Source organism: Ahaetulla prasina, chromosome 4 (genome assembly GCF_028640845.1).
Source record: "Ahaetulla prasina isolate Xishuangbanna chromosome 4, ASM2864084v1, whole genome shotgun sequence".
Classification (NCBI taxonomy): Eukaryota; Metazoa; Chordata; class Lepidosauria; order Squamata; family Colubridae; genus Ahaetulla; species Ahaetulla prasina.
The window spans coordinates 149128264-149410236 of record NC_080542.1 but is presented as its reverse complement, the minus strand read 5'-3'; the positions used below and the strand labels follow the sequence as shown (position 1 = coordinate 149410236).

The 281973-nt window shown below is 46.8% G+C and overlaps 8 protein-coding genes across 23 annotated transcripts in view; 2 read left to right on the top strand and 6 right to left on the bottom strand.

The window, feature by feature from the left end:
* The window catches only part of LOC131198296 (SCO-spondin-like), a 139980-nt gene extending 54458 nt beyond the window's left edge, over positions 1 to 85522 (top strand). Inside the window, exons 43-114 of the mRNA XM_058182783.1 lie at positions 571 to 712; positions 2604 to 2768; positions 3117 to 3300; positions 3582 to 3633; positions 5079 to 5130; positions 5580 to 5700; positions 6499 to 6721; positions 11840 to 12109; positions 13070 to 13211; positions 13489 to 13854; positions 14814 to 14960; positions 15610 to 15780; positions 16434 to 16598; positions 19773 to 19952; positions 22212 to 22334; positions 22421 to 22550; positions 23258 to 23383; positions 31213 to 31304; positions 31837 to 32016; positions 35965 to 36129; positions 36780 to 37032; positions 37202 to 37248; positions 38082 to 38240; positions 38710 to 38832; positions 39251 to 39399; positions 40736 to 40830; positions 40918 to 40970; positions 41504 to 41674; positions 42228 to 42398; positions 43938 to 44017; positions 44504 to 44673; positions 44786 to 44832; positions 45130 to 45330; positions 45819 to 45989; positions 47129 to 47326; positions 52152 to 52248; positions 52344 to 52567; positions 56613 to 56762; positions 58124 to 58290; positions 59031 to 59185; positions 60027 to 60247; positions 61242 to 61283; positions 61398 to 61568; positions 61711 to 61920; positions 62214 to 62381; positions 62604 to 62735; positions 64097 to 64340; positions 65503 to 65655; positions 65996 to 66042; positions 67636 to 67806; positions 68346 to 68525; positions 69706 to 69861; positions 70341 to 70471; positions 71184 to 71308; positions 72430 to 72476; positions 72737 to 72795; positions 72838 to 73003; positions 73083 to 73244; positions 75038 to 75154; positions 75280 to 75418; positions 76491 to 76693; positions 77369 to 77530; positions 78349 to 78476; positions 78705 to 78856; positions 79454 to 79500; positions 79852 to 80016; positions 80106 to 80317; positions 82683 to 82778; positions 83008 to 83068; positions 83931 to 84061; positions 84177 to 84327; positions 85237 to 85522. Coding sequence (XP_058038766.1) covers positions 571 to 712; positions 2604 to 2768; positions 3117 to 3300; positions 3582 to 3633; positions 5079 to 5130; positions 5580 to 5700; positions 6499 to 6721; positions 11840 to 12109; positions 13070 to 13211; positions 13489 to 13854; positions 14814 to 14960; positions 15610 to 15780; positions 16434 to 16598; positions 19773 to 19952; positions 22212 to 22334; positions 22421 to 22550; positions 23258 to 23383; positions 31213 to 31304; positions 31837 to 32016; positions 35965 to 36129; positions 36780 to 37032; positions 37202 to 37248; positions 38082 to 38240; positions 38710 to 38832; positions 39251 to 39399; positions 40736 to 40830; positions 40918 to 40970; positions 41504 to 41674; positions 42228 to 42398; positions 43938 to 44017; positions 44504 to 44673; positions 44786 to 44832; positions 45130 to 45330; positions 45819 to 45989; positions 47129 to 47326; positions 52152 to 52248; positions 52344 to 52567; positions 56613 to 56762; positions 58124 to 58290; positions 59031 to 59185; positions 60027 to 60247; positions 61242 to 61283; positions 61398 to 61568; positions 61711 to 61920; positions 62214 to 62381; positions 62604 to 62735; positions 64097 to 64340; positions 65503 to 65655; positions 65996 to 66042; positions 67636 to 67806; positions 68346 to 68525; positions 69706 to 69861; positions 70341 to 70471; positions 71184 to 71308; positions 72430 to 72476; positions 72737 to 72795; positions 72838 to 73003; positions 73083 to 73244; positions 75038 to 75154; positions 75280 to 75418; positions 76491 to 76693; positions 77369 to 77530; positions 78349 to 78476; positions 78705 to 78856; positions 79454 to 79500; positions 79852 to 80016; positions 80106 to 80317; positions 82683 to 82778; positions 83008 to 83068; positions 83931 to 84061; positions 84177 to 84327; positions 85237 to 85259 — 10449 coding nt within the window. The 3' untranslated portion in view covers positions 85260 to 85522. The remainder of the gene's footprint in view (positions 1 to 570; positions 713 to 2603; positions 2769 to 3116; positions 3301 to 3581; positions 3634 to 5078; positions 5131 to 5579; positions 5701 to 6498; positions 6722 to 11839; positions 12110 to 13069; positions 13212 to 13488; positions 13855 to 14813; positions 14961 to 15609; positions 15781 to 16433; positions 16599 to 19772; positions 19953 to 22211; positions 22335 to 22420; positions 22551 to 23257; positions 23384 to 31212; positions 31305 to 31836; positions 32017 to 35964; positions 36130 to 36779; positions 37033 to 37201; positions 37249 to 38081; positions 38241 to 38709; positions 38833 to 39250; positions 39400 to 40735; positions 40831 to 40917; positions 40971 to 41503; positions 41675 to 42227; positions 42399 to 43937; positions 44018 to 44503; positions 44674 to 44785; positions 44833 to 45129; positions 45331 to 45818; positions 45990 to 47128; positions 47327 to 52151; positions 52249 to 52343; positions 52568 to 56612; positions 56763 to 58123; positions 58291 to 59030; positions 59186 to 60026; positions 60248 to 61241; positions 61284 to 61397; positions 61569 to 61710; positions 61921 to 62213; positions 62382 to 62603; positions 62736 to 64096; positions 64341 to 65502; positions 65656 to 65995; positions 66043 to 67635; positions 67807 to 68345; positions 68526 to 69705; positions 69862 to 70340; positions 70472 to 71183; positions 71309 to 72429; positions 72477 to 72736; positions 72796 to 72837; positions 73004 to 73082; positions 73245 to 75037; positions 75155 to 75279; positions 75419 to 76490; positions 76694 to 77368; positions 77531 to 78348; positions 78477 to 78704; positions 78857 to 79453; positions 79501 to 79851; positions 80017 to 80105; positions 80318 to 82682; positions 82779 to 83007; positions 83069 to 83930; positions 84062 to 84176; positions 84328 to 85236) is intronic.
* A 2295-nt stretch (positions 85523 to 87817) lies between these two features.
* LOC131196521 (gastrula zinc finger protein XlCGF57.1-like) lies at positions 87818 to 100473 on the bottom strand. Of its 4 annotated transcripts, none has more exons than XM_058179356.1 (4): positions 100324 to 100473; positions 97194 to 97314; positions 95929 to 96042; positions 87818 to 94537 (listed from the first exon to the last, which is right to left on the bottom strand). In XM_058179356.1, the coding sequence occupies exons 1-4, from the start codon at positions 100351 to 100353 to the stop codon at positions 93240 to 93242; spliced, it is 1563 nt and encodes a 520-aa protein (XP_058035339.1). In that variant the 5' UTR covers positions 100354 to 100473; the 3' UTR covers positions 87818 to 93239. The 4 variants fall into 4 exon arrangements, with proteins under 4 accessions (XP_058035339.1, XP_058035340.1, XP_058035341.1 ...); XM_058179357.1 differs by having other exon boundaries at positions 87818 to 94534; XM_058179358.1 differs by lacking the exons at positions 97194 to 97314; positions 100324 to 100473 and adding an exon at positions 96632 to 97149.
* Positions 100474 to 135900: 35427 nt separating this feature from the next.
* Positions 135901 to 140996, bottom strand: LOC131196548 (cytolytic toxin-beta-like). Of its 2 annotated transcripts, none has more exons than XM_058179412.1 (3): positions 140949 to 140996; positions 139996 to 140144; positions 135901 to 137585 (listed from the first exon to the last, which is right to left on the bottom strand). In XM_058179412.1, the coding sequence occupies exons 2-3, from the start codon at positions 140090 to 140092 to the stop codon at positions 137323 to 137325; spliced, it is 360 nt and encodes a 119-aa protein (XP_058035395.1). In that variant the 5' UTR covers positions 140093 to 140144; positions 140949 to 140996; the 3' UTR covers positions 135901 to 137322. The 2 variants fall into 2 exon arrangements, with proteins under 2 accessions (XP_058035395.1, XP_058035394.1); XM_058179411.1 differs by having other exon boundaries at positions 139996 to 140128; positions 140949 to 140986.
* Positions 140997 to 144815: 3819 nt separating this feature from the next.
* Positions 144816 to 197990, bottom strand: KRBA1 (KRAB-A domain containing 1). 6 transcript variants are annotated; one of them, XM_058179276.1, is made up of 25 exons: positions 197858 to 197990; positions 196629 to 196803; positions 191947 to 192069; positions 187805 to 187900; positions 187390 to 187521; positions 185291 to 185458; positions 184049 to 184189; positions 183480 to 183668; positions 182180 to 182356; positions 177273 to 177431; positions 176976 to 177104; positions 176376 to 176510; positions 175662 to 175814; positions 175325 to 175396; positions 174984 to 175136; positions 173660 to 173803; positions 173250 to 173411; positions 173015 to 173176; positions 166625 to 166792; positions 165623 to 165883; positions 164708 to 165010; positions 163799 to 163975; positions 156007 to 156201; positions 154977 to 155147; positions 144816 to 153929 (listed from the first exon to the last, which is right to left on the bottom strand). In XM_058179276.1, the coding sequence occupies exons 1-25, from the start codon at positions 197921 to 197923 to the stop codon at positions 153118 to 153120; spliced, it is 4623 nt and encodes a 1540-aa protein (XP_058035259.1). In that variant the 5' UTR covers positions 197924 to 197990; the 3' UTR covers positions 144816 to 153117. The 6 variants fall into 6 exon arrangements, with proteins under 6 accessions (XP_058035259.1, XP_058035260.1, XP_058035262.1 ...); XM_058179277.1 differs by lacking the exon at positions 175325 to 175396; XM_058179279.1 differs by lacking the exon at positions 177273 to 177431.
* A 17-nt stretch (positions 197991 to 198007) lies between these two features.
* LOC131196516 (zinc finger protein 398-like) lies at positions 198008 to 210677 on the top strand. Of its 2 annotated transcripts, none has more exons than XM_058179332.1 (7): positions 198008 to 198125; positions 200433 to 200678; positions 201935 to 202321; positions 203877 to 204006; positions 204331 to 204447; positions 206095 to 206202; positions 206643 to 210677. In XM_058179332.1, exons 2-7 carry the CDS (start codon positions 200655 to 200657, stop codon positions 207956 to 207958), a joined length of 2082 nt encoding a protein of 693 aa, XP_058035315.1. In that variant the 5' UTR covers positions 198008 to 198125; positions 200433 to 200654; the 3' UTR covers positions 207959 to 210677. The 2 variants fall into 2 exon arrangements, with proteins under 2 accessions (XP_058035315.1, XP_058035314.1); XM_058179331.1 differs by having other exon boundaries at positions 206092 to 206202.
* A 121-nt stretch (positions 210678 to 210798) lies between these two features.
* Positions 210799 to 223168, bottom strand: LOC131196510 (tigger transposable element-derived protein 1-like). 3 transcript variants are annotated; one of them, XM_058179317.1, is made up of 8 exons: positions 222860 to 223168; positions 222421 to 222733; positions 219600 to 219726; positions 218860 to 218973; positions 217815 to 217928; positions 215716 to 215823; positions 214485 to 214583; positions 210799 to 213038 (listed from the first exon to the last, which is right to left on the bottom strand). In XM_058179317.1, exons 2-8 carry the CDS (start codon positions 222721 to 222723, stop codon positions 211543 to 211545), a joined length of 2361 nt encoding a protein of 786 aa, XP_058035300.1. In that variant the 5' UTR covers positions 222724 to 222733; positions 222860 to 223168; the 3' UTR covers positions 210799 to 211542. The 3 variants fall into 3 exon arrangements, with proteins under 3 accessions (XP_058035300.1, XP_058035302.1, XP_058035301.1); XM_058179319.1 differs by lacking the exon at positions 222860 to 223168 and adding an exon at positions 219808 to 219837 and having other exon boundaries at positions 222421 to 222547; XM_058179318.1 differs by lacking the exons at positions 215716 to 215823; positions 222860 to 223168.
* Positions 223169 to 224417: 1249 nt separating this feature from the next.
* On the bottom strand, positions 224418 to 264358 carry LOC131198295 (uncharacterized). Its single transcript, XM_058182782.1, has 20 exons — positions 264127 to 264358; positions 262842 to 263077; positions 260010 to 260401; positions 257800 to 257926; positions 255999 to 256115; positions 254390 to 254506; positions 251562 to 251675; positions 245366 to 246254; positions 245244 to 245298; positions 243129 to 243222; positions 241863 to 242752; positions 237305 to 237318; positions 234641 to 235049; positions 233879 to 234005; positions 233657 to 233773; positions 232236 to 232475; positions 231321 to 231416; positions 230896 to 230970; positions 228140 to 229438; positions 224418 to 226915 (listed from the first exon to the last, which is right to left on the bottom strand). The coding sequence occupies exons 3-20, from the start codon at positions 260382 to 260384 to the stop codon at positions 226104 to 226106; spliced, it is 5967 nt and encodes a 1988-aa protein (XP_058038765.1). The 5' UTR covers positions 260385 to 260401; positions 262842 to 263077; positions 264127 to 264358; the 3' UTR covers positions 224418 to 226103.
* A 1980-nt stretch (positions 264359 to 266338) lies between these two features.
* On the bottom strand, positions 266339 to 278070 carry LOC131196509 (zinc finger protein 777-like). 4 transcript variants are annotated; one of them, XM_058179313.1, is made up of 6 exons: positions 277898 to 278070; positions 271455 to 271850; positions 269867 to 269993; positions 269032 to 269145; positions 268177 to 268431; positions 266339 to 267812 (listed from the first exon to the last, which is right to left on the bottom strand). In XM_058179313.1, exons 1-6 carry the CDS (start codon positions 277919 to 277921, stop codon positions 266647 to 266649), a joined length of 2082 nt encoding a protein of 693 aa, XP_058035296.1. In that variant the 5' UTR covers positions 277922 to 278070; the 3' UTR covers positions 266339 to 266646. The 4 variants fall into 4 exon arrangements, with proteins under 4 accessions (XP_058035296.1, XP_058035297.1, XP_058035298.1 ...); XM_058179314.1 differs by having other exon boundaries at positions 266351 to 267812; positions 271455 to 271847; XM_058179315.1 differs by lacking the exon at positions 277898 to 278070 and adding an exon at positions 277050 to 277565 and having other exon boundaries at positions 266351 to 267812.
* Positions 278071 to 281973: the final 3903 nt, after the last annotated feature.

Here is a 281973-nt window from a genome sequence, read left to right as displayed (position 1 = left end):
GGAGTGGATTGGGGTTGGACCTCCTCCTTCTCAGCCAGCCCCTAGGCGACTGCTTCCTGATAGACCTCAGATGGGATAATTTGATTGAGGGCAACCTGCAGAGATTAGGGCAAGATGGGGAGAGAGAGACAAAGTAAAATGACAGAATTGAGAGGGACCTCGGAGGTCTTCTAGTCTAACCTCCTGCTCAAGCAGAAGACACTTACACAATCATAGAATAACAGAGTTGGAGGGGACCTTGGAGGTCATTTAGTCCAAGCCACTGACCGAACAGGAAACCCTTACAGAATCACAGATAAAAGAGTTGGAAGGGACCTCGGAGAACTTCTAGTCCAGCACTCTCTAAGGCGGGACTAGAACTCCCCATCTCCTGGTGATTAGTCCAAAGACACCCAGCTGGTTTTCATGTCTAAGGTGGGACTAGAACTCCCAGTCTCCTGGTGATTGGCATAAAGTCACCCAGCTGGCTTTCATGTGTAAAGCAGGACTGGAACTCCCTATCTCCCAATTTCTAGCTGTCCGGCTTAACCTCTAGGCCCATCTCAGTGTCCCTCATCTTTTCCTCTCCAGCTCTTCCAAGGAAACTCTGACGACTCGACTCCTGTGGCCCGGACCTTCCAGCGCATGGTGCACGCCCGACACGTGCGCCTCTTGCCCCACGACTTCCACAACGGCATCTTCCTGCGCCTGGAGCTGTTGGGTTGCAAAAAAGGTGGGATGCAGGATTTCTGGGTGGGCTAAGGAGGAAGGAAGGGGCACTGATTTGACACAAATTGTAGACTCCGCAGACAAACATTAGAAGGGGACCTTTTGGCTGGTTCACACAACACACACCGAGAGCTATCGTATTTTTTAGAGTATAAGACTCACTCGCTCCCCTAAAAGTGGGTGAAAATTGTGGTGTGTCTTATACACCAAATGTTGCCAAAGCCCCGCCCACCCACTAGCCCTTCAACCATTTTCAGCCTCCGCATGTCGCGTTTTCAGCCTCCGCATACCCCATTTTTGGCCTCCATGTGTTGCATTTTTGGCCGGTTCCAGGCAGCAGGGATCAGTGGTGGTGTTGTGTCCCCTTCTCCCTCCGACGGCTGGGTCTGGGAAGTCTGTATCAAGCGTGGCCACGAAGCCTCTGCAGCTTTGCCAAATTCCTTTCAGAGTTCTCAGGGCAGGCAGGAATCCAAGGTGTGACTTCTGCAACCCAGATGAGACTTTGCTTGACTCAAGGAATGCCAAAAAGCAGATCCTTTATATAGGCCGTGGGGTGTGGCTCCATGACTCAGCACTTATCCAGGCCTGCCCCTCTCTTCCTTTTGCTGATGTTGCCTCTCCATTCTCTGGAAGCGGGGATCCGTCCACTGTGACTTTCCATCCTCCTGATCTGCTGCCGGCAATTCTAGCACGTGGCTGGCTTCGTGCTCACACGCTGTAGAAGGGAGGTTTGTTTGCTCATTCCTGACATTCTGTCTGGGCATGGTTCCAGGGCTGGGGGCTGGAGGCATGCCAGGCCGTTCCTCTTCATTATCAGACTCTGACTCAGATAGCAGGAGATGGGAGGGGCCCGGCTGAGGAGAGCAGGGCGGACGAGGCACAACAGGTGGGGATTGCCACCACTGCCAATCATTGCTGCCTGAAACTGGCCGAAAATGCAACGCACGGAGGCCAAAAACGGGCATGCGGAGGCCAGAAACACGATGCATGGAGGCTGAAAATGCGATGCACGGAGGCGGCAATAGGCTATGGCGATCCCTGCAGCCTGGAACAGCTGATTGACAGTATTCCGGGAGGTCGATCCAACTGCCAGTCAGCTGCTCGTGCTGAATCTGGCTGCGGTAACGTGCTGAAGCTGACCAGGCTGTTGGCTGTTTGCTGCAAGGATGCTAGCCAGATGAATACCGATGGATGCTGGTAGGCAGAGGCAGAATTTTTTTTTTCTTGTTTTCCTCCCAAAAACTAAGGTGTGTCTTATACTCCGGAGCGTCTTATACTCTGAAAAATATGGTAAATGTGTTGTCCAATCAGGTTCTGGGTGTTGTAGGAATTCTGACACAGTCTTGCCGTGTTTTGCCAACCCACGCATGCAGATCCACTTGGAACAGGATATATGTGGACTCCCTACTCCCAGAATCCCCCAGCCAAGGCTGAGTGAGACCGTGACAGGCAGCCCTCGTCATATGACTGCCGCAGAGCCCAAATTTTATGTCGCGAAGTGAAACATTGGTCAAATGTGCCGGGCCTCATTGGATGATTTTTCTGGCCCTCGTTGTTGAGTGATTTTCTGAGGCGGTTTGGTTCATCACAGGGTCATTGAGGGAATCTGGCTTCCCCATGGTCACAAAAGAGGATCGTGTGACCCTGCGATGCTGCAGCCATCGTTAAATACGAGTTGGTCACCCAGCATCCAAATTTGGATCACATGAATGACATTGCAACAGTCATAAATGTGAAAAAGGATCCAAAGTTGCCTTTTCTCGTTACCATTGTAACTTCCAGCAGTCACTAAGTGAACTGTCGTAAGTCAAGGACTGCCTGTACCATTTCAGGTGGATATTTTCCCTTCCCTGTGGACCTGAGCCTCTCAGTCGTTCTCTCTTGCCTTGTCTCAGTTTCCCCAGAGCAACCAGGGTGGCCCACGTCCCCTCCAGGATGGAGGCCTTGCTGGGCCGGCGAGTTCGAATGCCGGAATGGACGCTGTGTGCCAGCCGGACCCCACGGAGCCATTTGCAATGGAGTTGACGACTGCGGGGACTTCTCAGACGAGCTGCGCTGCGGTGAGCGGACGCTGGAGATGCGGCAGGACAAGAGCTGTCCATCCAGGATGGGAATGGGATGGAATGAATGGGATGGAATAAAATAGAAAGAATGGAATGGAATAGTAAGAATGGAATGGAATGGAAGGAAGGAAGGAATGAAATAGAAAGAAGATAAGGGAAGGGGAGGGGAGGGGAGGGAAGGGAAGGGAAGGGAAGGGAAGGGAATGAATGGGATGGGATGGGATGGGATGGGATGGGATGGGATGGGATGGGATGGGATGGGATGGGATGGCAAAGAAAGAAAGGAATGGAATAGAAAGAATGGAATGGAATGGAATCCTTCGGTTCTGTTTTCTCCCATTGCAGGTGTGGCCCCCTCCCTGGAACCCCCCACCCCAGAGGGCTGCCCAGCTCCCCGGTTCCCCTGCACCTTTTTCTACCTCTGCCTTGAAGCCAGCCAGAGGTGTGACGGAGTGGCTCACTGCCCGGATGGCACCGACGAGATCGGCTGTGCGGCTATGAGCAGCGTGCCACTGCCTGGCGTCCTGAGGTGAGGCTGGAATGGAGCCAACGGGTGATTTGATACCACAGAGAAGTCTGGGCTGAGGGCTGATATCCAGGAATGTTGGTGGGTGAGCCCATCACCTCCCAATAGAGGATCAGAACTGTAAGATGAGGAGGGAACCAGGTGTCGCTGGAAACAGGACGGGAGACACCCCAGGCAGCCACTTCTATGCTGCCCATCTGTGGCAGGGCAGGTACAACCCTTCCGTCTTCTGAAGGATCTTAAACAAAGTCTACTAATCAAACTTCTTCTGGTCTTCCTTCCAGCCCGTGGACTTCAGAAAAACATTTCCAGGTCTCTGTGACCCCGCCCACCGCGGTAAGGAGAAACACACACACGCTGCCACCAGGGTGCCTATGGGTCAGGAGAGGGCAATCGAACCCCATGTTTTGGGGTTGCCTGGTTATGAAGGGAAGGAACTTGAGGGGAACAAGAAGCAAGAAGTTGAGATTAGGGCAGGGAGGTCTCTGCTGGACTAGAAGATACCCCAGAGTCCCTTCTAACTTTGCAGCAGCCAGAAAAGCTAACACAATCCTCAGCTGCATAAACAGAGGCATAGAATCAAAATTGTGTGAAGTTTTAGCACCATGTTGTAAAGCCTTAGTAAGGCCACACCTGGAGCGCTGCATCCAGTTTTGATCACCATATTCCGAGAAAGATGTTGAGACTTTGGGGGAAAGTGCAAAGAAGAGCCACTAAGAGAGTAGTGGGATTCAGCCGGTTTGTACCGGTTCAGCAGAACTGATAGCTAATTTTTTGTGGAGTTTGGCGAACCGGCTGAATAGCGTGCCTCATTACACCTGGCCCCGCCGCACTCCTCCCCTCCTTGCCAGTGAGTGGCCAAGAGGCGAGGCAAGCAGCTGGCCGGCTGAGTGAGGCCAAGCAGAGAAGCGAGCAGTTGGATGGAGCTGGGAGGCCAGGCAAGGAGAGGCCGGGCAAGGCAAGGCGCCCTTCAAAATGAGTGACGTCGAGTTGGCCAAGCCCACCCAGTCACATGACCACCCGGCCACGCCTACCCTTAGAGCAGAGAACCAGTTGTTAAATTATTTGAATCTCACCACTGCACTAAAATGATTAGAGGGCCGGAAGCTAAAACATATGAATTGATGGGATTAGTGGATTCTGTGATGACCCTCGAGAGCCAAGATGGCCGTTGCGCTTCTTCTTGAGAACCTCCGGAGAATGGAGGACCCACAGCCTTTGTTTGCTCTGCTCTTCTATGGATCTTGTTCTAGTTTGCGAAGGCTTTTCCACATCCAAAAAGTACTTTTTTCAAGAGGCAACTGTACTTTCTCAGGTTTTTTTCTCTGAAGATGTATTTCTTCTCCTCAGAGAAGCTTGTTCGGCTCCAACCAGATGGTGAGGAATAGAAGGATTGATAGTCCTTGCAGAGAGCTGGTCATTTTACAGAGCCACTGAGGCCATTTGGAGGTTTGTCTGTGTCCTCAGGGTCACCTGCTCAATGCAAATGGTTCAAGCTGCTGTTCCAAGAAGGCTGTACCCCCATTTCCACTACTCAGGTGACCCCCCAGGACCCAGATACACCTCCAAGTGGCCTCAACAGCTCTTGAAAAGAATGCAGATGACCAGCTCTCTGCAAGGAGAATCTATCCTTCCATTCCCCACCAGAGCCGAAGGAGCTTCATGGATGTCTATCCTGCCTCCCTCCTCTTTTCTCCCAACTGAGCATAAGGCAGGTCTTCCTATATGGGAACACATATCCAGAGCACCAGGTAGCATCTCCTCTTCTTCCTCTCTTGCAGGTGTCCGCAGGTGGAAGGCCATCACCTGAGGCCCACAGTCCCACTCCACCAGGTAAGGGGAGATAGAGAGAGATCAGTTTTCATGGGAAACCTTTTTTTTTAATCTAGCCGAAAGAGAAATACAAAGAAGAAATATGAAAAAGGGGAGGGAAGGAGGAAGGCAGGAAGGAAGGGAGGGCAGGAGGGAGGGGAAGTAGGAAGGAAGGAAGGAAGGAGGGAGGAGGAAGGAAGGAGGAAGGCAGGAAGGAAGGAAGAGAAGGGAAGGGGGAGGGAGGGAGGAAGGGAGGGAGGGAGGAAAGCAAAGGGAGGGAAGAGGCAACAGAAGGACAGGGGAATGAATGAATGGATGGATGAGATGGGAATAGAAGATGGGAATAGGAGGGATGGAGGGAAAGAAGGAATGAGATGGTGAAGGGCGGGAAGGGAAGGAGGGTGAGTGGATTCCAGGAATGGCATATTGCACTGCCTTAACATTGTGCCATCTTGCACTCCACCGCTAAGGTTCTTGCAACGAGCCGCTCGGCCTGGAGGATGGCCGAGTTCGCTACCAGCAGTTGACAGCTTCCTCCCACCAGGAAGGACATTCCCCAGATGCCGGACGGCTGAACAGGGTGCCCAGTGTGTAAGTGGTGCAGGATTAGAGCTACTCCAATTGAGAGAATTCTAGCAGGTATTCTCAAGCTTGGTCCCTGGAAAAGGGGTGGACTTCAACTTCCAGAATTCCTCAGCCAGGATATTGAGAAGTTCTGATCTATCTTCTCCTCTATCCATCCACCTCTACATCTATCCATCCATCTATTCATCTCTCCATCCTTCTGTCCTTCCCTCCCTCCCTCCCTCTACCCATCTATCCATTTCTCAGCCACTTGAAGATGCGTGGAATTCAACTCCCAGAATTCCTCAACCAGGATGTTGAGAAGTTCTGATCTGTCTCCTCTTTATATATCTCCATCCACCCATCTTTCCATCCATCCATCCATCTGTTTCTCAACCTTGGCCACTGGAAGATGGGTGGACTTCAACTTCCAGAATTCCTCAGCCAGCAAGTTGAGAAATTCTGATCTATCCCCTCTTCTATATCTCTCCATCCATCCATCCATCCATCTCTATCTATCCATCCAACTCTCCATCCATTCATCCAACTCTCCATCCACCCACTCACCCACCTATCCATCCATCCATCTGTTTCTCAACCTTGCTCTTTGAAGATGGGGGGACTTCATCTCCCAGAATTCCCCATCCATCCATTTACCTTTACCAGTTATTTGGCTCTTCCAATCTGGCTCCTTAGGAGAGAAAAGCACAATGGGAGCTCATTCTTCTATCCAGGGAAGTTCCCCAGAAGAAGACTTGCTCAAGGCAGGCATTCAGAAGGTTCGTGGTCTTGATGGCAGCCAATTTTGGTGTCTTCTTTTTCCAGATGGAACACAGAGCCGGGATGGAGCCCGCTCCGGTCTGACCCCAACCCCTACTTCCAGGTGGATCTTCTCCAGCCCTTCTTCATCACCGCGGTGGCCACTCAGGGTGGAGGCAGTTCTGGGGGATTCGTTGTACGTTATCGCCTGCTTTATAGCAATGATGGGGTCCATTTTTGGAACTACACCAAGCCTGGATACAGCCCAGCTACGTCCCTGCAGGCACAGGTATGGCATCTCCCCACTTCCAATCCATGGGAGGATCCAGGATCTTCTGGACTCCTCATTTCTCTATCTCAGGGTGTCTGGTCCACTTATTTGCAGATGACACTGAGCAGCAGGACTTAGCTCAGGATCCAATAGGATTTTGACACACTTGAACACTCTGCCCTATCCCACAAAATGACATTTAATGTGAAAAAAAAGCAAGGTTTTAAACCTGGGCAGGAAAAAACACAAAAGGTACAAGAACAGAGTAGGTGAAACTTGGCTTAAAAATAGTAACTGGGAGATGGACCTCAGAGTCCTACACTTCGACACGAGCCAGCTGTATGCGGAAGCAGCCGAAAAAGCTAACACGATCCTTGGTTGTATAAACAGAGGCCCAGAATCAAAATCACAGGAACACTTAGTACCGCTTTGTAAAGCCTTAGTAAGGCCACACCTGGAATGTGGAGTCCAGTTTTGGTCCCCATGTTTCAAAAAAGATGTTGAGACTTTGGAAACAGTACAGAGAAGAGCAACTAAGATGGAGGCTGAAACATACGAAGAACGGTTTCAGGAATTGGGTCTGGCCAGTCTAGAGAAAAGAAGGACTGGGGGTACAGGATAGCAGTATTCCAGTATTTGGTGGGCTGCCCCAAAGAAGAGGGGGTCCACTTATTTTCCAAAGCACCAGAAGCACAGATGGAAACTAATCAAGGAGAGAAGCAACCTAGAATTAAGGAGAAACTTCCTAACGGTGAGGACAATTAGCCAGTGGAACAGCTTGCCACCAGAAGTTGTGGGTGCTCCATCACTGGAGGTTTTGAAGAATAGACTGGGCAGCCGGCTGTCTGAAATGGTAGAGGGGCTCCTGCTTGATCATGGGGCTGGACTAGAAGACCCCCAGGGTCTCTTCCAGCTCAATTCTTATTTAAGTTGATTGTGTGGTGGAGTGCGGTCTGGATTCCAAGGAGGGAGGGAGGGGCTACATTCCAGAAGAACAAGCAAAGTTTAGACAGTTTGGTTTGGAAGAAGAGAGTCAAGTCTGCCCCCTCCCTGGAGGTTCTCAGAGTATTTATTATTTATTTATTTAATCATATTTATATACCGCCCTATCTCCCGAAGGACTCTGGGCGGTTCACAGGCACTTAAAAACACATAAATACAATATAAAAACAATTAAAAAACTTATTCTATAAGCCCATTAATTAAAATATAAAATAAAAGCCAATTAAAACCCATAAATTTAAAATCTAGCTCAGTCCTGCACAATTAAATAAGTATGTTTTAAGCCCGCGGCGGAAGGTCCGAAGGTCCGGAAGCTGACGAAGTCCGGGGGGTAGTTCGTTCCAGAGGGTGGGAGCCCCCACAGAGAAGGCCCTTCCCCTGGGCGTCGCCAGACGACATTGCCTCGCTGACGGCACCCTGAGGACCCTCTATGAGAGCGCACGGGTCGGTGAGAGGTATTCGGTAGCAGTAGGCGGTCCCGTAAATAACCCGGCCCAATGCCATGGAGCGCTTTAAAGGTGGTCACCAAAACCTTGAAGCGCACCCGGAAGGCCACAGGTAGCCAGTGCAGTCTGCGCAGGATGGGTGTTATGCGGGAGCCACGAGGGGCTCCATCTATCACCCGCGCAGCCGCATTCTGGACTAACTGTAGCCTCCGGATGCCCTTCAAGGGGAGCCCCATGTAGAGAGCATTGCAGTAATCCAGGCGAGACGTCACGAGTGCGTGAGTGACCGTGCATAGGGCATCCCGGTCCAGAAAGGGGCGCAACTGGCGTACCAGGCGAACCTGGTAGAACGCTCTCCTGGAGACGGCCGTCAAATGATCTTCTAGAGACAGCCGTTCATCCAGGAGGACGCCTAAGTTGCGAACCCTCTCCATCGGGGCCAATGACTCGCCACCGATGGTCAGCCGCGATTTAGCTGACTGTACCGGGATGCCGGCATCCACAGCCACTCTGTCTTGGCGGGATTGAGCTTGAGCCTGTTTCTCCCCATCCAGACCCGTACGGCCTCCAGACACCGGGACAGCACTTCAATAGCTTCGTTGGGGTGGTCCGGTGTAGAAAAGTACAGCTGGGTGTCATCCGCATACAGCTGGTACTTCACACCGAAACCACTGATGATCTCACCCAGCGGCTTCATGTAGATGTTAAACAGTAGGGGCGAGAGGATCGACCCCTGCGGCACCCCACAAGTGAGGCGCCTCGGGGCCGACCTCTGCCCCCCTGTCAACACCGACTGCGACCGGTCGGAGAGATAGGAGGAGAACCACCGATAAACGGTGCCTCCCACTCCCAATCCCTCCAACCGGCGCAGCAGGATACCATGGTCGATGGTATCGAAAGCCGCTGAGAGGTCTAATAGGACCAGGGCAGAGGAACAACCCCTATCCCTGGCCCTCCAGAGATCATCCACCAACGCGACCAAAGCCGTCTCCGTGCTGTAACCGGGCCGGAAACCGGACTGGAACGGGTCTAGATAGACAGTTTCATCCAGGTGCAAGGGAAACTGATATGCCACCATATTTCTACAACCTTCGCCGAAGGTTGGAGACCGGACGATAATTACCTAAAACAGCCGGGTCCAGGAAGGCTTCTTAAGGAGGGCCTCACCACCGCCTCTTTCAAGGCGGCCGGAAGACCCTCCACCAAAGAAGCGGTCGTAATCGCCTGGAGCCAGCCTCGTGTCACCTCCTGAGTGGCCAGCACCAGCCAGGAGGGGCACGGGTCCAGTAAACACGTGGTGGCATTCAGCCTACCCAACAACCTGTCCATGTCCTCGGGAGCCACAGGGTCAAACTCATCCCAAACAATATCGCCAAGACCACCCTCGAGCATCTCACCATCACCGCAATCTTGGTCCAGACCATCCCGAAGCTGAACGATTTTATCGTATAGATAACCGTTAAACTCCTCAGCACGTCCCTGCAACGGGTCATCCCGCTCCCCCTGGTGTAGGAGGGAGCGAGTCACCCGAAACAGGGCGGCTGGGCGGTTATCTGCCGATGCAATGAGGGAGGGGGCGGAGCTACGCCTCGCTTCCTCAATGCCACTAGGTAAGTCCTAGTATAGGACTTCACTAGTGTCCGATCAGCTTCGAACGGCTAGACCTCCAGGAACTCTCTAGGCGCCTTCTCCGCGCTTCATCCTTCTCAGCTCCTCGGAGAACCAAGGAGCCGGTTGGGACCTGCGCCGGGTCAGAGGCCGCAAAGGCACGACACGGTCTAAGGCCCCCGCCGCGGCCCGTTCCCAGGCCGCAACAAGTTCCTCAGCCGAGCCGTGAGCCAGACCCTCAGGAAATGGCCCAAGCTCCGTCCGGAACCCATCTGGGTCCATCAGGCGCCTGGGACGGAACCAACGTATCGGCTCCGCCTCCCTGCGGTGGTGAATGGCGGTCAGAAAGTCCAGGCGAAGAAGAGAGTGATCTGACCATGACAAAGGTTCAGTGACTATTTCCTTTAAGTCCAGATCTCTCAACCACTGACCAGAGAGAAAATCAGGTCCAGAGTGCCACCCCAATGTGAGTAGGGCCATCAACTACTTGGGTCAGGTCCAAGGCCGTCATGGAAGCCGTGACCTCCCGACCTGCCGTCGATGACGAGCCGGAAGATGGCAAGTTAAAGTCCCCATGACTAAAAGTCTGGGGGTCTCAACTGCCACCCCAGCCAGCACCTCCAGGAGCTCGGGCAGGGCAGCTGTCACGCAGCAAGGAGCCAGGTACGTGATCAGCAAACCCATCTGACACCTACGACCCCATCTCACAAAGAGGGATTCGCACCCGGCAATCTGAGGTACAGTGGTCTCCCTCGGCTCTAGACTCTCTCTAATCACAACCGCCACCCCCCCACCCCTACCCTGGGCCCTCGGCTGATGGAATGCACGGAAACCCGGCGGGCACATCTCAACAAGGGGCACGCCCCCTTCAGTGCCCAACCAGGTCTCCGTAATGCCCATAAGGTCCGCAGAACCCCCCTGTATAAGATCACAGACAAGGGGGGCTTTGTTCACCACGGACCGAGCATTGCACAACATCAACCGAAGGCCCAAGCTCTGAGGATCCTGACCATCCGGGGAACGGGAGAAGTCCAAGGGGTCGGAGCGCGTGATTGCTTTCAGACATCGAGCACGCGCTCCCGGAACTTGATATGACCCCTCGCTTCCGCCATACCTGCCTCTCCCACTTACCGTGTCAATAGAACCACCCTCACAAATAGGAACACACTCCTCCCCCATAACTTCCGAACCTGATAGAGAAAAACCGCCGCGAGCATGTGCAGGAACTGGCCCCCTACCCGACGGGTTACCCCCATTACCCGCCCTTACCCTCCCACCCCTTAAAAATTCCCTCTCTAAAAAACCCCACAAGCTCTTCTTTTTCGCATGCCACCTCTGTGGGTCCCAAGACCCGTCATGGAGGCCGGCCCTCGGTAGTGAGGAGGGCCATTCCTGCGAGGCGGGGGCACCTCGCAGGTGCAAGAGTTCACAAGAAGTATAACGCGTAGCAGCTGAGACTAAGAATCGGCAAAATAGAGGTTCCATCTCCGAATGGCAAGATGGTAACAGATGGTACTAGTCCAGAATGAGGGCAGACAAAGAATGGAACCACAATTGGCACTGAATGACAGTCTAGGTGATATTCTGTCCGGTGCATAGTCCAAGCATCCTGGAACCGGGGGTGAGGGGAAATGGCAATCCAGTCGCTGGCCACGTCTTCCTCCATCTTCCTCTGTCCCCAGATAAATCCCTTGTCTCCCCCAAAAAGTCCTAATAGGACCAAACGGCCATAGAAGTCCCAAAAAGGCCGAGGGGGGCATGGGTGATGTTATCACAGTCACAGTCACGGACTGGTTACAGGGGAACAACTCCGGGATGCCTCCATCATCTCCCCGCAGTCCTCCAACAACCACCTCCAGACATGGCCGGGATAAATCCTAACCACTCCAGAGGCCAGATCTCTCCAGACCTCTCCCTCCAAGAGGCAAAGCCCATATAAGAGGCTAAACCTCTCCGAGAGGCTGGGGGATATGAAGGCTGCCAAGTCCACAGTCCGGCAGCAGGGAGAAAGCCAAAAAACCATGGCAACGAGGCAGATGGCAATAATAAGGGTAGATGTAATACCTCCGCTATCATCCAGATCGTCCAAGTTGCAGAGGCTAGAGCCCGAAAGGCTATAACCCAAAAAGTCCGGAGTCCATACTCAGAAGAGGGCCGGGAAACGGGCCAGAGGCTAGAGGCCAGCCGGCAAGACGAATTGGCCGAAAAACGGCCGAAAAAACGGCGACTCATTGCCCCACCTCCGAGCCTAAAAACATGGCCGCCCGAATCCACCGCTTACCTACCCGGCCTCGTTCTCGGCAGCCATATGTGTGAGAAAGTCCAGAGACCTCTCCTATGGCTGCCCGAGGTAAGATCTACCGGGCCGGGGACAGCAAGCGGCTAAACGGGCGACCGAGGCATCGCCAGCATCGGAGGGGCCTCTCAACGCCGGAGCCGAGTCTTCAGAGCCGCGCCATCTTGCGCATGCGCAGAGCTATTTTGAGTATAGAATATACTCAAAGTATATTTTGAGTATACAGGATTATATTTATATTTAGAGTATACAGGAAGTCCTCAATTTACAACAGTTTGTGTAGTGTCTTAGAACTTACAACGGCACTGATAAGTGACCGATGAGCATTTATCATACGTATGACCATTGCAGTATCCCTGTCGTCTCATGATCAAAATTCAGAGGCCTAGCTGCTCATTCATATTTATGATGTTTGCAGTGTCCTGGGGTCACATGATCCCTTTTTGTGACCTTCTGACCAGCAAAGTCAACAGGGAAGCCAGATTCATTTTACAACAGTGTGACTAATTTAACAACTGCAATAATTCACTTAACAATTGTGGCAAGGAAAGTTGTAACATAAATTTACAAAAACATAAATTTTGGATACAGTTGTGGTCGTAAGCCAAGGACCCCCTATATCTTTACTGAAACAAGTACTGTAGTTTGCTTTGGTTTGGCAAGATTTTCTCTGTAGGTGAGGAACAATAAAGGAAGCTGCTTAGAAGAAACTCAACATTTTGGTTTTTCAAGTCTGAGAGATCAGAAGAAAGGGCATCAATCCTTTTCTTCCTCCACTACACTCCCTTTGTGGGTGTTGCCAATTCTGGGGATTGTGAGCTTCACAAAAATGGAAATGGCATTTAATGGTGTCTTCTCTCCATGGGTTACTCTCTTCTATTTTTCCATCCCTTTCTCTCCATCCTTACAAATTTCTCTTCGATGCTCTTCTCTGCTTAGCCAAGAGGTGATGTGAAGTGATTCCATACTCTTGAACCACCTGTTTTGTCCTGTCCAAAACCCTCCATCCCGCAGATTCTGGAGGGGAATTCTGACGGCAGCACCCTGAAACGGCAGGAGCTCAGCCTCACTCTCCTCGCCCGTTTCCTACGCTTCGTGCCCGTGGAGTATCATCAAAGCATTTCCTTGCGCCTGGAGGTGTTTGGCTGCTCCTGGAGTGAGTTGAGGGTGGGGAGGGGATGTTTGGGGGGGGGGATGGAGGTTGCAGAGATGGTGTATAGCTGACAGCTGTCCTGAGAGACATAGCATGTTCATGACCTGTGGCTATGCGGTGTTGCTGAAGGGACTCTGCCAATTTTGCCAATGGGAAAAGATGCTGTGGGGGGAACATGACATCCTAAGGGCCAGGTTTCCCCTGACTGTCCTCAGCATGGGGGGGAGGGGTGCCCTCCTCTTCTTCCTCCTGACCGCTTCGTTCTTTCTCGCGTGACCAGAGACAGAACGCGCCGAGGGCCGGTTGACCGCTGCCAGCCACAGCCCTGCCCCAGGAGTAATCCGTACGAGACCCACCGCAGCCCCCTCTCCTCCAGAGAAGCCCCTTGGCACCCCTGCCTGGTTGCCGCCTTTCACCAAACCAGAGACTGCGGCAGTTTCCCAGACCAGCAAAGCAGGACTGACGCCTTCTCGAGAGTTCCAGAAAACTACCATGCCAGCTGCCTTGTCCACGGCGATGCCCGGCATTCGCTGGACCACTTCCCGGCCACTGGAGACTCTTGGATCAAGCAGCGCTTCAGGACTGCCCACGTGGCATGTTCTTCCACACCGCCCTGGAACCCCTGGATGGAGGCCCACCTTGTCAGGTGAGGCGGGCGGGCCACTAATTTGGTGGGGTGGGAGGAATGTCCTGTTGGGGGATTCTGCCCCAAATCCTGGCTCCAAAACCGAAACTGTGAGAGGACCTTAGTGTCCTAGTGGATGATCCCTTAAACCTGAGCCAGCTGTGTGTGGCAGCAGCCAAAACAGCTAATACAATCCTTGGTTGTATAAACGGAGGCATAGAATCAAAATCACGTGAAGGATTAGTACCTCTTTACAAAACCTTAGTAAGGCCACACCTGGAATGCTGCATCTGGTTTTGGTCACTACATTACAAAAAGAGATGTTGAGACTTTGGGAAAAGTCCAGAGAAGAGCAACTAAGATGATTAAAGGCCCGGAGACCAAAACCTATGAAGAACGGTTGCAGGATTTGGGTTTGGCCAGTCTAGAGAAGAGACGGACTAGGAGGGACAGGATAGCAGCATTCCAGTATTTGAGGCGCTGCCACAAAGAGGAGGGGGTCCACCTATTTTCCAAAGCACCAGAAGGCAGGAGAAGAAACAATGGATGGAAAATAATCAAGAAGGGAAGCAACCTGCAATTAAGGAGAAACTTCCTGACAGTGTGGACAAGTAGCCAGTGGAACAGCTTGCCACCAGAAGTTGTGGCTGCTTCAACATTGGAAGTTTTTAAAAAGAGATTGGAAAATCATTTGTCTGAAATGGACTAGAAGACCTCCAAGATCCCTTCCTCCTTGAGATGGGGGTTGGACTAGGTGATCTCCAAGGTCCCTTCCAACTCTGTGATTCTCTTATGTCATTTGCGCCATGATGTCATGAATGCCCCCCTCCGCCGAGCTATCAATAGAAGGGACAGACAGAAGCCCCCCCCTCATTTAAACTTTCTGTCGCAGGAGACAGGCAGGGCACTTTGGGGTCTTCCCCACAGCAGAGCCTGCCCCAGTGCCCCCCCTGACTCCATTGTCCCCTTCTCTTTGGCAGTGCCGACTCTCATGCCCTCGGCTGGGATGGCCCGGGTCCTTTGTACGCAAGGACAGTTTGCCTGCGAGACCTTTGGCTGTGCGGAGGCCGTTTCTGTCTGTGACGGGCAGCCAGATTGTGCCGACGGCTCAGACGAGACCCACTGCGGTGAGTGCGCGCCAAGCACCCGTAGAGACCCTCTGTTGGTCTCGTTGCCACTTTGCTCTTGTCGAGTTCAGGATGGCGACACTGCAGACCTCCAGGTTCCTCCAGGCTTCGGGGGTTTTGACTGCTGTCTTTAGCCCCAGTACACCCCAGCGAGGTGGGCCATTGCCTTTCCTCTGGTAGTTATTTTCCAGCCGAAGAAAATTGGATTGATGGATTCCATATATGGCTTGCAAGCGGTCAGGGGACTTCATGTGGAGTCCATCTGGTGGGAGGAAGGGGAGGGGGAAAAGAGGAAGATAGATGAGGAGGAGGAAGAGACGAAAGGGAAGAAGGAGAAGAAGTGAGAAGGAGGAGGCAGAAGAAGGAGGATAATGAGAAGGAGACAATAGACGAGGAGAAAGAGAAGATAGAGAAGGAAAAGGAGGAAGATAATGAGAAGGAGAATAGATGTGGAGAAGGAAGGAGAAGGAGAAGGAGAAGAATCACTAACAGCCTCCGGCAATTCTACCACCTAACGGCTGAGGTTAAAATAGGGTTGAGTTTACAAACTGTTGTTAGACCACGGTTGACCAGGCCAAGGCTGAGCATCCAATGCTGCCGACCTCTCAATGACACCAAACTGCTCTCCCCTCTTGTCTGCCTTTTGCAGGTGGTCCCACGGCCCCCACAGTCCACACCCTGGGGCCCCCGATCCCGGCGGGGGGGCCCGGCACCTGCTCCTCCAAGCAATTCTCCTGCCAGAGTGGGGAGTGCCTGAACCCTGAACGCCGCTGTGACCTGCGCCAGGATTGCCAGGACGGCTCTGACGAAGCCAACTGCGGTGGGTTGGGGGGATAGGAGAGAGGGTGGAGTAGCCGTGGGCCCCCATCACCTGGGACCCCAAAGGTGTGTGCTGGGGGGAGGGCAATCTGATCTCTGCCAAAGTTGGCAGAGCTGGCATTGAGCCGGGCACCACTCCAGGATATGGCGGGCATTTGCCCTGATCTTGCAACCACGATAGCTTAATTATTTTTCATCCTGATCTTTCCCTTCCTTCTCCTCCTATACCTATTCTTGCTCCTTCTCCTTCTGCTCCTCTTTCTCCTCCTCCTCTTTCCATTCTTCCTTTTCCTCCCCTTCTTCTTCATCTGCTTCCTCCCCTTCCTCCTCCTCCTTCCTCTTCTTCTTCCTTCTCCTCCTCCTCCTCCCTCTCTTCTTCCTCCTTCTCTTCCTCCTCTTCCTCCAATTTTTCCTTGTTCTCCTCCTTCGCTTCCTCACCTTCTTTTCCTCCTCCTCCTCTTTCTTCTTCTCCTCCTCCCCTTCCTCTTCTTCCTTGTCCCCCTTCTTTCTCCTCCTCTTCTCCTCCTTCTCTTCTTCCTCTCATTCTTCATCTTCCTCACACTCCTCCCCTTCCTGCTCCTCCTTCATCTTCTTCCTTGTCCTCCTCCTCCTCCCTTTCTTCTTCCTCTTCCTCCTCTTCCTCCTCCACCACAGTGGACTGCATCCTGTCTCCCTGGAGCCCCTGGAGCGAGTGCAGCCGGTCCTGTGGGCTGGGGGTGACCTTCCGGCGACGCGACCTGCTCCGCAATGCTCTCCCGGGAGGACGTTGCGACCGGGATGAATTTGACAGCCGCTCCTGCTTCCTCGGAGCCTGTCCAGGTAGAACTTTTCCTTTCCAGCCCTTTCCTTTCCTCCCCCCTCACTCCCTTTCCTTTCTTTCCTCCCTTCACTCCCCCTACATTCACAGGCTTTGCAAAAAGCTGGACTCCCCCTGAACCATTACCAGGGAAAAAATTCAGGCTAATATTTTGTACCATATATATACATATCCATATATGTGTTTTCTTAGGTTTTCACGGGTATAGGTATGTAGGTCTTGGCATATTTGGGTCTTTTCCCGTGTAAGGTTGAGAGTATCTTGGCGATGTTTCGATGAGGTCTCACTCATCATCTTCAGGCTGGTGCTTATGGCTTTGTGCTTGTGTGAGCAAAGCGTGGTTGGAGCTGCTGTCTCTCTATAAATACTGGTGGGGAGGTGGAGAGTGTTGGTTTTGGTGCTGTAAGCGGGTTGGTTGGTTGTGTGGTTGTATCTTGATTGGTAGATGGAGTGGGTGTTTGCAGATTAGTCGGCTGTTTCGTAGCATCCTGTGTGGGTGTGGTCCTAGTTGTGTGCCCATTAGTCTTTTGTGTTGTAACAACCTGGGTAATGAGCTGTGTGGAAACGTCCATATATGTGTGTATATACAAATGCTAACAGAAATAACAGAAATAGAAAAATTGGAATACAGAAATAGAAATTGAAATATAGAAATACAAATTGAAATTGAAATATAGAAATAAAAATAGGAAGAAATAGAATAGAATAGAATAGAATAGAATTTTTATTGGCCAAGTGTGATTGGACACACAAGGAATTTGTCTTGGTGCATATACTCTCAGTGTACATAAAAGAAAATATACGTTCATCAAGGTACAACATTTACAACACAATTGATGGTCAATATATCAATATAAATCATAAGGATTGCCAGCAACAAGTTATAGTCATACAGTCATAAATGGAAAGATATTGATGATGGGAACTATGAGAAGATTAATAGTAGTGCAGATTCAGTAAATAGTTTGACAGTGTTGATGGAATTATTTGTTTAGCAGAGTGATGGCCTTACGGAAAAAACTGTTCTTGTGTCTAGTTGTTCTGGTGTGCAGTGCTCTATAGCATCGTTTTGAGGGTAGGAGTTGAAACAGTTTATGTCCTGGATGCGAGGGGTCTGTAAATATTTCCATGGCCCTCTTCTTGATTGGTGCAGTATACAGGTCTTCAATGGAAGGCAGGTTAGTAGCAATTATTTTTTCTGCAGTTCTAATTATCCTCTGAAGTCTGTGTTTTTCTTGTTGGGTTGCAGAACCGAACCAGACAGTTATAGAGGTGCAAATGACAGACTCAATAATTCCTCTATAGAACTGAATCAGCAGCTCCTTGGGCAGTTTAAGCTTACTGAGTTGGCACAGAAAGAACATTCTTTGTTGTCCTTTTTTAATGATGTTTTTGATGTTAGCTGTCCATTTTAGATCTTGCAATATGATAGAACCTAGAAATTTGAAGGTTTCTATTGTTGATACTGTGTTGTCTAGTATTGTGAGAGGTGGAAGTATGGAAGGGTTTCTCCTAAAGTCTACCACCATTTCTACGGTTTTGAGTGTGTTCAGTTCCAGATTGTTTTGGTTGCACCACAAGGCTAGTCGTTCGACCTCTCGTCTATATGCGGATTCGTCATTGTCTCAAATGAGACCAATCACTGTTGTGTCATCTGCGAACTTCAGTAGCTTAACAAATGGATCATTTGGAGATGCAGTCATTGGTATACAGAGAGAAGAGAAGTGGGGAGAGCACACAGCCTTGGGGGGCCCCTGTGCTAATTGTACAGGTATTTGATGTGATCTTGCTTAGCTTCACCTGCTGCTTCCTGTTTGTTAGGAAGCTTGTGATCCACTTACAAGTCTGTTCCGGTACCTGTAGCTGGTTTAGCTTAGTTAGAAGAATGTCTGGAATGATGGTATTGAATGCTGAACTAAAGTCTACAAAAAGGACCCTTGCATAGGTCTTTGGAGATTCAAGATGTTGTAGGATGTAGTGCAGAGCCATATTAACAGCATCATCTGTTGATCTGTTTGCTCGGTATGCAAATTGCAAGGGGTCTAACAGCAGATCCGTGATGGATTTCAGGTAGGAAAGCACTAGCCTTTCAAAGGTTTTCATGACTACAGATGTTAGAGCAACTGGTCTGTAGTCATTCAGTTCCTTGATGGTGGGCTTCTTCGGCACTGGGATGATGGTAGAGCGTTTGAAGCAAGAAGGAACATAGCACATCTCTAGTGATTTATTGAAAATATGGGTGAAGATGGGGGCCAATTGGTCAGCACAGACTTTTAAGCAAGAAGGAGTTATCTTGTCTGGAGCTTTTCCTGGCTTTTGTCTGTGAAATAGAAAAAAAATAGAAATAGGGATACAAATAGAAATAACAGAAACAGAAATAGAAATACAAAATTGAAATAGGAAATAGAAATAGCAATTGAAATTGAAATAAAAGAATAGAAATTGAAATATAGAAATCGAAATAGGAAATCGAAATAGCAATAGAAAGAAATAGAAATAGAAATTGAAATAGAAATAACAGAAACAGAAATTGAAATATAGAAATGGAAATTCAAAAAGAAAATTGAAATAGGAAATAGAAATAGCAATAGAAATTTTTAAAAATTAGCAATAGAAATTGAAATAGAAATATAAAAATTGAAATATAGAAATTGAAATTGAAATATAGACAGAGAAATTGAAATGTAAACATAATGTAAACACAAATATAAATACAAATTGAAATCATTGCAGACTTTCTGCAAGTAAAACATAATGCAGGTACTCTTCCACTTATGATAGTTCATTTAATGACTGTTCAAAGTTACAATAGCACCCAAAAAAGGAACTGTTTTCCCCACTTAACGACTGTCCCAGCTCCCCTGCAATTACAGGATCCAAATTCAGATGCTTGGCAATCAGGTCTTATTTACGATCCCCTTTTGTGACTTTCCAACTAGCAAAGTCAAGGGGGAGGCCCCGATGCGCTGAACGACCATGTTCCGAATTCAACAAAGGCCACGCTTCACTTAATAACCGGGGCAGGAAAAGTCGCTCAATGGGGCAAGAGGGCCTTGGCCAGGATGTTTCATTTAACCACAGAAACGTTGGGCTGAATTGCGGCTGTAACTCGAGGAGCTGAGAATCCCGAGACCGCGTTGTCCGTCTTCACCGGTGCTACTTTTCCCCTTTACTAGTGAACGGAGTCTGGGCCTCCTGGGGCGAATGGTCAGACTGTGATGCTGAGTGCCGGGGCGGCGTCAGGAGTCGCACCCGGACCTGCGCTGACCCCCCACCCAAGAACGGAGGACAGCTCTGTCCCGGAGACGCCGTCCAGATGGAGACATGCAACCAACAGCCCTGCGGAGATGCCCGCGGTGAGAAGAGGGGGTCTTGTCTGGTGCTGAGAGGGAGGGGCAGGGATGGGGGAGTGTCACAGATGCGGTAGAGGCTTAAATTGGGATCCAGGACCATCCTCCCGCAAACAAGAGGAAAACGCTACACACGAAATCCACCCCCGCCTTCTGTAATTTTGAAAACACCAAATTTAAAGACTTGAAAACCATCCCAGCCCTAAAAGGGCCTAACGGGAAATACTGCAATGATGAAGCCGTTAAGGGCAACCTTTTCGACACGTTCTTCGGTTCAGTCTTGGTCAAGAGCAATGGCTCATACCACACATTTCCTAGTCGAACCACAACTAATTGCAACTATCTGCTACGTATCGATTGCACAGAAGAAAAGGTTGAAAAAGCGCTGCACAAACTAAAGCCACCTCTATCGATTGGCCCTGATGGATTATGTGGCTGCTTCTTGAAAAAGCTTTCCGCTGCTGTAGCAGAAACCCTAAGCACAATCTGTGAGGTACCTTTCAGAACCTATGGTCATTCCTATCTTCAGAAAGGGAGACCCCAGCCTAGTAGAAAATTACAGACCAATCTCTTTATGTTGCATCCCCTGTAAAGATCATGCGCACGATCCCGTTGCAAACCAGTAGTAAAGGTAAGTAGAACCCACCCCTGAGGAGTACCTGTCTCAAACAATCTAAGCCCCAGAGCTCACTGTAACAGCATTGCCAAAAAGGCATTGAATTGTTAATCTAATTTTGCGAAGCTTCTTCTCTGGTAACATTGTACTACAAACTATATATATATATATACATATATACATACACACATCATACCAGGCATACATACATACATACATACATAAAGGTAAAGGTTCCCCTCGCACATAGGTGCTAGTCGTTCCTGACTCTAGGGGGCGGTGCTCATCTCTGTTTCAAAGCCGAAGAGCCAGCGCTGTCCAAAGACGTCTCCGTGGTCATGTGGCCGGCATGACTCAAAGCCAAAGGTGCACGGAATGCTGTTACCTTCCCACCAAAGGTGGTCCCTATTTTTCTACTTGCATTTTTTACCTGCTTTCGAAACTGCTAGGTTTACAGAAGCTGGGACAAGTAACGGGAACTCACCCCGTTACACGGCAGCACTAGGGATTCGAACCACTGAACTGCCGACCTTTCGATCGATAAGGTCAGTGTCTTAGCCACTGAGCCACTGCATCCACATTACATCCATACATACATAATTTATAAATGCGTATGTGTGTATGTATATAGCTGTATGCCAAAACCTACACATCTGTATGTGTATATGTATTATATAATATTTTATTATAAATATATAATATAATATATAATGTATTGTGTTATGCTATTTGTGTGCATCTCTCATTCTCTCTCTCTCTCTATCTATCTATCCATCTATCTATCGTCTTATATCTATCTATCTATCTATCTATCTATCCATCCATCCATCCATCCATCCATCTATCCATCTGTCGTCTTATATCTATCTATCTATCCATCCATCCATCCATCCATCCATCCATCCATCCATCCATCTATCGTCTTATATCTATCTATCTATCTATCTATCCATCCATCCATCCATCCATCGTCTTATATCTATCTATCTATCTATCTATCTATCTATCTATCTATCTATCTATCTATCTATCCATCCATCTATCGTCTTCTATCTATCTATCTATCTATCTATCTATCTATCTATCTATCTATCTATCTAATCTATCTATCTATCTATCTATCCTGTTTCCCTCAAAATAAGACATCCCCAGATAATAAGCCCAATCGGGCTTTTGAGCACGTGGCAATAAAGCCAAACGCTTAGTTCAGGATTCAAAAAAATATAAGACAGGGTCTTATTTTTGGGGAAACACAATAACTAATTTATTACTATTTATAAATTATTATTATTATTTATCAAATTGATCAATTGGGATCCTCCTTATCATTAGCAAAAGAGAATCAGAGGAAATGTGGGCTGGGGGGAGGGTCTCATCCCTGGTGCCCTTTCTTTTCCTGTCCTCTCAGGGGTCACCCCAGTACAGTACGAGCCAAAAAGTGAAGATTCGGTGCACTCCAAGCTTTGCCTCCTGTTTAAACTGGGGGTTGGACCAGATGACCTCCAAGGTCCCTTCCGCCTCTGTCATTTGATGATTCTGTGAGGGTCTCCTGCTCGAACAGGGGGTTGGACTAGAAGACCTCCGAGGTCCCTTCCGCCTCTGTCCTTCTGTTACTTCTGCTCCTTTTCAGCCCTCGTCTTTCTCCCCAGACTGCGGCCCAGACATGGTCTTCGTACAAGCTGGGCATTGCGCCCGTGGCCTGGTGGATCCTTGCCCACAGACTTGCCGCCAATTGAGTGTCCAGAAATCCTGCCAGAGCAGCTGCGTGGAGGGTGAGCTCAGGGTCTTTGGCGTGGGGCGTGTGTGTATCTTTGAACCCCGGTAGATAATGCACCTCCATTGCCTTGGGTCCTTGCAGGGTGCCGTTGTCCCCCTGGTCTCTTCCTGCAGGAGGGGGGCTGTGTGAACGTGAGCCAGTGCCACTGCTTCTTCGACCACGAACACCGTCGGCCGGGAGAGATCTTCCTGCGGGATAACTGCAGCCAGTGGTGAGTGTGAGCAAACCCCGTCCCTTTCTCTGCAGACCTGCCGAATCTAGGGAGCAGCAAAATTGTGTGCTTAAAAGAAGGGAGCTCCGGCTTGTCGGAAGCTATTTGGGGGTGAGTTTTTCCAAATGGGGAGGGCTGGGAGCTTCCCTCCCAGGTTAGAGGATAATGGCCACACCTGGAATACCGCATCCAGTTTTGCTTGTCGTATTACAAAAATGGAGGTGGAGACTTTGTAAAAAATAGAGAGAAGAGCAGCTAAGGAGAGTAAGGAAATCCTATAGCATTTCTGGCAGACGGAAGTCAGAATGCTTTATTCAGTGAATCCTTGCAGTTGTTAAATTAATAATCCGGTTGTTAAGTGAATCTGCTTTCCCCATTGTCAAAAGGTGGCAAAAGGGGATCATGTGACACCGGGACACTGCGACTGTCATAAATGGGAGTCAGTCGTCAAACATCCAAATGTAAACAATGTGACCGGGGGATGCTGGAATCATTGTAATTGTGAAAAACAGTCATAAGTCCCATTTTTAAGTGTCATAACTTTAAATGGCCATTAAGTGAACTTTTGTAACTCAAGTTCTACCTGTATAAAGGGAAAAACATTCTTTGCGTGCACACACACCCTGAATTGTTTCTCTGGCGCCCCGAACCAGAAGCGAGCATCAATCAAGGGGGGAATGCTTAACCTCGGTTTCGTCCCCACGCAGCGTTTGTCTGGATGGCACGGTGACCTGTGACTCGGTGGCCTGTCCCGTGAAGTGCGGCTGGTCGGCTTGGTCTCCGTGGACCCCCTGCAGCCGGAGTTGCGGAATTGGAATGCAGCAAAGGTTCCGGTATGAAAGGGGGTATCCTGCAGCGCACCGCTTCCCCCGGGAGTCATTAGAGGCTACAATAGCATTGGGGGGGGGGTTTCGAGATCCGGTGGAAGTCGGGCACAGAATTTGGGATTGGTTGCACTGCACATTAGGAATCTATCTATCTAGCTAGCTAGCTAGCTAGCTAGCTAGCTAGCTAGCTATCATGTTTCCCCGAAAATAAGACCCTGTCTTATATTTTTTTGAACCCTGAAATAAGTGCTTGGCCTTATTTTCAGGTCTTATTATTTTGGGGTGCATGGAGCAAGACAGGGATCCTCTTGCCATTTTACCTGATTTCCAGCTCTGTTTCCTAACCCTAACCAGAGAAAATGGAAGGGACTGGCTGCGCATGCAGTTAAATATTTTCAGAGGAGGGCTTATTATTCAGGGAGGGCTTATTTTCGGGGAAACATGGTATCTATATATCCATCATCTATCTATCTATTTATTTATTTATTTTATTTGTCATAACAATATATGTAGGTATCATACAAAAAGATTATATAATATATAAACACATATATGGGTAAATATAAGGAAGTATATGTATATAGGAAGAAGAAAAGAAAAACAATAGGACAGGAATGATAGGCACATTTGTGCGCTTATGCACGCCCCTTATGGTCCCCTTAGGAATGGGGTGAGGTCAATAAAAGAAAGTTTTTGGTTAAAGCTTTTAGGATTATGGGAAGAGACTACAGAGTCAGGTAAAGTATTCCAAGCACTGATGATTCTGTTGCAGAAGTCATATTTTCTGCAATCTAGATTAAAGCGGTTAACATTAAGTTTAAATCTATTGGTTGCTCTAGTATTATTGCAATTGTCTGCATTGTCTTGTTAAAGTAGTCTTTAACAGGAAGGACATTACAATAGATGATTCTGTGAGTTAAACTTAGGTCTTGTCGAAGGTGACGGAGTTCCAAGTTTTCTAAGCCTAGGATTTCAAGTCTGGTGGGATAAGGTATTTTGTTGTTTTCAGAGGAATGGAGAACTCTTCTTGTAAAATATTTCTGGACACGTTCAATTGTATTGATGTCAGAGATGTGGTGAGGGTTCCAAACAGGCGAGCTGTATTCTAGAATTGGTCTAGCAAATGTTTATATGCTCTGGTTAGTAGTGTGGTGTTTTTGGAAAAGAAGCTACGCAAGATTAGGTTTACAACTCTTAGAGCTTTTTTTGCTATGTAGTTGCAGTGGGCTTTGGCACTTAGATCATTTGACATGAAAACTCCAAGGTCTTTAACGGGAATGGGGTCATCTGTAAGGTAATGTCCATGTACTTAGTGTTTGGGTTCTTTTTTCTTATATGTAAGACTGAGCATTTGCTGCTTGAGATTTGGAGTTGCCAAGTTTTAGACCAAGCGATTAGATGATCAAGGTCTTTTTGAATGATAGATGTATTGTCTGTGGTGTTAAATAGTTTGACATCGTCAGCAAAGAGAACACAGTTACTTGAGATATGGTCACAAAGATCATTAATGTATAGTATGAAGAGTGTTGGTCCAAGAACGCTGCCTTGAAGGACGCCACTCTTGACAGGAACAGGATTTGATAGAGCATTGCCAATTTTGACCACTTGTTGTCTGTTAGACAGAAAAGCAGATATCCATTTGTGAAGGGGTCCTGAGATGCCATAGGATTTTAGTTTTAGGAGAAGTTTATCGTGTACTACTGAGTCAAAAGCTTTGCAGAAGTCTATGTAGATTGCATCTATTGTTTTGCCTTGATCAAGATTTGTAGTCCATATGTTTTTACAGTGGAGTAGTTGTAAGTTACATGATAATTTTTTCCGGAAACCAAATTGTTTATTGGAGAGTAGGTTGTTAGTTTCTAAGTGTGAGGTAATGGATTGGTTGATGATTGATTCCATGACTTTGCAGGTGACGCAGCACAAAGAGATAGGTCTGTAATTTCCGACTAAGCTGGGGTCTCCTTTTTTGAAGATAGGGATGACTGTGGCTAGTGACCAAAGTTTGGGAAGGGAACTGGTAGTGAAGGCTTTATCAAAGATTATGCTTAGGGGTTCTGCTATATTAATGGAAAGTTTTTAAAGTATGCACATAGTCCATCGGGTCCAATAGATAGCAATGGTTTTAAGTTATGAAGAGCTTTTCCAACGTTATCTTCTGTGAAATCTATATGAGTTAGGTCATCATAATCATTGCTGGTACGTTTGTGGAATGTCGGATATGTGTTATCGGAGTTAACAAAAACTGAGCCAAAGAAAATGTTGAAGAGGTTTGCTTTAACTGTTTCATCATTGCATTCTTTGTTGTTAGAATCTTTTAGTGGAGGGATGGATCTTGAGTCTTTAAGTTTATTGTTAACAAAATTATAAAAGGCACGATTGGAATTTGTGCGCAGAAGGTTCTCTTCTTGCTTGGTGTGGTAATTTGTGGATTCAGTTTTATTTGGTTGCATATATTTCTGTAGCGGTTTTGAAATTTGCAACATAGCCTTTTTGTTTCTTTTCAGAGGATTTTTTTGATTGAAGCTTTTTATTGATATGGGTAGTTTGTTTTCCTGATCATGGTAGTCATTTGTGGTACATATAGTTTAATGACTCTATTGATCTCAAGTAGGAAGACTCTATAGTGGTCTTCAGCGGTTATGCAGGTTGCAAATAGATTTTGCCAGTCCAGAAATGAAAGATCGTTGTTTATAAGGTCGTAATTGGCTTTTTTGAAGTTGTAGTTGGGAATACTATTGTTATGATGATTTAAGTATGGACATATATTGAGACGAAAATCAATCATGCAGTAGTCACTGTTGGAAAAAGGTTCTTTAATTTGTAGTCCGTAAATTGAATTTGGGTTGTTGCAGAAGATGAGATCAAGGCAGTTGTTGAGTTTTGTATTATTGGTTACAAGTTGTTCAAGACCTAGGTTTGTAACAGCGTTGTATAGTGTAGTATGGATTGGGTCAGTTGAACATTCATTAGTTATCCAGTTAATGAGAGGTAGATTTAAGTCACCCAGGAAGATGAGAGGATATGGGCAAGAGGTAGCCCATGTTAGCATTGAGGTTAGCATATTTGCATGGTTAATGTCATAGTCAGGGGCTCTGTAGCATAGTAAGAATCGAAGAGTAGTGTCAAGGGATAGGTCGCATACAATAGTTTCAGGAAGAGAAAGTTTATGTGCTACTTGGATATTTTTTAGGTTCAGTGACTTTTTGTAAAAGATAGCCACTCTACCACCTCTTCGGTTTTCATGATCTGATCGATAGACTTGATATTCTTTGTTTGAGATAATGGAGTCAGGAAGGGATGAGTTCAGCCATGTTTCACAAACAAAAATGATATCAAATATACCACTGTTTAACAAGAGGATAAGTTCAGGTAATTTGTTAACAATGCTTTTTGCATTTATCAATTTGCATTTGAGATCTGTAGTGATTGTAGTGATCTAGCTATCTATTGTCCACAGTGACTCAATAAAACAACTTTTTGAGAAATCTGATTGTCTCATAATGCTGACTTGGTTGGGTTCATCAGTCAGAAACTTGACACTATGTTTGTTGTGTCCTGCAGTCACGTGACTGTATTTTATGATTGTTTTGTCCCCCCACCCTCCAAAAAATGGCATTTATTGCCATTTTTCAGCAAAACTGGGACTGCAGCATACTATTTATTTATTTATTTATTTATTTATTTATTTATTTATTTATTTTGTCAAACACAACAATATATATAAGCAGAAGCATGAAATAACCACACAAATTGAATACAATCAAAGGGAATATTAGGACAGGAATGGTAGGCACTCTTGTGCTCTTATGCACACCCCTTACAGACCTCTTAGGAATGGGGTGAGGTCAGTAGTAGAGAGTTTTTGGTTGAAGCTTTGGGGATTTTGAGAAGAGACCACAAAGTCTGGTAGTGCATTCCAAGCATTAACAACTCTGTTACTGAAGTCATATTTTCTACAATCAAGATTGGAATGGTTCATTTTAAGTTTAAATCTATTGCGTGCTTATGTATTGTTGCGGTTGAAGCTGAAGTAGTCTTCGACAGGAAGGACATTGTAATAGATGATTCTATGAGTTAAACTCAGGTCATGCCGAAGGCAGCGGAGTTCTAAATTTTCTAAACCCAGGATTTCAAGTCTGGTGGCATAAGGTATTTTGTTGTATTCAGAGGAGTGGAGAACTCTTCTTGTAAAATATTTCTGGACACGCTCAATTGTATTGATGTCCGAAATGAGGTATGAGTTCCAGACAGGCAAGCTGTATTCAAGAATTGGTCTAGCAAATGTTTTGTATGCTCTGGTTAGTAGTGTAATCTTTCTGGAGAAGAAGCTATGCAAGATTAGGTTTACAACTCTTAATGCCTTTTTTGCTATGTAGTTGCAGTGGGCTTTGGCACTTAGATCATTGGATATGAAAACTCCAAGGTCTTTGACAGGGTGGGGGTCATCTGTAAGGTAAAGATCTTATAGGCGTTACGGAAAGCTGGTTGGGCATTGAAGGGGGTGTGCCCCTTGTGGAAATGTGCCCACCGGGTTTCCATGCATTCCATCAGCCGAGGGCTCAGGGTAGGGGTGGGGGGGTGGCAGTTGTTATTAGAGAGAGTCTAGAGCCGAGGGAGACCACTGTACCTCAGATTGCCGGGTGAATCCTCTTGTGAGGTGGGGTCATAGGTGTCAGATGGGCTTGTTTGTCGCGTACCTGGCTCCTTGCTGCGTGACAGCTGCCCTGCCCGAGCTCCTGGAGGTGCTTGCTGGGGTGGCAGTGGAGACCCCCAGACTTATTGTCATGGGGGACTTCAACTTGCCATCTTCCGGCACATAATCGACAGCAGCTCGGGAGTTCATGGCTTTCATGACGGCCTTGGACCTGACTCAAGTAGTCGATGGCCCTACTCACATTGGGGGAGGCACGCTGGACTTGATTTTTATCTCTGGTCAGTGGTTGAAGGATCTGGACTTGAGGGATGTAGTCACTGAACCTTTGTCATGGTCAAATCACTCTCTCCTTCGCCTGGACTTTCTGACCGCTACTCAACCCCTCAGGGAGACGGAACCAATACGTTGGTTCCGTCCCAGGCGCCTGATGGACCCGGAGAGGTTCCAGACGGAGCTTGGGCTGTTTCCTGAGGGTCTGGCTCACGGCACGGCTGAGGAACTAGTCGCGGCCTGGGAACGGGCCGCGGCTGGGGCTTTAGACCGTGTCATGCCTTTGCGGCCTCTGACCCGGCGTAGATCCCAACTGGCTCCTTGGTTCTCCGAGGAGCTGAGGGGGATGAAATGCCGGAAAAGACGCCTAGAGAGTTCTTGGAGGTCCAGTAGTTTGGAGGCTGATCGAACACTAGTTAGGTCCTACAATAGGACCTACCTAGTGGCACTGAGGGAAGTGAGACGTTGCTACGTCTCATCCCTCATTGCGTCGGCAGATAACCGCCCGGCCACCCTGTTTCGGGTGACTTGTTCCCTCCTTCACCAGGGGGAGCGGGATGACCCATTGCAGGGACGTGCTGAGGAGTTTAACAGTTATCTATACGATAAAATCGTTCAGCTTCGGGACGGTCTGGACCAAAATTGGGTGGATCCAGATGAGACATCTGAGGGCAGTCTTGTGGAGATTGTCTGGGATGAGTTTGATCCTGTGGCTCCCGAGGACATGAACAGGTTGCTGGGTAGGTTGAACGCCACCACGTGTTTACTGGACCCGTGCCCCTCCTGGTTGGTACTGGCCACTCAGGAGGTGACACGAGGCTGGCTCCAGGAGATTACGAATGCTTCTTTGTTGGAGGTAGTCTTTCCGGCCGCCTTGAAAGAGGCGGTAGTGAGGCCCCTCCTCAAGAAGTCTTCCCTGGACCCAGCTGTTTTAGGTAATTATCGTCCGGTCTCCAACCTTCGCTTCGCGGCGAAGGTTGTAGAGAGTGTGGTGGCATGTCAATTTCCCCGGCACCTGGATGAAACTATCTATCTAGACCCGTTCCAGTCCGGTTTCCGGCCCAGTTACAGCACTGAGACGGCTTTGGTCACGTTGGTCGATGATCTCTGGAGGGCCAGGGATAGGGGTTGTTCCTCTGCCTTGGTCCTTTTAGACCTCTCAGCGGCTTTTGATACCATCGACCATGGTATCCTGCTGCACCGGTTGGAGGGATTGGGAGTGGGAGGCACTGTTTATCGGTGGTTCTCCTCCTATCTCTCCGATCAGTCGCAGACGGTGTTGACAGGGGGGCAGAGGCGCCTCACTTGTGGGGTGCCGCAGGGGTCGATTCTCTCGCCCCTTCTGTTCAACATCTATATGAAGCCGTTGGGTGAGATCATCAGTGGCTTCGGTGTGAGGTAACAGCTGTACATTGATGATACTCAGCTGTACTTTTCCACACCGGGCCACCCCAACGAAGCTATCGAAGTGCTGTCCCAGTGTCTGGAGGCCGTATGGGTCTGGATGGGGAGAAACAGGCTCAAGCTCAATCCCTCCAAGACAGAGTGGCTGTGGATGCCGGCATCCCGGTACAGTCAGCAGCGTCCGCGGCTGATTGTTGGAGGCGAGTCATTGGCCCCGATGGAGAGGGTGCGCAACTTGGGCGTTCTCCTGGATGAACGGCTGTCTTTTGAAGATCATTTGACGGCCGTCTCCAGGAGAGCTTTTTACCAGGTTCGCCTGGTTCGCCAGTTGCGCCCCTTTCTAGACCGGGATGCCCTATGCACGGTCACTCATGCTCTCGTGATGTCTCGTCTGGATTACTGCAATGCTCTCTACATGGGGCTCCCTTTGAGGGGCACCCGGAGGCTTCAGTTAGTTCAGAATGCGGCTGCGCGGGTGATAGAGGGAGCCCCTCGTGGCTCGCATGTGACACCTCTCCTGCGCAGACTGCACTGGCTGCCTGTGGCCTTCCGGGTGCGCTTCAAGGTTTTGGTAAAGCGCTCCATGGCTTAGGGCCAGGCTACTTACGGGACCGTCTACTGCCACCGATTGCCTCCCACCGACCCGTGCGCTCTCACAGAGAGGGACTCCTCAGGGTGCCATCGGCCAGGCAGTGCCGTCTGGCGACACCCAGGGGAAGGGCCTTCTCTGTGGGGGCTCCCACCCTCTGGAACGAGCTACCCCCAGGACTTCGTCAACTTCCTGACCTCCGAACCTTTCGCCGCGAGCTTAAAACTCATCTATTCATCTGCGCAGGACTGGACTAGATTTTAAATTTAAATTGGTTTTAATGGGTTTTATTATGTATACTGTCATTTTTAATTATGTGGCCATTTGGAATAAGTTTTTTAATTGATGTTTTATTTTGTATTTATATGTACTTTTTTATCTGCCTGTGAACCGCCCTGAGTCCCTAGGGAGATAGGGCAGTATAAAAATGCGAAAAATAAAAATAAATAAATAAATAAATGTCCATCGAGCTTGTACTTAGTGTTTAGGCTCTTTTTTCCAATGTGTAAAACTGACCATTTGCAGGCTGAGATTTGGAGTTGCCAAGTTTTTGACTATTCTGACAAAATCAAGGGTATTTTGAAGGATAGCAGCATTGTTGGTAGTGTTAAATCATCAGCGAAGAGAACACAATTACTTATAATATGGTCACAGAGGTCATTAATGTATAATAATTGCTTCGCTTAATGATTGCAGCATTTTCTTAATCACAGCAACACCACAGCAGTTGCTTAACGGGTACCACAAAAAGGTTGAAAAAATTATCCCTTTTACGAATATCACCACTTACAACCACGATGGGCAAGATCCATTACAGTCGTAAACCAAGGATTTCCTGTACACACCATCACTCTGAAAAATGAATGGAAAACTAAAAGCCACTTTAAAAGTTCCCCAAACTATCCTCTTTCTCTCCAGATCCCCCTCCAACCCGGCGGCGGCCAATGGAGGTGCCCCGTGCCAAGGAGATGCCCAGGAGGTGCGCGAGTGCCACACAATCTGCACTACAGGTAAGAGTAACGGTAACATCCATTATCACTTTCTGTATGGCGGGCCCCTCTTATTTATTTATTTCATACGGTATAGCAGAATATAACATTTATTCATTAAGAATTCACAAAAACAGCAGATAAATTGTCTCAATTTTGACAAAAGGCAACATAACTTTCTTGGTTTTTTTTTCCTTGAAGAGGTTTTCCTTCTCATTAGAGAAGCTTCTTCAGTTTCGACAGAAGTCCCACTTGCAGGAGCATCGCAGGTGCTCTTGGCCCCACTCACTCAAGCTTTGCAGGGGCTCGCAGCCCCGCTCACGTGAGCCACAGGTGCTCGTGTGCACGCAAGCTCATGCCTACACCTCCCACAAAACCATCCCCCCTTTCCACCCCCCACCTCTGGGCTGCCATCCTGGAAAGGTTGGGGAACTCTGTCCTATACCATTTCAGACCCATTGTTGTCCAGTCTCCTTTTTGTGACTCTGAGAGTCCAGGATTGCTGTCCCAACACGCACATACCCATCCCTGCTTCCCTCTTGTCTCCTCGCAGAAACGGCCTTGCTCTGGAGTGACTGGACTCCGTGGTCTCCCTGTTCCAAGACCTGCTTCTACGCCCCAGATCTGGTTGGCATGCGAAAACGATTCCGGCATTGCAACGGTACCTCACAGGCCGTGGGGTGTGATGGTGAGACCGTGCAGGAAGAGGAGTGTGACACACCTCTCTGCCCGGGTAAGTAGCTGAGCTACCCGGGTGAGTAGTGTGGCGCAGCCAAAATCTGCATTTACTGTCATGCCCCCATTGGAGCCTTAATCTGCAGAGGAAGACAAGCTGGAGACGAGGGGGCGGCTTTCTTGCCTTGGGAGGAAAATGGGGAGGGGCAGGCCGAGTCAGGCCAGGGCCTTTCAGGATTGGGATGGCTTGTAGGCAGGGAGGAAGGGATGCAGGATGACCAAGGGAGGCTAAGCAGTGAACATGAGAGGCAGAACTCAAGCGATGAGCAAGGATCGCCCCCTCCTGATCCTCGAGCACAGAGAGTGGAGAGAAGGCGAGAACAGCGCAGGCTGACCCCTCTTCACAAGGCACACTTGGGGACTGAGACTTAAGGAGACGTTGCGGGGAGGGGTGTCTGTCGGGAACAAATGCTGAATTCATGGAGTGTTGAGTGCGGTTGCTGATATTTGAAGTTTCCTGCATTTCCTGCTTTCTTCCTGGCTTTGTGGATTCATTGCCTTGTTCCTTTGCTTCCTGGACTTTATTGATTTATTCCCTTGCTCCGCTGGATTTCTTGTTTTGCAGCCACGGTGGTGCTGGACTATTTGCAGCCAGAGGCTGCCCTGTGTGTGTGTGTGCGTGTGTGTGTGTGTGGTGTGTGTGTGAGAGTCTTTGGGGGAAATTTGAAGCAATGAAAAGGGTGGTTTGAACTGTGTTGCCTGGGTGCTGTGCCCTGAATCTTCACAGTTTACTATGTCCAGATTGACTCATTCGAACACCCAAGATTCATTTCGCCTTTCATTCATCGTCCCTTTCAGGGTACGGGGTCCTGTACAGGAGATCCTCGTCTTACGAGCTCCAAATTTCCCTTACTAAGCGAGATGGTTGTTAAGTGAGCTTTCTGGACACCGTTGTAAGTGTCTCCTTAAGCTCCATAAATTTAGCTCAGCTTTAATTGGAGCTTAATTGAAGCTTAATTTTGAATTTCATAAATTAGCTTTGATTGAAGCTTCATTCAGTTTTAGCTTTGATTTTCATCTGATAAATTAAGCTCAGTTTTGATTCAAGCTAAATTGGGGCTGGCCTGATTGATTTAGCGGGCTTTTAACAGGGGTTTTATTCTATTTTGTAATTTTCTTACTTAATATTTTTAACATACAGCGATCGAATTAGATTTTTAAACTAGATATTGTATTTTAAATTTTTTGGATTATTGGTGTTTTATTTACTGTACACTGCCCTGAGTCTTCGGAGAAGGGCGGTATAAAAATTTGAAAAATAAATAAATAAATAAAGATTAACTTTAATTTTCATTCCATAAATTAAGATCAGCTTCGATTAAAGCTTAATTTAGGCTTAGCTTTGAATTTCCTCTCATACATTAAGCTCATAAATTAATTCAAGCTTAACTGAAGCTGATTTTCATAAATTAAGCTCAGCTTTGATAGAAGCTTAATTCTGGCTTAACTTTGATTTTCATCTCATAAAATAAACTCACTTTTCATTCAAGCTGAATTGAAAATTAACTTTGATTTTCATTTGATAAATGAACATCAGCTTTGATTGACGCTTAATTTAGGCTTTGCTTTGATTTTCATCTCATAAAAAAGCTCAGCTTTCAATAGAATAGAATAGAATTTTTATTGGCCAAGTGTGATTGGACACACGAGAAATTTGTCTTTGGTGCATAAGCTCTCAGTGTACATAAAAGAAAAGATACAATTGTCAAGAATCATAAGGGGATCCTACCAGAGAAAATTAATAAAGAAAATATATGTTTGATTATACATGTAATTACAGCAGTAAGAATAGTTTTTGCGCAAAATTGGAATACCCCTGGAAGGAGAAATTATTAGAAAAAATTTAGATTGTGCAAATGATTAAAGAAAGAGAGGATTCAGAATATTTTAAGATATGGGATAAATTTTACCATTGGTACAGATAAGTAATGGATAATTATGTAAGAAAATCATAATAATGTATTCGTGGAAAAATGGTAATAGCTTAAATTGAAGTGAAAAAAGAAGAAACAACAAAATGATGGAGCCAGAAAGAAAACACCGAGATGTCAAGGAATTGCTGATGTTTTAAATGTATGTTTGTCTATAAAATAAAAAACTTTTTTAAAAAAGAATAATAAGGTACAACACTTAATGATAGTCATAGGGTACAAATGAGCAATCAGGAAACAATATCAGTATAAATGGTAAAGATACAGGCAACAAAGTTACAGTCATAAGTGGAAAGAGATGGGTGATGGGAACGATGAGAAGATTAATAGTAGTGCAGATTCAGTAAATAGTCTGACAGTGTTGAGGGAATTATTTGTTTAGCAGAGTGATGGCCTTCGGGAAAAAACTGTTCTTGTGTCTAGTTGTTCTGGTGTGCAGTGCTCTATAGCGTCGTTTTGAGGGTAGGAGTTGAAACAGTTTATGTCCAGGATGCGAGGGATCTGTAAATATTTTCACGGCCCTCTTCTTGATTCGTGCAGTATACAGGTCCTCAATGGAAGGCAAGTTGGTAGCAATTATTTTTTCTGCAGTTCTAATTATCCTCTGAAGTCTGTGTTTTTCTTGTTGGGTTGCAGAACCGAACCAGACAGTTATAGAGGTGCAAATGACAGACTCAATAATTCCTCTGTAGAATTGGATCAGCAGCTCCTTGGGCAGTTTGAGCTTACTGAGTTGGCGCAGAAAGAACATTCTTTGTTATCCTTTGTTGATGTTTTGATGTTAGCTGTCCATTTGAGATCTTGCGATATGATAGAACCTAGAAATTTGAAGGTTTCTACTGTTGATACTGTGTTGTCAAGTATTGTGAGAGGTGGAAGTATGGAAGGGTTTCTCCTAAAGTCTACCACCATTTCTACGGTTTTGAGTGTGTTCAGTTCCAGATTGTTTTGGTTGCACCACAAGGCTAGTCATTCGACCTCTCGTCTATATGCGGATTCGTCATTGTCTCGAATGAGACCAATCACTGTTGTGTCATCTGCGAACTTCAGTAGCTTAACAGATGGATCATTGGAGATGCAGTCATTGGTATACAGAGAGAAGAGTAGTGGGAGAGCACACAGCCTTGGGGGCCCTGTGCTAATTGTACAGGTATTTGATGTGATCTTGCTTAGCTTCACCTGCTGCTTCCTGTTTGTTAGGAAGCTTGTGATCCACTTACAAGTCTGTTCCGGTACCTGTAGCTGGTTTAGCTTAGTTAGAAGAATGTCTGGAATGATGGTATTGAATGCTGAACTAAAGTCTACAAAAGGACCCTTGCATAGGTCTTCGGAGACACAAGATGTTGTAGGATATAGTGCAGAGCCATATTAACAGCATCATCTGTTGATCTATTTGCTGGGTATGCAAATTGCAAGGGGTCTAACAGCGGATCCGTGATAGTTTTCAAGTGGGACAGCACTAGCCTTTCAAAGGTTTTCATGACTACAGATGTTAGAGCAACTGGTCTGTAATCATTCAGTTCCTTGATGGTGGGCTTCTTCGGCACTGGGATGATGGTAGAGCGTTTGAAGCAAGAAGGAACATAACACATCTCTAGTGATTTATTGAAAATTCAGGTGAAAATGGGGGCCAATTGGTCAGCACAGACTTTTAAGCAAGAAGGAGTTATCTCGTCTGGGCCTGGAGCTTTTCCTGGCTTTTGTCTGTGAAATAGGTCCTGCACTTCCTTTTCTGTGATCACTAGGGGTTGTGAACCCAATGAAATGGGGTCAGTTGTAGGAGGGTTGGCTGTTGTTGGTGTGTCTGAGATGGGGGTTGTGGAGATAGGTGGCTGTAGTTTCCTTTCAAACCTGCAGTAAAACTCATTCAGGTCATCTGCCAGTTGTTGATGGAACAATGGAACTTAATTCAGGCTTAAAGCTTAATTTAGACCAGTGGGGAAGGAGGACTGGGCCTTAAAACCCCTGGACTTGTCCTGATTCAGCCCCCCCCACTCCCACATATCTCTCTGCAGTGGAGGGGATCTGGACTCCTTGGTCGGCCTGGTCTCCCTGCTCGGCACTCTGCGACTCTGGGGTGCAAACTCGCAACCGCACCTGCTCCAAGCCTTCCTATGGGGCTCCGGGATGCTCGGGCCCACTGATCCAGACCCAGGATTGCAACACGCAGCCCTGCAGAGGTATAGGTTTTAAAATTTAATTTAATTTTTATATCAAATTTCATTTTTATATTTAATTTAATTTCACTTTTATATTTCATTTCATTTTTATATTTATTTTAATTTTATTTATTAATTAATGGGGCCGTGGTGGCTCAGGCTGTAAGATAGCCTGTTATTAAAACACAGCAGCCTGCAATTACTGCAGGCTCGAATCCCACCAGGTCCAAGGTTGACTCAGCCTTCCATCCTTTATAAGGTAGGTAAAATGAGGACCCAGATTGTTGGGAGGGCAATAAGTTGACTTTGTAAATATACAAATAGAATGAGACTATTGCCTTACACACTGTAAGCCGCCCTGAGTCTTCGGAGAAGGGCGGGATATAAATGTAAATTAAAAAAAAATTAATGTAACAACTTAATTTTAAAATTTTAATTTAATTTAATTTAATTTAATTTAAATGTTGGTAGGGATCTTGGAGGTCTTCTAGTCCATCCCCTAGCTCAAGCAGGAGACCTTACAGAAATACAGAAGGACAGAGTTGGAAGGGATCTCAGAGGTCATCTAGTCCAACTCCTGCCCGAGTGGGAGTCGTCCAGGCCGCACAACCGTCTCCTGCCCTCATGCCTGGTCAGCCCAGCTGAATCTCTTGCTCGTCTTCCACCTGCAGCGCAGTGCCCGGCCAATATGGTCTACTTGACGGTGGAGGAGTGCCGGCGGAAAGGAGGCGCTTGCCCCCGGCTCTGCTTGGACTGGGACACCCAGGTGGAGTGCACCTCCCCTTGCCGGGACGGCTGCCATTGCCCCGAGGGGCTCTTCCTCCAGAATGGAACTTGCGTGCCGTTCAGCCAGTGCCCATGTTACTACCAAGGGGAGAGTTACCCGCAAGGCACCACCGTCCGCCGAGACTCTTGCAACAACTGGTAGGAGATTCTCAAAACTGCCCCCCTTTTTCCTTCCCTTGCAAGGGGTGGGGGTCACCATCCGGCTTAATTGGGGAGGGACAGGCACTACCCCTCCCGTGGGCACCCCGATTGATCCTGGCATCCAAAGGCTTTCTGGATGCTGAAGGTTGGTGCTATTCTGTTCCAGCACCTGCCAGGAGGGGGCGATGGTATGCAGCACAGAACCTTGTCCAGGTAACTTTTAAATTAGGGGAAAGTGGCGGGCAGGCGGGGGGGGACGGACGTTCATGATTTTTCTGACGGGGTGTGTGCAGGAGGACCCAAAGACCCAGTGGGGGTATTCAGCCAATTCGGACCAGTTCGGGCAAACCGGTAGTGGCGACCTGACCACCCGCCCTGTCGCTATGCTGTCCTATTTAGCCACATTTTCTAAGCCACATGCATGTCTGCAAGCTGTGCATGCTCACATTTTTGGTGCACGGCGAACTGGTGGTAAACCTATGTGAAACAGACCACTACAAAGACGCCACCCACCCACCCGCTCCTTCATCCATTGATTGGTTTTTGAGAAATTTAGACACAGGTTTTGAAATCGGACAGCTTTTAACATCAAAAGGGGGGATTATTGAGTTCCCAAAAGGAATCGCCCCTCCGAAGATGTCAGGATGCAGTTCCCATCATCCACTGCCCCTTACAGGGGATAATGGGAGCCGCAGCCTGGCGGATCAGACATCAGAGTTTTTCTCAGTTTTGGAGGTTTTAAGATGTGGGGACTTCAACTCCCAAAATTCCAAGGGTCGAAGTCCTCCCCTCTTAAATCATGCCGGCTGGGGGATTCTGGGAGTTAGTTAAAATATGCTGACTGGGGAATTCTGGGAGTTGAAGTCCGGTGTTGAGAACCAGCATCCTAGCTCAATTAAGTCTCCTTTGTCCATTGAGAACAGGGTTTACCGTGGAACCTGTAACTTTGCAGGTGCTCTATGGGGCTTCACCAGGTGGATAGACAGGTAAATTCGGGCTCTACCTGGGAATGGCCTGATATTCCTCCTCCTCCTCCTCCCGGACAGGCAACTGCAGCTGGACCTCCTGGTCTGTTTGGAGCTCCTGCAGTCGGACTTGCAACGTGGGTACCCGTCGGCGGTATCGTGCCGACGCTGAGCTGGAAGGGCAGAACTGCCAGGGGTCCAAGGTAGAGATTGAATTCTGCAGCCTGCAGCCCTGCCCAGGTGAGAGAGAGAGAGAGCAGAATAGCAGACTAACAGAGTTGGAAGGGGCCTTAGAGGTCTTCTAATCCAACTCCCTGATCAGGCAGGAGACCCTTATAGCATCATGGACTAGTGGAGTTGGAAGGGACCTTGCAGGTCATCTAGTCCAACCCCCAGCTCATTCCGGAGACATGGTTGTCCAGTCTCCGTTTAAGAATCTTCTTAAGACCTTCTGGTCTTCGAGTCTGGAACTCAGCTCTCCCACTGAGCAGCCATGAATGCCAAAAGGGAAAAGATTCTGGGCACAGGGTGTCTGAGCATGTCTAGAGTGCTTTTCCTGGAAGGCGGCGATCGCCAGTCCTATTTTCCACCGAGCAAGACAGAATTCTGGGGGAAGTTGCAAGTCCTTCTCCACTAGGAGGGAGGGGGTTTAAGAAATTGTGGATTCCCCTCCCCACTTTTTCTGACCCCCATACAGGGTCTGGCGTAGAATGGGGCCCCTGGTCGGCCTGCTCGGTGCCCTGCGGGGGCGGCTACCGGAACCGGACAAGAGCCAGCATCAGCATCTTGGGACGGATTGACTTCTCAACCTGCAACCTTCAGCCCTGCAAAGGTGGGCTTCCTGGCTTCAATGGAGGTCATCTACATCTCCTCAAGCGGGAGACCCTTAGAGAATGAAAGAGTTGGAAAGGGACCTTAGAGGTCATCTAGTCCAACCCCCTCCTCAATCAGGAGACCCTCACAGAATGAGAGAAATGGAAGGATCTCGGAGGTCATCTAGTCCAACCCCCTCCTGAAGCAGGGGGCCCTTGCAGAATTAGAGAGTTGGCTTTGGAGGTCATCTAGTCCACCCCCTTCCTCAAGCTGGAGACACATAATTGTGGAATAACAGAGTTGGAAAGAACCTCAAAGGTCATCAAGTCCAACCCCCTCCTCAAGCAGAGGGCCTCAAGGATCCTTGATCGATTTTTCATTATAAAACTTTTCCTTAAAATCGTAACTAAGGTCTTTCTCTCGTCCCTTCCAATCAGGTGAGGTTCCGGGCACCTGTCCGGTGGGGAAAGTATGGCGAAAGTGTGCCGAAGGGCCGGCTTCCTGCGCAGAACTCAGCATGGACGACGACACTGGACACACGACGTGCCAGCCAGGGTGCTACTGCCCCAATGGCACCGTCTCGCTGGTAAATACCCCAAGAGTTTCTGCTGCTCATCTCAGCCGAGAGATCAGCACCACCAAACTGTATCTCTGCCCACCTGTAAAGCTCATGCGAAAGGCAGGTGAGGGCACAACCACTCCTTAGATGGTGTGCGACCTGAGCTGGTTTCATGAGGACTAGCGCCACAAGAGTGGAGGGAGCTGTGCCTGGAAGAGGGGGAGCCTTGTGTCTCGAGAGTCAAGGACCATTCGTCGCAGCCAACTCAACATGGCCAACTCACCACAGCCAACTGACCATGGTTTCCTCAACACGGCCAACTCAATATGGCCAACACAACATGGCCAACTCATCACGACCAACTGGCTATGGTCAACTCACCACATCCAACTCACCATGGCCAACTCACCATGGCCAACTCAACAAGACCAACTGGCCATGGTTAGCCCACCACAGCCAACACATGACAGCCAACTGGCCATGATTAACCCACCATGGCCAGCTCACCACAGGACAAGAGCTACACAAATATCAAACGAAAGATGGAATATAGTCGTTCAAGAAAGGATGCAAAAAGGAGGGATGGAATGAAAGCTGAAGGACAAAATGAAAACAATTTTTTATTGATTGGAAATCATTAAATTGAATTGTTCAATTGTCCTCCAGCGAATTGGCCGGGATACATTGTTCCAGAGTGAGTTGGCTGCAGCTAGTTGGCTGTGATTAGTTGGCTGCGGTAAACTGGTCGTGGTGACTACAGGTACTGTGTTTCCCCGAAAATAAGACCCTGTCTTATATTTTTTTTTGCCACCAAAAAAAAGGACCCAGGTCTAATTCTTGGGGGGGGGGCGCATGTCATCCACTGACTCACCTGACTTGTGCACGTCTCCCCCTGCCTCCTTTCCACTGTCAGAGGCCTTCAGGAGCTGCTTCTTCTTCTGCAGCCAGCAAGGCTTTCCTGAGCGTCTCTGCAGCTGGAGCTCCGTTATTGGGAACAGAGGCCTTCAGGAGAAGCCCTGCCGTTGCAGGAGAAATGGGCCACCTCCCCTCCTATCCCCACCCAGGCTTAATTTTTACCTGTGCACCCTGGAGTGGGTGGGGTCTTAATTAAGGATTATATTGGGCGCATGTGTAAAAAAATAAAGCTAGGACTTAGTTTCAGAGTAGGTCACATTTTCAGGGAAACACGGTAGTTGGCTGTGATGACTTGGCTATGGCAATTTGGTCGTGGTAAGTTGACTGCAGCCACTTGGCTGTGGCGAGTTGGCTGTGGCGAGTTGGCCATGGTGAATTGTCCTCCACGAGATGTCTGCGGTGAGTTGTCCCATTCCAGTTCCTAACGCAACTTCTTCTCCCCTTCCAGAACAATATGTGCGTGCTGGCGGAGGCCTGCCCGTGTGCCGTAGAGGGGAGGATCTATGCTCCCGGTGAATCGGTGGCTAAAGGTTGTGAGAACTGGTCAGTCTGCTTCTCCTGTTGGTCCAGCTGTTTCTTCTTCTCCCATCATTGCTGTGGCGTAATTCAGATATTTCCTTCCTTTCTCAGTTCCTGCGTCGGTGGGCAGGTGGCAAATTGCAGCCGGGAAACCTGCGGCGATGGTAAGGAAGACCCTCAACTTCTGACATGTTTACTCATGATCCTCGACTTACCCCCTGCTCAAGCAGGAGACCCATACAGAGTCACAGAGCTGGGAGGGACCTCGGAGGCCTTCTAGTCCAGCCTCAGAATAGAAGACTTCCAAAGTCCTCTGCAAATCTGTTATTCTGAGAAGGAGGAGAGAAGGGGGTTGGACTGGATGACCTCCAAGGTCCCTTCCAACTCTCTTATTCTATGATTTTGTCATGCTCTCCTACTTGAGTAGGGTGGTTGGACTAGATGAACTCTGACCCTGTTATTCTATGATTTTGTATGGCTCTCCTGCTTGAATAGGGGGTTGGACTAGATGACCTCCAAGGTCCCTTCCAACTCCATCATTCCATTATTCTGCTCCTGGGTGCCCAAGTACCTGCCTGAATTGAGTAGTGTGCATTATCAAGGGAGGGGGTGGATAATCCATGGCGAAAGCCCCCCCCCCCCGCATTATCCAAAGTTCCGATCTCCATGTCTGGTTTCCTTTCTTCTCCCGTGCCAGTGAATGGTCAGTGGTCTGAATGGACCCCCTGGAGTGAATGCTCGGCGTCCTGCGGGCTGGGACTACAAAACCGATACCATTTCTGCACGGATCCTGCCCCTTCCGGGATCGGATTGCCCTGCCTAGGTCCGGAACGCGAAGACAAAGCCTGCCAGCTCCAGCCGTGTGCCCGTAAGTCCTGCTCCCCTCCCTCCAACTCTTCCCCACCCAAAGGTGGGGTGGGGTCTTCCCCAGAAGAGACCGGACAGTCCGTTGTCTGAAATGGCATAGGGTCTCCTGCTTGAGCAGGGGGTTGGACTAGATGACCTCTGAGGTCCCTTCCAGCTCTGTGGTTCTGTAAGGGTCTCCTGCTGGAGCTGATGGTCAGACTAGATGACCTCCAAGGTCCCTTTGATCTCTTGGGGTCTCCTGCTTGAGTAGGGAGTCAGACTAGATGACCTCCGAGGTCCCTTCCACTTCTGTGATTCTGTCAGGGTCTCCTGCTTGAGCAGGGGGTTGACTAGAAGACCTCCAAGGTCAACTAGCCAGATATTTTCCGAATATGCCAAAAATAACAGAATCACTGAATTGGAAGGGACCTCGGGAGGTCATCTAGTCCAACCCGCCGCTCAAAATAATCACCCCATACAGCTACGGTGGCTGCTCTCCTCCACCTTTAGCGTATGGTGTGAATGAGCGATTTGGCCCTTTTGGTGATTCCGTAACCCAAGCCTCTTCTATGCAGGGCCTGGGGATTGGGGGTTTTGGAGTCCTTGGACGTCCTGCACAGTCAGCTGCGGGGGGGGCCTGCGGAGCCGGAGCCGAGCCTGCGACAGCCCCGCCCCCCGAGGAGGCGGAGACTACTGCGAGGGACCGCCCACTCAGGTGGAGCCCTGCCACTTGAACCCTTGTCCAGGTAAGTGGAGGAAAATCAGCAAGGTTGGAAACAGCTCGTCCTCGACTTACAGCGAATGCTTCATTTAGTGACCAGCCACAAAACTAGCCAAAAAAACCCCAAAAAAAATCGACTTAGGACTTAGTTTGTCACACTTACCGACCGTCACAGCGTCCCCATGTCCACGCCGTTGAGCTTCGGGACGTTTGGCCACGGACTCACAGTTATGACGGTCACAGTGTCCCTGGGGTTGTCAGATTCCCCCTGGACTTTGTCAAGCAGCTGAGCGAACAACTGGAGAGTTCACAGAAGCCAAAAATAAAGGCATAGAATGGGAGACAAAGGTCTCGCTTAGCAATGTCAATTCTGGTCGTTAAGTTGAGGACAAGCTGGAGCTGGGCTGCCTCACAGCTCCTTCACCCCCTCCAAGTTATTTGAAATCGGGTTTTCTGGCTGACTTGGTTAATCCTGCGAGGTAGGCTGATCATCCAAAATGCCCTTCTCAATGAGAACTGGAACTTAATCTCCTATTTTAAGTTAGATACCGTTTTAGGGGAGATGCCAGCTCATCCTCGACATTCGGCCACAATTGAGCCTGAAGTTTCCATCACTAAACGAGACAGTGGTTAAGTTCAGCCTCATTGTACAACCTTCCTGGCCCCGGTTCTTCCGGCAATCCCCGCCATTATGTCACTAAAATGGTCATTAAATGAATCTCCCTTCCCCAGCAACACAGTCGTAAAGCGAATCTGGCTTTCCCAGTTGTTAAGTGAGTTTTGTCCCATTTAATGACTTTTCATGCCATGGTCATTAAGTGAATCACTCTAGTTGTTAAGTCTGTAACATGGTCACAAAGTGAATCTAGCTTTCCCAGTTGTTAAGTGAGTTTTGACCCATTTAACAATGTTTCTTGCTACGGTCGTTAAGTGAATCCCACCCCCAGTGGTGAAGTCAGTAATACCGTTATTAAGCGCATCACCAGTTGTTAAGTGACTTTGTCCCCCTTTCATGACCTTTTTTGCTCCTGGTCATTCAGTGAATCCCGACTGTGCTGAAGTCAGCCCGACGGTCGTTAAACGAATCACGCTTCCCCGTTGACTTGGCCAGTCAGGAGGTCGCAAAAAAGGGGTGGATCACATGACCTCTGGGACTCTAGACAATTGCCAGGTGTTTGAATTCTGAAAGTGCCTACCGTTTTTCTTTCATTATATGTGTTTATATATAATGTTGTGACGAAATAAATAAATTTTTAAAAAATGTGAAAACGGTCATGAATAATGTTTTTTCTCCATGCTGTTGGAATTTCAGTTACTAAACAAATGGTTGTAAGTCGAGGACCGCCTGAAAGCAACAACGGGAGGGTCTTTCTGGTGCTCACGGGGTGGGGTGGGGGGTGAAACTGGGGGTCTCACTGAGGATTCAGGGGGTGTCTCTCCAATACAGCAGGAAAGCCCCTCCCCTTTGGACTGTGGGAGAGAAGGGCAGGGATGAAAATATTCGGGGGGGGGGGAGTTCTTTCTCATTGTTTTTTTCTCTTTTTTACACCCCCTTTTCCGCCAGACTTGGACTGTTCCGTTCTGGAAGACTCGGCTTACAGCCGCTGTGGCCCACCCTGTCCTCGCTCTTGTGACGACTTCACGGTAAGCCCATTTCCCTCGCAGCTCTGGGACCTCCCCCCAAAAGACCCACCCACCCACCTACCTCTTCTTTTGGCCAAGGGGCTCTCAGCCCCGGTACAATGAACGCAGGATGGGATATGGAGTCGGGGACCTTCAGAGGGCATCTAGCCTCAAACTCCTGGCGTCTTCAGTGCGTCAACGTTATGAGTTCTTCTTCGTCGTTTAATGACTCTGCAATCCCTTGCGGGATGGAGTTGGGGCAACTGAATGGAGCTGAGTGTTTACTGGCCGGATGCCCTTCCTGTCACCAATGCGGAGTTTTTGATTGTGAGGCCACTGCATCATTCATTTCTAACAAAGTTATAAAATCGATGAATTCTTCCCACACCTCATTTGAGACCTAATAGGCCTCGGCCCATGGGGCATTCGGTCTGCGGGCCATTCTCATTCCCACGCCCTCCCCTCCCTGCCATTTCTCTCTCCACGTCCCCTCCCCTCTACCCCCAGCACTGTGCGTGGGCATGTGAACCGGGCTGCTACTGCACTGGGGGGAAAGTCTTGCATGGGAACAGGTCGGCCTGCGTGGAAAAACCGAGCTGCACCTGTTTAGACCTGCGCACTGGTCGACGGCACCCGCCGGGAGAAGTCGTGCCCCATGCCGATGGTTGCAACAATTGGTAAGCCAGACAGGAGGCGAGGGCCCAGCTGAGCGGAGGGAGAGTCGTTACTGGGGCGTCCCTTCCGATTCCAACAGGGCGTCTCATCTGATCCCCCTTTCCTTCCCCCCAGTACCTGCTCTGATGGGAAGCTGGTTTGCACCAACCAGGCCTGTTCAGGTGAGTCCCCCAAACTGGGTGGGTGGGAGGCATGAGGGTCCGGGCTGGATGGCGCAGGAAATAGCTGGGAGGCAGAGTCCCTGCACTGAGAGGAACGCTGGAGGGGTGCAGGGCTTAGACAGTTTCATGACCTGTCTAGGTAACATCATCAGGGCTAGAAAGGAGTGAGGTTTGCTGAGAGGAGGAGGAGGAAAGAGGAGGAGGTGGAGGGGAAGATAAAGAGGAAGAGGAGAAGGGAAGAGAAGGAGGAGAAGGAGAAGAGAAGGAAAACACAGATCTTTTTTGCTCCCCCTCCAGTGGCGGGCGGTTGGTGTGACTGGGCACCGTGGAGCCCCTGTTCCCGGACCTGTGGCAGTGAGATGGTGACTCGCTACCGGACTTGCAGCTGCCCCAAGCCCCAGAATGGAGGCCGTGAGTGCGAGGAGGTCCAGGAGTATCACGGAGACAGTGGGGTCCAGCTGCAGAGAAGAGCATGTCTTGTGACCAGTTTCTGCCCAGGTGAGAGCCTTGAAATGGAGGCTCTAGCTATCTATCCCTCTATCTATCTATCTATCTATCTATCTATCTATTGCCTGTTTTCATGTCTAAGGCAGGACTAGAACTCACAGCCTCCCGGTTTCTAACCTGGCACCTTAACCACTAAACCAAACTTGTACACAACCCCAAATTCCAGATCTGCTGAGGCCGCTCCAGAAACCCTGAAAACATACGAAGATGTATAGTCCTCACTGAGCAACCACAACTGGGATTGACAATTTGGTCACTAAACAAAGTGGTCGCTAGGCCAAGCAGTCACTAAGGGGGCTTACGATCTGATTTTGACTTTCCTGTGCTTAAGAGACCTGCAGAGGTCGTAAACGCAGTCACTGCTCATATTTTTATATGTCATAACTGTGAACGGTCACTAAACGAGGACTACCTGTACATATTGGGGGTGGCTACCAGCCACTGCGGCTTTATCAAACGTCCCTCCCGTGCTCTTGCAGTCAATGGCGGCTGGTCCTCGTGGAGCGTCTGGTCTCCCTGCAACGCCTGCCATGGCGTGTCGACAAGGACTAGGGAATGCAACAATCCCCCGGCTCGGTTCGGTGGTACGGCGTGTCTCGGAGAAGCTCACCAAAGCCGGCAGTGCCACGATGGAGTTACCGCCTGCGATGGTGAGGAGCAGCTTTGGCGGGGTGGGGGAAAGTCAGGAGGAGCTGAAGGCGTCCCACAACGCTGTACTGTGTTGAGGAATTCGGAGAGAAACATAGCGCTTTTTGCACCTGGTGCTGTGCAACTGGCAATACAGTGAGGGAACGGGCGGTTGACTTGGTCAATACAGGCAGTCCTCAAATTACAACCGCAACTGAGTGCCAAAATTTCTGTTGTTTGGTGGGTTTAGCCCCCCACTTAACGGTTGTTAAGTAAATCCATGCAGTCCCTAAATTAGTTATTTACGCATCTGAATTTGGATCGCGTGACCCCGGGGAAGCTGTAACGGTTGTAAGTGTGAAAAAGAGTCCTAAGTTACTCTTTTTGGTGTCATTGTAATTTTGAATGGTCACTAAATGAACTGTTGTATGTCGAGGACTGTCTGACAGAACTGAGAAGGGAGGATCAAGCTTGCTGGCGGAATGGGGGTGCAAGCAAGGAAAACCCAGGGATGTCTTCATGCAGCGCCCCCACCCCCGCCCCCATGTCCAGCTCAACCTTTGATTGACAGCTTCTGTTGCGACAGTCTTACTTCACAGAGTTGGAAGGGACCTTGGAGGTCTTCTAGTCTGACCCTCAGTTCAAGCAGAAAACCTGATACATTCTAGAACAGGGGTGCTAAACTGGTGGCCCACAGGCACGGGCCACGCCCTCCCCAGCTCCGCAAATGGGAGAAACATCATGAAATGTCACGTGACGGCAACATGACGTGGCGAGATTGACACACGTGTTCTAAAACAAATGGTTGCTCAATCTCATTTCGAGTTTTTATCCTTTGAGTTCCTTTGGGGAACTTTGAGGAAGCCACAGAATAATAAACTAGGGGTCTCCAAGCCAAGGGCCGCAGCCCACTACTGGGCCGTGACCCATTCGGAACCGGGCCACAGAAGTGGCAAGCCAGTGCATTCCATTTGCATGCGCAGTGGGTGTGCATGCCCACCGCTCTTGCAAATGAAGCTGGGCACTTTTGTGTGTGTCCTAGCCACGCAGGCGGAATTGTCCCCTCTCCCTCCTCCTCAGCACCCTCTGGTGGGGGAGACCGGACCCGAGATGAACACAAGAGGGGGGGGGTTGGTAGGGTTAACGTCTTGTGTCTCCTCAGACTGCCAAGGTGGCCAGGTGTCGTTCCCCTGTGGCAAGCCGTGTCCGCGCACCTGTGAGGACCAGCAGCCCGATGCCACCTGCGTGGAGAGTCCTGGCTGCCAACACGCTTGTGCCTGCCCGGATGGGCAGCTGCTCCAGGACGGCATGTGCGTGGCACCCTCTTGGTGCCGCTGCAAGTACCAGATGCCCTGGCTGGGTGAGTCCAGATGCCCATGGAGCTTCCCCCACAGCGGCGCTCTTCAACCTTTTGGGCCTGGGGACCTGTTCTGTAGAGACAAGATTTTCCGCGGACCAGGGGACGCATGGTTTTGTGTGCTCCCTGCATCCAATGGATCGGCCTTCGCTTGTTGCGTGGACTGGTTTCTGGCATGCCGCAGACCGGTGCCAGCCCACGGACTGGGGATTGGGGAGGAGGAAGAGGAGGAGGAGGAGGAGGAGGAGGAGGAGAACTGTGGGGTCCTGGGTGCTCTCTGAGCTTGGTGGTTTCCTTGCAGATGTTTGATGACCCAACTAGGGAACATCATCAGTGCTGGAAGGGAGGGGGGTTTGATCTCTGTTTATATACAGTGCCTTTTAACTATGATGATATTACCTAGTTGGGTCATGAAATGTCTCCAAGAAAACAAAAAAGCTCAGAGGTTTAAGATTGCGAAAGGAACAAGACAGGGATGTCCTTTATCACCATTATTGTTTATTTTAACTCTAGAACCATTATTGGATAAAATACGAGAAGTAAAGGAGATAGAGGGAATTAGAGTTAGACAGTATGAATATAAGTTAAGAGCTTTTGCAGATGATTTGGTGATTACTTTAACAAACCCTATAAATTCTAGTAAATCTTTGTTGGAAATAATTGATCAATATGGGAATGTTTCAGGGTTTAAGGTAAATCAGAAAAAGACAAAAGTGATAATAAAAAATATGGCCAGACAACAGAAAGAAAAACTAGAGGAAATAACAGGATTTGAAATTGTAAAGAAGGTTAAGTACTTAGGGGTTTATATTACATCGTCAAATGTGAAATTGTATAAGAATAACTATGAGGTTTTATGGCAAAAGTTCAGAAGGAGTTGATTGTTTGGAAAAATTGCAATTATCTTTGCTGGGAGAATTGCTGCTATTAAAATGAATGTTTTACCTAGATTTTTATTCCTCTTTCAGATGATACCAATAATTAAGAAAGATAAGAATCTTGAGGAATGGCAGAAGGGAATTAATAAATTTATATGGGAAGGTAAAAAAGCTAGGGTTAAAATGAAAATAATTCAAGATTCTCGGAATGGGGGTGCAAGCAAGGAAAACCCAGGATGTCTTCATGCAGCGCCCCACCCCGCCCCCATGTCCAGCTCAACCTTTGATTGACAGCTTCTGTTGCGACAGTCTTACTTCACAGAGTTGGAAGGGACCTTGGAGGTCTTCTAGTCTGACCCTCAGTTCAAGCAGAAAACCTGATACATTCTAGAACAGGGGTGCTAAACTGGTGGCCCACAGGCACGGGCCACGCCCTCCCCAGCTCCGCAAATGGGAGAAACATCATGAAACGTCACGTGACGGCAACATGACGTGGCGAGATTGACACACGTGTTCTAAAACAAATGGTTGCTCAATCTCATTTCGAGTTTTTATCCTTTGAGTTCCTTTGGGGAACTTTGAGGAAGCCACAGAATAATAAACTAGGGGTCTCCAAGCCAAGGGCCGCAGCCCACTACTGGGCCGTGACCCATTCGGAACCGGGCCACAGAAGTGGCAGGCCAGTGCATTCCATTTGCATGCGCAGTGGGTGCATGCAAATGAAGCTGGGCACTTTTGTGTGTGTCCTAGCCACGCAGGTGGAATTGTCCCCTCTCCCTCCTCCTCAGCACCCTCTGGTGGGGGAGACCGGACCCGAGATGAACACAAGAGGGGGGGGGTTGGTAGGGTTAACGTCTTGTGTCTCCTCAGACTGCCAAGGTGGCCAGGTGTCGTTCCCCTGTGGCAAGCCGTGTCCGCGCACCTGTGAGGACCAGCAGCCCGATGCCACCTGCGTGGAGAGTCCTGGCTGCCAACACGCTTGTGCCTGCCCGGATGGGCAGCTGCTCCAGGACGGCGTGTGCGTGGCACCCTCTTGGTGCCGCTGCAAGTACCAGATGCCCTGGCTGGGTGAGTCCAGATGCCCATGGAGCTTCCCCCACAGCGGCGCTCTTCAACCTTTTGGGCCTGGGGACCTGTTCTGTAGAGACAGGATTTTCCGCGGACCAGGGGACGCATGGTTTTGTGTGCTCCCTGCATCCAATGGATCGGCCTTCGCTTGTTGCGTGGACTGGTTTCTGGCATGCTGCAGACCGGTGCCAGCCCACGGACTGGGGATTGGGGAGGAGGAAGAGGAGGAGGAGGAGGAGGAGGAGGAGGAGAACTGTGGGGTCCTGGGTGCTCTCTGAGCTTGGTGGTTTCCTTGCAGATGTTTGATGACCCAACTAGGGAACATCATCAGTGCTGGAAGGGAGGAGGGTTTGATCTCTGTTTATATACAGTGCCTTTTAACTATGATGATATTACCTAGTTGGGTCATGAAATGTCTCCAAGAAAACAAAAAAGCTCAGAGGGTTTAAGATTGCGAAAGGAACAAGACAGGGATGTCCTTTATCACCATTATTGTTTATTTTAACTCTAGAACCATTATTGGATAAAATACGAGAAGTAAAGGAGATAGAGGGAATTAGAGTTAGACAACATGAATATAAGCTAAGAGCTTTTGCAGATGACCTGGTGTTTACTTTAACAAACCCTATAAATTCTAGTAAATCTTTGTTGGAAATAATTGATCAATATGGGAAGGTTTCAGGGTTTAAGGTAAATCAGAAAAAATCAGAAAAAGACAAAAGTGATAATAAAAAATACAACAGACAACAGAAAGAAAAACTAGAGGAAATAACAGGATTTGAAATTGTAAAGAAGGTTAAGTACTTAGGGGTTTATATTACATCGTCAAATGTGAAATTGTATAAGAATAACTATGAGGTTTTATGGCAAAAAGTTCAGAAGGAGTTGATTGTTTGGAAAAAATTGCAATTATCTTTGCTGGGGAGAATTGCTGCTATTAAAATGAATGTTTTACCTAGATTTTTATTCCTCTTTCAGATGATACCAATAATTAAGAAAGATAAGAATCTTGAGGAATGGCAGAAGGAATTAACAAATTTATATGGGAAGGTAAAAAGCTAGGGTTAAAATGAAAATAATTCAAGATTCTCGGAAAGGGAGGTTTAAAATGCCTAATTTTAAATTATATTATGAAGCAGCTGCTCTCTCTGCAATAAGTGATTGGTTTAATTTAACAGAGGACAGAATTTTGAATATAGAAGGTTATGATTTGCTATATGGATGGCATGCATATTTAATTTATGACAAAAAAGTGGATAAGGCCTTTAAAAATCATGTGCTAAGAACTGCTCTTCTGCGTGTTTGGAAAAAATACTCTTATAAACTAAATTATAAGGTTCCTATATGGGCAAGTCCTAGACATACAATAGAGAATATAAATATAGAACAGAATCAGGAAATGATTACATATAAAGATCTTTTGTATACTGAAAGAGGTAATTTGCAGTTAAAATCTCTGCAAGTATTAAGAGAGGAAGGGAAAAATTATACTTGGTTTCAATATGAGCAACTACGTGCTAGATGGAAGGGAGATCAGAAAATTGGTATAGAGCAGAACGAGGGAAATTTGGTAAAGCAAATTAGAAATCAGTCTCAGGAGCATATAAAGAGATTGTATAATGTGTTACTTGAAATAGATTCCGAAAGGGACTTGGTAAAGGACTGTATGATAAAGTGGGCACAAAATTTTCAGGAGCCAATATTATTGGAAACTTGGGAACAAATTTGGGTTAGAAATGTTAAATTCACGCAGGCACAGAATCTGAGGGAAAATTTTTATAAAATGTTTTATAGATTGCATTTAGATCCTAAAAAATTATCGTGTATGTATCCAGATATGCAAGCAAAATGTTGGAGATGTAATTGTGATGACGCTACATATTTTCACATTTGGTGGACTTGTAAGGACATAAAGGCCTTTTGGATAAAAATTTGGTGGATTTTACAAAATGTTCTGAAAAGAAGATAAAGTTCCTGCCGCAATTTTTTTTGTTGGGAATTATTACGGATTGTACAGTAATTGAGACTAAATTGATTTTAAATCTAATAACTGCAGCAAGATTACTAATAGGACAATATTGGAAGAAAAAAGAAGTACCTACAATAGAAGAATGGATATTGAAAGTTGCCAATTTGGCTGAGATGGCGAAGATATCAGCCTTTTTGAAAGACAATACGCAAGAAAGATACTTAAAGGAATGGAAAAAATGGATTGACTATATTCAACGTAGATATCAGACTAAGAGTTATCAGACTGTTTTTGAATGATTATGATGTATTATTTTTTGATTGTTTTTGGGGGAAGTTAGGAATTGATGATTGTAGGGGTATAATTAAGTTGGGATGAAAATTTTTAGCATATGTTTGTTTTATTTTAACTATACCTTGTGCCCGTTCCGGGAAGTCGGGGGGGGGGGTTGTGAAGGGAGGGGAGGGGGGGGAGGGGGAAAAAAATTTTGTAAAACTTTTTGAATAATAAAAAAGCTCAGAGGGTACCAAGGACCCGATCATCCTCCTCCTCCTCTTCCCCCACCACCTCTACTTCTCCCTCCTCCTCCTCCTCCTCTCTGCAGAGCCCCCTCCCTTCTAGCACTGGTGAGGTTCCCTACTTGGATCATGAAACATCTGCAAAAAAACCATCCAGCTCAGAAAACCCCAAAGACCCCTCATTTCATCCCTGAGCTACAAAGATTCTCCTTTAGTGGTTCTCAGAGTATATCTATAGTTAGAATCTCCATAGACATCTATAGCTATTGCAGGTAATTGCTTTAGTCTGGCAATATTCAGTCTTCGGGTGCGCAGCCATAAAATAACTGCTCAGAAGTAATGCCACGCGTCAGTGTTGGTTCTTCGGACCTAACACACACATCTCTTGCACACAGGTGTCCCCGAAGAGCGGAACATCTCCTCCTGGTTGGGGCTTCCCAAATGGGAGTACGCTCAGCCCGGGGAGACCATCTACGCACCCTGCCAAAACTGGTGAGTATACAATGGCAGGGAGTGTCCAACCAAAATTGGCCAGGTTTTGCATTTCTCCGAAATAAAATCACTGACCGAACCTCTCTCCTTCTCAGCACCTGTGTAGATGGGCACTTGCAGTGCCGGGCAGACTCCTGGTGCCGCCTGGACGGTGGGTGGTCCAGCTGGGGACGATGGTCTCCCTGCAGCCAGACTTGTGGGGAGGGTGTCCAGTACCGTTTCCGGGAATGCAGCAATCCGCCCCCACAAAATGGAGGCCAGGGATGTGCCGGTGGTGGTGAGCAGCACAGACTGTGCCGGAATCCAGAAGAGTGCCCAGGTGAGCTTGGACCAGTATCATATAAGTGAAAGCTCACCTTTTCTGGATAGTCCTCAATTGATGGCTGTTTGATTAGTTGTGGGATCCAATCTGGGTCGGTCACCAGTCACCTGGAGGTTTTATCTTCCGAATTCTCACATTCGTGCTGGAGCCGATCCACAGGCTGATCCTTCTCTCTAGCAAAGTGTACGCTGTTCCAGATGCGGTATTTAGATGGCGTCAGTTGTTTGTGAGGCTTTTTAGTTGTTGACTGAGGTGTGTGGCTGTCTGGCTGTTAAGTGGTTGGCTGACGTTTACTTGTGCTGCCCAGCCATCGCCGTCTAAGTCCTTGATAGACTGTTGGTAATTCAGCACAGCTGTTGACTGATGAGGGACCCATTTCCCAGGTTTCAACCACTTCCCTGGCTGTTTTTGGGCCTGCTCGGCCGACAATCTTAGTTGCTGCAAAGTTTAATGTTTGTTCTTATTCATGGCAGCCTGAGGCTACTGATGAGTTGGGGCACTGTTGTAAAAGCCACTCACAACAGGCACTATAAATACCACACACAGAATGGCACAGACACACTCTGCTAGAGGGAGCTCCCTTGAAAACGGACTTCGGCATGAGTCCGAGTGTTCAGAAGACATAATCTGACTGACACAGATTGGATCCCGCAAACATTATCCTGGGACACGTATATTCACGTTTGTTCATGTTTTATTTAGTGACCATTCGAAGTTACAATGACACCAAGAAAAAAAAGAGACTGAGAACTAGTCCTCACTAACACAGCATCTGCAAGGTCCCATGATCAAAATTCAGATGCTTGGCAACTGATTCATATTTATGACGGTGTGGGATTTAAAACCCCCAAATTTGATACTCACAACTTGAAAACAAGTCTGGTTAACAAAATCAAAGATTTGTTGGAGAAAAACATGAAAATTAAAAAAAAAAGCGGTTGCAAGCATGGCCTCTTAGACTCTTTCCAAATGGATTGAGTTCAAAGAGCGCAAGAAGCAGTTTTCAAGTTATATATTTTATTTATTTATTTATTTTATTTGTCAATCATATACTGTATAAGATAACAGGTAAAAATATAAACATAATTGGGATACATGGAAAGAGTAAGTAAGAAAGGAACATTAGGACAGGGACGGTAGGCACAAGGGTGCACTTAGGCACGTCCCTTACAGACCTCTTAGGAATGGGGCGAGGTCAACAGTAGACCGTTTAAGGTTAAAGTTTTGGGGGTTTGGGGAAGAAACCACAGAGTCAGGGAGTGCATTCCAGGCACTGACCACTCTGTTACTGAAATCATATTTTCTGCAATCGAGTTTGGAGTAGTTTACCTTGAGCTGGTATCTATTGTGAGCTCATATATTGTTGTAGTTGAAGCTGAAGTAGTCACTGACAGGTAGGACATTGTGGTAGATAATTTTATCTACTATGCTTAGGTCAGACTGAAGTCAGTATAGTTCTAAATTGTCTAAGCCCAAAATTTGGAGTCTGGTGGCATAAGGTATTTTATTGTGAGCAGAGGAGTGGAGGGACTTTTCTTGTGAAGTATCTCTGGACTCCCTTGATTGTATTTTGTCTGATATGCAGTGCGGGTTCCAGACAGATGAGCTGTATCTAAGTTCCTTGACAGAGTGAGGGTCATCTATAACGTCATGCCCATCTAATTTGCATTTTATGTTTTGAATTTTTTTGGCCAATGTGCAAGATAGAGCATTTGTTGGTTGAGATTTGAAGTTGCCACTTACTAGACCAATCTGACACATAGCCAAGGTCTTTCTGAAGGGTGGTTGTACTGTCTGTAGTGTTGAATAGTTTAACATCATCAGCAAAGAGAACGCAGAGGCTTTTAATATGAGCGCAAAGGTCATTTATGTAAAATATGAAGAGTGTTGGACCTAAAACACTGCCTTGGGGAACATCGCTACTTACATGTGCAGGGTTGGATAGAGCCAGTGGTGGGATTCAGCCAGTTCGCACCACTTCGGGAGAACCGGTTGTTAGCTTTCTGAGCAGTTTGGTGATCTGGTTGTTGGAAGAAATCATTAGGGCAGAGAACTGGTTGTTAAATTACTTGAATCCCATCACTGGATAGAGTGCTCCCTATTTTGACCACTTGCTGTCTGTTTGACAGGAAGGCAGCTCTCCATTCATGTAGGAGTCCAGAAATGCCATAGGATTTTAGTTTTAGAAGTAATTTGTTGTGTACCACCGAATCAAAAGCTTTACAGAAGTCTATGTAAACTGCGACTATTACTTTGCCCTGATCGAGATGTGTAGTCTATATGTTTTTGCAATGTAGTAGTTGTAGACTACAGGATAATTTTTTTCTGAAACCAAATTGTTTGATAGAAAGTAGGTTGTTTGTTTCTAGGTAGAGGGTAATTGGTTAATGATTGATCCCATCACTTTGCAGGTGACGCAACATAAAAGAGATTGGTCTATAATTTTCAGCTAGGCTGGGGTCTCCCTTTTTGAAGATAGGGATGACCTTGGCTTGTGACCATTGTTAGGGCAAGGTGCTGGTACTGAAAGATTTTTCAACAATTATGCTTAGAGGTTTTGCAATTACAATGGAAAGTTGCATCATTATTATTGATAGTTGCAGAACATCTACAGCATGTTCGGGGTCGTCTAGGTCATTGTTGGCAGAGATGTGTTCTATTGGGGAGGTTTTGGTGGTGGCTTTTTTGGATCCTTTGCTTGGCATGGTGGATTTGTTCTGTGGATGTATAATCTGTTATTTGCTGGTATGGATTACTTAATCTCTTATTTGTTGGTAATCAGTGACACACTAATCAATAACAATAACTATTCAATATGATAGGCAATTAATTAATTAAAGCTGCATTAATAACAGTAATTAATTAATCACTTAGACAATGAATCAATTTATCTAAAATATTAATATACTAGACAATTAATGCTAAAGTAAGATACATAATTTATACCCCTTCACAATGCAGGCCATGCCTAAGACGCCCTCCCAATTCCCCTTTATCCTTTTAGTTGTTTTACACTTTGAAAGGTCATCTTGACAATTTCTATCCATCCGCTAATATCTTATCTTATTTACTTGTAAATTTCACCTTGGGCTGATGTTCCTGCCTCCTGATAGCAATTTTTGTCCAAGGCCTAAGTTCCTGTCTCCTCGGGAGCTCTTAGCAAGTCACAACACATTGTCTCCACTCATTACCATTTGTGGTCACTTTGCATAGTCAGGAAACAGCAGACAGATAGTCTTGCACTTTGGCATTACATTTGTTGCAATTTAGAAAAGAAGAACCTTTACTTATTTCCTTGAACAGGATCATGCGATCCCTTAGGTGACCTCCTGACAAGCAAAGTCAGTAAAGAAAACCCGATTCATTCAACAACAGCTTGATTGGCTTAACAACCATGGCCAAAAAAAAAAAAAAAAAAGACTCGCCCAACAACCATCTCGGTTTAGCAACAGAAATTCTGGTTCTGGAAATTGAGGGCCACCCCTTGTAGCCGTGCTTCCCAATCTTCAAGAAGGGTAGACTTCAGCTCCCAGAATTCCTCCTGGCCAGGAGAATTCTGGGAGTTGAAGCCCAGGCCACTTAAAATAGCCAAGGTTAAGAGACGCGTCGAATGGTCTCTTGCATACAAAAAGCTGGTGTGTCGCACAGCTTTGCTCCCTTGTGTGTCTTTTTCTGAATGTGAGGAAGTCCCCCCCAGCCCCCCCTAGATTTCAGGGGTGGGGCTATGCAAATTTCTTCAGTGGGAGGAGCCTGTCACATTCCCAGGTTCGCCTGGCTAGCGGGGCAGCAGGGTATCCAGAGACAGATAGCCTTGCAATGGCGGGGGGAGCACTCTTCCTTTTCTGCTGTGTGTCCTCTGACCCCGAGTTGGGCAGCTGGCCTGTCCCCTCAAAATTCACAGTCCAGGGAGGACAGGTGGCCCCCAGGACCAACCCCCCCCACCCCAAAACACACTGGCACAGCCTCCAGGGAAGAAGCGCCAACAGCTGCATTCTCCAGGGAGATTCCCCCAATGTCATCCTCTTTTTCTTGCCCTCTCCAGAGGAGGAAGCCTGGGACCCCTGGACCCCCTGGTCCCCCTGCAGTGTCTCCTGTGGGGGAGGAGAGCAGATGCGCAGCCGTCGTTGTCACCAGCCAGTTTGCCGGGGTTTGTCCTCACAAAGCAAGACTTGCCACACGCACGTCTGTCTCGGTGAGTCCGCTGGCAGGCACCCAACCAACATCCTTCTGGTTTTGCTGTCTCTGATCAGGGTTGTCCCTTCGCGCAACTCTCATCACCTTCCCCTGCTATAACCACAACGCCTTCGCACAACATCCAGTCTTGCCTTGATTTTGCACAGTTCACAATGCCACTGCAGCTGGAATGCTGCATCCACTTTTAGTCATCACACACAAAACCAATGCCAGGTGTCAGATGGCGTGCCACTAATACAGTGGGGTAAGAGGGACGTCCGGCTGGGGATTCTGGTTCGAATCCTGGCTCGAAAACAGTAACTGGGAGAGGGGCCTTGGAGTCCTAGTGGACGATCCCTTAAACGTGATTCAGCCGAATGCAGCAGCCGCAGCCAGAAAAGCTAACACAATCCTCCGCTGTCTAAACAGAGGCAGAGAGTCAAAATCACATGAAGTGTTAGTAAAGCCTTAGTAAGGCCACTCCTGGAATCCTACATCCAGTTTTGGTCACCAAAAAGAGGTTGAGACTTTGGAAAAAGTGCAGAGAAGAGCAACCAAGAGGATTAAAGGCCTGGAGACTAAACCATACAAAGAATGGTGGCAGGATTTGGGTTTGGCCAGTCTAGAGAAAAGAAATAGTGGGGAGGACAGGATAGCAGTTCTTCCGGTATTTAAGGGGCTGCCCCAAAGAAGAAGGGGGATCCAGCTATTTTCCAAAGCACCAGAAGCCAAGTGGAGAAACAATGGATGGAAACGAATTGAGGAGAGAAGCAACGTAGAATTAGAATAGAATAGAATAGAATAGAATTTTATTGGCCAAGTGTGATTGGACACACAAGGAATTTGTCTTGGTGCATATGCTCTCAGTGTTACATAAAAGAAAAGATACGTTCATCAAGGTACAAGGTACAATTAAGGAGAAACTTCTTAACAGTGAGGACAATTAGCCGGTAGAACGGCTTGCCACCATAGGTTGTGGTTGCTCCGTCACTGAACATCTTTAAGAAGAGACTGGACAGTCACTTGTGTCTGAAATAGTATAGGGTCTCCTGCTTGAACTAGTCCTGGACTAGAAGACCCACAAAATCCTATTCTATTCTATTCTATTCTATTCTATTCTATTCTATTCTATTCTATTCTATTCTATTCTATTCTTATTCTTATTCTTATTCTTATTCTTCTGTTCTGTTCTATTATTCTCTTCTCTTCTCTTCTCTTCTCTCCACTCCCCTCCTCTCTTCTCAATGACCATGTGTTTGGAGCAGGATGAGACACAGAAATGGAGGAGAGACCCCTCTTCACCCAATTGTGGGGTGAGACGGCGTGTCTCTACAGCAGCCTATGGGCTCTGGGTGCTAACCTACCCCTTCCCCCTTTCAGAGGTGGGCTGCCCCGTGGGGCGCCTCTACCGGGAGTGCCTGGCCGAAGAAGGGTGTCCCTACAGCTGCGCACACCTCACCCACCAGATGGACTGCTTCTCGGACGGCTGCGAGGAAGGGTGCCACTGCCCGGCGGGCACCTACCAGCACAAGGGGGCATGCGTCCAGGTTGGCACTATTGCATACGAGTTGCTCTGGGGCAATTCAGAGGTTGGTGTTCCTGTGAGGGCACCTTGGGACTAAGAGCAGAGGCTGCCATGTTCTGGGCACCCCGAAGCTGCATATTTCTCAAGATTATTGAGTCTTGGTGTTCTCTGACCTGGATGGTTTTCTTGCAGATATTTCATGACCCAACTAGGGATCAGTGCTACAAAGGAGCAGGGTTTGCAGGGAGGAGGGGGAGGAGGAGGAGGAGGAGGAAGAGGAGGAGGGACGAGGATTGTGCGGTCCTTGGTGCTCTGAGCTTGATGGTTTTCTTGCAGACATTTCGCGACCCAACTAGATATTCACATCAGTAGTAGAAGGGAGTGGGGTTGCTGTTGATTTACATTCAAGGTAACGCCCTTCCAGCTGGGTCGTGAAACCTCCGCCACAAAATCACCCAGCTTGGAGAGTGAAGTGATCACACTCTGTGCCGAGAGCACGAAGTGGCTGTTCTGCAACCTTTCCTCCCGGCGGGCAGATAGAATCTCAAAGTTCTGCCAGACGAATTTTCCTCCGGTCCCTTTGAAGGGCTACCAAAACTGTCCAGGATTGAAAGCATCTGTGGAAAACTCAGTCAGTGCTAAGCCCACTCTAAAGCCAGGATGGAGCACAGCCCCCCATGTGCGGGAAATTTTCTCGACCCACACTTCACCTTTCCCCAGGGACCTCCACACCACCCTTGATCTTCTCTCTTCCTGGTCCAGGAGTGTCCCTGTGTCCTGAGTGAGGAGGTTCTCCAGGGGTTTCGGAGACATTCGGCCGACACACCTCTGGTCATCCTCACTGCTGAAGGCCGACACGTCTCCGCAGAAGAAGAAGTCCACCCCAACAGTATCATCTCTGCCGCCTGCAGCAACTGGTGAGTATCCCCTCTCCCCCGCCCCCGCCAGAAAATTGGGTTTACTTCCTGTCCCCCTGGAGGAGGGGAGGAGAGTTCCTGCAGCCAGGACCTTCCAGTTTGGAGAGAATACGACAACATTTTGGATGCCTTCAACGTATGATGACAATTCAGCCCCAAATTTCTATTGCTCCATGAGGCAATTCGAAAGCGCGGTCTGCCCCATTTTATGCCAGCTGTTAAGCAAATCCCTGCAGTTTATTATGGTACGGACATGGTCATTAAGTGAATCCAACTTCTCTGCTGACGTTGCTCATCAGAAGGGGATCGTGTGAAGCCCCAGGACGCTGCGGCCATCATAAGTAGGTACCAGTTGCGAAGTGTCCGAATTTTGGCCAAGTGAGTCCGGGACGCTGCGAACGTCATAAACATGAGCCAGTTGCCAAGCCTCTAAATTTTGATCACATGACCCTGGGGAGGCTGCAACGGTCATTAAGTGTGAAAAACAGCCCTACAAACCATTGTAGCTTTGAATGGTCACTAAATGAATGGTCGTATGTTTAGAACAACCTGTAGGTTATACCCTCCACGTATACCCTTGTGTGATACAAACCGTCCTTGACTTACAGCAGTTCATTTAGTGACCGTTCCATATCGGCTCTGAAATAAAAGACCATTTCCCCCCCCCCCCATGTTTATGATTGTGGTCCCATGATCAAAACTGGCTGACTTAGCAGCAGATATTTCTAGCTCAACTGTGGTCGTATGTCAAGGATTACGTCTATTCCTGGAATTCAATTATCCTCCTACATCCGGGCAAACGCCTCCTGATGCCTCCCTCTCTTTCCTCCCCTCCTTCCAGCTCCTGTCGCAATGGCCAGCTGGATTGCATGTTTGCCCTCTGCAACGTGGACGGTGGTTTCACGGCTTGGACCCCCTGGTCTCCCTGCTCTTTGACCTGTGGCGGGCTGGGCAACATGACCAGGACACGCGATTGCACCCATCCGAAGCCTGCCAACAGCGGGAAGGACTGTGTTGGCCCTCGGACAGACATCAAATACTGCCAGACTCTGGATTGCAAAGGTGAAGGCCAGAAATGGCCACCGCGGTTTGGGACTTTCTCCACCGGTAGACAACCCTACATAGCAGACCATAATAATCTAGATAATTTATTGGAACATATTCTATAGCAGTGGTCCCAAACCTTTCTGGCTCTGCGGACTGGCAATGTCAACAGCGGTGGGAGGGAGACGAGATGGTTGTGTGCACAAGCCACTTGTACAGATATTTCATGTACATGTCTGCTCACATGACGCTTCCGCTGCCCGGTTCCCAGAAGGCTGCAGCCCAGTACGGGATTGCAGCCCAGGGGTTGGGGACCCTTGTTCTATGGCATCTTCTATATCACCCACAGAAATTGTAGGTGCTCCATCACTGGAGGTTTTTAAGACAAGATTGGATACCCATTTGTCTGGAATGGTTAAGGGTGTCTTGCTTGAGAAGGGGGTTGGACTAGAGGACCTCCAAGGTCCCTTCCAACTTTGTTATTCTGCTATTTTGCCTCCACTATTCCAGCATTTCTCAATCTTGGCAACTTCAAGAAGTGTCGATTTCAATGCCCAGAATTCCCCAGGCAGCAAGCAAGTGAGGAGAGAGAGAGAGAGAAAAATAACCATAACCTTATTTCCCACAGTATAAATCCTCAAATTTCCTGCCTCTGAAATCTGCTATCTTCACAATCTTAGACAATACATAAACTTCAAACGTGGCTTGTTGGACGTATCTTATGTACGTCTGAAGACTGGTATCTAAAAATTACATAGAAGAAACAAGGCTGGCCTTGGAAAACTGGGCCCACACACTTAAGTTAGATTTTGATTAATGTCTTTTGGGGACAAAACCGAAGAAACTACCAACGATCACAACCGAAGAGACTGCAAATGATCAAAACCGAAGAAGCTGCCAACGATCAAAAACCCTGGAAAATACTTGCTGCACAATGTGCTTTGCACATGACATGATGATGATGGTGATGGAAATCTTCTAACCTCCCCCTGTGTTGCATTTTGTGTTTCAGAAATGACCCACACCACAATAGGACCAGTCCCAGCGACCCCAGGTGAGCCCTGGGCAACCCTGTACTTGTTGTTTTAACGGAAGGTGATGGGAAGGAAGGGAACTCAACCCTGGCGACTCTGTTGACATGGCCGGCCTCTCTCTCCCCACCTGGCAGGGGCTGAAGATGGCGGCCTGACCCCCTGGTCCTCCTGGACGCCCTGTTCCAAGACCTGCAGCGATCCCGACCTCCCTGCCATCAAGACCCGACGGCGGTTTTGCCTGAGAGGAAGCGGCTGCACGGGAGACACCGTGCAGGAAAGAGAATGCAACTTGCCGCAGTGCACAGGTGGGCGGCATCGCTCGCGCGTGGAGTCCTGGCTCTTTGGGTTTGCTAAATAATGGCTCGAAAAAGGCCCTCGGTTGGCCTTCTTCCTCAAGCCATTCTGAGGGGTGCCCACACTTCCTTTCACCCGCTGGTGCCCCCTTAGAGACTCCTGTGTGCGAGGGCAAAGACTGCCTCGGCCTGAACTGCACCTGGAACCGCTGGTCCCCCTGGAGCGAGTGTTCCCGCAGCTGTGGGGTCGGGCAGCAGCAGCGCCTGCGTACTTACCACCCTCCCGGCCAAGGTGGGCACTGGTGCCAAGACATCCTGACAGCCAACTTAGAGAGGCGTTTCTGTAACCTGCCAGCCTGTAAAGGTACGTTTGGGGCCTCGGTCTTCCCCAAGATGAGGTGGCAAGGAGGTTTCCCCTGGGGGGAATTCACTGGCAAAGCTACTGCAGAAAAACAATTCCCCTCTTTTGTGCTTTTATCTGCATCCAATCATTCCTGTAGCAAGGGGTTCCACAGGTGAACTGTGTGGGGAAAAAACGCCATCCCCGGTTGGAGCTGGTTGGAGGCTGGGAAGAGAAGGGCACACACAGCCCAGAAGCTGACCCATAACTAACCAGGGATCGGGGTGGGTCTTCCTTGCCTTGTATCTCTGCTGCAGTGGACGGGGCCTGGTCGAAGTGGAGCCCCTGGTCGTGGTGCGACCGGATCTGTGGGGGTGGGCGTTCCACCCGCACGAGGACCTGCACCAGCCCGCCCCCCAAAAATGGAGGGCGCCACTGCCCTGGCGAGAAGTACCACGTGCGAGTTTGCAACCCCCAGCCCTGTGGTACGTGGAGGGAAGGGTTTGCGGTGTTAGCAGCTGGACATAGAATATAAAATCATTGGGCTGGAAGGGACCCCTGAAGGTCTTCTAGTTCAGCCCCCTGTTCCAGCAGGAGTTCTTATTCTATCCAGGTTGAATAGACCCCTTTCCAGATGGGGGTCACAATCTGGTCATTCCTGACGCTTTTCCAGACTTCTGATTGTAACAGACACTCTTGTTCTGCAGAGGAATCCTGCCCTCCCATGATGCTCTGGGTGGGGTGTGCCAACCGGTGCCCCCGGCATTGCTGGGACCTCCAGGAAGGCATTGTGTGCCAGGAGAAGGAAGCCTGCGAGCCTGGCTGTCGCTGCCCCGATGGTGAGGAAGCTTTGTTTATTTAGTGACCGTTCAAAGTTACCACTGGCCCTGAAAAAAGTGACCGATGACCGTTTGTTGCACAACCCTTGCAGGGGGTCACATGATCAAAATTCAGACATTTGGCAACTGGTTCATATTTAGGATGGTTTGCAGTGTCCTGGGTCACGCGATCCCCTTTCTCACAAGCAAAACCATAGGGGAAGCCCAATTCACTTAACAACCGTGTTGCTAACTTGACAAATGCAAAGATTTACTTCACCACTGCAGCAAGAGAAGTCGTAATGTTGGGCAAACTCACTTAATGAATGTTTCATTTAGTGACATCAATTTGGGGCTCAATTGTGGTTGTAAGTCGAGGACTACCTGTAGGGTCGTTTGCCTGCTAGAGTTGGTGGTGGGAAGAGGTTTTCTCTTTGGTGGTTCCTTGATTAGAGTACTGGGTTCTTTTGTTGATTGTTTGTCTGGTGCGAATCCCTGCTTATGCTAGAAGATGATTCTCAGACAAATCAGCCATCAATAGATACATAGAGAAAAAACATATTTACACACCATTGAATTGAATGATTCAATGAAAATTGAAGAAGAAAACAGAAAGTTCAGAGTACATCCGCACCACCAGCCAACACACAGATAAGCAGGGATTCACACCAGACAAACTATCAAGCAGAAAACAATACTCTAATTCGTGGCCCGCAGGCTGGATGCGTCACGTGCTGACCACATCTACGCCTGGTTTAGTGAAGGGGAAAACGATCACAAAACATCACGTGACAGCAACGTAATGCCACGAGTTTGACACCCATGCTCTCATCAAAGAACTATTGAGACACTCCAATCCTCTCACAAACTATAAATGGGCAATGAACCCCAAATTCCTTTGCACTGAGGATGTTACCTAGCCAGGTAACCACACAATCAAGGCCAATTCAGGCCTAGTGTCAGGGTTCCAAGGAACACCCCCAACCAAATAAAGCTCTGAGACCTGAGGTTCCTCAAAGTTCCAATTTATTAGAGATGTCATATTGGCACAGCTTGGAAAACCCAAAACTGAAAGCTTCCAGGTTTTCCACACCTCGTTGACAGTTCACAGCCCTGCCCCACACCCAACAAGTTCATCACATTGTCCAATCAACTCTTCACACTCAATTGGATACAGTCTTCAGGCAGTCTCCATCAGGCAGGCAAAAGTCCTTGAATACGGAATGTTGTTATGACTAACCTTCTACCGCTCCAACAACAACCCCCTCCCAACTTCCCCAGCTAAAATATGTGGCAGTTAAGAAGCAAAAAGAAAATCGCCTTCCAAAACTGACACCTAGATCCAGATTTGCTTTTTTTGCTCACCTGGCTCTCTCTGTTAGGTACCCTGGAGCAGGATGGCATCTGCGTTCCCCTCACCCATTGTGAGTGCACCGATGCCCAAGGACACAGCTGGGCGCCGGGCAGCCAGTATGACGATGGCTGCAATAACTGCACCTGTGCCCCTGGAGGGAGGCTTCTCTGCACCAACTACACCTGCTCTCCCACCGAGTGCACCTGGAGTCTCTGGTCCAGTTGGTCCCAGTGTAGCGTCACCTGTGGGAACGGCCTGCGCACCCGCTTCAGGCAAGGCTGGTACCAAGGCACCGTGGGCAAAGTCAGCCTCTGGGAGGGGACCGGACCTTGGGACTCAGGGAGCAGATATCCTCCTCATTGAGGGCCACATCCCAAAAGGCAATAAGACAGGAGCCATCTCTGTGCCAGTTGATTCCCACACAGAAAGAGGTTCAAGAGATCCACCTCCTCTAATCCTCCTTTCTCCAACTGAGAAGCTCTCGGTCCTCGTCAGATGCTAAGACAGCTGTTAGGAGGAAAACCAGGAAATCTCCACCCCAAATACATGGTCATAGATCAGGGGTCACCAACCGTGGTCCCTTTAAGACTTGTGGACTTCAACTCCCAGAGTTCTGGGACTCTGGGAGTTGAAGTCCACAAGTCTTAAAGGGACCAAGGTTGGAGACCCCTGTCATAGATGACTTGTAAACCGGAAAGTGTTTCAGTTGCTGGAATCCTGGCAACTTCACCCTTCCTGTCTCCATAAATCTTGTTAAAGAAGGCTATTAGTAGTTTTTAGCAAGATTTATTTAACAAGATTTATGGAGCCAAGAGGTGTGAAGCTGCCAGAATTCCAGCAACTGAAACTCTTTCCAGTTTGCAACCCTGCCTATTACGATGACGAGTCGATGAAAACCGTAAGTTGTAAATTGACCGACCGGATGTTAGAAGCTTCTTTCACAGTGGTCATTAAGCGAACCCATTGTTCACTATGAGGTGTTTTTTGCCAAAGAATGGAAATAAATGGCATTTTTTTGGCAAAAACGATGTAAATTGTGATCACGCGATCCCGGGTTGCCGCAAGCAGCAAGTCAGTTGCTGAGCTCTCGCAATGTAATCACATGACCCTGGGGAAGAGAGCCACCTATTGGAACCAGGTTGCAAGTACCTTTTGAGGAGATCTGTCAAGTGGTCCCTAAGGGACCAGTCATAAGTCAAGGACTACCCAAATCTGAGAATTGTAATGGGGAACTGAAGCTTAATGCTTGAACCTCTTTGTGGAGGAAGAGAAGGATGAACCTCAAGGACCCCAGATAGGGGTCAGAAGCTATGGGGGCCATTGTCATAGATGGGACTGCAGAAGTAGTGGGATAACTGGACTGGGCCAGCAGTTATGAAGTGGGATTTTCAGGGAGAACTTAAAAGATGGTTTGCAATGTTCTGTCCCACACAGGACCCCTATCTCCGGCTCCTGGGCCCCCGACTGCCTGAAGGAGCAGGTGCAGACCCACCCCTGTGCCTTGGACCCCTGCCCACCTCTGTGCCTGCACGAGGGCCGGGAGACCAGCCTGGGCAGCACCTGGCTCCTGGGGGAGTGCCAGCAGTGGTGAGTGATCTCCCTCCACCCCTTGTCCTCCACAGAAAACTAAGTAGACCTCTCCTAGATCAGAGACCCCCAACTTTTCAGGCACCAGGGACCACTTCCATTGTTTTTCCGTGGACCGGAGGTGGCATGATTTCATATGCTGCCTGCATCCCGTGGTTGGGGCTTCGCTTGTTTGTATGGACGAGTTTCTGGCATGCTGCAGTCTGACAAGGGTCCATGGACCAGGAGTTTGGGACCCCTGACCTAGGTGGGAGGGCTTTGCATGCAGGGATACCCAGCTAGGGGGGTCGGAGATGTTCCACAACGAATTCACGGATGCCTTTGTCTCCGTCTCCTGCAGCATTTGCACCCCGGAAGGCATTTATTGCCTGGACATCACCTGCATAGGTGAGTTTATTTTCCTTGTAGTTGAACAGGTAGGTAACATCAAGCAAAGCGGAATGAACAACAGTTTTGGTATCTGGTTATGTCAGACAAAAAGGAAATATGTTAAAAACAACTCGTTGGGACCCAAGAATCACGAAAGACATGCAGTGTTATTTCTGACCAGATGTTGTGGCCTGTCAGCCACTGGTCCCTCCAGCAGCCAAATCAGAGGAAGAGGAGGAGCCGTGGGAGTCAGGGCCAACATCAAGGCAACCTGAGATCTCTGAGGGGGAAGAGGGAATGGAGCTGGCAGAGAGAGAGAGGAGAGGGGTGGATCCTGGGCCGGCCGTCAGCCCTCAGATGGAAAGTGAACAGCTCCCAGGAGGAAAAGCTGGGTCCAGTGCCTGATGCACAGAAGGCAGAGGAGAGGAGAGCAGTGGAAATCTATAGGCTCATCCTTGAGACGGAAGAGCCACCACTGCTAATGAATCTCCACCCTAGCTCTGGGGATAAAAGGCAGGGGACAGAGATGAGCAGGTGTGGCAGACAAATATTCATCTCCCTGCCAGACAGACCTGTCAGCCTGCGGAGAGAGAGAAACTTTTTGGCAGGGCTGCTGGTGCTCCTAATAAAGGAATCATTAATTTAAATACAGAGGGTTTGTCATGCTTGGAAAGCTGGGCCAGAACAGCAGCTTCCTTTATCATTCCTCACCTATAGACAGAATCTTGCCGAATTAAAGCAACGATTTCCAGCACTGTTGATCTAGAGATAGTTCTCGTCTTACAAGCAATTCGAAGTTACAATGGCACCAAAAAATTGGCCAATGATCGTTGCTCAACCTTATGACTGTGGCAACAATCCCCCTGGTCACAGAATCAAAATTTGGACGCTTGGGAACTGACTCATACTTATGACAGTTGCAATGTCTTAGGGTCATGTGGATTCTTTTTTACAAGCTTCTAATGAGCCGTCGTTGGGGAAGCCAGATGGCACTTCACAACTGGGCCGCGAACGTAACAACGGCAGGGATTCCCTTAATAAGTGTGGCAATAAAAGTCGTACAGGGGGGCAAAACTCACTTAACAACTGTCTCATATAAAAATGGAAATTTTGGGCTTCGTAGTGGTTGTAAGTCGAGGACTGCCTGCAGCTTCTGGAAAATAATAGCTTAGTTCATTCTCAGATGTAGCTGTGAGATCCAGCAATTGATTGTTCCTTCCTTCCTTCCTTCCTTCCTTCCTTCCTTCCTTCCTTCCTTCCTTCCCTCCCTTTTCTCTCTTTTCCTTCCTTCCTTCCTTCCTTCCTTCTTTCCCTCCCTTTTCTCCCTTTTCTCTCTTTTCTTTCCTTCCTTCCTTCCTTCCTTCCTTCCTTCCTTCCTTCCTTCTTTCCCTCCCTTTTCTCCCTTTTCCTTCCTTCCTTCCTTCTTTCCCTCCCTTTTCTCTCTTTTCTTTCCTTCCTTCCTTCCTTCCTTCCTTCCTTCCTTCCTTCCTTCCTTCCCTCCCTTTTCTCTCTTTTCCTTCCTTCCTTCCTTCTTTCCCTCCCTTTTCTCTCTTTTCTTTCCTTCCTTCCTTCCTTCCTTCCTTCCTTCCTTCCTTCCTTCCCTCCCTGCAGTGCACGGTGGATGGACCCCCTGGTCCCCCTGGTCCGACTGTCCAGTGACCTGTGGCGGCAGTATCCAGATCCGAACTCGCGCCTGCATCAACCCACCACCACGCAACCAAGGCTTACCCTGTGTGGGCCCCGACACCCAGAGCCAGAACTGCTCCACCCAATCCTGCCTAGGTAAGTGCTCCACTGGGCCCTTTGAGGCACTCTGGCTGGCAGTTGCAAATTCTGAGGAGTATTTATGATAGCATTGCTCAAGTCATAAGTACATCCCTTTAAAACAATTCAGTTGCAGTCTCTGTATCGGAAGATACATCTCGGGGCGGTGTAAATCCTGCAACGTGCAGGGGAGTAACGACCAACCGTGCGCAACAACCAGAATCTCTTTTGTGGGTCTAGAACAACTCACCATGGCCAACTCGCCAAGGGGCAGTTCCATGCTGTATTCATCGTTTCGTTCAGTTACTTTTATTATTGGTGACCACATTTTGGTCGAAATTATTGTGACTCTTATATTTCTGGGTGGACTTTTTTTGTTTGTTTATGGTTGGCCATGGTTCCGTCAAAACTAAGTTAACTTTCATATTTATTGAATTGTCCAGCGGCGGGTGGTCACGTAGCAAGGTGTCTCAAGGTAAATTAGCCATGGCGTGTTGGCTGTGGTGAATTGTCCCATTCTGCTCCTTTGGTACCACCACCACCCCATTTTCACGCAGAAGATGAGCTGTGTCCCTGGTCGGCATGGAGCCCATGCTCGCAGTCCTGTGGCACCGGACTGACCTCACGTACCAGGAGCTGTGTTTGCCCAACTGCTTCAGCAGGCACCGAGGGAGGTCCTTGCACCCAGCGCAGCCATCCCCAGGAGACGGAGGCTTGTTACTTGCAGGCCTGCAGAGGTAGGGAAGAAGCATCCCTTGCGATTTGGGACAGGGTGCGATTACCTACAAGGGACATCCTTTAAGACTCCGTTTTGGCATGATAGGATCATAATTCTAGCCATCTGCTACGGTACCCCACCATCTCCACTCAAAGCCATCTCCACTGGCTCTCCATCTTCCCGGGAGCTTCCAGCCTATACCACTGCCCAGTTGTGATGCCATAGGTCCCTTGATCCAGCGGGCTGTCCTGTCACGATTCCTACTGGCCGTGGATGATGGGAATTGCTGTAGATCCTGGGAATTACTGGCTGGGTAATTTTGAGAGTTGAAGTCCACAAGTCTTAGTTTGTTTGTTTTTTTTAATTTGCATTTATATCCTGCCCTTCTCCTAAGACTCGGGACGGCTTACACTGTGTCAAGCAATAGTCTTCATCCATTTGTATATTATATACAAAGTCAACTTAATTTCCCCCAACAATCTGGGTCCTCATTTTACCTACCTTATAAAGGATGGAAGGCTGAGTCAACCTTGGGCCTGGTGGGGCTTGAACCTGCAGTAATTGCAAGCAGCTGCTGTTAATAACAGACTGTCTTAGCAGTCTGAGCCACTCAGAGGCCTTGTGCAAACTTAGTGTTGCCAGGGTTGGCCACTGCATTCTACACTCTACAAGCCAGGCAGGGAAATCCACCAGGAGAAATCTCAGCCATGGGAAATCTTCCAGAATTTGAGAAGAAGGCAGACTGAGAATGATCAGAGGAACTTTCTCTCATTCGCTTCCTCAAATTAAAACTCACCTTTCAGAAGAACAGAAGTGAAAGGCTGCAGCCCATTCAGAACGGGGCAGCACAAGTGGTGAGCAAGTTGTGTGAGTGGCGGGCAGGTGTGCTCGCCGCTTGCACAAATGAAGCCTCATGTGTGAGCGTGTGCATGCCTGACACTTGAATGGAGCCATCCCTTCCCTCCCCACTTTCTCCGGTGGGCTGCCAAGCAGAAAATGTTGACCCCCTGCTCAAGCAGGAAGTTCCATACTATTCCAGACAAATGGCGCACCAGATCTCCTTTTTAAAAGCTGCGTGGTTCCTTTCTGCCTCCCGATCCCAAGGCCATTCTCTGAGCACCCTGCTGCTCCATCCTCTGAGGCAGCGGCTTCTAGCACCCGGCTGGGTCCCAATCCTCCCTGCCCTGCCTCTCCTCCAGATTGTCCCTGGAGTCCCTGGACGGTCTGGACTCACTGCTCCTGCAGCTTCCTGGTGCAGCAGCGCTACAGGAACCAGCAAGGCTGGAAAACTGACCGGGAACCGTGCCTGGGACTGGATGGGCAATTCCGGATGTGCAATTATTCCCAGTGTTCAGGTGAGGCTGCGCCACCACAACCTCCTCAGTCCTCGGCAATTGGCGGGAAGTTTTGTTTTCAACCTGCCGCTTTCTTGTCTTCTCCTAACTTCTCATAATCGTAAACCACCCCTTACTTATTAAATATTGATTTCATTTTGATCCCGCCTTGATCACTGTTTATACATGATTCTAGGTAGCGCACATATCTAATAGTCATTCCTGCTCCTATTTCCCCCCCAACAACAGCCCTGTGAGGTGGGTTAGACTGAGAGGGTGGCCCAAAGTCACCCAGAAGGGACTAGAACTCACACTCTCCTGGTGATTGACCAGAAGTCATCCAACTGGCTTTTGGACCTAAGGCAGAACTAGAACTCACGGTCACCTGGTTTCTAGCCTGCTGCCTTAGCCACTAGAACTTATCTCCTCATCAGGCGTCCCCCTCCTCGCCTGCCCCCCCCCCGGTTCCTGAGCTAACTTCTTCCTGTGTCTTTTTCCAGAGTCCAGCTGTGACCCCCCCTTTGAATTCCGGGCATGTGGCTCCCCCTGCGACAGCCACTGCTCTACCCTGAAGCACCCGGAGTTGTGCAAGGACATTCCACGCTGCTTACCTGGTTGTTACTGCCCGCAGGTGAGCGCCGGAGAGATTGACCTGTGGAACTGCCACCCTCAACCAGCTGGGAGGGCTGGTTGGAGACGGCCACAGAGGGTTTCTGCCCACATAGGGTAGCAGTGTGGACATGGGGCAGACCCCCCCCTTTCTGCTCATACTCAGGGCCACACTGAGTGTAGGTAATTCTCTGTAATTTCCATCGCTAAGCTAGACCTTTGTCAAGTGATTTTTGCCCCATTTTACCACCTTACTTGCCCCAGTTGTTAAGTGAATCACTGCAGCGGCCATTAAGTGAATCTGGCTTCCCCATGGATTTCGCCGGTCAGAAGGTCACCAAAGGAGATCGTGTGACCCTGGGACACTGCAACAATATGAGTCAGTGGCCAAGGCTCTGAATTTTGATCATGTGATCATGAGGATGCTACGACGGTCATAAGTGTGAAAAATGGCCCTCGGTCACTTTTTTCAATGCCGTTATCACTTTGAATGGTTATAAATTAAGGAGTACCTGCAGTCATTCTGGGGGTTTGCATCAAAGGGAAGGGAAGGGAAGGGAAGAGAAGGGAAGGAGGGGAGGGGAGGGGAGGGGAGGAGAAAGGGAAGGGAAGGGGAGGGAAGGGAAGGGAAGGGAAGGAGGGGAGGGGAGGGGAGGAGGAAGGGAAGGGAAGAGTGTCGGGAGTCCCAGAAGAAGATGTCTCTGGAAAAACCCCCCCTCTCTGTGTCCCTGAAGGGTCTGTTGGAGCAGAGGGGTTCCTGTGTGCCCCCCGCGCAGTGCGCTTGCCTCCACCCCGACCAGGCAGGGGGCCCCGTCTTCATGGCGGCCGGAGAAGCCGTTCTGATTGGCTGCAAGAAATGGTGAGTCTTGGTTTTCTGTGGGGGACGAAGGAGCAGGGGGTTTCCTTTGGGAAACACGCCTCAACAAATCTCAGAATCACAGAGAAGGGAGGATCCCCCGATACAGATCTTATCCTTCTGCCATTGCTCTCTGCATCAGCGGTGGTGTTGCTCCCAGGTCGGACCGGTTCTATAGAACCAGTAGTAAAACTGGCGGGAGGCTCCACCCACTGACCAAAACGTCATCAAAAGTAAGTTTCTAGTCCCTAAGGCTCCGGGAACAATTGCTGACTTCTCTCCTTCCTAGAGTTATTTCATCAAATAATAGAAGCAGAGTGGCATTGGCCCAAAGGTGTGATTCTACGCCTGGCCTCTTTAAGAGGGGTGGACTTCAACTCCCAGAATCCCCCAGCCCTCTTAGCTAAGCTGGCTGGGGAACTCCACATCACTTAAAGGGGCCAAGTTTGAGAAATAGCTGGTTTATTCAGACCTTTGAAAACTTCTTAAGTATTTTGCTACCTGTGAGGGAAATTGTCTGGGGATGAGGGGAGATGTGGGATGAGAGGGCATGGGGGAAAAGTTTGGCAGTTCCACTCTGTCCTGCACAGAACGGCGAAGTTCCATGTTTAGAGGCAGTCTATCTTTAAAAGCCAGTTGGGCTGATGGGGGAGGGGAGTGGGGGTTGACTTGCTGGGAAATGTTATAGGAACATGGGGCTGATGAGGTTGGAGGAAACAATTCAGTGAGCCCTGCTGGGTCTGATTCGGCACTGGACCGTCCCGTAACTTAACAGAATGACTAGAGTTGGAAGGGACCTTGGAGGTCATCTATTCCAACTCACAGTTCAAGCAGGCTTAAGTGGGAAATAACCCCTCCACTTCTAGATGCTGTGCAATGTCTAGCACTCGGTACGAGGTGCGGATGTCCAATGAGTTTGTCTCAAATGGTATAGGCTTTCCTGCCTGAGCAGGGGGTTGGGCTAGAAGACCTCCAAGGACCCTTTCGTGATTCCATTATGCTGATACTGGGGAAGGGTACAATGGAGAGGAACCCCCGTCCCCAAATCCCCCCCCCGACCCTCCCTGCTGCCAGCCTCGGGACCCTTTCGGAAGGGTTCACCCGCCCCATTTTTCTCTCCGCAGTGTGTGCCAGGGGGGAGAGCTGCAGTGCAGCAGCCAGGATTGCCAAGGTAAGTGCCCGCCGCTCAGCCAAGAAAAGCCTGCTTCAGAGAGACTGCTCCTGGCCAGGGAGAACACTTCTGTAGCCATTGATTGAAACCTGCAGAGCAGTCTTGTACACGCTGGCAGGAACTGGGTAAGCCCGCCACAGATGTGGGCCATCCAGTTGCTGGTCCTCAGCCTTAGCGGTCCGGGATGGGAAGCAGAGGGGGCAGCTGGGGGACCCTTTCTTCAGGGCCCAAACACCCCTCCCTCCTCTTTTCCTGCTCAGGGCTGCTACCGCTCAGCAGCTGGTCTCCATGGACAGCCTGTTCTGACTGCTTGCCGCTGGTGGCCCTCGGGCCCCGGGCCCTCCCTGCCCTGCTGACCCAGACCGAGGCCTCCTGGCCTTCCCCACCAGTCCAGGTCTCCATTCAGTTTCGTTACCGGTTCTGCCTGGATCCGCAGACCAGCCAAATTTGGAAGGGTCCAGACAGCGTTTGTACCGCTGAGCTGGAGCAGCAACAGCTTTGCATTGATGAGACCGGGGCCTGCCAAGGTAAACCGGGGTTCAGGCTCCACGGGGTGGATGGGATTGCCCTTGGTGCTCACAGCTCAGCCTTATGGGTCTCTTCCAGATTTCTGCCTGTGGAGCGACTGGGGGGCGTGGAGCCCCTGTCGGGCACCCTGCAGCGGGGGTTTCCGTCTACGCCAACGGGCTGCCTTGCACTCTGATGCGGAACTGCGCTGCAAGGGACTACGATACCAGTCGGAGACTTGCAACATGGCCCCTTGTCCAGGTAACGAGGTTGGGGTCTCCTGTGGCTGGTTTCCCTACGTGGCTCAGAGTTGCCAGAGAGAGAGGGAGGGAAGGAGGGAGAAAGAGAGAGAATGAGAGAAACTATTGAACAACAAAATAGATGGAAAAAGGGAAGGGGGGATGAAGAAGAGAAGATTATAGATATAAATGTACAACCATGAAATGAAGGATTGGGTGAAATAGAAAAGGAATCGAAAAGAAAGTATATATTATCAGAAGTTTGGAGTTGCTCGGATACCAAACCAGGGAAATAATATACAACAAGGAAGGAAGAAAGAAGAGAGGAATAGAAGGTAAGATAGAAGAGGAGAAGGAGAGAGAGGGATGGAAGGAAGGAGAAGGAGAGGAAGATAAGTTAGGGGATAAGAGCAGGAGAGAAGGTGAGGGAAAGAGAAGAGAAGTGTGGGAGAGGAAAGGGAAGGAGGTATCAGGAAGGAGGAGGAGGAGGAAGAAGGTAGGAAAGGAGAAGGAGGGAGGGAAAAGAGAAGAAGAAGGTTTGTTCTAAAACGAAGGGAAAGAAAGGGTAGAAGAGCAACTCCAAAGGTAATTAAAAAGTTTTATTTTTGTGCTTTTTTTAGAGAGAATATTTATGATTATCTATGAATAAGAAAAAGTACATTTAGAATATGTGTATAAGAAAAATAAAAAACTTTTTACAAAAAAAAAGAGTTGCCAGAGAGAGAGGGAGGGAGGAGGGAGAAAGAGAGAGAATGAGAGAAACTATTGAATAACAGTAGCTCTTCTTGGTGGTCTCCCATCCAACTGCTAATATGCCAACCTGGTTCACATCCTATTTGATTGTTGCCTATATAAGAGGGTGAGAGACCGTGGTCTCTATACCAAACGACTGACCCATTGGGATCCCCATATCAAAACCACTTAGTTTATGTGCGGCCAGAATCTGAAAATAACATTTAATACAGCATGGTACTTAAGCAAAATGGTTCATTTGAATTTGGCATATGTTGCAGTGATAGAGGTAGATTGTAGGGGTAACACCGAAATATAATTTTATCGTATTTTATCTGTACCTTAAAATATTGTATTTGATCCAATTCCATTTTAAATGGCTATTTTCAAATTTTAGTAATAATTTGTTTCTGGAACTCTGCATTTGATATGATCCAGTGGCTCATCAATAAATAAAATAAAGAAATATAGCTAATACACCCCCAGACTTCAGAACTTATCCCAGATGGACCCCCAACATCCTTTCGACTAATACAGTGGATGGTTGACTCCTGATAACTTTGCCAGCTTCTGTCAAAGGAAGGGAGGGAGGAAATGAAGGAAGTATAGGATAGAAAGAAGGGAGGGAGGGAGAAAGAACGGGTGGAAGGAAAGGGAAGGAAGGGAAAAGGGAAGGAAAGGACAGGACAGAAAAGGAAAAAAGGGAAGGAAGGGAAGGGAAGGAAGAACAGAGAGGAGGGAAGGAAAGAAGAAAGAAGAAAGGAAAGAAAGAAAAAGAACAGAGAGGAAGGAAGGAAGGAAATGGAGGAAGAATGGAAAGAATGGAGGGAGGAAGGAAGGAAGGGACCGTATGGCTGTGCTGTTCTTTCTCAGCATGGAGTCAGCTGTAGAGGATTAAATGCAAGAAGGGAGGAGGAAAACTATAATTCCTGCCGGCAAGAATAACCAAGAATTCAGCAACGGGGCAGATGATTGAATCATGAACTTCAAAATCCTCCGCAAACTCCTCCCTCCCGAGGAAATGACTCTCCCCCCCCCAATTGGCTTCTTTCTCTCCCTCCTCCATCCCCACCCCCTGGGCAGGAGAGGCGTGCGAGGACCGGGGCAAAGTTTATGATGCGAATTGTGCCAACAACTGCCCACGCATTTGCCTGGATCTCTGGGAGCACGTCGAGTGTCTGCAGGGGCAGTGCAAGGAAGGTAAGGTTCCCCCCCCCCTCAATCTTAAATCAAGGACTAGCTTTAATTCAGAAATTTGGCCCTCTCCACGTGGTCTCTCCCTCTCCCGGCCGGTCATCCCCGAACTTTTCCTTCCCTCTCCCCAGGATGCAGGTGTCCTGAAGGGCAGCTTTTGCAGGATGGCTCCTGCGTGCTGATCCCGGCTTGTCGCTGCGGTCTCCCCGCGGCGAACGGCAGTGTGGAAGTTCTCCCCGGCCAGTCGGCGGAATTGGATTGCCACAACTGGTGAGTGAGGGATCAGAGAACGCGGGGTCGGACTACAAGACCTCGGGGTCCCTTCCGATCCCTGTTCTGTGCTCGCAAAAGGCTCGGCTGACGGAGGATTTTAGGGCAATTTTGGTTTATTCGCTCCGGGATGCCGAATGTCTGGAGAGCTTACAGGGAATGCGGGGGGGGGGGAGAGGCTGTTGCAGCCCCCACTCCCCTCTCAGTTCTACCGGTGGAATGGCTGCCTGCAAGTGTCAAGACTATTCTCTTATTCTGCTGTTCTGTTGCTTTGCTTTTCTGTCGTTCTGTTGTTTTGTTATTCTGCTGTTCTCTTATTCTTTATCATTGTGTGTTATTTCTTATTCTGTCATTCTGTATTTTCTTTTTCTGTCGTTCTGCTACTCTACTGTTTGGTTGGTCTGCTCTTCTGTCGTTCTGTCGTTTTGTTATTCTGTTATTTTGCTATTCTGTCAGTCTTTTGTTCTGTTGTTCTGTTATTTGGTTATTCTCTTATTTTTATTTTTTTTTATTTGCTTTTATATCCCGCCCTTCTCCGAAGACTCAGGGCAGCTTACACTATGTTAGCAATAGTCTTCATCCTATTTGTATATTTATATACAAAGTCAACTTATTGCCCCCCCAACAATCTGGGTCCTCATTTTACCTACCTTATAAAGGATGGAAGGCTGAGTCAACCTTGGGCCTGGTGGGGCTTGAACCTGCAGTAATTGCAGGCAGCTGCTGTTAATAACAGACTGCATTAGCAGTCTGAGCCACAGAGGCCCCTACTCTATTACTCTGTTACTCTATTACTCTGTTATTTTTGTTATTTTGCTGTTCTGTCGTTGTTCTGTTTCGCTCTAGTGGCATATTTGGTGTGCTGAAAAACAGGGGGACAATCTACCCCAGTTAAGGAGGGCAGGAGCTCCAGTTTTTCTGTGCTAAAACCAGCGTAGGTCATTCTTCTTTTTTGTACAACATAATCGCTGCCTAATTGTGTGACAAAAAGCACCCCAGGTTTTCTGCTGGGAGGAATTAAGACTCCTTCGTGGCATACTACGACTTTGGCGCCTGGTTTTTGTCCCTCCAGCACCTGCCAGAACGGCTCCTTCTCCTGCCCAGAGGAAAAGTGCCCATCTTACGGTGAGTGGTCGGCGTGGAGCCCTTGCTCGGCCACGTGTGGAGGGGGCACCACTCTGAGGCATCGGTCGTGCCACGAGAATCTCCACGGAGCACCCTGCATGGCTGAATACATGGAAGGGACCGCGCGCTGCAACTCGCAGCCCTGCCCAGGTGAGATATTTTGGGGGGTGGCTGTATTAGTGGGGAGGGAACACGGGGTGCAGCCATCCCTCTGGTGGGGACCCCTGGCTGCTACTTCCAAGGTGGGAGGTAATCCTCGATTTATGACCATTTGTTTAGTAATTGTTCGAACGGCACTGAAAAAAGAGACTAGAGATCCTGTTTCACACTTAGGGCCACAATCTACAACAATCGTGTGATCAAAATTCCGACTGATATAAGAAGGTCGCAGTGCTCCCAAGGTCCCCTTTGGCGACCTTCTGACCAGCGGAGTCAAGGGGGAAAGCCAGATTCACTTAACAACCGCGTGACTAACTTAAGAACAGCAGTGATTCACTTAATAATGGTGGCAAGAGAGGTTGGGTAAAACGGGGCCAAACTTGTTGGACAGCTGTCTCACTTAGCAATGGAAATTTTGGGCTCCACAGTAGTCATAAGGTGAGGACTTCCTTCCTTTTCTTCCTCCCTCCCTCCCCTCCTTCCTTCCCCTCTTCCTCCTTCCTTCCTTCCCTCCTTCCTTCCTCTGTCCTTTCTTCCTTTCCTCCCTATTCCTCCCGCCTTCCTTCCTTCCTTTCTTCCTCTCTCTCTCCCTCCCTTCCCTTCCTCCTTCTTCTGTAGGTAGCCCTTCACTTACAACCATTCTTCCCCCCCCCCATCTCCCCATAGCTGGCTGCATGTTCAGCTACTGGACCGCCTGGAGCCCCTGCAGTGCCAGCTGTGGAGGAGGGGTCTCCGAGAGGCACCGCCAGCTGCTGTCCCCTGTGGGAGAGCCCTGCCCTTTCCCGCTACTGCAGCACCGCATATGCCACCTGCCGAATTGCACACTGGGTGAGTTCCTGCACGAACCGGTTCTTGAAAGGTACAGTAAGGATTAGGGGTTAGAGCAGACCTGAGTATATTACACTCCTACATCTGGCCCTTTGGAGGGAGCTCAATTGGAACATAAATAATTTGCAGAGTGCAGGAGAAGATCTGACACGCAGTCCTTTTTTTGCTCTTCTTTAGTCAACCAGCGCCCTCATGTGGCCCTCTTGGGAATATTAATTATCCACCTCCAAATTAGAGGATCAAGATTAGAGGTTAAGGGGTAAGAGGAAGGATAAGGTTAGGGATTAGGGGGCTAGTTAGGATTAGGAGGTTAAGGGTCAGGTTGGAGTAAGGTTAGGGGATTAGAGAGGGGTGGAGTACAGGTTTAGGGTTAGGGTTGGTAGAATAGAACATTAGACTATCATTAAGTGTTGTATCATTAAGTGTTAAATTTGTACCCTATGGCCATCATTAAGTGTTGTACCTTGATGAAGGTATCTTTTCTTTTATGTACACTGAGAGCTTATGCACCAAAGACAAATTCCTTGTGTGTCCAATCACAATTGGCCAATAAAGAATTCTCTTCTATTCTATTCTATTCTATTCGGGGCATAGGAATTTAGGATTCAGATGAGGGTAGGAGTGGGGTTAGGAGGTTAGGGGATTGGAGGTAGGGGTAGGAGTAGGGTTAAGGATTTAGGAATAGGGTTAGGGGGTTTTGGCCGTAAGAGTTTAGGATCGGGGTGAAGGTAGGAGTAGAGGATTAGGATTAGGGGGTCTTCCCAACTACCTGCAACTGTGTGGGGGCTTCTCCATCCACCTCTGCCCTTCCTTCCCAGAATGCCCTGGGACCCAAGTCTACCACACTTGTGCCAACATCTGCCCACACACCTGCTCTGATCTGTGGCCAGAAATTCAGTGCCTGCAAGAAGACTGCCAGCCTGGCTGCTTCTGTCCACCTGGCCAGGTGAGTGTTTTCCTCTCCCATCCAAACAGCCCCGCCCCTCTCTATCTACCGCCATGTTTCTCCACCTTAGACACTTTAAGAGGTCTGGACTTCAACTCCCAAAATTCTCCAGCCTTCAATGCCAACTAGAGAACTCTGGGAGTTGAAATCCAGACCTCTGAAACTGGCTGCTCAAGTGGGGAATTCTGGGAGTTGAAGTCTGAGAAACCCCAGCCTGCTGTCTCACAGGTGCTGCAGGACGTGCTGTGCATCCCTCTGGAAGAATGCCGGTGTGTGATCGGCCCAGCACCTGCCGTGCCCTGGGCTGCCAACTTATCCGAGGAAGAGCGCACCCAGGAGCATGGGCCGGGCACTATTTTCCAGCATGAATGCAACATCTGGTAAGCGGGAAGGGGGTCCTGGTTGGGCAACCAATCAGAAGAGGCGAATGGAGGCACCCCCTCAAATGGGACCCCAGCTTTGCACAGGGTCTTGGACTCACCCAGCCTTCCCCAACCTGGTGCCCATCAGCCTGTCGTTCGGCCATCGAGCTCCACATTTCTGTGAAACATCAATGCAGCGAATTCTGTCCCATTTTATGGCTTTCCCCACCACTGTTATTAAGGGAATCCCTGTAGATTTAAGGGAGTCACGTGGCTGGGAAGTTCATCCGTCTTCCCCATTGCCTTTGCTTATCGGACAGTCGCAAAAGGGGAATCATGTATATCCTGGGACGCTGCAAACCATCATAAGCATCAGTCAGTGGCCAAGCATTGGAATTTTGATGCTGCAACGGTCGTAAGTGTGAGAAATGGTCACTGTCCCGTGCCATTTTCCCGTTGAACGGCCACTACATCAACTGTTTTAAGCCGAGGGCTGCCCACGTTCTCTTCTTGCTTCACAACATCCTGCGAGGGAGGTTGGGATAAGAAAAAGTGACTCCTTCATGAGGACTAGAAGCCTGTGGTGACAGATTCTTCTCTTCTTTGGCCCTGCAGTGTCTGCCAGAGGGGCGTCTTCACCTGCACCCAGGAGAACTGTGATGGTAAGAGGGTTCAAGGGTGGAAGGAGGTCTCTGTGGGGCAGCCAGAGCGAAAACAGAGTTTTTGCTACAGCAGTCTGGAATGCTGGGCTTTTCATGCAACCTCTGGGCATGTGCAGAGAGCACACGTCTCATGGGTAAGGGGTTGGACTAGGCTACCTGCAAGGTCCCTTCCAACTGTGGTTCTGTAAGGGTCTCCTGCTCGAGCAGGGGGCTGGACTAGATGACCTCCGAGGTCCCTTCCAACTCTTCTGATTGACTGATTGATCCCTACCTTCCTCTGCCCGGATGCCCTCTGGGGGTGTCCCCGTCTTATCCCCCGACATTGTTCCGCTTGGCCTCTCCTTTCTCCAGTGCCCTGCGCCTGGTCCGAGTGGTCTCCATGGTCCCCCTGCCCTGTGACTTGTGGCTTTGGAGACCAGATCTCCCAGCGCCACCCGATCCAGCTGCGCATGTACAATGGGGCCGAGTGCCAGGGGCCATCGGTGCGCCAGGTGCCTTGTGCTCTCCCGGAGTGTGGTGAGTGCTGGGCCTGCCAAAGGGGGAGGGGGGGGAGAGGAGTCTTCCTTAGCTCTGACCCACTTGGCATGACTCTTCCCTTGTGCCAGCCTGCCCGGAGGGCGAATACCACCGCCCCACCATTCTGCCGAGTGCCTGTGAACGCAGCTGCCATCAGATCTATGAGGAGCTTCCCCAAAACTGCAGCTGGGGGGCGGCACAGTATGACTGCACCTGTCTGCCTGGGTACTACCGCAACGGCAGTGGACACTGCGTGGTGGCTGCCCATTGCGAGTGTGAGGAGGGAGGCCGGATGTACCCGGTGAGTAAAAGGCAGGTGGGAGAGTGGGAGAGGTTTAGATACTCAGTCCAGGGGAAATCAATATAGCTGTTGTTGTTGTTGTTGTTGTTGTTACCCTATCTACTGCTCTTATCTATCTATCCATCCAGATCTGGTCTGTCTATCCATCTATCCATCTATCATCTCCCATCTAACTGCCTCTCTCTCTCTCTCCATTCATCCATCCATGTCTATCCTCTCAATCATCTCCATCTTTCTATCTCTCCCTGTTTCTATCTCTCCATTTATTCATTCATTCATTCATTCATTTCTGTCATCTGCATATCTATCTACCATCTCTCTCTCTCTCTCTCATCTCTCATCTACCTATTGTCTCTCTATATAGAGTATTTATCTCTGTTTCTGTCTCCCTCTCCCTCTCTCTCTCTTTCTATCTATCTATCTATCTATCTATCTATCTATCTATCTATCTATCTATCTATCTATCTATCTATCTATCTATATATATATATCAAACTATTCTAAAGATACTAGTTCCAGGTATATTTGTAAAACAAAAAACAAACATTCTACCAGCTCCAGAACTGAAATGATTAAAATTTTATTATTTTACTAAGCTTTTGTCAGCCATCTGCTGACATTGTCAGAGTATTAAACTACCGTTTTAGAGATCTCTGCCTTTCTATGCCATTAATCAATTTGGCCTTTGCGCCAGTAATAGGCCCCTCCAGCCGCCTCCCACTTGTAATCAGCTGGGTTGTTTTGGCTGTCCTCATGCTGGTTGATGGAGGCTTAATTCCTACCGTTTGCTCCCTCCTAGCCTGCTTGTCTGTGGGGGATGATGTGAGCCTGTCAACCTTCACAATTTGCTGTCTTATCTGTGACCTTGTGGTCCCCCCCCCCCTTGCTTCTCATTAATCCTATCTGTGGTGGTTTGAGATAGCCCTGCCCAGTCTGTCTTTGGTCAGGGCTGACGATGCCTCCTCCACAGGCTGAGTCTGCACACTCAGGGGCGGGTGTGCCATTGGTCTCTGCTCATCCTGCAGGGTCTTCCCAGGTTTCTCAACGCCTGGTAGCGTTGAGGCCTATTGATGGGATTGTCATTGGAGAACCAGGCTTCTTTTAGTAGGCTTCCTTCCTCCTTCAGTCCTATCGTGGGCAATAACTTCAGCTTCTTGAGAATTGAATGTGTGGTTGCACTCCTTCCTATGCGTCCAGATCTGGGAGTGCTGATCGTTGCATCAGACGGCCAGTTCATGCTCATGTGCTCTGGTCTGTAACTGCTTGGCCGTTTCCCCTACATAACTGCTTGCACAGTTACTCCAGTTGATGCGGTAAACTACCAAAGATGCCTTCTCCTTAGGTAACACTTCCTTTGGGCACATCACGCTTCTTCTCAGTGTTTAGTCCAGTTTATGTGCCACTTTGACTCCATGTGCCAAGAGGATGTGTGCAGCAGTTTCAGATACCCCCCCCCACCCCGTGCATGTGGCGTATCTCCATCCATCCATCCTCTCTCTCTCTCTCTATCTGTATCTATTTATCATCTATCTATTTCTCAGTCTGCCTATGTCTCTCTCTCTCTTTCTATCATGTATTCTCTCTCTCTCTCTCCATATACACACACACTATCTCTTTCTTTCTCTCTATCCATACATATCATCTCTATCATGAATCTGTCTGTCTGTCTATGTATATCAGGGATGTCACTCAATTTCATTGAGGGCCACTTCAGGGTTGTGTTTGACCTCAACATCACTCCTGTCGGGGACGCCTGTGGTGGCCCAGGTGCTTTGCTGGCGAAGACGGGCTTCCAAGCTCTGTTTTCAGCTGTGATGCCTCATGCAACCCTCTGCCAGTGAAAACGGAACTGGGGAGGACCACGTGTGGCAGAAGCCCTGTGAGCCAGTCCACTGTTTCCAGGGTGGCCCTGTGGACCAGATTTAAGCACTCCATGGGCTAGATCCGGTCTCCGGACCTTAGTTTGACACTCCTGATCTATCTATCTATCTATCTATCTATCTATCTATCTATCTATCTATCTATCTATCTATCTATCTATCTATCTACCTACCTACCTACCTACCTACCTACCTACCTACCTACCTACCTATCTTATTTATCTATTTCTATCTCTCTATTCCTATCTCTCTATCATCTACCTCTATCCATCATCATTCTCTCTTTCTCTCCCTCCCTCCCCTAAACCGTATATCTATCTATTATCTCCCAATCTCTCCCTCCATTTATATCCATCCTTCTATTCAGCCCCTTCCTTCAAACCTTTATCATCCGCCCAGGGCTCGAGAAGGGTCCCCTGGGAAACAGCCCCCTTCCACGGGACGGCTTCACCCTTTTCTCTCTCTCGCTTTCCCCTCTGTCCCAGGCTGGAGCAGAATGGCATAACGGCTGCGAAATCTGCCGCTGCGTGAACGGCCAGGCCTTGTGCGAGACCGCCTGCCTGCCTCTCGTCTGCTTCGAGGTGCTTCCTCCCCAGGGACCCATCATCCTGTCCCGTCCCTTGGAACCTCCAGGAGCTTCTGGGGGGTGGGAATATCACGGTCTCCCCACAAGCCCCCTTCCAGCCTGCGGCTTCTGTCCCCAGAAGCGTCATTCTATCAGGAGCCCTGGGTCTGAAATTCGGCTCTGGGTTCAAGTGCCACCCTCTCCCTAAATGGGAATAAAACTAGTCCTTTCTCTTCTCTCCCCAGGGCCAAGTCAGAGTGCAGGAGCTGGGGTCTTGCTGCCCTGTCTGCCGTAACGAGTCGGTCGGTATGTGGGTTGGGGGAAGCCATGGGGCAGTTATGGGGAGCAGGCGGCCTCAGCTGCAATGAAGGAGCTGAAGGACAGATCCAGCTTCGATGCTGGAGGAGGGGGGATGTCTTGAAATTTGGGGGTGCCACCCTCTGAAGCAGCCGAGAGATCTTCTCCCCTGTAGGGCAGCCAAAGGAAGAAGACCTGGCATGGGGTAGGAGATGGGATGGAAGAAAGGACGAAGGGAGGGAGGGAGGGAGGGAGGGAAGGAAGGAAGGAAGAAAGGGAAAGAAAGAAAGAGAAAGAAAGAGAGAGAGAGAGAGAGAAAGAAAAAGAAAGAAGGAAGGAAGGATGAAGGGAGGGAGGAAGGAAGGAAGAAAGGAAAGAAAGAAGAAAGAAAGAAAGAAAGAGAGAGAGAGAGAGAAAGAAAGAAAGAAAGATGAAGGAAGGAGGAGGAAGAAAGACAAAGAAAGCAGGAAAGAATGAAGGAAGGAAAAGGAAGGGAAAAAAGGAAAGAAAGAAAGAAAGAAAGAAAGATGAAGGAAGGAAGGAAGGAAAGAAAGAAGGAAAGAGAGAAAGGAAGCAAGCAAACAAGTTGTGGAAGGAAGAAAGGAAGGAAGGAAGGAGAGAAAGGAGGGAGGGAGGGGGGAGAGAGACAGGCATTTTTGCTCTGCAGTGGAAATGCCAGAGGGGCACCCAAAAGATCAAATCAGCTGCTTTTGTGGGAAGGGCCAGAATCCCTGGGTGTCTGATCCTTGATGCTTCCTGGACCCCAATTGGGAGATTCTGGCCTATTCTGACACCAGTCTCTCCCCACCTGGGTGCCCGGTCTCCCCTGGTGGGTTCTGGAAGGCTCGTAACCCTTTCTTTGCCCCGACAGCCGAACCTGACCCGCACTGCCAACACTTCACTGAACGTCGCAACATTACCAAGGGCCGCTGCTTCTTGGTGGATGTGGAGGTGGGATTTTGCAGGGGCCACTGTGCCTCCCACACCAACGTCATCCCGGAGGTAAGACAACCCTAGATACCCCCTCAACCCGCCCGAGATCCATGGGGATGGGCTCCCGAAAGAAGTTTGTATGTCCCTAGACTTTCCTGGGACTCATCCGGTTTGTCGTTTGCAGGAACCCTACCTGGAGACTGTCTGTGACTGTTGCAGTTACCGACTGGATCCGGTCAGTCCAGTGCGCATCCTGAACCTGCAGTGCCCAGGCGGCGAGATGGAGCCCGTGGTTCTCCCAGTTATCCGCGGGTGTGAATGCAGCAGCTGCCAAGGTAATCATTCTCCGTCGGGGTTCCAAGAGGACAGAAAAAGGGTCCCTGTGCCCTACAACCCAGGCTGGATTGCCATCTGTCAGAAATAGGGTAGTCACACTTGATTTCATTGAGGGCCGCATCAGGGTTGAGTTTGACCTTGGGTGAGCTGGGGGTGCGTGGCCAGGGTGGACGTGGCCAGCTCCACATCACTCATCGACTCCGTCAACTTCCGGACCTCCGAACCTTCCGTCGTGAGCTTAAAACACATTTATTCATCTGCGCAGGACTGGACTAGATTTTAAATTTATAGTGGTTTTAATTGGTTTTAATATTTATACTATTTTTTAATAATTTGGCTTTTAGAATAAGTTTTTTAATGGTTATCTTAATTTGTACATATATGTTTTTTACTTGCCTGTGAACCGCCCTGAGTCCTCCGGGAGATAGGGCGGTATACAAATACGATTAATAAAATAAAATAAAAATAAATCGAGGCTCCGCTTACAGCTGTGATGGCCTCCTGCAGCCCCTCTGCCAGGGAAAATGGAGCTTGGGAAGGCAGCGCATGGCCTGCCCAGGTTCTGTTTATGGCCGCAACAGCCTCCTGCAGCCCCTCTGCCAGTGAAACCAGTTGTGGTTTCGAGAATCACTCAGGAATTCAGTTGGAGCATTCTGGGACTTGAAGTCCGCAAATCTTAAAAGTGGCCAAATTTGGAGACCCCCTGACCCAGGCGCTCCAGTCCAACCCCCTACTCAGCACCCAAATCATATGGAGTTCTGCAAGGAGGCACCTCTCAAAGGAGACCCGCCCCAACCCTCCCCCCTCAAATCTTCCACTATTGAGGGAGTCCCAACTTCCATGCTTCCCCCACCCCACCCCTTGCCCTCCAGGATCCGACCTCCCAGTTCTCTGTCTTTTCATTACAGGTGGAGATCTCTCCAGACGTTGACCGACACCCTTGTCAGCGTTGGAAGCTACATACTAGGCCGAAGGCTTCCATGCTGCCACTTTCCCACACGGGAGGAAAGAGGGGGGGGGGAGTTTCTGGAAGGCTGACACACCTCTCCTCCATGGATCCAAGTTGGGGTGCAGCAGGGGCACCCCCACTGCAAATTCTCCAGCCTTAAAAGTCTTTCTTTTCTTTATCATTCAATAAACCATTTTAAAACCATTATTTCAATAAACAATTTCTTTATCATTCAATAAACTTGATGGGCTCCTGGTTCTTTCTCACGCCTCCCAGGGTCTCTGCTGGGAAGGGAGGACTGGGATCGCAGGGGTGAAATGCTACCGGTTTGGACCGGTTCAGCTGAACTGGTAGCAATGGCAGCGCAAGGCCTCGCCTGCCCACCCGGTCGTTGTTACTTTCTGGTTCCAACCAGGGAGCAGCCTGTTTTTTATGCTCTGCGCATGCGCAGAACAGTTTGCACATGCACAGGGGGTCCATGCGTGCACGTGACATGCGCATGTGAACAAAGTAAGCACACATGCGCGGCATATGCATTCCCAAACTGGGAGGGAAGGTAAATAGATTTCACCCCAACTGGGAGGTTTGTGTGTGGGGGGGGATGACGACAGCCAGGTCTGCTATGGGAAAGGAATCCAGAATGGGCCAGGGGTTTGAAAGGAGTTTGAAATGGTTTTGGGTTTCCTGGTCGAGCATGGGGTTGGACTAGAAGACCTCTGAGATCCCTTCCAGCTCAGAACAACTACAACAGAATCAGAACAACAACAAGTTTCCGTCGTGAGCTAAAAACATATTTATTTATTCAAGCGAGACTGGCATAATGGTTTTAATAGTTTTAATCTTAAACTGGGGTTTTTATTGGGTTTTTTAATTCTTTTATAATTTTAAATTTAAACTTTTAATTATCAGCCTTTTGTAATTTGCTAGGTTTTAATTGTTGGTTTTAATTGTATATGTATTGTGTTTTATCTTTGGCTGTACACCGCCCTGAGTCCTTCGGGAGAAGGGCGGTATAAAAATGTAAGTAATAATAATAATAATAATAATAATAATAATAATAATAATAATAATAATAATAATAACAACAACAACAACAACAACAACAACAACAACAACAGAACAATTAGACACAAGAACAGTTTTTTCCCGAAGGCCATCACTCTGCTAAACAAATAATTCCCTCAACACTGTCAGACTATTTACTAAATCTACACTACTATTAATCTTCTCATCGTTCCCATCACCAACCTCTTTCCACTTATGACTGTATGACTATAACTTGTTGCTGGCAATCCTTATGATTTATATTGATATATTGACCATCAATTGTGTTGTAAATGTTGTACCTTGATGAAGGTATCTTTTCTTTTATGTACACTGAGAGCATCTGCACCAAGACAAATTCCTTGTGTGTCCAATCACACTTGGCCAAAAAAATTCTATTCTATTCTATTCTATTCTATTCTGAAAGATTGGTTGGTTGGTTCAGAAGGGAACGGAGAGGCTCCGAGGCTTCTTTCTACAAGGAGGGGGGGGGGCTTATTGCAAACAAATGCCCTCCAATCTGATGCCACAGGAAGCTCTGCTTACAACAGTCCAGTTAGTGAGAGTTCAAAGGAAGGGAGGGAAGGAAGAGGCAGAGAGGGAAGAAAAGGGCAGGGAAGGGCCGGGAGAGGGGAGGGATGACTTAGGGGAGATGTGTCTGGTTTTGGGGGTGGTCACCCAGATGCTGTTTCAAGTACCCCCCTTCCTACCCTTTGGCCCTTCCACCAAGCGCTGCACCTGGGGAAGCTGACAAGGGCAGGTGCCACAATCCGTGGCCAACATCCCCTTGGCCAACCAGCAGCAGAACTCATTCAACTCTCTTGAGTAACCGGAGATGGTTGGGTGGCTGCATCCCCACAGGCCAAGCCTGGCTATAATTAAACTTGATTTAATGACAGGTAGTCCTTGACTTATGACCAAAATTAAGCCCACAGTCTCTAAACTTGGAACTATGAAAATCACAGGTACTCTTGGATTTATGACCAGAATGGAGTCCCCACTTTCTGTTGCTAAATGAGACAGTTGTTAAGCGAGTTTGGCCCCATTTGGCGATTTTTCTGGCTACCGTTGTTAAGTGAATCACTGCAGTTTTTACGCTTGTAACCCAGTTGAGAAGTGAATTTGGCTTTGCCCATTGGACGGTCACAAAAAGGGATTGTGACCGTCATAGTCTGCCACGTGTCCGAATTTGGCTCGTGACCATAGGCATGGTGCGACAGTCGTAAGTGTGACAAAGTCTGAAGTAGGGCTTTTTTTCAGGGCCGTTGTAACTTTGGATGGTCACTAATTGAACCATTATATGTCGAGGACTGCCTGTATCCTAATGGGAAAGACCAAATCTGTTCGAGCCAGGTGGGGGACGGAGGAAATGGTTCCAGAAAGATGCACGGATGTCGCTGAAACGTTGACGTCGCTACCCAAATTAAATCCAGATCACTTCAATCTGAAAGGCAAAACTGACCCACCGCTCCAAAAAAAAATCCCCCACTAATTGCTTCTGAATAGCAACTTTTAATACGACAGGAGAAAACTATTTCATACATTTGGAATAATCAGTGTATCATTGTTACAGGTTAGCGTGATTTTTTCCTTTCGTTTAGCTGTGTGGGAATTTGGTGCCCGCCAACAGCTCCTGCTTTAAAGAGCCCCATGCAGGCCTCGGGTCCCCAAAGTTGTCCTTGTCTTCTCGCCCCTCCTTCTTGCATGTCAGCGAAGCAGCCCAGGTCTCCAACACAAAGGATTATTCCTCTTTCCAAAACCACAAATGGACCAATACACAAATACACGGGTGATTTCCATTTAACTAATTCAATTCTGACCCAATTCTGATGTTCTTTTGTTTCTCTCTCTGAGCCTGAAACTATTCGATTGGCATCCTTCAGTCTCAAAAGACGATGGTATCGTGCTCTGGAAACAGCATCTAGTGTGGCTAAAAAGGCCAATTTGAGAGTGGGAATCCTGTCCACACTGAAGGCAGATACATTCTGTCCCCTGCCCAGCCCCCAGATTTCGCTGGTTCCGGGACTGCCTCTTTGCCTCAGCCTGCCGAACAAATGTCTCTTCGAATTGGAGGAGGCCATGCTGCGTCTTTAGCCTCAAAGCTGAACGATCGGCGGTCAAGGTTTCCCAGTTGTTAATGTCCATTCTCAGGGCCTTTAGGTCCCTCTTGCAGATATCCTTATATCACAGCCGAGGTCTCCCTCTGAGGCTCTTTCCCTGCACTAATTCTCCGTACAGGAGATCTTTCAGAATCTGAAAGCCTGAAACAATCTTCCTTAATCTCAGGAATTTTAAGTCAGGTGGGCTTCAACCCCCAGAATTCTTGCTGACTGTGGAATTCTGGGAATTGGAAGCCCCCCCATCTTAGAGTTGCTGAGGAAACCCTGGCTCTCTGGGTTTGGATGGGAAGGAATCACTGACAACCCATGGGAGGGTGCCTACCACCCAGATTTGGGGATATTCCTTTTTCTTTTGAGGGGGGCATGGCCAATTTGAGAGGAGGGTCTTCACGGCTCTACCGCTCTTCCCCATATCCTGGAGCACTGGCATCAACCTTTGACCCAGCAGAGGAGGAAGACAGCCATTAGGAGCTGTCAAAAGCTGGAGCAGCCACACGGAAGAAGGAAAGAGAAAAAGGCAATCATCTGGGTTAGAAACGGAAGTCTTGAAAACAAGGTTCCCTTAATATTTTCATCTCTCAAACTTTAAAAAGATTTTTGGAAAGTTATGGCAAAGAGGAGAGGGGAGGCAGAGAAATAAGACTACCTCCCCACTTCCGGAATAGCGGCGAAAGGGCAGAAGCCAGAAATAAAGACTAATTACAGTAAATTAAAATTTAATGGATTGAAAGCATTTTGGACAAAAGGATTTTGCATGGCTAATGAATAGTTAGGAATTGTTATTTTAAAATTTAAATTTCGGTGTTGAAAGCTCAGTGGAAAGGTGGCTTTCAAATAAGCAGCACTGCCATCTAGTGGTGACAGAGAAATTAAATAGGAGAATTGCACAGAAGACAGAGTGACCTTGGACATTGTTGGAAAATGGCAAGAAGTTTCTGATAAGAAGTGGTCCTGTGATTTTTGTAACAGGAGGAGGTGTGTGTGTGTGTGTGTGTGTGTGTGTGTGCGTGCAATTGGTATAATTCCTATTTTTACTTTTGGATTACTTTGAATATTTTGAAACCTTGAAATTTTGAAATTTTGTAACTGGTGAATTTTTATTTTTGTCTCAATTTGGCTTTTTTCTTTTTTCATTTTTTCATTCTCTTTTTTTCTGCTCTGGCTTTTTGGGTGGTTGTTGGTTAGCTTTGTATATTTTTGGATAAACCTAAGAGGATTAAGGTCTCAAGAACTGGAGGGTTTCGAGAGCAGCTTTGGAATTTGAACTTGGAATTTAAATCAAAAAATAGTTGAAACTCGAGAATTGAACTATTTGGATTACAAATTGAGTGCGGTGAGTTGAAGAGACGAGATGGATAAGGGGAAGAAAGCAACACAACATCTATCATCACCATCAATATCAATAAAGACAACAGAATCTACATTACAACAAGAGAAAATTAATATGGATTTTAAAAATATGTTACAGAACATACATGAAGATCTTAAGAAAGGACTAGAAAGAATGGAGGGAGAATTGAAAGAAGTTAAAGAGATAATAGGGAAAAATGAAAAACGATTGCAACTAATGGAAGAAAAAGCAGAGGCAATGGAGAAAAAGGTGGAAGAGATGGACCGCAGACTCACAACCATTGATAAAAATCAAGAAAAAACTATTTTAAGCCTCGAAGTAGACAAGGCTGACTTTTATTTAAGATTCCAAAACATTGAGGAGGAAAAAAGGGAGAAAATCTACCAAAGATAGCAAAGATATTAGCAGTGGCGATGGAAGAAAGTAAAGAAAAAATTCTAAATGGAATTGATGACACATATAGAGTGTATACAAGATATGCGATGAGAAATAATTTACCCAGAGAAATTCATGTCAGTTTTACGAAGAAAACTTTGAGACAGAGATATTGAAAATGATGAGAAATACAACGATAAAACACAAAGGGAGAGAAGTGGTGGCACTGAAACAAATCCCAAGAGGAGTGCGAGATCTGAGAAGAGAATATGTCTGATAAAAAGAGGGATAATAGTGGGAGCGACTCATTGCTCCCATGTAACACTATGTAACACCAATCCTGCGCAGCTTGCACTGGCTTCCTGTGGTCTTTCGGGTGCGCTTCAAGATTTTGGTTACCACCTTTAAAGCGCTCCATGGCTTAGGGCCCGGGTACTTACGGGACCGCCTGCTGTTACCCCATGCCTCCCACCGACCCGTACGCTCACACAGAGAGGGCCTTCTCAGGGTGCCGTCCGCCAAGCAATGCCGGCTGGCGACCCCCAGGGGTAGGGCCTTCTCTGTTGGAGCTCCTACGCTCTGGAATGAACTTCCCCCTGGTTTATGTCAAGTGCCTGATCTTCGGACCTTCTGCCGTGAGCTGAAAACGCACCTATTTATTCAAGCGGGACTGGATTGATATTTTATTGGGGTATTTATGTCTTATGATTTTAAATGGTTTTAAAAATTTTGGCCATGTTATAATATTTCTTTTTAATTTCTTTTTAATGTTTATATATTGTATTTTTACTAGGCTGTACACCGCCCTGAGTCCTTCGGGAGAAGGGCGGTATAAAAATTGAAATAAATAAAATAAATAAAAATAAAATAAATGGCTGATTCCAGAAGGAATGTTGGTGAATTGGCAAGAGCAAAAATTCAGATTAGATTCAACAGAAAAAGCAGAGAGATTTTATGAACAACACATAGGTCTTCAAGAACAAGAGAGATTGAGAGAAGAAAGGAGGGATGGACAACAGGAGGAAAAGAAAGAGCAGTGAAGGGAGACAACTAAAGAACAAGAAGAGAAAGCAATAAGAGAGGGAGCTCAACCAAAAGAAATTGGAGAACAAAGAGATAAGAATGACTAGATCAACAGCACAAGTAAATAAATAAGAAATGGAGGAAGAAATTAAAGTAATATCTTTGAATATAAACGGATTAAATTCGGCAATAAAAAGGAAGATGTCGCAAACTCTTTCTCGCACTGCTGATGTTAGTAATGTGTGATAATGTGATGTCGGCAAGAAAACCACCAAGCTCAGAAAGCATAAAAGAACCCCAGAATTTTTAAGAGACTGGACAGATCTGTCTGAAATGGTATAGGGTGTTTTTCTTGAGCAGGGGGTTGGACCAGATGACCTCCAAGGCCCCTTCTGACTCTGCAATTGTGTCATTCTGTAAAGGTCTCCTGCTCAAGCAGGGAGTTTGACTAGAAGACCTCCGAGGTCCCTTTCTCCTGTTATTCTTCCCTTTGTTGTGGCTGGGTCTGCTCCCTGCAAAGGGAATTTTCAAGACCAGCATCCAACAACCCTTTGAAAGTGGATCTGGGATCGACCAGCCTTGGGGAACAACCCACACAATTCTCCCAGGCAGCCAGCAATAGATTTGTGCACTCAACTTGTCCTTTTGTTCAAGGTGCATCTTTTCTTTCCTCCTCCTCCTCCACCACCTCCTGTTTGCAAACCCCTCCCTTCTAGAACTGATGATGTTCCCTAGTTGGGTCATGAAAGGTCAAGAACACTACCAAGCTCAGAGCACTGATGACCCCACAGTTGTCATCATGGTCCTCCTCCTCCTCGTTTGCAAACCCCACTACCTTCTAGCACTGATGACATTACCCAGTTGGGTCACGAAATGTCTACAAGAAAACCACCCAGCTCAGAGAGCACCAGGGACCCCACAATCCTCCTCCTCTTCCATATTCTGGTTTATTGCAGCGGATTCGAAATGTTGTTCTTTGATCAGACTCCGGCCTGCTGGACCCAGAAGCCTACACCCCGATAAGCAAGTTCCTGTATTGGGGCAAATTTGTGGCAATTTCTCACATAGTAAAAGTCTCAGCGTCCCAAAAGCCTCCCAGGGTGCGAGGAACAGCGAAGCTACATCAGAGGGCATTTGCAGGAATAAGGGACCCTTTGGCATTTAGGTAGTCCTCGATTTATGACCACAACAGAGCCCCGAATTTGTTGTTAAGCGAGATATTGGTTACTGGATTGGTTAACTGGATACTGGTGTGCGACAACCTTTTTTCCCACCATTATTAACTGAATCACTGTGGTTGTTTAGTTAATAACATGGTTGTTAAGTGAATCTGGCTTCGCCCTTGACTTTGCGGGTCAGACGACCACAAAACGGGATCACATGACATTGGGACACAGCAACTGTCATAAATACGAAGCTGGTGCCAAGAGTCTGAATTTTGATCATGCAACCCTGGGGGCGAAAGTGTGACAAACAGTCCTACAACCCATTTTCCATTGTAACTTTAAACGGTCACTAAACTGTATTTAGGGATAAACACCATTGGAACAGCCATTAAATGTTTCACAGATCGAGTAGGACAATGTTCCCCTTTGGATTTGGGGGTCTTTCGGGCTAAGTGTTACACACTTCTGAAGGCTCACGAAACTATGATCGCCCGTTTCAGGCTTGTCTTGATGGTCCTGGTTGCTCAGATGAGACACACACACAGAGAGAGTGAGAGAGAGAGAGAGAGAGAGGGCTGAAACCCGCAGCAGTGTCTGTCTGCTCTCAAGACCAGAAGAACAGCTGGCTATCTCTTGACCCAAAAGGGCAGGAGTAAAAGCTGGTGGATTTCAGTCCTGGAGAAGGGGGGGGGGCTTCCTTTTTGAGCAGTGCCGCAGGTGAAACAGTTCCACCGTCTGCAATAAAGAGACTTTTCTCGCAGCGCTGAGTCTACACAGTTCTGCGCGGAATGTGTTCCAAATGGGCAACTCCTCCACAGCGGCTGCTGTGCACTATCCAAGCATCTTTGCCGAAGATGAGATTCCAACAGGAAGTGGTGTCTCCTCACCTGTGGCTCCTCTGATGCAATGTCAGGTACTTCTTCTGTGTGAACCGCCTCCCACAATCGGTGCAGCTAATGGGAACCATCTTCGAGGAGACGGAAGCCATCCCCGAGGTGAGCCCCACATCCTTCCTCTTCTTCCCTGCCCCTTGGCCTGCCCTGGGGGCCTTTCTATCTCCCACAACTGGATCCCACTTTTTCTTCAGTGGGACGCTTCGTGGCAAAGGTTCCTCTTTGTGGGTCTTCTGGTGTACCAACATGATCTTCTTGTTCCGGAAGCGCTTCTGACACTGCGGACATTCGTACGGCTTCTCCTTGGCACGGGCCCTTTGCAAGGCGACTCCGGTGGTGTCCCCTGGGGGCAGCTTCTCCCCACGGTGGACCTTCAGGTGGCTGTTGAGGTGTTGCTTCTGCCGGCAGGTCTTGCTGCAGAATGGGCAACGGTACGGCCGCTCGCCGGTGTGCATGCGGTAGTGGATGTTCAGCGTGGCCTTGTCTCGGAAGGTCTTTCCGCACTCAGGGCAGCTGTAGGGCCGCTCGCCGGTGTGGAAGCGCAGGTGCTTGACCAAGTGCTGCTTGTAGCCAAAGCGCTTTCCACACGCCATGCATAGGAAGGGTTTCTCACCGGTGTGCACCCGCTGGTGACTGCGCACGTTGCGTTCCTGCGCAAAGCACTTCCCGCACTGATCGCAGGCGAAGGGGCGCTCCTTGATGTGTGAGGCCATGTGCGCCACCAGGATCTGCTTGAGCCGGAAGCTGCGCCCGCACTCCAGGCAGGCAAAGGGACGTTCCGTGGAGTGCGTCCCCTGATGCTTGCGCAGGCTCTGCTTCTTGTTGAACCTCTTCCCGCACTGCACACAGTTGTATGGTTTCTTCGGATCTGGTAGGCAGCGCAGGTGACACTGCAGCTGCATCTTGGCCGCCAAGGTCTTTTTCGAGGAGCCGCTGCGGGCCATCACCGGCGGGGGCGGCTTCTTGCGCAGGTGGGTTTTGATGTGCCTCTTGAGATCCCCCCGGGAGGGGAAGGCTTTAGGGCAGAGGTGGCATTTGAATGGGCGTTCCCCGGTGTGGGTCCGGATGTGGATGGTCATGGCCACGTTGCTGAGGAAGCTTTTACCGCACTCGGGACACTTCGGTGGGTTCATCTTCAATGTCACCCGGGGGGGAGCTTTGCTTTCGGGTTTGGGGACTGGGTTGGCGGTCCGGGGGCGGCCTTTCTTCCTCTTCACGGTGGGTATCGCAGGGGGCCCAGGCTCCCCTCTGCCCTCATCGTCCTCCACCATCCGGATGCCATCTTCTGCTGGAGGAAAGAGAACACCTCATCACCAAGGGCGTGGCGCAGAATCATAATTAGATTTCTTCCCCATTTCTTCTCAATGCTCCCTCCCCACCCAAAAAACGGTTACCGAACAACCTACTCCCAATCTCAAGACGGTAGTGTCAATTCCACGACCACCTTTCTACTCACCTCCCTCTCAGAAGCATCTGCAGGGTGTTGGCCACCATCACAAATCAAGATGGCCCCCACACTGCGAAAGCCCCTTTGCATGTGCATCGGGCACCTGCAGACGCCATCTTGGCTTTTTGGCCTGCCTCTCGCCGATCTCCAAACCAAATATTGTCACTGAGATCTCATTCCCAGCAGACAATGTTATTCCAGAGAATTTTTTGCGAGATTCCAAGCAGGCTTGGGGCCTCAATCCATGACAGACCACCAATGACACCCGTGTCAAAACTGACGTGTTTTGAGTCATACGCCAGTGTTCACCAACCCATGACAACAATTATTCTCAAAAACACCACTCCGAAAATGAGTTTGTTTCACAATTTTTGTTATTGTAGCATTTTGTTCTATAACAGCTGGCATCACCTATGATTGGACCACATTTTTTAAAAAAAATCAATTCAGGTAGTCCTTGATTTATGACCTCAACTGAGCCAATCATTTCATTTAATAAATTAATAATTAATGAATTAGTAATTTAAGATCCATCACGGCACGGTGGTTAGAATGCAGACTTGCAGGCTAATTCTGTTTTTTTGTTGTTGTTTTTTTGTTTACATTTATATCCCGCCCTTCTCCGAAGACTCAGGGCAGCTTACAGTGTTGACTGCCAACTGCCAGCAGTTCAACTGTTCAGGTCTCAAGTCTTTGACTCGGCCTTCCGTCCCTCCGTGGTTACTAAAATGAGGATCCAGATTGTTGGGGAAAATAGGCTGACTTTGTGAACTGCTTAGAGAGGACTGTAAAGCTTTATATTATTCATATTATTACTAATATTACTATATTATTACTAATAATTTCTGTTGCTAAGTGAGACGTACGTTGAGTGAGTGTTGTCCCGTTTTACAACCCTTCTTGCCAACGTGGTTAAGTGAATCCCTTTCCATTCAGTGAGGAACACGTCTGTGAAATGAATCTGGCTTCCCCGTTGAATTTGGCTTGTCAGAAGGTTGCAAAAGGAGATTGTGGGACACGGCAAACCATCATAAATGTCACTCAGTAGCCAAGCGTCTGAATTTTGACCTCGTGACCGCGGGGGTGCGGCAACGGTCGTTAAGGGTGAAAAACGGTCACATGTTTTTCAGTGCCGTTGTAACAAATGAAGCGTTGTAAGTCGAGGACTACCTGAACTCTAAAAATGACGACTTTTTCTTATCGGTTAAAAAAAAACGGTAAAAAATTCTGACCCAGCCACTGGCCCTGGGCATCTGTCCATTTGCACGGCTTCCACAATTCTCCCGTGACAACGGCCTCCTTCTGTTCAATTTGGTTGATAATCCGCGGCTTGGCGGGCAGGGGTCCTGTTGGAAACAAGAGAAAAGCAAAGGGGGTCTCAGCCCATTCCATGCCTATTTTGGTCCCCAGAGCCCAGAGGAAGGGGAAGTACGGACCCTGCTGCTCTCTGAGCTTGGTGGTTTTCTGGTAGATGTTTCAATACCAAACTAGGTAATATCATCAGTGCTAGAAGGGAATGGGATCTTTTCTTTAACCTCACTCCCTTCTAGCACTGAAGATGTTACATAATTGGGCTATGAAACATTTGCAAGAAAACCATCAAGCTCAGAGAATACCAAGAACTACTACAGTCCTTTTCCTTCTCCTCCTCCTTTCCACAACTTCTCTTCTAGCATTGATTATGTTCCCTAGTTGGGTCCATAAGAAAACCCCCAAGCTCAGAGCACCAAGGACCTCACAGTCCTCCTCCTCCTCCTCCTAGCCTTGATGACGTTCCCTAGTTGGGTCACGAGACGTCTGCGAGAAAACCTCCAAGCTCAGAGAGCACCAAGGACCCCCACAGTTCGCCCCTGAGCTACAAAGATTCTCTTTTATTCGCGGACTTCACAGAGAGGTCGGTAGGCCCCGAACAAACGTCAGACGAAACGTCCTTACCAAATGCCACCGGTGATGAGTTCCTTGTCCCCGGAGGTATTCAAGCAGAGGCTGGCCCGCCATCTTGACGGATATTTTTTTAATCTGCTTCCCTGGCTTTGAGATTCGAGGACCTCCGCGGCCCTTTCCGACCCACCCTTCATTTCAGAGCGGTTGGACTACAAATCGGATCGTCAAAAACCCAGGGTGGGATTCGGAAGACGGGCTTGATCTCACGAGGAACCACTGGCGACTCCGTTTCGGAGACTGGAGGGAAGGGGGGGGCATCTGACAACCAAATGTTCTCCAGCCGGGGAAACTTCTAGATTCTGGCACGGATGGTACCGAAGAGGCTGTGGAGACTGTCACCATGGCCTTGGCTAGGGCAATGGAAGCTCCACCGTCAAAGATTCCCCAAGGGGAGAAGGTCTGCGGCCTTCAGTTCTTGCTGCTTGAAGGTCCCGCCCGCCCCATGAAGGATCCAGCTGATCACTGTTGGAGACAGAAAGCTGGGGCCAAGGAGGACCCTGGGAAGTCACTTACCCTCTTCCCTCCAGGATCTGAGCAATGAAGTCGTTCTTACCCAAGGACAGAACTGCCTCGTAATTCTCCATCATCACCGCTTGGTAGAGCTCCCGTTGCCATTCACTTAACTCTTCCCATTCTTCCCGGGAGAAATAGACTGCCACGTCCTCAAAGGTCACCTGAACCAGCAAAGAAACCATCCCTGGATTTGAATCTGGGGCCCAAAGGATCCCTATTATCTCTACAGATACTCAAGAACTTTGGGCTCTGGTACCTGGCTCCATAATAGTAACTGCGAGAGGGGATAGAGACAGACAGAGATAGGTAGATAAGAAAGATAGATAGATAGATGATAGATAGATAGATAGATAGATAGATAGATAGATAGATAGATAGATAGATAGATAGATAGATAGATAAAGAGAGAAAGCTAGCTAGCTAGCTAGAGAAAGAAAAGATAGGTAGGTAGGTAAAGAAGAAAGAAAGAAAAGAAAGAGGAAGAAAGAAGGAAAGAAAGAAAAGAAAAAGAGAGAGATAGACAGATAAGAGAGATTAGATAGATAAATGTTAGATAGAAAAAAGAGAGGGAAAGAGAGAGCTAGATAGCTAACTAGAGATAGGTAGGTAGGTAGGTAGATAAAGAAGAAAGAAAGGAGAGAAAAAGAAAGAAAGAAAGAAAAGATAGACAGACAGAGATAGGTAGATAAAGAAGAAAGAAAGAAAGAAAGAAAGAAAGAAAGAAAGAAAAGAGAGAGCTAGATAGCTAAATAGAGATAGGTAGATAAAGAAGAAAGAAAGAAAAGAGAGAGAGAACTAGGTAGCTAAATAGAGATAGGTAGATAAGTATGTAGTAGATAGATGGATAGATAGATAGAAAGACAGACACCAGACACCAGTAGATAGATAGAAGTGGGGGGAGAGCTAGATAGCTAAATAGATAGGGAGAAAGATAGACAGACAGACATGGATGGATGGATGGATAGATGGAGATATATATATATATATATTTGTTTTCTGAGGTTTTCACGGGTGTTTGTATATAGGTCTTTGGTTGTTCGGGTTTTCTCCCGTGTAAAATTGGAAGTGTCTTGGCGACGTTTCGACGAAGTCTCATTCGTCATCTTCAGGCTTCAGCTTCGTGCTTCTGGGAGCAATGTGTGATCGCAGCTGTTTCTTCCTTTTAACTGCTAGTGGGGGTTTGAACTGATTGGGTGGGAGCTTGGCTGTGCTCTGATTGGATGGGGTTTTTTCTGTGCTCTGATTGGATGGGGGTGTGTCCCCTTTGGGTGGGGCCTTGGTTGTGCTCAGATTAGTCTGAGCTGCAGGGGGATTTGAGCTGGTGAGCTGCATTGCTGTTGTTTGGCTTCGTGTTCGTGGTCCTGCTACATCTTCATAGTGGGTGTCTGTCTGCTGTATGTATGGATTGGAGGGGTTTGAAATGGCTAATGTTGCAGCTGCGGTCTGGCTTCTGGTCCTCGGTTGTGCTTCATGATCAGTGTGGGTTTGGGTCTGCTTTCTGGGTGGATGTGCGGTGGTGACATCCTGTGTGGACCTCGTGAGTGTGGGTCTGGTGTCATTCCTCGTGTTAGGGACTCGTTTGTCAATAAGGGCGGGTTTCCAAATGGCTGGTAGACGGAAGGTATTATCTCTTTTGTTCATGCTGTGTGGGCGTTTTTCTATCTCGATGGCTTCTCATATATATGTATGTATGTATGTATGTATATTTATATGTATGTATATATAATGGATAGATAGATAAATTATTGAAATATGATAGATAGGAGAGAGAGGAGAGAAAGACCCTCTCCAAGGCAGCCAAGGTAGCTAAGACTTCTCAGAGAGATTTGGGGTTCGAAAAGCAAGGGGGGGGGAGATTGACAGCAGCTGTTCACTGGGCCTGCACAGAGTGCTTTTTCCTGGGAGGAAGGGAGAGAGGCCTTTGGTAGTTACATCTTAATATTTGCCTGTTCTTTTCTACTATAAGCTTAGCTTTATAGTTTAAACTATATACTGCTAAACAAATAATTCCCTCAACACTGTCAGATTATTTACTGAATCTGCACTACTATTAATCTTCTCATCGTTCCCATCACCAATCTCTTTCCACTTATGACTGTATGACTCTAACTTGTTGCTAGCAATCCTTATGATTTATATTGATATATTGATCATCAATTGTGTTGTAAATGTTGTACCTTGATGAACGTATCTCTTCTTTTATGTACACTGAGAGCATATGCACCAAGACAAATCCCTTGTGTGTCCAATCACACTTGGCCAATAAAATTCTATTCTAAATTCTATTCTTTTTGGGACCTATGAGGATGGGGTCCTTGGGGAAATGGAGTGGGGCATTAACCAAACAGATTACGTCATGCCCCCAAAGGAAAATTGCACAGCTTATTCGTAGCGGCGATTGCCTCCCCTCCCCTACCCCACCCACCCCACCCCACCCGGGACTACCCCTCAAAACCTCTGCGGTCCCCTACAGAAAGCTACTTCAAAGTGAAGACACCACCCCGCCCTACACAATGTATCTCCCAAAGCGGGACACCCCTTACCCCTTTCTTTGAAGCCTGAATCCCGACTCTCCCTCCCCCCACCCCCAAGTCGGGGAATGGGGAGGGCCTTCTGGGGCAGAGCATGGCTCTCAGGGTCGGCCATTTTGACTGGGGGTGGGGACCTCCCCCCTCTCTCCGGCCCACAACCCTCCCCATCCATCTCTCCGCTCGGGGGGGGGGGGCGGTGGTGAGAAATCGCGAAGCAATGAAAGGGCCGCTTTGACTGATGCAACCGCGGTCTTTTTCTTTCTCCCCAGGCCGCCAGGAGGGGATGGGGAGCCCAGCGCGGGACGGAGACCCCCGAGGTTGTTCCGGGGGGTGGGGACTCCCCCCCTTGATATACCCACCCCTACCTCCAAGGCCGGGGGGAGGGGCTTAGAAATGGCGAAAGTGGCTGATGCAGCCTCGTAAATAGGGAGGAAGGACCCCCCCGGGGACCCCGCAGGGCTGATCGAGGGGGAGGAAAGACCCCCTCGGTGTACCCACCCCCCAAGGCCGACGGGGGGAGGGGGTGTTACGGGGGAGGCCCGGCAGCCCCTCGGATAGGAGCAGCAAAGCCTTTCGTGTTTTTCCCGACTGCAGATGGGGAGCGGAGGGCAGCGGACGGTGGGGGTGGAGGAATCTTACCGGCCCTGGCCGGGGTCTCGGCGCCTCCATGGCGGGGGTGGCAGCGCCTCTCGACGAGAACAAAGGCGGGGGTCGGGGGAAAAGAGGGGCGCCTCGGCGACGACGCCCCGGCTCCGCCCGCTGGAAGGAGGGCAGGAGAGGAGGAGCGGGGGGCGGGCTCTGGCCCTGGCGCCCGCGGGCGACGCAAAGGCCGGGCGGAGCTGCATTGTTGGGGGTGGGGGGGACTGACACCCATACGCAGTCTCTCTCTGTCTCTCCCCCCCCCCCACCCGGCTGCGGAGCATGGGACTTGTAGGAAGAGAGGCTGCTCTGTCTGTCTGTCTATGTATCATTTTTCATCAATCACTCTCTTTCTTTCTTTCTTTCCACTTATGACTGTAACTTTGTTATTTGTATCCTTAACAATTTATATTGATATTGTTTCCTGATTGCTTATTTGTACTCTGTGACTATCATTAAGTATTGCACCTTAGAATTCTTGATGATCTTTTCTTTTATGTACACTGAGAGCATATGCACCAAGACAAATTCCTTGTGTGTCCAATCACACTTGGCCAATAAAAAAAAATCTATTCTATTCTATTCTAGTCTATTCTTTCTCTCTCTCTCTCTCTCTCTCGTTTTTCATCAACCCGAGCCCTCAGACTTCTCCCATTTCCCGGATGGTCAAGATCCTCAGAGCCCGGGCCTTTGGCTGATGCTGTGCAACACACGGTCCGTGGTCAATAAGGCCCCCCTAATTTATGATCTTATTCAGGGGGGTGCCGCGGACCTTATGGGCATTACGGAGACCTGGTTGGGCGCAGAAGGGGGTGTGCCCCTTGTTCAAATGTGCCCACCGGGTTTCCGTGCACTCCATCAGCCGAGGGCCCAGGGTAGGGGTGGAGGGGTGGCGGTTGTGATTAGAGAGAGTCTGGAGCCGAGGGAGACCACTGTACCTCAGATTGCCAGGTGTGAATCCCTCTTTGTGAGGTGGGGTCATAGATGTCAGATGGGCTTGTTTGTCACGTACCTGGCTCCTTGTGGCGTGACAGCAGCCCTGCCCAAGCTCCTGGAGGTGCTTGCTGGAGTGGTGGTGGAGACCCCCAGACTTATTGTCATGGGGGACTTTAACTTGCCATCGACCGGCATGTCATCTTCAGTTGCTCGGGAGTTCACAGCTTCCATGAAGGCCTTGGACCTGACTCAAGTAGTTGATGGCCCTACTCACAGTGGGGGTGGCACACTGGATTTGATTTTCATCTCTGGTCAGTGGTTGAAGGATCTGGATTTGAGGGATTTAGTCATCAAACCTTTGTCATGGTCAGATCACTCTCTCCTTCGCCTGGACTTTCTGACCGCCACTCAACACCGCAGGGAGACGGAACCAATACGTTGGTTCCGTCCCAGGCGCCTGATGGACCCGGAGAGGTTCCAGACAGAGCTTGGGCCGTTTCCTGAGGGTCTGGCTCACGGCACGGCTGAGGAACCTTGTCGCGGCTTGGGAACGGGCCGTGGCGGGGGCCTTGGACCGTGTCGTGCCTTTGCGGCCTCTGACCCAGCGTAGGTCTCAACCAGCTCCCTGGTTCTCCGAGGAGCTGAGGGGGATGAAACGCCGAAGAAGACGCCTAGAGAGTTCCTGGAGGTCCAGTTGTTCGGAGGCTGATCAGACACTAGTTAGGTCCTATACTAGGACCTACCTAGTGGCAATGAGGGAAGCAAGACGTTGCTACGTCTCCTCCCTCATTGCGTTGGCAGATAACCGCCCGGCCGCCCTGTTTCGGGCTACTCGCTCTCTCCTTCAACAGGGAGAGCGGGATGACCCATTGCAGGGACGTGCTGAGGAGTTTAGTGGTTATCTATATGACAAAATCGTTCAGCTTCGGGACGGCCTGGACCAAAATTGGTTAGATCCAGGTGGGATGTCAGAGAGCCGTCTTGTTGAGACTATTTGGGATGAGTTTGACCCTGTGGCTCCCAAGGACATGGACAGGTTGCTGGGTAGGTTGAACGCCACCACATGTTTACTGGACCCGTGTCCCTCCTGGTTGGTGCTGGCCGCACAGGAGGTGACACGAGGCTGGCTCCAGGGGATTATGAATGCTTCTTTGTTGGAGGGGGTCTTTCCGGTCGCCTTGAAAGAGGCGGTGGTGAGGCCTCTCCTCAAGAAGCCTTCCCTGGACCCAGCTGTGTTAGGTAATTATCGTCCGGTCTCCAACCTTCGCTTCGCGGCGAAGGTTGTAGACAGTGTGGTGGCATGTCAGCTACCCCAGTACCTGGAGGAAACCGTCTATCTAGACCCGTTCCAGTCCGGTTTTCGGCCCAGTTACAGCACTGAGACGGCTTTGGTCGCGTTGGTGGATGATCTCTGGAGGGCCAGGGAAAGGGGTTATTCCTCTGCCTTGGTCCTATTAGACCTCTCAGCGGCTTTTGATACCATCGACCATGGTATCCTGCTGCACCGGTTGGAGGGATTGGGAGTGGGAGGCACCGTTCATCGGTGGTTCTCCTCCTATCTCTCCGATCGGTCGCAGACGGTGTTGACGGGGGGGCAGAGGTCGGCCCCGAGACGCCTTACTTGTGGGGTGTCTCAGGGGTCGATTCTCTCGCCCCTCTTGTTCAACATCTATATGAAGCCGCTGGGTGAGATCATCAGTGGCTTCGGTGTGAGGTACCAGCTGTATGCTGACGACACTCAGCTGTACTTTTCCACCCCGGACCACCCCAGTGAAGCTGTCGAAGTGCTGTCCCGGTGTCTGGAAGCCGTACGGGTCTGGATGGGGAGAAACAGGCTCAAGCTCAATCCCTCCAAGACGGAGTGGCTGTGGATGCCAGCATCCCGGTACAGTCAACTGCAGCCTCGGCTGACTGTTGGGGGCGAGTCATTGGCCCCAATGGAGAGGGTGCGCAATCTGGGCGTTCTCCTGGATGGACGGCTGTCTTTTGAAGACCATTTGACGGCCGTCTCCAGGAGAGCTTTTCGCCTGGTTCGCCAGTTGCGGCCCTTTCTAGACCGGGATGCCCTATGCACGGTCACTCATGCTCTCGTGACATCTCGTCTGGATTACTGCAATGCTCTCTACATGGGGCTCCCCTTGAGGAGCACCCAGAGACTCCAGGTAGTTCAGAATGCGGCTGCGCGGGTGATAGAGGGAGCCCCTCTTGGCTCCCACGTAACACCTCTCCTGCGCAGACTGCACTGGCTGCCTGTGGCCTTCCGGGTGCGCTTCAAGGTTTTGGTAATGATCTTCAAAGCGCTCCATGGCATAGGGCCGGGCTACTTATGGGACCATCTGCTGCCACCGAATGCCTCTCACCGACCCGTGCGCTCTCACAGAAAGGGACTCCTCAGGGTGCCGTCGGCCAGGCAGTGCCGACTGGCGACACCCAGGGGAAGGGCCTTCTCTGTGGGGGCTCCCACCGTCTGGAACGAGCTTCCCCCAGGTCTTCGCCAACTTCCTGACCTTCGAACCTTCCGCCGCGAGCTTAAGACACATCTATTTATCTGCGCAGGACTGGACTAGAATTTTAAATTTTTAAATGTTTAAATTTTAAATCTGGTTTTAAATGGGTTTTATTATTTATATCTCTATTTTAAATATTCGGCCTATGTAATAAGTTTTTTAAATTAATGTTTTACCCTGTATATATATATGTTTTTATATGGCTGTAAACCGCCCTGAGTCCCTAGGGAGATAGGGCGGTATAAAAGTGTGAATAATAAATAAATAAATAAATAAATAAATAAATAAATAAATAAATAAATAAATAAATAAATAAATAAATAAATAAATAAATAAATAAATAAATCTCTTTCTTTCTTTCTCTCTCTCTCTTTTCCCCAGGGCCATCATACTTCAAACAGTCGCTCAATGAACCTGTCATAACTCAAGGACCAGCCATATTTGGCTTCTTCATGCAAAAGTTCTATCAGGGACAAAGGTGAAGAGGCAAATAAACAGATTGGGAGCTGAGAAATACATCGGTTTTATTTAGCGGCAGAAAATCCAGAACTCACCACTTTCACTGGGCATTCCAGATACAATTTGTCCCCCAAAATTGAAGAGAAATATGAATGGAGCAACAATCTTGATTCTTAATGCTCTGAGGATACAACAAGGAAGGGTTTAATGCCCTGATTCTCAACCTTGGTCATTTTAGGACTTCAGCTCCCAGAATTCCTCAGCCAGTGTGCTTTCTTTTTGCGCCAACTCAGTAAGCTCAAACTGCCCAAGGAGCTGCTGATTCAGTTCTACAGAGGAATTATTGAGTCTGTCATTTGCACCTCTATAACTGTCTGGTTCGGTTCTGCAACCCAACAAGAAAAACACAGACTTCAGAGGATAATTAGAACTGCAGAAAAAATAATTGCTACCAACCTGCCTTCCATTGAGGACCTGTATATTGCACGAGTCAAAAAGAGGGCTGTGGAAATATTTACAGACCCCTCGCATCCTGGACATAAACTGTTTCAACTCCTACCCTCAAAACGACATTACAGAGCACTGCACACCAGAACAACTAGACACAAGAACAGTTTCTTCTCGAACGCCATCACTCTGCTAAACAAATAATTCCCTCAACACTGTCAAACTATTTACTGAATCTGCACTACTATTAATCTTCTCATCGTTCCCATCACCAATCTCTTTCCACTTATGACTGTAACTTTGTTGCCTGTATCTTTACCATTTATATTGATATTGTTTCCTGATTGCTTATTTGTACCCTATGATCATTATTAACTGTTGTACCTTATTATTCTTGATGAAGGTATATTTTCTTTTATGTACACTGAGAGCTTATGCACCAAGACAAATTCCTATTCTATTCTATTCTAGTCTAGTCTAGTCTAAGATGGGAGGACCTCAACTCCCAGAATTCCCCAGCCAGTATGCAGGCGTTGAAGTCCATCCTTCTTAAATCATGCTGGCTGAGGAATTCTGGGAGTTGAAGTCCTCCCCCCTTAAAGCAGCCGTCTAGGGAATTCTGGGAGTCGAAGTCTCTAAATCTCTAAAGCATGTTAGCTGGGGAATTCTGAGAGTTGAACGCCACCCTCTTAAATCATGCTTAAATCTACTAAAGCATGCTGCTTGGGGAATTCTGGGAATTGAAGTCCGCCTCTCTTAAAGTGATCAAACACTGATTTAATGAAATAGTCCCACCATGAAGGAAATCTCCCATCATGCTGTGGGTTAAAAAGGCCAGCAGGTTCCCCAAAAATCTACCTTGAGTGGACAGAGGCCCCCAAACCCAGCAGGCAAACGCACCGACTCCCACAATTATGTTGAGGGGTCCCCCACTCTTCTTAACTCCGGAGCAGGGAAGATTCCAGAGGCTGTCAGAAAAAAGAAGTCAAAATAACACAGTCAGGATATGTAGGCAGTCCTCGACATATGACCAAAAGCGATCCCCAAATTTTTGTTGCTAAACTTGCAGCTATGATGATCCACAGGGAGTCCTCGGCCTTACAACCGCAATCGAGCACACAATTTATGTCACTAAGCAAGATGGTTGTTACATGAGTTTTGCCCCATTTTACAACCTATCTTGCCACCATCATTAAGCGAATGGCCGCAGTTATTATTATTTATTTATTTATTATTATTAAATTTTTATACCGCCCTTCTCCCTAGGGACTCAGGGCGGTGTACAGCCAGAAGATAAAAAACATAAGAAATATACAATTAAAACAACAATTTAAAACCGAGCATATTAGAAAATGGCCAATTTAAAATTTAAAATTACAACCCTAAAATAATAAAACCCCGGTTAAAAAATTTAAAATTATTTAAAAATATTAAGCCGGTCCCGCTTGAATAAATAGATGTGTTTTCAGCTCACGGCGAAAGGTCCGAAGATCAGGCAATTGACGCAATCCAGGGGGAAGTTCGTTCCAGAGAGTAGGAGCCCCCACAGAGAAGGCCCTACCCCTGGGGGCCGCCAGCCGACATTGTTTGGCGGACGGCACCCTGAGAAGACCCTCTCTGTGAGAGCGTACGGGTCGGTGGGGTAACAGCAGGCGGTCCCGTAAGTACCCGGGCCCTAAGCCATGGAGCGCTTTAAAGGTGGTAACCAAAATCTTAAAGCGCACCCGAAAGACCACAGGAAGCCAGTGCAAGCCGTGCAGGATTGGTGTTACATGGGAACAACGAGTTGCTCCCACTATTACCCGCGCAGCTGCATTCTGGACTAGCTGCAGCCTCCGGGTGCACTTCAAGGGCAGCCCCATGTAGAGAGCATTGCAATAGTCCAAGCGGGAAGTGACAAGAGCGTGAGTGACCGTGCATATTAAAGTTAGTCACCCAGTCACTAAGTGAATCTGGGTTCCCTGTTGACTTTGCTCGTTGGAAGGTCGCAAAACGGGATTGTGTGACCCCAGGACGCTGCGAGTCAGTTGCCAAGCGTCTCAGTTTTGATCACGTGACCACGGAGAAGCTGCAATCGTCATAAGTGTGGAAAAACTGTCATAAGTCACTTTTTTCAGGGCTGTCGTAACTTTGAACAGGCACTTAGTGAACTGTTGCAAGTCAAGGACTGCCTGAAGAGGATCACAGCCAGTCCTCGACTTACGACCACAATCAACCCACACTTTCAGAGATGGTTGTTAAGTGAGTTTTGCCCCGTTTTATAACCTTTCTCACAATGGTTTAATGCAGGGGTCTCCAACCTTGGTCCCTTTAAGGCTTGTGGACTTCAACTCCCAGAGTCCCTCAGCCAGCAAAGCAAAGCAAAGCAAAGCAAAGCTGGCTGAGGGACTCTGGGAGTTGAAGTCCACAAGACTTAAAGGGACCAAGGTTGGAGACCCCTGGCTTAAAGCAACACCAGTGCTCTGTCAAAATTAAGCCCAACATTACTGATTCATTTAGTGACTGACTGAAATTACAACGGCCCTGAAGAAAGGGACTTGGGTCCAATTTTCACACTTTTTTTTTTTGTTTACATTTATACCCCGCCCTTCTCCGAAGACTCAGGGCGGCTTACAGTGTATAAGGCAATAGTCTCATTCTATTTTGTATATTTTTACAAAGTCAACTTATTGCCCCCCCAACAATCTGGGTCCTCATTTTACCTACCTTATAAAGGATGGAAGGCTGAGTCAACCTTGGGCCGGGCTCGAACCTGCAGTAATTGCAGGCTTTGTGTTCTTAATAACAGGCTTTACCAGCCTGAGCTAAACCGGCCTTGTTGTTATGACCATTGCAGCAGTGAAGACTTCCCATGATTTAAGGCGACACCAGAGCTCGGCCAAAACTATTGATTGACAGTTGGTCCTCAACTTATAATGGTTCATTTAGTGACCGTTGAAAGTTGCAGTTGCGCTGAAAAAAGTCCCTTATGACCGTTTTTTACACTTACTAACGTTGCGTAAATCCCCCCGGGTCAGGTGATCAAAATTTGGACTCTTGCCAAAGGACTCATATTTATGACGGTTGCAGGATCCCCTTTGGCGACTGTCCAACGAGCCCAGTCCATGGGGAACCTGGATTCGCTTAACGATGGTGCAGCTGATTTAACTGCGGGGGTGGTTCACTTTTCGTCCAGTGGGACAAAAGTCACTTCACAAGTGTCTCACTTAGCAACAGGAATTTTGGGTTCAATTGTGGTCATAAGTCGAGGACTAGCTGTACGTGTATATATATGTGCCCTTCACTTCTGACCAGAAGCTCCAAAAACTCTCACCTTTTTGCCCACTATAGGGTGGGGCATCGGAGTCCCAGAATGCACACCCGGAAGGGGGGGGGTCCGTTGCCACCGGCTTCTCTCACCTGGTGGGGGGCTGCCTTCTTCTCTCTTCTCCAGCAGAGGACTCTGGGGGGGGGATCAAAGGAAGCGGGAGGAGATGCTCACAGGGTCCTACTAGGATTTGAGAGCTGGATTGCCGCCATTCCGAAACAACATTGAGAGGACCCAACGCAGGTATATGAAAATAGGAGCAAACCCCCTCACCCTTCCAGTACTGAGGAGATTACCTAGTTGGGTCATGAGACGTCTGTAGGAAAACCAAGCTAGGGAGCACCAAGGAGCCCACAGTTGTCCTCCTCCCCTTCCTCCTCTGCCTCCCCCTCCTCCTTGCCACAAATCTCCATCCCTCCTAGTACTGATGTTGTTACCTAGTTTGGTCATCAGTTGTCTGCAAAAACAGCACCAAAGACGCCACACTCCATCTCCCCCCCCCTTCTCCTCCTCTTCCTCCTCTCTGCAAACCTCACTCCCTTCTAGCACTGATGGTGTTACCTAGTTTGGACATGAGATGTCTGCAAGAAAACCACCAAGGACCCAACAGTCCTTCCCTCCTCTTCCTCCTCCTCCTTGCTGCAAACCTCCATCCCTCCTAACACTGATGATGTTACCTAGTTGAGTCATGAGATGTCTGCAGGAAAACTATTAAGCTCAGAGAGCACCAAACAGCCCATAGTCATCCTCCTCCTTGCCACGAACCTCCATACATCCTAATCCTGATCTTGTTCCCTAATTGAGTCATGAAATGTCTGCTAGAAAACCACCCAGCTCAGAGAGCATCAAAGACCCACAACCCTCCTCCTCCTTCTCCTCCTCTCCACAAATCTACTCCCTTCTAGCCCTGATGATGTTCCCTAGTTGGGTCATGAAACGTCTGCAAGGAAACCACCCAGCTCAGAGAGCACCGAGGGCCCCTCCAGTCCAAGACCTGCCAACTTTGGAGTCCAGCTGTCCATTGCTGATGCCCCCTCCCACCCCAAAATCTTTGCCCTTCCATGCCAAAAGCCGGTTTCCAGGGTCGCCACCATCTCACGACCCATGCGAGGAAGAGCATGCCCCCCAAAGCCCAGCCCCACTCACCGCGGTCTTCATCAGCCCTCGGCTCAGAGCTGAGAGGCTGCCCAACCGGTAAGGTCTCCGTTGCTTCCGATGGTACTGGGTAGTCCGGATTATCCGGACGGTTGCGGTGCTCCCCTCACCGTGGCCGCCCTGCGGGATGGAGAGGTCATAAAGAAGACATGGCTGTTTTACAAGAGCCCCCTCCCCTCTCCCCCGGGGTCAAATTCGGCCCTTTGGCTCTCCCTCTCCAGCCCGCTTGAGAAAAATAAATTTATTTTTATTTATTTATTTTATTTATTTGTCAAACACAACAATATATATAAGTAGAAGCATGAAATAACTATACAAATTGGATACAACTAAAGGGAACATTAGGACAGAAACGGTGCTGGTGCTCTTATGCACACCCCTTACAGACCTCTTAGGAATGGGGTGAGGTCAATAGTAGACAGTTTTTGGTTAAAACTTTGGGGATTTTGGGATGAGCATGAAGTCAGGTAGTTGCATAGCAGGCACAGGGTACATTTCAATCAGAATAGAGCTGGAAGGGACTTCAGAGATCCTCGCTCAAGCAGACAAATGGTTGCCCAGTCTCTTCTTGAAATCTCCAGTGATGGAGCACCCATAACCTCTGATGACAAGCAGTTCCACTGGTGAATTTTCCTCCATGCCCAGAAATTCCTCCTTAGTTCTAGGTTGTTTCTTTCCTTGATGAGTTTCCATCTGTTGCTTCTTGTCCTGCCTGATGCCTTAGAAGTCCACCAATCAACTGAGATAAGGCCTACATTTCTACCCCCAGATTGTACCAACCTGTGTCTCCCCAGGTTCCTCTGCTCCCTCTTCTCCATCCGACAGATCAGTGAAAAACACAATGATGAAAGTGGCAATCAAGATCCACAACAGCCGGGAATCCATTCTGGAGAACCACCAGAAGATCTCTCCCAGATCTTCTCTTCGGTCTGGACATCTCCTGGGAGAAGCAGCAGAGAAGAGGAGTCCAGGTGCCTTGGACAACTGTTAAAGATTAACCAATGTCCTACAGAAAGGATTAACTTGGATGGAAGAGGAATTCAAGGGTGGGACCATGGAAATTTTCCATCTGACCTCCAGAAGTGAAAGGCCACTCAGTGGAAAAACCGTGGCCTTCGCAGCAGGAGATAACAGAGGAGGTGAACCCAGGAAGTCTGGACTTCAGAAGGAGAAAGGAAGAAGCTGACTCAGATGTTGAGCACCTGTTCTCCTTGAAAGGTAACTGGCCAATTCATTGTCTGAAGAAGAGAAATATTGGGGTGACAAGGTAGCCAGTCTTCCAATCTTTGAGGGTCTCCTACAAAGACCAGGGGAAGCCACCTGTTCTCCAGAGCCCCTGAAAGCAGCACAAGAAGCAACAGATCGAAACTCATCAAGGAGAGAGCCTGGAATTAGAGAAACTTCCTGACAATGAGGACAATTAACCAGTGGAACATCTCCAGAAGTTCTGGGTGCTCCATCATTGGAGTTTTCTAAGAAGAGATTGGACAAGCATTTGTCAAGGATGGTATGGTCTCCATCAGAAGATCTCCAAGATCCCTTCCTACCTTATTATTCTATGTTATCTATGTTAATGGCCTGGAGAAGAAGGGGCAAAGGACTATCTCTGGATATCAAGACGGCAAGAAGAGACCACCTGGAGCTCACTGCTCAGTGAGATCAAGAGAAATGGAGGAAGCTCCCATCGCAATCTCCATCTTGCCTGCCTCCACTTGTCCACCCATCTCAGGGACTCTAGTGGTGGACCTCTAAAGAGAAGTGTGGTGAACCTCAAAAGACCAGAGAGATGTTCTCCTTCAAAAGAGAGAATGTAGCCAATGGTGCGAGCAGAGCAGCCATGCTACCTAGCCTACTCAGTTGGCCTAAGATTCCATAATACTTGGATGAGACCTCACCAGGAGATCCCAGAGCTGGAGGTGAGATTGGGAGGTTGAAGGAACATCCTTTTTTTATATATATATATAAAAAAGTTTTATTTTTACAATCATGTCAAACAACTCATTCAATGTACAGTTTTATACAATTAGTCGGGCCTGCCCAGTCACCACCCCCCTTTTTAACACTCTTCCCTCTTCTACCTTCTTTTACTTTCCAGACCTTCCTCTCCTTCTCTTATCTACATCCTCTCCTCCCTCCACCCTACACCTTCCTTCTCCCTCTTCTACCCCTCTTCCTTCCTCTTCTCCTCTTTCCTACCTCCTACTCTCTCTTTTCTCCCTCCCCACCGTTCTAAAATGGTAACTGGGCAGACCCGACCCTACATTAATTATATTTATACATCTTCAATAATCCCTGTACATTAACCATCACTCCATCTCTAGCCTCAACCCCCCAATTTCCCTCCCCCTTACCCCCACCCCCACCCCGACTTCCCAGAACAAAATGCAGGGTATCAAAACTAACAATCATAATCTAAAATAATTCCTAAATTATAATCTCTAGTCTCTCCACACTTAATCACACTCTCAATTCCCCTCTCCTTCAGAAATATATCTAATACAAAATATTTCCTAAATTTACTCATATGCTATTTGATATTTTTTTATCTGATACTTATTTTGAATATAATCAATCCACATTTTCCATTCTAAAATATATTTTTCTTGTGTATAGTCTTTCAAGTAAGCAGAGATTTTTGCCATTTCTGCCAGATTTGATACTTTAAGTGTCCATTTTTGAAGGAACATCCTTGACGGTAACAAGAGATAATCCTGAATGGAAATTAACCAAGGAGAGAAGCAACCTTCTCTTAATTAAGGAGAAACTTCCTAACAGTGAGGACAATTAACCAATGGAACAGCTTGCCACCAAAAGTTGTGGGTGCTCCATCCCTGGAAATTTTTAAGAAGGGACTGGACAGTCACTTGTCTCGAATGGTATAGGATCTCCTGCAGCTCCATTCTGCTTCTGCTTCTGCTTCTCTTATGTCCTGCTAGAGAAAGCTAGCTGGAGACATCAACATAGGGACCAAGAGTTGAGGTGGACTTGAGAGTGACTTTGCTACAGCACTAGTAGGACAAACACTGTGAGTGGACAATAGAGTTGCATTTTTAAAAATAAGATGGTGCCCCTGGTCTATCAGTACTCCAGAAGACCTTTGGTCTCATCTTCCTGAACATGGATGGATGACAGGATGGAAAGGACCTTGAAGGTCTTCTAGTCCAACCCTATTAGCAGGAGACCCTATACCATTCTGACAAATCTTCCTGTCCAGTCTTTTCTTGAAGACGTCCAGCGTTGGAGCACTCACAACTTCTGGAGAAGTTCCACTGGTTAATTATTCTCACCATCTCGAAATTTCTCCTTAGTTCTAGGTGGCTTCTCTCCTTGATGGGTTTCCATCCCTTGTTTCTTGTCCTTCCTCCAAGTGCTTTGGAAAACAGGTTGACCCCCTTCCTTCCTTCCTTCCTTCCTTCCTTCCTTCCTTCCTTCCTTCCTTCCTTCCTTCCTCCCTTCTTTCTCCTCTCTTCCTTCCTTCCTTCCATCCATCCATCCATCTCTTCTTCATCCTCCCTCCCTCCCTTCTTTCTCCTTCCATCCTTCCTTCCTTCCCCCTCTATTTCTCCTGCCTTATAGAATCATAGGGCTGAAAGGGACTTTGGAGGTCTTCTAGTCCAACCCTATTAGCAGGAGACCCTAAACCAGTTCTACAAATCTTCCTGTCCAATCTTTTTCTTAAAGACCTCCAGTGATGGAACACCCACAACTTCTGGAGATGTTCCATTGGTTAATTGTCCTCACTGTCCAGAAATTTCTCCTTAATTCCAGGTGGCTTCTCTCCTTGATCTGTGGCTTCTTGTTCTACCTTCTGGCACTTTGGAGAGTGACCCCCCCTCTTCTCTATGGCAGCCCCTCAAGTATGGGAAGATGCTACCCCATCACCCCCAATATGGTCAACAGGATCGCTCATATCTGGAAAGCTGGTTTGATTCCTTGATGTGGTTTTATCTCCAGACCTAAAGTGGACCATTTCAGATGTGGAGAAACCCTAAACCTACTCAGAAAGGATTATGGAGTGGGAGGGAAGGAGGGAGGGAGAAAGAGAGAGAGAGAAAGAGAAAGAGAGGGAGAGACCATAATTTCTACAGGTTCTTCTGGAAGATCTTCATGTAAGGAAGAGAGGAAGTAAATTGAAACCATATGGTATATTTGTAAAAGATTTGTAAAATATGGTATATTTGTAAAAGATACGAGCCAAAGGGTGAAAATTCATAATTTAAACTCTTTATTTGCGAAATCGGTCCGTTGAGTATTGTTTGATTGTAAAAGGCATAACCTTGATTTAAGATGTAGATTCTTTTTCATCTTCATGCTTGTATCTGGAAGAGGAGATTCAGCCATACGGTTAGTCCTCGACTTATGACCACACTTGAGCACCACACGGGTGTTGCTAAGTGAGAAACAGGTTCAGTGATTTTCATCCCTTTTTCCTGACTTTTTCTTGCTGTGAATCCCAGCGGTGGTTAAGAAAGTCACCCAGATGTTAAGTGAATCTAGATTTCCCATCGACTTTGTTGGTCAGAAGGTCACAAAAGGGGGGATTGCATGGGATATAACGACCGTCATAAATGTGAATTGGCTGTTCAAGTGTCCAATTGTAAATCGCAGTCGTAAGCATAAAAAAAGGATCACAAGTCCCTTTGTTTGGGGCCGTGGTCACTTCAAATGGTTGCTAACCTGACTGTTGTAAGTCGAGAACTGCCTGTATGGGGAAGGAGCTCAGATTATTGGAGGAAAATTATGGAAGCAGAGTTGAATTCTTGGTCCTGATCTCAGAGCCTGCAGGAGAAGGAAGAAAAGGTTGGAAGATACCAGTCAAGATCTGCAGGGGAGCGAAATCCTGAAAGCTTCCAGATCCAGGCATAGTCTATCTATTTGGGGTTTCTTCCTCATCCAGACCACTGACATCCCACAATCTGTCGCTTCCTTAAAGGATCTAGGTTTACTGCCTGACTGTTTTTATGATTAGTCTTTCACACAATCGTGGTTAATGTGCTCTGTGGAGTACTCAAGAAAGAGACCGGACAGCCACTGTGGCCCATTTTGGCCAGAAGAGGCACTTTGGGCCGCTCCTTTGATATTTGTAGGAGAGGCCCATGAGCCAGATTTAAGCACTCCACAGGCCGGATCTGGTCCATGGGCCTTGAGTTTGACACCCATGGCCTAGGGTCTCCTACTTGATCAGGGGGTTGGACTAGATAGATAGATAGATAAAATTTTTATGTAGGTCTTTGGTTATTCGGGTTTTCTCCCGCGTAAAATTGGAAGTGTCTTGGCAATTGCTCCTAGAAGCACGAAGCTGTAAACATCAGCCTGAAGATGACGAATGAGACTTCGTCGAAATGTCGCCAAGACACTTCCCATTTTACGCGGGAGAAAACCCGAATAACCAAAGACCTATATTCAAACACCTGCGAAAACCTCAGAAAACAAATAAAATTTTTAATATATATTTCTTTTCATTTTTCCTTACTATCCTCAGTTTTTATCTTTTATTATTGTAAGCTGCCCATCTTATCCATAAGATGGTCAGCCAATACATTTTATAAATAATGATTAGTCTTTCACACAATCCACTGTGGCCCATTTTGGCCAGAAAATCAATAAATCCGTAAACCAGCAAATTAGTAAATCAGTAATCAATATATCAATAAATCAGTAACTCAATAAACCAGCAAATAATAAATCAATAAATCAGCAAATCAATAAATGTTTCTTTTTTATTTTTCTTCCTTCTTTCTTTTTCTATTTGTTTTTTTTGCTCTTCTCCATACCTTCTGTTTTTTCTTTGTATTCTTTTCATATTTTTAAAAATTTGCATTAACTTTTACCTTTTTTATTTCAATGTTGAATAAAATTACTATTTATTTTTTTAAAGGAACTCCTTTGAATCCCCACAAGCCCAACCCGAGACCCTTCTACACCTCTTTGGCTCTTTGATATACTTGTGCGCCGGAATTGACATGCATCAAATCATCTCGTGGTCTTGGTCATCTTCGGGCGTGTTCGCAGTAGCCGAAAGCTCAAGCTGCAGAAGGGAAGATCAAAACATTGGGTGTGAGGTTAGTAGGGAGCAGAATGGGATGATTCACAGTGGCCAGGTGGGCGTGAATGGGTGGACATCAGGGGTGGGTTTCTACCGGTTCACCCTGGTTCGGGTGAACCGGTAGCGGGAGGCTCTGCCCACCCGCCCAGACATCATCAAAAACACTCTGCGCATGCAAAACAAGCATGTGTGCCCACACGCTATCGTAGTGCCAGGATTTGAATCCCATCTCTGGTGGACATGGCTGGGAGGTCGCAGCCGGGTCAGCACAACTGAGTGGTTGTGACCAGCTCAGAGCATCTGGCTTGGTGCTGCTGACTCAGCACGGCTGACTCGGCACAACCAGGTGAGCATCGTCCGGTGGGCACGTCTTCCGGTGGACGCAGCTGGTTTGGACCTGCTGACTTGGCATGGCAGGGTCAGTGAAGAACAAATCGTACCGGCTAACTCAACATGGAAATGACTCAGCACCCCACCAAACTACTGGCAGCCAAGCACATGCAAACACTCACACACCCCATTTCGATTTTGGGGACTTTTCTGCACAGAGGAAGGCGAGATCCTTCTCTGCCAGCTCGGATGTGGATAAAAATCCTCAAGCTTGTAATGGTGCATGTGTGTGCATATGTGTTTGTGTGCACAGCCCGCCAAAGGAGACGCCCTTCTCCTCAACCCATTTATCTAAGCACTGGTGTTTCCCTGCCCAGTACCACCGTCACCACCAAAGGCAAAGCAAGAGGCAAGGATCTGGTAGGGTGCAGAGTTGGGCCTGTGCCGAGTCTCCCCACCCAGCCCGGACTCTCGTCATTCCGAAACGTACCATGAAACCCTGAAGGTCTGCCAGGTCCTTCTTGAATTCTTCTAGACTTGGATTCTGTGGAAGGAAAGGACACTAAAGAAGTCTCCCAACTGAGATAAAGACTTTCCGTTTCACCGGATTGGCGAAAAGAAGGACTAGGGGGGACATGATAGCAGCATTCCAATATTTAGGGGGGCTGCCCCAAAGAATAGTGGGGGGGAGTCAACTGATTGTCCAAAATACCAGGAGGCAAGATGAGAAGCAACGGATGGAAACTCAACCAGGAGAGAAGCAACCTGGAATTGAGGAGAAACTTCCTAACAGTGAGGACAATTAACCGGTGGAACAGCTGGCCACCAGAAATCATGGGTGCTCCATCACTGGAAGTTTTTAAGAAGAGACTGGACAATCACTTGTCTGAAATGTTATTGGATCTCCTGCTTGAGCAAGGGGTTGGACTAGAAGACCTCCAAGGCCCCTCATGCAGGTGACCCTTACAAATCGTTGTCCAGTCTCTTCTTAAAAGCCTCCGGTGATGGAGGATCCACAAATTCTGGTGGCAAGCAGTTCCACTGGTTAATTGCTCTCCCAGTCAGGAAATGTCTCCTTAATTCTAGGTTGCTTCTCTTCAGGATTAGTTTCTATCCATGTTTCTTGTGCTGCTTTGTAACTTGACTCCGTCATCTTTGTGGGTCTCCTCCCCTTACATAACTACACATCCTGTAGTTAAAAGCTTTCCCATCCATATTTTACAAAAATGCTATACAAAACAAACAAATATTCCAAATGTGGAAATATATTTATCTAAATAATCAAATTGAACCAATAAATTAATCATAATATATAGGTAAAAGGAAAAAAAAACAGTCAACAGATTAGCCCAAACATCACACTAATCTTCAAATCCTTCTGTTGTTGTTTTTCATTGTTTAATGACCCCATAATCCCTTGCGAGGTGGAGTCTGGGCAACTGAATGGAGCCGAGTGTTTACTGGCCGGATGCCCTTCCTGTCACCAATGTGGCGTTTTTGCAGCAAATATATATTCTTTCTTGTGCCCAGAGAGAGAAATATCTGCCTCTATCTGGGATCGAACTCACAGCCTACTGATTATGAAGCGAGAGCTCCACCTAGGACACTGCACCACTCCTTCAAATCCCTCTGTTAACCATCTGTAATTGTATTTAATGCATAGAAAGCCCACAAACTCCTTTCCAGTCTCTTATCAAAATTGTCTAATCCAGGGGTCCCCCATCCCCGGTCCATAGATGGGTATCGGTCCATGGCCTGCCAGAAATCGGTCCTCACAAGCAAGCGAAGCCCCATCCGGCCATGCACAGCATGTAGACGGCATTCAAATCCATGCTTCCTCAGTCTGCGGAAAACCCCCCGTCCACAGAACCGGTTGGTGGGTCCTGAAAGGTTGGGGGTGGCTGGTCTCATCCAGTGTTTCTAATCAAGGTACTTAAGGTAATGCTTGTTTTAGCTGAGTAAGATAGCCAGGACTATGGACCTAAGATAAATTAGAAAAACGGGAGCAGAAAAATACAGCAATGTGCCAGCTCCTTGACGCACGTCCCCTGCCTTTGTATTGTCAAGTTTGAAGCGTGCTTATGCTGTTGCAACCACTTTCACTTCTCAGGTTGCCAATGAACTGCGGAGTGGTGGGGACGGAACGGGGAAATGGAACGTAGGCTCCAGACATGAAGAAGACGAATCATGAGAACCAAGGACACTTCCACAGGCCTTTGCCAAACCCCAAAGGCATTTTCTCATAACAATGTCCTGACCCATAACTGGACAGTGCGACCTGCGCTAATAGTGGGAGGAGGAATGCTGTACTTGAAGTATGTGGATTGCACGGGAATTAGCCAGAGCTGGTTTGGCTTCTGCCGTGCTGAAATGATGTACTCAATAAAATTTTGTGTTCGGAGATTGGATCGTCTTGAGTAGGCTTACTGAGTTGCGTTTGTCAGTCAGAACTTGTCACATACCTGTAAAAGAGGTGGAAGAGTCGGGAAGTCGGCCAAGTCATGTATCGGCGAGAGCTCCAGATGGAAAAAAAAAAATGGGTGTCAGATGGCAGAACTGCAAAGTTAAGCTCTCTACAAGAATCTGACCTACTAACACTCGAGGGAAATGAGTGGGAGATAAAGGCATTCATGGTGGGCTGGATTGAGATCGCTTGTGGGCATGCAGGGATTCATGACTGAAGATGCCTTTGACCCCACCCTTAGACTCAGCCTGGTCATCTCCCACAATAGATGGAAGAATGGATGATAGATGATAGATAATTGATAGATGATAGATAATAGATTGATAGATAGATAGATAGATAGATAGATAGATAGATAGATAGATAGATAGATAGATAGATAGACAGACAGACAGACGGACAGACGGACATAGATGATAGGTAGGGGGAGAGAGAGAGAGGATAGAGAGAGATGGATGGATGGCTAAATATAGATAGATAGATATTAAATGATCAATAATAAATTATTGAAAAATTAGATGGGGCGGAGATGATATTTATTTATTTATTTATTTTATTCAATTTTTATACCGCCCTTCTCCCAAAGGACTCAGGGCGGTGTACAGCCAAGTAAAAAATCACAGTATCAATATTAAAAGAGATTAAAACAAACATATTATAAAGTGGCCAGATTTAAAACAAATTAAAATATTAAAATATAAATAACCCACTAAAATTTTAACCCAATAAAATTTTAGGCCATGATAGATAGACATGTCAAGGATATGCCAGGAAAATGAGATTCAGGCAGTTCAAATGACTAACAAGATTTATTGCAAACTTAAGCTCTCTACAAGAATCTGACCTACTAACAGTCAAGGGAAATGAGTGGGTGATAAGAATAGAAAGAATTCAAGGCAGGCTGGACTTATCTGTGGACTGCAGGGACTCGTAACTGACCCCTCCCTAAGGCTCAGCCAGATCATCTCCTATGGGTTGTACCACCTTTGTGACTTTCTTTTTCTTAAATCCCTGCAGATATCCTTGTCCGGAATCGCAGGGATATGAGGAGGATGGAGTGATTTTGTAAGGCAAAATCGTCCTTTCAGAATTGGGGCACCACCCGAATTTGACGGTGTTCATCCTGGAGATTCAATCTGCATTCAATCCCTGTGCACTGGACTCGATTCCAGGGAATGGATCCCAGGCTCCCGAGGCAAACCCCAACCTCATCGGCAAGATCCAGAATGCTTTTGCACCATATTCTACCTCGTCATCCATAGTTATAGATGAGATGACAGAGTAACATCCGAAACGACCACGGCAGGGATTACGAGATGCTCTCCTGGTTCGTTCTCGTACCTGCAAAGAGGAAAAACCATCTCCTTAGCAGCCGGCTGGAGAAACTGAGTCACCTTTTCAGGTTAAGGCAGCCTTTTCCAATCTGGCTATCTGACCACAACTCCCATCATCTCTTCAGGCTGAGGTTAGTAGAGCCAAGGAAACCCATTCCAGATCAGTCCAGGAAGGAAACAACCTCCCTGTCTTCTAGCCCTGATGTTGTTACATAATTTGGTCATGAAACGTCTGCAAGGAAACAACCCAGCTCAGAGAGCTCCAACGACCTCACAGTCATCTTCTTCCTCCCGTTCCTCCTCCTCCTTCTCTCCACACACCCGACTCTTTTCTAGCACTGATAATGTTACCTAGATAGGTCATGAAATGCAAGGAAGCCATCAAGCTCAAGAGAGCACCAAGGACCACCCAGTCCTTCCTTCCTTCCTTCCTTCCTTCCTTCCTTCCTTCCTTCCTTCCTTCCTTCCTTCCTTCCTTCCTTCCTCCTCCTCCTCCTCCTCCTTCTCCTCCTCCTCCTCCTCCTCCTTCTCCTCCTCCTCCTCTTCCTCCTCCTCCTCTCCACAAATCACTCCCTTTTAGCACTGAAGATATCCTCAAGTTGGGTCATGAAATGTCTACAAGGAAACCACCAAGCTCAGAGACCCCCAAGGATCCCACAGTCCTCCTCCTCTTGTCCTGCTTCTCCTCCTCCTCCTCCTCCTTTTCTCAGCAACCGAACTCCCTCCTAGCACTGATGATGTTCCCTAGTTGGTTCATGAAACGTCTGCAAGACCACCAAAGACCCCGTTGTCTTCCCAAAAGAGGCTTGTTGACATGAAAAATCAGCAAGTAACCAGGGCACCTTTGACAGGCTACCTTAGGTATCCTGAATCACCCCCAAAATTCACTGCAAAAGAGTTCCCTTCAGTGCAACTGTAACAAAATGCCAGCCCCCCCCCCCCCGGTAATTAACAGCGACAAACCAGCTTTCGGGATCGAGCTGAATTAGGAATTCGGGAGCAGAAAGAAACACGGGAAGGGCCACCTCTTCACTAAGCCCATGTTGGGGCACTTATGGTGGTCAAGTTAAGGCAGGACTTCCCTCAGACCCTCCCTCACTATCATTATAATTTCCTTCCTTTCTTCTTTCTCTTTTCGTCTCTTCTTTTTCCTTTCCTCTTCATTCTCCTTTCTTCTTCTTTCGCCTTTCCTTATTTTTCCTTCCTTGCTCCATCCCTCCCTCCCTCTCTTCTTCCTTCTTTCCTTCCTCCCAGTCCTTCCTTCCTTCCCTTCTTTTTCCTTCCCTCTTCCTTCTCCTTTCTTCTTCCTCCCCTTTTCTTATTTTTCCTCTCTCCCTCCCTCCTTCCTTCCTCTCAGTTCTTCCTTCCTTTTCTTCTTCCTTCCTTCCTTCTTTCCTTTTCTTCTTTTTCCTTCCCTCATCCATCTCCTTTCTTCTTCCTGCCCCTCTCTCCTTATTTTTCCTCCCTCCCTCCCTCCTTCCTTCCTCTCAGTCCTTCCTTCCTTTTCTTTCTTCCTGCCTCTTCCTTCTTTCCTTTTCTTCTTTTTCCTTCCCTCTTCCTTCTCCTTTCTTCTTCCTGCCCCTCTCTCCTTATTTTTCCTCCTCCTCCTCCTTCCTTCCTCTCAGTCCTTCCTTCCTTTTCTTTCTTCCTGCCTCTTCCTTCTTTCCTTTTCTTCTTTTTCCTTCCCTCTTCCTTCTCCTTTCTTCTTCCTCCCCTTTTCTTATTTTTCCTCTCTCCCTCCCTCCTTCCTTCCTCTCAGTTCTTCCTTCCTTTTTTTTCTTCCTGCCTCTTCCTTCTTTCCTTTTCTTCTTTTTCCTTCCCTCTTCCTTCTCCTTTCTTCTTCCTGCCCCTCTCTCCTTATTTTTCCTTCCTTGCTCTCTTCCCATCTTTCCTTCTTTTTCTTTGTCTTCCCTCTTTTTTCCTTTCCTGTCCCTTCTTACATGCTCAAATGCAAAAGTGGGAAACCATTTCTCCTTTTGTTTGTTTTGCTAACCCTCCGCTGTGAAAGCAGAGGAAGGAACCCAGAGTCTTTTCCTCCTCCTCCTCCTCCTCCTCTCCACAAACCCCCCTCCCTTCTAGCCCTGATGCTGTTCCCTAGTTGGGTCATGAAATGTCTTCAGGGAAACCACCCAGCTCAGAGAGCACCGATGACCCCACAAGAAGCATATTATAAGCTAACCAGCCCGAAGGAGACCCACCCAGCCCCCCTACCCCATTAACCACTGGCAGTGCAAACTGACCGGATTGGTGACCGCAGTCTCAACCACCAAAGCCAAGAGGACAACCGAGATCAGCCAAAGCTTCTTCATGCCCATCTTGTCCACAGAATTAGAGGCAGGGGCCGTTGAGCCGAGAACCGCCGAGTTGTCTACTCTCCGTTGCTGGACTTTGACTTCTGCTTCACCGTAACAGGGTATTGTGGACAGATCTGGATTGTTAGCTTAAGGCTGAGCAATGGCCTTCAGTCTCTGGTCAATGATTAGCCACTTGGAAGGACGTCCCGCTGGACTCCAAACCTTCTTTTTTATTATTTATTTTGTCACAACGATATACACAAGCATCAACATAAAATAACTACATATCATATAAGCATATATATGAGCAAAAGTATGCAATAATTATATTAATTGGATATAATGAAAGGAAACAATAGGACAGGAAGGGTAGGCACTTTTGTGCTCTTATGCACACTCCTTAGATAACTTAGATAACTTCTTCAGAAGTTATCAGGCGAAGAGACAGCCAGATGTTTGCTTTGGAGATCTGCTTGCAAACTTTCTCACTGCTGCACAAAGCCTTGATTCACCTACTACCTGCTTACCTATCTCTCATGTTATTCCCTCTGAGGACAAAGAAGAAGGAACCAAAGAAATGCTAGGCAGGAGAGGATCCTTACAGAAGCATAGAAGGACAGAGTTAGAAGGTACCCCAAAGGTTTTCTAGTCCAACTCCCTACCTGAGCATGAGACTCTTACAGAATCATAGAAGCAGTAGTGAAATCCAATTTTTTTTTACTACCGGTTCTGTGGACGTGGCTTGGTGGCATGGCAGGGGAAGGATATTGTAAAATCTCCATTCCCACCCAACTCCTGGGGCTAGCCAGAGGTGGTTATTTACCAGTTCTCTGAACTGCTCAAATTTTCCACTTCTGGTTCTCCAGAACCTGTCAGAACCCCCTGCATAGAAGGAGAGAGTGGGAAGGGACCTCGGAGGTCTTCTAGTCTGTAAGATCTCCAAGGTCCCTTCCAACTCTGGGATTCTATGATCCTCTAAGGGTCTTGGGGCTGGACTAGATGACCTCTGAGGTCCCTTCCAACTCTACTCTGAATTTTGAATTTGATTAATTATTCTGACTTTATGACCATGCCGTTCAGTTGCACTTCCGGCAAACCATGGTTGCTTCTGTCACATCTCTGGGACCTCTTTGTAAACTATGTTATGTTCTTGAAGGTCCTTTTTTTTTTTTTTGAAGTTCTCCTGAACTTCATCCTATCCTAACTTTCTGGTTTTTGCCATCTTCTCAAGGAAGTCGTGGCTTCTTCTATATTGGTTTGGCCTTTCGGTTATTATTCCTGACCAAGATAAGAGTCAACCAAGTTTATTCCTTTGTTTGATGTGTGATCACTTCCTTGTCCATCAAACTTTCTTCAGTCTCGTTTTATTAAACCTCCAGCTCTCATGGCATCAAAAAAACCTTTCTCCAGTGAGCCCGTATACTCTACAGCAGGGATAGTCAACCTTTTTATATCTATCACCCACTTTTGTCTCTCCGTTAGTAGTAACATTTTCTAACCGCCCACCAGTTCCACAGTAATGGTGATTTATAAAGTGGATCATCGTCTGTGCATGTGGATTGGGTTTGGGGGGGCGCCGGCTACCAGCTCTGCTTGTCTGTTACAGCTGGGTGGTGTGGGGGGAGATGCGCGAGCTATTCTGGGACGAGGCTCTTTTGTTTGCGGTCGCACTATAGCGCCATTTAGTTTCACTTACGTAACATGAACTAAACTTATGCGCGGGCGATACAAATAGTATATATTCAGAAATTTAAATTGTCACGGGGAATTTTACGAAAACCTAATGAAAATGTTTTTAAATAATGCTATGAAAATTTTTTAAAAAGTCAATTAAATGAAAAAAAAGGGAAAGTGCTTCAGTATCGGACAAAACTCCTACCGTCCTCCATGACAGCTGGAACGCCCACTAGTAGGCGGTAGGGACCAGGTTGACTACCACTGCTCTACAGGCAGTCCTCAAATTACAACGGTTCATTTAGTGACCATTCCAAGTTACAACGGCCCAGAAAAAAGGTGACTTATGATGATTTTTCAGAGTTATGACTGACCTTATGTGATTGACATTCAGATCCTCAGCCACTGGTTCAGTTTTACGACCGTTGTTATTGCGCGATCTCCTCTTGCGATCAGCCCAGTCAAGGGATGGGAAGCCTGATTCACTTAGCGACTGGCTGACTAACTTATCAACTGTGGTGATTCACTTAACAACTGTGGCAAGAAAAGTCGTAAAACGGGGCAAGACTCACTTAATGGCAGAAATGTGGGGCTGCATTGTGGTCCGTAAGTCGAGGACTATCTGTACCAAAGTGGTCTGAAGTCCCTTCTTCAGTTACAGGTAGTCCTTGACTTACGATTCATTTAGCATCCATTCGAAGTTACACAGGGCATTGGAAAAAGGGACTTATGACCGTTTTTCACACTTACAGATGCTTGGCAACTGACTCATACTTATGACGGTTGCAGGTCCCCGCATCACTCAATCCTCTTTGGGGACCTTCCGACAAACAAACAAAGATTTTCTTAAGAACTGTGTTTCTAATTGAATGGCTGCAGTGATTCATTTAACAACAGGGCAAGAAAGGTGGTAAAAGAGAGCAAAACACACTGAACAAGTGTCTTGCTTAGTAGCAGAAATGTTGGGCTCAATTCTGGTCATAAGTCAAGGAATAGCTGCATATCAGGGGTGAAATCTAAAAATTTTCCCTACCGGTTCTGTGGGTGTGGCTTAATTGGTGGGCGTGGCTTGGTGGTCAGGCGGTCGGGTGGGCGTGGTCAATAACAATAAATAATAAAAATAATAGGTACCAAAAACAAACTTTCACACTTTACACACACACACAACACAACACAATACAACACAACCAGTGGTGGGATTCAGCCAGTTCGCACCACTTCGGGAGAACCAGTTGTTAACTTTCTGAGCAGTTTGGCAAATTGGTTGTTCGAAGAAATCATTAGGGCAGGGACCCGGTTGTTAAATTACTTGAATCCAACCACTGAACACAACTGACTCACACACAATGTAAAAGCAAGCGAGCCCGAAAGAAGCAGCAAGCTGCCAAGCAGGCAAGTGGGGACCAGGCGATTGTGGGGGGGGGGCATGGACGGGGTGGGGGGGGGGCAGGGATTTTTGCTACCAGTTCTCCAAACTACTCGCCCCCATTGCTACTGGATCACCCAATCTGGTCCAAACCGGGAGCATTTCATCCCTGCTACATACCTATATGCAGCCACAACTGGGACAGGAATTTTATGTTGCTAAACTCGGCTGTACCTGATTTAATGTCCTCTTTTGCCACAGTTGTTAAGTGAATCCTGCTGTGGGCGGTAAAAGAAGTATGAAATATAAATAATTATAAATAAAATGAAATGATAGGCATTTTTACAATAGGTAAATATTGTACAGGCTGGGGGAAGCCCGATCCTGCCCCAGCTTGTACAATGCTGCCCCAACTCGAACCTTTAAACCAAACTGATCCTTAACTTCATTGGTATAGGCTACTAAAGGTCAAGTGGACTATGGTAGAGCAAAGCCAGAACTGAAGTTCACGGGGGGCGGGGGGGACAAATCCCTGGGTGGAACATTCCCCTTTCTTAGGCACATCCCATCATTGCTCCCTCCACCCCACTCCGTCGTCCAATCATGTTCAAAGAAGATATTTTTTTGAAAGGGCCATTCTGAGTGCAGACTGTGTTACGGCTCCATTCCTTTTCCTGGGAAAACAGCCTTGAAGCGCAGCCTCTGAGAGGCAGATGTAGGTTGGTTACTTTCAGTTTCTCTCACTAAGCATCCCCTCTTCCTTTTTCCCTCTCTCCCTGGGCTTCGTGGCAGACAGATTCCAAATGAGACACTTCTCATGCCAGGTCCATGGGAGGATTGAAAATGGTGACACCGCCCCTCCCCCATCCAGATTGTGGGCCCGATCCACTTTTTCAATGCACACGGCGCACATATGCGCATTTAACACAAAGAGAGACAGCTCATTTTTCCCCTTTTCCAGCCTTTTCCCTTTATTGTATTTTCTTGGGGGTTAATTTCACACATTCGATGGGTCAGGGGACTCCTTGGAGGTCCAGATTTCCCAGATTTGTGTGGGGAATGCAGGAAAGTAAACCACCCCACGAGGTAAGATGGCGGCTAATCCCCTTCGCTGGACCATTCCTCTGACTCCGAGAGGCTCTTGTTCGAAGTCTCATTGTGGGTCCCCTGTCCGGGTGGAGCCACAATGGTCAACCAGGAATAGCAACCTCGGCAGGGGGTCCTGGACCCAGTCCGCTTCCTCCCTCGGCGTAGCGTCAAGGATTCCCTTTTGGTCCTCCGGTCCAGTCTTGGCTCAACCTATAATAGGAAAAAGAGAGATGGGAGTGGATTATAGGTCCTCCAGATGAGCCGAAGGGTCCCTTCAAAGAGACTGGGGGATTCTGGGAGTTGAAGTCCACCCATCTTCAAATAGCTAAAGTGGAGACACACTAGCATAGATAAAAGCCTTAAATTAGGTGGACTCCAAGACCAGTTCCTAGAACTGTGTTTCTTGACCTCTGAGATGTTAAGATGGGTGGATTTCAACTCCCAGAATTCCCTGCAGGAAGTGAAAACAGGCAAGATGGTGGCTTGGATGGGGCGATTGAAGCTTTATCCCTGTTAATAGAATTTTTTAAATGACAGAGTTGGAAGGGACCTTAGCGGTCATCTAGTCCAACCCCCTGCTCAAGGGAGACCTTGCATCATTCCAGCCAAATGGCTGTCTAGTCTTTTCTTTAAAACCTCCAGTGATGAAGCACTGAAGGCAATAGGCTGCCCATCCTGTCGAGGCAGGAAGAGGGTCCCTTCGAATTCTCCCCTCCCAGCTTCTCCACTGCTCAACGCACCAACTTGCTGAATTCCAGGGTTGGCAGGGGGAAAACATCTGTTTGGTTGAAAATGGCTGGGTCTGGATATCCAAGCTGCAGAAAGCAAAATGAACATGAGAGAACATAAGAGGCATCATGAAAACCAATTCTATTTTCTATTCTATTCTATTCTATTCTATTCTATTCTATTCTATTCTATTCTATTCTATTCTATTCTATTCTGTCCTGTCCTATTCTATTATCTCACCTATCTATCATCTATCTCTCCTTCTCTCTATCTAATCATCACTCCCTCCATCTTCTCTCTCTCTCTCTTATCTATCTATCTATCTATCTATCTATCTATCTATCTATCTATCTATCTATCTATCTATCTATCTATCTATCTCCACTTCTCTCTCTCTCATTATCTATCATCTCTCTATTTATCTATATTTATTTCTCTCTCCTACTCCTTAGCTATATATCTGTCATTTATCTAGCTATCTATATTTATTTCTCTCTATCATTTCTCTCTCTCTCCATCTCTATCTATCATCTATCTTTTATCTATTTATTTATCTCTCTATCATTTCTCCCTCTCTCTCTAGCTATATATCTATCATCTATTTTATATTTATCTCTCTCATTTATCTCTCACTCCATCTCTCTCTCTCCCTCTTCTATCAATCAATCTATCTATCTATCTATCTATCTATCTATCTATCTATCTATCTATCTATCTATCTATCTATTTCTATTTATCTCTATTTATCTATCTCTATCATTTCTCTCTCTCTCCCTCCCTATCTCTCTCTCTCTCTCTCTCCATTTATCTCTATCATATCTCTCTCCCTCTCCCCTCTCTCTCTCTCATTTATCTACCTAGCTATGTATCTATCATCTCTCTCCCTCCCCCTCTATCATCTCTCTGCCCCCCCTCTTCCTTTGCTTCCTATCTCAGGTTCAGGTCACTTCTGCATTTCCATTTGATCCCCCAAGTACTCACTGCCCTCAGAATCGAGTAACTTCCAGGATAATGCGTGTTGTTGGCACACAACTTGCATCTTCGCTTCTGTGTGTAGAGAGGAGGAGAAAGTCAGCCTAGAATTCCTCTGTAGCAAAAGGAGCAATAACCGCCCATCTGAAATGGTAGAGGGTCTCCTGCTTGAGTAGTGGGTTGGACTAGATGACCTTTTCCAACCCAGTTGTCTGACTACAACTCCCATCATCTCTTCAGGCTGAGGTTATTAGAACGAAGGAAACCCATTTCAGATCAGTCCAGGAAGGAAATAACCTCCCTCTCTTTTAGCACTGATGTTGTTGCCTAGTTGGGTCATGAAATGTCTGCAAGGAAACAATCCAGCTCAGAGAGCACCAAGGACCCCACATTATTCCTCCTCCTCCTCCTCCTCTGTTCCACAAACCTTCCTTCCCTTCTAGCATCGATGATGTTACCTAGCTGGGTGATGAAATGTTTGCAAGAAAACCTCCCGGCTCAGAGACCACCAACGTCCCCTCATTTCAATTCTGAGTAACAGATTTTTCTCCTTTAATCGTATTATCATGCTAGCAGGAGGAGGACGAGAATCCCAAACTCAGCTTGCCATCTAAGCTGAAACTAAAAACTTGGGTTTAGGGAAAGAAGCGTTTGAAATATGAATGGAGATGTTTTGCTGAGGAACGTCGGTGGGTGATTGTTTCCCTTGGCTTACAGGAGCTGGGGGGGTGGGGGAGGCGGGGACCCATTCCAGATTCATAGTCGAGGTCGGATTTTCTGCTCTCCCTCTCTATCGCTCGAATCTTCTCATTCTGATCACCCCCAGAGCTCACCTTTTGCACTTGTGGGGTGGTTGCCACCAAAGTTAGGAGGACACCCAAGATCAGCCAAACGTTCTTCATTCTCGGTGTTTGTTTCTCTGGTCTTCGTCCTCCAAAGCAAGAGAGGTGGGACGGAGAGGACCCGTGACTTTGTCCCTCCCCTGGTTTGGCTCCAATCTCTTCCTCCCATCGGTGGGAGTCTGGCTGGAGGAAGAGCTGTTTACCTTTGGATTGTCACCAGAGAACAAACCGAGGGACCGGTGCCCACTCGGTCAAAGCAAACTGACTCAAATTTAGCCAAAATGGACCTCGCACAGTGTAGAAGTTATCATGTTTCCCCACGATCATTTTTGTTCTTCTGCAAATGCTTACTGAGGAAAACAGAATAACTCTTGGGATACATTTTGTGGGAATGTATTTTTCTGCAACAACTACAGTAGCATTCAGCCAGTAGATGACAGTGTTTACAAGTTTGGATTTCCTCTAACTAAGTAGAGTTTCCTGTTACAGTTGAGTAGTTAAGCAGTAAAGCACATGGTGACTGTTCTAACAATAACAGAGTTGGAAGGGACCTTGGAAGTCTTCTAGTCCAACCCCCCTGCTCAGGCAGGAGACCCTTACAGAATTACAGAATCACAACTTCTGGTGGCAAGCAATTCCACTGGTTAATTGTCCTCACTGTTGGGAAATGTCCAGGTTTTCCACCACTTTCAAGCAATTGTATACCAACTATTCAAAGTTGCCACAGCACTGAAAAAAGTAACTTACGACACTTATACCTCACAATTTCATTGCAGCTTCCTCACAGTTCAGTATATCCTCACAAAGCAGTTTTCCAGTATTTGAGGGGCTGCCCCAAAGAAGAAGGAGGTCCCCATATTTACCAAAGCAGCAAAAAGCAGAACAAGAAGCAACAGATAGAAACTTGTTGAGGAGAGAAGCAACCTGGAATTAAAGAGAAACTTCCTAACAGTGAGGACAATTAACCAGTGAAACTGCTTGCCACCAGAACTTGCAGGTGCTCCATCAATGTAATTTTTTAAGAAGAACCTGGACATCCACTTGTCTAAAATGGCATGGGGTCTCCTGCTTGAGCAGGGGGCTGGATTAGAAGACTTCCAAGGTCCCGTCCAGCTTCTCTTCTCCTTCCCTCGTCACTTCTCTGCTCTTCTTCTCTTCTCTTCTTTTTCAATTCTTCTCTTCTCCTTCCCTCTTCTCTTCTCTTCTCTTCTTTTTCTGAAGCTCAGAATTCTCCTTGCTGGAAACACTGGAGTTGGGAAAAGCGAAACCGGAAGCACAGTCTTAGGATGGGAACATTTTATGTGTGATACAAAACCCCAGAGAGTAGAAGTTGTCAAAGAGAGAAGACGCTGCGGAAGGGCAGGAAGATTGTGATGGTTGATACTCGTATGTAAACAGAGAGCACACCTCACCCCTTCTGGTACTGGTGACGTTACATAGTTGGGTCATGAAATGTCTGCAAGAAAACAACCATGCCCAGAGAGCACCAAGGACCCACTCTTTTCAACCCTGAGCCACTATTGGTAACAATTACACTTTTTAAGGTTTCCTAATCTATACCTGAATTCTGGAGGCCACTCATTGTAGATCCGTGGCCTGCTTCCACATGAACAGGTATATCTAGTGTATCACCTCGTTGCATGGGCAGAGGAGGAAAAAAAACAATACACATGCTCCATACCAACGGCTGGGCAATTGCACATAGGCAAATTTTCCACATATCCAGTATAAGGCACCTGTAGGATGTCAGTTAAGAATTTCATTACCCACATCCATCCATAACCCACTCAGTCTAAGTGCACTTTCAAATGGGTTACTGGGTTGTGTCAAATTAATTCCAGACTGAAAGGTTACATTAAGCAAAGAAAAGAACCTTGCTTGTAATATATGGTTTTTCAGATTAATCATTGCATTATATTCTCCTCCTATTAGTGCTACCCGTAAGAAAAGTATAACCATTGCATTGAATTGATCCATTCTATACCTTCAGGGATTATGGTATCACTACCTCCTAGGACTTCTGTGTTCAAGTCAGGCTGATCAGAATAAATGCCCCAATTCTTACCCCTTGAATCTACCCAGTCTTCCACTCTTACTATATCACAGGGTTCTTCACAAGCACATCCTGGTCTACAATCACAACAATGGTAACAACAACAGCATTCAGTGAAACAATTACAATCACAGAACCAACACATCTTGTTGTAGGGTACAAATTTCCACAGCTTCTTTTGGGATCTTCAGATGGAATAACAGGGGCCACCATTCAGGCAAGAAAAATGAAAATGTTGGTGGACTCCTGCAATGAGAAGAAGAAATCGTGAACAAAATCCCTTCATACCACCATGGCCACGTTAGCTTTTGGTAATGTTTATTCTCAGCAGGTCTTCTCCAGGGACCACTTTCCACTCTTTTAAGTTCATCAACTGGTCCTTTTATGCATGTGTATACGGGGGTCCACCCTTTCTCTTACGGGAGGCTGCTGGTGGAAGCGAGGAGGAAGGTGCCCAGGCTCCATTTGTCCGAATACAGAGGGCGTTGTTGTTGGAAGTTCGGTTGTGACTCTGGCCCCCTCGGCCATAATTACGGCTGAAGGGGAAGAATAGAATAGAATAGAATAGAATAGAATAGAATAGAATAGAATAGAATAGAATAGAATAGAATTTTTATTGGCCAAGTGTGATTGGACACACAAGGAATTTGTCTTGGTGCATATGCTCTCAGTGTACATAAAAGAAAAGATACGTTCATCAAGGTACAACATTTACAACACAATTGATGATCAATATATCAATATAAATCATAAGGATTGCCAGCAACAAAGTTACAGTCATACAGTCATAAGTGGAAAGAGATTGGTGATGGGAACTATGAAACGATTAATAGTAGTGCAGATTCAGTAAATAGTCTGACAGTGTTGAGGGAATTATTTGTTTAGCAGAGTGATGGCCTTCGGGAAAAAACTGTTCTTGTGTCGAGTTGTTCTGTATGCAGTGCTCTATAGCGTCGTTTTGAGGGTAGGGGTTGAAACAGTTTATGTCCAGGATGCGAGGGGTCTGTAAATATTTTCACGGCCCTCTTCTTGATTCGTGCAGTATACAGGTCCTCAATGGAAGGCAGGTTGGTAGCAATTATTTTTTCTGCAGTTCTAATTATCCTCTGAAGTCTGTGTTTTTCTTGTTGGGTTGCAGAATCGAACCAGACGGTTATAGAGGTGCAAATGACAGACTCAATAATTCCTCTGTAGAACTGAATCAGTAGCTCCTTGGGCAGTTTGAGCTTTCTGAGTTGGCGCAGAAAGAACATTCTTTGTTGTCCTTTTTTGATGATGTTTTTGATGTTAGCTGTCTATTTTAAGAGCTTGAATGGTGATGAAGTGCCTGGAGGCATTGCGGCTGCTTGGTTGCTTTTACCCTTTGAGATCGTGAATCTTGATCGGTCGCTGGGCACTCCCACACTCCGGTCAGGGCTCTGCTTGTACAGTGCACAGTTGCACCGAACTGATCTCTCGCCCTGCTCAGGTAGCCCAAATCCCCCCCTCCTCCTCCTCTGGATCAGTTCGGTGCACATTGCTCATCTTATACACAGAATCATTTGGAAGAGAGGCTGTGCTTGAAAAGACATGAAGACGGGCCAGCCAGTTTTGGTGGAGAGAGAGGCATTGATTGGGCTTATTTCCTAGGAGGGAAACCTTCCGTGTTGTGCTTATTTCAAAGACTGAGCGAGCCACCCGATCACGTGATGTGGCGAGTACGACACCTGTCTTCTAGTCCCGTCATCAGGAGCCTGTCTGATCTCTCACTTACTGCAAAGTTTTTTTTCCAGTTTATATTATGGAAGTTAAATTCTCCCATTACTATAGTGGGATGTTTGGTATAAGGTTCATCTGCTCGATTGGCTGGCCTGTAGTATACACCTAATATTAAAACTGCAGTGTCAGAAGAATCGCAGTGTTTCCACAGCAAAAAGGGTTTGCTAGAGATATCACCGTTGCCCGGGGAGCTCAGTTAGCATCTCCTTTGCTGTCCCCAGGAAGTTGCTCACTGAAGTGCTACCCATTGACCTACTTGCGGTTGCCCATTTTCAAATCGCCAGATCAATGGGAGCTGGAGCATGTAACGGTAGCTCTACCCAGCTGGTGACAGCAATAGGTTTCTTTCCTGATCAAAACGGAGCCCCGAAGCAATGCGTGTATTCCTCCCGGTTTCCGTTCTCACCTTGCAAAGATGGCAAAATGCTTTGCAAACGGAGGGAAATGGTTCAACTTCTCGCCATTTGCAAAGCCTTTTGTTGCAGATCTTTTCCAGGCCTCCATTTGCAGAGAACAGAGGCCTAAAGTACTGTGAAATCACATGGGATCAGTAGCTGGCGGTTCTGGAGGCTTCCCTTCTCTGTGTATACAACAAAGGCCTGAAGCATCAAAGTAGGGCCAAGGCTCTCTTTGCAAGGTATATGTTGTGGTTCAGAGGAGTTGGAGGAGTTGGAAGGGGTGCCTGGGTTAACACTGGAGCCTGCGGAAGGCTCTGGGGAGCAAGAGGACTCAGAAACAGATGCAGAGCAGGGCCCATCTACGCATGCTCAGGCAGAGAGACAACTGTTAGCTGAACAAAGGGGAGGTACAGCTGGAGCCGATCCCAGTTGGGAGTATGCACAGAGTGGAAAGGAGAGGAGGGGAGGGGGTGGGAGCAGATGAGATGAATGATGGCGAAGAGGAGGAGAGGAGATGGAGAAGGAGGGAGAGGAGAGGAGATGAATGATGAAGAAGAGAAGAAGGGAGAGGAGAGGAGATGAATGATGGAGAAAAAAAGAAGGGGGAGGAGAGGAGATGAAGTAATGATGGAGAAGAAGGGAGAGGAGAGGAGATGAATGATGGAGAAAAGAAAGAATTTTGGAGAAGAGAAGAAGGAGAGGAGAAGAGAAGAGGGGAGGAAAGGAGAGAAAGCAATGATGGAGAAGAAAAGAAGGGAGGGGGGAGAAATGGAGGCCTGGGGGTCAGCTATCCAGGAAAAGAAGGAGACATTAACAAGCCCCTCTCTGGCTGGAACATAATGAGGAGGAGGATGGGAGGCTCCGGTTGCCGTAGACCAGAGGTCTCCAACCTTGGTCCCTTTAAGACTTGTGGACTTCAATTCCCAGAGTCCCTCAGCCAGCAAAGCAAAACTCTGGGAGTTGAAGTCCACAAGTCTTAAAGGGACCAAGGTTGGAGACCCCTGCCGTAGACAACCCTTCGTGCCAGGCACCGGTTCCCACATTTGGCGATATATTCCTTCAGCTCTTCAGATTCCATAGATATAAAGTTTTCAAGAGATTCCCTGTTGAAGTTCTCTTTGCTGTTGAACAAGACGATAAAGTAGGGCTTGACGTTTCCCTCGGAAATACATTTGATGAAGTGCCTGGTCACCTCATGCCATTTGACAATCCCGATTCCCAAAACATGGATAATGGTGTGAGGGCCTGGAGGACAGAACTCCAGGCCCTAAATTTCTTATTTATTTCTTATTATTTTTATTTTATTTTATTTTATTATTATTATTATTATTATTATTATTATTATTATTATTATTATTATTATTATTATTATTATTATTATTATTATATTTTAATTATTATTTATTATTATTTAATAAATAATATTATTATATTATATTATTTATTATTTTATTATTTAAATTTATTAAATTTCTTTTTTATTATAAATTTATTTATTTAATTATTCATAAATTTATTATAAATTTATTATAAAATAAAGACTCCTAAATTTCCCAACAGCATTCACCCATAAAGCTGCGTGTCCACCTGGAGTTGTATTCACAACCACAATCTTCCTGCCCTTCCACAGCCTCTCCTCCCTTTGGAAATGGATCAATCCAAAACCTTGACTTCCCAAGATTGTGTCTGCATCTTTCCCAACCTTTCTTCTTCCAAAAAGGACGTTTCTGAGCTCTGACTCTACAATATGAGAGGGGAGGGGAGGGGAGGGGAGGGGAGGGGAGGGGAGGAGATGAATGATGGAGAAGAGGGGGGGAGGGAGGGAGGAGAGGTAGGGAAGAGAAGAGAAGAGAAGAGAAGAGAAGAGAAGAGAAGAGAAGAGAAGAGAAGAGAAGGTCATGCCCAGCACCGCAAGACTGTGGTGAGTCGTCTCCTCTCAGCGTGGGAGCAGCCCAATACAACATGGGGATCGGTCACCCACCCCCTTCAGTTTGAGTTTCAAGATATTTGGACGAGAGTGAATCTTACTCCTTTTCCGACCATCTCATTCTTCAATTGAGCCCCATGCTTTTACACTTGTAAGATAAGCCTATTGGAGGAAGACACAAAAACAAAGCAGATTGCAGAAAGAACGCAGGCAACGCTGGAGCTGGCTTTGGGGGTCCCCCTGGAAGGGAAGGCTGGTCATCTACCGGGTGAGGAGGATTGAACCTGCAGGACAGCAATCTGGTAAGACCAGCCTCCCCTTGAGAAGCCAGGAAAGATGGCTGTTCAGCGTAAGCCTTCCCTTGCCTTCCCTCTTCCTATTGTTGGAAGAAATGTCCATCTGGGTTCAGTTCCAAGTGGGGAAAAAGACATTGGAAACATGGAGACTGCTTTGAAAGATGGTTTAATGGTGGATAGGAATCACATGGCTTGCATTCCCGAGTAGAAAAGGTGATCAATTGTGTTGTAAATGTTGTACCTTGATGAACGTATCTTTTCTTTTATGTACACTGAGAGCATCTGCACCAAGACAAATTCCTTGTGTGTCCAATCACACTTGGCCAATAAAATTCTATTCTATTCTATTCTATCACATGCTTCAAGGTGTTTGGTGAAGAACCAGAGAGGAAAGGAGAAGAAGGGAAGAAGAAGGGAAGAAGGGCAGAAGGGGAGAACAAAATGCTGAGTGCCTGAGTTTATACTCTCTGTGGGGCCCCACCTTGGTGTTTCCTGTTCCTGTATAAGAAATGTACCCTGATTGGTTGTCAAACTCCCAGGTGGTCTAAGGGTCTTAGCTAACATTGTAGGGTGTCTCTCAAGCTTGCCTAAGCCTTGCCATGTGATGAGTTTCTGTTGCTAGATGGGTCCTATTGTGTTGTAGATGATGGTCCATTGACAAAGGTGGGGGGAATGAGTGAGCTTGGCTGAGGCCTTAATGGCCCATTGACAAAGGTAAGAGGAGGCAGGAAGCTGCTTTGTCTTTAAAACACGTTTCTCCATTTCTCATCCAGGGAAACACAGTAATATTCTGCCCTCTTCAATATCCTCCAAAATATTTCATTCGTCTAGGAGAGGGGAGAGTGCTAATTTCCTACACTTCCCTCTCTCTTTTAACCTCTTTCTATCCCTCCCTTCTCCCTCTCCTCTCCCTCTCCCTTCCCTCCTCCACTGCCTTCCCTCTCTCTCTCTCTCTCTCCATTCCTACCTCTCCCTTTTGCCTTCCTCTCCCATCCTTCTTCATTCTCCCTCTCCCTTCCTTTCCTCTCCCTCCTGCCTCTCCCTTCCCTCTCCGTCTCCCATCCTCTCCCCATTTCTTCTGTCTCTCCCTTCTCTCTCCCTCTCCTTTCTCGCTCTCTCTCTCTCTCTCCCACTCCCCTTCTTTCCCCTTCCTTCTTTCCCTCCCTCCCCAAAGATGAGAGAGAAGATGCCGCAGTGACCTTTTGTAATTACGTTACTAAGGCCTGGCTTGCAACAAGCAGCATACTGGAACTGGTACTCTGTGTTTGGAGGCAGATCTTTCAGCAGGAACATCTCCCCAGAGTCCTCTGTCCTCACAGTCTTCCAGTTTTCTTCCCCTGCAACCTTGTACTCTAACAGATAGCTGGAGATTGTAGCCCTTCCATGTTCAGCTGGCTGAAACTTCAGCTGAATACTCAGTTCACTGATCAGGAGAGGGAGAGGTTTTGAGGGCAACTCAGAGTTCTTGCTGACCAGCTCTTCATCTTCATAGAGGTATATTGAGGCTCCTGGGTTGTCCACATCTGGAAGTGAGACTACGGCAAAGTGGACCTTCTCATTGGATTGATTGACGCTGAGAAAGTCTTTGATGGATTTGGCAGCTTGGCGAGCTTTGTGGGTTCTCTCCTGGTCTTCAAACCAGGCCTTGCCTTTCTTCATCTGAGTAGTGGGTCTGATGGACTTAGTTGACCCTGGCAAGAATTGCCCCTGAAGCCAGTCTCTTAAGGTCAACAGAAATGGCTCCTCTTCATGCAAAGAAGTGAATATAAAGGAGACTACGTATCCATTTGGTGGGTCAAGAATGATTTTTTCCAGCATGTTCTGAGATGAGATCACTTCCATATCATCTAGAATAGACAGATAAGATTTGACAAAGTTCATTTCTCTTTTTTTTGCTGTCCAGAAATTCATGGAATCTTTGCCTGTTGAAGGGTGACTGGTTGAGGGACATTAAGAGGTCCACCAGGGTTCCTTCCTCCTGCCCTCCTCCCTGGAAGGAAGGCAACACTCTGGCCAGCTGTTTCTGGAAAGTCTCCTTGTGTTGCCTGCACAGATCCTTGAAGTTCTGGATCTTGTTCTTGATCTCAGGGAAGGTCTCAGCAATGGGACTATTGGCCAGATCATTGCTTTGCATCTGGATTTTGTTGAGTTCCTCCAAGATCTTTTTAACATCAAAGATCAACACTAGGCTAATCTCAGGGACCATTTTAGTTGCTCTGGTGTCCAGTTTGGTCAGCGGGTGGACCCAGACCCACACAGGCACAGCCTTCTCCTAACATTTTTGGTAAAGTGGCGTAAACTTGAATCGCGTCTTTGACGGTGACCGGATTTCTGTCCAGAGAAAAGTCTCCATGGAACTTGCAACTGAATTTCTCTTTCTCCTCCTCATTTATCTTGACCTGTGCTTGTCCTGCAAGTGATAGGATCTTCTTGATTGTAGCCTGGAGTTTTCCATGTAAGGCTTTGATAGTTTTCACTGTCTCTTTTGAAGAAATTTCTCGGTCAAAGACATGAAAGCCTGGGCTCCGTAGAGGATGGCAGTGACTACATGGGTGGTCATGCCCTGCTCAAATATCCCTAGGTAAGAAATATTTTGGATTCCGAGGTGCCTCAAGGTCAGCTGTTCGTACTTGGTGGTGTTTTGTACTTAACGCTGACTCTGGCCTGTTGCTTGGACTTCTTGGTGTCCTGAAGATACTTGGCTGACCCTCCCACTTCAATCATCCCTCCATGGAAACTGGCCTTGAGGGATCCTGAGATGTCCAGGGCATTGAGCTTGTCATCGATGGTGTCGGATGCAAGGAGTTCAGATTCGGTTTTGGGCTGAGGCTTGATGGTCAGGTCCTTCTGAAGAGAGCTGTAGTCCCAAAGGGTGACTCCTGCAAAGAACAGGACAAGACATGGAAATAAATGTGAAGCCTCTCCCCCAGTCTGCTGGGATATGGGAGACAAAGAGTTGCCTCAAGTTTTATCCAGCCTTGAACAGGACAACCTCCTACCTGTTTTGCAAAATATCAGAAAAACCTTAAAGGCTTTTGACTGAGTAGAGAGGAATGGGAATTGCTATGCATCTGTTGATTTCGAGAAAGATCTCCAATTCCCTGGAGTTGTTTTGCATCAGGGCTTCAGAGCAGGGGTGAAATTCATTTACCTTCACTACCAGTGCGCAAAGGTGTGCGCGCAAAAGAGAGAGAGAGAGAGCATAACAAGTGTGCGTGTCCTCCACACATGCACAGAGCCTTCTTCCCTATTCCTGCATTGCTTCAGCTGCTGCAATCCATTGCATAGGCTAGCAACTCAATCTGCCTCCCTTGTCCCTTCAATTGGGTAAGTAAGGGGGGGGGAGCTTTAAAAAATAGTTAATTGGGGTTTTTTAAGGAGTTTTATTTTTTTTTAGACAGCAATTTAAAGTTAAGGAAGTTTTAAATTTAGCTGCTTTTATCTAAAAATATAAATAAAATAAAATAATAAAATAAAATATTTGTGAGATTTGGTGTGTTTCTGTAGTGTTTCATTCTAACTACACAAACATACACAAAGTGGTATGTGGCATTTTGTGTGTGTGTGTGAAAGAGAGAGTCAGTTATGTTGTGTTGTGTTGTGTGTGTGTGAGAAAGTTGATTTTTGAGCTTTTTGTGGCTATGTGAGGTTCCTGCTTGTTGCAGGGGCCGTTTTGGGTGAAGTGCAGCTCCTTTTACATTGTGTGTGACTCAGTTGTGTTGTGTTGTGTGGGTGTAAAGTGTGAAAGTTGGTTTTTGATACCTCTTATTGTTTTGTGTACTTTGTTTATTATTTTTATTATTTATTGTTATTGGCCACGCCCACCCAGTCACCTGACCACTAAGCCACGCCCACCAATTAAGCCACGCCCACAGAACCGGTAGGGAAAATTTTTAGATTTCACCCCTGACCAGAAGGCAAGATAAGAAACAATGGATGGAAACTAATCAACGAGAGAAGCTTTCTAACTGCGAAGACAATTAACCAGTGGAATGGCTTGCCACCAGAAGTTGTGGGTGCTTCATCCTTGGAGGTTTTTATGAAAAGACTGGACAGCAGCCTTGTCTGAAATGGTAGAGGGTCCTGAGCAGGGGCTTAGATTGGAAGACCTACAAGGTCCCTTCCGGCTCTATTCTGATTGATTGATTGATTGAATTAATCAGTGGAACGGCTTCCCACCAGAAGTTGTGGGTGCTCCAACGCCGGAGGTTTTAAAGAAAAGCCTGAACAACCACTTATCTGAAATGGAGGTGGTTGGTAGTGAGGGCTGGATACGCATTCTGGGGGAGAAAGTCCTACCCAGCTCACCACTACTATTAGCAGGCTGTGTGCCCCTGAGCCCTGCGCATTGATGACAGGGCCCGTCGTTGTGGGCTATTGGCCACCAGCCCCTTCGGCGGCCGAATCAGATGAGGAGGCATTGTCAGAGTCAGGGCCAGCATCAAAACAATCTGAGAGCTGCAAGGGAGAAGAGGGAATGGAGTTGTCAGAGATAGAGACAGAGGCAGAACCTGGGCCATCCATCCGCCCTCAGGTGGAGAGTCAACAGCTCCCAGGTCTGGAGGTGGCTGATGAGGAAAAGAAAGAACAGTTGGGTCCCATGCCTGACACGTGGATGTGCAGAAGGCAGAGGAGAGGAGAGCAGTGGAAATCTATAGGCTGGTCCTCAGGACGGAAGAGACACTGCTGCTAGCGAAACCCCACCCTAACTCAGAAGACTGGAAGCCACTTGCCTGAAATGCCATCATTCTGCTAAACAAATAATTCCCTCAACACTGTCAAACTATTCACTAAATCTGCACTATTAATCTTCTCATTGTTCCCATCACACATCTCCTTCCACTTATGACTGTGCTGTAACTTTGTTGCTGGTAATTCTTATGATTTATATTGATATTGATTGTTTCCTGATTGCTTATTTGTACCCTATGATTATCGTGTTATATCATTAAGTGTTAAATTTGTAGCCTATGACCATCACTAAGTGTTGTAAGTGTTGTACTTTGATGAAGGTATTTTTTTCTTTTATGTACACTGAGAGCATATGCACCAAGACAAATTCCTTGTTGTCCAATCACACTTGGCCAATAAATTCTATTCTATTCTAAATGGGGGTAGTTGAGAGTGAGGGCTGGATATGCATTCCCTGTGAGAAAGTCCTATCCAGCTGACCGTTACTACTAGAGGGCTGTGTGCCCAGGAGCCCTAAGCATTGATGGCAGGGTCCGTCTCTCTCCCTCTAGATCCTACAGGGGATGCCCATCCACCTCTTTCTCTTCCAGCTCCTACCTGGGATGACCACATCCTTGCGACAGTCGTACAGCATGCTCAGCTGGAAGGGGCGTCCCAGGGCTAGCATCTCAATCACCTCCTCAGCCATGGCCATGCTCGGCTCCTGCGTGTTGCGGACGCTTCTGGTGCCCTGCAAGAGAGAAGAACTATCCGAAGGAGGCAGAGACTGACAGATGCCTCTTTGCAGTGCATATCCTATCCAGAACCCCCTTTCCTAGGTTTGTTGCCCTCCCCAGTATGAGGTCCATTACAAGACAGGTCCTTTGGAGGGGGATTCCTTCATCCCATGTCTCTCACAGACCCACCCAAAGGATTCAGGCTGCCTTTATTCCTGCTACAAGGCCCCTGGGACAAGGAGGGTGAATCGGGACACCCAGGGGGCATGCAATGGGCACAGGCCACACTCCATCCATAGTTTCTGGCTGGGTAGAGCCGCCCGTCCTGGGTTGGCTGAACAAGGGCCCTCTGGACAGATCTGTGGGGCAGAGGCACCTTTGGGGTGGGGTGGGGTAACAGACTAGCTGAAATGGAAGAGATCTTGGAGGTTTTCTAGTCCAACCCTCTGCTCAACCAGGAAACTGTTCTCCTCCTCCTCCTCTGAATAACAAAGATGGGAGGGACCTTGGAGTTTTTCTAGTCCAAGTTTACTTCTAGTTTACTGAAGCATGAAACTGTCCGTCTCCTCCTCCTCCTCCTTTGAATAACAAAGGGTCTCCTGCTTGAGCAGGGGGTCGGATTAGAAGACCTCCAAGGTCCCTTCCAACTCTGTCATTCTGTAAGATCTCCTGCTTGAGTTTCAGTTCAGTTTCCAGAACTGGAAGTATCCATATTTAACTTTGGAACAAATGCATTCCTGAGGCCGACACATTCACATCTCAAACAGGAAGGAGCATCAGAAACAGCGAGAAAGCTGAGAGAATTATGCTCTGAATTCCGGCTAAATTACTTACTTGCAACAGTAAGCAAAACATACTGTTTTTCAACCTTGTAACTTTCAGCTGCCCGGATGTCAACTTCCAGAATTTCCTAGCCGGCGGTGCCAGCTGAGATATTCTGGGAATTGAAGTCCAGAAAGTGTAAGCTTGCCAAAGGCTGAGAAACTCTGAGGGTTACCCAAATAAGGAAGGGAACTTTCCAGAATAAACACTTGACCAATGCCAAGTTCCCAGAATGTCAAGAATCCAGGACGACAAAACTGGAAAGGTTCCCAGTCTTTGATTGGGTTTAAATATACAGAGAAAGCAGGAAGTTTGAATTGCACCAACAGGAGAGGTTCATATTCCCTGGCCCAGGAGACCAGATTCGTCCTTTGGCTGCGTCTCCAGCTCCCAACACTGGCGGGAAGTTGGTCAAAGCTGTCCGTGGTTTACAGATTAACAGAGTTGAAAGGGACCTTGTAGGTCATCTAGTGCAAATCCCCCTCCCCCCCACCCCAGCCCAAGCAGGAGACCCTACACCATTTCAAGCTGTGGATAATGGGTCAACTTTTCCCTTGGCAGGAAGAAGCAGCCAATTCTTACAACCTGTCGGGTAAATGGCAAGCGGTTTCCTCGGTGCAGCATGGCAAGGTCGGGTGTCAGGACAGAGCCAGACCTGGAGGGCTTCCAAGACCCCCTTCCCTCCCCAACTTAGCCAAGCTTGGAGACGGCTTTGGGAAAGGCAGGCAGGTGATGCCCAGCAAGCAATAGGCAGAGCAGACACGAAAGAGTTCCAGTCCTGGAAAGGATGGCCTTGACTTGGTGCCTTTGACAGTAAAACCTTTTATCTGCAAGAAGGAAAGAGAGATTAGCACATTCGAATCTGTTTACAACAACAGGGAGAAGGACTGATACCTGGAATTCCTCTGGCAGGATCCAAATTCAGGGGATTGGCGGTGTGTGTGTGTGTTTACGGCCGCAGGAGCTCTGCAATGCCCCCTCTCCCACTGTGGGGTGAGAGGGTTGACTGCACAAGACTCCTACCCCCACCTTCCAGGAAGTCTGGCTTACTCCCTCCCTCCCCCCTCCCGCTAGTCGTACCTCCCTCCCTCCCTCCCTCTCTCTGTCTCCCACTGGTCCTCTGTCTCTCCCCCCCCCCTTTACTCCTGAGTCACCTTATCTTCCCCTTTATTGAATCCAGGGTGGGCTAGAAAGCTGCCTGAGGAATCGACTTCCAGCCTGGCGGCTCACTTTCACTGTTACTTTCACTTTCGCTTTTGCTCATGAAGAAACAGACAGGGGTTGAAGGCAGCTTCAAGTTCTGCCTAACCAGAAGGTCTCTGTTTTCATCAAGGGGGACGGAGGCTCCTGGGGTGTTTGCGGGAAAGAGTACCCAGATTTTGGGGAGACAAGGGGGGGGGCAAGACAAACACCCTACAACCAGGATCAAATTGAAATGGTTTCTTTCCCCATCCAGAGCTTCACGGACTCTGGGAGGGTGTTTCTTAAGGTTGGCAACCTGAAGGTGGGTGGACTTCAACTCCCAGCATGACTCGGTCAGGATTTTGAGAAGCTCTGGTCTCTTTCTCTCCATCCATCCATCCATCCTTCCATCCTTCCTACCTACCTACCTACCATTCATCTATCTGCCCATCTAGTTGTTTCTCATCCTTTGCATCTTGAAGATGGGTGGACTTCAATGCCTAGAATTCCCCAGGCAGCATGTTGAGAAGCACTGGTTTTTCTTTTTTCTTCCTCCCTCCCTTCCTCTTTCCCATCCATCCATCCATCCATTTTTTCAATTCATCCATTCAGCTGTTTCTTATCCTTGGCAAATGGCTGGGGTCATCTAGTCCAGCCCTCTGCTCAAGCAGGAGATCCATACAGAATAACAGACTAGAAGACCTCCAAGGTCCCTTCCAGCTCTATTGTGATTGATTGGTTGATTCCTTCCTTCCCTTTCTTCTCCCTTCCCTCCCAAATTGCCAAGGCTGAGAAACATGGCCGTAAATCATTGAACCTGTTTGGGAGCCTTCTAACTCCCTTAGTTTGAAACTGAGGCTCACAGGAACCAGGTGACTCCCCCAAGCCATGACCAGAACTCGTGGTTCAAATAAACTATGGTTTGATGCAGGGTGGGAAGCAGCACCCGGGATCTCCACCATCTTCGAAGAGGATGTGGCGGTCTTCCCAGGTTTTATAGGGTGTCCAGGAGATAAATGCCCATGAGAAGAAAATTTTTGCAAAGGAACATGGAAGTGGTGAAATCTGTTGCCCGTTGAGCACCCAAGGAGCAGATAATTTGCAAGATCCCTGTGAGGGAATTGCGCAGCCAGTGTCCAAAGGGAGTCAGCAATGCCGACAGAAACTTGTCGTTTTATGATAAATAAATGTACTTGACATCTATGTTTACTGCAAACAAGATAGGCAGGCAAATAGGAGTGTTGTGAGGTAAATCATGAGGTAAACTACAGAGTGCACAGGGCAGAACGGAAGAAAAAAGGCAGGGGAAAAAACCTCCCCCTCCACCCCCAAAGCAACCAATCACAGTACAGATTGTCTCAGGCAGGAGCCAGCATTCACCAACTGATCAACTATATAGGGCGGTCGGGAGGCATATTGACCACCAGAAGAAAAATCTTGCAAAGGAATGTGGACAAGGTGAAATCTGTTTCCCATTCAGGCAGCCAAGGAGCGGATCATTGGCACATTGGTGTAAAAAAATTGTGCAGCTGGTGTCCAATGGAGTCAGAGAAGCTGACATGAACTTGTCGTTTTGTATAAATAAATATATTTGACATCTATGTTTACCACAAACAAGATAGTCAGGCAAACAGAGCGTCGTGAGGTAAATCGTGAGGTAAATCATGAGATAAATCATGAGGTACATTGTGAGGTAAATTACAGAGTGCATAGGGGAGACAGGAGAAAAAAGGTGGGGAAAAAGGGGAACTCCCCCTCCACGCCCAAAACTACCAATCACAGTGCAGATTGCCTCAGGCAGGAGCCAGCACTCACCCACCGATCAACTATAATGGTGCATTTCTGGCACATAGCCCAACCCCACAGCTCCAGCTTCTAAACTTAAATACAGGCAGTCCTCAACTTACGACTGTCCATTTAGTGACCGTTCAACATTACAACAGCACTGAAAAAAGCGACTTACGACCCTTTTTCATGGTTATGACCTTTGTAGGATCCCCATGATCATGTGACCAAAATTTGGACGCTCAGCCACTGCTTCAGATTTATGACCGTTGCTGTGTCCCAAACTCACATGATTCCCATTTGCGAGCAAAGTCAAGGGGGAAGCCAGATTCGCTTAACAATGGGGCTGTTAATTAGTCAACTGCAGTGATTCACTTAAAAACTGGGGGAAGAAAGGTCATAAAATGGAGGCAAACTCATTAAACCAATGTCTCACTTAGCAACAGAAATGTTGGGCTCAATTGTGGTCGTAAGTCAAGGACTCCCTCTGCCCACAATCAGAAGTTCAATCCCGACTGGCTCAAGATTGGCTCAGCCTTCCATCCTTCAGAGGTCGCTAAAATGAAGATCTGAATTCTTATGACCATTTGTTACACTTATCAACCATTGCAGCATCCCCATGGTCACCTGATGGACTTTCCGATGCTCGGCAAAGGACTCACATTTATGACAGTTGCAGTATCCCAGGGTCAAGCAATCCTCTTTTGCAAACATTCAGCAATTGGGAAGCTCAATTCACTTAACCCCCTAGCCAAGAATGGTTGTAAATGGGGCAACCCTCAACCTTCTCGCTTAGCAACGGAAGCTTGGGGGCTCATTAGTGGATGTAAGTCAAGGAGTGCCTAGAAATTCTTTTAGAGTTTGCAACAATCCAACCAGCACACGAGTAAATAATTCAGCAGGATTCATGTATAAAAGAAACTTCTTTATATACAGTAATATAAAGCATGATGCATGTATACAATACCCATGCAGCAGAAGCCAGAAACAGAGATCACAGAATCCAGAAGCACAGAATCGATATAATCACAGACGTTATATAATACAGACAGAGGCTATATTGCAAGTCAAAGCAACTCTTATATACAAATCAGTCAAGCTAAGCCACGCCCAGGCTCTGAGCTGTCTGTGTCACCCACAGTCCCCTGTTACCATGTCTATTCCAATTCATGAACTCTCATACACTGACACTCCTCCCTTCATGACTGGAATAGACATAAAACTGAATAACTTAATATTCTTCCAACGGGGCACTCCATCCAATGGCTTGGTCATTATATCTGAAAGATTGTCCTCTGAAGAACAGTGAAGCAAGCTAATTAATTTACATTTGATGGCTTCTCTTACATTACAATATTTAATATCCACATGCTTGCTTCTATTCTTTACTCTGCCAACCTTCATATTGTATCTCTCCAACAGCTGTTCAATTTTCCTTCTTTGACTAAGAACATAAACATCTTTCTCAGTTTTTTGTATCTCTACACCAAGATAGTTTTTTATTTCTCCCAAATCTTTTAATTCAATTTTTTCTCTAATTGATTAGCAAATTCTTTTACCTGTGACAAAACTTTGGCAATGAAACAAAGATCATCCACAAATGCTAATTATTCCCACCTTTTAACGTTCCAGTATATATGCAACCAGCAGCCTTGCAACTCTTGAACCCAAGACCCTTCAATGCCATATCTAAACAGATATTCCAATTCCTGGCTGATGCTTCAGCCCATAAATGGCCTTGTTCAATTTATACACAGTGTTAGGCCTTTTGCTTTCATACCTTGGTGCTTGAACCATGTAAATTTCTTCCTCTAACTCTGCATTGAGGAATGCTGTGGTTATATCAGAATGCCAGATTTTATGATCATGTGCTGCTGCTAACGCGAGTGCCAACCTTATGCTTATACTCTTTACACTTGGTGCAAATACCTCATCATAGTGCACATTTTTCCTTTGTGAAAAACCTTGTGCTACTAATCTTGCCTCCTTATGTTGTTATTGTTATATTGTTATTATATACCTTCATTGTTGGATAGTTCTTCCTTTCTGTACTCCCACTTACCTCCTACAGCTTTGCAACCTTGTGGTAAAGTCATAGATGTGAACACTTTATGTTCACCCATGGATTTCACTTCTTTGTCCATGGCTTCTTTCCATTTCACTTGCTCGATTTTGGGTAGTGCCAATACTTCCTGATAGGTTCTTGGCTCATAGCACACATTACACACCTTAACCTCAGAATACAGAATACCTGTCAGGTGGAATCCCCTTGTTCCTTCGCTCTGACCTGCGTGGCGGTGTATATCCATACACAGCATATGTTTTATGCTCAACTGTCACAACCACTGTTGAAAACTTGTTGACATGAATTCTGAACCTCTGTCAGTTTGCAGTTGACATATCTGTTGTTTATATCTCCTTTCTACCAAGCTTACCCATTGCTTAAATTTCTGTAGCACCTCTATTTTACTCTTTAGTAAATAGCAGAACCCAAACCTGCTGTAGTTATCTACAATCTACCAACTCATACTTTGCTCCTCCCAAACTGCCTTGCATTGGGCCAATCAAATCTGCATGTACCAGCTCTAGAGCTCTTGTTGTCTGCCTTGTGCTACTCTTGCTTACAGGAAATGTCTTGGACTTTGATGATTTACATACTGCGCAGTCCAAGTATGCCTTACATCCTTTTAAATTTAACCCTTCTCCAAACTGTTGCATCTTTTGCAAAACTCTGAAGCTGGCATGGCCAAGCTTTCTCTGCAAGAGATGAATGCATGCATCATGTTGTGGCACATTTCCAAATGTTTGGGCACATTGAACCTTTTGTCCCTGCAACACATAAAGATTATCCTATTTTATACCCTGTTCCCATTTCTCTTTATGAGACATCTCCCGTTTGCAAATGTGGTCTCCAACCCTTTTTGGACTAGACTGGAGATACTCAGTAAATTATGTTCCATTTCAGGTACACACAATATATTCCACAATATATTGCTAAACTTTTTCTTCAGACACGCAATCACCATACTGGCTTTTCCAGTGACTTTAGCCTTCTGGCCATTTGCTAAGGCTACTGCATCTCCTCCAGCTGGATCTGTTCTGAAAAACAATTTAGAATTATTAACAATTGTTTCACTAGCCCCACTTTCTATTAACCATTTGTCTCTGCTATTACAATAGCTAACTTTTGCAACACCAGCATGTCCATCTGTTGTTTCTTTTCTTTGCAAACAGTCTTTGTTTAGATGAGCCTTATCGCTACAGATGGAGTGATCAGCTGTTCTGTCTTTCTGTCAAAAATCTTTGTTGGGCTGTAATCTGATCTCTTCTGATACTCTGGTCTTGGCAGCCATCCTGTTGCTTTTTTCTCTCTGCTTCTGAAATCAAACAGGCTTTAAGGGCTTCCCTTCGTGAGTCCTGTTCTGGTTTGCACTCAAAAACAGCTGAAACAATATCCCACATTTAACACCAACAGCACCTTCTGAAGTTCAGGAATCTGCATGCCACGCTGTTCCAACTCAATAAATAAAGTTTGCCTTTTCAACATATGCTTCTCCACATGCTCATGTGGCTGTAGCTGGACTCTGTACCATTGTCTCGATAATTGCACGATATTGCACAATGCTGACGCACTCACATATACACTTCTTCATTTCAGCCAGACCTCCTTTGCAGTCTTTAAATTAGCTGCATTCAGGAATTGTTCATCTTCTAAACTTAAGATGATGTTGGCCAGTGCCTTATTATGCTGCCTTTGATCTGCTGCTGCTAATGGCCCCTGGGGTGGATTATCAACAATATCCTAGAGCTCCATAGCCTTCAGGAAGCATTTCATTTTTGCAGCCCAAATAATAAAATTCTTCTGTCCAAATCGAGGCAGAGAATTCTCTTTGAAATCAACAGCCATCCTGGCAAGCCTTCTCAGCTTTGTTCTCTTTTATTTATAACGCAGGCTGTCCCTCAGCTTAATTACAGTTCAGTCTTAGTGTGTGGTTGGTGTACTCTGGGCCCATAACCTGTTAAGAGTTTGCAACAATCCAACCAGCACACAAGTAAATAATTCAGCAGTATTCATTTATATAAGAAACTTCTATATATACAATAATATAAAGCATGATGCATGTATACAATACCCATGCAGCAGAAGTCAGAACCAGAACTAAGAAGACACAAACACGGAAGCTATATATAACAGAGGCTATATTGCAAAGACAAAGCAACTCCTATATACAAATCAGTCAAGCTAAGCCACGCCCAGGCTCCGAGCCATCTGGGTCACCAAACAGTCCCCATTGGCTGACCTGTTACCGTGTCTATTCCAATTCATGAACTCTCATACACTGACAAATTCGCTGATGGAACGGCGGAAACGTGGAACCAAATTCCAGCACCGGTCGCGGCTCAATCCTCCCTGAGTTTAAAACCCGCTCAGGATAAACGCATGTCAGAAGAAGAAAAATTATAAATAAATAATAATTAAATAAACTAAAAAAGAAAACAATGAATCAAAATGGACCACTAGAGTCTTTTGCAGTCGGTTTTCTATGTTTCTTCCATTTGGGGAGTGGGCTTTCAGGGAACAATTGATACAGGAGGGGGTCTTGGGAATCCCCTGGCTCATTTCCAGCAGTCCACCTTCCCATGTCTCTGCTGTGGATGATGGGTGACGGATTTTCTTTAAAAAAATTAGTGCATCAGTGATTCCAGGGTCCTATGGTCACTCCAAAGGGGTTTTCCCTGTTGAACTTTTGTCTGTCCAAAGCTGCCAAATATCACACCAAAGTCCATTCCCCCCCCCCCAAATTAGGGTTAGAAAATAAATGAAGGAAAATTGAAAAAAAATTTAAAAATGAAAAATTAACAACCCCCCAGTCCTTGCATCCATTCATTTGGGGGAAGAATTCGACAGCAGGTCGAACGTGCTCAATTAATTACCACTCTAATGGCAGAAGGCAAAGAGGAACTAAAGAGCCTCTTGATGCACGTGAAAGAGGAGAATAAAAAAGTTGGCTTGAAACTCAACATTAAGAAAATAAGATCATGGCATCCAGTCCTCTCAATTCCTGGCAAATAGATGGGGAAGAAATGGAGGTAGTGACAGATTTTATTTTCCTGGGCTCCAAGATTACCACAGATGGGGACTGCAGCCAAGAAATTAAAAGACGCTTGCTCCTGGGGAGGAAATCTAGACAGCATACTAAAAAGCAGAGACATCACCCTGCCAACAAAAGTGCGTATAGTCCTGGTTTTCCCAGTTGCAATGGATGGCTGTAAAAGTTGGACCATAAGGAAGGCTGAGCGCCAAAGAATTGAGGCCTTTGAACTCTGGTGCTGGAGAAGATTCCTGCGAGGCCCTTGGACTGCAAGGTGATCCAACCGGTCAGTCCTAGAGGAGATCAACCCTGACTGCTCTTTAGAAGGCCAGATCCTGAAGATGAAACTGAAATACTTTGGCCACTTAATGAGAAGGAAGGACTCCCTGGAGAAGAGTCTAATGCTGGGAAAGATTGACGGCAAAAGAAGAAGGGGACGACAGAGAACGAGGTGGCTGGATGGAGTCCCTGAAGCAGTTGGCATGAGCTTAAATGGACTCCAGAGGATGGTAGAGGACAGGAAGGCCTGGAGGAATGTTGTCCATGGGGTCGCCATGGGGTTGGACACGACTTTACAACTAACAACAACAACATCACGGGGACGTACTGAGGACTAGAAACTTGATTGTATCCGTCTGGATAGATGACTACCCAGGAAAAAAGGAAGCAGTGCAACGGAGTATTCGGGGCAAATGGTACCCCAGGATTATGCCCAAACCATCTTGCAAAACACATTCTTTTATTTCTTAGATAATTTATTTATATATATATATATATTTAATCCCAGCTTTATTACTTTACAAGGGACTCAAAGGTGGCGGATATACATAACATTCCTTCTTCCTCCGATTTCCCTCACAACAACCCTGTGAGGTGGGTCAGGCTGAGAGAGAGGAAGTGGCCAATGTTACCTCCCACAGCTGGCTTGTGAGTCTGGGGTAGGACTCGAACTCACTGCCACCTGATAATTGGTCCAAAGTGACCAGCCGGCTTTAATGCCTTAAGTGAAACTAGAACTCACCATCGCCTGGTGATTGGCCTAAAAGTCACTGAGAAAGATTTCATGTCTGTGTCAGGACTAGAACTCACTGTCTCCTTGAGATTGGCCCGAAGTCACCCAGCTGGCTTTCCTGTTTTTGAGGGAACTAGAACTCCCAGCCTCCTGGTTTCTAGGCCAGGATCTTCACCCCTAGATCAAACTAGTTTGGCACCCAGCAGTCCCTTCTCCCATTTCCTTTTCTTTTGAGACTTCTGACCTGCCCAATTTCAAAAAGCTCAACGTAGCCTCACAACTAGAAGCTGAAAGCAAAATAGGTTAAAATATTCAAAACCAAACCAAGAATATCCTTCAACCCCGAATTCTCTCAGGCTGGCCAATGCCAGCCAACCTAAAAGAGTTTCGACTCGTACAATGCTAGCATTCCAAGGTTTCCCTGAGGCCATCTAGTCCAACCCCGTCTGCTCAGGGCAGGAATCTAACCTGAAACATCTCTGCCGGGATGCTAAAATGATTCTCCCCAAAAATTGCCTCCCATTCCTGACAAAAACTGTGACTATGGAATTGTTTCAGTTCCACACTTATATTTTGGGTCAGACAATGGTTTTCAATATTGGCCGCTTTTAAGATTGGTGCACTTCAACTCCCAGAATCCCCCAGCCAGTGTGTTTTTAAGAGGGGTGGGCTTTAACTCCCCTTGCTGGCTGGGGGATTCTGGGAGTTGTAAAGTAGCTGAGCTTGAGAAACACCTGTTTAATGGAGTCTTTTGACCCCTCCTTCTCCTGCAACCTAGATCTGCTCACTCAGAAAGAGTCTTTATGGGGGGGGGGGAACAGATGTCAGGGAGAGTTTGGAGCCCCTGGCCCAGGGGTGAAATTCACTTACCTTCCCTACCGGTTTGCAAATGTGCTCGCATGCGGCAGCATCCACGTATGCGCAAAGCCTTCTGCACATGCGCAGAGGCTTAAAATCATCGCAAAAAAGTGGCATCATGATGTCTGCGCAAGTGGGAGGAGCCACCCACAGCTACCGGTTTGCCCGAGCCGGATAGAACCGGCTGAATTTCACCCGTCTCCTGGCCCCAATTCTGCCAATATCTTGTAGGATCTCCTAGACAGCGGCGGAGGGGAGCGGGACAGGACGCAACCGCCCCCCACCCAATTGTTAAACCCCCTCCCCTCTCTTGCGAAGAAGCTATGGAAAAGCAGCCAGTGGGCTCACTTAGCCCACCCACCCCTGCCCGCGGCAGAAAGGAAAGTCACTTTTTGGGACCCTCCAGTGGTGGGAGTCAAATAATTTAACAACAGATTCTGTGGGTGTGGCTAGGTGGGCATGTCTAGATGGTCATATGACTGGGTGGGCGTGGCTAGGTGGGCATGTGACTGGGTGGGCGTGGCCAACTCTATGTAACTCGCGTAGGTGGTACCTATATGGGATCGACAGGGTTGGGGAAGGAATCCCAGAGCCTCCAGGGGATGGGGTGCAGGAGGAAAGAAAGATCTAACATGTGTGTGTGCAATCTTTCCACAGGGGAAGGGAAGGTTTTATCAGTGCAGGAGCGTTGCTGGGGCACACCCCTCTACACCCATCTCTGCCCATTCGTGGCAGAGCAACTTCTCCCTTGCTGAGCGTTAGCCAAGAGGAAGCAGCGAAATCAGTTTTTATTCCTTTGCTAAAGCTGCCGTTCCCTTCTTCACACAGAGGGAGAAATGGGCAATGGCGACCACTAGCATTGTCTATGGAGCTAGCAGCGCTGAGACCACACAGGAATGGCACCACCGTCTCCCTCTCCCTATCGGCTGCTGGGCGATCCCATGTGTGAAGAACGGAACGGCAGCTTTAGCAAAGGAATAAAAACTGATTTTGCTGCTTCCTCTTGGCTAACGCTCAGAGAGAGAGAAGTTGCTCAGCCACGAACAGGCAGAGACGGGTGGAGAGGGGCATGCCTGACCAATGCTCCTGCACGGTTAAACTTTCCCTTCCCCTGTGGAAAGATTGGGGCCTTTTTACTTTGTCCTAGACCGAGGGGATGCTCCGGGCGGCCATTGCATTGAAGGTATGGGCAGTCCAGCTCTCAGCTTCTACTGGCCCTCCAGGTGGCTGCCGCCCAATTGCCCTGCCCTGTCCTCCTCGGATCCTGCTGCTCGCAACAGGGAACGCACTTTTGGGCCAGCCTGGCTGGCAGGTGGCCAAACAGGTAACCCACTCTGTGCCTGCTTCTCTGCTGTTGCCGATGGACCCGGACCATGCCTTGGGTGCTGCCAGCCGGTGCAAATGTACCATTATGAAGCCCCCCGCCCGGAATAGGCAGCGCAAAGGCAAGTTGCCCTTGGCTGTTGCACACTTAGGCTTCGGCCTTTGCTACCCACCCGTGCTGGCCCCCCTCCTGCCACTCCAGCGCCATTACTTTTAGGGAACTGCCTCAAAGATCACACGGCAAGAGAAAAGGCAGCCATGAGTGCTGCCTCCCAGACTGACCTTGGAAAAGCCTGTCCTCACAATTGGACTCCCTTCCTTTCAGCGCTCGTGTGAGGAGTCCTGGAACTTAGTGGCAGCATATTGCATGCCTTAAAGAGCCCGCCGGGGGCCTCAGTGTGCCTTTCTTCCCCGTGGCTCTCATTCCTAAGAATTTTGGGTTCTCGCATGAGAGCTGGGAGGAAGTGCTTGTTTGAGAAAGGGAGTCTGATTGTGAGGGCAGGCTTTTCCAAGGCTGATCCTAGAGGGAGAAAGAGATCAGTGCCCCTTTCCTCTCCATGGCTCTAATTCTTCACGATCTTTAGATGGGCTTTTATTTTGTCAGCCCAAGGATGGGGTGTGGGGGGGAGAAGGGGCTGGGAATGGTATGTAGGAAATCTGTCTCTGCAGCATCCATTGCTTGCCAGCAGGCAGGAAATGAGGTGGCAGAGGCAGGAAAGTGCACTGGGCCCCGGAGACCATGAGGTCGAGGCAAGCGAGGGAGCCAGGCAGAGAGCAGCAGCAGCTATGCTGGGGAAGATGAGGAGTGACTGCGAGGGGTGGGGTGGGCGGGATGGGACGGGGCCAGCACAAAATTTTAACAACCAGTTCACCTGAACTGGCTTGAACCAGCTGAATCCCACCACTGGGACCCTCCCTCAGCAGTGCCTCATGGGTTGTGTTGCTCATGAGACCCCAGCATCCCCGGGGCGGGTTTGCATGCCAGGGGTGTGCAAGGGGCAGAGGGCTCCCGCCATGCTGGACTCCTGCCCAAGCCCCATGAGGAAGGGGACTGCCCCCCAAAAAGCAGGTCGACCACCCAACGGTTCCTCCGGAATGGGCCAGGCAGAGGTCTCCTTCGTGGGGCACCGAGGTCAGGTAGGATGGCGAGTTGCGCCTCGGCAAAATGCAGCGGCCGGGCACGAGCCGCCTCAAGCACGGCGGCTTTGTCGGCCGAGCGTAGCAGGCGGAAGAGCAGCGGGCGCGGCTTGGCAGTTGAATCCTGGCTATGAACTCTCCGGGCACTCTCGACCTCCAATGCCGGCACTCCCGGTGGCCAGCCCAATACCTCTGGCAGGGTCCGTCGGAGGAAGGACACCGGGTCGCCTCCTTCAACCCCCTCGGGCAAACCCAAGAGGCGCAGGTTCAGACGGCGGGAGCGGGTCTCCAGAACCCGGCAGCGGCTCTCCAAGCGCCGGGAGTACTTGACCAGGCGTCGGTTCTCCAGGTGCAGTGCGGCCAGCTCCAGTGCCCAGCCCCGCGCTTCCTGCTCCAGTCGCCAGACGTGGCTCTGAAGGCCGGACAGGTCCCGGCAGAGGCTGCTCACATCAGCGGCCAGACGGCCCAGCTGTTTGGAGAGGAGGGGCTGCGCGACCCCTGACTCAGCCCCATGGGTGCAGTGGCAGAGCCGGGCTGCTTCGGGGTGCCTCTTCTTTGCCTCTGATCCTGAATTTGGAGCTGCAGGGTTCCCCTTGTCTCTGGCTGCGAAAGGGAAGGGGAGAGAATCAGTGTGAGACCCTGCCCTTCTCTCTGGTGGGACTTCATCAATCAATCAATCAAGTGGAATAGAGTTGGAAGGGACCTTGGAGGTCTTCTAGTCCAACCCCCTGCTTGAGCAGGAGACCTTATACCATTTCAGACAAGTGGCTGTCCAGTCTTTTCTTTAAAAACTGATGGAGCACCCAGAACATCTGGTGGCAAGCAGTTACACTGGTTAATTGCCCTCACTGTTAAGAAGTTTCTCCTTAATTGCAGGTTGCTTCCCTTCTTGATTATTTTCCATCCATTGTTTCTTCTCCTGCCTTCTGGTGCTTTGGAAAATAGGTGGACCCCCTCCTCTTTGTGGCAGCGCCTCAAATACTGGAATACTGCTATCCTGTCCCCCCTAGTCTGTCTCTTCTCTAGACTGGCCAAACCCAAATCCTGCAACCGTTCTTCATAGGTTTTGGTCTCCGGGCCTTTAATCATCTTAGTTGCTCTTCTCTGGACTTTTCCCAAAGTCTCAACATCTCTTTTTGTAATGCCAGGGACCAAAACCGGTTGCAGCATTCCAGGTGTGGCCTTACTTAAGCTTTACAAAGTGGTGCTAACACTTCACATGATTTTGCTTCTAGGCCTCTGTTTATACAACCAAGGATTGTGTTAGCTTTTTTGGCTGCCGCCACACACGGCTGGCTCATGTTTAAGGGATCGTTCACTAGGACTCCAAGATCCCTCTCCCAGTTACTGTTTTTCAGCCAGGATTTGAGCCGGAATCCCCCAACAGGACATCATTCCAACCCCACCATATTAGTGTCACAGTAGTCTCACCTGACAAGGTGGGCTGCCATCCAGAGGTTCCCATCCTGAACCCCTGCTTCTCCCCCCAAAAGAGGCAATCTTATTTAAGTGCAAAATGCCATTTCTCTCCCAATTTCCCACCACCACCCCCTACCCCACTTTTCCCAGGCAGGGGGTGGGGACTCAGCCTTGCCAGGGACTCCAATTCCCATCTACGCTTCCCAGCTTTTATTGTGTCTCTGTCCTCACCTGTCGCAGAAGCTCTTCTGGTGCCCATCTGAAATGACACCGAGGGACTCCACCTGGGAGGGTCACACTGCTTATGTGCAGAGGTCCTGGTATTCAGAGAACAGGAATGGCCATTCTGTTGGGTCCCCCGTGTTTCCATGTCAGAGATGGGGGAGCTGGAGGCCACAGCACCTATAGAGAAGCCAAGAGACTCAAACTGTTGTGGCCAGCAGAGTCAGACAGTGAGGAGGTTGGGGAGGAACCTGGGCCAGTCCTGGGGGCTGGGGAAAGCTCGGACGAGGGCTCTGCATGGGAGGCAGAGAGGGAGCTAGACAGCAGTGAGGCAGAGGAACAGCTGGAGCCTGTTCCCAGTGTGTGCATGTGCAGAGAGCTGCCAGAAGACAAGAACAACTCAGAAAGCAGGGTCGACTTGGGAGTGAAGCCACACCTTGGAGGTGATTGGCCCCTCCCATAGGAAACAAAAGAGGAGCAAACGGGGAGGGGGCTTTTGCAGGAAACAATTTATTCATTTGGTGGGTCATTTCAAGAATAGAAAGTTCTGTTCGTGACTCTAAGAGAGTCTGTGTCAAGTTTTGTCTTACCCTGTGTTTGGAAACAAGTTATGGGGCAGCTTGTCAAGCAAGATAAATATTCTTTTGAAAAACTGTTTGAACAAGCTTTGCTGACTGTGAATGAAAGTAATTCACGGTTGTGTAAATAAAAGACTCTGCTTTTTAAGGGAGCCTAGGTCAGAACACAGTCTGGTTAGATGGTGGGCTTTAAAAGGGGGGACCTCAACTCCCAGAATCCCCCAGCCAGCATGCTTTAAGAGGGGAGGACTTCAAGTCCCAGAATCCCCCATTCGGTATGCTTTAAGAAAGGAGCACTACAACTCCCAGAATCCCCCAGCCAAGAAGTTTTAAGAGGGGAGAACTTCAACTCCCAGAATCCCCCATATGGTATGTTTTAAGAAAGGAGCACTACAACTCCCAAAATCCCCCAGCCAGGTGTGCAACCCTATCTCACTGGAGATGCAACCTCCAAGACTCACCTTGCCAGGATTTCTTCTTGCAATGGGCTTCTTCTTCTTCTTCTTCCTCCTCCTCCTCCTCTTCCTCCTGGGTGTGCCGGGATTCTCTGGGCCTCTTCCTGGCCGAGGAGGGGCAGGGACTAGGGGTCCTTGGGTGGGTGATCTCCTTGAGGCACCTGAGGAGGCCCTGGAGAGGGCTACTTCCGGTCCCCCCCTCTGGGCAAAGAAAGACACCATCCTGCAAATGGCTAAGGCAGATTAGAGTCCACTCCTCCCCCTCTCAGGTCCTTCCGGGAAAACTTTGCCCAATATGGTAGCAACTCATTGGCACCCTCTCCCATCTGAAGGGAAGTGGGATTTGAACTTGGGGCCTGTCATGTAGAGCTGGGAGGTGATCGTCCCTGTCCTCTAATAGAAGCTCAGAGGAGGGGGCGTGGCCATGACCGTGGTGGGGTAAGGACCTTTCCTTCACTTCACAGGGCTTAATAATGAAGATTTATGAGGATTAATGCTGTTTGGAATGCACCGTTATGGATGAAAGTTAATAAATCATGAAGTGGAAGTGTTAATAGCCCAGCAGACTGAATTTAAAACTGGTAGGTCATTTGAAACTGCTTGAATTAAGGAGTTTTTACTGCGTGGAATGACCGAACTGGCAGACACGATGAGTTTGGAATAAACTGCTGTCTTTTGCTTTCCTTATTATAATTATCGTGTTCTGTGTTAAATGCTGAGGCTAAGGAATATCAAAGACTGAATTTGCTAATGAGAAGAATTTTAATTGAAGAGATCGATCTTTTGTGCTGGACTGACTAGCTGAAGAAGATTTTATTAGGTGGATAATTTTTTTATTATTATTTTCTTTTGAGAGGAAATTAATAGCTTGTTTATATTACAGAAAACAAAAAAGGGACTTTGTTTTGAAGTTCAAGCTGGTTTTTTTTTTCTTCTCTGCCGACGTGGAGAAAAAATGGCGCTGATTAAGCTGTGAGGTAATTGTGTTTCTTTGTGGAGTGAATATGACTCATAAGTTACTGATAAGCTACTAACGAGTGCAAATAAGCCGTTTCGCTTCAATTAAAAGATTGTCGTCCCTTGATCTTCATCAAGACCCTCTGTAAAATTGGTTTGACTGCTGTCCTTTGATCTTCACTAAGACTCTTTGAAAAATTGGAATCCCAGTTTGAGAAATTTTTTTGTTTTTTTGTTTTTTCAAAATGACTCAACAACTTTCAGAAACGCAGCAAATTGCTGCAGCTTTAAATAAAATTGGGGAAAAAATAGCAGGACTATCAGAGCGTATAGATAATTTGACATTTAAACTGACATCTGAAGTGCAAAATTTAAAGCAAGAGATGAATGATAACTTTGCTAAACAAAAAGAGGAAATGATAATGATTAAAGATGAAATGGAGCAGCTGCATGTGCATGAGGCAAAAGTAGATCGGCAAATTGGCAAAATATTTTATAAAAATGAGCAGCAAGATAAGAGAATTTGTCTTTTGGAAGAAGAGATGAGGAAATATAATTTTGTTATTAGAGGAATCTCGGAAGAAAGGCAGGATAAATTGAAACAGCGGGTTTTGAAATGGATTAATGATTTGGATACGCAACTTACGTTCACATTAGCAGACCTGGCAAGTGTTTTTAGAATTGGATATAGAAGGCAAAATGGTTCTAACAGGAATGTGCTTGTCAGGTTCGCAAATCTTGGTGATAAGTTGGAAGTTATGGCCAAGTTAAGAGAGTTGGGAGATGCTTTGAAGTTTGAAGGGAAGACTATTCAAGTCTTCCCGGATATATCAAGAGAAGAAAGGGCATGGAGATTTTTTTTAAAACCAATTACAAAAGTTTTGAGAGATAATGGAATTAAATACAATTGGAGGCCACCACAACAATTGAAATTTTTTTATAAAGGAAGGATGCGTACAATCACCCCAGATATAGATGCATTATTATATTTACGGGAGCTTGGACTGATTGAGATGGAGGATTTAATGGAGATAAAAGATCAAATGCTTCAGATGGGTGGAACATACGTGGAAACATCAATCTCAGAAGAAGAAAAAGGGGCTATTGGAGGGCAAGACTCTAAAGGGTTAAAGAGGAAAGAAATATCACCTGTGTTGGTTGAACAGAAGAAGAGTCGTGAGGATACAGTAGGAGAAGAAGCAGATAAGAGTCTTGGAAAATATGAAGCTGAATGCGGGTCATCGCTATCTTTTTTTTTGAGTGATGAATTTAAATAGACAGCCCGAAAGAAGTGCCCCGGGCATTGGCACGTCCCCTCTCCCCCATTCTCTTTATAGAGGCGAAACCGATGAGGATGTGGGGGAAGAAGATTGTTTGTATTTTATTGTTTGTATTGTGTTTTTTCAAAATGACTCAACAACTTTCAGAAACGCAGCAAATTGCTGCAGCTTTAAATAAAATTGGGGAAAAAATAGCAGGACTATCAGAGCGTATAGATAATTTGACATTTAAACTGACATCTGAAGTGCAAAATTTAAAGCAAGAGATGAATGATAACTTTGCTAAATAAAAAGAGGAAATGATAATGATTAAAGATGAAATGGAGCAGCTGCATGTGCATGAGGCAAAAGTAGATCGGCAAATTGGCAAAATATTTTATAAAAATGAGCAGCAAGATAAGAGAATTTGTCTTTTGGAAGAAGAGATGAGGAAATATAATTTTGTTATTAGAGGAATCTCGGAAGAAAGGAGGATAAATTGAAACAGCGGGTTTTGAAATGGATTAATGATTTGGATACGCAACTTACGTTCACATTAGCAGACCTGGCAAGTGTTTTAGAATTGGATATAGAAGGCAAAATGGTTCTAACAGGAATGTGCTTGTCAGGTTCGCAAATCTTGGTGATAAGTTGGAAGTTATGGCCAAGTTAAGAGAGCTGGGAGATGCTTTGAAGTTTGAAGGGAAGACTATTCAAGTCTTCCCGGATATATCAAGAGAAGAAAGGGCATGGAGATTTTTTAAAACCAATTACAAAAGTTTTGAGAGATAATGGAATTAAATACAATTGGAGGCCACCACAACAATTGAAATTTTTTATAAAGGAAGGATGCGTACAATCACCCCAGATATAGATGCATTATTATATTTACGGAGCTTGGACTGATTGAGATGGAGGATTTAATGGAGATAAAAGATCAAATGCTTCAGATGGGTGGAACATACGTGGAAACATCAATCTCAGAAGAAGAAAAAGGGGCTATTGGAGGCAAGACTCTAAAGGGTTAAAGAGGAAAGAAATATCACCTGTGTTGGTTGAACAGAAGAAGAGTCGTGAGGATACAGTAGGAGAAGAAGCAGATAAGAGTCTTGGAAAATATGAAGCTGAATGCGGTCATCGCTATCTTTTTTTGAGTGATGAATTTAAATAGACAGCCCGAAAGAAGTGCCCGGGCATTGGCACGTCCCTCTCCCCATTCTCTTTATAGAGGCGAAACCGATGAGGATGTGGGGAAGAAGATTGTTTGTATTTTATTGTTGTTTTGTTTTGTTTTTTTCTGTTTGCTTATTGTTGTTTATATGGTAGTTTAATGTCGGGTGGTGGGGGCACAGAAAGGAAGATGCGGGATAGGATTAAAAATTTATATTTTAAATGGGAGTTATAAAAATAATGTCATGGAATGTGAAGGGTACAGGAATCAGATTAAAGAAGAAGATTGGAGCTTAAGATTAAAAGGATTTACCAGACATTTTATTTTTACAAGAAACCCATCAGAAATCTGAAGATTCAAATAGAATGTATATAAAAGGTATGCAAATATATGAAAAGCATTTGGAACTTCAAAAGCTAGAGGAGTTGCAACACTGATATCAGATAGGGTGTACTTTGAAAACATAAGGTAATTTTGGATGAAGATGGAAGATATGTAATAATTGTTGGAAATCTTAATGAGGAAAAAGTGACACTTGTTAATTTATATTTACCGAATGAAAACAAAGAGAATTTCTTGAAAAATAACAAAATTTTGGAGAATGAAAGTGTAGGAAAGTAATTGTGGCTGGGGATTTTAATTAATCAGAGATAAAATAGACAGTACTAATCCCACCCGCTGTGGAGGAGCAAATAAAATGGGGATTTTAAATATGTGGATGCTTCAAATGGCGTGGTTGATGTGTGAGAGAGGTTAAAGGAATTGAGAGAGTATACACTTTTTCTCTAAGATATATAATACATATTCTAGAATTGATTATATTTTTCTTTCTAAAGATTTGTTGAATAATGTGGATAAGGTAGATGTGGGAATTTTAAAGATTCTGATCATGCAGAAGTTATGGTGGACTTAGATTTTAATTTTGAGAAAAAGAAGCTATTGGAGATATGACGAGAAATTGTATAAAATGAAAAGGATAAAAATGGATACTTAAAAATTGGAGGAAAGTTGGAGATTAAATGATAACGGGAGGTTAAATTTGAAATTGTTTGGGATGCGATGAAAGCGGTGTTTAGAGGAGAGTATCAAATTATCAAGTAGGAAATATAAAAATTATAAAATTAAAATGGAAAGAGATAAAATCAGATTAAAGAATTGGAAAATCAATTTTGCTTACTAAAGAAAAAAATTCTTCAGGAGCTTAATATGTTAAGAAATAAAATGATAGAAGAAGATACAGAGTTAGTAAAAGAAATTTGAGATTTTAAATAGGAATTTTTGAATTTAGTAATAGAAATTCTAAATTATTGGCAAAGATGGCGAAAGATAAAAGAGAGAAGAGAGAAATTGGAGTTTTGATAGATGATAGAGGTATAAGATGTTATAAAATTAGAGAAATGTGAAGTGGTTAGAAACTTTTTCAGAATCTATATTCAAAGAAACCAATTAATCGGGAAAATTGCAAAGCTATTTAGAAAAGTATGTGGTGAAAATTGATCAAACATATAAGGAATTGATGGAAGAAGATATAACACAAGATGAGATTAATGGAATAATACAAAATTAAAATTAGGAAAGCTCCAGGTGAGGATGGATTACCTGTTGAGTTTTATAAAGAATTTAAAGAATTAATAATACCAAGACTGCAAAAATTATTCAATGGAATATTACATGGTGGGAAGTACCTTCGTCATGGAATAGAACGGTGATATCCTAATTCCTAAACCAGATAAAGATTTAGAAAGGATTGAGTCCTATCGGCCCATTTCTTTAATTAATCAGGATGCAAAGATATTTACTGCTATTATAAGTAATAGATTAAATAGATTTATAGATAGATATATAAGTTATAATCAAGTAGGTTTTGTGAAGGGTAGATACATGAGTGATATTGTTAGAAGAGTATTAAATATTATAGATGTAGCTGAATATAATGGTGATAAAATTGGTATAGTATCATTGGATATTTTAAAGCTTTTGATTCTGTACAATGGGAAACTATTAAAGTAATTGTGGAGGCTTTAGGCTTTGGTAATAAGTTTATACATGTTATTTCAAAATTGTACCAAAAGAGCAGTGCAAGAGTGAAGGAGAATGGAATATTAACTGAAGAGATAAAATTAGAAGCTGGTACGAGACAAGGATGTCCCTGTCCCCAACATTATTTTTATTGGCTATGGAAATATTGACAAAATGATAGAAAAGATGAAGAATTAGAAGGATATAAGGGTATAAGATAAATTTGTATGGATGATACTTTAATTATTTTGAAAATGTAGAGAAAGATCTGAAAAGATATATAAGCATTTGATAGAATTTGAGGAAATGACAGGATTGAAAGTAAATTGGTCAAAGTCAGAATTATTGATGGATAGTAATGGTAATGAGTCTGAGAATATGCAAGAGCAATTTGGGATAAGGATTAAAACACATTGAAATATTTGGGTATAGTGCTTTCACTTAAGGTTAAAGAATTGAAAAACTTAATTATGATGTGGTGATTAACGAAATTGAGAAGAAGATAGATAAATATAAAATTTTAAAGTTGTCTTGGTTTGGTAGAATTGCAATGTGTAAGATGATGTTGCTGCCTAAGTTCAACTTCTTATTCGAGATGCTACCACTAAATTTGACAGAGAAAGATATTGAAGGATATCAGAAAAAACTGGATAAATTTTGTAACGGTGGCAAAAGACCTAGATTAGTGAAGAAAATGTGGTATCAAAATCAAAAGGAAGGTGGATTAGGAATCCCCAAATTATTTAATTATTATTGTGCGTATGGTATCCGGATAGTGGTAAAAATATTAAAGGTGAAGATAACTATTGGAGAGACTTAGAGTTAAAGGATATAGAAATTTGGATCAAGGTGGTTTTAGATAAAGCAAATTTAAAATGTGTAAGTAGAAGTTATTGGTTAAAGGATTAAGTAAAATGTGGAATAAATTTGTTAAAATTTTAATTCGGATATAATCTTTTGGGGAGACAATTGGAATTTGGCCAATTAAAAATAATATAATACGTAATGAAGTGATTAAAGAGGAAAATATAGAAATTATTAGAGATTGGATAAAAGTTATGGAAATGAAAGGAGGAATAAAGAAATTATTGAAAAATTAGGGTTAAGTTGGTTTGAAAAATACAGATAGAAAATGGACAAAAAACTAAGGAAAATTATTCGATAAATAGATGTGAAACTGAATTTGAATATTTAGTATCTCGGATTATGAAAGATGAAATTGGGCTAAAGGGACTCGTTAGTAGGGTTTATAAGATTATAAATTCTGATGAAAAATTACAAAGAGTGATGAGGACAAATTGGGAAAAAGATCTTAATATTGAAATACCAGAGTCAGATTGGAATGTGAATTGGAAGAGTAGAATTATGAGAACTTTATCTATAAGGATTAAAGAGCACAATTATAAAGTTGTTTGGAAATGGTATTTGACTCCAGTAAGATTGTCACAAATGGATAAAAAATTAGTAAAAATGTTGGAGATGTGAGATGGAATTGGGGACTTATGAACATATGTGGTATAATTGTGATAAGGTTAAAAGTTTTGGCAACAATTGGAGAAAATGATATTTGAAATGATGGGGAAAGTAATAACATTGAGAGTGGAAACTATATTATTGTTGGTAATTAAGGAAATAGAATTAACAAAATATGAAAAAGAATTGATTAGAATTATGATTATAATAGGTAGAATTATAATAGCTAGATATTGGAAACTAGATGTGATTTTTAGAATAGAAGAGTGGAATTCTGAAATGTGGAAATTAGCTTTAAATGATAAAATGACATGTGATATTAAAATTAGAAGTGGTGTGTATAAAGAAGATATTTTTTGGAAGACTTGGAAACCATTTGTGGACTTTGCGCTTGGAACATTGGACGCTTCAGTACCTGTACCTCGAGAACGTGGATTTTGGCAATCATGAGGATATATCCGAAGACCCAAATCTTCCTTTTATGTATAGCACAAGGGTGTAATAATGTATTTTCTTTTTGTTTGTTTGTTGCAAAAAAAGTAATAAAAAAAAAAATAAAAAAAAATAGAAGCTCAGAGGAGAACTGGGGGGCATCTTTGGGGGGTGTCTGAGCTGGGTGGTTTTCTTGCAGATGTTTCATGAGCTAGGAAGTGTCATCAGAGCTAGAAGGGAGGAGGAGGAGGAGGAGGAGGAGGACTGTGGGGTCCTTGGTGCTCTCTGAGCTTGGTGGTTTCCTTGCAGACATTTCATGACCCAATTGATTAACATCATCAGTGCTAGTAGGGGGAGGGATTTGTGGAGAGGAGGAGGAGGAGGAAAGACTGTGAGTTCCTTGGTGGTCTCTGAGCTTGGTGGTTTCCCAGCAGATGTTTCATAACCTAACCAAGTTGCATCATCAGTCTCAGCTGAATCTGCCTACCTTTGTCTCCAGGCTGTGGCTGGACCTGGTCTTCTCCCGGACTCCAACCCGTGTCTCCTTCAGGTGTCCCATCCCGGGAAATATGGCTTAGGGGGCTGGAACATGTTGGGGTCTGGTCTGGTGCTGTGCCTCTTGGGCTCTTCTGCCTCTCACAGGTGAAGATCTTGTTGGCAAGAACTGTGCCAAGAAGAAGGAACTCCAGTGAAGAAAATAGGGTAGGTGGCTACCACAGTTGGACACCCCAAGTCTCAGAGATGGTTCCTTATTCCAGAAATTCTCAGAGGTCGCACCTATGGTGGTTATTTTAGGAGTAGAGTAGATCTAGGAAGGTTCTCCATCTACTCCTCTGACGGGTGGATGATATGAGTCATCACGATTGATTTGGACTGACTTCTCCTGACCTGGTGTGGTTCCCTTCCAGGCAGTGAGAGTCCTTGATCATGAGATGTTCAATTAAGTTTCCTTCTGGAAACTTCCTTCTCCTTGCTCTACTTTAGGCCACCTGAGATTTACTCTCATTATCCAAGGGGTCCAAGAAGATACCAAGGAAGGAACAAGGGGGACCCCCCCACAGCTAACCAAGATCTCCCAGACTCTGATAATCTGCTCCATTCACTGGAGGTTTTCAAGAAAAGATTCAATGATCAAACATCTGGGATGAAAGAAGGACCTCCTGCTTTGGGCAGGGAGTTCGTCTAGAAGATCTCCAAGGTCCCTTCCTGCCCTAGGATTCTATCATATACACTTCAGCTGCTGTGCAGAATGTTTCCTTCCTGCTCCCACCCTCGGGGCCCTTGAGGTTTGCCAAAGAAATCTCCCCCTTCCAGCAAACCAGGATCCTCCCCCCAAGATCCTGGTTTCTCAAAGAGGTCAACTCATTGTCATAAAAGTCACCTCCGTGTTACATACGTGCAGAAGGTGGCCCCTCTTCCCTTGCTTCGGATGCTCTGGAAGTCATGTCCTGCGGTGCTCTGGAGCGTCTTAGAGGGTGGATAGAGGGAAATATCTGCTTGACATCTGCAGTGTCCTTCGCATCATTCTCTGGATTGTCATGGAGTGAGGCAGAAGATGCTTCATCACCCCCATCAGCAAAGTTGGCCTCTTGCATGTAGGGTAATTGCTCTTCCTCTTCTGCAGGAAGTTGGATGGACGGACGCTTCCTCTTGGCCTCCATCATCACTTTCGATCCTACAAGAACATCCCTCTCGGATCCTGGGAACATGTATAGAAAGTCGAGAAACTATGTTAGTGGGAGGTGTCTAAAGTGAAAGTATCATCTCTGAAATTCTGGACTTGAGAGATCTTTGATTCAAGAGGTTCATCTGGATCAGGGTCCCCGACCGCATGAGCCACAGCCTGGTACCAGACCACAGGCCATTCTGAACCAGTCCACACAAGCATTGGAGGAATGCGCGTACATCTCCAATTGTGTGAGTGGCAGTTGTGCAAATGGAGCTGTACAGGCTCGCGTACACACCCACCACTTCTGTGAAAAACCAAGCCTTCTTCCTCCTCCCCACCACTGCCACTGTTGGTCCACAAAGCCAGAAGGGTTGGGGGCAGCAGTGAAATCCAGCTGGTTCTATCCGGCTCGTGCGAACCGGGAGGTTCTACCCACCCGCTGGGACGTCATTACATCCTGTTTTTTACCCTCTGTGGATGCGCAGAAGAGGCAAGCGCGCATAGCACATGCACGCTCCCACATGCAACTGTTCCCAAACCGGTAGTGAAGGTAAGTGGATTTCATCACTGGTTGGGGGACCACGGGTCTGGTCAGCTTCTACTCCCACTCCTCTTAAACATCCAGGACTTCCCCATGTTCACCTGGCAGCTGATGCCGATCTTGGCCCCCGTCCCACCAGGTTGAACTTCCTGGGCTCTGCTGGTCCCTTTCAGTTTCACTGCAGCTGGAGGAGGAGGAGGAAGAGGCGGAGGAGGAGGAAGAAGAAGAGGAGAACGCGCTTGGCGGGTTGAGATAACTTGGCCGTTGTATCGGGATTTCCTTCAGGCAGTTCATCAGCTGGTGGAGGGGAGAATTTTCGGCAGCCACTTCCGAAGCAGAGGCGCATGGTGGAGGAAGGCTCCCTGTGGGAAAAGTAAGAGAGGTGGACCTACATTGGTTCTGAAAAGGAGGATGAAGCTGGATGGCTTGATTGCCAAGCTGTGTCCTCTCCAAAATGTTGGTCCAATTTGGTGCAGCCCCACATCATAAATAATTCCTATCTATCTATCTATCTATCTATCTATCTATCTATCTATCTATCTGTCTGTCTGTCTGTCTGTCTGTCTGTCTGTCTGTCTGTCTGTCTGTCTGTCTGTCTATCTATATAACCAAAGACCTATCTATCTATCTATCTATCTATCTATCTATCTATCTATCTATCTATCTATCTATCTATCTATCTTTGTCTATCTGATCGATCTATTCATCCATTGTATCTATTGCATCTATTATCCATCGATCCACCCATCACATCTATTCATCAATCCATCTATCGTATCTACTATAATCCATCAATCCTTCCATCCATTGTATCTATAATCTACCCCTTTCCATCCGTCTGTTTGTCTATCTATCTAATTGGTGGACTTCAACGGTGGAGTTGTAGTTCACACATCTGAAGGTGGTTAAGGCTGTGAAATGCTGGTTTGTTGCACCACAAGAGCTGAGGAAGACAACTTGAGGGCAACCACAGTAGAATTCCATCTTCCTGCCCACATATCCAACCTCGATTCTCTGGTCATCACAGAAGACTAGATGATAGCCATTAGGCCAAGCTCTCAATGACCTCCGGAACCAGAACTTCTCCCAAATTCCCTCTTTACCTGCAGACCACGGCCTTGGTGAGTGAGTCTCCTCCATTCCTGGCCGCTTCGGAGTGCAGATGCTACGCCCCGCAGTGCTGGAGGCCACGAGGAACTCTCTACTTGGGGCAATCTCTTTCAGGCAATTTTCCAGGCCCTGAAGTGGTGGGACCCTCAGGTGGCTTCCTCCTGTTTGCAAAAGGTGAGTTGCTGCTACTGCTGGAAGCGCATAGTTCACACACACACTCCACCATTCCTTTTTGCAAGGCATCCTTGTCTTATAATGGGTCACTTAGCAACAGTTCCAAGTTATGACAGTGCCCCCCCCCCAAAGGGTTTGTTAGATGATACACAGATGTCAGAGAGAGAGAGATGATGATGAGAGAGAGAGATGACAGAGAGATAGAATGAATGGAAAGAGAGAGAGAGAGAGAGAAGTAGATAGATATAGAGATATGATGGATGGATGGACAGATAGAAAGACAAAGATGAGAGATGTAAGAGAGATATAACAACAACAACAACAACAACAGAGTTGGAGGTCTTGGAGGTCTTCTAGTCCAACCCCCTGCCCAGGCAGGAAACCCTACACCATTTCAGACAAATGCCGTTGTGTGAGGTCATCAGTGGCTTCGGGGTGAGTTATCAACTGTACGCTGATGACACTCAGCTGTACTTTTCCACCCCAGGCCATCCCAACGAAGCTGTCGAAGTGCTGTCCCGGTGCTTGAAAGCCGTACAGGTCCGGATGGGGAGAAACAGGCTCAAGCTCAATCCCTCCAAGACGGAGTGGCTGTGGATGCCGGCACCCCGGTACAGTCAGCTGCAACCGCAGCTGTCTGTTGGGGGCGAGTCACTGGCCCCAATGGAAAGGGTACGCAACTTGGGTGTTCTCCTGGATGGACGGCTGTCGTTTGAAGATCATTTGGCGGCCGTCTCCAGGAGAGCCTTTTACCAGGTTCGCCTGGTCCGCCAGTTGCGTCCCTTTCTGGACCGGGATGCCTTATGCATGGTCACTCATGCTCTCATCACTTCCCGCCTGGATTATTGCAATGCTCTCTACATGGGGCTACCCCTGAAGTGCACTCGGAGACTCCAGTTAGTCCAGAATGCAGCTGCGCGGGTGATCGAGGGAGCTCCTCATTGCTCCCGGGTAACACCGCTCCTGCGCAGTTTGCACTGGCTACCTGTGGTCTTTCGGGTGCGCTTCAAGGTTTTGGTTACCACTTTTAAAGCGCTCCATGGCTTAGGGCCTGGGTACTTACGGGACCGCCTGCTGGTACCTTATGCCTCCCATCGACCCGTACGCTCTCACAGAGAGGGTCTTCTCAGGGTGCCATCCGCCAAGCAATGCCGGCTGGCGGTTCCCAGGGGGAGGGCCTTCTCTGTTGGAGCACCTACGCTCTGGAACGACCTTCCCCCCAGTTTACGCCAAATATCTGACCTTCGGACCTTTCGCCGGGAATTAAAAACTCATTTATTTATTCAAGCGGGATTGGACTGATTTTTTTAAATTCTAAATTTTAAAGTTTTAATCCTTTGTAATTTTATATGGGGTATTTTAGGTTAGGTCAATCTGACGGTTTTAATTCGGCCATTATGGAATAGGTATTTTAAATTGATATTTTAACTTTGTATACTTGCTGTTTTTATTTTGGCTGTACACCGCCCTGAGTCCCTCGGGAGAAGGGCGGTATAAAAATTTAAATAAATAAATAAATAAATAAAATGGTTATCCAATATTTTCTTTAAAACTTCGTGTTAGAGCATTCACAACTTCTGCAGGCAAGTCGTTCCACTTATTAATTGTTCTCACTGTCAGGAAATTTCTCCTTAGTTCTGAGTTGCTTCTCTCCTTGATTAGTTTCCAGCCATTGCTTCTTGTTCTACCCTCAGGTGCTTTGGAGAATAGTTTGACTTCCTCTTCTTTGTGGCAACCCCTGAGATATTGGAACACAGCTATCATGTCTCCCCTGGTCCTTCTTTTCATTAAACTAGACATACCCAGTTCCTGCAACCGTTCTTCATATGTTTTAGCCTCCAGTCCCCTAATAATCTTTGCTGCTCTTCTCTGCACTCTTTCTAGAGTCTCAACATCTTTTTTACATCGTGGCGACCAAAACTGGATGCAATATTCCAAGTGTGGCCTTACCAAGGCATTATAAAGTGGTACTAACACTTCACGTGATCTTGATTCTATCCATCTGTTTATGCAGCCCAGAACTGTGTTGGCTTTTTTGGCAGCTGCTGCACACGGCTGGCTCATATCTAAATGGTTATCCACTAGAACTCCAAGATCCCTTTCACAGTTACTACTATTGAGCAAGATACCACATATACAGTACCTGTGCATTTTGGGTTTTTTTGCCTAAATGTAGAACCTTATTTTTTTCATTGTTGAATTTCATTTTGTTAGATAACGCCCAGTGTTCAAGTCTGTCAAGATCTTTCTGTAACTTGAGCCTATCTTCTGGAGTGTTGGCTATTCCTGCCAGCTTGGTATCATCTGCAAATTTGATGAGTTCCCCATCTATCCCCTCGTCCAAGTCATTGATGAAGATGTTGAAGAATACTGGGCCTAAAACAGAGCCTTGGGGTACTCCACTGCATACTTCCCTCCATGTGGATGTAGTTCCATTGAGGACTACACATTGAGTGCGGTTGGGCAGCCACTTACGAATCCATCTGGTGGTGGTGCTGTCTAACCCACATTTTTCTACTTTATCTAGTAGTAGGTTATGGTCTACTTTATCAAATGCTTTACTGAAGTCCAAGTAAATTATATCGACAGCATTCCTCTGGTCTACTAATTTTGTCATTTTGTCAAAGAATGCGATAAGATTAGTCTGGCATGATCTGTTTTTGACAAACCCATGTTGGCTTTTGGTTATTACTTTGTTTGCTTCTAGGTGTTTGGTGATTCGTTGCTTGATTATCTTTTCCAGAATCTTCCCCGGTATTGAGGTCAGACTGATAGGTCTGTAGTTTCCTGGATCTGTTTTTTTTCCTTTTTTGAAGATGGGAACTACATCAGCTCTTTTCCAGTCCTCTGGCAGCTCCCCTGTGCTCCAGGATCTTTGAAAGATATAGTTCAGTGGTTCTGAGATCACGTCTGCCAGTTCCATCAGAACCTTGGGGTATAATCCATCTGGTCCTGGTGATTTGAACTCATCCAGGGTAGACAGATGTTCACTTACCATTTCCCCCCCTATTTTTAACTTGTGTTCCTAATCTGTTTTTTGTGGTGCTGTTTTTGATAGGTTGGATTGTTTTTTCCTTTTGTGTAAAGACAGATGCAAAAAATGAGTTAAGTAGATCTGCTTTCTCCCTGTTGCTTGTCACCTTCTTGCCACTTTCTCCCAGCAATGGGCCAATTGTTTCCTTGACTTTTTTCTTGTTTTTAACATGTTGGAAGAAGCTTTTTTTTGTTATTTTTTACTTTTGCTGCTAGCCTTTGTTCATTGTGAGCCTTAGTTTTCCTCACTTCATCTTTACAGGCTCGGGCTATTTGCTGATATTCTGCCTTAGTTATTTGCCCCTCTTTCCACTTTTTATATTTGTCCTTTTTGTCTTTCAATTTGTCAGATAGTTCTTTATGCATCCATGCTGGTTTCTTTTGAGATCTATTATTTTTCTTCTTCATTGATATTGTGCTAGACTGGGCTTTTATAATCACACTTTTCAAAATTTCCCAAGCTTCTTGAGTTGTTTTCCCCTTGAGGATTCTCATCCATGGAATCCTTCTCAAGCTCTCTCTAAGTTTATTGAAATTAGCTCTCTTGAAGTCCAAGACTCTAGTTTGACTTTGTTCTACTACTTGTGTTTGCATAATGTTGAATTCCAGTATTGCGTGATCACTTGCCCCAAAGGTTCCTGTAGCTTCAACACCTTCTATCATTTCATCTCTGTTAGTAAGAATTAAGTCCAATATGGCTGAATGGATGGATAGCTTAGATAGATGATAGACACAGAAATAGATGATAGATAGATAGATAGATAGATAGATAGATAGATAGATAGATAGATAGATAGATAGATAGACAGACAGACAGACTGCTGCAGGTTCAGACCGGTTCACCGGAACCGGTAGTTACGAGCACTGGTTGGCCTCACTCACCCGCCCTGACACTATCCAGTCCTAGATATCTCACTTTCCGGCTTCCTCGCCCCACCCTGCAGCCAAGCTGATTTGCGCACCTCTCCCATTCTACTAACTGTGGCTGACCTAGCAGGTGTGCAGGAAGCTGCCCCCATTGAAAAAGCCTTGTTTTAGGAGTTGCACGCAAAGTGTGCGTACGTGTGGGCTCACATTTTCAGTGAACCAGTTGTTAAAGTATGTGCAGCCCATTTCTGGATAGATAGATAGATAGATAGATAGATAGATAGATAGATAGATAGATAGATAGATAGATAGATAGATAGATAGATAGATAGTAGGTAGATAGGTAGATAAATATAAGATAGATAAAAGGTAGGTAGGTAGGTAGGTAGGTAGATGAGAGAGAGAGAGAGAGATGATGGATGGATGGATGGACAGATGGATATATGGATGGACGGAAGGACAGACAAGAAGGATTATAGCTATTGGAGAACTGGAAGAAGTTACAATTATCTTTGTTGGGAAGAATAGCAGCAATAAAAATGAACATTTTGCCTAGGTTTTTATTTTTGTTTCAAATGATACCAGTACTTAAAAAGGATGCAAACTTACAGGAATGGCAAAAAGGGATTAGTAATTTTGTTTGGATGGGTAAAAAACCGAGAATAAAGTTAAAAATAATGCAAGATATACGTGAAAGAGGGGATTTAAAAAATGCCTAATTTGAAATTGTACTATGAAGCAGTTGTTCTTTCATTAATTAGTGATTGGTTTAACTTAACAGAGGAAAGAATTCTGAATATAGAAGGTTATGATTTGTTATATGGATGGCATGCCTATTTACTATATAATAAGAAAGTGGACAAGACTTTTAAAAGCCATATTCTTAGAAACGCTTTGATAAGGGTGTGGAAGAAATATCAATATAAGTTAGATTACAAGAAACCAATATGGGCAATTCCCAGACATATGATTGAGAATATAAATATAGAACAAAAACTGGAAGTGGTTACTTAATAAGGAACTTCTTACAGTAGAAAAGGGTAAATTACAATTAAAATCTTTAAATAAAATGAGAGAAGAAGGGATAAATTATACATGGTTTCAGTATGGACAGTTGCAAGCCAGATGGAGAATAGACCAGAAAACGGGTATCATGCAAAATGAGGGAAATTTGGTAAAACAAATCAGAGATCAAAGTCAAATGCATATTACGAAGTTGTATAATGTATTGATAGAAATAGATTCAGAAACGGAATTAGTTAAGGATTGTATGATAAAATGGGCACAAAACATTCAGCAACCTAATAATGTTGGAAATGTGGGGAAAAAATTGGGTTAGAAATGTTAAATTTACACAAGCACAAAGTTTAAGAGAAAATTTTTATAAAATGTTTTATAGATGGCATTTAGATCCTAAAAAATTGGCATGTATTTATCCGCATGTGCAACCCAAATGTTGGAGATGTGATTGTGAGGATGCTACTTATTATCATGTATGGTGGACTTGCAAAAAAGTTAAAGCTTTTTGGATTAAAATATGGTGGATTATACAGAATATTTTGAAAAAGAAGATAAAATTTACTCCACAGTTGTTTTTATTGGGCATAATTACGGAATGTACTGTAATAGAGACTAAATTGATTTTAAATTTAATAACAGCTGCAAGACTCTTGGTTGCGCAATATTGGAAGAAAGATTTACCTACAATTGAAGAATGGACATTTAAAGTATCAAACTTAGCAGAAATGGCTAAAATCTCTGCGTATTTGAAAGACTATTTTCAAGAAAGATACATATTGGAATGGAGAAGTTGGATTGACTATATTCAAAATAAGTACCAGACTAAAAAGTATCAAATAGCTTATGAGTGAATCTAGGAATTGTATTATATTAATGTATTAGTTTAATTGGGAAAGGGGAGTTAAGGGTGCAAAGGGGAGGAAAGACTATGGGTTATGGTTTTTGTTGTATTTTAGTTTATGATTGTTAGATTTTATACTCTGTATTTTGTTCTGGGAAGTCTCGGGGGGGGGAGGGAAGGGGAAGGGAGGGGGGGAGGGTGGAGGGGGGGAATAATTGTTAAAAAAAAATTTTTTTCTATTTGTAAAACTTTTTCAATTAAAAAAAAGAGAAGAATTATAGCTGAGATCAATTTGATCTTTCCTACTCCATTACCCATAGACACTGTGGTGACAGAACCAAGAACAGGTCACCCCAGAGGAGTATTCCCAGAAGATTGGACTTCCTTCCCCTTTCCCCATTGTGAAAGCATCCCACTGGGGAGTGTGGGGCACGGAGCTATCTCTCACCTCCCTCCCTCCTGGCCCACGGCGCTGGCTCTGGCGTCCACTGGTGGAGTCTGTCCGGCGAGCTGTGGATGGAGGAAGTGATGGCCGGGGACCATCGCTGGTTCTGGATGTCCTTCAAGCACTTCTCCAGGCCTTGCAAGGGGTTGCTGCTTTGACCGAGTCCTACAGAGTTGGGGGTCCTTAGGTCAGCATGGCAACCAGAAACACACCAGACCTGAGCCCCCAACCCTCTCACCTTCCTCTCTCTTTGCCCGCTGCGTTGGCCCCGACGTCCATCTTTGGAGAGCATTCGGGGAGCTGCTGATAGCTGGCGAAGAAGCCTGGTTGGGGGAACTCAATGGGGTCTCCTTGAACCTCTTCCTGAGGCTTTGCAAAGAACTCTGGGCTTGGCTGAGCTCTGTAGAAGACAGGTAGATAAATAGGCCAAGCAACCATGGCCAAGACCAGTGGTGAAAGCCCATCACAGTGGTTGATTGTGAAGACCTTTGAGTTGGTTGCCAATGTCCCTCACTGTCATCCCTGCTCGAGATCCCAACCACAACTCTTGGCCCATAGAGATGTTCTGCCAAGAGATGGACACCAAGATGTCCCAGCTCTTGAAGGGTCAGGGTCTACCTCTCTATCCCAGACCAAGAAGGACCTCACCATCTTCCTTCCTCCTCCATCTGACAGGTTCTGGAGTCCACCAGGGAACACAATCTGGGGAGCTGCTGACCGACGATGAACTGACAGCAGGGGACACGGGCTGGACGTGGACACTTGGAGGACGCTCCTTCATGATTCCAAGATCTGTGAGGAACGGAGGAGGAACATCAGCAGAAGACCCACTAAAGGAGAACTGAGACCAATGGGGTTTAAGTCCAGTCTCAAGGAAGAAACTTCCTTGTGACTTCTGGGTAATCAACCTAGCCTATCTCGCAGGGTTGCTGTTGTAGGGGAAAATGCCAATGGGACAATTGTTCCTGGAGTAAAGCTAGGGTAGATATCCAGCAGACCAATTGAACAGACTCGATGGACAAGTCTTCAGAACAAGATTGTCCTTCAAAGATGTGAAACAACCCTGATGCCGTTTTCTCCTAGGACCAAGGATTCATTGTGGGATATTTGTGCTGGCTGAGGGCCAATCAACAGTCAGTAAGTTCTAGTCCCGCTTCAGGCAGGGAAACTGGTTGGGTGACTTTGGACCAGTCACTTTTTCTCAGCTCAACCAGCTCACTGAGTGGTTGTTGTGGGAAAAATAGGAGGAGGAAAAGGTATTAAGGATGTTCACCACCTCAAGGTATCAATATAATTAATAAAGCCAGGATATAAATGAGACAGATCAATGGATAGATAGATATAGACAGAGATAGATAGATAGATAGATAGATAGATAGATAGATAGATAGATAGATAGATAGATAGATAGATAGATAGATAGATGATAGAGAGATAATGGATAGAGATGCATGGATGGAGAGAGAGATGATAGATAGGTAGGTAGGTAGATAGGTAGGTAGATAGGTAGGTAGGTAGATAGGTAGGTAGGTAGGTAGATAGGTAGGTAGGTAGGTAGATGATAAACAGAAGAGAGAGAGTGGATAGAGATGGATGGATGGAGAGAGAGATGATAGATAGATAGATAGATAGATAGATAGATAGATAGATAGATAGATAGATAGATAGATAGATGATAGATAATGGATAGAGATGGATGGATGGAGAGAGAGATGATAGAGAGAGAGAGATGATAGAGAGATAATGGATAGAGACGGATGGATGGAGAGAGAGATGATAGATAGATAGATAGATAGATAGATAGATAGATAGATAGATAGATAGATAGATGATAGATAGATAGATAGATAGATATAGATGAGAGAGAGGGAAGGGGGGAAGGAAGGAGGGAGAATGGATAGACAGATGATAGATAAAAACAGGCCATTGAACAAGCTGGATCTTCAAGGCTTCTCCTGTTGATGGAACTTACCTTTCTGCCCCATCACTGTCTCCACTTTCCGCCCTGACAGCTGTCTCTCGTGGTGCCCATTGGCATATCCCTGGGGCAGGAAGGATTGCTGAGCTGGCTTTTCCCTGAGGCCAGCTTCTGATTGTTGGGCAGGACAAGTATCGGATGGTGGGCCTGGCAAGAGACAAGGAAAGGAGGAAGAGGCAGGCGGTCTCTGGGTTCAGGAGTCGAAGGGACCTAGGGTTACTTTCAAGCTCTGGTTGAAGACGCTGTTCCCAAGGTCGCTTAAGGACCCCTCCCCACTCAACCCGGGCTCTCGGGAGCTTCCGTGTCTCTCTTTGGGAATCAAATATTCAACCAACCTGGTTTACAGATTAGCAGCTGCCCGTGTGATGGGGTGATGGGATGGGATGATGGAAGTTGGAACACAACATCTGGGGAAGAATGAGATGCATGGCTGGGGCTGAAATTTGGAAATGTGGGACGGAGTAGACCTCCCTATGTATGTTCTAAATAGCTTGGAGTCCCCCAACCTTGGTGAATTGAAGGTGAGTGGACTTAAACTCCCAGAATTCTTATCAATGGCTACTGTGGAATTCTGGGAGCTGAAGTCCACCTTCCTGGAAACTGCCAAGGTTGGGGAACTCTTCCCTTGTTATCTGGTTGAGGCTCACCATCTTCTCCCAACCCTTGGCCTACCAAAGCGTCCTTGCCTTCCTCCTCTTCGTCTCTCCTTCTCCCCTGTTGCTCCTCGTTTCCCTGGCAAGATTTGGGTGGGCGGTGGTCTCGGTACGGGGATGTCCTTCAGGCAGTTGAGCAAGCCATGGAGAGGACTGGTGGCTGGGCTCCACTCTGGGAGAAGGAGAAGGAGGAAGGAGAAAAAAGGAAGGAGGAAGGCAGGAGGAGGAGGAGGAGCTCAAGGTAGATCACCAAAGACCTTGGCATCATCATCATCGGACAACCACGCTTGGAACCTGTCCCTCAGGGATGGGTATCAGAGAAGCCCTCACTATGTACACCTAGGCTGGGCAGGAACCTCTGAACCGGCTCCTTCCATCCTTCTTTCTCCAACATCTGGCCCGGGTCTGGCTTCCCTTCTGGACTTCCTAGGATTGAAACTCCCAACACTTCCTGCTTCTTCTCAGAGCCACCTAGAGGAGGTCTCCCACTGCCTGCTGAAGTGTCTCTGTCTACCTCTTTGACCCCCAAAATGCCCTCTACCCTAATTTAGCTCAGATGTTCTTCTTGCCCTCCCCAGATCAATCTTGACTTCTTCTTCATCTCCCCAGCTCAACCTTGGCCACAATCACTCAAACACAGAATGCAAAATTGTGGGGTAGAGTCGACAGCCTTCCCACCACCAGAGCTGTGCCCCCCCCCCCCAGACTTCACCCTAAATGGTCTTTGCCTTACCAGCCGAATACGGGACCCATAGTCCCAGCTTGGACCCAGGTGACAAGCTGCTCCTTGGCTGGCCAAAGTGGTGGTAGCTCTTCTCTTCCAAGACGTCCCCGTGGCCTTGTAGGGGGTGGTCTTCCTCGGATTTAACTGGGGAAAGGAGTAAAATGAAAGCATCTCTACTGCAGGGACTTAGAGGGGGGTGGAAGAGGCTTCTTCCTTTCCTTGATCTTTCTTTCCTTTCTCTCTCCCCCTTTTCTTACTTTATTCTTTCTCCTTTTCCTTCCTTCGTTCCCCCTCTCTCCCTTTTCCTTTCCTTTCTTTCCTTCTTTCCTTTCTCTCCCCTTCTTTTCTTACTCTTTTTTCTTTCCTTCATTCTTTCTCCCCTGCCTTCGCCCCTTTCTCCCTTTTATTTTTCTTTCCTTTATATCTCCTTTCTTTCCTTCTTTCCTTTCTCTCTCCTCCTTTTCTTACTCTTTTTTCTCTCCTTCTTTCTCTCTGCCTCTTCCTCCCTCCCTCCCTCCTTCTCTCCATTCCTTCCCAACCATCTCCCCTTCTCCCAATGTTTCAGGTCACCCATGAAACTCAACCCCAAAACCAGATCTGGACGCTTACCACGAATCGGTAAGATGCCGGATCGCTCTTGGGTCTTCTCTGGGCTCCCACTTTCACGGACAACCACCAGTGCAAGGTCTCCTTTGAGGTCCTGATGGGGGAAGCTGCTGGTCTCCTGCTCCGTTTTGACTGCAGACACCCACAAACACTGCCCTTAATTCTGGCTTTGCCAGAGACAAGAGCAGACAGAAAAACCCCTTCCCTACCAAAGCCCCCCCTCCTCGGCAGCCAGGAAACTGCACCTAGCAAGATGGGATCTGTGATCGGCAGCCACAGTGCTACTGGCAAGTCATGTACCTGCCGGAAAGTTCTCTTCCTCTTTTCCACCTGAGGAATTTGGTCTCCTGCTTCCTTCAGGCTGGGGGATGGAGGGATCCCCCCTGGTTGCCACAGAAGACCCAGGTCCTCCTTTGGGGTTGCAGACCCCCAGCTCCTCTCCGGAAGCTTCCATTTTAACTGCAGACAGGATCAATAGGTAACAGTAACAGAGTTGGAAGGGACCTTGGAGGTCATCTAGTCCAACCCCCTGCTCAAGCCGGAGACCTGTACTAGGGATTCGAACTACCGAACTGCCGACCTTCCTGATCGACAAGCTCAGTGTCTTAGCCACTGAGCCACCTAGTCAGGTAGGAATTAAAATTTAGATACACAGAGATAAAAACCTCGCTGAGAAACCCCATGCCTTAATTCTAACAGTGACCGCGTGGGAAAGTTGAAAAGAGTTCATTTCGGCGGGCATGAGATCATTTTACAATTGTTTCATCATCATCATCATCGTCGTTGTTATTATCTTTTAACAACCCCATAATCCCTTGGGGTTTATGCATAAACCCACCTAATGAGAAGGAAGGACTCCCTGGAGAAGAGCCTAATGCTGGGAAAGATGGAGGGCAAAAGAAGAAGGGGATGACAGAGAACGAGGTGGCTGGATGGAGTCACTGAAGCAGTCGGCGTGAGATTAAATGGAGTCCAGAGGATGGTAGAGGACAGGAAGGCCTGGAGGAACGTTGTCCATGGGGTCGCGATGGGTCGGACACGACTTCGCAACTAACAATAACAACAATCCCTTGTGGGGTGGAGTCTGGGCAACTGAACGGAGTATTTGAGTGGCTGGATGCCCTTCCTGTCGCCAATGCGGAATTTTGTTCAGCAAATATATTCTCATTGTGCTCAGAGAGAAATATATGCCTCTACCTAGGATCGAACTTACAGCCTCCTGATTGTGAGGTGAGAGCTCCACCTCTAGGCCACTGCACCACTCTATTATTTTACAACTGTTTAATAATAACATATTAACACAGGTTTGTAAAACAGGCTGATGTTTCAGCAACCCTAAGAGAGCCTACACCTTCCACATGCCCATGGAGAAAAGTTCAAAAATGCAGGCAGTACGTACAACCACAATTGGCCTCTGTGGCTCAGACTGCTAAGACAGTCTGTTATTAAAAGCAGCTGCTTGCAATTACTGCAGGTTCAAGTCCCACCAGGCCCAAGGTTGACTCAGCCTTCCATCCTTTATAAGGTAGGTAAAATGAGGACCCAGATTGTTGGGGGCAATAAGTTGACTTTGTATATAAATATACAAATAGGATGAAGACTATTGCTAACGTAGTGTAAGCCGCCCTGAGTCTTCGGAGAAGGGCGGGATATAAATGCAAATAAAAAAAAAATTGAGCCCACCATTTCTGTTGCTAAGTGAAACATTGGTTGAGGGAAGGTTGCCCCAGTTGACGAACTTTCTTGCCAGGGTTGTTAAGTGAACAATATTGGTGGATTCAGTTAGGAACCTGGTTGTTAAGTGAATTTTGTTTCCCCGTTGATTTTGCTGGTCAGAAGGTCGCAAACGGGAACTATGTGGCCCCGGGATACTGCAACCGTCTTAAGGATGAATCAGTTGCCAAGGATATGAATTTTGATCATGTGGTTATCGGATTCTGCAACGGTCATAAGTGTGAAAAACTTATTCTGAGGAGGGGAGGGGGAGGGGAGGAGGGTCTCCTGTTTGAGCGGGGGGGTGGACTAGAAGACCTCCAAGGTCCCTTCCAACTCCGCTACTGTTCTTTTTTTTTTAACAAAAAAGAACAACAATACATAACATACATTAACATAAAACATATATTCCTTCTTTACATCAGCTTCGTTTCCTTATTCTTCTCATGTTTACATCCTTATTCCCCCTCTCGTTTCATTTAATTATAATTTTCTTTCTTGTCACGTTCTCTCGTTTCTTTTTATCTTCTATCCTATCTATCCTTCTAACTATTCATTTTCTTTCATACATTGCCATTTTATATACATGTATATATAAGCTTTTCACCTTTTTTCATCATCTGGTATTTCTAGTCTCTAGCCAATTATACAATTTGTTCCATACTATGTAATATTCCGACTCTTCTTTTTCTTTTAACGCCTTTGTTAGTTTATCCTTCTCAGCACATTCCAAGATTTCTTTTTATCACTTCCTCCTCCGTTGGTATATTCTCGTTTTTCCACTTCTGTGTGTCTGCTATTCTGGCAGCTGTTATTATACGTAGAATTAGGTATCCTATTTCTTTACTGTATTTCATGTTGAATATTCCCAGCAGGAAGGTCTCTGGTCTCCAGTCTATATGTTGATTAGTTATTTCTTCCAGCCACTTTTTAATTTTAACCCAGAATTTTTTCACTCTTGGACGTGTCCACCATAAATGGTAATACGTTCCATATATCTTTTTACACTTCCAAAATAATGTGGAGATATTCGGGTACATCTTAGCAAGCCTTGCAGGTGGAAAGTGCCATCTATAAAACATTTTCAACTGGTTTTCCTTGAATGCCGCGGACATCGTCATTTCTGTATTTGTTCTCCACATTTTTTCCCATTTCTCCAATTCTATATTGTATCTGAAGTTTTTTGCCCATTTGATCATTGTTTCTTTAACCACTTTCCATTTTATATCGCAATAGGTATCCATATATTTTACTGATTAATTTTAACTCTGTTCCATGTACAATTTTATCCAGTTCTTGCTGCTCTCTTTGAATTTCGTGTGATTTTTTTATGTATCTTGATTGTATTTGTGTGTAAGTCCACCAATCTACCTCCCCAGTAGTGGGTTTCAATTTTTTTTACTACCGGTTCTGTGGGTGTGGCTTGGTGGGCGTGGCAGGGGAAGGATACTGTAAAAACTCCATTCCCATCCCACTCCGAGGGGAAAGTTACTGCAAAATTTCCATTTCCTCCCGATCAGCTGGGACTTGGGAGACACAGAATAGATGGGGGTGGGGCCAGTCAGAATTTTTATTACCAGTTCTCCAAACTATTCAAAATTTCTGCTACCGGTTCTCCAGAACTGGACAGAACCTGCTGAAACCCACCTCTGTACCTCTATACCTATCACTTTTTCCAGTTTGTGTTTTGTTCTCAAATTTCCCTGTATATTTACTAATTTCTCGTATCTAATTATCTTGCCTACATCTAATAAATTTGGGTGTTTCATTATTTCTGTTGGAGATAGCCACATTGGGATTCTTGTATAATGTTTTTGTTTTATTTTTTCCCAAATCTGTAGCAGAGCATTCCTAATTATATGTGTTTGAAAATATTTATGTGTTTTGTATTTGTCATCCCAAAGGAATGAATGTCACGCCACTTGCATATTGTGATCTTCTATTGCTACAATACTTTTATTTTCCAATTCCATCGAATCTTTTAGCCATGTGATAATTGATGCTTGGTAGTATAATTCCCAATCTGGTAAAGCCAAGCCCCCTTTATCATTTGTGTCTTGCAATAATTTTAGTTTAATCCTAGCTTTTTTCCCTTGCCATATAAATTTAGTAATTAATTTATTCCACTCTTGAAAGAATGTTTTCCCTAATTTTGTTGGAATGACTTGGAAATTGGAAATAAAATTTTCGGCAAAATATTCATTTTAATCGGTTCTGCCCAATAATGAAATTTGTAGATTTTTCCAATTATCCAAATCTTTTTTTTATATTATTTAGTATTTTATCGTAATTGTCCTCCTTAATTGATGAGCACTTTGCTGTAAGCCAAATCCCTAAGTATTTTATTTTCTTAGTTATATTTATTTTGATTTTGTATTCCAATTCATTTTTTTGACTTTGGGTAAGATTTTTTGTTATTAATTTAGATTTATTTTTGTTTATCTTGAGTCCCGCTACTTCACCAAATTCCTCAATTTTTTGAATCAGTTTGAGGCCGGTCTCTAATGGCTCTTCCAAAATGAATACCATATCATCAGTGAAGGCTTGTATTCTTCCTTTTTGGTTCTTAAGCCTTTTATCTCCTGATCTTCTCTGATTTTTGTCAATAATATTTCTAACGATAAAATAAATGGAAGTGGAGAAAGTGGACACCCTTGTCTAACTCCTTTAGTTAAATCAATATTTTCTGTCATTTCATCGTTCCACTATTCTGTTATTCTGTAATTTGGTTATAATTGTGTAATTGTTATTCTGCTATTCTGTCATTCTGTTATTATTCTGTCATTCTGTTACTCTCTTAGAGCCTTTTGTCACTCTTCTGTTATTTGGTTATTCGGCTATTCTTTTATTCTGTTATTTTATTTTATTTTATTATTCTGTGCATCATTTTCCCTCCTGAAATTTATAAATACATCCTTTTGTCTGTAGGAGTCTGTGTTACTATTTTCTAGAGTGAAATTCCTGCAATGCACACTGAAAACAAAAATTAGGGCAGTGAGCCTTAACTACAGGAAGTCCCCGAATTACAGCAGTTCATTTAGTGACGGTCGAAGTTACAACAGCACTGAAAAAAAGGGGCCGACAACCCTTTTTCACACTTCACAACCGCTGCAGCATTCCCAGTGGTCACGTGATCAAAATTCAGATGCTTGGCAAATGATTCCTATTTACGACGGTCACACTGATCCCCTTTTGTGACTTTCGGGCAAGTGAAGTCAAGAGGGAAGCCGGATTCACTTAACAACCGGGTTACCGACGACACCCCTGCAGGAAACTCATTTAACTGCCGTGGTGAGAAAGGTCATAAAATGGAGCGAAAAAAAGTGTTTTGCTTAGCCATGGAAATGTTGGGCTCAGTTGTGGTCGTAAGTTGAGGATCACCTCTATTTGTTTTGGGGAGGGGGCTGTGTTTGGTCCCAGAACAGAAGGTAGGTGTCTGAGGAGAATCAAAAATTCTGGTACGATGGGGATTGTCCGTGAAAATCAAGACTTACCTTGGATGGGTAATGAGTCACTCCTGCCTCCCCATCGCCCAAATCCAGGGGTCCGTGGCTGCCTCCCTATGGAAGCCTTGAGGGGGGTTTGGGGGCCACGGCCAGACTGCAGGGTCACCAGATCCTTCAGGCACTTCAGCAACCCCTGAAGGGGGGGTTTCTCTTCGGACGCTGCTTCTGCAAGAGAGGAAGACGCTGACAGAATTCATAAATAAATAACGTTATAAATGACTTAGATGAGGGACTAGAGGGGGAACTCATCCAAATTTGCAGATGACACAGAATGGCAAGAACAGTTGACACCCCAGAAGACCAGTTTGGGATCCCAAAAGATCTGGACGTACAGATCTGAACAATGGGCCCTATCCAACATGTAACATGGGTTTTATCCCACCGAGTATCATCTCTAGAAACAAATAAAGATATAACTAGTAGCCAGCATGGGTTTGTTAAAAACAGACCATCTTATTTCATTCTTTGACCAAGTGACTAAATTAGTAGACCAGGGAAATGCTGCGGACATACTAGTTAGACTTCAGTAAGGCGTTCGACAGAGTAGACCAAAACCTGTTTCTTGGTAAGCTGGGAAAATGTGAATAAACAGCATCACCACTAGATGGAGCTGTAGCTGACAAACCATGCTCAACAAGTAGTCCTCAGTGGTACTATGTCTACAAGGAGAGAAGTAATAGAATAGAATAGAATAGAATAGAATAGAATAGAATAGAATAGAATAGAATAGAATAGAATAGAATTTTCTATTGGCCAAGTGTGATTGGACACACAAGGAATTTGTCTTGGTGCATATGCTCTCGGTGTACATAAAAGAAAAGATAAGTTCATCAAAGGTACAACATTTACAACACAATTGATGTAAAAAGCAGCGAGCTACGGCAAGATTCTGTCTTAGGACTCTTCAATATTTTCATAAATGACTTAGATGAAGGAATAGAAGGGGAACTCATCCAAATTCGCAGATGACACTAAAATGGCAAGAACGATTGACAACCCAGAAGACAAGCTCAAGATCCCAAAAGATCTGGACGGACATGAACAATGGGCCGTATCCAACAACAGGACATTTAATGTGGGTTTCATCCCACCGAGTCTCAGGAATTGCAACTGTATCATCTCTAGAAACAAATACAGTTATAACTAGTAGCCAGCAGCAGGAATTCTCAATTTACGACATCCCCCCCCCCGGGGGGAGGGGTGGACTAGAAGACCTCCGAGATCCCATCCAACTCTGTTATTCTGTTATAATTCCTTCGTCCCTCTCCCAAGTTTGTAAATGACAAACCTGGCCTCAACTTTGGAGATGCCTTGCGAGAACTTTTGGGAAGTTCCTTCTCAGCAATGGCCTCAGGCATTTTCTTTCCGTCCTTGGATTGGCTCTCAGCCTCAGAGATGCTTCGCAAAAGGCCTGGTGATGTGGGTTGCTCTGGCCCTCCATCCCCACAGGAATGGGGTTGATCCAGACATCCAGATTCTGCAGAAGAGTGTTTACAACAAAGGAGGTGGATAGGGAAGGGTAGGGTAGAGGAGGAGAGGAGAGGAGAGGAGTTTCAGTTTGAGCCATCACTAAACGTATTGTTGTAAGGGTGAAAATGAGTGTATCCTTTTCTCCCTTAGTTTCTGGAGGGAATTCCTCCAGAGTGGAATTAAATAAACCCTGCCACAAGCCTTGATTTTTGCTAATTCAGCCCTGCGTTCGAATCCACATCTCTCCAAGTCTTTAGACATCAGGGGCACCTTTGTGGCCGCCCCATGTCTCTGTGAGGAGATTAAACTGATTTTTTTGCAGCAGAAGGGATATCAAATGGGCGGGAAGAAAACAAGGTGACCCAAAGACCCCTCCCTCAAACTCACCATCAGTATCCAGCCTTGGCTCCATTGCTGGGCTCTCCTTCTGCTCCGTTGAGAGGTGAGGACGCCGAAGTCCTCCTTCAGACTTTGGCTGCCCTTCGGCCACATTGTCCTTGGTTGACGGCTCTGCGTCGGTCACTACCTCTGCATCAGCAGGAAAGAAGGAAGGCAAAACTAGAATCAACATCACGTGAAGTGTTAGTACACGCAGTCCTCGACTTACAATGGTTTGCTTAGTGACCGTTCAAAGTTACAATGGCACTGGGGGGGGAAAAAGACTTAGGACCGTTTTTCAGACTACTTCGCTTCAGAATCAAGTTGCTGGTCCCTATTGTGGTTGCAGGACCAGAAGCAATGGAGGTTAACTCGTTGAGGAGAGATCCGACCTAGAACGAAGGAAAAATTTCCTGACAGCCAGAACAATTAACCAGTGGAACTACTTGCCACCAGAAGTTGTGGGTGCTCAATCACTTGAGCTTTTTAAGAAGAGACTGGTCAGCTACCTATCTAAAATGGTATAGGGTCTCCTGCTTGAGGAGGGGGCTGGACTAGAAGACCTCCAAGGTTCCTTCCATTGCTGTTATTCTGTATTCTGGACAGTGAGAACAATTAATCAGTGGAACTATTTGCCACCAGAAGTTGTGGATGCTCCATCACTGGAGGCCTTCAAGAAGAAATTAGACCGCCACTTGACTGCGATGTATGGGTCCTGTTTAGGCAGAAGGTTGGACTAGAAGACCTCTAAGGTCCCTTCCCATGTTGTTATTCTTTTAACCCCAGACAAATTAATCAGTGCAATGGCTTTCCGTCTGAAGCTGCGGGTCCTCCATTACTGGAGCTTTTAAAGATGAGATTGGACAGCCGTTTGTCTGAAATGCTATAGGGTCTCCTGCTCACTTGCTAAGTGAAAAATTTAAGTGATTTTTGCCTCACGTTACGACCTGTCTTGCTGCAGTTGTTAAGCGAATCAATGCAGTTGTTACAAGAGTAACACGTTTTTTAAGTGAATCTTCTGACTTTGCTGATCAGATGGTCACAAAATAAGATTGTGTGACCCCGGGATGCTGCGACAAGTAGGAATCCGTCTCGAAGCATCCGAATTTTGATCATGTGACTTTGGGCTGCAACAGTTGTAAGGGTGAGAAACTGTTGTAAGTTACTTTTTTCAGTGTCGTTGCTACTTCGGTCACTAAATGAATGGCCGTAAGTCGAGGACTACCTGTTTTGCCCCAGTGATGGACCCACCTGTTCCCTTCCATCCTTGAGCATCGCAGGGACCAAATGTGCCTTGGGTAGTGGGCTCTGACCATTCTCCTTCTGGGCTGCTGCTGGGGGTCCCCCCTTGGCTGGAGACGCTCAGGGAAACTGAGTCAGTGAAGTGTGGGAAACTCCTCAGCTGGACAATGGGACCCGCTGGAAAGAAAGATCAGAAGCTCAGAACTCTCCTTTTAACCTGCAAGCCACAGAGAAATCTGAGGAGGGTGTTATTCACATCTGTATAGGTGGCAGGGGGCTCCAAACTCCTGGGAGCCAAGGACCACCGAGAAGAAAATTGAAGAGGAAATCTCTCCTGGATCCATCATATCCTGAACAGGAAGAGGAGGAGGAGGAGGTGGAGGAGTTTGAACCAGGGCCATCTAATAGGGATCGCAATGTCTGAGTCCAGGGACTGAGGACGATGCCATCCCGGGCCTCTCTGGCCTTGTGGGAGGTGGTCAGCCAGACAGGGAGCTGCCTTCCCTCACAAACTCAGGGGAGGATCAGCTGCAGACAGGCGGCAGGGATGAGAGGAGCAGTTCCCCTTCTCACAAGGAACAGCTGCCTCCGTGCTCCGGAGCACAGAGAGCAGAGCAGAGGCAAGCTCAGAGGAGATCTGTGAGGTTGCCGGTGAGGAGGCAGCCCCTTTCCTCCTCACACTTGAATTAAGCCAATTTAATCAGAGACCAGGGTGGATGTGTTTGCTGGGAACAATAATTTGGCTTTGGCACACGTTTTTCGGCCTCTGTAAACTCCGCTTTGCACCTGTTCTGACCCAGATCTCCAAATATGACAAACCCTCTGAAGTTCAATCAATGATTCCTTTATTAGGAGCATCAGTAGCCCCAGCAAAAAGTTTCTCTCTCTCCGCAGGCTGACGAGTCTGTCTGGCAGGGAGATGAATAGTTGTCTGCCACACCTATTCATCTCCGCCCCCTGCCTTTTATCCCCAGAGCTAGGGTGGGGCTTCGCTAGCAGTGGTGGCTCTTCCGCCCCAAGGACCGGCCCATAGATTTCCACTGCTCTCCTCTCCTCTGCCTTCTGTGCCTCCGAGCATCAGGCACTGGACCCAGATGTTTCTCCTCTTCCTCATCAGCCACCTCCAGACCTGGGGACTGTTGACTCTCCATCTGAGGGGTGATGGATGGGTGAGGCTCTGCCTCTGTCTCTCTCTGTCAGCTCCATTCCCTCTTTCCCCTCGGAGCTCTCAGGTTGCCTTGATGCTGACCCTGACTCCCATGTCTCCTCTGATTCAGCTGTTGAAGGGGCCAGTGACCCACAGGCCACAACAGCACTGTGTTTCGTCTTTGCATTGTGTTTCTGCCTTGTGGGTCCTGGCCATTGTTTGTGAACTACGGGCCTTGCCTGGTGGGCTTTATATCTTGTTTTGGCATTCCTCCTCACGTTGTGAATTGGCTCCAGTCACTACTGGCTTTAGTTTGGGGGCGCCTGCATTGACTGCGGGTGGCTGCCATTGGGAAAGTTTGGGGTAGAGCTCCACTAGCTGTGATAGGGCCATTTGTCATGGGACAGTAGAGCAATAAAGCAGGGGTCCCGAATGCCTGGTCCAGAGTCTGTGGGATGTCAGAAACTGGTCCATGCAAACAAATGTGCAGGATTCAGGCAATACGCAAGACCACGCCCTCTCCAGTCTGCAGAAAAACCAAGGGACCGGCCCCTGATGCCCCAAAGGTTGGTGACCCCTGCAATAGAAGACACCATCGAAGCCTGCCTCAGCCTAGTCCAGTGGTCCCCAACCTTTCCCCCTTAGTGGACCAGTGGGGGGAGGGAGGGAGGATGGTCCAGCGTGCATGGCAGCCGGTTTGCTGGCATGCAAAGCTCCAAATGTGTGAGCAGTGGACACTGGTGCATGAAGCGCCGTTTGTGCCCGCTGCCCACACAAATGGAGCTTGACGCACATGCACGAGTGGCCATTGCAAATGGACCTGTGTGCACACGCTCACCAGCCACTTGTGCGAGCCAGTTCCAAACAGACTGCAGCCTGGTACTGGACTATGGCCCAAGGATTGGGGACCTCTGGCCTAGGCTCAGTAAAATCTGCTCAGCCATGCAGCCAGCGTACTCACCATGCCCTCTTTCGCTGCCCCCAAGAGGCGTGGATCGATCCAGGCTCACGTGCGCATGTCCACAGAGGAACTCTGGGATTTCGTTGACCAGCTTCATGAGTGCACAGAGGTGATGGCTGCTTTGATCCTTACCTGCACGGGGGAGAGAGAGTTTAGGGAAAGGCCAGAACAGGTGAGAAACAGAAGGCCCCACAAATGCAGCCAGTTCTGAGCCAAAATTAGAGAGGAAACGGCCTCGCCCTTAATCTGTGACTCTCCTGTGGGGATCCCCTCCAACTGGGCTGTGACTACAATGCCCAGAAGCCTCAGCCAAGGCTTAAACCAGTGGCCATTCCTGTCCCCGCAGATCTGGAGAGTTCTGGTTTGAGGAGGAAGACAGAGAGAAACATTGCCCGTGATTCTCTGCCACTCGTACCCTCCTCGTCGTTCGCTACGGCCAGGCGCTCCACAGCCTTATCCTGCTTCAGGTTGCAGGGTCCTTCCATGCCCTCTGGAAAAGGGGGCTCTTCACCTGGGGGGAGGGGAAGAGAGAGGCAACCGACAGCCTAACGATGTACCAGCTTGGCACATTTAAGTAATTACCAAAGAAACAAGGGGACAACCATGGCTTAAATCAAAAAATAAATCCTTAAATCCTCTGACCATTCAGTAATAGGGCCTGGGAAGGCTGCTTGGGGAATCCTGGGGCAAGAAGGGAAAGTTGAGTGACAGGCGAGTGTGTTGATCCCTCTCCCCCAAGTGAGATCTGGGAGTGGGGGAGGAGAGACTGGGGGCGGGCGGGCAGGGTGCTGTTTGTAAATTGAGTGGATGTATTTGGGGTGTGTTGGGAGATAAGGGGGAGCTGGAAGTGACCCCTCTGTGGCAATATTGATATATTGACCACCATTTGTGTTGTAAATGTTGTACCTTGATGAACGTATCTTTTCTTTTATGTACACTGAGAGCATCTGCACCAAGACAAATTCCTTGTGTGTCCAATCACACTTGGCCAATAAAAAAATCTGTTCTATTCTATTCTATTCTATTCAATGAGGAACAGGTGCTGTGAGTTTGAGGGCGCTGAGAGCAAGTGGTATAGTGTCTGTAAGCAGCGATGAAATGCACTTACCTTCACTACTGATTCGGAAGTTTGAGCGCGAGCACTTCTTCTGCCCGTGCGCAAGCCTTCTGCACATGCGCAGAGGGTAAAAAATGGGACGTAATGACGTCTCAGCAGGTAGGCAAAGCCTGCTCGTGCCGGCACTACCAGTTCGCACAAGCCGGATAGATCCGGCTAGATTTCACTGGTGCCTGTAAGGCTCACCTTGCCCCACAGCAGTTTGTCAGTGGGAGGAAGTTTCCCCTTTTTAAGGAAGAGTGTTGGGGATGGGGGATTTTTATTTATTTATTTATTCAAATTTATATACCGCCCTATCTCCCGAAGGACTCAGGGCGGTGTACAGGCATTTAAAAGACATATAAATACAATATAAAACAATTAAAAAACTGATTCTAACAAGCCCGTAAATTTAGAATTAAAATATCAAATAAAACCCAATTTAAAACCAATAATTTAAAATCTAGCTCAGCCCTGCACAATTAAATAAATACGTTTTAAGCCCGCGGCGGAAGGTCCGGAGGTCCGAAAGCTGACGAAGTCCGGGGTAGTTCATTCCAGAGGGTGGGGCCCCCACAGAGAAGGCCCTTCCTGGGTGTCGCCAGACGACATTGCCGCTACCGACGGCACCCTGAGGAGACCCTCTGTGAGAGCGCACGGGTCGGTGAGAGATATTCGGTAGCAGTAGGCGGTCCCGTAAGTAGCCCGGCCCAATGCCATGGAGCGCTTTAAAGGTGGTCACCAAAACCTTGAAGCGCACCCGGAAAGCCACAGGTAGCCAGTGCAGCCTGCGCAGGATGGGTGTTATACGGGAGCCACGAGGGGCTCCATCTATCACCCGCGCAGCCGCATTCTGGACTAACTGTAGCCTCCGGATGCCCTTCAAGGGGAGCCCCATGTAGAGAGCATTGCAGTAATCCAGGCGAGACGTCACGAGTGCGTGAGTGACCGTGCATAGGGCATCCCGGTCCAGAAAGGGGCGCAACTGGCGTACCAGGCGAACCTGGTAGAACGCTCTCCTGGAGACGGCCGTCAAATGGTCTTCTAGAGACAGCCGTTCATCCAGGAGGACGGGGATGGAATGGTTCTCAGGGAAGGCAGAGGAGGGAGACCTATTTCAGTGGTGTCGGGTAACGGGAGATACCGGGAGGCAAGGGGAGGGGGGAAGGCACGGGGAACGCGACCTCGGCGTTTAGTTCCGGTCTCATTTCCTTCCCCCTTGCACTCACCTCATTTATCTGGTTAGGAGATCTGTAGTGGCCCTGGTCTTAGGCTGCTGCTTTTAAATGTCAGATCAGCCTGGCTAGCCTTATCGCCGATTTGATCCTCGAAGACAAGGCCGATCTGGCTTTTATAACCGAGACCTGGTTGGGCCCAGAGGGAGGCGTTCTCCTCGTAGAAATGTGCCCAGTGGGTTATCGAGCATGGCACCAGTCTAGACCTCAGGGCCAAGCAGGGGGTGTGGCTGCTGTTATCAGAGAATCTCTAGTAGCCTCCAGCTCCACAAGTGCCCGGCTGCGAGACCCTTTTCCTTAGGTTGGGCTCAAGGGATCAGGTGGGATTGTTGCTGCTGTACCAGCCTCCCTGCTGCGTGGCAACTTCCCTACCCGGCTCCTGGATCTCACTGCGGGACTGGCGGTGGAATTCCCCTGGCTTACAGTTCTAGGGGATTTCAACCTGCCATCCCTGGTGGCTGGGGCAGAGGCAGCCCAAGATTTCATGGAAACTTTGACCTCCATGGGCCTGTCCCAGGTCATCCAGGGCCCAACTAGGAATCGTAGTCACACACCCGATTTGGTGTTCTTGTCGAAGCAGTGGCTTTGTGACCTGGAACTGGTGGACCAGTTCGTTTAGTGACCATTCAAAGTTACAACGGCACCAAACATAATGACTTATGACTATTTTTCAAGCTTATGACCGTTGTGGCATCTCCATGGTCACGTGATCAAAATTAATACACTTGGCAACCGACTCATATTTATGATGATGGCTTTTATGCCCCAGGGTCATGCAATCAACTTTTGTGACCTTCGGACCAGCAAAGTCAATGGGGAAGCCAGATCCACTTAACAGCCTTGTTACTAACTTAACAGGTGCTTGGATTCACTTAATGACTGTAGCAAGAAAGGTCGTAAAGTAGGACAAAACTCACTAAAGAAATATCTTGCTTAGCAACAGAAATGTTGGGCCCAATTGTGGTTGTACGTAGAGGACTAGTTGTACAGGATTCATGGACACCTCCCTAATTTACAGAAGTATAAGTGGGGGGGGGGGAGCTCAGCCAGACTTACAAGATTTTATTTGACCTACCCAAAGTAAAGTATATGTGCTTCATTCAACAGTTTCTTCCCGAATGCCATCACTCTGCTAAACAAATCATTCCATCAACACTGTCAAACTATTTACTAAATCTGCCCTACTATTAATCTTCTCATCGTTCCCATCACCCATCTCCTTCCACTTATGACTGTAACTTTGTTGCTTGTATCCTTACGATTTATACTGATATTGTTTCCTGATTGCTTATTTGTACCCTATGACTATCATTAAGTGTTGTACCTTTGAATTGTTGATGAAGGTATCTTTTCTTTTATGTACACTGAGAGCATATGCACACTGAGAGCATATGCACCAAGACCAATTCCTTGTGTGTCCAATCACACTTGGCAAATAAAAAAATCTATTCTGTTCTGTTCTGTTCTGTTCCGTTCTTATTCTATTCTATTCTATTCTATTCTATTCTATTCTATTCTATTCTATTCTATTCTATTCTATTCTATTCTATTCATAGACATCTCCCTAATTCACAGGAGTATAAGGGAGGGGGGACACAATCAGATTTGCAAGATTCTGTTACTACAGTCAAACGATCATTTGAGCCTTCTTGTCGAGTGGATTTCTTGGTTTGAACTCCCTAACGGGGCTCACCATGATCTTCGTCCACCATTCGAAAGGACGAAGGCAGTTTTTGAGGGGCAAGACCCAAGGAAATAACTCACCCCCACCCCACCCCAACTCTTGGCCCAGCAGGGTAAGTAAGAAAGCACCACACGGCTTGAATCTACAGGCGACGACCTCTCTCTGCACCCTGGACTCTTGTTTGGAAAGTTTATAGCAGGGGACCCCAACCCCTGGGCCACGGGGCATGGACCGGGCCGGGGCAAGCACAAACAAGTGAAGCCTCATCCATGGGATGCAGGCAGCACGTGAAACCACATACCCTATGGTCCACGGAAAAATCTTTCTCCATGGTCCCGGTCTGTGGCGCCCAAAAGGCTTATAGGACGATAAAAGGGGTCTTTGTTGAATGACAAAAGGGTGGGACATCTCCCCACTTTAATCTCATTTTAGCGAAAAGCTGTACTTCGGCGCACAATGCAGGCAAACGAACACCCCACTGCACCCCATTGGCAGGATTCTTTCATTCACAAGTCCCTCTATGGAAAACGGAGTTTTCTTACGACGGGTTTTGTCGCCTCCCGCCACCAAAGGCAGCCGTCTTCTCCAACTGGGCTGGGGCTTTTCAGCGGTCCCGTCTGGCTGGCAAGTCAAGGAGGAGAAATCCAGGGTGGGGACTGAGTGACCTGTGCAGAAAAATGAGACGCAAGGGAGATGAAAGAAGGTTTTGAATCGGACCTCAATGGCGCAACCAAGAGCTTGAAAGGCTCAGGAAAGATTTGGGTTGGGGGTCAGTGGCCTCACACACACACACCCCCAACTCAAAATGCAGGCCTCCAAATATTCAGGATGAAAAAATTACCCCTTCAGGAACAGGAGGTGGCAACTTGTTGGAAGGGGTTTTCCCTGCCGCCTTGAAAGTGGCGGTGGTGAGACCCCGCCTCAAGAAGCCCTCCCTGGACCCAGCTATTTTGGGTAATTATCGTCCAGTCTCCAACCTTCGCTTCGTTGAGAAGGTTGTAGAGAGTGCTGTGGCGCGACAGCTACCCCAATACCTGGATGAAGCCGTCTATCTAGACCCGTTCCAGTCCGGCTTCCGACCCGGATACAGCACGGAGACAGCTTTGGTCGCATTGGTGGATGATCTCTGGAGGGCCAGGGACAGGGGTTACTCCTCTGCCCTGGTCCTATTAGACCTCTCAGCGGCTTTTGATACCATCGACCATGGTATCCTGCTGCGCCGGTTGGGGGGATTGGGAGTGGGAGGCACCGTGTATCGGTGGTTCTCCTCCTATCTCTCCGACCGGTCGCAGACGGTGTTGACAGGGGGGCAGAGGTCGACCGCGAGGTGCCTCACTTGTGGGGTGCCACAGGGGTCGATTCTCTCGCCCCTTCTGTTCAACATCTATATGAAGCCGTTGGGTGAGATCATCAGTGGCTTCGGGGTGAGATACCAGCTGTACACTGATGACACCCAGCTGTACTTTTCCACCCCGGGCCACCCCAATGAAGTTGTTGAAGTGCTGTCCCAGTGTTTGGAAGCCGTACGGGTCTGGATGGGGAGAAACAGGCTCAAGCTTAATCCCTCCAAGACGGAGTGGCTGTGGATGCCGGCATCCCGATTCAGTCAACTGCAGCCGCAGCTGACTGTTGGAGGCGAGTCATTGGCCCCAAAGGATAGGGTGCGCAACTTAGGTGTCCTCCTGGATGAACGGCTGTCGTTTGAAGATCATTTGACGGCCGTCTCCAGGAGGGCCTTCCACCAGGTTCGCCTGGTTCAGCAGTTGCACCCCTTCCAGTTGCACCCCTGCCTTGTGCACAGTCACTCATGCACTCGTTACCTCTCGCTTGGATTATTGGCTCTCTACATGGGGCTCCCCTTGAGGTGCACTCGGAGGCTTCAGTTAGTCCAGAATGCAGCTACGCGAGTGATCGAGGGAGCTATGCGTAGCTCCCACGTAACACCGCTCCTGCGCAGACTGCACTGGCTACCTGTGGCCTTTCGGGTGCACTTTAAGGTTTTGGTCACTACCTTTAAAGCGCTCCATGGCTTAGGGCCTGGGTACTTATGGGACCGCCTGCTGTTACCGCATGCCTCCCACCGACCCGTACGCTCTCACAGAGAGGGACTCCTCAGGGTGCCGTCCGCCAAGCAATGTCGGCTGGCGGCCCCCAGGGGAAGGTCCTTCTCTGTGGGGGCTCCCACACTCTGGAACGAGCTTCCCCCGGGTTTACGCCAAATACCTGACCTTCGGACCTTCCGTCGCGAACTGAAGACACATCTTTTCATTCGCGCCGGGCTGGCTTAAATTTTATTGATTTTAAATTTTCTATTAAAAATTTTAAATGGGGTTTTAGTTTATTATATATTTTAAACTTTTTAGGCCAATTATAAAATAAGTTTTTTAATCTGCATTTTAAATTGTACATTGTATTGCTTGTTTTTTACTTTTGCCTGTACACCGCCCTGAGTCCTTCGGGAGAAGGGCGGTATAAAAATCAAATTAATAATAATAATAATAATAATAATAATAATAACAACAACAACAACAACAACAACAACAACAACAACAACAACAACAACTTCAAGCAGAGAGAGAGGAGAGGAGAGTTGTAGCTCAGGGTTGAACAAATGGGGTCCTAGAAGGTTGTCTGAACTTGGTGATTTTCTTGCAGATGTTTTAGGACCCAACTAGGGAATGTCATCCATGCTAAAAGAGATTGTAGAGAGGGGGAGGGGAAGAGGAGCTGGAGGACTGTGAGGACTGTGGTGCTCTCTCAGCTTTGTGTTTTTGTTGCAGACCTCTCATGACCCAACTAGGTGACATCATCAGTGCTAGAAGGGAGAGGGGATAGGGAGATGAGGAGGACGAGGAGGTGGAAGAGGTCTGTGGCCTCGCTGGTGCTCTCTGAGCTTCGTGGTTTCCTCGCAGATCTTTCACGACCCAACTAAGTAACATCATCAGTGCCAGAAGGCTTGTGCCAGAAGTCTCCTAGCACTGGTGATATTACCTAGTTGGGTCATGAAATGCCTGCGAGAAAAGCACCAAGCTCAGAGAGGAAAAAGGAGCCCAGAGAGAGGGGGAGAGTTACAGGAGTTACAGTTCTCTGTCTTCTGTGGTTTCCCCCCCCCCCCCGCTTCTCGGGAAGATTCATTGCAAGGGAAGCCAAACTCATTTCTCTTTTCTGGGGGCCACTTGACAGGGCAGGGCCGATTCTCTCGCCCCTTCTGTTCAACATCTATATGAAGCCGTTGGGTGAGATCATCAGTGGCTTCGGGGTGAGATACCAGCTGTACACTGATGACACCCAGCTGTACTTTTCCACCCCGGGCCACCCCAATGAAGTTGTTGAAGTGCTGTCCCAGTGTTTGGAAGCCGTACGGGTCTGGATGGGGAGAAACAGGCTCAAGCTTAATCCCTCCAAGACGGAGTGGCTGTGGATGCCGGCATCCCGATTCAGTCAACTGCAGCCGCAGCTGACTGTTGGAGGCGAGTCATTGGCCCCAAAGGATAGGGTGCGCAACTTAGGTTTCCTCCTGGATGAACGGCTGTCGTTTGAAGATCATTTGACGGCCGTCTCCAGGAGGGTTTTCCACCAGGTTCGCCTGGTTCGGCAGTTGCGCCCCTTCCTTGATCGGGATGCCTTGTGCACAGTCACTCATGCGCTCGTTACTTCTCGCTTGGATTATTGGCTCTCTACATGGGGCTCCCCTTGAGGTGCACTCGGAGGCTTCAGTTAGTCCAGAATGCAGCTACGCGGGTGATCGAGGGAGCTATGCGTAGCTCCCACGTAACACCGCTCCTGTGCAGACTGCACTGGCTACCTGTGGCCTTTCGGGTGCACTTTAAGGTTTTGGTCACTACCTTTAAAGCGCTCCATGGCTTAGGGCCTGGGTACTTACGGGACCGCCTGCTGTTACCGCATGCCTCCCACCGACCCGTACGCTCTCACAGAGAGGGACTCCTCAGGGTGCCGTCCGCCAAGCAATGTCGGCTGGCGGCCCCCAGGGGAAGGTCCTTCTCTGTGGGGGCTCCCACACTCTGGAACGAGCTTCCCCCGGGTTTACGCCAAATACCTGACTTTCGGACCTTCCGTCGCGAACTGAAGACACATCTTTTCATTCGCGCGGGGCTGGCTTAAATTTTATTGATTTTAAATTTTCTATATAAAAATTTTAAATGGGGTTTTAGTTTATTATATATTTTAAACTTTTTAGGCCAATTATAAAATAAGTTTTTTAATCTGCATTTTAAATTGTACATTGTATTGCTTGTTTTTTACTTTTGCCTGTACACCGCCCTGAGTCCTTCGGGAGAAGGGCGGTATAAAAATCAAATTAATAATAATAATAATAATAATAATAATAATAATAATAATAATAACAACAACAACAACAACAACAACAACAACAACAACAACAACAACAACAACTTCAAGCAGAGAGAGAGGAGAGGAGAGGAGAGGAGAGGAGAGTTGTAGCTCAGGGTTGAACAAATGGGGTCCTAGAAGGTTGTCTGAACTTGGTGATTTTCTTGCAGATGTTTTAGGACCCAACTAGGGAATGTCATCCATGCTAAAAGAGATTGTAGAGAGGGGGAGGGGAAGAGGAGCTGGAGGACTGTGAGGACTGTGGTGCTCTCTCAGCTTTGTGTTTTTGTTGCAGACCTCTCATGACCCAACTAGGTGACATCATCAGTGCTAGAAGGGAGAGGGGATAGGGAGACGAGGAGGATGAGGAGGTGGAAGAAGTCTGTGGCCTCGCTGGTGCTCTCTGAGCGTCGTGGTTTCCTGGCAGATCTTTCACGACCCAACTAAGTAACATCATCAGTGCCAGAAGGCTTGTGCCAGAAGTCTCCTAGCACTGGTGATATTACCTAGTTGGGTCATGAAACGCCTGCGAGAAAAGCACCAAGCTCAGAGAGGAAAAAGGAGCCCAGAGAGAGGGGGAGAGTTACAGGAGTTACAGTTCTCTGTCTTCTGTGATTCCCCCCCCCCCTTCTCGGGAAGATTCATTGCAAGGGAAGCCAAACTCATTTCTCTTTTCTGGGGGCCACTTGACAGGGCAGGGCCCGATTCTCCTGCAGCTTCTCCTAACTCTTAGGGGAGCCTCCAACTGCAAGCTGAGTCCACAGAAGTCATGTGTGTGTCCCCCCCCCCAAATCACCCCAAAGGGTGTTTCTTCCACCCCATCATGAAGGACGAGGGAAAAGAGAGAGAAGAACTGAAGGGCTCAGGGACTCACCAAGCGAAAGAAGCAAAGAGCACGTCTCCAGCATCACTTCCTGGTGGAGCGCCTTCTGGCTGCCTTCCAACAGAGACCACTCCTCCAGCGAGAAGCCCACCGCCACGTCCTCAAAGGTCACCCGGTCTGGAGCCGCACCAGCTGGGCCTGCTGCTCGAAGGGCCTCATTCTGTCCCTGCACCCGAAGCCGAGAGATACACGTGTGTGAGGGAGGTCGACCCACCGCTTCCATCCCATGAGGAATTCCGGACATGGGAGACCCTTCCCTCGGATCGGATCTGACTGCCATCTGCAGGGTCTCCTGCTGCAGCAGGGGGTTCGACTAGATGACCTCCAAGGTCCCTTCCAATCCTATGATTCTATTCTACAATATCTTCTGGTTAATTCATTGGCTAGCGGAGAGAGGTTTTTCGGCGGACCGAAGGGGACCACGAATGGGGCTTCCCTCGTTTGTGCAGCCCGGTTCCTGTCCACCAACCGGTGGTTGGACTCCCCTGGGTAAATGGACGTGGTGGTACTTGGGAGACAGCCGAATAGGAAAAAAGAATAGAAGCAAACACAAAGGCCTCCAAATAATAAGAATGCAGCTAGTCCTCAAGCTACAACTGCCATTGAGTCCAATATTTTGGTTGCTAAATGAGACATTTGCCTGGTGAGTTTTGGCCTGTTTTATGACCTTTCTTGCCTGACTCAGCTGATGGTGCTTGGCAAGATGGGTAGAGCATGTCACAGGAAGGGACAGGATGATGGTTTCCAGAGCTTCCTCTTCCTCCTCTTCCCCCTCCTCCTTCTCCTCTTCTCTTTTTTCCTCCTCCTCCTCCCTTTCCCCTTCACCCTCCTTCTACTCTTCCTCCTTTTCTTCCCCCTCACCCTAACCCTCTTCCTCCCCCTCTTCCTCCTCTTTGTGCCTTCTTCCAAGTGGGCTTTTCTGCACAAACAGACAGGAACATACACACGCGCACAAACCCCAGATCATGCCTGCGCTTGCAAGAATGGGGAAAGACCCCGACCTTCCGTGCGCGGCCTCCGGTCCGGACCTGATGCGCTACCTGCGGACCCCCCGAGGGGCTGCCGGGGAGCCGAAGCCGGAGGACCCCTCCTCGCCCTGAGCTTTGCTGGCCTCGTCCCACTGCCTCCCCACAACCTGAACACCAACCTGCCCTCCAAGCAGCCCGAGGACGAGCGATGCTTTTCTCCCCCAGGGGCACCCCGAGCGCAAGCAGCCTTACCCTGCGCGCAGCCTCGCCTGCGTCGGGTGTCTCCGCCGTCCACAGCCATCCGGACACCGGGTTCATCCTGCATTCCCCCCACCCCTCCCCGGGAGTGGATGATGGGAGAATTCCGCGCTGCGCCCGGCCGGGATGCTCCGGCAATTGGGAGAGCTCGGCAGGTTCGGTGGATCGCGCGCAAGGCCCGGCTGGGAGCAGTAGTTCCTCGGGGGCGGGTGCTCTGCAACCCTCCCAGGGTGGGGAACTACGAGTCCCAGCGGCCACCGCGGTGAGGAGACCCCCGCCCCATCTTTTCCTCTCGTCCAGCTGACTGGGCTGGATAGCGCCCGGCTTTGCCCGGGTGGCTCCGGGCCAGGGATGCGGAGGTGCACCGGTGGGGGAGGGAGGGGATTCCTTCTATTCTTGGTCGGTGGGTTTCACTCCAGCAGGGCTAAAAGAGGGTGGGCTATTCTCCTGGATTGCTTTATTCCGCCTTGCAGGCTTTCCAATTTGACTCCCACCTCCCCACGTAACAGCCTCGCGAGGTTTTTGGGGATGGGGTCTTCCTCCTCACCACCGCTCCCCAGGGGGTCGACCCTTCGGCGACCCCCTTCCAAAGCCCTTCCTCGCAACTGGGTCTTGGGAGTTGCCGCGCCCCGCGCGCGTGAAGAACCAGAAGAAGATTCCCCTGGGAAGATTTGGGGATCTAAATTCCGTTTGGTCTCGTGATTTTAGGGGGGGCGTCTTTATATTTGGTGGTTTTAAGGGGGGAGGGGTGTTATCACGCTGTAAGCCAGAGAGAGAGAGAGAGAGAGAGAGAGGAAGGAAGGAAGGAGAGAGAGGGAGGGAGAGAGGAAGGAAAGGAAAGAAAAGAAAAGGAAAGGGAAGGGAAGGGAAGGGAAGGGAAGATCCAAAGGACTCTAGAACCTTTCCCCCCCCCATCTGAACTGATGAAGCTTCTTGGATTAGAAGTGAAATGTCTTCAAAGAAAATATCAAGAAAATCCAGTTGCCTTTTGAAGAACAAAAAACATCTTTTAGAATTATCCTCAGTGCTAGAAGCAAGGTGGGGGCTGCTCTCTATTTATATATCATCTCTCCAGCACTGATGCTATAGTTGGGTCATGAAACATCTGCAAGAAAACCACCCAGCTCAGGGAGCATCAAGGCCCCCACAATATTACTACTCCTCTTTATTATAAATTCCCGCATTTAATATTTTCTTTTTAAAAAATATGTTTGATTATAAATTCCTCCAATCAAATTTTCCTTTTTTTAGAAAAAGATGGTTGGTGATAAATTTCTGCATTCAATACTCGATTATAAATTACTGCATCAATATAGGGTTTTTTCTTTTTCATAGTAATAATTTAGATAATAACAATAATTAAAATAATAATCTTAAAATAACAATTTTAATAATGATGATCAAAATACAGAGTAATGAGAATCAAAGTACAGAAAAATTGCTATAGGCTGTGAAAACAGAGAACATTATAAAAACAATAGAAACAAAGCCACAATATAAGGAAAAACAGCTGGATGCAGATGGAAAACTAAAACTTTGCGTGGACAGCACTTGAAAAACATTGAAGGAAAATGTGATGACAACTTTACATGGGCATGGCTTAAGATGGGAACCATCAAAAAAGAAACAGAAGGTTTAATACTCGCTGCTCAAGAACAAGCACTACAAACTAATGCCATGAAAGCGAAGATATAAAAATCCACCAACAAATCCACCAAACTGCCGACTTTGCAACAACAAAGTCAAAACTGTTTCACATTTAATATGTGAATGCAGCAAAATTGCACAAACTGATTACAAAGCTAGACACGACCAAGTTGCTCAATTAATCCACTGGTCATTATGTAAAAAATACGACTTGCCTGTATCCAAAAAGTCATGGGAACATAAAGTGGAAAGTTATAGAAAATGAGAAGGTAAAGATCTTGTGGGACTTTCGAATACAGACGGATCGTCACTTGGAACACAACACGCCAGATATCACAGTTGTTGAAAATCGAAACGTGTAATTTATTGACATTGCGGTACCAGGAGATGCCAGAGTCGAAGAAAAAGAACAGGGAAAAAATCATGAAATATCGCAACCTGGCCATCGAAACTACACGGCTATGGATGAAACATGTAACCGTGATACCCATTGTCATCGGGGCACTTGGTACCATGTCCAAGAATTTTATAAGATACATCAACAAATTGCAGCTTCCTGTAATAATATCAGCGGAACTGCAAAAAACTGCAGTACATCGTACATCTTAAGAAGGTCCTTGGTTGATTCCTAGGATGTTGGCAGCAACCCATATCAACCATTAGTACCAGTCAATTGTATTTGTGATCCATTTTTGAATGTTCAGTTGACTGAGTTTCATGTTTAATGAATAAAGAAGATTAATAACAACAACAATAATAATAAGTTCATAATCATTACTTTCATAATTAAAAGTTCATAAGAACAAGCAAAAAAGGGATTTTAGAGAATGGGAGGAATGGATGCAGTTTTCAGTAAAACTAATTGTTTCCCCGACAAGGAAATCTTTTACAGATTAAGGAGCCTCTCTCTCTATATTTCAAGGAAGACCGAGGGCGCAGGTTGGAGTTCCGTTCTCCGGCCCCTTTTGCTTGGTCACGGCTAGGAGGGCGGCGTATTCCTCCGGGCCTCCAGGGGTCGCTGCTTCCGACGGGAGCCGCCACGGAGCGCACGCGCGATTCTCGATCCCCCGCGCTGAGGCTCGCTCAACGCCGGGGCGGCGTCCCAGGGCGCATGCGCGGAAGCGGCACCTAGCGGGCGTCGGCCATGGCTGAGTGGACGCCCGCCCAGGTGAGGGTCCGCGATGCCCTTCCCGGGCGGGGAGGGGGAGAGAGGCGGGGAGGGGCAGCAGGGAGGTCCTGCTGTCCAGGTTGGCTAGATGGGGGCTGGGGGGGGGGGTCTCCAGATGCCCCAGATTGGCTGCAGACTCTTTGGGGAACCCCGAACTCCCTGATTGACAGCATCAAAGGGTGGGGCAAAAGGGTTCCTGAGCATGTGCAGAGTGCTCAACAATGCACAAAGCCCCCCCATTTGGGAGGGGCTGTTGGGAGCAGCAAGAAGGATCCCCTTGAGAGTGGGGAGAGCTGTCAGATGGCTCGTTCTGTGAGGGGGAAGGCAATGGGGGGCCCTGGCTGGCTTTTTGGGGGGAGGTCTGGGGGGGCTCCAGAAGCCCCAGACGGGCTGCTCTCTGTTTTGGAGATCCCTGAACTCCCTGACTGACAGCATTAATGGAGTGGCTCCTGGGCATGTGCAGAGTGCACAGCCTTGCAGCAATGCACAAAACCCTCCATTGGGGAGGCTGTGGGGAGCAGCAGGAAGGATCCCTCTTGGGAGGGGGGAGATGGCTTCTTTTTGGGTGGGGGGTCTCCCACCCAAAAAGGGGACCGCTGGGGGGCTCCTGAGCATGGCAGGATGGGAAGCCTTGTTGAGAAGCCTTGACATGATTGGGGTGGGGTGGAGTGAGAGCAAGAAGGCCCCTGAGCATGTGCAGAAGGCATGCAAAAAAAAAAGTCCCCTTTGGGGAAGGGGTGGTGATGAATTTTACCCTTCGATTGTTAAATGAATCACCCGGTTGTTAAGTGAATCTGGCTTGTCAGAAGGTTTGAATGGTTTGAAAAGGGGATCATATGAGCTCAGAACACACATAAATACGACTCATTTGCCCAGCATCCAAATTTTGATCACATTAACCATGGGGATGCCACAATGGTCGTAAGTGTGAAACACAGTCCAAAGTCCTTTCTTCAGGGCTTTTGTACCTTGGAACGGTCACTAAATGGATGCACAATCGTCATTAACATGAGTTAATTGCCAAGCGCCCAAATACTGATCATGCAACAGCAGGCATTCCGCAACGGTTGTAAATGCGAATAACTGTCCTAAATCGGGGGGGGTGAGGATGGTATCTTCGAGCTGCTGCTAAATGAACGGTTGTAAGTCGAGGACTCCTCATACGGTCTATCCGTTTTCCGTGTTGTCTCCAACTGACCCTTTTCCCCGTCATCACCGAGCACGGGTGCTGACTTCTGATCTTTCTTCCTGGCTAGGCGTGGGAATGGGAGGTTGAGCCTCAGCACCTGGCGCCCTTCCAACCTCCCGCCATTTTTGACCAATCAGCTGAGCGAGAGATCTACCCGGCGGCCGAGATCTCCCTCTGGACAGTGGTGGCCGCCCTCCAAGCGGTGGAGAGGAAGGTGGACACATCAGCAGCTCGCCTGCTCAACCTCGAAAGCCGCACAGCCACTGCTGAGAAGAAGATCTTCGAGTGTGAGAAGACAGAACTAGAATTCAGCAGCCATCTGGCAGCTTTGGGCACCTTGATCCAGGAATACCGGGTGCTCCAACGGCGCCTAGAGAACGTGGAGAACCTCCTGAAGAACCGCAACTTCTGGATTCTCAGGCTCCCCCTCGGTCCGAAGGGGGAGATCCCCAAGGTAAAAAAAAGAAGCACACAAGTTGAATGCAACCACGCAATGGGTATGAATTCCACCTGCACCTGGCCGGCTGTGGATATGCCTAGTGTGACATGGGTGGCTTGCTCGGTCTCCAACCTTGGGAACTTGCTGGCTGAAAGATTCTGGGAATTGAAGTCCACAAGCCCTTTTTTAAAAAAAAAAAATATTTTATTAAACTTTTTTACATTAAAAACATAGAAAAAAAAGGAAAAGGTTATATTACTTAACAGCTATTTGTGGTGTTTTTCTTATAACAATAATCCGTGCAATGATTACAAACATTAAATTGTATATATTTGTGTTCTTGTTTTATCTATTGTTTATACTTAGTAACTAAATATCCTTATCTATCTCCTTTCTATCCAATTATACCACTGTTCCCATATATTATAAAATACCGATGTCTCTTTATCTTTTAAACTCAGCGTTAGTTTGTCCATTTCTGTGCAGTTCATGATCTTTTATATAACCAGTTTCTCTGTAGCTATACATGGCTGTTTCCAACATTGAGCAAAGGCCATCCTAGCAGCAGTTAATATGTGTAGTATTACATATTTTATACTCTTCACATATTTTTTTTAAAAAATCCCTAATAAAAAAAGTTCTAGATCCAATTGTTCATTTGTGATTTCCTGTAGCCACTCTTTAATTTTTAACCAATATTTATGGGATTCAGAGCAGGACCACCATATATGGTAATATGTTCCCTTTTTATTTTTACATTTCCAGCATATGGGGCTCATTTTGGGATACATTTTCGCTAACCTGGAAGGGGATAGGTGCCACCTGTAGAACATTTTATATGCATTTTCTTTGTATGCTGCTGATTTTGTTAATTTATAATTTCAGTTCCATATGTTCTCCCAGTCTGATAAATTTATATTATGTCCCATATTTTGACCCCTTGCAATCATACATCCTTTCACTACTTCTACTTCCAGCAAATATTTATAAATTTGGGTAATTTTTTTTTGTCTGGCCCTAGTAAAATTTTATCTAATTGTTGTAGTTTAAGATATATTCCATATTCTTTTATCTCTTGTTTGTATTGATTTTGTAATTGAAGGTAAGCCCACCAGTCAACTCGTAGTTCTTGTTCTTGGAGGTCCTGTAATGTTTTTAATTTTCCATGAATATCTAATAGATCTTTATATTTAAGCATTTTATTCAAATCTAAATTATTTGGGTGAATCATCGCTTCCATTGTGGGTAGCCAGATTGGGATTTTTATATAGTGTTTCTTTTTAATTTTAATCCAATTGTTTATTAGGGAATCTCTAATCAGATGTCTGAAGTCTACAAGCCTTAAAGTTCTCAAGGTTGGAGACCGAGCAAGCCACCTGTGTCACAATGAATGTGTCCACAGCTGGCCAGTGTCGCCGGCTGAGAATTCTGGGAGTTGGAGTCCTTTCCTCTTTAATCATGCCAGTTGGGGAATCCTGGAAATTGAAGTCCACATTCTTTCAACTTGCCATGGTTGAGAAAAATGCCAAGGCTGTCCTTCTTTGAATCTGCAAAACAGGTCTCATTTTAGGTCCCTGTGACGTTTGACGAGGAGCAAGCGGTCCATTTTTCTTCACCGGAATGGGCCAAACTGGAAGATTGGCAGAAGGAACTCTACCGGAACATTACAAGAGGAAGCTACGAGCCGCTGGTCTCTCTCGGTAAGCACCGAGTTTGCCTTGAGGTTTTTATTATTGCTTTAGGCCAGGAGTCCACAATCCACCGTAGAAGGAGCCGGGCTGTAGAAGTGGAACCATCCCCTCTCCACTAATAAGTAATTAGACAGGGCTCCACCGTCTGTTTCCTCTTCCTCCATCACTTCTTCTTCCTCCTCCTCCCTCCCTTCTAGCAATGATGTTGTTCTCAGGTTGGGTCACGAGACGTCTGCACCCAGCTCAGAGGGCACCAAGGAGACCCCTGCAGTTCAACCCAGAGCTACAAGGATTCTTTTCCATTGGCTTAACCTCTTTCTTTCTGTTCTCCAGACTCTGCCATCGCCAAAGCTGATGCCCTTCCCCCCCAGGCGGGTCTGGGGGCAGCACCCCATATTGCGGATCAGCCCTCAGTGGGGGAAAAGGGACTCCCCCTGGCGCCCAAACTAGGTGCGTGAAACATCCAAACAGAGTGTAGCTTTCGCTCTGCAAATTTCTCTCCTGATCCCCAGTTGGTTCTTTCATGGTTTCTTTTTCTTTTTAACCCATCTCTGATTATTCTTCAAAGCCCCCAGGTCCCAATCGACCCTGGAGAAAAAGGATTGTCCTTTGGGAGGAAGGGAGGCAAGAATCACACTCATCCCTTTCCAGGATGGTGTGCATGGCTGAATTTGGCGCGAGGGGGCTGGGTTAGACTCTGGCACCAGAGCTTCCCCCGTCCCCATTTCAGGCCAAGAATGGGGTATCTTGTAAGCGCTGGGAAGCCCCGAAGTTCCCCAGAGAAAGGCTAGGAGTTGGTCCTTCTTCTGAAGCATTCTTAAAGGGCTCAAAAATATGAGAGGCTCCTTCCAGGCCTGAGTCTGTAAATGTAGACCCCCACCTTCCATTTTCCCTTCCCCGACTTTCCAGGGGACGCCATGATTCGCACTCGTTGCCGTGGTTTGCCTCTGGGATGACTCGATGTTCGGCAGCATTTAGAAAGTGACTGATGCTCTATGAGCTGGGTGGTTTTCTTGTAGAGGTTTCATAACCCAAGGTAGGTAACATCATCAGTGCTAGAAGGGAAAGAGGTTAGAGACCATATCCTGTTCCCTTCCAGCACTGATGTTGTTACCTAGTTGTGTCATGAAATGTCTGCAAGAAAACAACCCCTCAGAAAGCAGCAAGGCCCCATAGTCCTCTTCCTCCTCCTCCTCCTCCTCTCCATAACCCCCTTCTCCCTTCTTAGCATTGATGCCGTTACCTAATTGGGTCATGAAAAGTCTGCAAGAAAACCACCCAGCTGAGAACCAACCCCAAAGACCCTTCGTTTCAACTCTGAGATAAAAAAAATCTTGGATCAGAAGTTCCATCTTCTATCAGCAGTGCCAGATAGAAAGTCCCTACAGAGAATGGTGAGGACAGTGGAGATGATAGAAAGCTTGCTTCCCATCATTCAGGATGCTGCTTATAAGCGCTGTGTGCTTAGAGCTCAAAGCATTGTTAGAACACCCCCACACATGGATTGGTAAATACAAACCAATGCAAATATAAGTATGTATAGGATTGAGTAAAAAAGAACAAAGAATATATACCATTGCTGATACGACAAGCTGTAAAATACATAACGTTATGTTTGTTATGTGTTTTTAATGTGGTTTTTTTGTGTGTGTGTTTTTCTTCCTTTTGTTTTTAAGGGTGAAAAGCTTAATAAAAATTATTTTTTTAAAAAAAGAAAAGAACACCTCCACCTCCCCCCGTCTGTTTCTGTCACTCCCTTCTGGGATGTTTCAAAGTATTTCTAGCAGGGCTTCCCAATTCTGTAGCAGCTTTGTTCCCTAGGCCATCCGTCTGGGAAACTTGCAAACATGTATACATCCAAACTAGATTGTGTTGTTTCTGTGTGTCATGCAATATGTGTAGGTATATGCATAATTTTGTACTGATTGATTGATTTTGTCATGTTTATGTAGTGTATATAAAGGTGGAGACCCTTTGAGAGCTGTATGCAATGATACTTCATTTTAATGTATGCCATTTAGTCTACATTCAAAGTCACAATAAAGTTATTGTAGTTCTGTATCGGTACCTACCTATGATCCTCTTTCCTAACAGCAGAACCATTGACATCCAAAGACGATCTTTTGTCCTGGATTAAGCAGGAGGAATCTCCCGGTCCCGGGAAATGGAATCTGGAGAGAGAGATCCCTGCCATCCTCGGCTACGGTTAGTGTGGTCAAATGATCACAGGGCTCCAGGAGAAGCCACGATGCCATCTCATCTGACATGATGTTATCGCATTTCCTAGGGAATTCTGGGAGTTGAAGTCCATCTTCATCTCTTAAAAGCTTGTTGGCTGGGGGATTCTGGGAGTTGAAGTCCACCCATCTTAAAAGCATGCTAGCTGGGGGATTCTGGGAGTTGAAGCCCACCCCTCAAGTGCCCATGGCTGAGCAACATGCCTTCAAAACATTTGCACCTCTCGTCTCCTTCCAATGACAACCTCAAACATTAGCTCCCTCCTTCACTGCAAAATCCATCCATTTAAGGATTCCCTTTGATTCAGATTCCTCGGGGGAGGAGGGGTTCAAATGATTCGGCTCCAGTTTCTACCCCTGTTTTAACTGAGTTATTTCCCCCCTCCCCCTCGTTCTCCTCTCTTCCAGATGAGAGCACCAGAATCAAAAGTGAGGAACAGAAGCTCCAAGAAAGTCTGAAACAAACCTTGCCTGTCCGGCTCCATGCAGCACCCAACGACAAGGTCTTGCAGACCTCCAGATGTTGCCAGAGACAAAGCTGCCCTCAGGGTCAACCTGCCCCTCCTCCTCCTCAAAAGCCATCAGAGGAGCTACGCCACCCCAATGAAAGAACCTGCCCTGAACCCGAGGCCACCCCGCCAGCAACCTGCTTGAAGGAAGGCCAGCTGAAATGTTTCAAGGGTCTGGATGAGTTTTCCTTGCCGCCAAGGATCCCCGCAGGAGAGGAAGTGTACGGGGAAGGGGTCACACCAGTGACTGAATCCGGTGTTCCCCAGGTCCCTGAGCCCTACCTGTGCCCGGAGAACAACAGCTTCAGCAATGTGGCAGTCACCGAAACAGCTGGCCAGCCGCACGCCTGTTCCCTCTGCCCAAAGACTTTCCGGCTCAAGACCAGCCTGCTTATCCATCAGAAGACCCACGCTGTGGGAAAGAGTGACAGCCCCTTTGTGTGCTCTGAGTGTGGCTGCGGCTTCAGCCACCAGGCCCAGCTGACTCGGCACCAGGCCATCCACGCCGACCGGCCGCACCAGTGTTCGGAATGCCACAAAGCCTTCAACCGCAAATCCAGCCTGGTGGTCCACCAGAAGACGCACCGCGAGCGGCCGCGCCCTTTCCAGTGTCCCCAGTGCAGCAAGACTTTCATCAGGAAACAGCACCTGGACGATCACACCCGCACCCACACAGGGGAAAAGCCCTACCAATGTCCCGAGTGCGAGAAGCGCTTCGCAGAGAAGTCCAAGCTGACCAACCACTACCGGATCCATACCGGGGAGCGGCCGTACCGCTGCGGGCAATGTGACAAGCGCTTTGTGCGCGCCCACCACCTGGTCAAGCACCAAAGCAGCGTCCACCAAGCTGGGGCTAAGTTGTTCTCCTGTCGCGAGTGTGGACAGAGTTTCAGCCATGCCCAGGCCTTCCTCAGCCATCAGGCCAGCCATGCCAATGGTGAGAGGCGCCACCGCTGCACCGAGTGCCTCAAGACCTTTGCCCGCAGAAAGTACCTCCTGGAACACCAGCGTATGCACACGGGAGAGAACCCGTACGCCTGCCCACACTGCGGCAAGCACTTCCGATACAAGCAGTCACTAAAGCAGCATCTGCGCATGCACCGGGAGCAACCACCACCACTACCATCTGGGCCTGCTGTGCCCCCAAGCCTGCCAGTCACCAACCCCCTGGAGAAAAACCCTCTCTTTGAGGCCAACCCACCCAATGGGACCTGAAGCTAGGCCGCAAGTAAGTCCTTTGTGCCAAATGAACCCCTGGGCTACAATTGGCCCGTTGGTGGGCCAGCTGAGATCCTCGCTGCCTTCCGTCGGGTGGCTCCAATGCTGCTTCTCTCTCCATGGAGGGGCTTCCTTCTTGCTTGCTGATCAGGACCATGTGGGGTGGGCTCTAGTCCTGTGGAATAAGCCCAGCTCCCTGCGATCAGAACATACCAACTGTCTGAAATATTTCTTCGATGGAGACAGCAGCTGAAAGACTCACCATCCTGCACTGCAGTCTGAGGAGTTGCACGTCCTGGCCAAACTGGGGAAAAAATGCGCCTAAAATGTGATCATGTCCACTTACCTTCTTGGTTCCATTACCCAGCCCAGCACTGGAAGCCGGCCTGCTGGAGTCAAAAGGGCCACATCCCAAAGCCGTGGTTACCTCACCTGTAGGGAGAAAGACACAGACCCCAAGGTCGTTGTGCGTGGCTGTGGTTTTCTGGCCTCGGCCTCCACGCACTTCACCAGACAATCAGAGGAAGGTTTGAAAACACTTTGCGTGCAGCGGGTACAAAAGATAGCCCAAAAGTTGGAATTGATTGCCACCTGTCTCTCGTCTCCGGAGGGCCAAGCAGAGCAGCTGTCCATGGCCAGAATTCAGAACAGTTCCATGCTCGGTCTACAGGAGCTGCCTACTCCTCAAAATATCCTTCCTTATTTCGCTGCTGTTGATCCAAAGCTGCATTGTCAAACTTCTGGTTTACCAGTTTTCTGCCAATGTCGACCTATGCGAAAAAGCTCTTTTGCCGAACGCTTGGCTGCCGTTTTCTGTGTGATACATTTATTGCCGAGACACTGATGGGGTCCCAGTTCTTATGCCCTTCCTGCCTCTTCAGACAGTGACATGAAATCACGAGTTTTGCCCTGTCTCTTCAAATTCTTTGTCACCAAGAGGATGTACCCTCCACATCATTCTCTCTAGCCCTGAAAATGCTCCCCACCCCCAAAGAAAGAAGACTCGGTAAGCGACCCTAAAATCATGGCCATAAGCCGAGACCTCCAGCCCACTTCCACACCAAGTTCTCACTACTTTAAATCCAACTGTAATATAAGTAGTTCTCAATTTACAACAGGACTACCTGTATTATTCTTTAATACAGGTAGTCCGCAACATACAGTTCATTTAGTGACCGTTCAAAGTTACAGCAGCATGAGAAAAGTGACTTATTACTGTTTTCCACACATACAACCATTGCAGCGTTCCCAGAGTCACGTGATCCAAAATTTAGGCATTTGGAAACTGGTGTGTACTTACAACAGTTGCAGTGTCTCTTCTTCCAACAAACAAAGTCAAGAGGGAAGCCAGATTCACTTAACGTGACTAACATAGCAACTGCATTGATTTACTTAACGACTGTGGCAAGTAACGTCGTAATGGGGGGGGGAGACATAAATCAAAGGAAAAGGCTGCATCCCCTAGTGGCATCTTGCAAAATGGTTCTGAAGTTGCGTGCAAGCATGCTGGATTGTCTATTTGATACTCTAAAATGTTACCGGCCCCCGTTCTCGCCTCATTCCAGAGCACCACAACTGTGTAGAAACTATGGGGCGGGGGAGCGGGGAAGGGGAGAGAGTGCTCTGCCAATTCCAACCCTCCACCTACCAATTGCTACCAAACCTATCCCTGCTCCATTCTATGTCTGTTGGCCAAAACAGTGAGGCTTGGCTTCCTAAAGCCCAATATAGGTAGTTCTTGACTTACGACAAGTCACTTAGTAGCCATTTGGAGTCACAACCAGCCTTGAAAAGGGGACTTGCAATTCGGATCTGAAGTTCCAGCAATTGCCCTCTTGTGTGGTCACATCTTCATGCATCAGGTCATTGGCAACACAGCCACATTCGCAGCCATTTTCCAGCATCTCACAGACACGACTGCGTTTGGCAAAGGTTTTATTGAACACTGAGACTTAATTTCTGCTTTTGGGCAAAACAGCGCCGTGGCAGATGAGGGGTTCACTTATCGACTGCGGTGATAGGCCGTACTGACGACCAAATAAATTGTGCTACGTGTGATACCAAACCGACATTGTGCATCCCTTTTCCCACACAAGGCAGATAGTTCTTCCTACAAAATCTTTTTTCAACTCTTTCAGCTTTTCCTGATACAACCCACACAGCTTTCAGTACATCACAAACACGGACGCACACTTTCCCTGAATATGATCAAGGGGGAAAATATAAGGAGAGAGACCATTTGGTTTAGTCTGTGGTTAAGGCATTAGGTTAGAAAGCAGGTGAGTTCTAGTCCTTTCTTAGGCATGGAAGTTGGCCAGATGACTTTGGGTCAATTACCAGGAGATGGCGAGTTCTAGTGCTGCCTTAGCTATGAAAGCTGGTTCAGTAACTTTAAGTCAATCTGGAGACAGTGATTTCTAGTTCTGCCTTAGGCATGAAAGCTGGCCAGGTGACTTTGGGCCAATCCTGGTGATTCCCCATATCACTTCGATGGTATAAGGTGGGACTAGAACTCACTATTTTCTAGTGATTGGCCCAAAGTCACCCAGCCAGCTTTCACACCTAAGGTGGGACTAGAACTCATTGTCTCCTGGTTTCTTGGCCACCATCTTTACACAATTACGTGCAAACTATTAAAACGAATTATTTTTTTACAGAAGACCAATATATAAGCAATCCTGGTTTAGGGACCACAATCAGGACCAACAACTCGGTCATTAAGTAATGCAGTCCATAAGTAGGGAAAAATCACAATTTTACTTTTTCCATTCATACACAATTTACTTACAATTCTTCCTTTTGTACACAACTTTTAGCCTTCAATGAACCGAGCTACATTTTTCATGTTTTAAAACATCTTTATTTCTAAAGAAATCAATTTCGTCCTCCAAGGAACCAAAGATCATTTCCAATATTTAAAACATCCTTGATCTAACATGTATTATTATTATTAAGAGCCATCATGTGTTACAGTACAAAAATAAAAGAATACAAAATTAGCGTTTACAATTACAGTACTGTACTTGTAAACATCAATAGAAATCCCCTTGCAAAGATTATAGTCTTTTTGCTGTGTTTTTGGAGATGTTGGTTATGGAGGCCTAGAAGGCGAATGAACCGAGCATCTTCTGAGAGCTGCTCTTTTTCAGGATGGGGAGCAAGAAATAACTGTCCGTAAAGAATTCACTAAGTTTTCTTTGCACATTTTTTTCTTCATCTATTTTCCTAGAACACATGCATTTCCCAAGGTAGCTTTTTATCCATACTTCCTAATTTTCGTTAACATTTCATTAGCATCTGAGAAAACACCAGTCAATATTTTCACATGAACTTCCTGGGGTCCCAATATAACTTTCCAAAATGTTCTACATTTAGATCCATACTTCCTAATTTTCATAACGTTTCATCAATATCTGAAAAAATACCGATCAATATTTTCACATTGAACTTCCTGGGCTTCTGATGTAGCTTTCCGAAACATTCTACATTGGGATCCATACTTCCTAAATTTTGTAACGTTTTGTTAACGTCCGAGAAAAACAGCAGTCAATAGTTTCACACTGAACTTCCTGAACTTAAGTCTAGAATTTTATTTCTTCTTCCTCCTCTGCAATGCCTTGGGCCTCCAATTCTTCTTTAAGCTCGATCAATTCTTCATTGGAAAGCTCACCCTCAGGGTAGGCAATCCATTTTTTCACATCTTCCGCGTCTGCCTCTAAACTAAGGGCTCGGGCGAGCGTCAAAATGTTGTGACTGATTTCCTCCAAATCTTCGTTAGGATCAAAGCCTTCAAAATTGTGGACGAGGAGAGCAAAACGTTTTAAGCACCGTTCCCAAATCCCTTGCATGCATTTCATGCTGACATCCTTCCAGGCCGTTGCGATGTTTTCAATGCAGTGGCTGATATCGTAGGCTTTCCAAAACTCGCGCAAGGTCATCCTGTTGTCCTCCATTGTGGCGACGGCCGTGGCCAGTGTGGCCCGTAAATAGCATGCTTTGAAGATCGAGACAGCTCCCTGATCCATGGGCTGCAGGAAAGGGCTGGTGTTTTTTGGTAGATAAACAACCTTCACGTCTGGATGGACATCGTCCAGGTGCAGGGGATATCCAGGGGTGTTGTTGAGGAGCAGAAGAATTCTAAAAGGGATTCTGTTTTGAAAACAATATTCCTGCACTTGGGGGATGAAACAATTCACAAACCAATCCTCAAAGAAGACTTGGGTCATCCAAGCCTTCTGATCAGATTGGTAATAAACAGGCAGGGTCTCCTGGCCGATATTTTCACACACGGGGGGATCCTCTGATTTGTGGATCAGAAACGGCTTCAGCTTGAAGCCGGCGACGTTTCCACCCAACAGCAAAGTGATCCTGTCCTTAAAGGCTTTGTATCCAGGCACAGCTTGGGCCTCTTGGTGAAGGTAGCTTCGTTCGGGCATTTTTTTCCAGAATAACCTGGTTTTGTCTACGTTGAATATCTGTTCGGGCAAATAGTTCCCTTCTGTGATGAGATCGTCGAAGTTGTCAAGGAAGCGTTGGGCTGCTATTTCGTCGGGCCCCCCGGCTTCGCCTGGTGGGTGCGAAGTATGGTAATTAAACCTTCGCTGGAAGCGCATGAACCAGCCACGGCTGGCCGTGAACGTTTCAGTGCACTCCTCGCCCGCTCGTTCCTTCAGGGTCGCAAAAATGCTGCGCGCCTTGGCCTGAATGAGAGGGAGGCTAATGGGAATCCTTTTCTGGATCTGATCCTCGATCCAAAGCATCAGGAGTTTCTCTGTTTCGTGGATGAGGCCTTTGCGTTGCCTGGTGATAATGGCTTTCGTCCCTGGCGATCCTTTCATGGCCTCCCTGATCCGCTCCTTGTTCTTCAAAATGGTGGAGATGGTGGAATGGGCCAGGCCTTCTTCTTGAGCGATGATGTTTACCTTCTTCCCAGCATCGTAGGCTTTAATGATCTTCATCTTCAAATTCAGACTGATGGCCTTCCTGTGCTTCTTGCTGCGCTCTTCAGATGAACCGTGGCCCTTTCTCTTCCCCTTTGATGACATGGCAAGCGAAAATAAGAGCCCATTGCAAAATACTGTAGACAGAGACAGGGAGAGAGACAAATGAGAGATAATTTTTTAAAAAAAGTTTAATTTTTGGGAACAATTTAACTTCAGGTGGGAGAAGCATAAATATATATTTTCCTAGTTTGGTAACAATTTCACTCCCTGGATCAAAGCATATAAATCAGATGTCTCACTGTGGCAACTTTTAAAGACCTGTGGATTTCAACTCCCAGAATTCCCCAGACAACAAATACATGGATCATCAAGAGAATCGGGAGTACGGTGGCTCGCCTAGTTAGGATGCTAGGTTGGAGGTCAGCAAGCCTGCATTCGAGACTCGGTGCTGCTCTAGGGCGGTGGGGGAGGGGAGCTCCCATCCTTCCCTTCAGCTCTTGTCAGGGACATGAAAAGAGCCCTCAAGTGGGCATCCCCCCCCCAGGCGACGGTAATGTCACCAGCTAATCCGGTCCACACAGAAGCACCTCAGTGTTGCTGACACTAGCCAATCAATCCAGACTTCTCCCTTGAGGTACAAATGACCAGGCTTAAATTACCATATTATGCAACGATTCCGCTTGCTTGGATAGTCTATAAGGACGGGAAACGAGGAAGGAAAGGAGGACAATCAACGCAAGGTGAATGAACTCAGAGGAGTCATGGTGGCATTACTGGAAGAGTTGAAGGGCCAAATTATGATGGAGAAGTCATAATTAACAGCCATTAATGGTCAACACTACCATTATTAACGGCTATTAATAATTACTGTTATTAACGGCCAACACTACCTTGATGGCACACAATCAACTAATCAAATCAAGGAAAAAATGATTCCTCCTGGCACAATGGAACCCAGTCCAAGTAATCCTCAACTTACAACCATTTGTTCAGTGACCGCTGGAAGTTACAACAGCACTGGGGGAAAAAGGGACATGACTGTTTTTCAAACTTACGAGTATGGCGACACCCCTGTGGTCACATGATCAAAATTCGGTAATTGGCATGTATTTATGACAGTTGCAGCGTCCTGGGGTCAAGTGATCGCCTCTGGCGACCTACTGACAAGCAAAAGGGGAAGCCAGGTTTATTTTTTTATTTTATTTTTATTTGCATTTATTTTTATTTGCATTTATATCCCGCCCTTCTCCGAAGACTCAGGGCGGCTTACACTATGTTATCAATTTAACAACTGTGGTAATTCGCAAAAGCTGTGGGGAAAAGGCGCAAAAATGGGGCAAAACTCTCAAGTGTGAGCAATGGAAATGTTGAACTCATATTGTGGTCGTAATTCAAGGACCTGAAATAGATCCTGCCCTCCCCAAACTCTGCTCCCTGACATTTTCAACCAGGAATTGTGGGTTTCCTAGCCTATACTATGTCAAGGTGGAATTATTTTGGTTAATTCAGTGGGAAGGCCACATCTCAACAAATAGACTACCCTCATGTTCAAAAGGGACATCAGAAGAACCAAAAATTACCAGAGCTAGGGCCTTCCCCAAAGAATAACGGGTCCTGAGCACATTGGTCTTCCTGAAGTCCACAGAGATGTTCTTCAGAAATGGTAATGGTCTGATATTCTGTCAAGAGAGAGAGAGAAAGAGAAAGAAAGAAAAAAAGGAGGGAGGGAGGGAGGGAAGAAAGGAAGGAAGAGGGAGGGAGGGAGGGAAAGAAAGTGAAGAAAGGAGACGGAGGGAAGGAAGGAAGGAAGAAAAAAGGAAAGGAAGGAGAGAGAGAAAAGGGAGGGAGCGAAAGAGAAAGGGAAGGAAAGAAGGAAGGAGGAGGGAGGGAAAGAAAGAAAGGAAAGAAGGAAAAAAAGGGAAGGGAAGAAAGAAAGAAAAAGAGAAATAAAGAAAGAGGGAGAGGAAGGAAATAATTAAATAAGGGCTCTCCAATTTATTGCCTTGATGAAATGCACAATATCTGAAAAATCAACACCTATCGAGATTGTTGAGATGTTGACCCAAACATAAAGTGAGAACAGGAGGAGGTATAGGGACCTTAGATCAGCTTAATATAGCAAGATTGTGGTGTCCTTGGTGCTCTCTGAGCTTGAAGGTTTTCTTGAGGACACTTCATGACCCAACTTGGTAACATCATCAGTGTCAGAAGGGAATGGTATTTGCTCTCTAACCTCATTTCTTTCTACCGCTGATGATGTTCTATAATTGGGACATGAAATGTCTGCAAGGTGACAACCAAGATCAGAGAGCACCAAGGACCCTACAATCCTCATCCTCCTCTCCTGACATCCCACTCACTTCTAGCACTGATGATGTTCCCTATTTGGGTCATGAAACATTTACAAGCAAACAACCAAATTCAGAGAGCATCAAGGACCAACCAGCCCTCCACCTCCTCCCCACTTTCTCCTCCTCCGCAAACCCCACTACCTACAGCATTGATGATGTTGTCAAGCTGGGTTATAAAATGTCTGCAAGAAAACCACCAAGTTCAGAGAGCACCAAGGACCCTACTATTCAACCCTTAGCTTCAAATATTGTCCTCTATTGATAACAGCAATGATCAGAATGAAGAAATATCTAGATACCACAGCCCAGTAGGACTTCAAACATATGAGTTAAAAAGAGGACCCAGATTGTTGGGGGCAATATGCAGACTCTGCAAACCACTTAGAGTAGGCTATAAAGCACTATGAACTGATATTTAAGTTTAAGTGCTAAATAGCTCTTGACAGAAAGGGGTACTTACCCTCACTAGGATCGTATTGCTCTCTGTGAGATTCCCCGGGGCCCAAGCACACCTCCTCCATCTCCTCTTTAATCCCGGAGGGTATGTCTATATACTCCACCGAAGAACCTGGACACAGAAGAGAGGAAAACAGGGGCACTATTCTTCTCTTAACATCTCATGGACTGGAAGAGGTGTGCAGAAAGAGTAGGGTCAAACTCGATCTCATTGAGGGCCGCATCAGGGTTGTGTTTGACCTCGGGGGTGTGGGGGGGCATGGTGGATACGGCCAGATTGCCATCACTTGTGTCGGGGGTGCCTGTGGTGGCCCAAGCGCTCTGCCAGTGAAAACAAGTTCCCTCCCGAGACCCGTTTTCGATTGCAACAGCCTCCTGCAACCCCTGCCAGTGCAAACGGAGCTGGAGAGGGCCACACACAGCCCTCCTGAGCTCTGTTTTCACTGACAGAGGCACCGTGGGCTCTTTCCCTGGCAGCCCCTCGGGCCGGATCCAAGAACCCTGAGGGCCTGATCTGGTCCCCGGGCCTTGAATTTGACATGGAAAGGTATCAAGGGATAGTAGTGGAGGGATATTGTAAAGAGAAGATTTGATAGAAAATAGGATTTATTTATTTATTTATTTAATCAAATTTTTATACCGCCCTTCTCCCGAAGGACTCAGGGCGGTTTACAGCCAGATAAAAAGAACAACAATTTAAATACAGAATAAAATAATAGTTAAAAAACTTACTATTCACACTTACCACAAGGAATCAAGTACAAGAAAATTACAGGGAAATTACAGGGAGTTTAAATTAATTTTTATTTATCTATTTATTTATTTGTCAATCATATATAAGATAACAGGTAAAAGTATAAACATAATTTGATACATGAAAAGAATAAATAAAAAAGGAATATTAGGACAGGAACGGTAGGCACGCTGGTGGTCTTATGCACACCCTTACAGACCTCTTAGGAATGGGGCGAGGTCAACAGTAGACAGTTTAAGGTTAAAGTTTTGGGGGTTGTGGGAAGAAACCACAGAGTCAGGGAGTGCATTCCAGGCACTGACCACTCTGTTACTGAAGTCGTATTTTCTGCAATCGAGTTTGGAGCAGTTTACCTTGAGTTTGTATCTATTATTTGCTTGTGTATTGTTGTGGTTGAAGCTGAAGTAGTCATTGACAGGTAGGACAGTGTGGTAGATAATTTTATGTATTATGCTTAGGTCAGTTTGAAGTCTGCGTAGTTCTAAGTTGTCTAAGGCCAAAATTTGGAGTCTGGGGGCATAAAGTATTTTGCTGTGAGCAGAGGAGTGGAGGACTCTTCTTGTGAAATATCTCTGGACTCTCTCGACTGTATTTATGTCTGATATACAGTGCAGGTTCCAGACGGATGAGCTGTATTCAAGAATTGGTCTAGCAAATGTTTTGTATGCTCTAGTTAGTAGTACAATATTACCAGAGAAGAAGCTATGCAAGATTAGGTTAACAACTCTAATGTTCAACTAGAATTCCTAACAGGTAGCTGCCAGTTTGGTTACTTGTTAAAGTGCTGTCCCAATCACCAGGAGACTGAGTTCTAGTCCCATCTTAGGTATGAAAGTCAGCTGAGTGATTTTGAGCCAATCACCAGTAAACAGTGAGTTCTAGTCCCACTAGAGACATGAAAAAGAGCTGAATGAGTTTGGGGCAATCACTGGGAGACAGTGAGTTCTAGTTCTGCTCAGGCATGAAAGCTGGCTGAATTGGCTCAACCCAATTCACCTCCCAGGTCATTGTGGGAAAAACAGGAAGGGGAAGGAATATTACAGATGTTCCCCATCTTGAGTTACTTATAAAGTAATCAAGACGGGATAAAAATCTAATATATCAATAACAAATAAGCAGTAAGGAGATGTCTGATTCATCCATACAAGATTCCCATTTGTCTCCAGAATATGTCGTTCCGGCAAGGTCCAGAGGGAAACAAGATTCTGGGATGCTCATCTCCCTGGTCAACAAGGAAGACGAGGAATTTCGGGTCAACAAGGAAGACTGCCCTTATGGGGGAAAAATGCATGATCAAAGACTCCCTTCTTTCCAAGCCAAATCACAATCCCAGGACATGGTGTATTCACCCTCATGAAGTCCAGCACTGATCTCCTCAGGAGGCCTGGCGATGCCACCGTCTTGAGGTCCTTCTACTTCTTCCTTCAGCCACAAAGAAACATCGACTGGAGCCACAGGAGACTCTGGATGGAGGAGAGAGGAAAAGATTGCCGTAAGCCCCAAAGTCAAAAACCTCAGGGTCCGAAGGCGACTGACCCTTGAAAAGTATCCAAGTTCAAAATATGGTGGTCGACCTGGTTTTGGAGAAGCCGAGATTTGCAAACAGGTCAGCTGTCTTATCAGTTCCCAATTTGCTTCAGCATCCAATTCGCTTGTTAAAGCCCTATCATCATTTTTTAACAACTCCATAATCCCTTGTGGGGTAAAGTCTGGGCAACTGAATGGAGCTATGTATTTACTGGCCGGATGCGCTTCCTGTTGCCAATGCAGTGTTATATTCAGCAGATACATTCCCATCGTGCCCAGAGAGAGAAATATCTGCCTCTACCTAGGATCGAACTCAGAGCCTCCTGATTGTAAGGCAAGAGCTCCACCTCTAGGCCACCGCACCACTCTACAAAAGTTTGTTTAGTACAAATTTACAAGGCAGGAAAAAAAAAATGACTTAGGGATGATGTCCCCTAGTTGGGTCATGAAATATCTGCAAGGAAACCACCCAGTTCAGAAAGCACCAAGGACTCCACAATTGTCCTCCCCCACCCCTCTTCTTCTTCATCCTCTTCCTCCACTTCACAACTCACCCTCTTTCTAGCACTGATGATGTTCCCCCCGTTGGGTCATAAGATGTTTGCAAGGAAACCACCAAGTTCAGAGAGCATCAAGGACCCCACGCTCCTTGTCCTCCTCCCCACTCTTCTTTTTCTCCTCCACTCTACAAACCCCACTCCCTTCTAACACTGATGATGCTACCTAGTTGGATCATGAAACATCTGCAAGAAAACCATCCAGCTCAGAAACCACCAGGGGCCCCACAACTGAGAGCAACCTACCTCTTACGAAAAAAAGGATAAAGAAAAAGAAAAAGCTGTATACTTCAAGAAGCAGTGAACTTACCTGTGCCAGGATGTCCCAGTGTGTTATTCTCAGCCATGGTTTCAACATTTCTATCACACAAGGAATCTCCTTGTTCAATCCGGGTCAGGATCTCGGGCTTGGCAATTGCATAATCTATCCACACAACAAATGAAAATACACTTCCGTTAACATCACAAACAATTTTTAGGGGAAAGACAAAATAAGTGGAAAAGACAACATTGTCTCTAGAAATGGGGCAACGTCCATCTGACGACGTCTTGCCCAAAACAGTACAGATAGTCCTTGATTTACAAAGGTTCGTTTAGTGACTGTTCAAAGTTACAATGGCACTGGAAAAAGGGAAGGGCGCACATGTGTGCGAGCTGCTCGCACGAGTGGAGCTGTGTGCGCCCTTGTCTGCCACTCACACACACACTGTGCCATGCTACCAAGCTTGAAAGTTTGGGGACCTCTGGATTAGAGAACAAACAAAAATATACAATGCCCTCAAAAGAGGAAACGAATTGAAATGGAAATGGGCTGGTCACATAGAACAAGGAGAACTGAGGGTAGGTGAACCAAAGCAGTCATAGAACAGATCCCACGATAAAAAAACGTCCACGAAAGAGACCTAAAACAAGATGGCGTGATGGGATCAACAAGGACGACCGGCCCAATTGGCAAAAGAAAGCTCAGGACCGTATTGGTTGGAAACCTGCAGAAGATAAACAATGGCTAAACAACGGCTGGAAAGATGATGAATTATGATATATTCTCACCCATTGAGACCAACATCTCATAATTGCTTTTCATGACCGTTTTATACAGATCCTTCTGCAATTCATCCAGATTGCCCCATTCTTGCTCGTTGAAATGAACGGACAGGTCATCAAAAGTGACCGGAACCTGGAAATAAATAGCAGGGTTACAGTTTTGGTATTCTCTGACCCCCAAACCCTGTATGTTTATTAGCAAGTTGATAAATACCTGTTGGATAAATTGGAGTTAAGTTGCATACTGGGGGGAAAAAAACAATATTTTATAATTAGCACACAAAAGCCTACTAGTGTCAGGGTTCCAAAGAACACCCCCAACAAACTAAAGCTCTGAGGCTTGAGGTTCCTCAAAGTTCCAATTTATTAGAGATGTTATGTTGGCATAGCTGGGAAAACCCGAAACTGAAAGCTTCCAAGTTTTCCACACCCAGCTGACAGTTCACAGCCCTGCCCCACACTCACAAGTTGATCACATTATCCAATCAACTCTTCACACTCAATTGGATACAGTCTTCAGGCAGCCTACATCAGACGCAGGCAAAAGTCCTTGAATACGGAATGCTGTTATGATAAACTTTCTACTGCTCCAACAACAACCCCCTCCCAACTTCCCCAGCTAAATATGTGGCAGTTAAGAAGCAAAAAGAAAATTGCCTTCCAAAACTGACAACTAGCTTCCTCTAGATTAGGGGTCTCTTGGCAACTTTAAGACTTGTGGACTTTCAATTCCCAGAATTCTACAGCCAGAATGTTTTAAGAGGACTTCAACTCCCAGGATTTAATTTAACAGGCCGCCAGCTTCCTCCATATTTGCAGAATTCAGGCTGTAAAGGTAGTCCTCGACTTATGACCACAATTGAGCTCCAAATTCCTTTTTATAAGCGAGATTAGGAGTTTTGCCCCATTTTACGACCTTTCTTGCCACAGTTGTTAAGTGAAACACTGCCTGGCTAGCTGGGGAATTCTGGGAGTCCCCAAAAGTCTTAAAGTTTGGAGATCCCTTATCTAAGTAAACAAATCTGATTGCAAAGGAAGTGTCAAAATTTCCCAAATGTGTCAATCATTCAGGTCACACCAAACCAACAATGAAGGACTCAGCTGATGCTGAAGCCAAGTCAAGGCAGTCCCTGGTTTAACCCAACTAGATAACATCATCAGTGGAAGGAAGGAATGAGGTTTGGGGAGTGACAAGGAGAAGGGGAAAACAATGACAAGTGTGTAGTGTTCATTGAGCTTTGTTGTTTTTTTCCAGACTTTTCATGACCCAACTAGGTAACATTAGCAGTGATAGAAGGGAATGAAGTTTGCAGACAGGAGGAGGATGAGAAGGAGGATGACGACCTTGAGTAGGGGTAGCCATATAAATGCTCTTACAGGTAGTCCAACAATTTAGTGTCCGTTGAAATTACACCACTGAAAAAAGTGACCACTTTTCACACTTAACAACTATTGCAGTATCACCATGGTCATAAGATTAAAAATCAGACGCTTGGCAGCTGACTCATATTTAGGACAGTTGCAGTGTCCCAGGTCATGTGATCCTTTCCCCCCCACTGTCTGACAAGCTAAGTCAATAGGGGATTCACTTCACAACCCTGTGACTCACTTATTTGCGATTCTTGATTAAGTGATTCCCTTAATCTTCTTGCCTGTGCAAGAAACGAGGTAAAATGGAGCAAAATCCACTTAGCAACAGAAATGTTGGGCTCAATTGTAACCCTAAGTTGAGGACTACCTGTATACATCTTCCAAGAATATCTGCTCCTCATCCAAATCTGATCTAAGCGTTCCCAGCATGCTTAAAATTGAGAGCAACTGCTCTGATCACCAAGTGCACAGAAACACCAAGGACCCCACAGTGTCCCTCTCCTCCTGCAGAAACCCCCCACTCTTCTACCAATGATGATGTTACCTAGTTGGGTCATGAAATGTCTGCAAGAAAACCACCAAACTCAGAGATTACTAGGGATCCCACAGATTTAGAATAACTTTATCATCAATTTGAATGTACAGAAATTGGCAATAGATTAAAATGAAATTCCGCTGCATACAGCTCTCACCACCTCCAATACACACTATATAAACATGACTAAATAAGTAAATAAATAATGAATAAATAAATAATGATGTATATACCCACATATATTATAAGACACAGAGAAACAGCACAGTCTAGTTCGGATGTATACATGTACACGTCAAGAAAAAGGAATCTTGCGAGTTTTCCTCCTCCTCCTCTCCACCACCCTCCTTCCTTTCTAGCTTTGATGATGTTCCCTAGTTGGGTCATGAGACATCCCTAAGAAGTTCACCCAGCTCAGAGAGACCCCCAAGGAAACTCCAAGTTCTCCTCAGTCTCCTCCTCCTCTCCAACAATCATCTGTAAGAAAACCACCAAGCCTTCCCCTCCCCCCCAATCCTCCTCCCTCCCCTCACCATAATCCCCTCACTTCTAACACTGATGACGTTTCCTAGTTGGGTCACAAGACATCTGCAGAAGACCCACCAAGTTGAGAGAGACACCCCCGGCCAAGGACCCCCTAGTCATTCTCCTCTCCACCAACCTCCTTCCCTTCTGCTCTGAGGATGTCCCCTATTCTCGGGTCATGAGACGTCCGTAAGAAATCGACCAAGCTCAGAGAACACCAAGCACCCCACAGTCCTTCCTTCCTCCTCTTGCATCCAGCCCTGATGCTGTCACCTAGGTGGGTCCCGAGACGTCTGCCAGGCAGCCACACACACCCCTCAACCTCCTGTCCGTCCTCTTGCCCCATAGCCAAGCCAACCAGCTCCCCCATCTCTTGGCTCATCTCCCCCGGCCGACCTTGGGCGTCTCCCCCTGGGCGCCCGGCGGGAAGCGGAGGATCCAGAAGTTGCGGTTCCTCAGCAGGTTCTCCAGGTTCTCCAGCCGCCGTTGGAGCCGCCCGTATTCCTGAACCAGGCCGCCCAGGGCGGCCCATTTCCCTTCCAGCTGGCTGCCCAGCTCGGTTACCGTCCTCTGGCAACCGCCCAGCTTCTTCTCGGCCGAAGCCAAGCGCCCTTCCAGGCTCAGCAGACGAAGCCCGGGCCCGTCCGACGCCTCCGGGCTTTGCAAAGCCGCCCCGACCGGCCACAACGGCGCCTCCATGTCACTCGCTCTGAGGTAAAAAGAAAGGAGAAGGGGGAAGGGGGAGAGAAAAAGACCGTCATGCCCCGCGGCGGAGGACCTCCGGACAAGCCCCGCCCACCCCGCTCCCCCGGAGACGCTCCGTCCACCCCCTCACCTGCCCCGCCGCCCCGCCGGCCTTGAGAGGAGGCGGGGAGCGAGAGCTGGGGGAAGGCCTAGAGCGGCCGCTGTTTAACCGGCGGCCGACCCCTGCCGGCGGGAGGAGCAAGGAGTCGCGTGCGTTCTCCCTCCCTCCGCGCTTTTTTTTTTTTTTGGGCGGGAAAACTGCCGGTCTCCGCCTCAGAAGGAGCGTCGCCCGCCGACGGGAACGGTCGCGTCGGGCTGAGGGGAGATTCCTGAGGGGAGGGGAGAGAAAAAAAGGTGGCTCTGATTTTCTTTCTTCCCCTCTTCTTTTTGTCCTTGTTTCTCTCCTTTTCCGTCTTTACCTTTCTCCCTCTCTCTCTTGATTTCTATTTCTCCCTCTCTTCTCTCTCCAGCCTCATCTTCTGTAGCTTTTCTGGTAAGCAAACGAGAGAGGGGGGCCATGAAAGTGCAGGGTGGGGCAGGCAGGACCTCTCCTCAGGCACCCACCCAGCTTCCATCAAGAAAAAGTGGGGTGGGGAGAAGGGTTCCACGATGGCCCCATGGCCATCTAGGGTTGTTAGGTTTGCTTCCCACCCAGAAGGGACCCTTTTTGGGAACATTTGGCCTTGTTATCTATCCATCCACCCATCCATGTCTATCCTACTCATCCATCTATGCCATCCTTCCAACAGGATTCTTCCATCTCTTACCTATCCATGCTATCTATCCACTTCAATTACCTAATCTATTTGCTACACATCTCACACTCCAGGTGATTATGAGTGGACAATCTAAACATCCCCCCCCCACACTCCTTAGCATCCCTCAACTGCCTGTCACTTGTAGGGAAATGTTTGACCCAGGATGAGCACCACAGAAGTGTTCATATCCAAGGATTTGGACAGGAGACGTTGGAGAGAATTAACTATCCGATAGTTCTGCAGGTGCCATTGCATCTGCTCGATTCATGGTAGCCCTAAGAACGTGAAGGTTTCCAGGATACATGAAGTCCTTAAGTTATTACTAATTCATGACAATTTTAAAATGGAACAGTCATGCGATGGGTTTGATTTTACGGCAGTGGTTAAACAGCCACTGTGGTTGTTAAGCAAACCAGTGGTTCGCTATGACATGGTTTTGTCAAAAAACAGAAGTAAATTTTTGATGAAAGCAGCATAAAAAGTGATCACGTGGATGCTAAAAACGGCCGCTAGTGCAATCCAGCTGCCAAGTACCCTAAGTGTGATCATGTGATGCAAGTGTTGTGAGACCATCTGAACGAAGTCTTGAGCCATGAGTGCCTCCCCAGGTAGGTCCATCAGAATTTTGAATAGTCACTATGCAACCAGTTGTAAGTCGATGACTACTTATAATGTAATTTTTTCAAGGCTTCTCCAATCATTCTCCAATTCTCTTTTGTTTCCCTCAGTCTTTCTGAGCATAATCTCAAGTGGCATACAGGTATTTGTCTTTCTCTGAATTAATTATGATCTCAGAGGAATCACATCTAAAATTCATTTGACAAAACTCATCCCGATTCATGGCCTTCCAAATATTGGAAATCAGGTCTCCCTTTAATTGAAAGATCCATAGAAGAATAAAAGAATTTTTATTCTGAAACATCTTGTTAGCACGTGGCCACTTTAGAATGCCACTGTAACAAAAGAAAAATGTTGCAGGGTCTGAGGGACAAAAAAACTAGTACAGCCTGGAAGACAAAAGAGAAAGGGGATACAATATTAAGTAAAAACCAAGAACACAAGGGCATACAGGAGGGAAGTTCAAAAATAATGTTAGAAAGAATTAATCCAGAGAAATAGTGGAAGCTCGGAACCGATTACCAGCAGATGTAGTGGGCCAATCATCAATAACTGAGTTTAAACATGCTTGGGGATAATATGTCCATCACCCGACAAAATTAAAAAACAAAACAAAAAACCACAAAAATCTCAGAAGGGACTAATCTGCCAGCATTGCTGATACCCAGCAGAGACTACAGCAGTTGATAATACAAACTCTGCTAAGATTTTATTGGCAGAACCCCAACAGAATTTGAAGCCAGTAAGTTTAGCATCTTGAACAGGCCATAGGACTAAAAATAAAGTTCTAAATTAGGAAGATATGTAAAAATACCACAAAATCCAAATCCAATATTTTGGACGGAAGTAACCATTTAATGACGAAGCAAATATTAAAAACACTCACAAAAGCGATGAAGTACTTGATGGAGGCAAGTTGACTGATTTCCTCCTTATTATAAAGCAGCTTCTTCAATCGAATCAATCAACCTGGAAAAAGTATGGTTTGGGATATTTCTCAAATGAGGAACAGCCTTTAGGAAAATTAATGAATTAAGAGCAAAGGAAATCATGGGAAATCATGAGCACACAGGATAATCTTTTAGCATACAACGCATTGAAACCTCTTAGTGACTGCTTCAGGAAAAAATATATATATAGCAACTCCAGAAGTGAAAACACTAATATATTCTTCCTGATGTGGAGTAAAAAAATAAAGCCACCTTCTGCAACCTGAAATCCTCAGGATATGTTGGATTACATCACATACATCCAGCCCATTTTGCTGTTGTCTAACACATGGAAAAGCTCAGACCAAGTAAAGCTGAAACATAGCATAGGAAGAATACTGAGTATAAATGTGCAATAGCGAAATCAGAAAATATTTCAGAGATTATATATCCAGATTTAGCTTGCAGTTTATTTTTCAACCATTTACTGCCTGACCATTGTGAAACTTTTCTGAATATTCTTTTTACAGTGACTATGGTATCTATGGTATGTATCTATCATGAGAAAGTCCAGACAGATAAGTGATAAGAATTCTCTACAGAGAGGGACTTGAGAATGAAAATGAAAAAGTGATTTGGATAAGTGGATGGTAAAAATAGCAATCCAATTGCCACAAGCTCCTCTCCTATGCATGCCTAAGAAGCAAACCTATTTTACAGATAGCAAAGCAGCCCTCACACAATGCAAGAGATTGCAATTTCCGACACTTATTCAATGTCAAAAGAAGAAAACTGCCCACCTGATCACAAGAAAAATCAAATCTGGATGTACTGAGGGAATAGAGATTAGGAGACTGCAGGTAAGAAATTAAAGAAGCACTAATTGCTAATAGGAACAGGAGGTCTTATTCCACAGCAACAACATCCTTTCTGGACCAATCCAATGTTGCCTAATCCTCGAGAATTAGGAAGACTTCCATGCTATCACCAAAAATAATCTTTGCATCTGACTCGGGATACAGCCTGAGGGCTAAGAACTAGCTTTGCCTGGCTTCTTTGTATTTTTAACACTCATAGTCACTGAGTCAGACCCCTGAACCTGGCAAGAAGTATTACACTTCTTGCAGTGATACAACTGGGCCCCAGTATGCTTCAGCAATCCCTTGTAGGATAGCCATGAGCCACAGATATGGCAGCGGCGACTCCTTGTCCGGCTATGATTCTGAAGGTGTTCCAACAATAAGCCCTCATGGACAAAAGTTCGGTCACACTGAGCACACCGGAAAGGCCAGTCTTCTGAGTGCATTCGTTTGTGTTCTGCCAAAGCTGCTGGATCGGTAAAGTAAACACTGCACTCCACACACCGGCAAACCTGGCCTGGAGCATGAGATAGCTGGTGTTGGTCAAATGCTGCTGTGTCCAAAAATGTCCTGTTGCATGCAGAACAGTGCAGCGGCCAATCCACTGCATGAACACGCTCATGCACAGTAAGCGCCTTTTGGCTCGAAAAACACAAATTACATTCAGTACAATGGAACTGTGTCCCAGGTACATGTATTAGCAAGTGTTGGGACAGCTGTCCCTCAAAAGCAAAACTCCTGTTGCATTCTGTGCACTGGAATTTTCGTTTACGGCTATACTGGTGATCAGTCAAAGTCTCCTGGTGCGCAGAGTTCTTCGTGCATCTGCCACACTGAACAAGGCATCCTTTTGCATATGCTTCTTTCTGCTCAGGGTCATCTGTGGCATCATGAAGAAGAGCATTCCTACAGGCCACCAAGGATGTTGGAGTCTTCTGTCCCTCTTCTTCTTCAACGGATTGTAGTAGCACTGGGTGCCCAGCTAAGGCAAAAAGGAACCACTCTTTAAGGGGGGAAAAAATCCCTATCCACAGTTCATAAGATTGCACTTTGGAAACCAAAGTCTAAAAAGGATATGTTATACAATTTATTCTTATCTGAAGGACAGATAACAAGCTAATATCACTTGCAATGAAAACATCTAGGATAACATTATAGGTACTGTAATGTTATGGGTTATGACAACGATTGAGACTTGAATTCTCATCTCTGATAAATTGTGACATCACTTGACCAGATCACTTAATAACAGCAATCCCAGCAGTCCTGATTGCCACTGTTACTCCAGGACTGCACAGTTAAGTGGGAAAAGGTGGGAGTCACAGGTGGGGATAGCATGGGTGGCATGAGTGGATTGGTGGGGACCGTAGGCAAGTAGGTTGGTGGAGGTGTGCTGCAGATGGCACATGCTTCGAATGTTATGGCGTACAAGATCCCTGAGATCTCTGTAATGGGGCTTCTCAGGAGAAATGCGGCAGGAGTGACTTAAAGACCAACTTGTGACCTTCCCTGCCAGCTTCCGCATCAACTTTGCTTGTGGGAAGCCAGCAGTTTCCAAATGGAGAATGTAACCACAAGGTACTGCAAAAGCTACAATTTCAAGGACCAGTCTAAATACCCCTTGTTCAGTGCCTTGTAACTTCAAATAGTCGCTCAACAAGAGCTCACAATCCAAGGATTACCAATGTTTCCCAAAAAATAAGACCAGTCTTATATTAATTTTTCCTCCAAAACACACATTAGGGCTTATTTTCAGGTGATGTCTTATTTTTTCATTTACAACAGCCATGTCAAAAACAAGATCCGTAGGGCCAATGGGCTTATATCTGGCCCAAAGGGCTGCCCTGGAGATGGCGAGGGACCAGCCGCTGTGGCCCTACCGCCCAGCTCAGCAGGGCACCCTCCTGGTGCAGGCGTGGGAGGCAGCAAGTGTATGACAGCTGATGGTGTCTGGCAGCAACCATAGTCTGCCAGCCCCTTGGCCGGCACACTGGGGCTGTGTACACTAGAGCTGTAGGTGAGTCCAAGCGCTGCAACTGCCATGCCGGTCCTCCAAGCAGCAGGCACCCACCTGCTTTATCCCACCATCTGTTGTCTTTGCTTCTGAGTTGGCCATGCCCTTCACACACCCTAAGGGCAACCCCAGTGCTAATGTGGCCCTCAATGAAATCAGTTTGACACCCCTGATGTACAATAATCTACATTTATTCAAATACAGTCATGTCATCTTCTTCTGGAACATCGTCATAACTCTCCAAACCTCGAATTCCAGCCTGAATTTCTTGTGACTCCATTTCCTGTAGAACTATTGGCCCCAATCTTTCATGTCCAGCAATAGAGCTCTCCTTAAATGAGCACTTCTTGTCCATATAGCCTGCTCGTAGTGCATTGGCAACACAGCTGTCAGTGATTTTATCCCAGGAATTCTTCACCCAAGTCACAATCTCTGGCAGGCTAGGCTTCACAAAGTTTCCACACTGATTTCTTTCCATTCTATTTTCAATGTATTCATTGATTTCCATGTGCAAATGGTCCTTGAATGGCTTGTTTATTGCAATCTCAAGAGTCTGGAGATAAGCAGTCATTCCTGCGGGAATCATTATTTGATCTATTCTTCTCTCTGCAAGGAAGTTTTTCATGTCTTTAGCGCGATGAGTGCTGGCTGAATCCCAGACTAGCAGACCTCTTTGGCCATCTCGCAAAACAAGTGGCAGCATTAAATCGACCCACTTCCTTATAACTGCTTGTGTGCACCAGGCTTTTTCAGTTTCAAGAACATAAATGCCTGAAACATGTTCAATCTTATTTCTCTTCCCCTTAGTGATGATTAGAGGTGGTGCTTTCTTTCCATTCAGACAAATTGCCAAAATACAGGTAACACGTGCACTTTCGTAACCAGTGGAGGGAATGTAGATTGATGAGGCACCCCTCTGATCAATTGTCGTTTGAGATCCTTGGCCCATAATCACTGCAGTTTCATCCATAGCAATCATGTTGGAGAGTTGATATTTAGAAAAATCAATGCCATCAACAAAGGACTTGAATGCAAGTGCACGTTTAATAAGTTCAGTATCTTCCAGCCTGAACAGTGTTGTCGATCTTAGAGACAGTTCATATCGCTGAAGGAAGTCATTGAGCCAGCGTGGTGATGCTTTAAATTCTTCTGGAGATATTTCTAACTGTGGTGCCATTACAAGGGCAAATGCTTGAATATCAGCTCTATGCACAACCAAAGCCTTTGCTCTCCTGTCAGCAACCCATTCATAGATGATATCTTCCAGTTCAGGAAATAATGGCTGCCGACCTGATCCACACTTGCGCTTCTTAGCATTTCCTTTGTCCAACTGTTGACTGAGGTTATTGTATTCTGCTCGCCATTTTCGGACCATTCGGAGATCCAACTTCTTCTCATTGCAGAAAGCCGTAAGATTCCTGCCCCAAGAGTCTTCCACGATTCCTTTCTTGAACTCGACGGAATAACTCTTTCTTTTTGCACTCATCTTGTCTGGGGGTGAAAATATTATTCCCTTTAAATCTATCATTAAATCAGGGGTGACAAACTCGATTTCGTTAAGGACTGTTGTCAGTTTTGGAAGGCAATTTTCTTTTTGCTTCTTAACTGCCACATATTTTAGCTGGGGAAGTTGGGAGGGGGTTGTTGTTGGAGCAGTAGGAAGTTAGTCATAACAACATTCCGTATTCAAGGACTTTTGCCTGCATCTGATGTAGACTGCCAGTTGAGTGTGAAGAGTTGATTAGACAATGAGATGAACTTGTGGGTGTGGGGCAGGGCTGTGAACTGTCAACTGGGTATGAAAAACCTGGAAGCTTTCAGTTTCCAGTTTTCCCAGCTGTGCCAACATGACATCTCTAATAAATTGGAACTTGGAGGAACCTCAAGCCTCAGCTTTATTTCGTTGTGGGTGTTCCTTGGAACCCTGACCCTGCATCAGCATTGTGGTTGCCCTTGGAAGAGGCACGGTCCCTACCTCATCACAGTCACAAGCAAGCAAAGACCAATGGTGGGATGGAGTGGGCAGGTGGCTACCTGCTGCTTGGAGGGCCAGCCTGGCGGTCACAACTCTTGGACTCATTTGTGTTGTGCGGGCTGTGCAGCCCAAGTGCTCCAGCAAGGAGGTGGTGGGCTACGGCTACTGCTGGACACCGTTGGTCCTGTGTGCTCACTGCCTGTGCATGTGGCAGGGGGACAGCCGGCCAAGCTGGGCCAGGGCCACAGAGGCCAGTCCTCATTATCTCTGGAGCAGCAGTCTGTGTCCATCCGGCCTGCAGCTGTTTGATATGTCTGCATTAAATCAAGTTTTAATTGAAGACTTACAAGACAGAGTGGCAACAAAATGATGACATTTGGTGACAGTTAAGAATGGCACAAAAAAGGGATGAAAAATTGCAGGCACGAAACGTTTATTTCATAGGAGTCATTCAGTATGGCCATTACAACACATGTGCATTGTGTCTACTCTGACTGGTCATTCGGGAATAAGTCTCATCTGTTTACATAAGCGTTTACCTTTCGTCCAAAGGTGCCCAATTGGGTATTTACAAATACTTATTATAATTTATATTATCATTTAAGAATTAATGCCAATATTTTTATATTTAATTATATATTATTTTATGATTCAATGCGTCTGTCGTGTGTTGCAACAGACACACTAAATGTGTCCATCTGGCTGACAATCTCAACTAGAGCTTATTTTTGGGATAGGGCTTATACAAGCATCCTGAAAAATCATGCTATGGCTTATTTTTTGGTTGGGTCTTATTTTTGGGGAAACGTATCTGTATTTGTGAACATTTTCAAGGTATGTAACCAAAAAATGTTATACTTACCATGTGGAATTCATTCTCTGCATCATTAAGGACTAAATACTCCTTCAAATTTAGGAAAGCCTGGTTATGCTAAATAATTGCTGTACTTTGCCATTATTACCCAGCACTCACCAAGTGAAGCCAAACCCTCCTGATCCTCGACACACAACTCCTCTTCTTGTTTAATGGTGACTGCAACAGGTGGATCTGTGCACAAGAGATAATAGCAGAAAGGTCAACTCTGTTTCACTTCCTCAGACCCCAATGCAGCAGGCAGAAGGTCTTCCATGAGCTATCAGTAGAAACCATAGTAGCTTGAAATGCTTGTAGGCTCCACTTTCTTCCCTGCCACAATTTAAATTGTCTTGAGATGCCATTCTTTGTCCTCTCATTCCACATCTTTAAAATAGAACATCATGAAGAAAATGCCAAATCCATTTCACATAGGAGTATATCAGGCAGTAATGGAGGACAGCAATTCGAATTCCTGGAATATTCCATTCACCCCAATTAAGATTCCCAGGAATACCAAAAATTTCCACTATTACTACACTCACATTCATCACTGCTGGGGCTTCCAGGAGACCATGGTTCCTCCTTAATATGCAGTTCTTCTTTTTCTTCCTTGATATTATGACGAACAATCTGATATTCTTTGTGGAATAAAGAGAATTAGACCCCAAATGATTTCAAATGGGAATTAAACAACAATATCTTTTTATTTGATATAACATAGTTTACCTAGTACTAACGTGCATAAAATGCATTAATATTATATTCTGGGATCAAATTAAATTTCCTATCTCAAGATCCTAAAAGAGCTACCTCCGCTGAAGTTTGGCCTAAATGCTTAAGGAAGAAATAGACCTGTATAAAGTCATTCCTCTAGGAACATTCTGACCTAAAAGCAGGACTTTGTGGTAGACAAATTGGTAAAGACCAAGTATTTTTAAAGCATGATAAATCATTGCTTAATAAAAAAAAACACCATGTTTGCCAGGACAAGCATGAAAGAAAATGTTACCACATTCTTCCATCTGAAAAGTATAACAACATAATGACACGAAGACTGGATCAGGCTAACAGCTATCTTGCAAAATGGCAAGTATCTCTAAGAAGCTTGCCAGCAAGCAGACAGAAGAATGACAGCCTTCTTCCATTATTGTTGCTTGATAGCTGTTCCTGAAAATATGGCATCTGTGGGCAGTAATCATCAGATCCTCCATTCATTTCTCCAATCTTTTAGAAATAACTAAATTGGTTATTGTCATATCCAATAGCAAATTTCACAGTTTGATCTTGGCCACCTGACAGGTAAATACATGAATACAAATTACCAGCTTTGGGGACAGGATCCAGTAAACTAGCCACATCGTAAAGGGATTTGTGTACGATTTGTTACATTACACCACAAAAGGATGTGGGTCGATGGCTGACGCTCAGTGGGCAAATATTAAGGAACAAAAACTCACCAAGGCCAGCGCTATCAATGAAACTCATTTCATAGCAATTCTCTTGATCAACAAACAAACTACTTTCTTCCTCCGCTTCTCCATCACCAGAGGAAGCATCTGCTACATCAACAAACAGGTTTGTTTCTTCCTCAGCCTCTCCATCCCCAGAAGAAGCATCTGCTACATCAACAAACAGGTTAGTTTCTTCCTCGGCCTCTCCATCTCCAGAAGAAACCTCTGCCACATCAACCGGGGAAGCTGCACACCGAGAAGGAAAACAACAGCAACCAAGATTAGTAAATAGAAGAGAATATCCATATCCAAGAATTGTTTAATCCTTGATTATTTTCTTGCAGACGTTTATCTGACTAGGTAACATCATTGATACTGGAAGGATTTGCTCTGTTTATACAAGCAGTCTTTGATTTACAACCATAATTGAGCCTGGAATTATGGTTGTAAATTGCGGTGGTTGTTAAGCAGGTCACTATGATCCGTCCTGATTTTACAAACTTTTTTGAGACACCTCTTAAGGAAACACCATAGCCATATTGCAAATGCCTCTGTCATTAAATGAATAAATTTTACTCAATGAGCACTTTTTGCCAGAACCCAGGAGTAAACGCTGGAAAGCAGCAAAAAACACCAAAAATGCAAGCTAGTCGCCAAGTGCCCAGAATATGATCCCTGTGACCATAGAGAAGCCAAACTGGAAGTAGCTCTGAAGAGATCCATCGTAACTTCAATTGCTAAGTGACTGGTTTTTAAGAAAGGACTACCTGCTGTATAGGATAGCTTCCCCTTCCACTATTGGTGGGGGCATTGTTTTCTCCTAATTGAGGAAGTGCAAAGAGTAAAAATCCTCCACCTTCCAACATTACAAGGCATGTTATTGTATATAAACAGAGTGAACCCCACTCCATTCTAACACTGATGACATACCCTGGTTGGGTCATGAAATGTCTGCAAGAAAACAAGCTCAGAGAGCACCAAGCATCCCACAATCCTCCCATACCCTCCTCCCTTCTAGAACTGATGGGTCATGAAACGACTGCAAGAAACAAGCTTGGACAGCAACAAGGACACAAAAGAGTAAAAAAACATATTATAGCATCAGGTTCTGGGATTGTCCATTCCATCAGAAGCACAGGGTATTCTGAACATGGGGCATTTATTTTTATTATAACTTCTGTCTTTCAATGCATACATGCCAACATATCTTAGTCCACAGGAAAGTAAACAGTCAGTAATGAAGTAATATACAAGTTCAGGCCCTGATATAAGGAAATAGCAGATATAAGGAAGCAGCAGATATAAGGAAACTGAAGTCTAGGAATTGCCTTGGATTGTTCTTTCTCTTCCTACCGACAACAAATCCAGCAATAAAGTGGAAGATTATTTAGAAATGAGAGCTTCGTCTGTCAGTGCCATTAACATACCTGTGCAGCTGGGATCTTTAGGCATTTCCCTATTCTCCAAGACTTCTGACTCCTCCATGTGCACTTCCTCCCCTTGGTCCATCTGGGATAGGATATCAGGCTTGGAAATGGCATGATCTATACCATAGGAAAGGAGACAGGTTGTTAGGAAACCAGGCCATTTAAGCAACGTGCACAGAGGATAACTCAGTCAACATATAGACAAGAGATCAAAGTCCTTACCCAATGAGACCAGCATGTCATAGTTGCTCCTCATGACAGTTCTATAAAGCTCTCTCTGCCACTCTTCTAGGTTCCTCCATTCCTGCTCATTGAAATGGACCGAAGCATCACTGAAGTTCAAGGGCACCTAGAAAAAGCAAGATGGCTAAAAAAAATCACTGTGCATCTTCCATCAAGTCAATCCCATTTCCCTTCTGTATTTTCATACTAGATCCCAAGCAAAATCCTAACCTTTTCGATTCTAAAAATTCGCAAACCTCTAGCTGGCAACGTATTATTTATTGATATATATTTAGAGAATTTATGTGGCCATCTACTCACGAACTCTAGGCGGCTTACAAAAAATTTAAATGACTAGCTTTTAAGCAAGCAGTTTGTTCTTTGACAGACTACCATTTACAGCTACAGAATCTGAAGATGCCTAAATTCTAAATAACTCCATCTGTCATCATTTTTTTCCTTACCAGTCATAAATTGGAGAGTGGATGATCTTCCTGTTTTCAACTAGCTAATCTGCCTTCTCAAAAATCACAGCAAAATGTGATTCCCTGTAAAGGCTTCTCATTGTAATTTGGGAAAGATAAACCATAATGCTAACTGAATTCCACAGAATTTCTTTCGCACGCTGAGCTGTAAGGCAGAACTAAACTTCACTGGTGATGGTTCATCTACAAGTCCAGTCACGCTTTGTAAAGCCTCCTCCCAAACCATTCTGCTGAGTTCTGAGTCTTCTCTGAATCAGGCCAGTGGGGCAGAGGTTACCTTAGGGACTTCTCCTTTAAATCCTGGAGGAAATCGCAAGATCCAGAAGTTCCGGTTCTTCATCAGGCTCTCAAGGTTCTCCAACCTCCGCTGCAACAGGCTGTTTTCCTCCAAGATGGTCCCCAATACGGCCAATTTGCTCTCCAGCTGGCTCCCCATTTCCATCACGGCTTTCTCGCAGCCCATCCACTTCTGCTCGGCCGCCACCATCCTCTGCTCCAGATGGAGCAATTGGGCATTGGGGGGATCCATTGCGGCCTCCTGGGCTTCTCCTGCAGACATGGCAGATCCAGCAGATGTTTCCGAGTTCCTGACCTTCATTTCCCCATCCCACGCCGGTTTGAAGTCTCTCAAGGCAGAAGGGAGGCCAACCCTGAGGCTCGCTTGCACCCGTAGTTCGCTTTTCGGGCTACAGGGAAAGAGGAATTTGCACACAACTCTTCACCAAATTCAGACATGCATCATTTCAAGAACTGCAAAGTTCAACTGAGCTACTTGTCACCCACTGCTAAGATTTAACCATCTGTATTCTGCTTGAGAAGTTTAAGTCATCCAACCCCAGTCCCTACGTTTTCCAGTTCTACGTTTAGATCGGGGGTGTCAAACTTGCGGCGTCACATTGTCATCACGTGACATATCATGAATTCTTTCCACTTCATTAAGCTGGGGTGGGTGTGTCCAGCACATGACGCATCCAGCCCACGGGCCATTAGTTTGATACCCTGATTTAGATAGTTTCTAGTCCTCATTGGTGGACATTTGCTTGTTAACAGTCGAGAAACATTAGGAAAAGCCTATTACCAGCATGGCCACATAAACCACACATTAAGTTTCTAACAACTCAGAAAATACAGTCTAATCATCTAACCCCCACGGCCACTGGCGTACTCTCAGACTGGGAGACTACAACTCCATTACAGCCAATGGCAAAGGACAGAGAGCAGTGGAGTATGCTGTGCTTAATATCCTGGAATAGAATATGTTTATTTGGCCAAGTGTGATTAGACACACAAGACATTTGTCTCCAATGCAACTTAAGTGACAGAAAAGGCCAAGGGAGATCTGGGTTCAACTTCACTCACTCATCTAGCCTACATTACAGGGTCGTTTTAGGGAAAAAACAAAAAACACGGACAAAGGATACTTACTTCTCTTCCTACCACAGAATAACCCAACGATGAAAAGGATTGCGCAAAAAAAAGGCCAAAGGGCACCGCTGGGGGAGACTTAGACCTTTGAGCTGTTTGTAAATGGAAAGAAGAAAAAAGAAGATAGGCTGGAAAAAAATTGTATTTTTCCAGGAGAACCCGACATATAACCCTCCTTTACTCAGCTGGATCCATCATTGCAACTGATGCCTCTCTGAACCACCAACCCCCACTTTTTCTCAATGCAAGAAAGAAAGAAACATTCCCAGGGCAGATCATTTACAGAAGGCTACGTCGGGAAGAGGCTTTGGAAGTGTTCTAGTCCAGCCCCACCCTTGGAAGAATTGCTAGGACAAACCCCTTCCTTTAAAAGCTTGAAACCCTCCCCCAAAGAAACGGGGGAAGAACACAGAGGACTCCCGGAAAAGGGGGGAGGGATCTAAATTCGGACGCGAAGGTGAAGACCTGCAAAGCCAGGCGGCAAAAAAAAAATCCCAGCCAAAAATGGAGATTTCCGGGAGAGGCCAAGCCGCCAGGCGCAATCGGGCAAAGACGCACCCGGTGAATTCCGCGCAAAAGGCACCCGATACCCCTCGAGGTCTTCTATAAGAGCCCCCTCCCCAAACTTTTTGGGGCGGGGGTCTTGCACCGGAAACAAACACCACCCGTTTTTCTAGACGGGCTAACCCTCGTTATCGAACGGCGATCCCAGAAACACCGTCCTCGCCGCGGAGGATTCTGGGAAGGCATCCAAAGGGCGCTCGGTTGCCGATGAGCGGCTGGCTCCCGAGCCGTAGACCCAGCCTCCCTCGGGAGTCGCGATCCCCGGTGTTCCACCCGTTTTGCGCTACCTGGCCGCGCCCACCCCTCCCCCGCCCGGACGTTCCCGTGGGGCCGCCTTTGTCTCGACTGCCGCAACGCCGCGCACTCGGAAGGCTGGCCGCTTCGCGCGCATGCGCCGGGTCCGACCAGAGAGCCGAGGCGGCGAAAGAGCGTCTCTTCTTGAGAGCTCGGACTAGCGCCGCCCTGGCGGTCGGGAGGAAGATCGCCTTGGACCTCAAGAGCTGATACATGGTAGTCCCCGAACCTACGACAAAAATATGTGTTGTTAAGTGAGACAAAGGTCAACTCGGTGAGTTTTGTCCCATTTTACAATCTCCCTTGCCACTGTTGTTCAGCAAATCGCCATGGTTGATAAAAGTCTGGAACAACGGTCATGAAGTGAATCTGGCTTCCTTGACTTTGGTCTCTAAAGGAAATTGCGAGACCCCCGGGGGATGCACCAATGGTCATAAGTATGAATCAGTTGCCAAGCATCTTGAATTTCGGTCGCGCAACTGTAGGCCTCCTTGTGAAGCCCATAAGTGTGAAACATGGTCCTAAGTCCCTTTTTTCCCCAGTGCCGTTGTGACTTTGAATGGTCGCTAAACACACCGTTATAAATCGAGGACTATCTGTACATGTATCCAGGCATCTCACATGTGAAATTGCTAGCACATCTTGGCGGACTCCTCACTTTGCGCAAAGCAGCTGCAACAGGACAGCAAGAATGTGCAGTTCAGAAGTAAAGCCTGAAATTCTTCAGTCACCTGGCTTCCTCCCAACTCCCCAAGCCAACATGGTTTGTGCAAGCCACTATGACTCTCCTTTAGGGGTCCAGGATGGTCTGCTCTACCACCAGGATAAGAACCTTTTGGGTCCGTTAGGCACTCAAACCAGAAGTTGTCAAACTACTCCCCTTTAACATATTTATCATAACATACTCCCCTTTAGCATATTTGTACCCTATGCTTATCATTAAGCGTTGTATCATTAAGTGTTAATTTTGTACTCTATGACCATCATTTCTGCTGTAAATGTTGTACCTTGATGAAGGTATCTTTTCTTTTATGTACACTGAGAGCATATGCACCAAGACAAATTCCTTCTGTGTCCAATCACACTTGGCCAATAAAATATTCTATTCTATTCTTTAAGATGGGTGGACTTCAACCCCCAGAATTGAAGGCCACCCATCTTAAAGGGGAGGAGCTTGAGACAGGCTGCATGGGGAACTTGACTCCCTTTCAGCCATGGGACATCTGATCCACTTTCCCCATATCCCAAAAGACAGGCTGCATTGTATTATTTCTGTGGTCGTTGGCTTATGACGGTTCACTTAGTGACCATTTGAAGTTACAACAGGCCCAAAAACGAGACTGTTTTCCACACTTGTGTCCGTTGCAGCATCCCTATAGTCACATGGAATCAAAATTCAGACCGACTCGTATTAATGACGGTTGCAGTGTCCTGGGCTCAGGGAACAAGTGAAGTCAACAGGAAAGTTGGATTCGCATGATTAAATTTAACACCTGCAGTGATTCACTTAACAACTGTGTAACATGGGACACAACTCACCTTCAACACATTCCTCATTTAACAACATAAAGTTTGGGCTCAATTGTAGCTGTAAAGTAAAGACTTGCCTATATGGAGTATACTACCTTGACCTAACAGCAAGGGAACAAAATGGCCAACCAGCCAGGAATTCTTGCCTCTTCTGCCGTTTTCACTTTATGGTTCACCAAAGCTATCAATACCCATCATCCCCAACGAAGCACAGCCTAGCAGTGTTTGGAGAGTCAATTCTTTCCTTTCCTACCCTCAAGCCAAAAAAATTAACCTGTTTTGAGGTTCTCCCTCTCAAGCTCTGAGTTTCTTTCTCTTCAATAAATTCCCATTAATATTGAAGGGATTTGGGGCCTGGGGGCAAACCATAAGCAGTTCTCGACTTATAACAGCAACCAAGCTCAGTTTCCATTGCTAACAAGGCTATTACAAGAGTTGCGCACCATTTGAAGAACTTTGTCATCGCTAAAACCAATCACTGTGGTTGTTAAGCTACTAAATGGGTTGTTAAGTAAATCTGGATTCCCCACTGACTTTGCTTGACAGGGCGCATGACCCCAGGGACGCTGTGACCGTCATAAATATGAGTCTGTTACCAAGCACCTGAATTTTGATCATGTCATCCTGGGAATGCTGCAATGGTCATCGATGTGAATGCCGTACATCAGTTTGTTCAGTGCCGTTCTAACTTTGGTCACTAAACGAACGGTTGTTGAGGGCATGCCTATATTAATCATAATTACCAACCGACTAGCCTTTGGATGTTCTTAGCCCTAAACTTTAATAAGTGGCACTGTTTGATTATTTATTAAGTTTTAAGCTGGCATTTCTGAACCTGTTAGCCTGTTCACCAACCTCTAACCATCGGTCTCGACTGAATTGGCATCCAGCAGGATTGTCAGCAACTTTTGCAGGCTTGTATCATCACACAGATTGACCAGCAAAGAATGTGACAAAATCATAGATTTGTTCACAAGCCAATACAGTTTAGGATGTTGTGAAAACATAATTGCCTAGGTTCACACAATCCCAGACACTGGCTGCCTTTGATACAACATTGGCCTGGGTGAAAAGACACAGGTACTATATGCCCATTTCCTGTGTTTTTACAGCTTTCAACATCTATTATCAAAAGAAGAGAATATTTGCAGCTCAGGGTTGAACCATGGGGTCCTTGGTGCCGACAGACATTTCATGACCCAACTGGGCAACTTTATCAGTGCTGTAGGAAGTGGGGTTTGTGGAGGAGAAAGGCTGGGTGGTCCTTGGTACTCTTGACATGGTTGTTTGCTTGTAGATGTTTCATTACCGAACTAGAAAACATCAACAGTGCTATAAGGGAGTGGGATTTGCGGGAAAGAGGAAGAGGGATACGAGGAGGGGGGAAATGGGACTCCTTGGTGCTCATTGAGATTGATTTCTTGCAGACATTTCATTACCCAACTATGGAACATCATCAGAACTAAACAGGAGGGGGATTGTGGAGGTGGGGCGAGGGGGACTGTGTGTTCGTGGTGCTCTCTGACCTTGGTTATTTCCTTGCAAACATTTCATGACCCAACTAGGTAACATCTTCAGTGCTGGGAGAGAATGGGGTTTACTCTTTCTTTACATACAATGCCTTGCCCTGTTCAATGTCCGTGGGAGTGTTCATGGGGCTCCTTAATTAGACTGTTGTTTACTGTTTGATTTTTGGTCTGGTATTAATCTGTGTTGAGCTCTGCTTATCTCAGTATTAATTGCTGGCAGCAGGTGTTTTGATCTTGTTTCCTTCTTAGCATTTGGATTGTCAGTTTTGAATGGTGGATAAAGTTCATTTTTCACAATGTGCCTTTCGGTGGCTGATTTTAATAAGTGCCAAGTGACCAGAAATTCTCTGGTGTTTGGGGACGTAGCTTAGTCAAAAAGGCTCAAGTTTCCCAGTAGAAACTATGGCGGAGTCTGTCCATATGTCATGCAATTGCTATTATTATACTTACAGGCCACCCGAAAAAATTCATCACCCTCCTCCCTTCTGTCTTTCGGTGGCCCTTTCTCCACCAGAACCAAATACCTGTAACTAACTTGCATCTGAATTACGTATCTTGTGTGACCTTTACTCTCTGGGAGGTAGCCCCACATCTAAGGCTGCCTTCCTAGCTCAACAAGAAATGGTGGACCATTGGTGGTCAAAATGGGTGGCCACAGAGCAGTTGGCTGAACAGGGAAGACAGAGGTTAAAATCCATAGAAGCTCCCTGAAGAAATATGCTCTCTCTCCCCACAGGACTGCAAGAAAAAAAAATCCATAGCAAAAAGGGCCTTGAATGCTACAATGAACTGGTGTCAAAGCATATAAATAAATAAATAAATCCAGCAGGGCTTTACATGGATACAGTATTCCTTCTCCAGCATTTTAAGGTTCTCCCTTCTTTTTGTGAAGGTTTGATTTTCTGATAAAAGTTCAGGGAAAACAGAAAAACCGTATCATTTCCTCGCATGCACGAGCTCATCTTAATTTTTTAATCAAGGGAAAAGAGCACAGAAAGCAGAGACGTTACACAAATTAAAAAGAAAAAAGAAAAAAGAAAAGAATTATTTTCTTTCGGTTAACCACCCAGGTTTTAGCTTTTAGGGAGGTTTCCCCCCCAAGAGTTACAACAGTGCTTATAAAACAGCATACAAATCGAGCATAATGAAAAACAACATAGTCCCAATCATACTTTGGATCCTCGTCTACCTTCTGTGTCTCTCCCCATCCTGACAACCAAGTTCCCACATACGGTCTCAGAGGCGATGCAAGCAGCTGAGACACAACGACATCTTCTTAGGTCTTTTGGGCCTTGGAAAAAAAAGGGAAAAAGGGAAAAAAAGCTGCAGGGAGTTCGGAAAGTCCAGCAGTGATCTGATCAAAATCCTGTCTCGTCCTGTTTACTTGGGAACTGCAGAATAACAGAAAAAGGGTCCATGGAGGTCTTCTACTCCAAACTTCTGTTTGAGCAAGACACCCTAGAACCATTCTGGACAAATGGAGATCCAGTCTCTTCTTGAAAACCTCAAATGGTTGAGCACCCACAAGTTCTGGAGGCAAGTCATCCCACTTCTCAAACTTGGTTTCAGGGAAGACATGCCTAGTTGGGGAAGCCAAAATAGACAAGAGGGGAATTCCTTTCTTGATCTAACACCCATGCCGACGAGCCACCAAGGAAGCCTTCAAGATAAAGCGGCTTCTGCCACATTCGCTTCCAGGTCCGCATCCTTTGGGACCTTCTAAAAAATGAAACGCAGAGTTGGCCACATACTGAATGAAGATGAAGATGATCAGTCAGCATATTTGTCTAAAGGCAAAGGATCTTCCGTGGCTTATCAAAGACTGACTCGGGATCTTCAAGAACTGATCGAAGGCTGATTCAGGACCTTCAAAGGATGATAAACGATTTTTCTTTCCAATTGAGCAGAATCAGCCTGATTCTCCTAGGAACACAATCCACAAAAAAGGAAAGCTACAAACAGGAGTTCAGCTGCATCCCCTGATGACACCCAGCCCAATGAGTTGAACTTCTGCATTTGAATTACGGATGAGCTGAACTAAAACGGCCCCATCAAAGGGGTGAGGTGGGGCGAAGTCCCTGTGGCATCGGTGGGTCAGGAAGTGGGTGTCCCTTTCAGGAGAGCCAAGGGCCGCCCCGCAGTTTCGGAGGCGGGCACCGGAGGCAAGGCGCAGCTGTGCTGCAGAAGGCGCTGCTTGCAGGCGAAAGCCTTGGGGCACAGGCCACACTTGTAGGGCTTCTCTCCTGTGTGGGTGCGGAGGTGCTTCTGCAGGTGGTGCTTCTGCATGAAACTCTTCGGGCAGAGCGGGCACTGGTGGGGCCGCTCCCGTGTGTGGGTGCGCTGGTGTTTGGCCAGGTGATGCCGCCGGACGAAGTGCTTCCCACAATCTGTGCAGTGGAAGGGGCGTTCTCCTGTGTGGGTCCGAAAGTGATTGGTCAGCTTGCTTTTGTCCGTGAAGCTCTTCTCGCATGCTGGGCATTGGTGAGGCCGGGCGCCCGTATGGCTCATCTGGTGACGTAGCAGGTGATCTGAGCGCCCAAAACGCCGGGGACAGTAGGGGCAGCTCAGGGAATCCTTAGGGACGGGCTCGGCAGGTGCTTCCCGGTGGGTGTTCTGATGGAGCAGTAGGTGGCCGTGGAGCCGGAAGCGTTGGTGGCACAGAGGACAAGCCCACAGCTCCTCTCCTGGCAGTCCGGCTGATGGCTGTCCCGTCTCTTGAGGGGGCATCAGAGGGCTCCCGTTCACAAGTGGTGAGGAGAGATTTCGCCTTGAAGGGGTGAGGCTTCTGTAACTTTGCGGGAGCTCTTGGTGGCCAATCTGACACTGCCAGCGGACATTGGCGGCTGCTTCTTCGGCCGGACTGCCCTCGTTGGCACTGAAGTCGGCCGTCTCTCCTGGAGAGTCCCTCGGCCACATACAGGAATCGAAGTCCTCTTCTTTCTTTATAATTCTTTCCACAAATGTCTCTCCCGCCATCATCCAGGTCTCGTGGGCTGCAGAGTCGTCCTCTGGCTCCGTTTTGATTAAGATGCGATTTGTCGTGAGGGCTGCGGGAAATAAGGACAGCATAAACCCAACATTCATCATGGTTTAGTCCCACCACACACATAGGAATGCACAGCACACACCCCAAACCAGTATTTTGCAACTTTGGCAAACTTCAAGATGGGTGGACTTCAACTCACAGAATTTCCCAGTGGACTGGGGAATTCTAGGAGTTGAAGTCCACCCACCTTGAAGTTGCCATGGTTGAGAAATAGTACCCTGAACCTTACCATCTTCTTTAAAAAATGCTTTATTTAACAATTAATGTAAATCAGCATTTCTCAACCTCAACAAATTTCAAATATGTGGACTCCAGCTCCCAGAATTTCCTAGCATGCTAGTTGGGAAATTCTGGGAGTTGAAGTCCACACAACTCACAAGTTCTTGAGAAACCATGCTGGGGATCATCGACAATCCTTTGCTGAGATTTGATGTCAAGGGATTTGACAAAACTCCAAAATTCTGCAGTAAACTTGAAAAGACCAAAGAGAAGAATTGGGGTGAATGAAAAAAACAGACCAACATTTAGAGGATTTTGAGCAAACGATTCTGGGGGTGGCTTTCGCAAAATGGTTCTCTCTCGAATACAAGACATGGATACCATAAGGCTGAATGCAATCACGCCCAGCAAATACAAGTGAAAAAGGCTTCCTAATTTTACAAGGAACTTGGGTCCTGTGCTTGACTTTCATGGATGGTGGCGCATGAGGACAGCTGAAGGAATATTCTTGAGTCTAGGCCGGATCACTTAATGACAACAATAATAATTTATTAAATTTACAGGCTGTCCAACTCTGAGTGAGTTCGGGCAGTTTACAAATTATTACAAAAATACTTTGAACATTTGAAATCAAGGAGCAATACAAAAAGCAAAAGGAAAAAGATGGTGACGGAATAAACCCAGATCAAACGAGGGAGGAAGAGAACTGTAGGATCCTAGGTACTCTCTAAGCTTGGTGGTTTTCTTGCAGACGTTTCAGAATCCAATAAGGTAACATCGTCAATGCCAGAAGACTTATGTTAGAAGGCTTCTAGCACTGATGCTCTTACCTAGTTGGGTCATGAAATGTCTGCAAGAAAACACTCAAACTCAGAGGATCAAGGACCCTAAAGTTGTCATTGCCCTCCTCCTCCTCCCCGCAATACCACCCTTCAAGCACTGTTGTTGTTCCCTATGTAAATCATGAAACGTCTGCAAGAAAACTACCAACTGAGTAGGACACTCAGAGCTTCCATAGTTTCAGAGTTTGATTCAGAGACTGACATCGAAGGACACCAGAGAGTTAAAAGAGCACCAGGTTTGGTGGATACCACATGGGCATTTAAGGTCCTGCTTTGGACTTTTTAAAACTATCTACAAACATTTTAGAGCAAATAAAAAGGTTCATTCCAAACACATACACAGATTTGCAATTATTTCAATGGCTGGAGTCACTCTGCAATTCACAGGTAACTTGCCAGTTTGGATTTAACCAGCAAATCCTGGCAATTCAGAGCTGAAGAAAGAATTTCTGGCTTGTTTAGCAGGTGATGCAACCAGGATACTGGTTCCCTCTGAGAGGAACAAACCAGAGTAACTGGTTTGTACAACCCGCTAAACCTTCCAGACCGAACTATTTCCATGTTTGCCAGGGTGAAAACGTCAGTAGGAAAAATGATGTTTGTTTATGGCTAAGTCATATCATTTAAGCCATCCCCTCCCAAAAGGGCAGTTTTCCTTAAATTCTTTCAATTTGTTTTAAATACATTTATCGGAGATTTTTTTTTTAAGCATTTAAAGAATCAACCACTTCTTAATGTATTTTGGAAAAGGATTTTGGGGCAGTTATAAGATGCTCCTGTTTGAATGGTGCAGTGGCCTAGAGGTGGAGCTCTCGCCCTCACGATCAGGAGACTGTGAGTTCGATCCTAAGTAGAGGCAGATATTTCTCACTCTGGGCACAATGAGAATTTATCTGTTCCGCATTGGGAACAGGAAGGTCATCTGGCCATTAAATACTCTGCTAGCTCCATTCAATTGCCCAGACTTCACCCCACAAGGGATTATGTGGTTCTTAAAAGGAGATGATGATGTTAGATGCCCTGTTCATTTAGGCAGTTTTACACAATCCAAAAATTAACACACGTCCCTCAACTCTGATCCATGGTCGGGGGGAAAACAAGGACTGCACACAAAGCCATTTCTTCACATCTCTAATTTATTTCTCAGTTTCCACAGAACGACAAAGAAAAAAAAAATCCAGAAAATATACGTTTAAAAAAAAAGTATCCTCCTCAGACCCATTTAAATTCACCCAACGGCGAACCAAGAGGTCATCTCTGAACAGTCCCCCATCTCCAGGACTTTGACCTGGAGACCTTGTGGATAGGGGAACAACACAATACCTACAGTATTGTACACTGTAAAGACTGAAATGACAATCCTGGAAGTCCTTGGCTACTACCCCTTTCGTTAGCTTTCGCCATTCGGAAGCATTGTTAGAGACCCCGTACAAAAATGTCCTCACTACAACGGAGTGCTAACGTCTCCGGGAATCTGAACTCCGGGCTAGAGAGGGGGAGTTCACCCAGGACACGTCTTTTTGAGGTAGCCTGGCGTCCTCGCAGGAGCGGACTAAATGAAGATGGCATCCAGCAGGGCTTCCCGGACAGCCGTACCCATCAGCCTGTTCTGCTCACGCAGGTGGATTTTCTGGTGCTGGAGAAGATGTTGCTTCTGGGTGAAGCTTTTATCACACTCATCACAACGGTAGGGCCTCTCTCCAGTGTGGATTCGCTGGTGCCGGACCAGGTCCGAGGGGTGGCTAAAGTTCTTGCCGCAGTAAAGGCAGGCCAGGGAGCTTCCACCGCGCCCGGAGTGCAGCCGCTGGTGCGTGACAAGGCTCTTCTTTTGGGAGAAACTCTCCGGGCACCGGCTGCAGCGGTACGGCCGTTCACGCCCGTGGCTCTTGGGGTGCTGCCGATAGGATGACTTGACATTGAAGGTCTTCACACACTTGGCGCCACCATACGGCTTGTCTGCTCCTGGCCCCCGAGGAAGGGGCTTCAAATTATGGCTTTGCTTGAAGGTCTCTTCGCAGGCCACCGAGGTGTACCCTCCACCCCCAGTGTGGATGTGCTGGTGGAGTGTGAACTGCTGCTTGTAGGTGAAGCTCTTTTCACAGGACGCCGGTGCAGCGGTGTGGCTTTTCTGGTGGCACATGAGGCTCTTGTAAAGGCGGAAACGTTTCCCGCAGTCTGGGCAAGCGAACATTTTGTCCTCTGGGCGGTCACGCGAGTCCATCAGGGCATCAGGACCACCGAAGCCACCTTCTCCAGTCAAGGCCTCTTCTTCCTGTCCAGGATTCTCAGCGTGTCTTCGCTGTTGTACAAAGTACCGGCTGCCGATGGAGGCTGCTTGGGGGTGAGCGTGGAGGAGCGTCTCATCCGTGCACTTGAGCCCCAAGCTTTCGCACAACGCTCGCTGAGCTTGGAGCACCTCGGCTTTGAAGGCCAGCCCGTCATCTGGGGGGATTGAAAGAAAAGGTCATGGGGCATGCTTCTCCCAATGGACACGGATTTATCCACCTAGAGGGCTGCCCTGGTCAATGGGCTAGAAGGACCCTCTTTGTGCACAGCCGGAAGACCCTGTGTTCCAGCCTTGTCGCAGCACACCTGCCTATATGCCACATGAGGTAACCCAGCCTCTTTCCTGCCCTGCGGAAAGTGTAGTTTGCTTTCCTTCTGCAAGAAGGAAATGCCGCCAGATCTGGCTGCACATGATGGGAGGAAGCCAATCAGCCCTTCCTTGCTTGGTTCCTTTCAACAATGGAAGCCAATTCTGGGGGCGCTGATGCACTCAGCTGCTTTGAATTCTCACGTCAAGTGGGGAGTCACTTCAGCCAACCATCCCCGAAGCTCCCTTTTGTGCTGAGACTTTTGCTTTTCAAGAACTGTTGGATATACAGATAGTCCTCAACTCACTACCGTAATGGAGCCTGCATGATGGATGTTAAGTGAAACACTGTGATTGCTTCATTTATGACCCTGCTTTCCATGAAATAACCATGTGGGTTGTTAAGCTGAGCACGTGGTAGGTGCCTTAGGGTACCAGGGGAGGCCCTGGGAGCTATAGCACAGGCCTGATCCAGGCCTACCAAGGCCCTCCGCAGCTGGAGGCACCCGTGCTAAACTTCCCACCCTTCAGGGTCCCTGCAGGGGAATCCCACCCCATGCTACTCCATATCCTACTCTCACCATGTTTCAGCCATTGTCCACTTAACTTTCAATCATCTCCAGAGCTTCGATTCGCAAAGCAAAGCAAATTGATTTATTCCTGGGCTGCAAGGCACATTTTCAGAAACATTTCAGCCGCATTTTTGGAGCACCCACAATACACTTTGCTGCAGTGACCACTTCCTGGATCATGCTACACGGCCCAGCAATGGGGTGGACTATCTTCCATGCCTGACCCGAGCAATGCAGCTCCAGAGCGCGTCAAAAGATAAATGGGGAAGAGGAGGATGTAGGAGTAGGATGGAGGTGGGAAGCAGATCCAAAGCTTGCAGGGACCTTGCGAGGGAGAAGATATGCAGTTGGTCGTAAGAGTGAATGGATACACAGATGCTACGGCGGCCATTAATTCCAGAACTGGGTTGCGTAAGTCGGTTTTGGTAGGTCTGCCATACTTGTGAACCATCACTAAAGTTATCCCAAAAGTGAGACTTAGAATAACTTTATTGTCACTTTAAATGTACACAAATCAGCATACATTAAAATGAAATTTCATCACATACAGATACCAAAGTGTCACCACCTCCAGTATATATTACATAAACATGACAATAAAAAAATATACATATACCCAGATATATTATATGACACATATAAAGTCCACAACTGGATTTCCCTGCTTGCTTTCCTTGAAAACGTTTCGCTTCTCATCCCAAGATCTTCTTCAGTTCACTGAACTTCACTTCATTCTTCAGTTCATCCCTGAAGAAGCTTCTGTGATGAGAAGGGAAAGGTTTTCAAGCGGGGGAAAAAAAACTCCAGGAAGTCAAGTTGCCTTTTGGAAAAAGAACATCTCTGGGATAACCCTAACATGGAGGATTGAGACTCTCCGTAAATGTTGCTAAGGTTGTAAGTCGAGGACTACCTGTAATTCATAAAGGATTCGCTTCATGGCCAGGTGCACCGGGCACATTGTTGGCATCACTGTCCACCTCACCCTGGATCATCGTACCCCAACCGGTCCGGGAACTTGACTGTGTTCCCGGAACAGGGGGCAAGCAAGTAAGCGTGTTTTAGCAAGTCTTGAAAAACGAAAGGGAGAGAAGCAACATGGCCGTCCTTGTCCCCCACCCCAAGGCACCTGCGGGAAAAAGTCCAAAACAGAAATGGGGTTAGCTTTGTCCTTACATGAAGTTCTTTGCTCTCCCGGCACTCCTTGCAGCTCGCCGACCTGCTCCTCCCAGCCTAGGTCTTTGTCCAGGTGGCCTTAACCAGCCTCGCCCAATCTCCGGAGTCTCTACCTCGGGGCCTCCAAGCCTCTTGGCCATCCTCACCTCTGGCCTCTACCACCCTCCGGGGCCACCAACTCCACCCTGGGTACATGCCCGGAGGTCCTGTTCCCAAGACGGACCTGCATTCGTTGTCTCCATCCCAGGGATTGGTTGTCCCTTTCAGATCAGATGGGGTATCTGATCCACAGCATCTGAGCAGCAAAACCACGTCAAAAATAGCTCAGCCCAAGGCTGTGGTCTAGCAAGGAATGGCAGAAACTCAACCCTAAGGCAGAAAGCAAACATGATCCACTCCTGACCATGGACTTGAACCCCAAGAGGCTTCAGTTTGTCCCATGAAATTTAAAGGATTGAACAAAGACAATGGGGGATCCTCAAGGGGGAACGGAGACTCTCCAGCTAGGGTAGAGGGTGGTGAAAAGAGATCCTCCCTCTTAAGATATCCTCCCTTGAAGCATTTCTCTGCCTCTTCCCATGTGAATGCAGTTGGTCTGGCAAGATTCTTGTAAATAGGCAAGCAGCAATCATGAAGCAACTTAGATCGGCTCACAACGTCATTCTGGGTTTTGTGTCCGACGTAAACCCAGATAACAAGATTGCCTTTTGCTAGCTTGTTCCTGGAAATGCAGATCCACTCCTTCTTCCGTCCTCACCTGCTCTGCCCTGCCTAAAAGGAACCCAGCTGGGAAGGGGGTGTTAAATACACTCTGGGCATAGTGTGAAACTAAGTCCACTCCCTTTGCTTCGGACTGCACATCAACACCAAAGCTTCCAAGGTAACTGCAGCATTATTGTGTGCCTTGAGGGATAACGGGCAGCAGTCCCCAACCGTTCTGGCTTGGCGGCCCAGTGGGGAGGTGGGAAGATAGTTCCCTGTGAGTAGCAGGCAGGCACATGTAAGCACATGCAGCTACATTTGGGTGAATGGTGGATGCTCACAGATGCTGCTCAAGCAAAGGGAGTTTCGCATGTGAGCGCTTGGGCGAGGGAAGCTTTGCGTTCTAGAGTAAGTGGCTGCCACTCGTGCAAAAGATATTCACACATGGGCATGCCACCTGTGGGGCCCAGTTCTAAACAGGCCACAGCCCGGTAGTGGACCATGGCCCAGGGGTTAGGGATCCCTTGGTTAGGGAGATGGCCACATCTCTGGACATGTCCCAAAGGTGCTTCATCAAAATATGAGTTATCTTGGGTTTTTTTTTCCCTTGAAAACATTTCGCTTCTCATCTGAGAAGCTTCTTCAATTCTCTGAGAATGAGAAGCAAAACGTTTTCAAGGGGGGGAAAAACTCAAGAAAAGTCCACTTTTGAAAAAGCACATTTGGGACAGCGGTGACCTGGATGGCGGAGAAGCTCCGTAGACACCACTGGACACGGGTTCTAAACATTGTGAAAGGAATCCCAGGAGGGACTGTTGGGAAAAGGAAGCAAGACACAGAACACCCAAAACGTTTTAGTCTGCGCAGGGAATCCTCGACTTACGACTACAATTGGAACCAGAATTTCCGCTGCTAAGCAAGATGATTGTCAATCACGCCTGATTTTTACAACCTTTTGGCCGCAGTTGTAAAGCAAATCACTGCAGCTGTTAATCATGCGGTTATTAAGTGAATCTGGCTTCTCCCATTTGCTGGTCAGAAGCCAGCTGGCAAGGTCCCAAATGGCAATTCCGTGACCCCTGGGATGCTATAACCATCGCGAATACATGCTTGAATATTGATCACGTGACTGAGAGGCTGCTACAATGGTTGTAAATGCAAGGACTGGTCCTTAGTAACTTTTTTCTTTGAACTGTCGCTAAATGGATAGCTGTTAAGTCGAGGACTCCTTCTATCCAGAGGATACTAGTGCATCCTGAACTTCCTCCAAGAATTCACACAAGGGAGAAAGCAACGAACCAGAAACAGAGAGACAGGCAGACGCCAATCGAGGGAATGTAACTGGGCCAAAGGACTGTGACAAGCTTCTTGCTTCCCAAGTCTTTGGGCTACAAGATGGGTTGGGAGACATGGGTCAGGGTGGGGGGAGCTCATTGGGATGGAAAATGGCCTACAAAGCAGCAGAAAGAATGCCTGCCCTCTGCCTAAGCCCCAGAGACCATTCTCCGCAGCAGTCAGACGGACAGACAGGCGGACAACCTGGAAGGAAGAAGTTAATGGTGACCATCTAAGACAGTGGTTCTCAACCTTTATAGTGCTGCGACCCCTTTAATACAATTCCCCACGATGTGGCGACCCCAATCGTAAAATTATTTTCGTTTTGAATTTATCGCGCCTGAAGCCGTATTGGCTAGCGATCTGAATTGCTTGTGATTGCCTTGAGGACAGAGGCATTAAAGCGGAGACTCCTCCCCTATTAAGTTTATCGCGCCTGAAGCCGAATTCGGCTAGCGATTTGAAGAGCCTGCAACTGACTTGTGGAGTCAACCATCGACTCGCAAGTATACTTCCCGTATTTCCAATGGTCTTAGGCGACCCCGGCAAATCGTCATTCGACCCCCACCGGGGTCCCGACCCACAGGTTGAGAACCGCTGATCTAAGAGGAAAGTCTACAGGCTGGTAAGAAGAAAACCACAGAAAGCCTCAAAGTATTGATAATCAACCCAACCACCCCCAGAGAGCACTGTCTTCTCAGGTGGAAGGAGTGAGAAGATGCAACCCCCACCACCACATCAGCAGCAGCTGGAGTGGAATACAGGTAGTCCTCGAATTACGACCACAATGGAGCCTAACATTTCCGCTGCTAAGCGAGACAGTTGCAAAGAGAGTTTTGCCTCATTTTCTGACCTTTCTTGCCACTGCTGTTCAGTGAATCCCTGCAGCTGTCGAGATGGCAAAACCGATGTTAAGTGAATTTGGCTTCTGGCTGGTCAGAAGGTCGCCAAAGAGGGACCACGTGATCCCCCTGGAACACTGCAACCGTCCTAACTGGGAACAGTTTGCCAAGTGTCTGAATTTCAATCCCATTGCCATGGGAATGCTGTGATGGTTGTTAAGAGTGAAAAAACAAGTCCCAAGTCCTTTTTTTCAATGCTGTTGAAACTTTGGTTGCTAAACGAACGATCGTAAACCGAGGACTACCTGTAATTAGGAGCGTGCCGCCCACCTAAAGGAGGTTTTTTTGAATTTAAATGACAGCAAACGGGTCTGTTATAGCAACCCAGGAAACAGCTTGCAGTTTGAGCCCAGCAACAGGAAAATAAACACAGGGACGCAAAATGAAATGCAGGCAGGATTTGAACCATCTTCGGTGTTCTCACATCTCCGGGCCTGAAAAACAATGCGGTTCCATCCAGCAAAATACTCACCCATGCTCGGCGGGACATGCATCTCGCCTTTGTCCGAGAGCTCTGGGGCCTCCACGTTCCGATCCAAATCTCGCTTCCCTTGGGATCTGAAGGATGTCTGAGCGACTTCGTCATCTGTTCAACCAAAGAGAAGGTGACACTCGTGGCTAGTTTGGAACCTTCCTCCTCTTCCTGCCGAGCATCTGTATCCTGCGTGTATCCTGCCAAGTCAGCCCAAGCTCTTCTGAGCTCATTTCCCTTGCTAAGCAAGACAATTTTTCAGGGGAGTTCGGCTCCATTTTATGACCTTTCTTGCCACAGTTGTTAAGCGAATCACTGCAGTTGTTAAATTAGTCACACAGCTTTTAAGTGAATCAGGCTTCCCTGATTCGGAAGGTTGCAAAAGGGGATCACGTGAGCCCAGCAGACACTGCAACTGTTGTAAATGTGAACCAGTTGCTAAGTGTCGGAATTTTGATCATGGAACCACAGGGAGGCTACAATGGTTCCAAGCCTCTGTGCCGCTGTGGCTCAGACTGGTAAGACAGTCTGTTATTAACAGCAGCTGCCTGCAATTACTGCAGGTTCAAACCCCACCAGGCCCAAGGTTAACTCAGCCTTCCATCCTTTATAAGGTAGGTAAATGAGGACCCAGATTGTTGGGGGCAATAAGCTGACTTTGTATATAAATATACAAATAGGATGAAGACTATTGCTAACATAGTGTAAGTCGCCCTGAGTCTTTGGAGAAGGGCGGGATATAAATGCAAATAAAAAATAATAATAATAATAATTTTTAAAAAGCGTGAAAATGGTTGTAAATCTCCTGTTTCAGGGCCCTTGTAACTTTGAACAGTCACTAGATACCATATTTTTCAAACTATAAGAGGCACTTTCCCTGCCCCCGGCCCAAAGTGAAAATGTCTGTGTCTCTTATAGAATGAATATTGCAAAGTCCCACCCACCCACCAGCCCTTCGGCTCCTGCCTCCCAGCAATTTGCCTTCTTGCAGCAAACAGCCTGGTCAGCTTCAGCACAGACTGATTTAGCACAAGCAGCTCATTGATGGTTGGATCCGCCTCCCATAATACCTCCAATCAGCTGTTCCAGGCTGTGGGGATTGCCGCCGCCCCTCGGCGCTGTCACTGCCCATTGCCACTATCACCTATTGCCACCACCACCACCCCATTTTAGGCCTCCACATGCCCCATTTTTGGGCTCCATGTGTCCCATTTTTGGCCCGTTCCAAGCGGCGGGGATCCCCATCACCTGGAACAGCTGATCGGAGGTATTCTGTGTTAATAGTTTGCAGCAATCCAACCAGCACACAAGTAAAGAATCAGGATTCATTTATATAAGAAACTTCTTTATATACAATACCGTATAGCAGAAGCCAGAATCAGAACTCAGAATCCAGAAGTACAGAATCAATAATCACAGAAGCACTCATATGTATACAAATCAGTGAACCTAAGCCACATCCAGTGTCAGTTTTGGAAGACAATTTTCTTTTTGCTTCTTAACTGCAAAATTATTTTAGCTGGGGAAGTTGGGAGGGGTTGTTGTTGGAGCGGTAGGAAGCTAGTCATAAGATTCCGTATTCAAGGACTTTTGCCTGCGTCTAATGGAGACTGCCTGAAGATTGTATCCAGTGGAGTGGGAAGAGTTGATTAGATAATCTGATGAACGTGGGTGTGGGGCAGGGCTGTGAACGGGTCAACTGGGTATGGAAAACCTTGAAGCTTTCCCAGCTGTGTCAACATGACATCTCTAATAAATTGGAACTTTGAGGAACCTCAAGCCTCAGAGCTTTATTTCGTTGGGGGTGTTCCTTGGAACCCTGACACCCAGGCTCTGAGCCATCTGGGTCACCAAAGTGTCCCCATTAGCTGACCTGTTACCATGTCTATTCCAATTCATGAACCCTTATATACTGACATTCCGGGAGGCAGGTCCAACCGCCAATCAGCTGCTCCTGCTAAATCAGACGGTGCTGAAGCTGACCAGGCTGTTGGCTGTTTGCTACAAGAAGTCAAATTGCTGAGAGGCAAAGGCAGATTTTTTTTTTCTTGTTTTCCTCCCCCAAAGCTATATGGTTATAATTCAAGGACTATTATTATTCAACTATGTCAATATATTTTGCACTCAATGTTTTTCTGACTAATGAAAATTGGGATGCCGTTGTAACTTCGAACAGACATTAAGTGAACAGTTGTAAGTGGAAGACACCTTTATTTAACTATAGGTAGTACTCAAATTACAACCATAATTGAGCCCCAAATTTATGTTGCTAAGTGAAACAATGGTTGAGTGAGTTTTACCTCATTTCACAACTTACCTTGCCAGTGTTGTTAAATGAATCATGACAGTTGTTAGTCACACGGTTGTTAAATTAATCTGGCTCCCTCATTGACTTTGCTTGTCAAGGTTGCAAATGGGAATCATGAGACACTGTGACTGTCGTAAATATGAACCAGTTGCCAAGTGTTTAAATTTTGATTCTGTGAGCACGAGGGTACAATGGTCGTTAAGTGTAAAAAACAATCCTAAGTCATTATTTTCACTGCTGCTATAACTTTGAATGGACACTAAATGAACTGCTGTTAAATCAACAATTACCTGTATGGTAATATATTTTGCATTTAATGTTTTTCTAAAACTGAAAGCGTGCTTTATTCCTTATATCATTTTTTTAATCCCCATGTGTCCAGAATTCCAAAGTATCGCAACATTTTGACCAGTGAGGGAAACCAGAAAAAAAGGTTTCGTTGACATGAAGCCCCTTTTTGGGCACTACAGATCCCCCCAAAAATCTGCCAAATTTCCAAATGCAGTTAATTGCCACTTACCAATGCCGGAGGCTTGTGGGACCCTCCGTCCTTCCCCATGTTCCCCTTCTCGACCTCCTTGTGCGTGACCCCCTTCTTCCACTGGGGAGGAGAGACAGGGTCTAAAAACCAGGATTTCTGTATTGGATGACATAACAGAGAGGTTGTGATGACCTGAGATAAGGCACAAAGACCATACAACCACCTGAGAGTTCAAACTTCCCTTTAATGCTCCAACTTTCCCCCAATGCTTCCACATTATGCAAGCCCCAGAGGAAAACGTTCTCACACACACACACACAGCAACCTCTGGCTATACGCAGTCCAGCGAACACTGTTAGTACAACAGCTTCATAAAACAAGAAGTCCAGCAAGGCAAAGGAACAAAGAAATGAATCCACAAAGCAAGGAATAAGCAATGAGTCCACAAAGCAAGGAAGGAGCAAGCAGTCCTGCAAACACCAGATGTTGGCAACGGCACACAAAACTCCACAAATTCAGCATTTCTTCCCTACAAACGCTCCTCCCCACAGTGTCTCCTTAAGTCTCAATCCCCAGGTGTGCCTTGTGAAGAGAGGCGGAGTACTCTCCTCCCGAGTCATTGAGTCGGCTTGCGCTGTAACGGTCTTCTCTCCACTCTCCATGTTTGCGGATCAGGAAAGGGCTGTCCTTGCTTGTCGCCTGAGCTCCATCACTCCTCATTTCTACTGCCTGCCCTCTTGGTCGTCCTGCCCCTGTTCCTCCCTGATGGCAATCTGTCCCAAACCAGAGGCCCAGGTCTGCCTCATCCTGCTCCTCCTCGCCTTCTTCCAAAGCCAACAAGGCTGCCCCCTTGACCTCTGTAGGCCCCAGCTCATCTCCTCCTCGGATTCAGGCTCCGACGAGGGCATGACAGGAGTTTTCACTGGAGAATCAGGCCCTGGCAAGACTTCATGGTTTTACTCGATTGTAAAATTAACAGCAGACCACAATTCAGTCCAAAACCTCCATGGCTAGGCATGTTAAATGAACTTTGCCCAGTTTAAGAACTTTCTTGATACAGATGTTAAATGAATCACTTAAGCAGTGATTAAATTAGTCATACGGTTAAGTGAATCTGCCTTCCTTCTTGACTTTGTTGGTCGCAAAAGGGGATCACATGACCCTGAGACACGGCAACCATCATAAATATGAGTCAATTGCCAAGCGTCCAAATTCTGATCATGTGACCACAGGGATGCTATGATGATAGGGTGAAAAATTGTTGAGTTCCTTTTTCCAGTGCTGTTGTAACTTTGAACGGTCACTAAATGAAGGATTGTAAGTCGAGAATTGCCTGTAGATGCCGGTTTGGGGTAAAACCCTTGTAAATTTTGGTCCCAGGACCACAGGCCAGGTGCTGAGTACCAAAAATGCAATCTTGCATGCGATTCTGTGTGTCTGGTTGACCATCAAAACCAGTTATTAGCATTGTTTGGCGAATCTGCTGTCAATTCGCACAGTCACTAAGCAACTGGTCATAAGTTGAGGACTACCCATACTTAATAATCCCACCTCCTGTTTTGTACCCTGTGAGCTGGGTTGGGCCAAGAAGCTAGCTTAGGAATTCTTGGAGTTGAAGTCCACAAAGTTACCAGGTTTGGAGCCTTACCTGGGCTGGGTTCTGAAGGTATCACCCTGTCTATCGTGGCTGCCTCCTCTTCTTCAGCACAGGGACGTTCCCCTTGTTCGATCCGGGACAGGAGATCCGGTTTAGCGATGGCATAGTCTGTTGGACAAAAGAGCACACCCTTCGAAAGATAAGCTTGATTAGTTTGAAAAATACATGCAGTCCTTGACTTACGACCACAATCGAGCCCAACATTTCGCAACACAATTGTTGCAAAAGTCAATCACTGCAATTGATAAGTTAGTAACCTGGTTGTTAAGTGTACCTAGCTTCCCCATTGATTTTGCTTGTCAAGATTGCAAAAGGGGATCACGTGACTTGGGACACAACAACTGTTGGAATTTGTTGTTGGAATGTGGTTTTATACAACAACTGCAGTAGTATTCAAGCCAGTAGATGCACTGTTTACAAGTTTGGATCTATGCTCTTTTGTTCAAAGAAGAGTTACTTGCTCCCCCTAACAGTTAAAAACAGTTGAGCAGTAAAGCATATGGTGATGGTGCTCTTCATTTTCTCTAGTGTTATATATAAACAGATTTCCTAGCAGCAATGGTCATAAGTATGAGTCAAGCATCTGAATTTTGATCATGGGCATGATGCAAAGGTTGTAAACGTGAAAAACATTTACAAGTTCCATTTTTTTCAGTGCCGTTGTAAGTTTGAACAATTACTAAATGAACTGTTGTAAGTGGACGACTAGCTGTACATCAGCCATCTACCCTGTTTAGTTGCCAAGTCTCTTAAGAGCCCTCTTTTAGGCTGGGAGCACCTCATAAATAAAATGGGGTGTCAGCACTTCAAGTCCGTTAAAAAAATAAAGGTAGCCTAAAATTTATGTTGCTAAGCAAGACATCAAGTGAGTTTTGCCCCATTTTATGACCATCCTTGCCACAATTGTTAAGTGTACCGCTCCCATTCTTAATTTAGAAACATAGTTGTTAAATGAAACTGGCTTCTCCGCTGACTCTGTCAGAAGGTCACAAAAGGGGATCATGTGACTCTGGGACACCGCAACTGTCATAAACACATGCGAATTACTAAGGGTCCAAATTCTGATCACACAACCACGGGGACGCTGCAACAGTCAATAAATGTGAAAAGTGATCCCAAGTCCCTTTTTTCAGAGATGTTGTAACTTTGAATGGTCACTAAATGAACTGTTATTAAGTCAAGGACTAGCTGTAAAATAAAATCTAACCCTACAAGAACATCCGATAGGAACCAAGAAGATTGTTCAGGTACACGAATGTCCCTTGCTTCCTATCGTCTTACAAATCCCTCTGTGGAGATGCCAAAAATTACAATTTCAAAATTGTATTTAATTATAAAATGTCAAGATGTTAAAATTATTTCCAATGGGCGAGCACAAGTCTCGCTCCCTAAAAGGTCTTCCTGATTTATGAGTTTCTCAACACGTTTGAGAGTCGAAGAGCTGTCCAAACTACCATATCCAACCCTTGGTCAAAATGAGAACAAACCAAAATAGTGCTTCCAAAGGAAACTGAAACCAAACAGGAGAATTGGATGAACAGGACTGGAAATTACAGCAATGCTCTCCAGGTGTTCTCCTGAGGAACTTCTAGGGATCAGTCTGGAAGGAGGCCATCATCTAGAGCAGGGCTCTCCAACCTTAGCTACTTTTGGATCTTATCTTTGAAGTCTACAAGCCTTAAAACTGACTACATTGGAGTCCTCTGATCTAGACAGTTCCTCAATGTTCATCAAAGAAGCCAAGATTCATGTTTTCAACCCATGAGGAGCAAAAGCTGATTTTTTAGTTTACCCAAGGAGACCAGTGACTCGTAGTTACTCTTCATCACGTTCTTGTAGAGTTCCTTCTGCCATTCCTCCAGGTTGCCCCACTCCTGCTCCGAGAAATAGACAGTGTTGTCTTCAAAAGTCATGGGCACCTGAAAGCACATCAGTTAACGGGGTTTGGATGGTGTTCACATGGACCACCCTGGGCTCCAAAATTGGCACTGTTTGGAAGGAGAGGTGACCCATATCTCCTCCATTTAAAACAAGCATGGCTTAGTGTGACCTATAGACAGCAGCCCAGGTCGATAGGCAGGAGATGGGCTGAGCATCCTTCGTCACAGAATCCTAAAATGGAAAGAGACCATTTTGTTTTGGAGTCCAAACGGTGTTCACCACCCTTGATTAAGACTCAGAGTTAAATTCCGCTGGAGGCAGCTGGGTATCTTAAAAAATCAGTTTCCAAGAGATTTAACTGCTGCGCCGGTTGGGGGGATTGGGAGTGGGAGGCACCGTGTATCAGTGGTTCTCCTCCTATCTCTCTGACCAGTCGCAGACGGTGTTGACAGGGGGGCAGAGGTCGACTGCGAGGGACCTCACTTGTGGGGTGCCGCAGGGGTCGATTCTCTCGCCCCTTCTGTTCAACATCTATATGAAGCCGTTGGGGGAGATCATCAGTGGCTTTGGGGTGAGATACCAGCTGTACGCTGATGACACCCAGCTGTACTTCTCCACCCCAGGCCACCCCAATGAAGCTGTTGAAGTGCTGTCCCGGTGTGTGGAAGCCGTACGGGTCTGGATGGGGAGAAACAGGCTCAAGCTTAATCCCTCCAAAACGGAGTGGCTGTGGATGCCGGCACCCCGATTCAGTCAGCTGCAGCCGCGGCTGACTGTTGGAGGCGAGTTATTGGCCCCAAAGGATAGGGTGCGCAACTTAGGTGTCCTCCTGGACGAACGGCTGTCGTTTGAAGATCATTTGACGGCCGTCTCCAGGGGGGCCTTCCACCAGGTGCGCCTGGTTCGGCAGTTGCGCCCCTTCCTTGATCGGGATGCCTTGTGCACTGTCACTCATGCGCTCGTTACCTCTCGCTTGGATTATTGTAATGCTCTCTACATGGGGCTCCCCTTGAAGTGCACTCGGAGGCTTCAGTTAGTCCAGAATGCAGCTGCGTGGGTGATAGAAGGAGCTCCGCGTAGCTCCCATATAACACCGCTCCTGCGCAGACTGCACTGGCTACCTGTGGCCTTTCGAGTGCACTTTAAGGTGTTGGTTACTACCTTTAAAGCGCTCCATGGCTTAGGGCCTGGGTACTTACGGGACCGCCTGCTGTTACCACATGCCTCCCACCGACCCGTACGCTCTCACAGAGAGGGACTTCTCAGGGTGCCGTCCGCCAAGCAATGTCGGCTGGCGGCCCCCAGGGGAAGGTCCTTCTCTGTGGGGCTCCCACACTCTGGAACGAACTTCCCCCGGGTTTACGCCAAATACCTGACCTTCGGACATTCCGTCGCGAACTGAAGACACATCTTTTTATTCGCGCGGGGCTGGCTTAAATTGATTTTAACAAATTTTTAAATTCTTATTAACTAATTTTAAATTGGGTTTTTTAGCTTATTGCATATTTTTACTTTTCAGGCCAATTTTAAAATAAATTTTTTAACTGCATTTTAAATTTGTATATTGTACCGTCTGTTTTATTCTTGCCTGTACACCGCCCTGAGTCCTTCGGGAGAAGGGCGGTATAGAAATCAAATAAATAAATAAATAAAACTAAACGCTGGCAGGACAAGTACTGAATATATAGTGGGAGTAATGTATATTCCCTCACACTGATGATGTTACTTACTTAATCTTCAAGAAAACCATAAAGTTCAGGGAGCACCTAGCACCTCTCAGTCCTTCTCCTCCTCCTCTTCATTCTCTTCCTCCTCTCCACCCATCCCTTCTAGCACTGATAATGTTACCTAGTTGGGTCATGAAACATCTCCAAGAAAATCACCAAAATCAGAGAGCATCAAGGATCCCACAGTACTTTCCTCCCCTTCTTCTGTGCAACATTCCCTCTCTTCTACACTGATATCGTTACCGAGTTGGGTCATGAAACATCCACAAGAAAACCCCCAAAGTTAAAGAGCACCCTGATCTCAATTCCTCTAACACCCTCCAAATTAAGAAGTTCTCCCATCATTGCAAACCCTGCAAGAAAAACCAAGCAACTTCCATCCCAATCCTCCAACCTTGGGCGTTTCTCCCTTGGATCCTGGGGGAAGTCTGAGGATCCAGAAGTTCTGGTTCTTCAAGAGGTTCTCCATGTTCTCCAGCCTCCTCTGGAGCAGCCCATATTCCTGGATCAAGGTGCCCAGAGCGGTCAATTTGCACTCCATCTGGTTACCGAAGTCCACCACGGCGTTCTCACAATCCACGTATTTCTTTTCGTTGGTCATCACGCGGCGCTCCAGATTCAGCAACCGGCTGGCATGAGCGTCAACTTTCCTCTCCACTGCTTGGATGGCAGCCACGACGGTCCAGAGAGAAAGCTCAGCCATGTTTTGCTTGACCTCCCGGTCAAAGGTCTGCTCAGGGAGAAGAGGGACTGGCTGGCGGGACTCCATCTTCCAATCTGGGAATTCTTTATTGACAAAGAGAGAAAGGCCGCTTAGAGAATATTGGTCGCTGTGTGGGGTCTTTGGTTGTCACTGAGTTGCTGGACCATGTGGCTTTTCCCATAGATGTTTCATCACAGAACTAGGGAACGTCATCAGTGCTAAGAGGGAGTGGAGTTTGTTCATTAAAAAAATATATAAAAATAAGAATCCACTGTTCCTAAAACTGATGATGTTACCTTGTTTGGTGATGAGACACCTGCAAGAAAACAACCAAGTTCAAGGAGCACCAAAGACCCCACAGTTCTCCACCTCTCTGCAACCTCCCCTCCTTTCTAGTCCCCTCCACCCTCCTCCTCCCCACCTCCTCCCTTTCCACAAACCTCCCTTGTAATCCTCTCCACCCTCCTCCTCTCCACAAACCCTCCTAGCACTGATGATGCTCCCTAGTTGGGTCATGAAATGTCTGCAAGAAAGCAAAGAAGCTCAGAGTAGACCAAGGACTCTACAGTCCTTTTCTTCTTCTTCTTCCTCCTGTCCGCAAGGCCCACTCCCTTCAGCCACTGGTGATGTCACCTAACTGGGTCATGAAAGGTTTGAAAGAGAACCACCAATGCCAGAGGAGCAAGGACCCCAAAATTAAGTTGTCAGGGTTCCAAGGAACACCCTCCAATGAAATAAAGCTCTGAGGCTTGAGGTTCCCCAAAGTTCCAATTTATTAGCGATGTCACGTTGACACAGCTGGGAAAGCTTCAAGGTTTTCCATACCCAGCTGATAGTTCACAGCCCTGCCCCACACCCACAAGTTCATCACATTATCTAATCAACTCTTCCCACTCCACTGGATACAACCTTCAGGCAGTCAGAGGCAGGCAAAAGTCCTTGAATACAGAATGTTGTTATGTCTAACTTCCTACCCCTCCAACAACAACCCCCCTCCCAACTTCTCCAGCTAAAATCTGCGGTAGTTAAGAAGCAAAAAGAAAATTGTCTTCCAAAGCTGGCATAAGTAGAATCAATTATTTTGAAATGCTTCAGGTTGACCTCCCAGGTCCCTTCCAGCTCTGAATGGTATTGGTCTCCTTCTTGGGGAGGGGGGTTATACTAGAAGACCTCCAAGGTCCCTTCCAATTTTGTTATCCTCTTATTCTGAATGTTATTGGTTTTCTTCCTGAGCAGGGGTTTGGACTAGAAGATCTTAAAGATTGCTTCCAACTCAGTTATTCTCTGATTTTGTAAGGGTCTCTTGCTGGAGCAGGGGGTTGAACTAGAAGATCTCCAAGGTCCCTTCCAGCTCTATTCAGAGGGCAAGAGTGTGTGAGAGTGCAAGAGAGCCAGCCAGCCAAGTATACAGAACATATACAACATAATATCCAACCGTACTTTTTCCCTGTTTGTATTATAGCTATTTGCATTTCATCATTTAGTTTTTTAAAAAAAATACCTTACTGTTTAAGAGACAAGACAAGAGACAAAAATTTAAATTAGCAATAGCACTTAGACTTATATACTGCTTCATAGTGCTTTTACAGCCCTCTCTAAGTGGTTTACAGAGTCAGCATATTTTCCCCAACAATCTGGGTCCTTATTTTACCGACCTTGGAAGGATGGAAGGCTGAGTCAACCTTGAGCCTGGTGAGATATGAACTGCCGAACTGCAGCTAGCAGTCAGCTGAAATAGCCTGCACTCTAACCACTGCACCAGCTCTATATTGAACTCTTTTTCCTTTCAATTTGTCTACATTCATTAGCAGATACCTAGTGCATTACAAGCAGTCCTTGATTTACAATGATTTGCTTAGCGACCATTGGAAGATACAACGGCACTGAAAAAAGCCACCGTTTTTCATACTTACGACCATCAAAATTAACATGCTCGGCAAAACTGACTCGTATTTATGACTCACAGGGTCCGGGGGTGGGGTACATGATTCCCCTTTCACAATTTTCCAACAAGTGAAATCCATGAGGATTCACTTAACTCACAACAGCAGTGAGTTGCTTAACAGCCCTGGAAAGAATGGTTGTAAAATAGGGAAAGAACCATCCTTTCACTTGGAAATAGAAATTCAAGGTTTGATTGCGGTTGTAAATCGAGGACTATTTATACTGGAAGGGTAACTTCTTAACTAAGTTTGATTTTTTTACTTTCCCCCCTTAAAATAGCTGGCATATCCATAATATTTAAATAATTCAAAGTCCTGGTAGGGATAAATTTAAATAGATTAACAGAGTTGGAAGGGACCTTGGAGGTCATCTAGTGCACTGATCACCAACTGGTGGTCCACGAGAAAATTTTGGTGGTTCACGCAGAAATCTTTGTCTTTTTGCATTTTTTATATTGCACTCATCCTCAAGCTATGGTCCCTGGGCCGGAAATGGCCGAGAGCAATTAATCCGGCCGCGGGAACACAAAGCCTGCCCACCCGCCGACCCCCCACTCTTCAGGCCGAGAGCAAACCTCACCTTGAGTAGAGAGGTGCAAGCCACACGAGCTGGAAGGTAAGACCAAGAACTGGCTGTGCTCAGCCGAATGGCTCCTGGGGCTGTGTTCAACGTTCTCACTGTCCCATGCCACAAGTGCGTTCTTTTACACAACTGGCTTGCCACAAAGGAAGAGCTGAGGCAGAGAGGTTCCTTCCATCATCTCTCGCTTGAGGGTAACTGTCGGACTGGCTGGAAGAGCAACGTTCACCCGGTTGCTGTAAGGATGAGGAAGCAGGCTGTGAGAACCAACAACGCACAACAAAGACTCACTTCTATAGTTTCCTTTTTTATATGTTTATAACCTGTGCACCAGTATTTTTTAAAATAACAGAAGACGGCAACGGGGTTTAATGTTCCTCCTATTTCCACACCCCCACCACCACATAACAACCCTGTGAGGTGGGCAGGACTGGCCCAAAGTCACCCAGCTGGATTGCATGCCTAAGGCAGCACTGGAACTCCCTCCCGAAGGAGAAGAGCAGCCAGGATAGGGAACTCAGCCGCCGCCCCCCCGCCCCAATCCAAGAATCTCCCTCCCGTCCAGAACTACAACTCACATCATCCACAACTGTGGCGAACCAAGCCTTGCTATGACGCCCGTTTTTGGAAGCCAGCCGCCCTCTCCCACCTCCCAAGCCTACGGGGAGGGTCCCCCTGGGACACAACTCCCATCATCCCCCACCGGGCCAACCCAGGCCTTGCTGGGCCTTTAGGACGAACCCCACCACCCCACCTTCGGGAGAGACAAACAAACACACACACACCCACCCCACAATTCAGAGGGAGGCTCCCTCTGGGCCAGAACTACAATATCCATCATCCTCGCTAGGCCTTTAGGACTTCCACCCCCCACCCCGCTTCCGCGGGAGCCAGCAACAACGCCCCGCAGTCGGGGAGGGCAGAACTACAACTCCCATCATCCCCCAACTGGAGCAAACCAGGCCTCGCTAGGCGTTGAGGACCACCCCCATCCCCCCCCACGCCCCACTTTTGGGGGCAGCCTGAAACACCCCCAGCCCGAGGGGCCGGGTCCCCCCCCCGGAGCCAAAGCTCAGCAGAGGGGGGGCTCCCTCCCTGCAAGGGCGACCCCCCCATCCAAGCCCGGCCTTTGTTCCCCAGCGAGGAGAAAGGAGGGGCAGCCCAGCCCCCCCTTCTCCCAAACGGGCTCCGGCCCCCCAGCTTCCAGCCCGGAGAGGGGGGGCGCCCTTCGAGGGACGGGGGGGCGCGGCGGCGGCGGGGGGGGGGAAGAGACGCGCTTACCTACCGGAGGCGTCGAGCGAGCGGCCAGCAGTGAGCAGCGAGGGGCGCGCATGCGCAGAGCCGGGGCTTTCGAGGGAGGGTGGGAGGGAGAAAGGGGTGGGGAAGACGCTTTCCTTGCGCGACCGGAGTTGGGGGAAAGAGAGCGAGAGCGAGCGAGAGCGCATGCGTAGCGAAAGGAGGTGTTTGGGGGTTTTTTTCCCTGCGCGGCCGAAGCCGGACGCAGCGCCCCCTGCGGCGGGAGGGGCGAGGGCGGGGCCAGGAAGACCGGCGCGCCTGCGCGACGGAAGGCGGAATCCGGAAATTAGAGCGGAATCCCGGAAACAAAACTAAACAACAGAAGCCACTTCCGGGTGCTTTGCCTGGCATCACTTGCCTGGTTTCTCCCACCCCCAAAAGCCCCCTCCCCTTGCCTAAGGCCCACCCGAGACCCCTCCCCTTGCCAGAAGGGCCCCCCAAAAGACTCACCTTGGCTAAGGCCCCGCCAGAAGCCCCCTCCCCTCACCTAAAGGTCTCTTGGGATCCCCCTCCCCTTCTCTAAAGGCCCCACAGCGGAACTGCTTGCCGCCAGAGATTGTGGGTGCTCCGACACTGGAGGTTTTTAAGAAGCGACAGGACAGCCAGTTGTCTGAAATGATGCAGCGCCTCCTGCTGGTTGGACTAGAAAACCTCTAAAGTCCTCCCATTTATGACTAACCTGGTTGCTGCTGTCCTTACGATTTATATTGACTGTTTCCTAATATGATTTGATTGCTTATTTGTAGCCTATGACTATCATTAAGTGTTGTGCCTTGATGAAGGTATCTTTTCCTTTATGTACACTGAGAGCTTATGCACCAAAGACTTGTGTGTCCAATCACACTTGGCCAATAAAGAATTCTATTCTATTCTATTCCAGCTCTATTCTGATTGATTGATTTGACATGCAGAGATTGTGGTCTTGTGGGAACCACTAGGAACTGAGCAGCTCAGAGTTGAGATCAAAAGTACCACGCAGCCAACAATGGTCATAACGTTGAATAAAAGCATCACTTTCTTAATCACTGTTGAACGTCTTTAACTTTAGATGGGCAGGATCGGAGAAAAACACTTGGTGAGTCCACCACTTTTCTGGAACAAAAAAAGAAATGGCTGGCTGCGAAATTCTGGCAGTTGAATTCCACACATTTTTAGGTGGCCTTATTTGGAAAACACTGATTTAAAGGGAACTTTTCATGTGTCCACTTTAGTTACAAAATCCTCTCCTCCCTCCAGAGAAAGGACTTAAAAAAACATCTCTCAATTGTATCAAAAATCGAGACAAAACAAAATATAAGCAAGCCAGAGGCCTTCCACTGGCAAACCTCCCAAAATAAACAGATATTCCTCAACTTACATTTGTTTAGTGACCAGATACGGCACTGAAAAAAGTGAGTTATTACCGTTTCTCACGCTTATGACTGTTGCAGCACCCCTGTGGTCATGTGATCAAAATTAGGACCGACTCATTTTATTGCAGTGTCAAGTGATCCCCTATGTCAACCTTGTGACAAGCAACTCCAGAAGTTGTGGGTGCTTCAACACTGGAGTTTTATCAGAAGAGTTTGGGCAACCATTACTCTGAAATGTTTCAGGATGTCCAGCTTGAGCAGGGTTGGGCTAGAAGACCTCCAAGGTCTCTTCCATCTTTTGTCATTGTATGTTTCTTTAAGGGTCTCCTGCTTGAGCAGGGGGCTGGACTGGAAGACCCCCGAGGTCCCTTCCAACTCTGTCCTTGCACAATTGTTAAAGTCAATGGAGAAGCCAGATTCACCGAAAATACTATCTTGTTACTCTTGAACTAGTAGTAACAACTAGTAGTAACAACTGCAGTTGTTCAGATAGTAACTGAAGAGTTACTATCTGAACAACTGCAGGGATTCACTTAACAATTGTGGCAAAAGGGGTCGTACAAGGGGGCAAAGCTCATATCCCTCTCTCTCTCAGTGATAGAAATGTTGGCCTCAATTGTGGTTGTAACTCGAGGGGTAAGCATACAACAGCGAGAAGGAAGGCTGGGCTGTATCCTTTTCCAGAGGCGTCGCTGAAGTCTCTGGGATTCTAGGAACAAATTGCTCCGGGGGCTTCCCCGCAGCCCGTCATTCCCGCTACTGATGGCTCTGCCCTTCCTACTGGTATTTCCGGGAAGGGCCCCCCCACTTAATAACCAAGGAAAGAAAGCCAGAACTTTAAGCAGATGCTTACCAAATCAATCAGGCTCCACATTTATTATCAAAAAGAACAGGAGGGGGAAGGGGACGGTCAAGGAAGCCAGAAGCGTGGAGAATATAGTTTGTGTTCATCAAGGTTACAGTGCTGGAAGAGATGAGGGTTAGTTGAGCCAGAAATCCGTTACTGGCTTGGAGGGAGGGACCTCGATTCAGTGCTCCGGTGGGCAGAGAGGTAGGTATCTCTGCAGGACGTCCTTCCCCCTCTCCCCAATTGTCCTCTGTCCCCGAATACCAGGGCTGGCTTTGGGGGGATGGGGGCAGGAAACAGGGAGGGTCTGTCACTCCCCCATGTGTGTCCGCAAGTGATACTTGAGCGACTGCTTATAGCGGAAGCACTTAGCGCACTCCGTACACGGGTACGGCCGCTCCCCAGTGTGCGCCCGCTGGTGCTCGAGCAGGTGATGCTTCTGGGTGAAATTCTTCCCGCACTCAGCACAGTGGTACGGCCGTTCGCCCGTGTGGATACGCTGGTGCTCGAGCAGATGGTGCTTGCGAATGAAACCCTTGCCGCACTCGCTGCAGGCGTGGGGCCGCTCTCGGGTGTGCACCCGGTAGTGGTTGGTCAGCTTCGACTTCTCGCTGAACGTCTTGTCGCACTGGCTACACTTGTACGGCCGCTCGCCTGTGTGAGTCCGCTGGTGTCGCAGCAGGTGGGACGGCCGACTGAAGGCCTTCCCACACTGCGGGCAGATGAAAGAGAGCTCGGTTTTGCCAGCATGCACCCGCTGGTGCATGGCCAGTGAGATCTGCAGCCGGAAGCTCTTCCGGCACTCGCCACACGAGTACGGGCGCTCACCAACGTGCGTGATCTGGTGCTTGCTCAAGCTCGACTTGTGGCTGAAGCTACTGTCGCACTCGCTACACTTGTAGGGCTTGCCGGGCGGTGGGGGCGGCTGAGGCTGTTGCTTGAAGCTACGCTTGTTAGGGTAGGTCTGTCCACGGCGGGGCGGAGGAGCCACCCCGCGCCGTGCCGTGTGCAGCCGCTGGTGCAGGAGGTACTGCTGCTTGATGCGGAAGCTGAGGTCACAGGCATGGCACTCGTAGGGCCCCTCCTTGAGGTGGTTACGCTGATGGATTATGTAGTTGATCCGCAGCATGAAGCTCTTGCCACAGTCTGGACAGATGTACGGCCGCTCGCGTGTCCGGTTTCGCTGCTGCAGGGTGACCGGACGCGTTTCAACACTATTGTCTCTCTCGCAAAGCGGGGCACAGATCCCCACGGTGGGTCGGGATGGTTTGGTCACCCTCTGTTCCTCCCGTAGAACCTCCACGTTGCAAGTCAGCGAGCAGGGTGGCTCGGCTCGGGATGAAAACAACCCCCGGGTCTCCAAGCTGACGGGGTCTTCCTCCTCCTCCTCTTCTTCCTCCTCCTCTTCCTCCTCCTCTTCTTCCTCCTCCTCCTCCTCTTCCTCTTCTTCCTCCATTTTGATTACAATCCCGTCATCTTGCAAAAAAGACAGAAAAGCAAAAGAAAATCAGGGGGTTGCACGTAGCATTGTGCGGTGAGAAGAAAAACCATTTACGGCTCAAAATTTCCTGCGACGGGCAGGAAGATGAATCAAGGCAGTTACCATCCTCAAACTGTATAGAAACTGTAAAACATTCCAGAGCCTCTCAGGGTATTTCAGTATAGATAGTCCTCAACTTACAACCAAAGCATGCTGACTGGGGAATTCTGGGGTTCAAGTCGACCCCACTTAGCATACCATCTGGAGGATTCTGGGAATTAAAGGCACACTGACTGGGGAATTCTAGGAGTTGAAGTCCACCCCTTTTAAAGCACGCCAGCTGGGGAATTCTCTATTCACCTGTACAGTTGCTGTGCTGCACAGTGACTCTCTTGATGTCGCCGAAGTTCACGTCGAACTCGCTTCCTTCCTCCAGGTTATTCCCGGCAAAGTTTCCCAATGGGGTGGCTGCGCTGTAGGGGCTGCCGCAGGGGCCTTCGGGGTCCAGACCTTGGAAATCTCCCTCCGAACTCCCGGATATTTGATGTTGCTCCAGATCTCCGGGACATTCGTCGGAATGAGGCTCTTCCGTTTTGATCACCACCCTGATGCCGGCTGCAGGGAGGAAAATATCAGAAAAGCTTCAACTAGTCCAGTACAGGAGGTCCTCATGACTTACGATGCTTCGTTTAGCGACCATTCAAAGTTACAACTGAAATTTTGCCCTGAAAAAAGCAACTTAGGGCCATTTGCATACTTACGACCGTTGTATGGACGTGGTCACCATTCAGACGCTCAGTGAACTGACTCATCTTTATGATGGTGGCACTGTCCCGGGGTTATTTAACCGACTTTTCCAACCCTCTGACAAGGAAGGTCAATGGGGAAGCCAGGTTTGCTTAACAACTGGGTTACTAACTTGATAACTGTAGTGATTCCTTTAACCATTCTGGGAGCTGAAGTCCAGCCCTCTTAAACCATGCTGGTTGGGGATTCTGGGATTTCAAGTCCTCCCCTCTCAAAGCATCTGTCAATGGTTGGAACGGTCATCGGCAACGGTCAGAACCCTGACAGCATCCTGGCTAGGGGATTCTGGGAGTTGAAGTCTTAGAATGAAATGAGATTAATCTCATTCTGGATTAATCCTTGCTTCATCTAAAGATAATTTCATTTAATTTCCTTGCAAATCTCTTCCCAACAGAGCCCGAGACTCACCTGCTGTGGCATCGGGAAGTCTTCCCTGTTCTCCCGAGTCCTGATCGTCTCCATGACAAGAGTCAGTTGCCCGCTCGGTCTGGGACAATATGCCTGGCTTGGAAATGGCATAATCTGCAGGGGGGGGAGGAGAAGGAGAGGGGTCAGCCCTTGGATTTAGGGCCAGGTGACCAGACTCAGGTTCAAAATGCACTTTGGGGGGGGTCAGTTATGGGGAGAGGTAGAAGCAGGGACGCATATGGTGTGCTTGAGGAAAAAGATAGCATGTTGTGCCCTGGGCACCTAAAGCAGGTGATAGGGAGATGGGGAAAGGGAAGGAGAAAGAAAGAGAGAGGGTGGGAGGGAGGGAGGAAGGAAAGGAAGGAAGGAAGGAGGGAAGAAAAAAAGGAAGGAAGGAAGGAAGGGAGGGAGGGAAGGAGGGAGGGAGGGAAAGAAAGAAAGAAAGAAAGAAAGAAAGAAAGAAAGAAAGAAAGAAAGAAAGAAGGAAGGAAGGAAGGAAGGAAGGAAGGAAGGAAGGAAGGAAGGAAGGAAGGAAGGAAAGAGCGAGCCCCCTCCCCAAGCAGGAAACCATTATAGAATCATGGAATGGCAGAATTATAAGGGACCTTGGAGGTCCTCTAGTCCAACCACTGCTTAATCAGGAAACCTAGACCATTTGAGACAGGTGCCTGTCCAGTGTCTTCTTGAAAACCTCTAGTGATAAAGAACCCACAACTTCTGGTGGGAAACAGTTCCTCTGGTTAATTGTCCTCACTCTTAGGGCAGTTCACCTTAATTCCAGGTTAATTGGAGGTCACCCACCCACCCAACTGGAGCAAGAGCTGCGCCCACTTACCCAAAGAGACCAAGGACTGGTGGTTGCCCTTCATCAAATTCTTGTAGAGTTCCTTCTGCCATTCTTCCAGTTTCTCCCATTCCTTCTGGTTGAAGTAGACCGACATGTCATCGAACGTCACTGGCACCTGGAACCACAGAAGTCGGCATTGATGCCCGACACCGAAAACTAAAACCTCTCTCCTTCCTTCCTTCCTTCCTTCCTTCCTTCCTTCCTTCCTGTGGTCAAAATTTGAACACTCCGCGACCGATGCATACTTATGATGGTCGCAGTGTCCTGGGGTCACGTCATCCCCTTTTGTGACCTTCCGATGAGCAAAGTCAATGGGGAAGCCAGATTTGCTTAATCACCATGTTACTGATTTAACAGCTGCGGTGATTCACTTAACAACGGTGGCAAGAAAGGTCATAAAATGGGGCAAAACTCACTTAACCACTGCCTCGCTTGGAACTTCGGAGCTCAATTATGGTCCTAAGTTGAGGACTATCTGTGTTATTATTTTCTCTACTGCCTTGCAGGTATGCCAAGCGCTTCTTTGCTGGCGACAAATTCCCGGGATGTCTAATCACACTTGGATAAATCAAAGGCAGGATGGGGTGTCAAACTGGCGGCCCACAGACCGGATGCACCAGGCGCAGGCCATGCCCACCCCAGCTCCAGAAAGGGGAAAAAATGTCGCAACGGCAAGTTTCGCACCTGTGTTCTAACTGAAGGCCGAAGCTGGCTGGCTTCCAGGAATCAACACCCTGCATCTATCTGTGCAAGAAAACCCCACAACGGACAAAAGAGGTTCTGTCCATTAGCCCAGAGTTCCCCAACCTTTCCAGATTGGTGACCCAAAGTGGGGGAGGCGACAGGGAGACAATTTTGTGGGGGACAGCCCAGGGCATGTGGGCCTGTGTGCACACACAGAAATGCCCTGATGTTTGCAGCAACACTTGCATGAGTGGATCCGTGACGCTGGTGTGAGTGGGGCCATGTGTACATGCAGAGGAGCACGGACCTCCTGTCTCCTCATGTGGCCCAGCGGTGATTGGCCAATGGCCCTTTAGAGGGCCACGGACCACAGGTTGGGGACCCCTGCATTAGTCCAACACACACAAACACACAGAGGCAGCCTGGCTTCTCGCCAAAGCCAAGTCCTCGAGAGGACCAAGGCTGATTCTGCTATGGTCATTGGCACATTCCGTGAGACTCTCCATCCCTGCCTGCGACCCTCTTATGTCCGGGGACCGCAACATTTGGGGCACCAGGGACCGGTTCTCTACCCCAGACCAAGCGGGGGGAACGGTAGTTCTCCAGACCGCCTGGTTCCTAAACCCGATGGCTTTGATTGTTTGTGCAACTTGATTCCTGGTGAGCTGTGGAGCAGCTCCGGGATGAGGACTGACGCCAGGCTGTGGACTGGTGTAGGGATGATGACCGGCACAAGGTTACGGATCGGGGTGAGGACCAGGGCAGGGATATGAGGACCGGTGCCAAACTGCGGACCGATGTGGTGCCAGAGCCTGGGAATTGGAAACTCTTGATCTAAGTCAACGTCTCGTCCCATTGAAGTCTCCGGACGAATGTCATGAGCCAAACCTACTTTCGGGATCTCGCCCTTGGAGCCCGGCGGGAAGCGCAGGATCCAGAAGTTGCGGTTCTTCAGCAGGTTCTCCATGTTTTCCAAGCGGCGTTGCAGAAGGCTGTATTCCTGAATGAGTGTCCCCAACGCGGCCCACTTGCTCTCCAGCCGGACGCCGATGTCCCCCGTCGTCTTCTCGCAATCCAGAACCTTTTTCTCCACCGTCCCGGTTCTGCCTTCCAGGTCCAGCAGGCGGGTTGTTTGCGAATCCACCTTCTTCTCCATGGCTTGGAAGGAGGCCACCAAGGTCAAGGCGATCTCGGCCGCTTGGTCCTCCCGGTCGAAGACTTGGTCGGAATCAGTGGGCATTGGTGGAAGACGATGATGGGTGGGCGTTGCATCCCGTTGAGATGCCTGCTGGGCAGGATGGAGAGAGGGGACAAATGAATTGGAAGAAGAGCAAGTAAAGGAAACATTGATAACCTGGGCCAAAAATTTTAGATATTCAGTTGAGTTAGACAGATGGCAACAACTATGGGAAAGAAATTACAAATGAACAATGTCCACCCCATATAAAGAAAATCAATATAAAATGTTTTATAGATGGCACATGCCTCCAGAAAAACTACCAAAAATGTTTAATCAGCCAAATGTTGGCAATATCATCAGACACCAGGATCTTATTATCATAAATGGTGGACATGCTCACAAACTAGAAATTATTGGAGTAAAATTAAGATATAGTTAGAAGAAATGACTCAACAACATATTGATTTAAAACCTGAGCTGTTCCTATTGGGTTTCCTTCCAGAGAAAATCAGTAAAGAAAATATATATATATTTGATTATACATGTAATAACTGCAGCAAAGATAGTATTTGCGCAAAGATGGAAAGTAGAGAAAATCCCTTCGGAAGGGAAAGTGATTAAAAAAAATCTTAGAATGTGCAGAAATGAACAGATTAACTTTGATAATTAAAGGAAGAGAAGATACAGAATATTTTAAGATATGGGGACAGTTTTATCATTGGTTAGAAAATAGATATAAATAATTGAATAATTAAATTAGAGAATGATATAATAAAAATGTTGTATTGTGGGAGTGATGTTGTAAAAAAAGAGAGAGGAGGAGTAACAAGAAGAAGTCACGGAAGAAACACCGAGATGACGCACGGAATGATTGATGTATTATGTGTTTGTTTGTATATAAAACAATAAAAAACTTTTTACGAAGAGAAAAGAGACAAATTTAGGAGGGAACCACTGGTGTTTACGATGCCACATCTCCCCATGACACGTGGTAGTTAACTTACAATGTCACCTCATTTAGTGACCGCTCAAAGTTACAATGGCCCCCTCAAAAGGGACCGTTTTTTCACTTATAACCTGTCAAAATTTCAACGCTGCACAACTGGCTCATATTTACGACGGGCGCTGCGTCCCATGATCCCCTTTTGTGACCTTCAATTAAGCAGGAAGCCGGATTCATTTAATGACATGCTCATGGTCCTTTAACGAACGCCTTGCTATTTTTGACACCAGAAATTTTTGGGGTTTGATTGTGGTTGTCAGTCAAGGACTAACTGTATGTAGAAATAGGCACTTTTGCCACTTTGATTTTATTATTAAATTTATTTGCTGTCAGTCTCACTTTTGGGCTGTTCCTCAATTCCCTGGAAGATTATCAGTACAGGTAGTCCTTGATTTACAACCGTTCACTTAGTGACCGTTTGAAGTTGCAGCAGTACTGAAAAACTACGTCACCGCATCCCTGAGGTCGTAGGATCCAACATGCAGGCGCTCAGCAACTGAATCATATTTATGAGGGTTGGAGAGTGCCGGGGGTCTCCGTTTGCGACCTTTCCAGCTGGCTTCGGTCGAGCCAAGTCAAGGATTTGCTTCATGGCCACACAATTCACTTAACTGCAGCGGCTCTCTTAAGGAGCATGGTGGGAAAAAGTCATTTAAAAAGGTGGGACTTGCTTAAGAGCCTCTTCACTTAGCAACGGAAACGCTGGCGCCATCTGCGGTTGTAAGTCAAGGACGTTCTGGCCTGGGCTTCCTGATATAGTAAAAATCACACAATTAATCCCAAACACCCCCCCCCACACTTTTTTAATTATTTTAACTGCTGTGAATTCCTTTCACTCACAGCACCTGCTGTGTGTCTTGGTTTACAAACCAAGAGTTTGTAAATAGTGCAACAGAAGTCTGCCACGGTCCTTCGGATAAGGCTGGTAAACACCCATCTTTATCTTCTTTGACACGCTGCCAAAGACCTAATTGGCCATTATCTTGGCAAGGCCACACAGAAACACAGAGTCAACAACGAAGCTTCAAAGAACAAACTGACACCGTGCACAACGTTGCTTCCTGCAAAGGGCCCATATGCCTTTGCTCTTCCTTTATGTCTTATGGGATGGGCCGATCATCTCCAAGCCTTACTCCCAAGTCATCCCTTTTGTTTTAACTGTTCTTGCCTTTTGGCAGCTCTGCGCATGCGCGCACTGGGAACAGGCTCCCCCTGTTCCTCTGCCTCTCTACTGTCTGCCTATGCAGGCTCCGGAGTCCGCGCATCGCTCCCAGATGGCCCTGGTCCCACCTCTGCCTCCAATGCAGAGCCCTCGTCTGGGCCCCCCCCCCAGCCTCCAGGACCAGCTCATTGTCCCCCCCAGCCTCCTCACTGTTCGACTCTGCTGCCAACTCCACGGACCACAACAGACGTATGGTTTTATACGGAATCCTCTTTAGCTGAAGGTTTCTGTTTTTGGAAGAGGGAAGACTAAATAGTTTTTAATTATGTTGAGGAATCTGATCGCAGCTTAATAGGCAAAGGAAATTAATTTAAAAGCTGCATTCCTTTTTTTTCTTTCCTTTTTTCCTTCCTTCCCTTCTTTCATCCCTACCTTCTTTCCATCATTAATTCATTACTTCCATCTTCCCTCCCTTTACCTTCCCTTTCCTTCCTCCTTCCCTTCATTTTCCTTGCTCCCTTCTCATTACTTCCTTCTTTCCTTCCCTTTCTCCTTTCCTTTTTTCCTTCCTTCCCTCCCTACTTCCTTCATTTACTTCCTTTCCTTTTCCCTTCCTTTTCCTTACTTCTTTCCTTCCCTCCCTTCCTTCCCTCCTTTATTCCCTTCCCCTTCCTTCCTTTTTCCTTCCCTCCTTCTCTCCTTCCTTCCCTTCCTATCCATTTTTTCTTTCCTATTTTCCTTCCTTCCTTCCTTCATCCCCCTCTTCCTATTCATTTCTTTTCCTTCCTTCCTACTTTTTCCTTCCTTCCATCCTTCCTTCAGTTCATTCACTATTTCCTTCTTCCCTCCCTTCCCTTCCCTTTCTCTTTTCTTCTCCCTCCCTCCCTTCTTCCTTCCTGTCTAAGGGTTCAAAGCAGAAAGCTTCTAATTATTAGTCTTCCTTTTGACCAAATCAGGAAACAGATTTATTATTTTCAATCCAGGATATGAAACCACTATTTTCAATCACAGTTAATATCCCGGCTTATTCCAAACATGGTAGGCACAATTAACTACAAAGGAACCTCGGATTAACTGGAAGTTTCTTCGGAGTACTTATCCAAGCATCTGAATTTTGATCCTGTCAGCTGTGGGGATGCCACAATGGTTGTGAAGTGTGAAAAACTGTCGTTAAGTCCCTTTTTTCAGGGCTGTTCCAACTTTGAGTGGCCCTGAAAAAAGAAACTAAATGAACTGTCGTAATTCGAGGACAACACGCTTGAAATATAATTTGAATTCAAAATTTATTCAATTGAAGGCAAAATAAACACGACAGCCAAACAATATGAATTAAAATACAATCAAAAGCCAATTTAAAAGTTTTGAAAAAACCAGACACCTGTCATTCATCAATGAATGACAGGTGTCTGAGTTTTTCCCGGCTTTTAAATTCCTTCCTCGGAAGGGAATTCTATAAAAATGGTGCCATCATTTTGTAAATAAAATGCCAACTACTGGAAGTCCTTGAATTACGATCACAAGGGAGCCCCAAATTCACGTTGCTAAGTGAGACATTTCTGAAGTGGCTCTCGCCTCGTTCTGTGTTTCTGGCCACTGTGGCTAATTGAATCCCTCCAGTCGTTTACGTAATAGGGTCATTAAGTGAATCAGACTTTGGGTCACAAGAGCGGATCACATGAGCCCCTCGGGACATTAAACAAATTGGGTTTCCGCCCCCCATGACAACTTTGTCGGTCGGAAAGGGGATCATTGCGACCGTCGTAAATACGAGTCGGTTGTCAAGCGTGGAAATTTTGAGGCCGCGACGGTCATTAAGCATAACACAAGTCTTCGCGGGCCCCCCCACTTTTTTTTCAGGGACATTGTAAGTGGGAACAGTCCCTGAATGAATCAATGCAGCCCCAAAAGAATATTTAACTTTTTTTTTAAGTCAGATTTTTATAACTTTTTAGTAGCTTGTTGTCCATCTGTAAGACGGGCGGCCAAATAAATGAGATAAATAAATATAAATACATGCAACTTAACAAGGGGAGAAACATATTTTTTCATTAACTGAAATTTAGCTTCCTTTTTTCTTTCTTTTCTTTTCCTCCTACCTTCCTTCTGTCATTACTTTCTTCTCCCTCCCTTCCTCTTCCCTCTTTTCCTCCCTTTTTCCTTCATTCCCTCCCTCCTTCCTTCTTTCCTCACTTCCCTTTTCTTTCCTTCCTCCCTTTTCCCTCCGTTTCTTCATTTCTTCTTCTACCTTCTTCTTCCCTCCCTTCCTTCCCCTTTTCCTTTCTTCCTTACTTTTTCTCCCGTTTTCCTTCTTTCCATCCTCCCTTCTTCCTTTCCCTTCCCTTTGTCCCTTTCCTTTCCTTCCTTTTTTCCTTCTTCTATTTCCTCCTACCATCCCATCCTTTTTCTTCCACCTTTCATTCCTTCCTTCTCTCCTTTCCTTCCCACCTTCCTTCTGTCATTAATTCAATACTTCCTTCTTCCTCCCATTCTCTTTTCTTCCTTCTCTCTTTCCTCCGTTCTTCCTCCCTTTCCTTCCTTCTACCCTCGGTTCTCTTTCCTCCTTCTTTCCTTTCCTCCTCTTTCTCGTTTTCTTTCCCTTTCTCCTTCCTTCCCTCCTTTTCCTTCCTTCCTTTAGTTCCTTCTACCATCCCTTCCCTTCCTCCTTCTTCTCTTCCTTCTTTCCTACATCCATCCATTACTTTCCTTTCCTCCTTCCTTCTTTCCTTCTTCCTCCTTTCTTCCTCTCATTCACATTCATTACTTTCTTCTACCCTTCCTTCCCTTTTTTCCTTCTTTTCCTCATTCCTTCCTCCCTCCCTTCCTTCGTACATTCAATACTTCCTTCCTTTCCCTTATCCCCTTCTTTTCTTTCCTTCCTTTTCTCTTTTCTTCCTTCCTTTCATTTACTTCCTACCCTTTCTTCCCTTCCCTTCATCCTTTCCTCCTTCCTTCCTCCCTCTTCCTTCCTTCTTCCCTCCCTTCCCTTTCTCTTTCCCTTCCTTAGAAATTTAGCATCCTCTGACAGTTCTTCTCTGTAGGGCATCTCTCAGGTAGTCCTCAAATTACAACTGTTTCATTTAGTGACCGTTTGGAGTTCCAGCAGCGCTGTAAAAGTGACTTAGGACCGTTGTTTGATGCTTACGACCGTGGCACCATCCCCCTACGGGTCACAGGCTCAAAATCCAGAGGCTTAGCAACAGACTTGAATTCAGGACCGCCGCGGTGTCCCGACGTGATCCCGTCTCTCGACCGTCCAACGAGCGGAGCCCGATTCCCTCGCCCACCGCCTGAGTAGCTTAACACGTGCAAGAAAAGCCACAAACTCCTTTTAACAAACGCTTCACACTGCAACGTAAACCTGGAGCTCAGTTGTGGTCGCACCTCGAGGACAGAATATAAAATACGGAATGAATAGAGCAGAATGCATGAATGGGGAACAGAAGGGAAGCAAAGAAGACGGAATAAGCAGAACAGAAAGAAAAGAGAAACAGGGACAGAATGAGGAAGTTGGAAGCGAGCGTCCAGTCTCCAAGCCAAGCCCCAAGAAGGCTGGCAGGCAGCAGTCCAGCCCGGGGGCCCCAACCCCGGCCCAAGAGCCCCCCCCCCCGGTGCTTAGGGGAGGGTCCTGCAGCCAAAGCCGGCCTCTGGGGCCGAATCCCGCCCCCCCCCCCGGCCAGGCCCCGAAGTGGCCGAAAGAAGCAGCGGTCCAGCTCCGGAGGGGGCGGCATCCCAAGGAGGAAACAGCCGCTCCTTCCTCTCACCCGCCCCGCCCCGCCCGCCACCGCTCTTCCCGGTCGCCACCTCCCCCGCGCGCTCTCTCTACGCGCCGCTCTTCCCGGTCACCCCCGCGCGCGCGCCTCTCTCTACGCGCCTCCAGCGGCTCTTCCACTACCCCCCGCTCCGTTGTCAGACGGGCCTTCTGGGAGGCGTCCGAAACTGTGGGGGCCCGTCCGGTTTCTCCTCCTCCCTCCCCCGAGGTCCACCCCTCACCTGGGCCGGCGCCCCCCCCTCCATGGTCCTTTGTTGCCCCCCCCCCGCGACGGGGCGCAGCGCCGCACAACGAGACTCAGCCGGGCGAGGAGGAGGAGGAGGGAGGGGGAGGAGGAGGAGGAGGAGGAGGAGGAAAAAGCCCCGCGGGGTCCTTGCGACCGCCGGATGGCTTTGCCTGCCCGGCTGCGCCTGCGCAGAAGGGCTCCGCCGCTGCGTCAAAACCGACGGCGGTCTAGAGTTCAGGTTGGAGTAGAATCCGCTGTACGGTCGGTTCCCCCGCGCAGTCAGAATGAATGGAATGGAATGGAATTTTTGTTGGCCAAGTGTGATTGGACACATCAAGGAATTTGTCAGAGGTCACAAATACACACACCCGCCCTTGCTAGGTTTTATTTATTTATTTGACTGAGCTGGGAAATTGAAAGGGGATCAATATGGCATTTCAAGGGAAGAGATGGGCTGATCTCTCCATCCTAGTGTGAACTCTATAATTGGCTAAGTGACTGTATGACTTGAATTTAATAACAAGGGCCAGGAAATCAAATGAAGTGAAGGGCCTCTGGTGGCTCAGCAGACTAAGTCTGTCTGTTATTAACAGCAGCTGCTTGCAATTACTGCAGGTTCAAGTCCCACCAGGCCCAAGGTTGACTCAGCCTTCCATCCTTTACAAGTAGGTAAAATGAGGACCCAGATTGTTGGGGGCAATAAGTTGACTTTGTATATACAAATATATATACAAATAGGATGAAGAGTATTGCTTGACATAGTGTAAGCCACCCTGAGTCTTCGGAGAAGGGCGGGATACAAATGCAAATAAAAATAAAAAGATAAAAATAAAACCATCGTGAACACTATCCAGGTTTAATAACCGTTAATTAAATAATAAATTTAATTAATTATTTTAAATCATTAATTTTAATATTAATACTAAAATGTTAACTATATATTTGAGATGTTCATATTTAATGTGTGTAAACATATAGACAATATTAAATATATTTTATTATATATAATTAAATAAATATTACCATAAATATTAATATTAATTTATTAAATTATTAAACACTGCAAATTATTATGAAATGGTGTAGGCAGGGGGTTGGACTAGAAGACCTCCAAGGTCTCTTCCAATTATGTTATTAATTGGTAATTAATAAAAATTTAATCTAAAAACCATTTTGTTTTTTATCAATGTTTACTAATGGTTTAATTAATAATAAATTACCAATATTAATTTACTGTCAAAATATTAAATATTATTCATATTAATGTATTATACAATAATTAAATATTGATGCTATTTTTATATTTTATTAACACTTATTATTAATATGTGTAAATATACATTGCAATAATGCAATATAAATTGTAATAATATAATTTATGTGAAATATAATATATGTTTATATATTTATATAATGTAAATAGATAATATAATATTAATGGTATTTTTGTTAATATTATGAATATAGTAACTTTAATAAAATATTCTTTATTAAACCAATAAAGATTGGTATTAAAAGATGCGGGCAAGCACAGGGAGAGGGGAATATCCGAATCCCGACCTCTGTGGGGCCGATTGCTTTGAGCCCCTCTTGCAAGCGAAGAGGTCGTCTTCTCGTGGTTGATGGGGAGCCAGAAGCATCAATGCAGTTTCACAGAAAGCTGTCCTCTTGGGGGAGAAAAGCGTGGTGCAGATAGGAAGAGTGACCCCCTTCAGACACTGCCTGCAACGCTGCCGCAGAACGGAATGGGAACTGCAGTTGCGGAGGACCGGGACAACCTGCACTTCCTGCAATGCTGCAGAAGGGGTAATTCCAGGCTACCTGATTTTCCTGCTTCTGAGTTACCTCCTTTTGCATCTTGGAAATCTTCCAGTCCTTGACTTATAACCAGTGGTGGTATTCAGCCGGTTCACACCGGTTCGAGCAAACCGGTTGGGGAAATTTGGCTTAGATCACCAAACTGGTAGCGACCTCTGGCTGCCCTCCCCCCGCACAACCTGGTTGCCTGGTCACCGCTCGGTGGCCCCACCTGCCAGCCCGCCCATTCGACGCTCACCCCTCCAATCCCAGCCCTATACATTGCTTGCGCTTTGCCACGCAGCCCAGCTACTCACTTTGCCAGTCACCTTGCCTGCTTAGCTCACCAAAGGTAAGCAATGCATACCGCCCACTCGCCCTTTGCCTTGGTTCGGGGCCCAGGGCCCAGGGACATGCCATTCCCCTCTACCACCAGCCGCCACAGGAGGAAGTTAAGCCTGAAGAAATAGGTGGTTGTGCGGGAGAAAGCGAGGCTAAGGCCGGGGCCTCTGAAGGAGGGGAAACGGGTTGACATGTACAACTGGCAAAGGGAGAGCGGCCGACATGCAGGATTAGACCAGACCTTTGAGAGATTACACCAGGCCTGGGCAGAAAATAGGTAGAAAGAATAGCTGTAAGTTCAATTTTTTTTTCCTACTGAATTATGTGGGCGTGGCTTGGTGGGGGTCATGTGACTAAGTGGGCATGGCTGTGAGTGATGTCAAGTTGGACACACCCACTCAGTCACATGGACCCCCTCTCGCCAAGCATTACTATCCATGTATTATTAAATTATTAAATATTACTGATATGATTAGTTATTGTATTTTTATGTGTATTTTTTGTAATAATATAATTATATAGTAATATATTAAATATATTACATCTTATACAATAATTGTTCTTTACCACATCAATAAATATTAAGTTGCTACTAAATAAGTATTAAATAAATGAAGCGGGCAGGCTTCATTTATTCATTTAATATAAGATTAATGAATATTATTTTATATTTATTAAATTCAGACTCTTTGCCCCGGCTCACATTATTAAACTATTAAATATTACTGATATGAGGACCCAGATTGTTGGAGGCAATAGGATGATTCTGTAAACTGCTTAGAGAGGGCTGTCAAGCACTGTGATGTAATTTCCTTTTCCTCTCTTTCCTTCTATTGTTTCATTGATACTATTAATATAATCTAATTATATATTATTATATTAAATATTACCTAATTTATACCATAAATATATAATATAATTTATATAATATAAATTTAAAATATAAGAGAATATTATTTTGTTTTTATTCTGTTTAGACCAGGGGTCTCCAACCTTGGCAATTTTAAGACTTGTGGACTTCCACTCCCAGAGTTGGAGTCCACAAGTCTTAAAGTTGCTAAGGTTTGAGACCCCTGATTTAAGCTGTTTGCCATGGGCTTTTATTTACGATGGTCGCAGTGCCATCGTAAGTAATAATTTAATAATTTTCAAACCGGTCACATGTTCTTAAGTGAGAGCTTTGGATTTTATTGTTTAATGATTGCTTCCCGTCGGCCTCTGAACCACCCATTGGATTTTTGCCAAAAAGATATATAAGAAATAATACACGGATGATCATGGACGCATTAGAATATTATGAGGCCAACCAGGATAATTAATGCAGCTGGCATTAATGTTTGTGGATGCTCAGAAAGCGTTTCCAATTTAAACTGAAACTTTCTTCTCAACCAATTGGAAATTATGAATTCTGGGGAGAAATTTACAGACTTAATTAGAATTTATTCGAAACAATCGGCTAGAATAATAATGAATGGGGAAATGACAAAGAAGATTTTAATATAACTAAGGGGGTAAGACAGGGATGTCCCCTGTCACCCCTATTATTTATATTATCTTTAGAGATACTACTAATACAAATTAGAAAAAAAAATCAAACAATAAAGGGTTTGAAAGTCAAACAGGAGAAATATAAGGTCCAAGCATTCATGGATGATCTAGTTTTTATCATGGAAGATCCTTTGGAAATGAGAACCATCTTGGTAAACGAAATTGAAGAATTTGGTAAAGTAGCGGGGCTTAAAATAAATAAGGAAAAAATTAAAAGTTTAACAAAGAAGTGTACAAAAAGACAACAGGAAGAATTGGAAAGGAAATTGGGGATTCAAACTGCTAAAAAAGTGAAATATTTAGGAATTTGGCTTATGGCAAAATGTTCTACAATAAAAGAAGACAATTATGACAAATTAACACAACAAATACAAAAAGATTTAG

Excerpts from the sequence above, each read along its gene's own strand:
- LOC131198295 (XM_058182782.1), bottom strand. The coding sequence starts at position 260,384 with ATGGAGTCCCGCCAGCCAGTCCCTCTTCTCCCTGAGCAGACCTTTGAC. Across the intron at positions 254,507-255,998 it reads ACCTTCAGAACCCAGCCCAG|AAATCCTGGTTTTTAGACCC; the intron begins GTAAGGCTCCAA and ends CATCCAATACAG. Across the intron at positions 229,439-230,895 it reads GGAGGGTTTGGCTTCACTTG|ACAAGATGAGTGCAAAAAGA; the intron begins GTGAGTGCTGGG and ends TTTCACCCCCAG.
- LOC131196509 (XM_058179313.1), bottom strand. The coding sequence starts at position 277,921 with ATGGAGGGGGGGGCGCCGGCCCAG. Across the intron at positions 271,851-277,897 it reads AGGGGGGGGCGCCGGCCCAG|CAGGCATCTCAACGGGATGC; the intron begins GTGAGGGGTGGA and ends CATCCTGCCCAG. Across the intron at positions 268,432-269,031 it reads ACTTCCCGATGCCACAGCAG|CCGGCATCAGGGTGGTGATC; the intron begins GTGAGTCTCGGG and ends TCCTCCCTGCAG.
- LOC131196516 (XM_058179331.1), top strand. The coding sequence starts at position 200,655 with ATGGCTGAGTGGACGCCCGCCCAG. Across the intron at positions 204,448-206,091 it reads CCCCCTGGCGCCCAAACTAG|CAGAACCATTGACATCCAAA; the intron begins GTGCGTGAAACA and ends CTTTCCTAACAG. Across the intron at positions 206,203-206,642 it reads CCCTGCCATCCTCGGCTACG|ATGAGAGCACCAGAATCAAA; the intron begins GTTAGTGTGGTC and ends CCTCTCTTCCAG.
- LOC131196510 (XM_058179317.1), bottom strand. The coding sequence starts at position 222,723 with ATGGAGGCGCCGTTGTGGCCGGTCGGGGCGGCTTTGCAAAGCCCGGAG. Across the intron at positions 219,727-222,420 it reads CCCAGGGGGAGACGCCCAAG|GTTCCGGTCACTTTTGATGA; the intron begins GTCGGCCGGGGG and ends ATTTATTTCCAG. Across the intron at positions 213,039-214,484 it reads TGGGGAAGGCCCTAGCTCTG|TATTTTGCAATGGGCTCTTA; the intron begins GTAATTTTTGGT and ends CTCTGTCTACAG.
- LOC131196548 (XM_058179411.1), bottom strand. The coding sequence starts at position 140,969 with ATGTTTTGCTTACTGTTGCAA. Across the intron at positions 140,129-140,948 it reads TGTTTTGCTTACTGTTGCAA|GGCACCAGAAGCGTCCGCAA; the intron begins GTAAGTAATTTA and ends TCTCTCTTGCAG. Across the intron at positions 137,586-139,995 it reads CAAGGATGTGGTCATCCCAG|GAGTCACCCTTTGGGACTAC; the intron begins GTAGGAGCTGGA and ends TGTTCTTTGCAG.
- LOC131196521 (XM_058179356.1), bottom strand. The coding sequence starts at position 100,353 with ATGGAGGCGCCGAGACCCCGGCCAGGGCCG. Across the intron at positions 97,315-100,323 it reads CGAGACCCCGGCCAGGGCCG|GTGACCTTTGAGGACGTGGC; the intron begins GTAAGATTCCTC and ends TTGCTGGTTCAG. Across the intron at positions 96,043-97,193 it reads CGAGGCAGTTCTGTCCTTGG|GACCCCTGCCCGCCAAGCCG; the intron begins GTAAGAACGACT and ends TGTTTCCAACAG.
- KRBA1 (XM_058179276.1), bottom strand. The coding sequence starts at position 197,923 with ATGAACCCGGTGTCCGGATGGCTGTGGACGGCGGAGACACCCGACGCA. Across the intron at positions 183,669-184,048 it reads GCCAAGGCTGGATACTGATG|AATCTGGATGTCTGGATCAA; the intron begins GTGAGTTTGAGG and ends ACTCTTCTGCAG. Across the intron at positions 165,884-166,624 it reads ACCAAGGCCGTGGTCTGCAG|GGAGCCTTCCTCCACCATGC; the intron begins GTAAAGAGGGAA and ends CTTTTCCCACAG.